This window comes from Podarcis muralis, chromosome 3 (genome assembly GCF_964188315.1).
Source record: "Podarcis muralis chromosome 3, rPodMur119.hap1.1, whole genome shotgun sequence".
Taxonomy (NCBI): domain Eukaryota; kingdom Metazoa; phylum Chordata; class Lepidosauria; order Squamata; family Lacertidae; genus Podarcis; species Podarcis muralis.
Window position 1 is genome coordinate 40,411,561 of NC_135657.1, and position 228,669 is coordinate 40,640,229.

Here is a 228,669-nt window from a genome sequence, read left to right on the forward strand (position 1 = left end):
AAATGTTTACTTTTATAAACTCCTTCCTGTGTATATGGAGCCATAGGAAAGCTACATACATCTGTTGCATCCCCCCATATGTTTGTTGTTGTTGTTTAGTCGTCTAGTTGTGTCCGACTCTTTGTGACCCCATGGACCAGAGCACGCCAGGCACTCCTGTCTTCCACTGCCTCTTGCAGTTTGGTCAAACTCATGCTGGTAGCTTCGAAGACACTATCTAACCATCTCGTCCTCTGTCGTCCCCTTCTCCTTGTGCCCTCAATCTTTCCCAACATCAGGGTCTTTTCCAGGGAGTCTTGTCTTCTCATGAGGTGGCCAAAGTCTTGGAGTCTCAGCTTCACGATCTGTCCTTCCAGTGAGCACTCAGGGCTGATTTCCTTCAGAATTGATAGGTTTGATCTTCTTGCAGTCCATGGGACTCTCAAGAATCTCCTCCAGCACCATAATTCAAAAGCATCAATTCTTCAGTGATCAGCCTTCTTTATGGTCCAGCTCTCACTTGTAGGGATGATTGCGGAGTGGGGAGTGGGGTCCGGAGGGAGCACACTTCCCCACCCGCAGGCAGCCTCAGCCTGCCTGCACGTGTGACCTTGGGGTGCGGAGCACACACACCCCTCACAGACAAAGCCACGGCTGTCTGAACATCATTGCCTCTGTCTACCCTTTTGCGGACTCAGTAGTCTGCGGTGCCCTGTCTGTAACCTTTGTCTCTGAGACCTTTTGTCTCTTTCGTCATACACTGTGCAAGGGGAAAATGACACGGTGGAAACAGGTGCCAAAATAACTTTGTACCACCCCACGATCTCGGGACCGGAAGATGTATAAAGGTTAGCTGTTGGGACCCTCTGCCTTATTTGTAATCAGAGAAGTAAAAAAAGCTGATAATGAAATGGATTTGACCAGTACCTATCTACGTGGACTGGAGGAGGATGAGTTGTCAAACTTTGCCTTGATTCCTTATGATTGGAAAGACCTGATGAAAGTCGCTGTGAATCTGCAGACTCAACTGCCCCAGGATTTTCCTGTGATTTCTGCATGCGCCCTACATGCCTTTCAAGCTCATAAAACTAGTGTGCTTGCAAGTGCTTTGCATCACTCAGGGAACAGCCAGTAATCGGGTCACCCTCTGACCCAGGACCAAAAAAGGGGGGATGTTTTCCTGCTCAGAAGCAGTAACATCTTTGAAAGACCAGCCACCAACGGCAATGCGGGGCTGAATTTACTTATGCAGGAAGACACCATTTCCCATCTACTGGGAAGGTTCATCTCATTCCCATTCAGGTCAAGGGGCTCTTTTTCCCCTGGAACTGTGGGTTTGATCCTCCACGGGTCCCATGCCTCTGTCTACCCTTTTGCAGTCTCAGTAGTCTGCGGTGCCCTGTCTGTAACCTTTGTCTCTGAGACCTTTTGTCTCCTTCGTCATACACTGTGCAAGGGGGAAAGGACGCAGTGGAAACAGGTGCCAAAATAAATTTGTACCACCCCACGATCTCGGGACCGGAAGATGTGTAAAGGTCACAGCCCAAAATGTATCTGCCTGGTTTGCATATTTGTCTCAATAAAAGGAGGCTCCACAGGGCTGGCCGGCAGCTTGCTTTCAGCTCACCTGTGCGCAGCTCACCTGCATTATCAACTCCTGCCTCATGTCCATCACTTCATCTGGCACCGAGGTCCATGGGGCTGGTTTTACTCACTTCGCTCGGCAAGAAGAAGAAGAGTTTGGATTTGATATCCCGCTTTATCACTACCCGAAGGAGTCTCAAAGCGGCTAACATTCTCCTTTCCCTTCCTCCCCCACAACAAACACTCTGTGAGGTGAGTGCGGCTGAGAGACCTTGACTAGCCCAAGGTCAACCAGCAGCTGCATGTGGAGGAGCGGAGACGCGAACCCGGTTCCCCAGATTACGAATACTACCGCTCTTAACCACTACACCACACTGGCAAGAGCTAAAGACGCGTCCCTGCATCCTCTACAGGATCCCAGTGAGTATTGGAAGGAAGGAACATGAGTATGGGGAGTTCCCTTTCTGCGCAACAGCTGAAACATCGTAACGAGTTGCAGTGCCTACTTTTAAAAGCACTTAAATGTCCTATTGCAAGTACCGTATCTTTCGCTCTATAAGACGCACCCAACCATAAAGACGCACCTAGTTTTTAGAGAGGAAAACAAGAAACAAGAAAGCAACACAAAGCCTCCTGAGTGAAGAGGCAGGAGCACTCCGGCTGCACTCAAGCGGCTTTGCGTGGCTATCCCCGAAGCCAGAAGAGCAAGAGGAATCACTGCGCACCGATCGCTCTCGCTGTTCTGGCTTCTGGGATAGCTGTGCAGCCTGCATTCGCTCCATAAGACGCACACACATTTCCCCTTACTTTTTAGGAGGGAAAAAGTGCGTCTTATAGAGCGAAAAATACGGTAATTCATACCCAATGTCCGTGGTACCCTGAGGCTGGTTCCTTTAGGCTCCAGGATTGGGAACAAATAGGACAGACCCTGTACTCAGAGCCCAAAGCCCGAGTGTGAGTCCTGCAGGTTTGGCATTTCTGCCGAGATGCCATTCAGCATTTGGCTCAAATTCAGCGTTCTGCTGTCTTTCAGCATTCTGCTGTTAGTCAGCGTTTTGCTCCCATAGAAAGAAAGGCTTTGCTTTCGGTTGTTAGGCCACCATCTGCAGAAGTTCAGCCTGTACTTTCTCTTATCAAGAGATAATCTTATTTCTCTTACCATCTGTTCTTTCCGCCCTGCCAAGGTTGTTGGTGACAATGCCGCTGAACCTGGTTTTTAAGAAGCCAGCGCCTGAGAAGCCAGTTTCTGAAGCTTCTCAGGTTTCTCAGCAATCCCCTCTCTTATCTCAGCCCAATCTTTCCTGTGATACCTCATTTCAGCCCTCAAGTCTGCCTCACTTAGCAGGCATAGCAGTGCCTCCTGAGTCGGTAAAGGCTCAGAAGGCAAACATCTCTGCTGTCCGGCAAATGGTTAAGGAGGCAAAAGCATCTTCTCACCTAACTGTGGAAGAGCTTGCTGACCTAAATATGCTGAGTCCGGTTACATGGGCACCGGATGGTCAGGGCCAACAGGTTCACTCACTTCCATACATCACTACTGGGAAAACCATAGCTTTAACTATATGGACCTTTGTTGGAAAGGTGATGTCTCTACTTTTTAAGATGCTGTCTCGGTTTGACATTGCCCCCTATATGTTTAGCATAGTCTTTATGGGACTGAATTGTGAATTAGTTCATGTCTGGCATCGGCTATCAGCTAGGTAAAGGTAAAGGGACCCCTGACCATTAGGTCCAGTTGTGGCCGACTCTGGGGTTGTGGCACTCATCTCGCTTTATTGGCCGAGGGAGCCGGCGTACAGCTTCCGGGTGATGTGGCCAGCATGACTAAGCCGCTTCTGCTGAACCAGAGCAGCGCACGGAAACACCGTTTACCTTCCTGCCAGAGCGGTACCTATTTATCTACTTGCACTTTGACGTGCTTTCGAACTGCTAGGTTGGTAGGAGCAGGGACCGAGCAACGGGAGCTCACCCTGTTGCGGGGATTTGAACCGCCGACCTTCTGAACAGCAAGTCCTAGGCTCTGTGGTTTAACCTACAGTGCCACCTGAACCCACAGCGCCACCCGATCAGCTAGGTGGTCTTAGGCTAACCATTTTCTTTCATCTTGAGGCTTTAGCTTTTCATTCTCTATTGATACATGATTATCGTTGTTCATGGTCTTGGGTATGAACATTAAGGCACGTGAAATAGCGTTACTGAAATTGAGATGGGAGATGGGAGGGGTTTTTTTTGAAAGGCACAGCATTTTTAAAAAAGAAGATAAGAAGTTGAGATGGTTCAGACTCTGCAGGATAACTGTTGAACTGGACTATGCTGACTCATTCAGATCTTATTAATGTGTATGTCTGAATATAGGAGTGGCTTTTTTATTTTGTTTTTTGTCCCCGCCCCCTCCAGCAGCCAATAAATATATTCATGTCTAGAGACAATAAAATAAAAATTGATTATTTTGGCTGGTAACAGCAGGTGTAGATTACCTTTCAGTACAGAGGGCAGAAAACAGTGAACAGCACAATACATGGCTCCTGAACAGGTAATCCTTTTAATATTTGATCCATGTGTATGCATTGACACTTTTCTCCCAGGGCAGTTGTTATTTTGTTCTATGTACACATGTACGTACACATAGCGATTTGCAGTATTGTGTGATTCCAGGTCAAATTCTCTACATAGTAGACAGGTGTGACTGTTGGTCTGGTCTTCACACACCAGAAACCTTAGCCCAAACATCACTGGATTTTTGTATTTCTCTAAATAATTACAAAAACTACAATGAACTCCCAGGATGTTCTCCAGACACTTTCTGGATCACATCATGTATTGGTTTCAAAAAATGGATGATACCATTCATCCTTCCTCAAGGGGCCTCATTTAGGGCACAGCAATTTCTCTTCCATCATCGCCAACACACACACACACACACACACACACACACACACACACACTTTATTATCGCACCAAACCCTGTAAGTTAGGTTAGACTGACCTTCTCAAAGCCATTCTGTTAGCTTAATGAATGAGTGGGGATTTGAAGCACTCATTTGGGAAAGAACCAGTTACCTTGACCCTGTAGTCAGTTTTCAGAATAAAATGCCAAAATGTAATTTGAACTGCTTAGGGTTAAGCTCTATAAAAAGTTCCTGTTAGAGCATGTTCTTAATGTGTTCATTTTGCATTGTCCACAGCTGGGGAACACTTATGGAAAGGAAGTGGATATCTTTCTGTTAGGATTAATTTTATGTGAAATGCTTTACAGATTCCAAACTGATCATGCGAAAAACAAGGTAAATCTGAAAAAAGCTTTTTTTAACTGCATGTATTTTTTCACAGAAATGTATAGAAAATAACCGGGGCTCCAAACAGTTGGAGTGGGTGAAAGGGGCAGGACAGAAGGATAAAAGGGCATGGTAATTAATTATATAAAAAGTTGATTATTAATTGCTTTTTATTGTGTCATTTTTTTCCAGAGAAAACTAAAGTACAATGTTTTGCTACTATTAAATACTTTATTCCATTCCTGAGACCTTGCTCTTCTTTGTCTGTTGAAGTAGCTCAAGAAGACTTGGCTAAATAGGCTGGAAGTATTATTAACATTTCCTTGTGAGGAGAAAGAGCAGGTGAGTGAAGGAGTGGCCTCCCCACCTTCGCCAGAACCTCTCTTTGTCACCACAGCAAAGCAACTCCAGTAACTCACCCTTCACCAGAAAACTGAAGTGAGTCATGGCATGCCAATCAGTTGCATTGATTTCAACGGGTCTTCTTCCTATGTAAGTGTACATTAGGATTGCAGCCATAGATTACTGTTCATCATCATTTATCAGAAGGAATGTTGAGACATCATGCTGAGTCAGGCTTGCTGGCTTATTGTTCAGGCTTGAACAGCGTGTTGATGCCTGGTACCTGATTGCTCTTTTGCTGTGCCCCGGGACAAGTGGGACAAACACAGCTGATAGACGCCATTAAGCTTGGAGGGTGTGTGCGGCCAGGGCTCTAGAAGGAGGTTGCTTGAAGCTAGAGCTCAGTTGGAATATCTGAATCTATCCCCTAGCACTGGGAATCTCTGAATTACCCTCTCTTCCCAACATGCCACAAGGGTAGAGGGAATGTCAGTGACTTTCAAGGGGAAAGAACTCAAGAAAATGTGAGCAGGCTTCAGCAGCATAGGCAGGGCCTCATCTCAGAAGGCACCCCGCCCCTGCTGAATGTGATGCAGACTCTGAAAGAGCTAGATTTAATCTTGGGTACTTGTTGTACTCAAACCTAGGATTATGGTTTGTTGATCCCTTAAAAAGCTTCGTTTGTTAATCCCCAAAAAGCCTTGTTAGGTAAGCCGCCAACAAACGCCTGATTTAAAGGTATGATAAATGATAATGTTGCTTTATCACATAAACCATAATGCCGCACCTGCAAGACAACCTCAGACAGCCCAGATTTGCTTACACTAGTAGTTAGGACAGCTTGTGGAAAGGATGCTCATAAACAGGACAGCAGGTAAAGAACTTGCTTACACCTGTAATTGGGACAACTAGTAGTCAGGATGTGGCTCTGTTGCTTTCGCTGGTGAAACAAGAATATTGAGGGGTCCTTTCAAGGGGTTCAGCTTCTTAAGGAAGACTGGACCTTCGGAGAGAGCGTACCTTTTAAGGCTCAAACCACTCAGGAAATGAACAGAGACCAGACCAGGATATACAAAAGCAAAGTGGCTATAAGCCTGATCTTTATTAAAGCTGTTGCAACAGGGTGCTCCCCCCACACGCAGGACAGAGGAGGAGGACCCCGAGCCATGCATGCAAGCCCTTATAGAAATAGACTCGGAGTCGAGTGTGGATTTCATGATCTTTATTCAGCTCATAGTAGTGAGGCATGCCAGTTCCCCTGAAATGTCTGTTTTATATACATTATTTACACAAAGGGCCCCACATGATTGGCTAATTCCAGGATTCTCCTGTAGGCCAATCAGGTTGTGGATTCGCTTCCACCTGGAGTTGGATTGGGTGGCTCCTGCGGACCAATCAGACTGCTGCATTCTGAATCCTATTGTTCTAGGACCAGTCAGACTGCTGCATTTTGGATCCTATTCAACTCAGTACATAACATAGACATATCTTAAATGTGCCCTTGAGACAGGATTTGTGAGCAAAGAGACAATGGGGAGATTTCCCATTTCCTTTGACCTTGCAGAAAAATATTTGAGGTTATTTTGGGAGAGAGAAAACAGTTTCAGAACTTTTCTGTGGGTTTCAGACATGTGGTTTACATATTTGTATGTGTTTGCTTGGTACATTTATGAACATCTGTATTATATATATATATATATATATATATATATATATATATATATGCAGGTTTTGGTGTCCTCGGGTGTCTTCCCGTGTAAAAGTTGGGGTGTCTAGGCGACGTTTCGACGAGGTCTCACTCGTCATCTTCAGTGAGACCTCGTCGAAACGTCGCCTAGACACCCCAACTTTTACACGGGAAGACACCCGAGGACACCAAAACCTGCATTCCTATACCCGTGAAAATCTACGAAAGCATATATATAAATTACAGATAAATTACAGACACCATCCAGTAGCCAAACCATGATGGCACCTCCGGATGCTGCACCCCCCTGCAACCCCTACACAGATCTGGCTGGCACAGGCCACAAAACCACAGCTCGCCCCTATACACGAAGCCAAGCCAGAGCACAACTACAGCCATCTTCTCAGAAAAACTCTTCACAAAGTTCAAGAGGTCAAGACACAAAGGCTTTAGCAACTAATCCACACCTAATGACCCACCTAAGTGGTACTCAGGATATCACTCAAGAAATCACTCAAGATATCCCTCAAGCAACTAAGGAACAAAAGAAGAAAAGGCACACTAGCCTGGGAACTTCCTCTCGGCCCAGAACATTGGAGGCTATACACCACACCCCTCAACAGTATTTATAGGAACTCAAACACTGAGATCCTGCTCTGTTCCAGTAACAAGAAGCCGAAAGCACCAGCCTGAAGATGACGAGTGAGACCTCGTCGAAACGTCACCTAGACACCCCAACTTTTACACGGGAAGACACCCGAGGACACCAAAACCTGCATATATATGATCTATATATATATATATATATATATATATATGATCTTAGAATTCTTATACAGTAACAGTTGGCATGTAAATGCATAGGAACATAGATCAAATAAGGAATAAGGTAAATAAGAGGGGTGGGCATCGAAATCAGAGTAATGGGAGATGTAAACATGGGTGGGAATGTTAGTAGGGTAATTAGCCGGTCGTGATAGGCTGTATCCTAGCCAATGGGGAGACAAAGGAGGGAACCTGAGCTTCGGGTATAGGGAATATAAGCTTATGCTTTGTCAATTTTGGGTGTGCCTACTCTGGACACCCACTCTTGCGAGAAACTTTTTGCTGCTGCACCAATTTTGTTCAGATTTTATTTTGAGGGTCTCAAGACCCACTTTCTAACAAAAGTTGGCTAGCAATGTGTCTTGTTAGGGAGCAATAAACCATCATCCCAGCTTTGGTTTAACAGGAGTGGGAGCTTAATTGTTCTTTGCTAGATAAGAGAAGGAAACAAAGCAGATCCCAGGAATCAGAGGAGCTTGCTTTTGTTTGAGAATTAAAGTTTGCTGATAACACAAGATTAGTGTGCTGTATAAAGGGGTCAGAATATTTACCCATGCCTTCCACAAACTATCAACCCTTAGCAAGCAGCTTCAGACCAAATAACTGCACCCACAGGACAACTTGAATAAGCACAAATGCAACTTTCTCTCCCTCCTCTCCTTGAATGCCCCTCAAATCTGGGCCTTTTTAGTTCCATCATCTCTGAAAGTGGGTAAGTGGCTGTAGAACTGGCAAACACATTTTTACAAATAAGGATTTAAGTTCTCTGACTTTTCCAAGTTTAGTTCCAAGTTTATGTGCCTAGAATTGAGCCATGAAAGAACGCATTTTACTTTGTGCTTTTCACCAGGTTTAATGCACTTTCAAATTCTTGAGAAAATGAAAAACGTCCAGACTTTTAAGACCTATAAAGTTTGTGTCACAGAGTTCCCAAAGAATCCTAAAAGAAGAAAGGATGCACTCCCATTAATACCATTAGCTACTTAACCTGTCAGAATGGTTTCAGTCTGCCTTTCTTCTCCTACAGGGCCCTTGGTGTTGCAATGTCAAGTGGTTTTTCTGCTGAGAAAGCGCCCTGCCCAGCCCCTCAAATATTTTGTAATTTACATATCCAGAAAATGGGGCTGTTCCAAGTCAGAAGCAAATGAGGACAGAGTTTGCAAACTCTCAGAGTTCAATGAGATTGTAGTGTGCGAGTGTTTTGAGAGTACAGTGCTTGTCATTCAGAATTGCTTCCTCTTCTGCTATATACCTTTATTGTACAACTTCTGGTCATACAGAAGCAAATCTGCCTTTTAAAAGGGGTTGTGACAAGACTGAGGTAGCCAACGAGATGGCTCAGAAAAAGACAAGTCTTGTGGAAATAATAGAGCACCTTTTTGCTACGCTTCAAGGGGAGGAGAATGAGGAGCTGCTGTTTACTTACAGAGGAGTGCTGTATCCAAAACTTGTTTGTAGTCCTGGGACTTTTGAAGCATTGGAAACCATGGAAGCTAGGAAGGACGATAGGCTGATTGTTGCTTATCCAAAATGCGGTGAGTATCCAGCTTTTAATGGAATTAAAGGGGAATGGATTTGGTTACCAATTGATATCTGACGCCATACGATTTGTATGTTTATTTCCCCCATGTATTCTGGATTTACAGTTTCCATGTTTTGTTGTGCTTTTCATAAATGGTAAATGGGGATTTTGTATGCAAAACCTACAAACCTGAGCAGCTGACTCCACAGCGTATAATAAGCTGTCATGTGGAAGTGCCTTCTATTAAAGTTTGAACAAGGAAACCAATGTTTATTTGCTACGCAAAATGAACTGAAATGGGTCCCAGGTGAATACATTTTGGGGTGCCTGGATTCACACCTCACTTAGTGGCTGAGCACCCCACAACAGCCATGAGAAGCAATTCAAGGCCCTCTTTTATGTGGAGATGAGATGTGTGCCTCATAAGTCCTTGGTTACAACCCATCCTCCATGTTATTCAGTGAGGCCTCTGAAATTGTACCTTTTTTGTGCTTTGTTCACTTTCTTCCACCTTGTGCCACCTTCTCTGCCATTTTAATCCACTCCTCTGTGACTCTTGTTCCCACCTTATGTCAACTTGCCTGAAAACAAACAGGATTTATGGGAAAGGATCCTCACCCTCTGTAATGGTTGTAAGGGGTTACTTGTGCGTAAATGGCCTGAGATGTAGTTAGCTTGCTTGCCCAACCATGCTTAGGGTCAGAGCTCGCCCTCCGTGACCTGTTAGTCACTTGCAGAATCCGTCAGTGGGCGTTTCTTGAACCTTTTCCAGCATAAAAGCTGTTTGACCCCGAGTCTCCGCCTATGTTCCCTGTGCGGAACGCGTCTAAGCAAGTAAGGGGAAGGCTGGGGCGTGCCAGCGCTCTCTCCACTAGTTTCGGGTGAAGGGTCTCGGAGCCCTGTCTCCAATTCCTCCATCTCCCTCTCTTCTCTATTGGTGTTACCTTGAATTCCTTCCCCCATGCTGGTCCCCTCTCCGGCATCGCTCGGGAGCCCTGCCTCCGCTTCTCGCTCTGATGTCAGTTCCCTGACACCCTCAGAATCTAATGTAAATGACAACTGCTCTTTGTTACCCCTTTGTTGGATGAAATGTGAAGAAACTTCCTGGATTCTCCCACAATGAAGATTTTGCTCCAAAAGAAAATGTTTTGGGGTTGTTGTTGCTTTTTTCATTTTCAAAGCCTTGACTGTGTACAGTTCTTTTTAAAAAGCTGGGCTGGCTAAGGTAGGGAAGGAACTTTCTCACAAAAGAAGAAAGAATAAAAGTTTGCAGTCTCCAAGGCTTGCATGGTGGCAACAGCTTTGTTGTGACTTACCTGGTGTGGTCTTATGACCCACCTGCAGGTCCCAATGCACTGGTAGAAGACCTATGATTTACGTTGACTGTTGTATATGAACATGGCTGTGCATTTGGTTGTGTAAGTTATGCCCTTGTGATTCATATATGTCTCATTTGCTTTTCTGTTGCAGGTACTAACTGGGTGCTCCAAATGGTAAATGACATGATAGTTGCAATCCCAAGTTACAAGGACTTATCACCATCAGAAAACATACAAATGCTTGAATTTGGATTGCCCACAAAAGTTCAGGTTGGCATGATTTCCAAGTTTGTCTAGCAAATGATCAGAACTGACATGTTGTCAAGGTGGTGTCTGCTCTTCGCTAGAAACACCCTCTGTTCACTCAGAGAGATATTTACAGTTCTTTATTTACATATGTACAAACAGCAACAGTTCCGAATCATGCTTCTGCATCTGAGGAGTCAGATTTGGGGAGTGGCTTCTTTCTGCTCCTTCTCCAACACAGCATAGCTGGGAATCTTGCGAGAGGTCTTTGATCTCTGCGTTTTAACTCTCTCTTGGCTTGTGCCATGGCACCGCTTCCCCTTCTGTTCCTGAACTCCCTGGTTGGTGGCAGGGAGAGCATCGTAGAGCTCATAGAACATCGTAGAGCCCTGTCACCACTTGACTGCTCTCCTCCTCCTCCTCCCCTGCTTCTTTTGTCATTTCCCTGTACAGTGGTACTTCGGGTTAAGAATTTAATTCGTTCTGGAGGTCTGTTCTTAACCTGAAACTGTTCTTAACCTGAAGCACCACTTTAGCTAACGGGGCTTCCTGCTGCTGCCACGCTGGCTGGAGCACGATTTCTGTTCTCATCCTGAAGCAAAGTTCTTAACCCGAGGTAATATTTCTGGGTTAGCAGAGTCTGTAACCCGAAGCATATGTAACCTGAAGCGCATTTCTTCAACACACAAACAAAACTCTGAAGGAAAAACTGTACTTGCCACATTCTGTAATACAGTTTTGTTAATGTCTTCTTTTATATTTGCATCAACAACTTTCATTTTTTTAAATAATATTTTTTTTAAATAATATTTTTATTAATTTTCCATTTTTACAATCCAATAAAAGCCACAATAATACATTTCCAAATTACAATAAAAACCAGAAAACCAGTTATCCAATGCCAACTTACATATTTTTGAGTGATGTCCCATGTCCTGAAGTTCAGGGAATGATGATCTAATGTCGTGCTGCAATTCTTAGCTAGTCCAAATAAAACATTTCCCATATTAATCCTTCATTTGTTTTGACAGCTACTGGTCCTGCGACTTTCGTTCGTATTCAAATAATTCATCCATTAATTTAGCAAGAGGGTTAATCCTGTGCAGTTATGTGTTAAATATTTTTAATTTTCTTATTTGTTCTTCCTGTTCTTCCAAAGTCCTCAGCAACATGCTTCACTTTTGGTTTCTGCACACAAGTGCAATTCTCAATGCATCACATCCAAGATAAAGAGAAGTCTGGCATTCTACCATTGACCCCAGGCAGATATCCAAAGTTATCTTCTGTGATCTCATTCCAGCTTCTAACAAGCTGATACCTCACCAAAACCACAATCCACCCACTGGCCCTGAGTGAGAACTGCAGTTAATCTTAATACATAACATAAAATATATTGAGAGAAAATAATGGAGGCTCACCTCACCCAACATGTTGTTGTTGTTGTTTAGTCGTTTAGTCGTGTCCGACTCTTCGTGACCCCATGGACCAGAGCACGCCAGGCACTTCTGTCTTCCACTGCCTCCCGCAGTTTGGTCAAACTCATGTTGGTAGCTTCGAGAACACTGTCCAACCATCTCGTCCTCTGTCATCCCCTTCTCCTTGTGCCCTCCATCTTTCCCAACATCAGGGTCTTTTCCAGGGAGTCTTCTCTTCTCATGAGGTGGCCAAAGTATTGGAGCCTCAGCTTCACGATCTGTCCTTCCAGTGAGCACTCAGGGCTGATTTCCTTAAGAATGGATAGGTTTGATCTTCTTGCAGTCTATGGGACTCTCAAGAATCTCCTCCAGCACCATAATTCAAAAGCATCAATTCTTCAGTGATCAGCCTTCTTTATGGTCCAGCTCTCACTTCCATACATCACTACTGGGAAAACCATAGCTTTTACTATACGGACCTTTGTTGGCAAGGTGATGTCTCTACTTTTTAAGATGCTGTCACCCAACATACCGATCCAATTATGACGAAAGTCCTTCTCCACATCAAAACCTTGGCACTCAGTGGCTGATCCAATTAGCAGGTTATCTTATCTCCTCTAGTTCAGAGCATGCCTGTTAATTAAGTCCAAATTTCATCTTAAAAAACAGAGTACCTCTGCTCATGGTGACCGCTTTTGAGAGTTCCTGATATACGCAGTGCAATGCACCCAGCGTCCCCTGCCCCCCCCCATTCCTTTGGAACGGGCGGTAGGTATCAGATGATCTGCGGGTGCAGCTAGCCCCCCCCCCTTTTTGCAAGGATAATTACTCCCATATTATCCTCAATTAGCCGCACAGAAGGGCTCCGCTGGCATGGGCACAGCTGTTCACCATGGCAGTCAGTGCCGGAAGCCGATGTTAACAACTTTCAGACTCTCTCCACTTCAGTGATCATATGAACTTTATTAATAATTATTATTTGGATCTGAATCATGTCTTTAGGTTAGGTAAAGGGGGGAGGGAGAGAGGTGAATACTTAGAATCAAAGAATTGTACAACTTGAAGAGACCCAAATGGTCATGTACTCCAAACCTCTTTGTATAGTTTGTTATTCTTCTTCTGTCAATATGTAAATCAAAGCCCCGCCCCCATTATAAAGCTCAATAAAAAGAAGAGGAAAAACAACCCCTCTAGATCCTGAAACAACAACAGGGTAACATGTAACATTCCTCTAATTCTTATTCTAGGACATGGACAAGCAGCCTTCTCCACGTATTTTTTCTACACATTTTCATTATGATAATATTCCCAAATCTTTTTTTGAGAAGAAGGTGAAGGTAAGTGACTAGCTTCACTACTATTATGATTGCCTAATACTCTAACAGCATTTAATCACAATAGTGAGTACTTAATAGAGGTATCTTAATTTGACAGATCTTGTCATATTGTCAAAGCAAATTCTACATCAGTTGGCCTAAATCCAGGCTAACAGAGCATTCCAACCCTCCCTCGGACTGGGCTGAAGATTTTGTGTGAGGACTGAGCAGAGTTGTTCCACTGCGCGGCTCTCCTGGCTGGTTTGGATTGCTCTCTCCTGCTTTGGCTTAGTTACTCATGACTAAACCCATTGATTTCAATAGGACCTAGGTACAACTAAATCTGGACCCACTGCATTCTTTGCATAGCTGGAGGCAAAGGTGCTGCTTTATCTGTAATCTCTGTGTGAGGTAAGGGACCTTTGAAACTGTTCTCTTCACAGTTTGTCACAGTTCTGTTTCAGGCATAGGCAAACTCGACCCTCCATATGTTTTGAGACTACAATTCCCATCATCCCCAATGACTAGTCCTGTTAGCTATGGATGTTGGGAGTTGTAGTCCCAAAACATCTGGAGGGCTGAGTTTGCCTATGCCTGTTCTGTTTCATGAGCCAAACCATAAAATAATGTAGACAGTCTCCTTCCTCCGTCTTCTTCCTCAGTATTAGATACTCAGGTTTACTTGAGGGAAATTCCAAAGAGGGAACTATGAAGCAAAAGCCATCCCCCAAGTCTCTCCAAGGCAAAGTGTTATTGGAAGCGATATCTACTCTGCTAAACTTCCTGCCTTTTGTTGTGGCAGTCTGTTATGTCCCAGAAACACAAGTCTCTCCCCACAACCAGTTTAAGCGAGATGGGCAAGAACAGAGAACATTTTAAGACACCAGCTTTTTCAGCATTTCAATTTCAGTTTGCACTGATATGTTACTTTCAGTATACTATGTCTGCAACCTATGTTCTGGGGATCGCCCCTAATGCCAAAATTGGATATACTCCAAACACATTGGGTTCCATTTTTGGTTGGGACTGCCAAAGTCATTTTCCCCAGAGCCCTGCGCCTCCTTTTAATTTAATAAAATACTTTGCCAGTTCCATAATAATATTAATAAAAATATTTATTACTTATACACCGCCCATATGGCTGGGTTTCCCCAGCCACTCTGGGCGGCTTCCAACAAGAGATTAAAAGTACAGTAAAGCTAAATGAGCGTAACTTGCAGGCTTACTCTATATAAATACTGTTGACTTGCAACCTGTCTGCATTTAACTTGTGCATTAACAGCTTTACTTGTTTGGAGAGCATACAATGGCACAAATTAAACGCACACAAGGCAAAGAGCTGCAAAGCACTTTCTGTGCTAAGTTTTCCTGCCACAGAAAGAGCTTTTAAGCTCTCAGCCTTTCTTATTGCGCTCTGGGAAGGTCTCGCATATGGGCTATGAGAGGCTCCTGGGAGAAATTGTGGGAGCCACGTAGAGCCTGTGTGAGAGGGTCCCTTCCAGAGCAAGGCATGGAGCTTAAAAGCTCTGCCTTAGGTAGGGGGCAATGGCCTGCTTGATGTGTCAGCTCCAGAAGGTTAGAGATGTTTGCACAGGGGAGGTTCCAACAAAATCTAATATCTCTTTTTTTCTTTTAAAATAGATGTTGGTAGTATTTCGAAACCCCAAAGATGCCGCTGTATCCTATTACCATTTTTACAACAAAAACCCTGTTCTTCCAAATTTCAGCTCTTGGGATGATTTTTTTCAAAGGTTCATGAGCGGCGAAGGTAGGTTAGAAGTTCTCACGTTCTGTATGTCTGAAACTTCCCTCAAAGTATTTGTGTAGAACTTCTGTTCAGATGAAAGGCAAACAAGTTTCAGATCACCAGGACTCTTGATTGCAGGGAAAACCCCACAGTCAATATTTCTTTTACTCAGACGTGCCTCATTAGTAGATGTCTTTCATATAGTGGTAGATAGCCTGAATCATCACTGATGGGTGATATGAATTTAGGCATCTTTTCAACACCTGGTGAAATTTTTACATGTCATAAAAATGGCTGGTTTTTATCAGTGTTGAGTTCAATGGAATGAACGAAGTGTTCTATTCTCCTTGTAGGATATGTGCAGCTTTTGCCAGCAGCTGATATTATTTTGTATACCCCACCCCACACCCAGGATTTGAAACATGCTGTTTGCATTTCATTTCAGTTTGTTGGCAGTCCTACTTTGACCATGCTCTTGCTTGGGACAAACATATGGATGACGAAAATGTCATGATCATCACATTTGAAGAGCTGAAAGAAGTGAGCATTCTTAGAAATTGAGATAATGATTTTGTGGTGCCTTCATTTTCTTAGATGGACTAATCTAGCTGTATGTGGAAATTAAGACAGGTGTATTGATGGTTGTTGAACTGTTAAAGGGAGGGGTATTGTTTTGCTTTTCTGTTTCTACTCCCTTTCCCTGCCTTTGGTTTTCTTTTCCTTAATAAACCTGTAGTTAATAATTATTAGAAATGCATTCATTTTTCCTCATTCTTGTTATGGAATGAGCTCCTCATTGATTTTTCTTTTTTTGGGGGGGGATGGTAATCTAAATTAAGTGGAGGCTTAAATACAGATCAGATGGTGTTTTAGGTGCCTCTCTCTCTCTCTCTCTCTGTGTGTGTGTGTGTGTGTGTGTGTGTGTGTGAGAGAGAGAGAGAGAGAGAGAGAGAGAGAGAGAGAGAGAGAGAGTCTCCAGCTGCAACCTGGAGGCTGAAAAACTTTCTGCTGGCTCCAAAAGAAGGTTTTAAAAAACTAAATTGTGATGCTGGGCGGGGGAAGGGATGCTGCAATCTGATAATCCCTCTATATGTTATTATTTTGCACTTCCCAGTTCCAAATAAGAAAAGAATGTTAGATAAACGTTTATCCTTTATTCCTGGTTATGTAGTAGCTACTGCTTTTATTACACCACCCCCTTTTATCATAATTCATTGGAACAATCAAGGGCATAATGAACTTGCCACTTCTCTGGTCTTCACCAAAGGCCTGGTCCTCTGTGTCCTCCTCCTCACCTTGAGAGGGGGATCAAATGGGGCTGGCCCCCTTTTGTCTGAGGTTTGGAAGTTCTTACTTAGCATGCTGCTGTCTTTTCTGCTGTGTTTCTGCCAGTGTTATATTTTGACTTCTCTTCTGCAACAACTGTTTTCTTAAGAGCATGAGTAGTGTGTGTGTGCGTGTGTGCATGCGTGCACGCGTGTATGCATGCGCATTTGGTTTTTGTTTGTTAAGTAAAAAGGTAAAGGTAAGGTAAAGGTACCCCTGCCCGTACGGGCCAGTCTTGCCAGACTCTAGGGTTGCGCGCTCATCTCACTCAAGAGGCCGGGGGCCAGCGCTGTCCGGAGACACTTCCGGGTCACGTGGCCAGCGTGACAAAGCTGCTCTGGTGAGCCAGAGCCGCACACGGAACGCCGTTTACCTTCCCGCTAGTAAGCGGTCCCTATTTATCTACTTGCACCCGAAGGTGCTTTCGAACTGCTAGGTTGGCAGGCGCTGGGACCAAACAACGGGAGCGCACCCCGCCGCGGGGATTCGAACCGCGACCTTTCAATCGGCAAGCCCTAGGCGCTGAGGCTTTTACCCACAGCGCCACCCGCGTCCCTTATGTTTGTTAAGTAGGTTTGGATATTTCAAATAAAAGAAAAATTACAGTTCTGCAGTTCATTAAATACAAAGCACACCAATATGCCAGTCTGATTAAGTATTGCGGTGTAATCTTTCTGGGTGTGCTCGTTCACAGGCTAACTAAGTTTATCAGAAGTAGTGTTCCAAACTTTTAATCACCTCAAACATTTCTGAGTTAAAAGGAGTATACTGTAGATGATTAAACATGACACGCTGGAAATGGGGGGGGGGGGGGACGGGTAGCAGAAATCTGGAAAAAAAATGCTTTTCAAATCTAAGTTACAGAAGCAAATAGAAAGTTGTAAATGATGTGCCTTTGCTGAGACAATGTTTCTGTACTTTTCACACTATACTTATTTTGCTAATATCAAATGCACCTTTTTAGAATAGCTAAAGCACATACATTTATGAATATATTTATTCAGATGTTTAGCCTGTCCCATTCTTGAATCTTAGGGCTGATTCTAACTTAGAAATCTACCTTAGTACCAAACATATTTATGAAGTCATAACTAACTTTATTGTTATTTTCCAGAATCTTCACGAAGGAGTGAAGCGAATAGCTGACTTTTATGAACTACCTCTGTCTGATGAAATGATTAAGTCTGTTGCAGAGAGCTCTACCTTCCAAGCAATGAGCAGTAAATTTGAAGAAACACACGGTATACTTGCTCCTGTCATTTTCAGGAAAGGTAATATTGCTTTTATGCCACTAGTTTACACTGAATTCTCTTTCTTCCAGTAACACAGCGCCCTCTAGGGGTGCCATTTATGGGGGGGGACAACTAAACATTACATTTTGTCAATATCTTGAAAATAGTTTTGATCCATTTCCCTCTTCCTCACTCCCATCTCACATATAGAACCAAAGTTGAAAAACACTAAGAATCCCTAAAAAGCCTCTGTAAGACCATTCTCCTATAATTCGAACAAGGAAGTCTTCTGGTCCAGAAGAGTTTGCACATGTCATATTTTCAACAGGCCAAATTAATCTGCAAAAGTAGAAGTTACTTGTGCTGTGACATCACAGTTTTCTGCATTCTCTCCTACCAATGATATCCAACTATGCAGAGTAAGAGGCATAAAAACCATGAGCCCAGGACAACTCATGTTTTATTATCTCAATAATCAAACAAGACAGTTAAAACTGTGAATTGTGGCCTAAGTGATCTGGGAGCTGGGGATTCTATTGAACTTGAAAGGTTCCAAGTAGACAAGCATAGGACTGCACAGTGGGATAGTTGCAATTCAGTGGGGCTTATGTGCAAGTAGGTTGGGATAGAAATAATGCCTAAGTGCCCTAACTGTAAACCAATTAGCCACAGTATAAATTACTTCACTGTGTAATTTAAACAACACTATTCTTTACAATACTACCACATCACGTTTCTTTAACCAGAACCATATAGACAGGGATAAGCTTCCAGTTTTGTTTGTCTTTTTCAATGGTTTCAGACAACAGAATATTTCCACAGATCATGGTAAGCTTCTCTACTCTTTCTTGTGTTTGGATTTTTCTTGATTGGTGTCAAACTCCCTCCCCCCCAAAAAAAGTTTTTTTTTACCTGCTGCAAAGATAAGAGACATCCGCAGCAGGCGAGATGGTTTGAGAGTTCTACAAGTTTACAATATACTGAAATTATAATTATGTTAAAATCTCTTATATAGCTACTAGAAGAGTAGCCAGTGCATTACAAGGAAGTAAGAATGATATTTTGCCTTAAAAACATGTCAGCCATCATGCTAAGATAATATATTTTATGATGCTTGTGTGTGTGTGCTTCTTTTAATTCTCAAAAATCCCTTAGGCTGTGTTTGTTTAATAATAATACAGTTGTACCTCAAAAGTCAATCAGAATCCATTCTGGAAGTCCGTTCGACTTCTGAAACATCCGACTTCCAAAGCGCAGCTTCTATTCAGCTGCAGGAAGATCGTGCAGCCAATCAGAAGCCGCGGAAGCCCTGTCGGACGTTTGACTTCCAAAAGAATGTTCAAAAACTGGAGTTACAGATAGGTAGCCGTGTTGGTCTGCCATAGTCAAAACAAAAAAAAATTCCTTCCAGTAGCACCTTAAAGACCAACTAAGTTAGTTCTTGGTATGAGCTTTCGTGTGCATGCACACTTCTTCAGATACACACTTCTTCAGATACATGTGTATCTGAAGAAGTGTGCATGCACACGAAAGCTCATACCAAGAACTAACTTAGTTGGTCTTTAAGGTGCTACTGGAAGGAATTTTTTTTGTCAAAAACTGGAGCACTAACCTCCGGTTTTCGATCATCCAGGAGCCAAAACATACAAGTTCTGGGGCGTTTGAGTACCGAGGTACGACTGTAATAATGATGAGGATGATAATGATGATGATATTAAAAGAAACAGATATATTTGAAAAAGAAAACCTTGCAACTGCATGCACAATGCACACATATACCCCTCAAATGTTTCTGTCACTCACTCTTCACATCCCCAAACAGCCCATTCTGATGCATGCTAGTAATGCTCTTCCTTGCTTACTCCCAGGAAAGGGTGCATAGGGTGGCAGGATGAGAAGCATGACAGTACACCCTTCTGCTTTAACATTCCAAAACCATAAATCTGATCTGTGAACATCTATATAGGAAGAAATATATACAGTGGTACCTCGGGTTAAATACTTAATTCGTTCCGGAGGTCCGTTCTTAACCTAAAACTGTTCTTAACCTGAAGCACCACTTTAGCTAATGGGGCCTTCATCTGCCGCCGCACCAATGGAGCAAGATTTCTGTTCTTATCCTGAAGCAAAGTTCTTAACCCGAGGTACTATTTCTGGGTTAGTGGAGTCTGTAACCTGAAGCGTATGTAACCCAAGGTACCACTGTAGTGAGATTCATTTTTCATTGTTTCTTTATAGGTGCTGTGGGTGACTGGAAGACTTTGTTTACTGAAGCTCAGAGCCGGGAAATGGATGCAAAATTTGAAGAGTGCTTAGCAGGAACTAAACTGGGCGCAAAGCTAAAATATGACCAATATTGTAAATTTTAAACCTTTGGATTTGGAGGTTATTATCTGAAGCCTTTTGGTTAAGAATAAAATGATGTTTAAGTGCTAGATACATCTATGCACAGAAATTTTTAAAAAATGCTCTCAGTCTTTTTTGCTTTAAAATCATGCAATCAAATCCTTAACATACTAAATGGGAAGAGTATGAAGACCTGCTATGAAATATATTTGGGGCGATTTTCCCCCATAGAAAGCGCCCTGCCCAGCCTTGAAAATATTATGTAATTTACATTTCCAGAAAATGGGACTTTTCCAAGTCAGAGGCAAATGAGAACAGAGTTTGCAAACTCTCAGAGGTAAATGAGAGCATAGCGTGCGAGTGTTTGTGATTCAGAATTGCTTCATCTTCTGCTATATACCTTGTGCAACTTCTGTTCACACAGAAGCAAAACTGCCTTTTAAAAGGGGTTGTGACAAGACTGAGGCAGCCAACAAGATGGCCCAGAAAAAGTCAAGACTTATGGAAAAATTAGAGAATCTTTTAGCTACGATTCAAGTGGAGGAGAATGAGGAGCTTCTGTTTACTTATAGTCTTTTTTGCTTTAAAATCATGTAATCAAATTCTTAACATACTAAATGGGAAGAGCATGAAGATCTGCTACGAAATAATTCTGAGGCGGTGATCTCTTCTTTAATGGCTATGTCCTACTTCAGAAGATATGCTGTACTTGTTTTACCTTCTCAATCATATTGTGGAGCCAACCCCCCTCCCCGTCCCGTTTTGGAATATGCAGTCTATGCCAATAACACTGACTCACCTTGCAGCAATGTTGCAAAGATGACGGAGGTACTCTCTGCAACATGCTTTATAAGCACCTATAATACTTAACATTTACTAATTTCAACAAAACATCTGTCCTCAAAGACAGCAAACCTAGTCCCACACCTCACAACTGTCTACATGCACACCATACATTTAAAGCACATGGCTCCCTCAAAGAATCCTGGAAACTATGGTTTACACCTCACCACACTACATTTCCCAGCATCCTTAACAAACTGCAATTCCCAGGATTCTTTGGGGGGAAGTCATGTGCTTTAAATGTATGAGCTGGATGTAGAATCGCAGGTGCATTTAATTCTCACAGCAACTGGCAAAGGCGTAACTCCTGATAGAAGCTTACCAGGCAGTGCATGAGGGTCCTGAATGTTTGAATGGTCTTCACAGTAAATGTAGAAAGCTACCATGGCAAAGTATGGCAGGTGTGGGGAATCGTTGACCCTCCAGATGTTGCTCCCACCATCCCTAGCCATTGGCTGTGCTTGCAGCAACATCTGAAAAGACAAACATTCCCCACACCTGAAGTAATGGCAGATTAAGCCACCTAACGCCATAGGTATGCTCAGTGGCGCCGCAACGGGGGCGGGGGGCGGGACGCCCCGGGTGCCATGTCTGGAGGGGGTGTCAAGTAGGAACCCCGCGGGGGCTTGCGGGGGCGCTAGCAGCCATCGCGCAGCCACAGCCGCATGTGGAAGATCCTCTGTTCATGGCTGCAGCCGCAAGCAGAGGATCCCGGTGCTGACGGCAAAGCGCTATGTACAGCACATGTGCAGTGTTGCACGCATGTGCTGTACGTAACATGTGCTGTACGTAGCGGTTTGCTGCCCCGGGTGTCACGACGCCTTCGTTCGCCCCTGGGCATGCCACTGAGATGGAAGACAGCTAGGATCCCTAACCTCAGTACTCAAGCCAGTTTCGGCAAAACATCCATTCATTCATTTCTATGCCGCTTCATAATTCTAAGAAGAAGAAATCTCCAAGAGGTTTACAGCCCACATCAAACCATCAAAGAAAGCAATGCAAAATAAAACACTGCAGAGGAAAGTCAAGTTATAAAGCGTGCATTCAAAGCAATATAATTAAATGAAGACATTACCATAACCGTTGCAAAATATCACTTTATGAAAGGGAGTCAGATAAAATTGGATGACCAATGATTCAGTCAGGTATGGGCCTCCCCCCCGCCCTGTGCCTCTGAACCAGAACCCCTTTTGAAGCCCTGTGTGATGACTTCTGCCTGCAAAGCAAGGCTTTCCCCTCTCTCCTTCCCCCGCGCACCCCCATGCCCTTTCCAAAATTTGTTGCTGGGGGAGAACCAGGTGAAGGAGAAGAGGGATTGTTCTGTCTGGCAAACTGAAATGCTTGTGCTGATGGAACAATCTAAAGAGTGTGACATTGAATTCTATTGTGTGTAGACTCTTCAGATATAAAGGCATGAGAAGAGTTACAGTTATATGCAGGCCAGTCTGACATATTAGCTAGCATAAGCAGAATGTCTCACCAGATAACGTGTGTTTTTAATTGTGTTTTTAATATTCTATTGCGAGCCGCCCAGGGTGTCTGGGGAAACCCAGCCAGATGGGCAGGGTATAAATCATCATCATCATCATCATCATCATCATCAAATAAGTTTTTACTATTTTCTTCATATGATCCTTTCTCCAACAATCCTTATTATCACAATATAAACCCTTTGACTCTGCCGAGTCTTGACTTCCCAGCTGCTGGTATATACATCACATATTTATTGTGTATATTATTATCATAACTTGTTCTTCTTATTATTATTACACTGGGCAACAATTTTGTACTTTTTGAATGTTGTCTAGATTTCTACAACTGATTTAGGGTGTTTTTGCACTGCTGAATCAGGAAATGGCATCCGTTTCTCTCCATCAGGTCAGGTTTTTGTGCTATGTTGATTTGAAAAAAATCAGATCTTGTGACAAAATCGATTACATTTTTGAGGTATTATCAGCTGATTTTTGTCAACACATATCATCCTAAATATGTTTTTAAGAGAAAAAAATGTTTTTCCAACAACATATATTGATTACCTGATAGAAACATCGATTACTGTAAACTGAATGGTGGGCATTGATAAAGGTAAGTACACGTAAATTGCATGTTGCTTCACCATTTTTCAAACTTCAGGGCTTCAACTTCCGTTTCTAGGAACTCCTGGAATGCTCAGCGGCAGGGAGGTCTCTCTTCAGAGTCCAACAGTAGTCAGTCATCATGACTGCGTCCCAGCGACCCTGATACCTGGTGTCCATCTCTTTCATGTCCTGATGGAATCTCTCCCCCTGCGTGTCACTCATTGAACCCAGGTTCTCATATGTGAAAATAGGTAGTGCATCTTGACGCTCATGTTGCAGCCCAGGTTTCTGAAAGCAGCCAGCATGTTGTTGACAAGTTCTGCGTAGTTTCTGGCCTTATTGTTGCCAAGAAAGTTCTTCACTACCAGAACAAATGCCTTCCACGCTTCCAGTTCCACTTCGTTCATTGAGTTTCCGAACTCTGGATCTCTGATGAGCTGACAGATCTGAGGACCGTCAAAGATGCCAGCTTTCAACTTCTCCATGGTCAATCCTGGAAAAGCCTGGCATAAGTAAGTGAAGCAGTCACCATCCTTGTCCAGAGCCTTGGTGAACTACTTGATTAAGCCGAGCTTGATGTGCAGCGGTGGGAAGAGTATTCTGTCTCTGTCCACCAGAGGGTCATTGATGACGTTCCTTTTTCTGCAAGGCACCAATTCCTCCTGCACAGGCCAGTCCTTCTTCATGTAATGCTGAGCACGGTCCCTACTTTCCCCCATGCACAGAAAACATAGGTACTTGGTGAAGCCAGACTGTTGTCCCAACAAAAAGTTCACCATCTTCAGGTCAACACAAATAAACCACTTATGCTGATCATAACCAATTTTCTCCAGCACATACTTCACCGCTTCATAGTTCTCCTTCAGTGTAGTCGAGTGAGCCAGGGGTATAGAGGCAAACTGGTTGCCGTTGTGTAGCAGAACACATTTCAGTGATCGCTTGCTGCTGTCAATGAACAGTCTCCAATCTTTGGGTTGGTACTGTGGTACTCCAAGCTTGAGCAGAAGCTGCACAATACAGTGGTGCCTCACAAGACGAAATTAATCCGTTCTGCAAGTCTCTTCATCTTGCGGTTTTTTCGTCTTGCGAAGCACGGCTATTAGCGGCTTAGCGGCTATTAGCGGCTTAGCGGCTATTAACGGCTTAGCGGCTTAGCGGCTATTAACGGCTTAGCAGCTTAGCGGCTTTAAGAAAAAGGAAACAAACTCGCAAGAACTCGCAAGACGTTTTGTCTTGTGAAGCAAGCCCATAGGGAAATTCATCTTGTGGAACGACTCAAAAAACGGAAAACCCTTTCGTCTAGCGAGTTTTTCGTCTTGCGAGGCATTCGTCTTGCGGGGCACCACTGTATCTGCACAGTACACCAAGTCCTTCTCTTCCGAGAAAAAACAGAGGTACTCTTGATGCCTGTTGCGGAAGAAGCTGATGCAAGCACTGTCAGAGAGGAGGTTTTTTCCCTTCAATCTGGATGCCAACAGTTCGGCAGAGTCCTTTGACAAGCTGAGGTCGCGAACTAGATCATTCAACTCTTTTTGGGAAAATGGATGTGGAGCATCATCTTCAAGAACCACTTCTTCTTCTTCATGTCCTTCAACACTGGAGGCATCTTCGTCACTAATGTCAGGAAGTTCTCCAAAGATAGGCACTGGAATTTCATCACAATGAGCTACAGGACGATGTGCTGATTGAAGATCAGGATACTTGAGGCTGCTCGGGTTCTTTCTGTTGATCCCAGTCACATCAACAGCACAGAAGTAGCAGTCAGTGACATGGTTTGTCGGCTCCCTCCAAACCATGGGAATTCCAAAGTTCAGACTCCTCTTGCCATTGGTCCACCCACATAGAGTCTCAGTGCATTCCTTGCACACCATGTGTGGTGCCCAAGCTTTATGCTGGGCACCAAGTTTAATACCAAAATAACTTTATGCTTTGCCGCACCAATTTATGGAAGATTTCAAGGTTTTATGACTTCAAACTGATTCCTTTTCGACATAATCAGCCAGAACTATCGGACCTGAATACTTCTTGTCATTAAAATAATCATTTCCAATCAAAACAATTATTCGACATGGCATTTTACCCTCACCAACTTCTTCTAAAATGCTCCACACAAGCGTACATGTGAACAAAAACTTTAAAAAATGACATGTGGCCATAGCTCAAAAACTTGACCTGATTGAGCAAAACCAATGTGATTTTTGGATTCAGCGCATCAGATTCGTCCTAAATCAACTGAAAAAATGCAGACAACAAATATTATTATTACTGTGTTATGAAGAATATGTGTGAAGAGGAAATCAGCTGGGTTGTCTGAGAAACGCCTCTGCCAGGTTAAAAATATAATAATGGTGAGTAGAAAATGGCTACGGGATAATTTTGCTCTATGACATGGCCTTTAGGTATAAGTATTCATTAACTAGTTTTCAGCTTTTGCTTGGAAGACAAAAAGATAACTTCAATGGCTATGCGGGGGGGGGGGGGCAGCAACATCATATTTTGGTGTTCTCAGCATGTTGCCAATGAGATACAACCAATTTGATTTGCAAACCAGAATGTATTAATTCAAGAATATGGGACAAACATTCAGACCCAACCTTTCAGAAATCAAGTCCTTACAAGGTGTCTTAGAGATAAGAAAGATACATGAATAAAATCACAACATTAAAATATAGCAATCGACTTCCCACTGGGACTTTAATCATCAACTGCCCTGTTGGGAATGGGTTAAAGTTTAGCTGGAATAGGCCACCTAACACCCCCTTTCACAACTCCTTTGTCCCAAAAGGGGTCTTCATAAAACCTTTTAAAGATTAACCTGATGAATGAAAATGCAGAACATGGCCATTCTCAGAGGAGGTTTGGTTTCCTTGAGAAATCTTAGTGACCTGCTATTTGGTAATCCTGTTATATTAAAGCTTTTTGATATGCTAAGAACTTCAGCTGTAAAGCAAACATGTTTTTTTTAAGCGACTGGATGCTGCTACGGCCTCGCCAGTTTGATATATGATTACCTTCAGACTTCTCCTTTTGCAAATAATATTTAACACCGCAGACTTGTTACCACCATAAAAGGTAAAGGTAAAGGTACCCCTGCCCGTACAGGCCAGTCTTGACAGACTCTAGGGTTGTGCGCCCATCTCACTCAAGAGGCCGGGGGCCAGCGCTGTCCAGAGACACTTCCGGGTCACGTGGCCAGCGTGACATCGCTGCTATGGTGAGCCAGAGCCGCACCCGGAAACGTCGTTTACCTTCCCGCTAGTAAGCGGTCCCTATTTATCTACTTGCACCCGGAGGTGCTTTCGAACTGCTAGGTTGGCAGGCGCTGGGACCGAGCAATGGGAGCGCACCCCGCCGCGGGGATTCGAACCGCCGACCTTTCGATCAGCAAGCTCTAGGCGCTGAGGCTTTTACCCACAGCACCACCCGCGTCCCTGTTACCATCATAAAAGTTTGTAAATGGACATGGCAACCCATAAGTACCAGTAGGTCATACTTAGTGTATATGTCTTACTCTCAGGCACTCCTTTACCTGGGAGTAAGTCACATTGAGCACAATTGGGATTACTTCTGGGAGTCATATACAGTGGTACCTTGGGTTAAGTACTTAATTCGTTCCGGAGGTCCGTTCTTAACCTGAAACTGTTCTTAACCTGAAGCACCTGAAGCCTCCCGCTGCTGCTGTGCCACCGGAGCACAATTTCTGTTCTCATCCTGAAGCAAAGTTCTTAACCTGAAGCACTATTTCTGGGTTAGAGGAGTCTGTAACCTGAAGCGTATGTAACCTGAAGCGTATGTAACCCGAGGTACCACTGTATATGTAGGGAGCACGGTTAATGTTTTTAATTGCACCCACAGAAAATTGCACCCACAGAAGAACTTGCATAAGCACAAATGCAAATTTCTCTCCCTCCTCTCCTTGAATGCCCCTCAAATCTGGGCCTTTTTAGTTCCATCATCTTTGAATGCGGGTAAGTGGCTGCAGGATTGGCAAACACATTTTTACAAATAAGAATTTAAGTTCTCTGACTTTTCCAAGTTTATGTGCCTAGGATTGAGCCATGAAAGAACGCATTTTGCTTTGTGTTTTTCACCAGGTTTAATGCACTTTCAAATTCTTGAGAAAATGAAAAACGTCCAGACTTTTAAGACCTATAAAGTTTGTGTCACAGAGTTCCCAAAGAATCCTAAAAGAAGAATACCCTTTTGGTTTCAGTCTGCTTTTCTTCCCCTACAGGGCCTCTGGTGTTGCAATGACAAGTGATTTTTCCTCTGAGAAAGCGCCCTGCCCAGCCCCTCAAATAGTGTGTAATTTACATATCCAGAAAATGGGGCTGTTCCAAGTCAGAGGCAAATGAGAACAGAGTTTGCAAACTCTCAGAGGTCAATGAGAGCATAGCGTGCGAGTGTTTGTGATTCAGAATTGCTTCCTCTTCTGCTATATACTTTTATTGCACAACTTCTGGTCACGCAGAAGCAAATCTGCCTTTTAAAAGGGGTTGTGACAAGACTGAGACAGCCAACAAGATGGCCCAGAAAAAGGCAATAGAGAATCTTTTAGCTATGCTTCAAGTGGAGGAGAATGAGGAGCTGCTGTTTACTTACAGAGGAGTGCTGTATCCAAAACTTTGTAGTCCTGGGACTTTTGAAGCATTGGAAACCATGGAAGCTAGGAAGGACGATAGGCTGATTGTTGCTTATCCAAAATGTGGTGAGTATCCAGCTTTTAATTGAATTAAAGGGGAATGGATTTGGTTACCAATTGCTATCTGACCACATACGATTTGTATGTTTATTTCCCCCATGTAATCTGGATTTACAGTTTCCATGTTTCGTTGTGCTTTTTATAAATGGTAAATGAGGATTTTGACTCCACAATGAATAACCTGTTGTGTGGAAGTGCCTTCTATTAAAGTTTGAACAAGGAAACCAGTGTTTATTTGATACCCAAAATGAACTGAAATGGGTCCCAGGTGAATACATTTTGGGGTGCCTGGATTCCCTCTTTCCTCAGTGGCTGAGCACCCCACAACAGCCATGAGCAGCGACTCAAGGCCCTCTTTTATGTGGAGAGGAGATGTGTGCCACATAAGTCCTTGGCTCCATCCCATTCTCCATGTGGCTCAGTGAGGCTTCTGAAATGGAAAAGATAGTCTCTTCCAAAGCAAGGCAGCATGTTACCAACAGCAGGTGGGGAGGAGGCTGTGGCAAGGCTGGGCTGGGGCCAAGTGGGGAGGAAGCTCTCTCACATAAGAAGAGGAAATAAAAGACTGCAGTCTCCAGGGCCAGCCAAGGGGCTTGCATGGTGGCAACAGCCATTTAATCTGGATTTATCATTTCCATGTTTTGTTGTGCTTATCAGAAATGGTAAATGGGGATTTTGGATGCCGTTGAAAACCTACATGCATAAGTACCTGCATCCACAATGAATAAGCTGTCATGGGGAAGTACCTTCTGTTGCAGTTAGAGCAAACAAACCTGTGTTGTTCCTTTTTTAATCAGGGGGAGTCACTTTTGAAGGGGCAACTGGAGTATTGGTGAGGGTTTTCTTTGTTGGCCCTTTGTTGGAGAAGCAGCTCTTAACTTTCTCAAATACCTGTGCCCCCTTTTCAGCTTCTTTTACTTCCTTTTATCTGCTGGTATTGTCTTTCTGTCTCCCTCTCACATTCTTTTGTACTTTGTTCACTTTCTTCCACCTTGTGCCACCTTCTCTGCCATTTTAATTCACTCCTCTGTGACTCTAGTTCCCGCCTAATGTCAACCTTCCGGAAAACAAACAGGATTCATGGAAAAGGTTCCTCACCCTTGGAATCTAATGTAAATGACAAGTGCTCTTTCTTGCCCCTTTGTTGGATGAAACATGAAGAAGCTCCTCGGATTCTCCCACAATGAAGCTTTCATTCCAAAAGAATTGTTTCCCTTCACTTTCAAAGTCTTGACCCTTTACAGTTTGTTTACAGCTTGCATGATGGTGACAGCTTTGTCGTGACTTACCTGGTGTCACCTTGTGACCCACCTGCAGGTCCCAACCCACTGGTTGAAAACCTAGGATTTAAGCCGACTGCCATATATGAATATGACTGCATTTGGTTGTGCAGCTTATGCTCTTGTGATTCATATATGTCTCATTTGCTTTTATGTTGCAGGTACTAACTGGGTGCTCCAAATGGTAAATGACATGGTAGCCGCAATCCCAAGTTACAAGGACTTACCACCACTGGAAAACCTACAAATGCTTGAATTTGGACTGCCCACAAAAGTTCAGGTAGGGTAAAGGGGGGAGGGAGAGAAGTGAATACCTAGAATCAAAGAATTGTACAACTTGAAGAGACCCAAATGGTCATGTATTCCAAACCCCTTTGTTTAGTTTGTTATTCTTCTTCTGTCAATATGTAACTCAAAGTTGTTGTTGTTTTTCAATTATAAAGCTCAATAAAAAGAAGAGGAAAAACAACCCCTCTAGATCCTGAAACAACAACAGGGTAACATGTAACATTCCTCTAATTCTTATTCTAGGACATGGACAAGCAGCCTTCTCCACGTATTTTTGCTACACATTCTCATTATGATAATATTCCCAAATCTTTTTTTGAGAATAAGGTGAAGGTAAGTGACTAGCTTCACTACTATTATGATTGCCTAATACTCTAACAGCATTTAATCACAATAGTGAGTACTTAATATAGGTATCTTAATTTGACAGATCTTGTCATATTGTCAAAGCAAATTCTACATCAGTTGGCCTAAATCCAGGCTAACAGAGCATTCCAACCCTCCCTCGGACTGGGCTGAAGATTTTGTGTGAGGACTGAGCAGAGTTGTTCCACTGCGCGGCTCTCCTGGCTGGTTTGGATTGCTCTCTCCTGCTTTGGCTTAGTTACTCATGACTAAACCCATTGATTTCAATGGGACCTGGGTACAACTAAAATCTGGACCCACTGCATTCTTTGCATAGCTGGAGGCAAAGGTGCTGCTTTATCTGTAATCTCTGTGTGAGGTAAGGGACCTTTGAAACTGTTCTGTTTACATGCGGGTCTGATGAGCCAAGCTACAGAATTATGAAGACAATCTCCTTTTCCCCATCTTCTTCCTCCGAATTAGATACTCAGTTTTACTTGGGGGAATTTCCCAAGAGGGAACTATGAAGCAAAAGCCATCCCCCAAGTCTCTCCAAGGCAAAATGTTATTGGAAGCGTTATCTACTTTTGCTAAACTTCCTGCCTTTTGTTGTGGCAGTCTGTTATATCCCCACAACCAGTTTAAGCGAGATGGGCAAGAACAGACAACATTTTAAGACACCAGCTTTTTCAACATTTCCATTTCAGTTTGCACTGATATGTTACTTTCAGTACACTATGTCCGCAACCTATGGTCTGGGGATCGCACCTAATGCCAAAATTGCATATACTCAAAACACATTGGGTTCAATGGTAGTTGGGACTGCCCAAGTCATTTCCCCCAGAACCCTGCACCCCCTTTTAATTTTTTTAAAAAAATATTTTCCCACTTGCGTAAAGCTAAATGAGCTCAAGCTTACAACTTGTCTGCATTTAACTTGCGCAATAACAGCTTTACTTGTATGGCGGCACACAAGGCAGAGAGCTCTAAAGCACTTTTCCTGTCACAGAAAGAGATTTAAAGCTCTTAGCTTTTCTTATTGCGCTCTGGGAAGGTCTCGCATATGGGCTATGAGAGGCTCCTGGGAGAAATTGTGGGAGCCACGTAGAGCCTGTGTGAGAGGGTCCCTTCCAGAGCAAGGCATGGAGCTTAAAAGCTCTGCCTTAGGTAGGGGCCAATGGCCTGCTTGATGTGTCAGCTCCAGAAGGTTAGAGATGTTTGCACAGGGGAGGTTCCAACAAAATCTAATATCTCTTTTTTTCTTTTAAAATAGATGTTGGTAGTATTTCGAAACCCCAAAGATGCCGCTGTATCCTATTACCATTTTTACAACAAAAACCCTGTTCTTCCAAATTTCAGCTCTTGGGATGATTTTTTTCAAAAGTTCATGAGCGGCGAAGGTAGGTTAGAAGTTCTCACTTTCTGTATTTCTGAAACTTCCCACAAAGTATTTGTGTAGAACTTCTGTTCAGATGAAAGGCAAGTAACTTCAGATCACTTCAGATCTTGATTGCAGGGAAAAGCCCACAGTCGATATTTCTTTTACTCAGACTTGCATCATCAGTAGCTGTCCTTCAGATAGTGGTAGATAGCCAGACTCATCACTGGTGGGTGATATGAATTTAGGCATCTTTTCAACACCTGATTTGTGTACTGATTTTACGTGTCACAAAAATGGCTGGTTTTTATCAGTGTTGGGTTAAACAGAATAAACGAAGTGTTGTATTCTCATTGTAGGATATATGCAGCTTTTGCCAGCAACTGATATTATTTTGTATACCCCGCCCCACACCCGGGATTTGAAATATGCTGTTTGCATTTCATTTCAGTTTGTTGGCAGTCCTACTTTGACCATGCTCTTGCTTGGGACAAACATATGGATGACGAAAATGTCATGATCATCACATTTGAAGAGCTGAAAGAAGTGAGCATTCTTTGAAATTGAGATAATGATTTTGTGGTGCATTCATTTTTCTTAGATGGCCAAATCAAGCTGTAAGTGGAAATTAAGACAGGTGTATTGATGGTTGTTGAATTGGTAAAGGGAGAGGTGTTGTTTTGCTTTTCTGTTTCTGCTCCCTTACCCCCCCCATTGCCTTTGGTTTTCTTTTCCTTAATAAACCTGTAGTTAATAATTATTAGAAATGCATTCATTTTTGACTGAGGTTTGGAAGTTTTTTCTCATGCTGCGAAGTACTTTCTTCTGTGTTTCTTCCAGTTTGGCTTTGCTTCTGCCACAACTATTTTTGTTAAGAGCATGAGCAGTGTGTGTGTGTGTGTGTTTCCTTTAGCAGGTTTGCATAATTTAAATGTTTTAAAATTAAAAAATAAATTGCAATCCTGCAGTTCATGAAATACTAAGCACACCAATATGCCAGTCTGATTAAGTATTGTGGTGTAATCTCTCTGGGTGTGCTCATTCACAGGCTAACTAAGTTTATCAGAAGTAGTGTTCCAAACTTTTAATCATCTCAAACATTTCTGAGTTAAAAGGAATATAGATGATTGAACATGGCACACTGGAAATGTAAAAAAATGGATAGCAGATATTTGTGTGTGGGGGGGGTGCTTTTCAAGGAATATAAGTTACAGAAGCAAATAGAAAGTTATAAATAATGCACCTTTGCTATGACAATGTTTCTGTGCTTCCTTTCACGCTGCACTTATTTTGCTAATATCAAATGCACCTTTTTAGAATAGCTAAAGCACATACATTTATGAATATATTTATTCAGATGTTTAGCCTGCCCCATTCTTGAATCTTAGGGCTGATTCTAACTTAGAAATCTACCTTAGTACCAAATATATTTATGAAGTCATAACTAACTTTATTGTTATTTTCCAGAATCTTCACGAAGGAGTGAAGCGAATAGCTGAATTTTATGAACTACCTCTGTCGGATGAAATGATTAAATCTGTTGCAGAGAGCTCTACCTTCCAAGCAATGAGCACTAAATCTGAAGAAACACATGGTCGGTTTGCTCCTATCCTTTTCAGGAAAGGTACTGCAATATTGATTTTATGCCACTAGTTTACAATGAATTCTATTTCTTCCAGCAACACAAGCACCCTCTAGTGGTGCCATTTATGGAAAAAACCAAAATAGTTTTGACCCATTTCCTTCTTTCTCTCTCCCACCCCACATATAGAACCAAAGTTCAAAAGCACTAAGAACACTTATAAAGCCTCTGTAAGACCATTCTCATTTTCTTGCTATCATTAGAACAAGAGCATCTTATGGTCCAGAATAATTTACACATGTCATACTTTAAATAGGCAAATTAGTCTGCAAAAGTGGAAGCTACTTGTGCTGTGATATCACAGTTTTCTGCATTCTTTCCTACCAATGATATCCAACTTTGTAGAGCAGGCTTCCTCAACCTCGGCCCTCTAGATGTTTTGAGACTACAGTTCCCATCATCCCTGACCACTGGTCCTGCTAGCTAGGGATCATGGGAGTTGTAGGCCAAAAACATCCGGAGGGCCGAGGTTGAGGAAACCTGATGTAGACTAAGAGGCATAAAAACCATGAGCCCAGGGCAGCTCATGTTTTATTATGTCAATAACAAGACAGTTAAAACTGTGAATAGTGGTCTACGTGATCTGGGAGTTGGGGATCCTATTGAACTTGAAAGGTTCTAAGTGGACAAGCATAGGACTGCACAGTGGGATAGATGGAATTCAGTGGGGCTTATTTGCAAGTGGGTTGGGATACAAATAATGCCTAAGTGCTCGAACTGTAAACCAATTAGCCACAGTATAAATTACTTCACTGTGTAATTTACACCACACTATTCTTTACAATGCTACCACATCATGTTTCTTTAACCAGAACCATTTTGACAGAGATAAGCTTCCAATTTTGTTTTTGTTTTTCCATTGGTTTCAGACAACAGAATATTTCCACAGATCAAAGCAAGCTTCTCTACTCTTTCTCATGTTTGCATTTTTCTTGACTGGTGTCAGACTCCACCCCCCACCCCACCCCAAAAAAGAATAAGTTTTTTTCACCTGCTGCAAAGATGAGAGACATCCGCAGCAGGCGAGATGATTTGAGAGTTCTACAAGTTTACAATATACTGAAATTATAATTATGTTAAATTTTCTTATATAACTACTAGAAGAGTAGCCAGTGCATTACAAGGAAGTAAGAATGCTATTTTAAAAATCTTGCCTTAAAAACATGTCAGCCATCATTGTAAGATAATATATTTCATGGTGTGTGTGTCTGTGTGTGTGCGCGCGCTTCTTTTAATTCTCAAAAATCTCTTCTCTCTTCTCTTGGGAGGAAAAGCTGTGTTTCAATAATGATGATGATGATGTTAAAAGAAACAGAAATATTTGAAAAAGAAAACCTTGCAACTGCATGCACAATGCACACATATACCCCTCAAATGTTTCTGTCACTCACTCTTCACATCCCCAAACAGCCCATTCTGATGCATGCTAGTAATGCTCTTCCTTGCTTACTCCCAGGAAAGGGTGCATAGGGTGGCAGGATGAGAAGCATGACAGTACACCCTTCTGCTTTAACATTCCAAAACCATAAATCTGATCTGTGAACCTCTACATAGGGAGGCATATATAGTGAGATTCATTTTTCATTGTTTCTTTATAGGTGCTGTGGGTGACTGGAAGACTTTGTTCACTGAGGCTCAGAGCCGGGAAATGGATGCAAAATTTGAAGAATGCTTAGCAGGAACTAAACTGGGTGCAAAGCTAAAATATGACCAATATTGTAAATTTTAAACCTTTGGATTTAGAGGTTATTATCTGAAGCCTTTGGGTTAAGAATAAATTGATGTTTAAGTGCTAGATACATCTATGCACAGAAAACTTTAAAAAATGCTCTCAGTCTTTTTTGCTTTAAAATCATGTAATCAAATTCCTAACATACTAAATGGGGACAGCATGAAGTTCAACACATATGTGTTATGAAGTATTTCTGGGGTGGTGATCTCTTCTTTAATGGCTATGTCCTACTTCAAAAGATATGCTGTACTTGTTTTACCTTCTCAGTCATATTGTGGAGCCAAAACCCACTGTCCCATTTTGGCATACACAGTCTATGCTAACAATACTGACCCACCTTGCAGCAATGTTGCAAAGATGACTGAGGTACTCTCTGCAACATGCTTTATAAGCACTTACTGTATAATACTTAACATTTACTAATTTCAACAAAACATCTGTCCTCAAAGACAGCGATCCTAGTCCCACAGCTCACAACTGTCTACATGCACACCATACATTTAAAGCACATGGTTCCCCCAAAGAATCCTGGAAACTATGGTTTACACCTCACCACACTACATTTCCCAGCACCCTTAACAAACTGCAATTCCCAGGATTCTTTGAGGGGAAGTCATGTGCTTTAAATGTATGGGCTAGATGTAGAATCGCAGGTGCATTTAATTCTCACAGCAACTGGCAAAGGCGTACAGTGGTGCCCCGCAAGACGAATGCCTCGCAAGATGAAAAACTCGCTAGACGAAAGGGTTTTCCGTTTTTTGAGTCGTTCCGCAAGACGAATTTCCCTATGGGCTTGCTTCGCGAGTTCTTGCGAGTTTGTTTCCTTTTTCTTAAAGCCGCTAAGCCGTTAATAGCCGCTAAGCCGTTAATAGCCGCTAATAGCCGTGCTTCGCAAGACGAAAAAACCGCAAGACGAAGAGACTCGCGGAATGGATTAATTTTGTCTTGCGAGGCACCACTGTAACTCCTTACCAGGCAGTGCATGAGGGTCCTGAATGTTTGAATGGTCTTCACAGTAAATGTAGAAAGCTACCATGGCAAAGAATGGCAGGTGTGGGGAATTGTTGACCCTCCAGATGTTGCTCCCACCATCCCTAGCCATTGGCTGTGCTTGCAGCAACATCTGAAAAGACAAACATTCCCCACACCTGAAGTAGGAAAACAAAGGCATTCTGTGCATGCTCAGAGGCACTTCTCTGTATTTCACTCTTTCAAGCTCAGCTCAAAAATGATAAACATGTATTAGTTTTCAGCCTCTAGTAAATCATATCTTAAAGTAAGCCTTTTATCAATCTGGCTTTGCTATTAGCTGACACTGACAGGTTTTTTAACCAATTCTCACTGACCCAGTTACTAGCACAATTACATTCTGGGACTGATTCTTCGAGTTTCCTTCGCAGTTAGACCTAACAGTGCCATTACAATACTGTATATTACAACCCTTCAAGGCTTGTACCATATACGTATACGTTGCAACCTGAAGCACAGTTCTAACCATGTTTAGTCATCCCATTGACTTCATTGGGTCTTACTCCCAGGTTAATTGGGGTTAGGACTGTGGCTTGAGTTGTTCAACCTCTACTGATACATGACGATCATTGTTCATGGTCTTGGGTATGAATTTGAAGGCACATGAAATAGCGACATTATGGAAACTGAGATGTGGAACCGGCGAATGTCAAAACAGGAGATCACCTGGGAACCCCAGGTGCAGTTTTGTCCCCCCTGCTCAGTGTCTGCTGTCCTGGGCTCCTTTGGGAGGAAGGGCAGGGTATAAATCAAACAAATAATAACAATTCACATTAGTCGAGCCTTGAAATTGAGGCATGCATCTGCTCAATGCCAGATTAAGCCACCTAACGCCCTAGGCGAGCTGCTGAGATGGAAGACAGCTAGGATCCCTAATCCCATTACTCAAGCCAGTTTCGGCAAAACATCCATCCATTCATTTCTATGCCGCTTTATAATTCTAAGAAGAAATCTCCAAGAGGTTTACAGCCCACATCAAACTATCAGAGAAAGCAATGCAAAATAAAACAATGCAGAGGAAAGTCAAGTTATAAAGCATGCATTCAAAGCAACATAATTAAATGAAGACATCACCATAACCGTTGCAAAATAACACTTTATGAAAGGAATTCAGATAAAGTTGGAAGACGAATGATTCAGTCAGGTATGCTCCCCCCCCCCCCCGATGCCTCTGAACCAGAACCCCTTTTGAGGCGCAGTTATAAAAACAACCGAGGGGGGAGGGAACTCTCCTAGCGACCAGGCCGGAAGTTCCAAAGCCGACACGTTCCCGTTACCGCCAAGGGCGCGTTTCAGTTTCGATTCTCCGCGGTGGCCGCCGGTGCCAGGGAAGGAGCGGAGCCCGCTTGCTGCAGGGAAACGAAAGCGGAGCAGCAGCGTTTCCCGCAGACGGGCGAGTCTCCCGCTCGGAAGCAGTCGTCTGCAGAGGGGGCTCCGCCGCTTTTGGCCCGGACTTGTCCCAAGGGAGAAGCAGCTGCCCACCGACCACCCCGTGGCGCCGGTGAGTACGCCGAGGTGGTCCTGACCCCGCTGACGGGAGGCGTCCAAAAGCCGGCGCCCCGGGGCGCGGGAGGAATCCCACCCGATTCCTACTCGTGCCAGCCTGCTTAGTTCCAGCGGGGCTCCTTCCGAGGACGTGGGCTTTGGGCCGAGGCAGGTGGCCGCCTTGCAGGGGCGCGCCGAGAGGGGTGTTACTTGCCCGGGCAGGAAAACAGTGACTTTGTGGTCCATTGCCCCTTTGTGCCAGGGAGGGCGAGAGGCACTTCTGGAAGGTTCTTTGCCAAATACTTTTCACGGCCTCGCCCCTTGATTTGGTTAGGAAGGGAGAAGGGCGCGCCGCTGTGCCCCAGGGCAGGCGGTCCTCCTGTGAAGAGCATTGCGGCCGCTTTGGCCAGCCTGGGTCCAGGGGACGGCGCGGGTGACCCAGCTTGGCTTCCCCCTTGCAAGTTTGTTTTGGCCACAGCGTCACCAGTCACCGGGCGCTGTGCTCCTTATCAGTTGGTTCACGATGTCCCAGGTCACAAAAAAGCGAGTCAGCGTTTGAGTTAATCTGAACTCTTAAAGTGGATCGATAGAATTGTCGAGTTGGACGGGGTCACGACGGTCATCTAGTCCAATCCCATGCAATGCAAGAATCCTTTTGCACAACGTGGGGCTTGAACCCACCACCCTGAGATTCAGAGTCTCACGCTCTACTGGCTGAGCTATGCCTGCAGCTGCTCAGTAATAAGGAAAGGGAAGGTTGAAAATTGCCTGTTGAGAAGTTTGTAATAGAATTTTTCTTCTTGGCATCTAAGGTCTTCTCTGCATTCTTCCCATAGAGCTGCTGACAAGCTTTCTGATGGGGGAAAAGGGAGAGTGTTGTAGGGGCTCCTGTGATGTTATGTTTAGAGGGAGCAGAGAGAGCCACTCTCCTGCCCCACCACACGGACTAGCAGATTGGCGCTAGTCTGGGTGGTGGTGGAACAAAAGAAGTGTGAGAGAGTCGCTGTTCATTTCTTGGGGAAATGCCTTTGCTTCCACTCCCAGTTTCCCAGTTGGAACGCTTCTGAGCAGCTTCCAGTTCTACAGTTCTTTGATTCTACAATTTTGTGTTGGGCCTCCTGGGGAAGTGGTGGTAGAAGCCACTGTTGTGTACCACCAGTGCCATGGTGTGAATGCGGGTGTGGTGTTCCCCACAGTCTCTTTTCCAAAGTGCTCTGGTTTTTCCCCTGGTTTCTGTACTTATAACATAAGGGTGGTTGGGGAGTGTTGTTAATAATACAGTGTTCCTTCTTCGAATTGATTTCAGTTTCCTAGCCTGTACCAAAATGGCAGACAACCAAGCTGTTCCAAGAATATACATGGCGAAACTTAATGCGTATTGTCAGAGAAGACGTTTACGATTAGACTATAAGGATCTTGGCTTCGATGGCCCACCTCATAATCCTGTGTAAGTGGAAGAGGAATGTTGGGAAGTGGGGACAGGGAGGAGTGAGGAAATTCACACTTCTTTCCAGATGGGTTTTATGCAAAAAGTAAACAGAGCTGGAATATCGGTATGGCAACTAAATTAAAGGATCATTTTTTTCTGGATAGCCTTCCCCCCACACCTATGTAAAGTCCTTCCCAGTTTACTTGTGTACAATTGAAACACTTCCTTAACCGTTCCAGTTTCTTGGTCCACTAAGATTTTCCAACTCCAGAGAGAAAGCATAACATAGGACCAGGCTTCCCCCACCCCAAGACCTGACATTGCCTTTTGTTTCTCATTCCAATTATAAGGGTGGGAGAAAGTAGTGCATTTTCTGTGTTTTTTGCTTCGTTGTCCGTCTCATGCAGATAGGTTAGCAAACTATCCTTAGAAGCTGCACTGTTGAACCCTCCTACACTCCAGACAGCTGCTTGAAACAGCATCTAATTTAGTAGGATGGCTTACTTGTGGCTCTCCAGATGTTTTTGGACCCTGGCTCCCAAGGCAGCATGGCTGATTGTCAGGGATGGTGGGCGTTGTACTCTAAAACATATAGAGGTCACAAGATTGGTGAATGGAGCCTTATAGGACATAAAAGGGAAGCTAGCATTAGGCACACTTTACAAATAATACAAACATGAGTCTGACCAAACTGCGGGAGGCAGTGGAAGACAGGAGTGCCTGGCGTGCTCTGGTCCATGGGGTCACGAAGAGTTGGACATGACTAAACAACAACAACAACAACAACAAATAATAATAATAATAGGAATGAGACATTTACAGGAGCGAACTATCCCATTTCTGTGTATCCAGCATACAAGACTTAAAGCATAAAATTCAATCTGCAAGCATATTTTGCAGACTGTGGGCTTTTAACTCTTTTTCATTGCAGATTCACTGTAGCAGTTGAAATAGATGGAAAGCAGTATAGCCGAGCAACAGGTAAAAGCAAGAAGGAGGCAAAAGATCATGCAGCATTCTTAGCTTGGGAGTCCATACAACAAGAACTGCCAGTAAGTAGACCATAAAGGATACATGTCAAGACATACAAATAATCTAGAAAACAGAAAAGAGCCTTTGATCTTGAGGTATACTAAAAAAAACCCCAATCTTTTACTTTGGTACCTCGGGTTCCATACTCTTCAGGTTACAGGCTCCACTAACCCAGAAATATTACCTCGGGTTAAGAACTTTGCTTCAGGATGAGAACAGAAATTGTGCTCCGGCGGTGCGGCAGCAGCAAGAGGCCCCATTACCTAAAGTGGTGCTTCAGGTTAAGAACGGACCTCCGGAACGAATTAAGTACTTAACCCGAGGTACCACTTTATCTCATTCTGTTTTAACATCTGCCTGAAGCTCCTAGGAAATGCCATCTGTGGGCAGGGGTAGCTGGTAACTTTTTGAGCTGATATGGCTGCACTATTTAACCTTGCTGTTTCCATCACAATAGGGTTTAGGAAAGTGTGCCATTGCACATGTGCAGAGTGCCGTTCTCTCCTCCTCTCTTAAAAAAACAACTAGTTATTATCTATGGATAGGGAAAAATATTGAAAGTACGATTTTCAGACAAAATTGACTTCATACATCTTATTTAGAAATTCAGCGATACCACATGTGGTAGGTTTTTGAATTAACTTCTATTATGTCTGAGATTTGGGGAAATATATTCCAAGTTTGTGGAAGGGCGTGGCTTCATATCTAGACAGGCATAGAAGCAAAACTATTCATTTTAGAAATTCACTGAGAAACTCACAAAAGAACAAGTTAAAATTATACTGATAGGATTTTGCTACATCCCTGTGCATTTATGGAAAAGCAGATCCATACAGCATTTCTGGAAAATACTCTGGAACTGCTTGTGACTCAGATTTGCTCCAATTAGTCCTAACAAATTTTCTGCTTTGAGACTCATGGGAGTGACCTCTTTGCCATAGCTATGTTTCTGGATCAGGATTAGCTGAGTGCTGCAGAGAACAGGAGATTGACAAACCTGCCTTTGTAAAGTCAAGGAAGTGTATAATGTTTGTGGAGCAGGAAAAAGTTTATCTAGACTACACTACTACTTCCAGGGGCTGCCTTGGAAGATAGTTTGGAAATTTCAACTGGTGTATTATATTACATACACACACAGAATGCCATATAATTCAAATTGCATTACAATAAAATGCAATGTGAGAAGTAAAATAAGCCAAAAAATGCCATTAAAAATCAGTATTTAATGTGAGTATGCTATGGACCAGCTGAATGTTTGAGAACCCATGTCCTTCTTATACAGCTAATGGTGATGAAGGTCTTTCAGGAAGCACTGCCATCTCTTAAGTTGTACAATGTTTCTGGGTCTGTCGATGCATACTATGTTGTCTCTCTTTGACCTGGACCTTTTGGTGCCAGTGTTCTTGCAGGTTGTGGGTGGCGCAACCACCTCTTTTGAAAACACTTAGTGTTCTTCTGCAAGTTTTTCTGTGGAGGGTCCCTCAGTGGCCATTCCAAGGGACGCTGCTTGGTCCCCTAGGTCTTCAGTCTATAGGGAGTTGGGTTCATATATACCCAGTACCAGGTCAGAACTAGGAATGACACGCACCTATCTTGTATCAGGTCTAGCCTTCTGGCCTTTACCTTGTATGCGTATTGTTATTGCCATGTAACATTGCTAAATAAGAACAGTATTTTGTGAGGCCTGTTGCCAACTTAGAACATGAAACCCAAGGTAAGTACAGACCTCCCCATACCATGTAATAAGGAGGAATTCAGTGAGAAACCTCTCACTGTTCAAGCAAACTGACTTACACATATTGTTTACAGGCAGATCCTGTTTTAAGACCAGAGCAGCCGCTGCCTCCTCTGCCAACACCACAATATCCTGTTTTAAGACCACAGCAGCAGCCGCTGCCTCCTCTGTCATCGCCACTATCTCAGTCTCCTGAGCCTGCTGCAAATCTGGCACAACCAGCTTCTTCACTTAACTATCTTGCCTTGCTCAATGAATATTCATCGAGAAACAAAGTGATGGTTCAATATGTTGTGGTTTCTAAATCTGGCCTGGATCACATGCCAATGTAAGTTGTCAATAGTAATTGATTTTTTTTGTTGACTACTACTCTTGGCAACTTTTTTTGGTTAAACCTAAAGCTCTTAGTGATTTGTAGATAATTTGGGTGCCAGCTCATACTGAGGTTTTTTTAATTCCGGCTTTTGGGAATGGTCTGTGACATTTAGTAATTTCACCACTACTATGACTACTACTGGGATGTGGGTGGCGCTGTGGTCTAATCCACTGAGCCTCTTGTGCTTGCCGATCAGAAGGTTGGCAGTTTGAATCCGCATGACAGGGTGAGCTCCCATTGCTCTGTCCCAGCTCCTGCCAACCTAGCAGTTCGAAAGCACACCAGTGTGAGTAGATAAATAGGTATTGCTGTGAAGAGAAGGTAAACGGTGTTTCCGTGTGCTCTGGCTTCCGTCACAGTGTCCCATTGCACCAGAATCGGTTTAGTCATGCTGGCCACATGACCTGGAAAGCTGTCTGTGGACAAACACCCGCTGCCTTGGCCTGAAAAGCGAGATTAGCGCCGCACCCCATAGTCACCTTTGACTGGACTTAACTGCCCAGGGGTTCTTTACCTTTATCTTACTACTATCACTACTACTATTATTGATTAAATTTATATACTGCCCGTCATTTATCTACCACTTTGGGATACCTTGGCCTAAATAAAATAAAATGTAGGAAAATGGTATGTGAGACAGGTGGCAGAGAGTTTGAAGTTTTCCATAGCCAAAGAAAGGCTTGAGGTCCCGATGCAAGGGTTTTTATTTCCCTCCACTCCCCTGCAGCTTCCCACATGCCCTCAAAATGGAGGACCCTTCAGAGATTTTTTGAGCTTGTTCAGGGTGGAGAGAAAATGGAAGTGCCAATCTGCCTGTGTGGACTCTGCTCTGGCCATCCAATTTGTGACTCCTGACTATATGCTCACTTTTGTAACTTGGACACCAAAAAAGTTTTGCTTGAGGTCATTAGAGCTTTGTATGGAGATTGGGTTCCTGCCCAAGGTCTATAGGATTGCTGCCTTCGTCTACAACAGTGTATGCTAACTTATTTCCTCCCTCCCCTCTTTTATGCCTTCTAGTTTTCACTGTGTCTGTACAATTGATGATAAAGATTTTGGTGAGGGAACAGGAAATAATAAACAAACAGCAAAACGGAATGCAGCCAGGCAAGCGTATGAAAAATTGAATGACCAAGCAACCTCCAAGGTATGTATTGCATATTCATCAGACTGTGTTTTTCATGTGTGACATTTAATGTATTTTTAATCTTTATTGGAAGCCGCCCAGAGTGGTTGGGGAAGCCCAGCCAGATGGGTGGGGTACAAATAAATTATTATTATTATTATTATTATTATTATTATTATTATTATTATTTACTGAAGTTCTCACCCTGAGCCAGCAGGGGGATACTGTAGATAGTTCAGGTCCACATATGCAAATAAGGGATCGAAAGTGACGTTCAGTGATTGGATAGTTACAGAAAATGGTTACTGTTGCGTTCTAGTGGAGCTCTATATAAGCAGGCTGGCTGAACCCTTCAGTTCAGTTCTGGCCTGTGAATAAACAAGAGCTGTTTGAAGATTCGCTGTGTCGTCTGATATGTTCACCCACAACTAAACATTGGTGACGAGGATGGGATCGATGGACATCAGAGCACAGCCAGATGCCGCCACCCTCTGAGTGGAGCTGAAACACTGAGCGAAATCACTGAACGTCACTTTCGATCCCTTATTTGCATATGTGGACCTGAACTATCTACAGTATCCCTCTGCTGGCCCAGGGTGAGAACTTCAGTACATAACAATTATTTTTAATTGTCAGTGTAGCCATTTTCTTTGCAGGAAGTGGGCGTGTCCTATGAATAGCTTTGCCAGCTCTCACCAGCCCCTGCCAGCAATGTGATACTTGTTGGGGTTGATGAGAATCATAGAATTGTAGAGTTGGAAGCTACCATGAGGGTCATGTCGTCCAACCCCCTGCAGTGCAGGAATCTTTTGCCTGGTGTGAGGGTTGAACCCATGACCCTGGGATTAGGGTCTACCGACTGTTATAGTCCAGAACATCTGGAGTGCACTGGGTTGGCCAAGGCTGGTTTAATCCCTTTCATTTCGTTGCCGTTGTTACTTTTTGTCGCAGTAGATTTTTTAAATCCACGGTTAAGGTATAATTCCGAATTGTTTTTCAGGCAGAAAGAAGTGCTTCCCTTCCAAATATTTCTACAAATAGTTCTAGAAATCCATCACACAGTAATTCCCAAGAATCATCACCAGAGGCATCTGGGACGTAAGTTAAACATTTAATGGTGTCTCTTTAAAGTACTCTTATTCTAATTTTTTGTTGTTGATTTAACAACAATGTTGTACAATATAGGGACACTTATAGGGACACTTATGTATAACATAGCCTTATAAATGGAGAGGAAGGTGTAATTGGTAGCAGTTGAAACAGTGCTTTATTAATGGTAGTATCACAGCTGTCGCCCTCCTTCCCACAGGAGGTTAGATGGTCCTCTTATTTATTTTGCCAACTTCTAATGCATTTTAATCTTGCCTGTATGTGGATCTCTTATTTCAAGCCTTGTGGCCCTATCTAGGCCTTAAAAGCAGTACGTAAGTGGGCTTTTAAAAACAAAATAAAAACAGAAAGTTAACAACATTCATCAACTGCAACAATCCCTAGCAAAGCTTTAGTCCTGTGCGTGCCTTCCTTTGCTCCCCACAACTAAGAGAAGGACTTTGCTAGTGATTAATTTGGGGTTCACAAAACCCCTTCTGCATGTTACATATAATCAGAGATCACAATTTAAAGCCAACTCTGGTTAGTTAAAACAAGCCAGCTTCAAGACCCATGGGTTGAAGTCTGCTTCTTCTGAAACAGAACAGAGTTTCTGAGAGACTGAAAGGAAAAGGGTTTGGCTTTGAGATAGGAGAGGCCATTGGGGCTGCTCATGAGACCAAGGCTTTGTTTGGAATGATTCTAGCTTATTCTAGCTTGTGTATGTAGCACCAGACCATGGTCTAGTGCAGTGTTTCCCAACCGGTGTGTGCCGCGAGCCGTTGCCTGGTGTGCCGTGGGAGGGAGGCGGGCGAGTCGGGCGGCGAGAGGCGGGGCGGCGGCGGCGAGGATCCGCGTCGAGCCGGGGGCGGCTCCGCGGTGGTGGTGCCGAGGTTTCTCTCTCCATTCTCCCCTCACACACACACACAGGAAATAACACAGGATCAGCTGACAGGACCCGGCCAATGGGGCGGCGGCGGGGCAGCCGCGCAAAAGGGAGGAGCGCGAGACGGCGGCGGCGCAGGGCGGGAGGGCGGCGCATTGCGCGTGCTCAAACCCGCCCTCCGAGGCGCAGAGGGGAGCTGGGCAAGCGCCTTCTTCAACCGCGCGCTCGTTGGGCCGAGTCGTGAGCACGGCCTGCTGAAGGGAGATCCAGCCGCGACGGGGACGGCCGGGGCTCTCCGGCTAGGGCGCGCGGCTGGCTGGCTGGCGAGGGAGCAGGTGGGGAGGAGGCGGGGGTCCTGATACAGTTGGGGGCGGAGGCAGACGGGGCCGAGGGGCGAAGAGGGCAGGCGGGGCACGGGGCGCTTGCTCAGGAGCTCAGCTAACCTGTCCCAAGAGACATAGCCTAAGTACTCCTTCCTTCCTTCCTTCCTTCCTTCCTTCCTTCCTTCCTTCCTTCCTTCCTTCCTGTTTTTTCCCCTCCCTCTTTCCACTGCTCCCCTCTTTCTTTCTTTCTTTCTTTCTTTCTTTCTTTCTTTCTTTCTTTCTTTCCTTCCTTCCTTCCTTCCTTCCTTCCTTCCTTCCTTCCTTCCTTCGTCTCATTCCTTCTTATTTCATTCATTTTCTTCCTTTCCTCCAACCCTTCGATGCTCCTTCCTTCCTCCCTTCCTATTTCATTCCTTTCTTTCCTTTCCTGCAACCCTTCCCTGCTTTTTCTTTCCTTCCTTCCTTCCTTCCTTCCTTCGTCTCATTGCTTCTTATTTCCTTCCTTTCCCCCTCTCTTTTCTTCCTTCCCCCACCCCTCCTCCCTCCCCCTCTCTCAATCTCACCCCTATCCCTCCCTCCTTTCTTCTCGCCTTCCCCTTCCCCACAGATTCACACTCTCCCCCCTCACCGCCCGCCCTACAGCCCAGCTGAAACTCTCGCTCACCCTCCAGCCGCAATTGATTTTATATCGCTATTCTCCCTTACTCCCCGCTGCTGCTGCCTCTCCCCTCACCCCCCGCCCACCTCCCAGCACTCGCCTTTCCCTGTGGTGTGTGTGTGGGAGAGAGAGAGAAAGGGGGGAGAGGGAGAGAGAAAGAAAGGGGGGCACACACCCTTGTCGATGCCTTCTACACACAGAGAAAGGCAGAAATCACATTCATAATAGGAACCAGAGAAGCCACACTGAGGCTGGCAGGTGGGCGCTCGTTAGGAGCACGCTGGGCAGGTTGTGTGTGTGTGTGCGCGCGTGCGCTTGGGGGTGGTGTCGGTGGAGGGGGGGCGGACAGACCGTAGCTGGGCGCCGTCACGTCAAGGCGAGAGGGAGGCTGAGCCGAGGAGCAGAGCCGTGCTTTCCCATGTAGAACAGTCCCTGCAAATAAAAACCTAGCATATTTGGAAGAGGGATGCTAGCCTAACCATTACCTTCTATGCTGTTACTATTTTTTTAATTTTTTTTACATAAGTAAAAAGTGACCTTTCCCCATCTGGCATGGTGGTGTGCCTCAAGATTTTTTTCATGAAACAAGTGTGCCTTTGCCCAAAAAAGGTTGGGAAACACTGGTCTAGTGTGTGAACTGAGCTGCTCTTTCACTTTATACAGTAGTTAAAAGTTCATAGAATCATAGAATCATAGAATCATAGAATCATAGAGTTGGAAGAGACCACAAGGGCCATCGAGTCCAACCCCCTGCCAAGCAGGAAACACCATCAGAGCACTCCTGACATATGGTTGTCAAGCCTCTGCTTAAAGACCTCCAAAGAAGGAGACTCCACCACACTCCTTGGCAGCAAATTCCACTGTCGAACAGCTCTTACTGTCAGGAAGTTCTTCCTAATGTTTAGGTGGAATCTTCTTTCTTGTAGTTTGGATCCATTGCTCCGTGTCCGCTTCTCTGGAGCAGCAGAAAACAGCCTTTCTCCCTCCTCTATGTGACATCCTTTTATATATTTGAACATGGCTATCATATCACCCCTTAACCTCCTCTTCTCCAGGCTAAACATGCCCAGCTCCCTTAGCCGTTCCTCATAAGGCATCATTTCCAGGCCTTTGACCATTTTGGTTGCCCTCCTCTGGACACGTTCCAGTTTGTCAGTGTCCTTCTTGAACTGTGGTGCCCAGAACTGGACACAGTACTCCAGGTGAGGTCTGACCAGAGCAGAATACAGTGGCACTATTACTTCCCTTGATCTAGATGCTATACTCCTATTGATGAGGCCCAGAATTGGATTGGCTTTTTTAGCTGCCGCGTCACACTGTTGGCTCATGTCAAGTTTGTGGTCAACCAAGACTCCTAGATCCTTTTCACATGTACTGCTCTCAAGCCAGGTGTCACCCATCTTGTATTTGTGCCTCTCATTTTTTTTGCCCAAGTGCAATACTTTACATTTCTCCCTGTTAAAATTCATCTTGTTTGTTTTGGCCCAGTTCTCTAATCTGTCAAGGTCGTTTTGAAGTGTGATCCTGTCCTCTGGGGTGTTAGCCACCCCTCCCAGTTTGGTGTCATCTGCAAATTTGATCAGGATGCCCTTGAGTCCATCATCCAAGTCGTTGATAAAGATGTTGAATAAGACCGGGCCCAAGACAGAACCCTGTGGCACCCCACTAGTCACACTCTCCAGGATGAAGAGGAACCAAAGTTCTTCAAATGGATTTTAAACCTGCCTAATCTTTTGAGTAGTCCGCTTTTTGGAAGTATGTTGCAGCTGAAAATACTTAAACAAGCTTAGAAAAACCTGTTCGTTATACACTTCAGTTAAAGTTGTTATCCCTGCTTGAAAGTTTTGATTCAGACATTAAATTCAGGAGTTGCCTTTAAAAAAAAAAAAAATCATAGCAAGCAGCAAAATAATCCTCTGTGCAAAAATAGAAATCTCTTGGAGAATAAAACACAGTGTTGCAGCACAGGAACCTCTGGAAGATAACAATTGCTGAAAAAGTAACATCTTAAATGAAATTATTGAAATGTACAGGCAAACCAAATTGTTTTTGTATAATATGTCATATACAGTGGTACCTCTGGTTACGTACTTAATTCATTCCGGAGGTCCGTTCTTAACCTGAAACTGTTCTTAACCTGAAGCACCACTTTAGCTAATGGGGCCTCCCACTGCTGCCGCGCCGCCGCGCGATTTCTGTTCTCATCCTGAAGCAAAGTTCTTAACCCGAGGTAATATTTCTGGATTAGTGGAGTCTGTAACCTGAAGCGTATGTAACCTGAAGCGTATGTGACCCGAAGTACCACTGTATTGATATTGCATGGAAATCTGAAAGACAGGCAGTATGCTCATTAGCCTTAAGAATAATGGAAATTGTGAAAACCAATCTGCTGAAAATGATTTTTGCCTTGATCCATCCCTGTAAAGTGAATGCTCTCTTCATCCTCTCTATGGTTTTCCCCCACAGGATATGTGGAAATGAAGGAAAATAATTAATTAACTTTATAACCCAAACTATTAAATAGAAACTTAAACGGTATTGAAGTGTATTTGAGAACCATTGAGAATTGGTTTTACGTTATCAATTATTCCTTACTTAAATCGTTTTTGTTCCTTTCTTCCTTTGGTTATAAATTAAAACCAAAAGGAAGGAAAACACTGAAAGAATTCAAAACTGCTGTTTGAAAACTTGTATTTCAGGTCTGCTGAAGAGGCTGTGGACCTTGCTTCCAACAAATCGGATAGTATAGTTTTTCTGAGCTCCGGTATATATTCAAAGTAAGGAACAATTTCAAAGGCAATTTAAAAGTGGAGAAACAAATGGTGCTTGAGGAGAGAGTCTGCAGACTTTATCTAGTCTACAATTTTTGTCATCTTTTTGGAAGGATTAGGACGGGGTAGGCAACCTAAGGCCCAGAGATTGGATGCGGCCCAGTCACCTTCTAAATCCGGCCCGCGGACAGTCCGGGAATCAGCATGCATCTCTGGGTTATTTGTGGGGCCTGCCTGGTGTTTTTACATGAATAGAATGTGTGTTTTTATTTAAAATGTATCTCTGGGTTATTTGTGGGGCCTGCCTGGTATTTTTACATGAGTAGAATGTGTGTTTTTATTTAAAATGCATCTCTGGGTTATTCGTGGGGCATAGGAATTTGTTCATTCTCCCCCCCCCCCCCCAATATAGTCCAGCCCACCAAATGGTCTGAGGGACGGTGGACTGGCCCACGGCTGAAAAAGGTTGCTGACCCCTGGATTAGGAGGAGCATAAGGAAAGTGTGTGTCCAGGCAAACAAGTTCCTGTAGTTCAAGGATACATTCCAGCCTAGGCAAAAGAACTGGGGGAGGATGTGGAGCAGAGCTAGTGAGGGATGTCATCTGGAGAGGGGCCCAAGGGCCAGCTAGTGAGGCCCACACTAGTATACAAACAGACGTCTCTTGACTTCAGAGCATTTATTTCACCTGAAGTGGATTTCTGCTTGATCAAGATTAGAAGAGAAGAAGAAGAAGAAGAAGAGTTTGGATTTGATATCCCGCCTTTCACTCCCTTTAAGGAGTCTCAAAGCGGCTAACAATCTCCTTTCCCTTCCTCGCCCACAACAAACACTCTGTGAGGTGAGTGGGGCTGAGAGACTTCAGAGAAGTGTGACTGGCCCAAGGTCACCCAGCAGCTGCATGTGGAGGAGCGGAGACGCGAACCCGGTTCCCCAGATTACGAGTCTACTCCTCTTAACCACTACGCCACACTGGCTTAGGAAAGACCTGAGTTATTTGCATGACCTGGAGCAGGCATGGGGATCAAATGCACCCCTCCAGGCCTCTTGGAAATCTCCTCAGGCCACATCCCCCATTGGCCCAGCTTCACGCCCCCAAGTGTTTCTGCCTGGCTGGAATACATCATTGAACTCTGGTGATGCCTTGCGCTAGCCTGGATGCAGGATGCAGAGGTGCATGAATGTGGATAGAAACCAGCTTCCTGTACCAAGGTAACATTTGCATTCCTTGATCTGGCAACTCTTGCCTCTAGCGCTGCCCACCGTGGGCATGTGGCCCTCCAAAGGTTGCCCAGTAGGAAATGCGGCCCTCAGACAGAAAAGCAGTCCCCACTCCTAAGGCAGAGGAGATAGTGAATGTGGAAGAGCAAGTGTTTTCCAAAAACGTGAACTAGAAACATAACCTAAGAGAGTCTTGGCACAACTGAGGCCTTAATGAAAATGCTTTTTTAATGCTAAGTTAGACTGTGGTGTTTTTCATATGGTTTGTCTTGCTTGCATCGTTGAGCAGGCTTAAGTAAATATGCTACGCTCACAGGGATCATAATGGGCATGCTTTCTGGTTTTGATACAAGAAATGTGCCTATATTTTATTTGGTGGACCGTTTTTATACTTTACCAAAACAAAAAAACTGAACTACCTCCCCACCCTAAACTTCAGTTCAAGATAGCCCTCCATAAATGGCAGATAATGCTGACATTCGTTTCAAATATTTCTGTAGTGGTACAGATCGGGATTCCAGTTGTAACCATGTAGCTGACAAACTTGCTAATCGGTTTGGTGCCATACAGCTCAATGAAGCTTCTCCATCCTCTCTGGTATGAAAACTTAATTTCTATTGCCATGACAGTATTAACTATTGCTCTTGTTTGTGTGCGCTAAAATATTAATCCTGCTATAATTTCTTATAGGTCAGTACTGAATTGAAATACATTGGCCAGTCTGATGTAATTTTAAGTATACTGCCTTTCTGCCAAATGGCTCCTAGGGTGGTACACCAAGGAAATAGACAGAAGGAAAACTGGCAGGCAACAGTCTGGTTTCCCTCAGCGATGAGCAGGGGATGGGCTCATTCCATTCCACTGGAATATCAGAATATGCCTTATAATGAGTTAGACCAGTGGTCTATCTTGCTCAGTGCTGTACACATTGACTGGCAGCAACCCTCTAGGGTTTCAGATGGGATGTTCCCAGTCCAACCTGGAGGTGGAATCTGGGACCTTCTACATGCCAAGTCCTACCTGGAGGTGGAATCTGGGACCTTCCACATGCCAAGCAAGATGCTCTGCCACTCAGCTACAGCCCTACCCCAATTTCAGGTTACTGGCCCTCAAGAGTAGTCTGTTCGGTTCCATTTTGTGTGAAATTTTTAAAAGAAGAACACAAAAAAGTCTGTATTTCAATGGTCTGCCTTTATTCACACTTTTAATGTAAAACACACAGTTTTTTCAATGCCATTGCACCCATTTCCCTTTAAAATAGCATTTTCTACACATCTTTTGCATAAAATAGGTATTTTTGTGTGCAATCTTTGTACACTGAAACTTCATCGCAAAGTGTGAAGAAGTGTGTAATCCAAATGGATGTTTTGTTCCAGTCAAATTCAGGCGCATCAGGTCAAGTCAGTCCATTACAAGAAATGGATCAAATCAACTTCTACATCCCTAGCTAAGGGGCAAAGTGCAGAAGCTATAAAGCAGCTAGTCACATGGGGTTGATTTTCCTGGGTTGTTTTAACTCCTCAGATCTGGGAAGTTTGAGTTGAGGTCTGTGGAGCTCCAACCAGTGGGAGCTTCCTCCTAACCAGGACCTTGTATGGTTCAGGAAACAGGAAAAATTTTCTTGACCTGCAGTGGTCCTGTTTTTGAACTCTGATGCCTGACAATAACTGCATTCTGATTTTGAGTGGTGTTTTTGAGTTTTAAGCATTTGGCACTGTGGTAGAACTTCAACATTAATTGTTTCTTTTTGATTTTGCCATAGGCAAGTCCCAAAGGTTCTGCTGTGAGACCTAAAAAGTATGTATTCATCTTTTGAAATGGATGCCCTTCATTCAATTGATTTATCGGTTAGTTGGGGGAAATGATTTAACATCTTAAAGTAAATGGGTACTTACAGATGTTCTTGTGTTTACTGCTCAAGTGTTACAAAGTTTCATTTCCATTTTTTTTTTCTTTCCTAAGAAGAGAGACACCATTGGCACCGAAATTTTCAAAGCTGAATCGAAAGCAAAGCAAGTACACCATCAATGAAAAGTAAGGGTAGCCTTCAAAAGTGCTGCTGATTTTTTTTTTTAAAAAATAAGTTTCACCTTTTATACCTTTGAAATTTGAATTGAATTGAGACTACGTGGAAAGATGGTTTGTGAAGTACTGACATAAATGCAACTAGTCGTGTCCATGTTAGTGGTAGCTGGTGATTTTAACACACGCATTGGTCCCTGTCCAAGTACACACAGACCTTTCCATTTGCTGTCATGAAAAGGTCTGATCAAATTACAACAGTTGATCTCCTTTAACAAGCTGGTAGTTTAACTGAGTGGCTGTTTTCTGTGTGTGAGCTATGCTGGTGTGTGTTATTGTTTTTAATATTGTGTGTTAGGTTTTTTTTTTTACTATTGATTATTGATAGCTGCTGTCAGGGAACTGCCATCAGCTCAGAGGCGAGAGATGGAAGGGCTGTTGTGTTATAGGGAGCCTCCGAAGATCTTGCGAAGGAGTTCCTTTTCTGGAGAGGAGGAAAGCCCCACCTCCATTGGAGAAGAGGGGCAAGGACCAGAGGATGCTAGGGAGAGCCTTAACACTGAGCCTGAGCAAACCGGAGAGGCGGGAAGCACGCCCTTGCCAGTGCCCATTCTGCACAGTAGTCTTCGGCACAGGGAGGGGTGGAAAAGGCTGGGGGTGACGCGACTTTTATGCTGGGGGAGGTACAAAGACCGACCACTCCCGGATTCTGCTAGCGATTGAGCCAGCCATGAACTTATGACGCTCTTCACTATAAATAGTTTGCACCAAGAATAAAGCCTGGAAAAGACAGGTCGGAGTCTTGCCTGGTTACTCTCGAGCAACCACAGCAGCATCTGATAGCTGCCTTGTGCATTCCATGAATGACAGCAAATATACCCACTGCTAGTCTGATTGGATACCTTGGCTGTGTGCCTTTATTTCATCATTAAATTAATGACTGTTGCGGCTATATTGCCATTGTAACACTTTTCAAGGATTTTGACATTTAACACTAAGGCTTGCCTTCATTTTTGGAACCAGGTTTCTGGACGAATTTGAAGATATACAGAAAATTAAATCTGGTGGATATGGAACCGTTTTCAAGGCAAAACATTTAGTTGATGGTCGATTATTAGCAGTCAAACGAGTCAAGCTTCTTGTGTAAGTTACCTTGTGTTTGCTTATTTTATTTAAGCTAATTTAAGCTTTAACAATTTGTGCTGTTTTCCACATGTGAAATTATTTTAGTTCTAATTTTAGAGGAATCGCGGGGCACTGTAAGTCAAAGTTTAAAAGAGTTAGGCTCAACAGTGGCTCAGTTGCTAATGCAGGAGTAGTCAATGTAGTGCCATCACCCCTGGGTGACCAGGGCTGATGGGAGTTGAAGTCCATCAACCACTGTGCTAATGCATGAGCAAGTGACTGGGTTAAGGACATGCCATTTGCCTTTCTGTTCCTGGGCTCTATGTTGTAACGAGGATAACTATGGTTGCATCCAACTAAATTCTATTCAGAGTCGACCTAAGCATTCCAAATCAGAAGCCCTTTTTAAAAAAGTGGTCTAAAAATAATCCTCTTTACAGTACAGGCCACTCTCAACTTAAGCTGGGGTTACGTACTGGGTACAGCATGTAGAACCAAAATCGCATATAGTCAAAGTACATTGGGTCCAATGGCGGGTGGACCATTGCCAAAGTCTTTCTTGCCTGCCCCCTTTTATTTTTTATTTTAATATGCCACACACATAACGTTGAATGGGTACAGGTTAAATGCATGTAAGTTGTGAGTTACCTGTTCACATATTTAGGGTTTGTTTTGCATACATTTTTAACAATACTCTTTTCCCCTTCTGACCCCCTTCCCCCACCCCAAACCAGAGGAAAAGAAGAATCAAAAAAGGAAGTACAAGCCTTAGCAAAGCTTGAGCATGAATATATTGTTCAATATTATAATTGTTGGATCGGGAAAGATAATATCCCATCGCCAGAGGATAGTGACCAGAGGTAATTCCGCTGCATAATTAGAATCTCTCTAAGGTGCAGTTCGAAAGCACCCTTAAGTGCAAGTAGATAAATAGGTACCGCTTTATAGCGGGAAGGTAAACGGCGTTTCCGTGTGCTGCGCTGGTGCCGGTTCGCCAGAGCAGCTTCGTCACGCTGGTCATGTGACCCGGAAGTGTCCTCGGACAGCGCTGGCTCCCGGCCTCTTAAGTGAGATGAGCGCACAACCCTAGAGTCGGACACGACTGGACTTCGGGCAGGGGTACCTTTACCTTTAAGGTGCCATGTATTCTTGTTTTTTGCGTAAACTAGGGGTGGATAAGATTTTGGCTTTATGGGCCAGATCAGCTTTGTGACACCCCATGTTGATAGTCGCGTTCTCTTGCCCACCTGTCAGAATCACTTGCATAGGGTTCAGAAGTGCCTGAGAGTCAGCTGGCTGTCAGGCCTGTGCTTATCACTCAAAGGACCGAGCAAAAGGCTGGCCACTCGCTTTCTCCTCCTCCACCCCCTCCCACTAGCTGACGTTTATTATTTTTTGTGGGTGATCATTTTGATTGAGTTCCTATTCTAAATTTTGCGTTGTTAATGTTATTGCCCTAAGACCCATGGAGGCCTTTTTTTAAAAAAAATAGAGACAAATCAAAGACAAAAATAATAAACTAAGCATTTTGGCAGTGGCTTCACTTTAGGACCGGGCATCTTTTTATTTATTTTATTTATTACTATATTTTGCTTGTCAGTTCACTGCCTAACTCTAAGAACAGTTGTAGCTGTAGGTAAACTCTCTTGGTCCCAGAATCATTTCCCATAAATAAATATGATGGTGCTAGGATCCAACTCTCTCACTAAAGGCCCTGGTGACCTCAGTGGCTAGGCGTACATTTTACCAGCCAAACAATAATAATAAAAAAACTTACACTGAGTTTTAGCAAACAAGAAAAACTTAAAACAAATCCTTATTTCATGATGAATAGTCTTTAGAGACTATAATGTAACTTAAGTAGAAAACTATTTTTAGAAATATTTTTCCTCCAAAAGCATTTTATTTTAAAAATCTGATTTAATTTTTTTAAAAAATCCAATTTAAATTTTAAAAAAACTTTGATTTTTAGCCTCCCTGCTTTGCTGCCTCCATTGCATCCTCATTGTGCCATCCAGCATAGATTTTCCAGGTAGTGCAGGGCCTCTTATAGTCTGGCCCAAAGGAGGTGGCAAAATTGATGGTAGCTGTCTTTGACTTTGCAAAGTGTTTTGAGGATAAAATCGCTTGCACACCCCACCCCACCCCGGGATCATGACTGCTGTTACAGCAGATGAATCTAAAGGGTTACAGAGCACTGTTTAGTCTTGTTGTGTTGGATGAGTTAGTAAAGCTTGAGGATGTGAACAAGGTGCTTGGATCAGTCATCTGTTTTATTTTTTGCAGGGTGGAAGCTGACTGCCTTTTCATAGTGATGGAATATTGTGAAAAGGGGACACTTAAAGATTGGATTAGTAAGGAACGTGCAAAGGAAAGCTATCATGAAGATGCCAAAATTAAATTCCAGCAAATAGTGGAAGGGGTCTCATATATTCATTCTCAAAACTTAATTCATCGAGATCTCAAGGTATGCAGATGAGACGATTACAATATCAGGTGTGAATGATAAAAAGTAAAATATGAACTATTTCATTCCTTTATTTCTCATAAATGGCAAATGGTAAGAAAAACGTCAGGAGAAATTTTTGGCATAGCATCAGTTTTTGGTTCCTCTTCTTCAATTGTCATCCAGTATTGCTAGGTTGGGCCTATGTAGGCTTCTCAGTATTGCAAGTGGCATGAATTCCACATGGAGGTAATTTCAGACCAACACTTCTTCATAACATCATTACTTTTAGATCAATACTACCTCATCTCTTGCTGTGGCAAGGTATTTTAAAGCTGACCCACTTGTTTTATTTGCTCTCCTGCTAATAATACAATTGATGTATTTATTTTATTTTATGATTTCAGTTGTATTGGGGGTGGGCTTAATCTGGAATATACTTCGAGTACAAGGTAGACGTTTTCATTTTGGAGGGGAACTTGAAAGGCACAGCATATTCTTTAAAAAAGCAAATAAGAAGCTGAGGTGGTTCAGACACTGCAGGATAACTGTTGAGTAGACCATGATGACTCACCCAGAGTTTAATGACTTTTACATCTGAATATTTTTGTTTGTTTGTTTCTCTCTCTCCCCCCCCCCCACCCAGCCAATAAATATATTAATGTCTAGAGACAATAAAATAAAAATTGGTGATTTTGGGCTGGTAACCACAGGTGTAGATGACCATTCAGTACAGCGAACAGAAAAGAGGGGAACAGTACTATACATGGCTCCTGAACAGGTAATACTTTTAATATTGGATCCATGCATTTGCAATGGCACTTTTCTCCAAGGGCAGTTGTAAATTTGTTCTGCGTACACAAGTTCACACTCATAGTGACCATCATCATCATCATCATCATCACCCCCATGAAAAATGCTTATGCCCCTGTGGAGATGGCAGTACCGAATCGGTGGCACATGCCCTTCTGGCTTACCCTCTTTATAAAGACTTGAGGAATGAGATTATCACCCCTCTTTTATTGTCTATTCCAGGGTGCCCAACCACTGCCACAGTGTCCTTTCTCTTGGCAGAGCAAGATGACAGCAAAGGTTGCAAGGTTTTTAGCTGGGGCAATCAGAATAAGATCCACTATTTGACTACTGATTCAAAACCCTAAAAAATATTTAATATAATTGACTTTTTATTTCTATTCTTTTTATATCGTATTTATATCATATTGTTTTATTGCTATGGCCAATGGCTGCCACAAATAAAGATTCATTCATTCATTCATCATCACCATCACCACCACCCCATTATTACAACAACAACTCCTCTAAGTTAGGTTAGACTGAGAGGGAATGGCCGTCTCCAAAACATTCTGCTAGCTTAATGACTGAGTGGAGAATTGGGAAAGAACCAACTGCCTTGATCCTGTAGTTAGTTTTCAGGAAAAAAATGTCAAAATGTGCTTTGAAGTGCATAAGGCCTGTATGATTAAGCTCTATGAAAAGTTCCTGTTAGAGCATGTTCTTATGACCTAATGTGTTCATGTTTGCATTGTTCACAGGTGGGGAACAAATACGGAAAGGAAGTGGATATCTTTTCGTTAGGATTAATTTTATTCGAAATGCTTTACACATTCCAAACTTATCATGAGAAACCTGAGGTAAATCTGAAAAGTTTTGTTAACAACACATATTTTTTTCTCAGAAATGTATAGAAAATATGTATGCACAACCAGGGCTCCAAAAAGTTGAGGAGATGAAAGGGGCAGGACAGAAGGATGAAGGGGCATGTTCATGTGTCTATGCATTCTTGCTAATGGACAGTGGTCTAGAAAAGCTGACCTCTTGGAGTTCCTTCCTTCATAGTCTGGGGAATAGCAGCAGAGTTGTTAGGGGGACCTTTGGGACGCAGGTGGCGCTGTGGGTAAAACCTCAGCGCCTAGGACTTGCCGATCGCATGGTCGGCGGTTCGAATCCCCGCGGCAGGGTGAGCTCCTGTCGTTCGGTCCCAGCTCCTGCCCACCTAGCAGTTCGAAAGCACCCCCGGGTGCAAGTAGATAAATAGGGACCGCTTTATAGCGGGAAGGTAAACGGTGTTTCCGTGTGCTGCTCTGGTGCCGGTTCGCCAGAGCAGCTTTGTCACGCTGGCCACATGACCCGGAAGTGTCTGCGGATAGTGCTGGCTCCCGGCCTCTAGAGTGAGATGAGCGCACAACCCTAGAGTCTGTCAAGACTGGCCCGTACGGGCAGGGGTACCTTTACCTTTACCTTTTGTTAGGGGGACAGGGGAAGTTTTGCTGGGGAGAACAACCAACTGGCCGCTGCCTCCTCCATCCACTTACCACAGAGCGCACAGGATGCAGGTTTGTTGCCTTAGATGCTGGCAGTTGTTTTGCGTGATACAAATGCAGCTTGTATAAATGGTCCATCTCCATTCTAGGTCGCCAGAAAGTTGCTTTGCTCTTGTCTTTCTTGCTCCTGCTCTGTCACTCGCAGGTACACACCATGAGAGAGCAGGCCAGATAGAGCTTGTTGTGCAGGGGGATGAAAGGCAGTGGGTTACAGATGCATTGCCTCCCCCTTCCCAATTTGAGACCAAGAATCTCCACTACACCCCAGCCCATAAAGCATCATGGTTTTTAGCAAGCAAATTATATTTTTAAAAACCTGTATCTGAAAAGTATTATGTTTAAGGTTACTGCTTTCTAAAGAAACCCATAACTTTTCAGGAATTGCCACCAACTGGCCTGCTCAAGGAAAGGTTTGCTTCTATAAATTCAAGAGGCTGCTTCTGAGGCGTGTGCCTTTTTGCAAAAGGAACCTCAATCCAAATTTATTACCAGCCTTTCCTCCTGTTGAGGAATGGGAAATGCAAACCAGCCATTCACCCCTTCCTTCAAACAGTTCCTTAAGCAATGTTGTTTTACTAAATTGGAAAATGGAATTGAGACATAGAACATTGAGAGTCTGCAAGTGCTCCAGCTGTTATGGAGTCCTACTAATGTTTCTCATTCTGCTCCCAAATGTTTTTTGAAAATGAAAATGAAAAGTATCCCATTTGCAGACTTCGTTGTAATCATTAACTCTCCCTTCAGGCATTTTTCTCACTTGATTTATGAATGTGATGAAGGGGCAATGGCAGGCTCTGCCCCTCCCTTTTCATGTGTCCTTTGAATGCCTGAATGAAGCCCCTATGAGTACACACGAGGGCCCTCCAATAAATGTGTGGCATGAAGGAGTTCTTCATGTTTGTTTGTTTATTGAAGACAGGCTCCCTCAAACTCGACCCTCCAGATGTTTTGAGACTACGATTCCCATCATCCCAGACCACTGGTCCTGCTAGCTAGGGATCATGCGAGTTGTAGGCCAAAAACATCTGGAGGTATGTGTGTGTGTGTGTGTGTGTGTGTGTGTGTGTGTGTGTATATATATATATATATATATATATATATATATATATATAAAAACTAAGTTAAGTAACAGTGAAACAGCAATAGTTTTCAACACAAGTGGAACAAGGATGTTTATGTCTTCGGACACCAAACATTACGGTTTCCCCCCCAGGGCTCTTAACTCATTGGGAAGTTCCTTAACTGTTTCAATATTCCAGATGTCTTGAACCCCAACTGAATCATGAGTTGCTTCCTTCATGTATCACTGCTACAAAGTTTTATCAAACTGCCTTGAAACTTGGGGCATTGTGTGTTTGTAGGGAGAACAGGGTAATGAAATGCAGAACCTTCAGATACAGTGGTACCTCGGGTTAAGAACTTAATTCGTCTGGAGGTCCGTTCTTAACCTGAAACGGTTCTTAACCTGAAGCACCACTTTAGCTAATGGGGCCTCCTGCACTGCCGGAGCACGATTTCTGTTCTCATCCTGAAGCAAAGTTCTTAACCCGAGGTACTATTTCTGGGTTAGTGGAGTCTGTAACCCGAAGCGTATGTAACCAGAGGTACCACTGTACTTTGCAGTAAGTGCTGTGAGTCCCTGTTGCTGAAAGAACCCAGGCTTCATTTTGAAGAGTCTTTTATCGTTTTGGCATATCCCAAACGGGTATCAGTGATATTACTACACAATATTGGATGTTCCATTCCATGCAAGAAGAATGAAGTGTGTATGCACACTCAACTCCTGTTCCTTTATCCCATGTACAAATGTGGAAGGAATTCAGTTTTCCATGTTTGGGAACTTGGGCAGCTGTTTGTGTCAAAATGGCAGCTTTGAACTTGGCCAGTGAAAATTGCATCACACGAGGTATTCTTAAGTGACACTGTGTATTATTTTTCAGAGATTCGAGAACATAAAGAAAGGCGAATTTCCAGAACCGTTTACAAAGGAGTTTCCAGAAGAGGTATACTGTGGCAAAGCATTTTTTATAGGTTGTCTTTTCCATGCTTGTTGTAATTTAAAATAAAAAAACAATCTCTCCTTTGTTTGCAGGTATCTCTAATTAAGAAACTGCTTTCAAAAGTGCCATCTGACAGACCATCGGCACCTGCCATTTTGCATATTTTAAAGAAAAGGCAGTATAGCCCACACACTTGTTAACTAATACCTGTCCAAACACAACTGCAGAATTTTGGTCTAAAGGTAGTGGTTCCTTTTGCTGTTGCTAATATTGAAAATCTCGTCTGAATCAAAACTGTGGCACCTAGAAATTTAACTCTGGATTGCCTCTTGCTATATGTTCTGCTGTGGCCTTTGAGGGGAGCTGCAGGGTGCTCTTGTGGAGGCAAAACTTCTCCGAAGCCAGAACTAGACGCCTGTGCCTTGTATGTGTGGCTGTCTTTAAAAACTGTCCTGCTCTCTCATGGGAGGCTCAGCCTCAGTGGCTGGAAGCCCATTTTACAAGCTGTGACAGATTTGGTCATTCCTGGACTGAGAGAACTTGACCACAGTGGTTCAGGCATTGGTGACTTCAAGGTTAGATTACCTGCAAGGTTAGATTACTGCAGTGCACTCCTTGAACTTGATTCGCAATATGCTGTTAGTGCACAATGCCGTTGCATGACTGCTAGCAGGAAGAGATCCTCTGCATAGAACAGCTTTGCTCAAAGAACTGCACTGGCTGTCCATTTACTACCAGGCCAGGTTCAAGGTGTTAGTATTAGGGGTAGGATCACCTTTCAAGAATGCTTCAATCTACATTAACCCGCACTGTTACAGGTGCCTCATAATACTTAAAAGACATCAATCTTTACTGCAGCAGCACCTTCACTTTGAAACTTGCTGCCTGTAGACATCAGGCAGGTGCCTTCATCACATTCTTTTTGGCATCTGCGTAAAACACATTTGTTTACGCAAGCGTGTCCAGATACGTAGAAGCCACATGTGCTTTCTCTCTTTTTAGGTATGGGTTCTTTTAAGCAACTTTTCAATGTTTTTAAATACCTGTGCTTTTTATTGAGATTTTTAAAGTGTTTTATTTCATTTTTTTGTAAACTGCTTAGAGGTTTTCTTACAATCAAGTGGTATATAAATTTTGTGGGTTTTTTTTTTTTTGTTTTTTTCTATTTGGTTTCTGCCAGGAGAGTTCTTTTACTTTTTATCTGCAAGATTAAGTGTTTGTTTCCAAAATTCCACCTATTTTATTGATGGGTCATCATATGCATTTAATAATTACTAGTAATAAATAATAAAGGAAAATAATACGAGTGACATAATATGAGGCTTTTGAAGTAGTCGAGGTTTTGGAGCTCTCTCAGCTTGGAAGCCTGTGTTGAAAACCTAGCTGTGGTTTGGTAAGACATAGGAAGCTGCCTTATACTCAGTTGCCCCATTGGTTCATCAATATTGTCTACTCTGATGAGCAGCAAGTCTTGAGGATTTCAGATGATGTTTTCCCAGCCCTGCTGGGAATTGAACTTGGGACATTTTTTGCATGCAGAGCATATGCTCTGCCCCTGAGCCCTTTTTGTCTGGACACTTGGCTTTTAAGCAGAAGGATGATAAAGGGAAACCTGTTTTTCTGTCAGACTTAATTCCTTTCCTGCAATACAACCTAGAAAAAAAATGGAAGGTATCCAAATCAGATCTTTTTTGGAAGGGTATCAAAATCAGAACTGTTTTTTAAAAAAAATAATGATTCATGATAGATTGTATTCATAAAAAATATTTGTATATCACTGCATCATTTTTTACACACACACACACACACACACACACACTGGTACCTTGGTTTACGAACTTAATCCGTTCCAGAAGTCCGTTCTTAAACCAAGGTGCGCTTTCCCTAATGAGGCCTCCCACCGCCGGTGCCCTTCTACCATTCAGATTTCGTTCTTAGACCAAGGTAAAGTTCTCAAACCAAGACACTTATTTCCGGTTTTGCAGAGTTTGTAAAGCAAATCGTTCTTAAACCAGACTGTTCTTAAACCAAGGCACCACTGTATAGCAAAGTGGTTTACAGCAAAAGATAATAATACAATAGAAACTTAAACAGACATCAACTAACCATTGTGGATGGATGTCTTGTTAAATGCCTTCATAGGCTGAGAGGAACAGAAACATTTTCAGCAGGCGTTTAAAAGTTGGGCTGATGGCTCTTAAGGGGTTTCTTGTCAAATGAGCCTCACCAGCTTGGGGAACAACCAAAGATGCTCCTGCAGGTGATCTCAAGTGATTGAGCTGGGATAAAAGAGTTCCAGGCAATCCCTGAGGTACCCTGTACCAAAGTTGTTCAGGATTTTATAAACACGCAAGAATCCTGAGCAGTAATGGGAAGCCAGTACAGTTGTTTAACAATGCTGTGTTGTGTGCTCTCAAGCAGAGCCCCAGCTGGAGCTTCTGAACCAAACCCAAGGGCAGCCCCACAAAGAGCAACATTACAGTAATCCAGCCTTGAGGTTACCAACACATGGGCTACAGTAGTCAGGCGATCCCTGTACATGAATAGCCATAGTTTGTGAACCACACGAAGCTGGTAAAAGGCACTCAGCCACAAAGGATGCTTGAATCTCTGGTGACAAAGATGTGTCCAGGAGTATCCCCAAGCTACATGCAACCCCATCCAGAACTAGTGACTTCCCAAACATGGGAACCACCCTTCCAAAGAGCCCCGGTCTTGCCAGGGTTCATATACACTTTATTGACCTCATCCAGTCCACCAGTGCATCCAGACAACAGTCCAAAGCTTTCAAAGCCTCTCTTGATTTGGATTTTACAAGCCATGTGAAAATAACTTGGTGAAATCTACGGAGTTTGTGCTGCGAATAATTCATTGCAAAGGGATGTTTTTAACAGCTAGGATTTGATGAGTTTTTTATACCATAAAGCTGCAGCTGTGTCAACTTACTCCTGAGTAATTCCATTGCACCTAGTTCACAGGGAACAGCTTTTCGGTGCCATCATCCAACACCAGAGGAGAATATTCACACTGGATTCCGGATGAAACCGAATCTATTGTAAATCTTTAACTTGAATTCTTTCATGGAACATTGTAGTGAATATTAAATTTGTTTTTAAATCACTGGTACAGTGTTAAGAAGCACATTTTACAATATAATTTTTCAACCGAAGCATGTATTTCTCACATCTTGGGAAATTGTAATGTTTTTGTTGTGTATGCATGGCTTATGCTACTGTTCAGTAGCTGCTTTCTCTTTCCTAATAAATGGCGTGCATTAAAAAGTCCCCACATTGTTCATTTCTTTTAGAAGCTACATGGCATACAAAGGGAGAGGCATGTCTGTATGCAGGAAATATCTTGCCAGCAATCCTTCCCTTAGAACTAGCCTACATGGAGTTTGATTACCTTCAAGCGCCTCTTGGCCATGCACTTGAACAGAGGCACCTCTCGGGTGAAAATCTTGGTGAAAATCTACCCCTGTGCGCAATTAGTAATTAGTAGAAGATACCAAATGCAGCCAGTAATGGGTGCTGCACTGTGACTGCTTAATGCAGAAAAATTGTGTTCTATATAGAGTCTGGCAGGCGGTTCACTATTAGACTATCGAGAAAGGTACAGTGCATCACACTGTATATAACAGAAAGGAATCAAACTGCAAGGAGACGTGTTATTTCCTTTTTAATGCACACTAGAACTAGGTGCCACCCTTCTGCTTACATTAGTACTGTCACCAAGTTCTTTCTCCTGATAACTTGAGGCACAATCTAGCCAAACCTGAACACTTTGGCAAGCCATTGAGCGTTTCATCTACTTGAAACTTCCCCACTGAAAAATACAACACTTCTACTCAGGTGTAAGGCCTACTGAGTCCATTAGAGGTTACTTCCATGTAAAGCTAGTGGTCTGGTTCACACTTTACCTTAATGTTGGCTTGATCATGCCGTTTTCCATGGGCAGTAAAGTGGATTAACCTTAAATAGAAGCCCATCAACTAATTTAGCCAGAAAGGCATTTTTAAAAAAACCTTTTAACCAAAGAACCAACTCAGAAGAGAACGGGAGGATGGCAGAGTCAACATCAGATGGACTAACTTGTAACTGCCCAGGGAAAATATAATTAGCTGCCACCTCCTGTTTCAGTACAGCTAGTTATTTTTGTTTTCAGTACTGTATGGGGTTCTCAGTGTGCCTAGTATAGTATTTATACATTTGAGCCAATTTGCAGGTTAGTAAAAAACCCCAGATATAAATCTGTTTAGACATATACATACACAACAAATGCATTCAGCTGTAAATAGTGATACAAATACCCATAGCTACTGAACAGTTCAACATTAACTGTTTTAAGCCTTCACTGACATTAGGAAAATGGATTGAAAGACCTTTGGCATAAAACACCGAAAATTACAAAACTGAGCAGTTTGGTCAACAGTAAAAGGCATATTTAGAATATTTGCACTCAAGGTCAACAGGACTTACTCCTAAGTTAGTACATGAAGGATTTTAACCTAAGTGTCCTGATCTTATTTCTGGCCTCTCTATATACACATTTTGGACCTTTTCAGCCCTCCTGTTCTCTTTTCTGCACTAGATCAGTATTCCACTTCTTCTATAATTGATTGGGGTGTAAAGGAGGATCGACCCAATCCTGTCTGCTGTGTTTTTCACAAAAATAACAAATAAGCTTTTTTTGTTTTTAAGTACCTAGAGTTCACAGCTGACAGTCAACTGATTATGCAGCTCCTATAAGATCTTCTTGGTGTGTAGCTCCTTTCTATCCATATTTCCAAGTGAATAGGACTTCAGCACAGTTCCAGTGTTACAATATATACATAAATACATTGCAAAAACCTTTTCCCTACAAAAATATATGCAGTCTTCTGAACTGTTCGATATCTTTATGCTCGATCGATCTTGCAGCATTTACTTTTCTTGCTTTAGGAAAGTTATTCATGGTCTGCAAAAGTGTCTCCAGGACAGTTTGAGGATAAATCTTCTTTATCTGGAAGGTTTTTAAAAAGAGCATTATACAGTTGTCACAAGAAAAACACACTGGACTGAGATACTAAGCCTTTTGGGGAGAGAGAGCTGTAAATTAGAAAAGATCAAACAAGCCACACACAGTGATACTAAAAAGGTTGTTGAAATTAATTGCAGATATGGCCTGCAGTTATCAAGAGCAGGGGGGTTTCCATTTATGGTGAGCATCCTCAAACACAAGTACATTAAGAGCATCATTTCTTTTCCTCTTGCAAACAACTCCAAAGAAAAAAATTGGGAATACAATAAGCTTTAAGGTTCCCAAAGAAACAAATTTAGGTTTATATTACATGGAGGCTTTCGTTGTGCAAAGGTGACTCATGCATCTTTTGGCCAAGGCATTAGATACTGTTAGTTTACATTAACAGACCAACTAAAGAAGAGGGCTCAGCTATTATTAATACCTGGTATTTTTCTTACCATCATAGGTTGTTGCACACCAAATGCAGTAGAGGTGTTCTTCCCTTAGATACGCTGTCAACATGATTAACTTTTCTGATTCCTGTGTTTGACAAATGAAATACACCTTTAAGCATAAATGGATTATGCATTAATTTTAAAATTATTTTAGCTTATTAATTTAGATCAGGGGTCGGCAAACTAAGGCCTGCGGGCCGGATCAGGCCCAATTGCCTTCAGGATTTGACCTACGGACTGTCTGTGAATCGGCGTGGGGATTCTGCTCATTTGGGCTGTGCCATTTTTTCTCCTGCGCCATTCCATTCCCTCCCTCTCCCTCACACACACCATGGTGGTGCCTCCTCCCTCCCTCCTCCTGGCTTCTCCCCTCCCTGCATAGAGGAAGAAGGGGGCGGGGCTAGGCTGAGCTGGCTGAGCGCCATTTTAAGCAGCCCCTCTCCGGAACCAGCCCTTTCGCACTGCTCATCTTCCCCCCACCGCTGCCCTGGTGCGCCTGTGGGCCGGAGAGCAGAGTGGATGAGATCACTCTGCCTATCCACGAGAAGTAGCGGCAGCGGTGGTGACAGCCCCTGGGAAGTTCAGCAGCTGGGGCTGGGGGGTGGGGAGAAGGACTACTTGCCCCCCCTGCCGCTTCTTCCAGCTCCCCCGCCCCCATGCCGCTTCTCCGGCCCACCACAAGGTCTGAGGCACAGTGGACCGGCCTGCGGCTAAATTTTTTTGCCGACCCCCGATTTAGATTATTGAAGTGCAATGCAGCTTCTAATGGTATCTAAACCCTACACTTACGTCGAACTCATCTTCCTCTTTTTCTTCCTCCTCCTCTGCATCCACGTCATCTTCCTTTTCCTCCTCTGGCTGTAACCAGAACCACATCTCTTTGGGGGATTCAAGGCCCTTTAAAGCAAAAGTTTGGCAGTAACAACCAACATACCCCACCCCATCAATTTCTTGGCAATTTGGAAAGAGAAAAAGGTGCAACTTTGCACACCTGGAAAAGCAAAATGCTCAAAAAATAACAGTAGCAGCAGTCTCAGAACTTGTTGCATACTCAAACCTGAAAAAATGAAAATGCAGCACAAGGCATTATAGCAAAGATTATATTAGCATTTTCAATTCACTGAAGCAGTAAAACATTTTCTGGAAAAGATGGGGACCATGTCTATGTTGTATGTAGTTCTTAGACAATAAAAACAGGAAGCCAGGCAGGGAAGTAAACCAGAAGAGAGTTGGTTCTTTTTTGCTTTCGGCCTGTCGATGCACCACACTTGGCTTACGATGACGTGGGTGGGTGGACAAGCTCGTAAAAAAGTTGGTCTGGTAGGTTATGCATACTTACTTTCAGTAAATGACACCCATCCAAAGTCTTCGGGTCACAAATGCACAAAAACATTTGAAAGAAATGTTTTTATTTAAACTTACTTTCTGCATATCTAGTTGTTGACAGGCTTTCTGACTTTTCACAAGGTCTCGTTTTACTTGAAGTTGTTCCTGTTTGGTCTTCAATCTCAATCTTAAAAATAAAATGAAACATGACTACCAATAAACATAACTTGGACTGGTTGAGATATTACACTGATAGAAGAGAAGAAGAGGAGTTTGGATTTGATATCCCGCCTTTCACTCCCCTTCAGGAGTCTCAAAGCGGCTAACAATCTCCTTTCCCTTCCTCCCCCACAACAAACACCCTGTGAGGTGAGTGGGGCTGAGAGACTTCAAAGAAGTGTGACTGGCCCAAGGTCACCCAGCAGCTGCATGTGGAGGAGCGGAAACGCGAACCCGGTTCCCCAGATTACGAGACTACCGTTCTTAACCATTACACCACACTGGTGTATATGTATCTATCAATTTGTTTTGTTCACCATCGTGGGAGTTGTACGATGGGCAGTTTAGAAGTGCTACAAACCCAAATACTATATTACACACACCTTTTGGGACCCAGATCACTGTGAGCAGCTCCCATCATCCCTGATCTTTGACCATGCTAGCTGGGGCTTGTGGGAGTTGGAGTCCAATAACATGTGGAGGACACTATGCTAACTACCCCTGGTGTAGTTCATACTGCCAATACCTGATGGCGATATTTGATGGAGTAGCAGCCTAATTTGGTATGAGGCAGTTTCTTATGCATTGTGGGAAGGATAACCCCACACAGCACTGTTCCTCAACCTAGTGCTCTCCAGATGATGTGGACTCCCAACTCCAATCAGCCCCAGTCAGCATGGCCAATGGTTCTAGAAACCATTATGCTGGCTGTTGCTGGCCTCAATTGATTGGCAGCAATTTTCAGAGTTTCAGACAAGAGTCTCGTCTGGCCGTATCTGCAGAGGTCATAGATTCAACAGGGGACCTTCTGCATGCAAGCACGTGTTCCACCATGAAGCCACAATCCTTCCCATAAACCATACAATTCTTATTTGCAAAGAGAAGACAAGGAATTGAACATTACTTGAAGAGGTCAGCCGTCTGCTCCTCCGCTTGTTTCCTCATATGCATTTTTCTCCTGTAGTTTTCCAAGTTTTCTTCAGCTTTCCGTTTCTTCACTTCTTCATGGCCAAGCCCACTTCTGCCTGTTCCAAGTTCAAAGCGCTAGTTAACACATCAAGAGGCACCGTGTTTGAACTTTAAAACATTAAAAAGGAGAGAATGGACACAAACCTGTGGTAATGTTCAGAGGAATAGGCTCGACAATCCCCTTTCCTGCAGAAAACAAGAGCAGTCACGGTTGATAAAAACACACATGATCATCACTATTAGACACATTTGTGTTCCTTTCGTCACAGGAGCTCAGAGTGGCTTGTAATGGGGTTCTCACATTATCTTTACAACAAACCCTGTGAAGTGGATCAGACCGTGAGTTAATGACACACCTTAGGCTATCTACTTGGCGTCTGAACAGAGATTTGAGTCTAGCCTGGTCAAAGTCCACACTCCAAGTATTGTTTTGCACTGGTTCTCTGTATCTTTCATGTACGTACATCATTTCACACAATATCTACAGGAGAAATGAAATTTACTGAACAGATAACAGGCCTTCCCCATAACTTGGAAAAAAAACAATTATATCTACATTAATGTTGTAGAATAATTCCCCTCAAGATGTAAGTTATACTGGTTCTAACCTCACAATAAATTTATGTTACTATTTGAAGATTTTTATTTTGCTTTGACATTCTGTTCATTAGCACTCCCTGTCTCCCAGGGAAAGTATCAGGGCAAGAGGAAGACCAGCCGGGTCCAACCACCAGCCAGAGAACAAGCAGCTCCAGGGAGATTGCTATTTCCTCCCTTCCAGAAAGAATACTCTGTTCCAACTGCTAGTTGGACCTGGGACTGCAGAACTGAAGGGAATAATGTTCTGGCCCAACCACTGGCCAGCAGACCCAGGGCTGCTGATTTGTTTGTGAATCTGAGGTGGTGGTGGTTGTTATTATTATTATACCACCAACTTCTCCCTTTTTATCAAAGGGAAGGAGGAAGGGCAATCAATCAATGAGATATCATCCTTTAAATTATTGTGGTGTTTTTTTTTAAAAAAACACATCCTTTTTTATATGAGGGAAGCTATTTAGGGCGAACCAAAAATGTCTTACGCAGCAACCCCCCCCCTTACTTTTACACAGGGAAAGGGGCTCCGTCAATGTCTCAGACAGGTAGTAAAGGCATCAGGGCACTTACATACACACACACACACAGGCAGAAGGGGAGACGGAGGGAAAGAAAAAGGGTTAAATAACAGGGCAACATTTTTTGTTCTTACTCTGAAAACAACCCCCATTTCTTCTTTCACGGGGGTAAGGAAGGGGAAAGGGGGTTCCCAGCAAGAAGCCCCAAGCCACCATCTCTATAAATCATGCCTACTGGTCTGTCACGCTGGCCTGCTGAGCCAGGGCTTGCTGCAAAATCGAAAGAAGTACCATATTTCCCCATGTTTAAGATTATATTTTTTCCTTAGAAATAATAGGCAAAAATTGTGGGTTGCCTTATACATGGCTAGCGGGGGGGGGGGGGAGCAGCCAGCAGGATTGGCAGCGGTGATTGGGCATGTGATTGGTTGCTGCGGCAAGGCCTGCTGATGATTGGTTGCGGCAAAAACTGAACAATATGTATTGAAAAATCACCCAGGTCTATTACACAGACATTCCCATGATCTCTCAGCCCAAGTCTTCTGTTTTAATTGGATTGATTGTGTATTTTAATTTTATATTTTAATGCTTGTGTCATTGGCTTTTATACTTCTAAACCACTTTGAAGCCTATTTTGGCATTAAAAGGTTTATAAATTAATAATAAAACAACAACCATAATAATACCATGATACAGTCTTATTCAGAAAAAGGGAAGCTGAGAAACTCACCACTTTTGCCAAGAGGTTGACCACTTTTATAGCCCATCTTCTGAAGCATAGCAAAGCCTTTATTCTCGTTTCCCAAAGCAATGTTTAAAACAGTATCACGTTGTTCTTTCTCCTGCTCTTTTATACTCTTTTGCCGACTTCTCTCGTTAGATTCCTTTTGTTTTTCTTCTTTCTTAAACACTTCCTTTGTACGCCTCAGCATTGGCATGCCTGGTCTGATGTCCTGGCTGAACAAGTCCAAATATCAAACTATTATATAGCAATTACAGAAATAAATATAGTTTTAAGAGCATTTTCAGTGAACCACATGTAATGCTTAACAATACATTCCTCAATGTTTTATGGGGCTCACTTCCAGGTAAGTGTACATAGATTGCAGGGTTAATACAGTCTCCAAACAGAATACCACCAATTTCTATTGTAATTATCATCCTTGCAAGAAGAATATGTTTCTCTTTTCTTCCGCTGAAATGGAACAAGGATAGATTACATGGTATGATAAAATCACCACACAGTGGTATTTCTGTTGCTGTAATATGCTCACAGAACACACTGGTATATGAAAGGCATGGCAAGGAAATTGAAGGGAAACAGCCATTGTGCCTCTTGGAAAGTCCTTTTCTCTGATTTTCCAAAAAAATGATACATCCAATTCAGAGATGGATAAGTGAAATCTAAACTACTTCTGTGCTAGGTGTTCTTGGAGCAGAAAAGTGGACTATACAAGAGATTAACACTCTTTTTGTCCCAAAGAAAGGACTGGTGGAAAGGTTGTTGGTGCAGAAAAAGAGTGAAGCAGTCAGTACAGTTAGTCCATGCAAGATGGAGCTGTTCTGCCTGGCCTTCGGTCCGGGCCCAATTTGACCCCCCCTCTATGGGACTCTGTAAGTTACCTCTTTGGCCCTTTTATCGGCTCATGTGGGACCAACATAGATAGCTGGCCCTGATGAATACTTGAGGTTCCTGACCCTTATGGTTGTAATTTGTGGGCAGTCATTTAATTTTATCCTGATTCTAATTTTTAAGCTGTATTTTAATCAGTTGTTTGATTGTGTTTTAATGTATTTGATATTTGTTGTTAGCCACGCTGAGCCCGGTCTTGGCCGGGGAGGGCGGGATATAAATAAAAAATTTCTTACTTACTTACTTACTTACTTACAATGGTGTGCTAAAGGAACTGACAGAGGTCAGAACAACGTTTGCATGTGGTTTGAGACTGCAAGACCTGGGTCCCCAGATGTTGTTGGACTACAACTCCTATCATCCCTGGCCAGCTCTAGTCCATCAACGAAAGGGGACTCAAGGATGAAGAACCCTCTTCTAGGTGATATCAACTTGAAGTATTTTAGCCAGACCTCTTACTTCAAAAAATAATTGAAAAGTTCTGTATCTGAAACACCACAAATAGCTTGAATTATTAGTGTATGTGTTAGGCACTGACAAGTTTGATAAGTTTAGAAAAACATTGCACTTACTTAACATTAATAAAGGAATCAGACATGTAGTCATCTTCTTCATCTCCCATGATTGGTATTAATACTCCACTTGCAGACCTCTTGCCTATAAACAATATTTTTCTAGCTTTTAGAATGCATCGAAAATAGCTAAAGTTTTCACTGATTTTTTTCGGAAAAATATTATTATTATTTCATGTACAGTATTTATATCCCAACTTTCTTCCAGCTTGGGAGACTTACAACAATTAAAAACATTATTATAAAATACAAATTAACAAAAACAAACTGTGACTTTGTTACAGCTAATAGTTGCCACAATTTTCAGAGTGCTCTGGTGGGAGGAACAGTAAGCTGTAAGCTGCCCAGAATGGCTGGGAAAACCCAGCCAGATGGGCATGGTATAAATGAAAAAATTAATAATAATAATTTCATTTAGTGTTCCTAGAAAGAGAGCGAACTTTAGGGGCACTGAACCTTTAGATTAATGTGGTTAAAGATTAATGTAGGGGCACTGAACCTTTAGATTAAAGAACTAATAGAGGTAATGCAACAACAGACAGGGATTGAAGTGGTGAATAAAGTGAAGTTAACTTTAGTAAATATGGTTAACCCCCAAAAATATTGATTTGTTTCAAAACAATTACTTACCTGTTTGGAATGGAATAAAAAGGGATCTGGAGGTGTGGGGAAGATTGAAATTATCCTTTTGGGTGAGAATATCTACGATTAAGATGAGTGTGCTGCCAAAGATGTTATTTTTATTTCAATCACTACCGATAATCAAGGGGGCATTAGTATTTAAAGAATGGCAAAAAACAATTTCAAGATATCTCTGGCAGGGCAAGAAGCCAAGGATTCAGTTTAAGCTACTAACTGACGCGAAAGAAAGAGGCGGATTTGCTCTGCCAGACTTGAAATTATATTATGAAGCATCATGCCTCTGTTGGTTAAAGGAATGGATAAAACTAGAGAATGGGGAGTTGTTGGACTTAGAAGGATTTGATAATAGATTTGGTTGGCATGCATATTTATGGTATGAAAAGAAGAAAATTCATAAAGGGTTTGAAAACCACATCTTCCGAAGATCCCTGATAGAGGTATGGGAAAGGTATAAAAATTTGCTTGAACCAAGACTCCCCCCACTGGATTTCACCACTAGAAGTGATGAGTGTGAAAAAGATTAATATGAGTGGGGGATGGATAACATATGGAGAATTGATAGTAAGAGGGGGGGGATGGAAAATGAAATCTTATGAAGATGTGAAAGAATTTGTTTATGATTGGTTGCATTATTATCAGGTCAATGAAATGTTTAAAAAAGATTGTAAAGAGCGTGGATATGAAGGAAAAGAATCAAAATTTCAAACAGAGGTATTGAATAATGAATATAAAAATTTGTCAGAAATGCATAAAATGTTGCTGGAATGGCATACAAAAGATGAAGAGGTCAAATCGGTAATGATACATTGGGCCAGAGATTTTGGGTATAATATACAATATGATGATTGGATGAAATTATGGAATGAGAGGATAAAATTTACGGCCGGTACTGCGTTGAAGGAAAATATAATGAAAATGGTATATAGATGGTATATAACGCCAGTAAAACAGGCTAAAATGTATAAAACATGTATTAAGTGTTGGAAATGTAAAGAAAAAGAAGGAACTTTCTATCATATGTGGTGGGAGTGTAAAAGGGTGAAAGGCTTCTGGGAAATGATATACAATGAATTGAAAAATATGTTGAAATATGCGTTTGTTAAGAAACCAGAGGCCTTCTTACTAGGATTGGTAGGTAATGAAATTAATAAGAAAGATTGTAAACTTTTCCAATATGCAGTAACAGCAGCAAGAATACTTCTGGCGCAAAGATGGAAGCAAGAAGAAATTCCAACGGTGGAAGAGTGGAGAATGAAATTGACTGAATACGCAGAATTGGACAAACTAACAGGGAAGATTCGATACCAGAGAGACCAAAAGTTCATCGAGGACTGGGGGAGATTTACAGAATATCTGAAAAGCATAGGTGATGTACAGATAACGCTTGTGGGTTTTCAAGAGACTCTGTGAAACAAAATTAAGAAATATTGTAAAAAAGAGAGTAAGAAGTGAGAGGTGATTTTTAAAGGCAATAATAAGTTTAGAAATGCGTTAACAATATAAATTTAAACGAAAGATTGGCAGAGAAACTGAGGGAAGTCAAAAATTGATGAATGTGTGATAAAATGTGAATTGATTGTATAAAAATGTTTTGAAAATGAATAAAAATATTATAAAAAAGAGATTAATGTGGTGGCTCAGTTAGATGAAATCCCACCTATAAACAACTGAAAAGCAAAAGCAACAAATAGCCTTGTGGCACCATAAATACTAGAAAAATTCTTATGACTGATGCCCAACATCATCATGCCAGTCAGGCTGCTCACCCCAAAGCCTTATACCTTAAGTGGGATGGTAGCCTGGCACATACAGCACAATTCTGTATTTATCTAGCAAGTGAGCAAGTCCCCACTGGATTCAAGAGGACTTGCTCCCTGCCAAGAATGCACATTAGCAAAGAAAAGGTGTCATACATTTTAGATATTAAACACAGCCCCTCATGATTATCCCAGTCTCCCCATATTAACTGAATGTAACAAGAGTCCTGTGGAATCAGATAAAAGGTCTATATTCTAGTCTAACATCCTGCGGTGCATAGTAAAATAACAGAACAAGCTTGCTGAAGGACTAATGCATTATTATTATTAATTCTTAAATTTCTATACTGCCCTTCATCCAGAGATCTCAGGGTGGCTTACAATATACAAAACAAACAAAAAACAAAACAAGAATACATACTACAATAACAAACAAGTGCAATTACACCCCCTGCACCTATACAGGTGTTATTATTAACAGCATCAGCTTTCGTGAACTAGAGTCCACTTCATCGGATACATTAAGTCGTATCCTCTGTGCTGCAAGTACGCACACACACACATATATATAGTGGTGTGGAGAATAGCCCTCTCTCCCTGCCGTCCCCCCAGCAACTAGTATTCAGAAACACGCTGCATTTGATCGTGGAAGTTGCATACAGCCATCCTAGCAGCACAGAATTGCAATGGAGCCTTAGGGTCATCTAGTCCAAACCGCCCCCCGCCACCCCCCCCCCAATGCAGAAACCCCATGGCTAGCAGATGCCCATAGCCTGACCTAACAAGCTGCCCAACATTCGCCAGCAACGCTCAAATACACCACCAGCTCTTTATCATTATTCCCTACCAGCCTCCGCGCGCCTCTTCCACTCCCCGAAGCCTAGCCCTTTTGCGTTCCAGTCTCTCGGCAACTGCGCATGCGTACCTTCTACCGGCCAGCTTCCGGGTATGGAATGCGCTTGCGCGGCAGCCGGCGCTTCCTCAGCTGGTGGGGAGAGAGGGATTCGGTTACTGAGCGGTGCGCTATGGCGACGTCAGGTGTTTGCCCCTTTCTGTCAAACGTCGCAGTGGTCTGCGGTACCGCGAACTGGCGGAAGAGGTGGGTCTGGGAGACGAAGGACTTACTTGCGGGGGGGGCGGGGGGAGAAGAGCCGCGGGGCCAATATGCAGGGGTGGCGGTTGGGTGGCGTGAGGGGGGGCACTTTAACTGGGTCCCTGTGAGGAGGAGGGAACGAACAACGGCGGCTCCTACGGGTGGGCAGCGGGGTCAAGTTAAGGTGGTGCGCTGCTTTCGCGGCGGGGTGCTTCGGCCTTTAGGGCAGGCAGGCGCTTTCGAGAGGGGCGGGCAGGAGTTTTGAGTGGCGGCGGGTTTCCTTATCGCTGGGGCTGCCCTTGACACCAGGGTGGCAGGCCTTGGGGCTGGGTATCCGAAACTGCCGTTTCCTCTGACTGGCAATGGCCCCTCGGGGATTTCTTACTAGGGGGGGGGGGGGGAGTCGCACTTTCTGCATGCAAAGCAAAGCACACGAGGTGATGGACCTCCCTCCGAAACTGAGCGGGGCTTTAAAGCGCTTGGGGGCATCCCCAGCAGCTACAGCAGTTTCACACCATTTATGCAGCAGCAAGCATGGGTTGCTGCATAAATGGCAGCTGCAGATATTCTGGGCTCTCTGTCGCTGATTCCAGTGGTGCAGTTCTCAGTTTATTTTTATGTCCCATTCATATCTCACCCTGTCCTTATTGAGGTGGGAAGCGATGAGCAATAGAGCCTTTTCAGCGGCAGTACTCCTGGCAGTGGAATCCTCTCCCGGGAGACATTTAACTGGCACTTACTCCTCCTAGCTTTTAGGCACCTGGTGACAGGCAATTTCCTTCCTACAATTTTGATGCTTTAATTCCGCCTTCATTGCCTTGCTGTTATTCTCCCTGCCCCTCTCTTTTACTTACATGGTTTATTTTGTTCCTGTCTTTTTGCATACTGTATGTAAATTGATATTTGATTTTATTATGGTTGTTATTTGACTTGGAAATTTCTGTGGAGAATATTTTAAATAAATTCAGCAGGGGAATCTGAGATCACAAACTCTGGTTTTACTCAGTAGCAGAGGACAGGATTGTACAGGAATCTCATAATGTATTGGTACTCTTAAAACATAGTCTTAATTTTCCTATCTATGTGTGACTTCCCCGGCATATCATCTCAGAGCAAGTGAATCAGACAGTAAATGTGCTTTCCACACCCTTGAGATAATACTTCTGGCCCTTCTGAATGACAGAAATTCCAAATTACAGTACAGTTCTATGTCTACTGAGAAGTAAATCCCATCGAGTTCAATAGGACTTAATTCCAAGGTAAATGAATACAGGACTGCCAAATAGAGGTTCCATAATCATTATTACTAGCCTGGCAATGCGCGCTCTCTCCCTCTGACATTTTTTCCTCCATTGCACTTGATGAGTTGACTGCCCTATTATCTTTAGTTAACCCATGTTTATCCTTGATCCTGTGCCCTCCTAATTACCATCTCTGTTGTCATTATCACTCTTTTATGTTATCCTATCTTTTTCTTCCTCTCTTCAACATTCAAATGCACCACTGTTTTCCTTATTAAAACATACCAACTCTTGATCCCTTTTCTAGGTCTGACTACTGTACAGTTCCCTCCCCCTCTCCTTTTCATCAAACTCCTGCTTACTTTCATGAGCTAAACTTCTTTTTTTTCCAACTCTGTTGCTGGCCCCCTTCCAGTCTGCCAGCTGCATGTCACTGCTTTTGCCTTCTCATCACCAAATCCAAAAGTCTCTACTCTGTTCTCTTCCTCTTTGATATCTAGGTACAGTAGATCACTTTCCCCTACTTGTTTCACTTTGCTTTATGTCCTAGATCTCCTTGATTTTGTTTTCAGATGGCTCTCTTTCTGTCTAGTTGATATTTTGGTGTTTCTAGAGGCGGAAACTCTCTTTGTTTTCTTTCTTCATTTTGGTTTCTCAGATGTCTGTGCTTGTATTTGGCCATCTGCTATTCTGTCCCTATGCAGTGTCCCTGAGTAACGTTATCACATATCATGGCTTTCAGTACAATGCACTGATGTCACCCAACTCTACCTAAGAAGAACTTTCTTCATTCTAGTGCAGGCATAGGCAACCTCAGCCCTCCAGATGTTTTGGGACTACAACTCCCACGATCCCTAGCTAACAGGCCCAGTGGTCAGGGATGATGGGAATTGTAGTCCCAAAACATCTGGAGGGCTGAGGTTGACCGTGCCTGTTCTAGTGCATTTCTAAGTGTGTCTTTGATATTTCTGTCTAGGTTTTGCATTGTTATTTGAAACTCAGAAGGACTCAAGATCAAACTTGGTTCCTCCCAAGCCATCTCCTTCTTCCTTCATTCTTAATCGTTAATAACATCACCTTGCTCTACTGATCAGGCTTGAAGCCTTGGTTTTCTCAATCCTTTGCCCTCCATTTTCATTGCCAAATCATTTCTTCTTTTACTATGTTACAAAAATATGACCAAAAATTCTGGTCCATTGCCTTGGTCATCTCTTATATTGACTACTGCATTCTTTTCATGGCTCTTCTGTTGTCTTGCATTTATCCATGCATCATTCTGCTGCCAAAATTATTCACTCTGACCCTGTGCATCTTTTCTCCCTTGCTGCTCTCAGTGCCTTGAACTGCCTGCCAGAATGCCTCCATTTGACCACCTTCTGTACTTCCTCCACAAAACACATATTCTCTGGCAGCCCATTGGAACAACATCTAGTCCCAGTACCCTATGGTAACTAAGCTGAATAATGTGTAATTAAATAGCAGCACATCCTCTCCCTTTTTATCCCTGCCACCATTTCCCTCAACTTCCTCTGTTGTAAGTCCCTTGGTGAGGGACCTGCCAAATCTGTTGTTTGTAAAGTGCAATGTGCATTGCTGGTACTAAGGAAATAATACATCAGTGCAGATACTTCATGTAAGTGTTTGACAATCTGAGATATAATCAAATATTAAGTAAATGAGCTGTTTGTAAACTGCTATTAGGAATAAGAAAATAATAATAATAATTGTTCTATGTTATGTTTTCTATTAGGAAATAAGTACACCTGTAACAAAAGCAGATTTTAGCCAGCCATGGAGCTTGCTCACAGTTTGTTATTAAATGAAGAGGCTTTGGCTCAAATCACAGAAGCAAAGCGACCAGTTTTTATCTTTGAATGGCTGCGGTTTCTTGACAAAGTGCTAGTAGCTGCTAACAAGGTATGCCATGTCCCCTCCCACCAGTCTTTGGTTCTTATATAGTCCTTTTTCATTGAGTTTCATGGGGCTTGCTCCCAGATCAGTGTAATGGATTGCAGTCTAACTCCATGACATTATTATGTAGTTCACTAATTCGTATATTTAAAAGATCTGATTTGCCCATACTTTGAGATGAATGTTATGTCCTGAGCTGTAATTCCCTTTCCAAGTTTGTTTTAAGTGAATTTGTATCAGTAGTTTCAGAGAAATGCCAGAAGCATTTAGGCAAATGGGCCAGTGGATTAGGCCAGTACCAGCTTCATTAAATAAACCGCCAAATATCATGAATGTTCGGACATCTTACTGAAAAATAAAATGACTCATGAGGGGCGGGGGTTATAGCTCTACTAGCAAAAACATTCCAGAAATAAAAATAATTGAATAGCAATCATCTGAAAGAATTAAGCATTTGAATGTTGAATTATGAAAATCAGAGCAAATAAAATTTTAATTTGTTTTGTTAACAGACGGATGTAAAAGAAAAACAAAAAAAACTTGTTGAACAGCTAACTGGTCTTATCAGCAGCTCTCCTGGGCCACCCACCCGGAAATTGCTTGCTAAAAACCTTGCTGCTCTGTATAGCATTGGAGATACTTTTACTGTATTTCAGACACTTGATAAGTGTAATGAAATTATCAAAAGTAAAGATGATACATCAGCCTACTTACCAACCAAACTGTAAGTAACAGATCACATACAGGACAAGAATGTTGTTACAAGTGATGGTTAACTTGTTAATTTCTAAGAACACTGAAGAAGTAGCTGAGCAGATTTGAATGATTTTTGTGATTCATGCTTACAGAGCCCTCAGGGGAATATACCTGTTTGGAAATGAATGATGCCTTGAAGTAACAATGGAATCAATTTCCTACTGTTTTTTGTCACAATATCGGTTGTGACAAGAATTATGCAGCTGAGGGTGGGAGGGTAACTGAGAACATAAGATCCTGCTAGATCAGACCATTTAGTTCAGCATCCTAGATGATGGGCAGTAATATTTAAAGTGGGATTATGTAGATGCTTCAGGATATTAGTGGAAGAAAGTGTTCGTTGGATTAGCATTAGTCTTTAAGCATCCACACTACAGTGGAACCTCTGGTTACGTACTGTCCCCCTTACGAATGCTTCGAGTAACACACTTCGCTAACCTGGAAGTAGATGCCCCTAGTTGCAACCTTTGCCCCAGGATGCGAGCGGAAGTCGCGCCTCATGTTAAGAACAGTTTCGTGTTAAGAATGGACCTCTGGAATGCATTAAGTTCATAACCGGAGGTACCACTGTATTATTGCAGGAGGAGGGAAGATGAAACAATTCTTTAAATGTCTACTTGGAAATAAATAAATTCACTGGGCCTGTAAATCTCTGAATATATTGCCCACTTCTAAAAGAGCTCTGTTTAGTTTTGTCAAATCACTGTGCTGGCAACATGCAGGACTTGGTAGTGTATTGTTTTGCATGTTTACTAAGAAGTAAGTCCTATTGGGGGTTTACAGGCGGTCAAATGTGCATAGGATTGCAATGCAGATGAGTGCTGCTGCATTCTTGATCTATTATGTGCAGCCTCTAATGAAGAGGCTTTCTTTCATGTGAAGAAGCATGCTTATTGTATGTCTAAGTCTAAACATACCTGTGTATACAGAAGAATTGCAAATGTTTTCTAGCTGGAATATCACAAGAACTTGTTCTTGACTTGGCTTTTGTGCAGGAGGACAGCAAAAATAGAGCTTAATTGAGCACAGTTATATTCCTTCACATGCAGCAATCCAAACTGGATTGAGAACTTAGTTTTTCTAAGTGATTACTGCCAAGCAGTTTGAAGGAAACTAAGCCAACCAATTACTTGACATAATTTTACCAGTCATTGTGAAAATCACTTAGGGAATTCTCAGGAGCATCTTCTAGGAACTATAGGTTATCAAACTATTTGGAATTAAATTCCATGCTTTCAAGACTATTTTGTTAGCATCAGACATGCAAAGTCTGAGAAGACTGCATTCTATCCTCATAAAAAACTCGTAAAATTTTCCAAATTACAGTTGGTGAACATGCTATATTTATTTTGAAATATGTGAGAAATGTGAGTCATTCTTTGGGTGAGAAAAATCCTAATGAGCATGAGAGTGGAAAAACTTAATGAAACTTGGCATTCGTTTTACCTGTCACTTAATTGCTAATCCATGTGAATTTTTACCTTCTCATTTCTAAAACTATATCTGTGGCCAAAATATAAATTTGTAGTCTCTGATTTCCTTACAAAGTATACATACCACATAAAACTGCCCGCTTGCCTGAAGATGTTTAAGTTTTGATTTGATGCTTCTATTTACTAGCATGTTACCTAGTGAAAAAATACAAATGATGATTTTGCCTTTTTGTAGCACTGCAGTGGCATGTGTTGGAGCATTTTATGAAAAAATGGGGAGAATGCTGGGTAGTTCTTTTCCAGAAACAGTTAACAATCTCTTAAAGTCTCTGAAAAGTGCTGAGGTGAGTGAAAGTGGTGTTGTAAAAAAACACAAAATCATATTTTTCACTCTTTTCCATATTTAGTTTGTTAGTCTGTTTTGTAACAGACTAAAACCATCAATTAAGGCTTAGGAAATTTTATTTAAGGCTATTCTGCTGTCTTTTATTTTTATACTCTTTGTTTAATTAGGATGGCCATACATCTGTAATTTTCAGGACATACCTGGAATACTGCAGTTTGAAGCAGTGTCCGGGCGGAAATTCACAAAAATGTCTGGGAAAACCTGGACGTATGGCAACCCATTGTCGGCGGTGTCATTTTTTTGCCAAAATACCTCAGAAATGTGTCATGACACCAGTTGTGTGGTATCTCTCTCTTTCATATATGAATTATGAGCCATCTCCCTTTGCCCCTCACTTTTTAGATAATTCTCGTAGTTACATTATAAAGACACAGAACAAGTTGTTTCTTATTTCCGCTTCATTTTCTCTTTCTCCCTTTCAAATCCCAATGCAATTTGTAGTCACAGGGCCGGAGTGAAATATTAATGAGTTTGCAGAAAGTCCTAAGTGGGCTGGGTGGTGCTGCAGCTTCTTGCCACCGTGATATTTATAAGAATGCAAGATCTCTCCTGACAGACAGAGCTATGGCTGTGCGATGTGCAGTAGCAAAGGTAGGTTTGTATTATTTTACAATTTATAAACATGCAGGGTTTGTTTGTTCACTAAATTTTCTGTTGGTCTTTCCTTGGTGTGCTGTATTTTGACATTATTTAATATGTCACACAGTGTGCACAGTGTAGTTGGGATGTGGCTTTGGTGGCTAGCTTATCCAGATCACCTTCTGAAAGCATTTGGGCTGCCACAGAGCAGTTCCCATCTGAATTTTTTTAATACTTGGCATTAATCTTTGTAATGGGATTCTAAATTGTAGCAGGAAGGACTTTTTCCTCTTACTGAGGAAAGAATGTGACAATGTAGCTTTCTTCTCCCTTCAAAGCACTGAAACTGACATTTTACGCAGGGAGAGAAAGAAGTGGTCTGTTTCTCTATTTTTTCTGGAGCAGAGATTTTTTGGCAGGGGCAGATTTTAAACTGAGAGGTAGGAGGCAGCCCCCCCCCCCCCCCCCGCAATACATCTGAAAATTAAATGCTACTGAAGTGTTTGTAGACAGGAATTGGAGGCTTGTATCCTGTGATTCAGTATTACTCTCCAATCCCGTATCTCATAATAATGTTTTTGTATGAGCACCAATGTAAAGATAGATTTCAGTGTAACTTTTCCGGATTTTTAAAAGTCATTATGCCAATCATATCTCATAAGTGGGATAAATGACAGTGATGATCATTCTGGCTCTATTCCCAGAGTGGATGGGTAAGCATTTTAGAAATATTAAACAATTATTGGTATGTTCTTCCTCCTGCCCCCCAGTGCCTACTGGAACTACAAAATGAGGCTGTATTTATGTGGACAGCAGAACTGGAAAATGTAGCAACACTTTGTTTTAAGGCTCTGGAAAACTCAAATTATGGTGTACGAGTTGCAGTATCAAAACTTTTGGGAACAGTTATGGCTACAGCACTGATACCAAAGCAAGCAGCAGGTATTAAACACTGAATTGTCTATGCAATTATTATTCTATAATTTCACAGCAATAAGCTGGATATATTTGTGTACTATTTGCAAATCTAGGCAGGGTCTGGTATGGTTTCAAATTGGATGGTGGACTGTAAGTTGAGATTCCTGAATTGCAGGGAGTTGGACTAGATGATCCTCAGGATCCCTTCCAACTCTACAATCCTGTTATTCTATTATAGAACTGTATTGTGGGGATTGTTGTTTTCTCTATTTTTACAGCTAGCCAAAGTTAAAGCAATTAATCTACACAAGGAAAGCATTGAGATAGAAACCCTTTGTGAATGAGTTATGTCATCATTTGTACTCGTCTGAAGGCTTTTACATATATTTAATGATTGGAAACTCTACTAAGTTTTTGTTGCCTTTGTTTCTGTAACAAGACAGGCTACTTGTCAAAATCACAGATGTAATATGAGTCCAAACAATTATTTAAAAGTATTCTATTAAATAATTACTATTTTTTTTCTTGAAGTGATGCGCCAGAATGTGAAGCGGGCTACACTGGAAGAGGTTTTGGAACTCATGGCCACTGGTTTTCTAAGAGGAGGATCTGGATTCTTAAAGAGCGGTGGCGAGATGTTAAAAGTAGGAGGATCTGTCAATCGAGAAGTGAGAGTTGGAGTTACGCAGGTGTGTTTGCTCTCTTACTCTTCAATAATTTTCACAGTGTTGCTATCTCTGCCTAGGCAAGTGCTCAAATAGCTATTGTTCCATAGAAAGTGATCATTTTCATATTCATATCTGTTGACTAAGCATGTCACAAATGTGCAGTTTTTTCATGCCATATAAGTCAATCAGACGAATAGATTTAGCACATCAATAAATAAGTGAGACCTGTACAGGGACGTCTTTACCATTGGGCATAGTGGCGTGGCGAGCCACAGCGCCAAGCAGTGGAGAGCACCAGGCAGAGAAGAGTCCGGGGAGGGGAGTGCGGGGAGGTAAGCGAGGCGGAGTGGGGGCTTGGTGCCTGCGTGCCTCCAGTGCCCGTTGGAGGCGGGAAGGCTCCGGATGCTTTCCTGCAGTCAGAGCTCTCTCTGCTGGCTCCACGACATACCACCTCTTTAGCTGCGTGGTGTGTGCTTGCATCCCAAGCTCTGTGCATAATAAACGTGACTCTACCACTGCTCCCCCCATCCACTCTACCTCGAAAGATCCCCGCGCTTGAGGCTACACGCTGCAACTGCTGCCCCCAGTGCCCCTCCCTCCTTCCCCTGCTTCTCCACCACCTTGCACGGAGCCTGCCTCCTCCCACTGCCCCCACCACCTCTGCACTCCTTCACACGAACCGTGTTTCCTTCCCCTGTCCGATCCCCTCCCAGTCACGCTGCTGCGGCAACGCAGACGGCCCAGCTCGCTTCGCCTGTCCCTGCCCGGACAAGACCCCCGCCTGCCTCCTATGCCGCCCCCATCGCACTCGGCCGCCCAGCCCCACACCATGATCCTGCTGCGGGAGCCGATGCCCGGCTGCGTGCGAGTAGTATGGGGCAGCAGCGCGAGGGCGGGAGCAGCCTTTCCTAAAAAAGGTCAACAACTTTGGGGTCCCCCCCTTAAAAAAGGTCACTAACTCTGGGAAACGGGGGGGGGGGGGCACCAGAGGGATCTTTACACCACGGCGCCGGATATCCTTAAGACGACCCTAGACCTGTATAACCAATTGATGTACCCCCAGCCTCAAAAACAGCACCTCTGTGCAGCGCTCCAGTCAGCCTGGACCAAAGGGCCTTGTAGTGCTCTTTTGGGCTTGCAAAGGATGCCTCCCTCCTTCACACCTCTACAGAGGCCTTAGTCTGCTGTGCTAAAAGATAGAAGGTGATGTGAAAGACCTCTGAAACTCTGAAGGGCTGCTATTAGACAGAGTTGGTGCTTACTGCACTTGTCTGACCGGCAATTCCTGAAAATATTGTTATATTGTGGTGGGAGAAGGGGTTCTCCAGGGTCAGAAAAGGGGAAAATATCCATTTCTTTTTATTTCGTTCATCATGGATCAAGATAAGCAGTGAATCATAATGGTAGTGATGACTGCGCTTCCAAAGGTATTCCTTCTACTTGTGGTAGCATTAGATAGAAGACATAATATATGCGAATCCATCCCTAAAATATGGTTGTTTTGCCTCAAAATCTTATAAAACCGGGGTCATTTAAGTCTTCTCTTTAGAGTTTCCCTTTGTATGCCCCTCCCCTCCATTATGGAAATGTGAACAAATCCTTCTTTTCTGTGGTTGTAATATTTGTATTTTGAATTTGCAGGCTTATGTTGTTTTTGTCACAACATTAGGAGGTCAGTGGCTGGAGCGCAATTTTGCTACATTCTTGTCACATGTTCTAGATCTGGTTTCTCATCCTCGGGCAACGCAGACTCATGTAGAAGCGGTGTACTCTCGAAGATGTGTCTCCTTCATCCTCCGAGCCACTGTAGGAAGTTTATTGGGGGAGAAGGCACAGATTGCAGCTGCCAAAGATATATGCCAGGCAATTGGTAAACAGATGAAGGCAGTAGGTAAGAATGTTAAGGTTAAGGTCCAAATCAACATAATATATTCCTGTCCCATAAGTATGAAGTAATTTTTAAAGCTGTGAAAAAATGGTCTATGACAGATAATCAAACAATATTATGTGCCCTCATAACACTGAAGTGCAGGCACAGTATGTAATAATCCGTAAATATGCTCTAAAATATCTAGCTGTGCTGACTGAATATATCTTTCAAATACCACAGCAATGAAATGCTAAAGTATGTTTACTCAGAAGATGAAGAATGTTTAGGACAGCCCCCCCCCCCGAAAGCATGCATATGTGGCGTACTGTATAGGCATCAAGCTACTTGTACTTGAGATCAGAGAGCTAATTCTTAAAAATATTTTAAAACTGGCAGTAGGTAGGAGTCAGAACTTGGAAAATCAGTAATCATGAAGAGAATTTAATGCTTTGGTTCTCTCCCTTCAGTTTTCATAGACATTTAGACATTTTTCATAAGCTAAGTTTCCATAGTGAAAAAATACAAATAATGGCATATTTCTTGATAATATTTTCTCATTCCTTTAGTGATTATCCAAAAAGTAGCTCTCTTGTGATGAAATAGAAAATACTTGTGATTGAAAGGCAGCTTTTAATGTAGGTTGCCAGCAAGTCATCTGAATGTATGCTAAACCAATCTCTGTTCTGTAAGAGTTGACTCTTAAATTCTGTGGTGTCTCAAACACATGCGGCTTAGTTTCTTAGCTACTGTGTACAAGCAACTCTTGCATTTCTATAGTTCTTTATACTAATACTCTTCTGAATACACCTCAAATTTACAAGAATGCTGGATGACACTCTCTCTTCTCCCACTGCTTTGCCAGAATCAGTTGTGAATGATGCTAATATTGAAAACAAATCAGGAGCAGCTGAAGTTGCTGCAAGTCAGCATGTGATGGTTTGTGCCCTTCAGGAGCTTGGGAGCCTAGTTCAGAGCCTAAGTGCCACTGCATCACCTCTCATACAAGAGCCTTCCACAGGTAAGTTGTAAAGACTAATTTAATATACAGTTGCCTGTATAGAATTGTACTGTTCACTATCCAGTTCTGTCTGCCAGCTTACTTGATTACCACTTGATTCTGGCATGAAAAACAAACCCAGCAAGACATGTGATGTAATCTAGAAAAATGCAAGGGCATTTACTGCCTCTGGTTTCAGCAGAATGTAAGCAATTCTGAGATTCTTTAGCCTGCGCCCATAACAGCTAAACAAATTGCCTAATATAAATGTATTTGTGTATACAGTTGTTGAGTAGTTACAAAATTTCACCAAGTAGTTATCAATATAGTTTCCCCATAAGAACCTAGAGCCTGGAGAGTTCTGGTGAATGCCTCATTGTGTGTTGATTGAAATGAGAAATAAAATGGAAATTTAAAAGCATAAGTAAACTAATTTTAAATCTCATTCTGTTGAGTAATATTTAGGCAGCTTGACTTACTATTAGATGGAGTGAAAGGGGACTGAATGGTATAGAGTATATCCTAGTATAGGAATCCATTATTGATTTCCCTTTAAGACTCACTGTTGTCTGTGTTGATTTCAGGATTGCTTGAGACTGTTACTTCAGTTCTTCTTCATCCAAGTATGGCTGCCCGACTTGCTGCTGCATGGTGCCTGCGTTGTGTAGCTGTGGCCTTGCCTTTCCAAGTGACTCCTTTCTTGGACCGGTGTGCCGAAAGGCTCAACAATTTGAAGACCTCACCAGAAGCTGTTAGTGGTTACAGTTTTGCAATGGCTGCTTTGCTAGGTGGAGTTCATCAGTGTCCTTTGGGCATTCCCCATGCAAAAGGAAAGGTGAGATACTATGAACATATGTGGCTTTGCATATTAAGTTCAAATCTTAACAGCATAATGGCTACAGAAATAACATGGACTTTGCTTCTGCTGCCCTAACGCTAAACACATTTACTTGTTAATAAACACCAGTTTGTTGTTGGGAAGGGTCTGGCTGGCTACCTCCTGACTATAAAATGCATTTAAACAGAAGAAGAAAAGATGCTACAGCAACCAGTATAATCACCTGCGGGCCAGGGCATATCCATGCCAACCCAGGTGCTAATGTAAGCTCTTGTTTGTCACTGTCAACATCATCATCTGCTCCTCTCTTTGGGGGGCCCTGTGCTGTGAGTCCCTAAACTCTGACCTCTCCTGTGTCAATGAGAGAAGAAAATAATTAGTGTGTCACTCCTTACATTACTCTTTCTCTTAAATCTGTTTCCTAAATTTCACTATCCTTCTGCTTTCATTTGACCCAAAGAGTTCATTTGCATCCAAACATTCCCCTGGTTAATCTAGGCCACTGTTTCAGCTGCCAGATCCCTACTACCATTTCCCATTCCTTATTTAGTAATACTAGGATTCCTCATTTCCTTGCATCTTTAAAATAAAGTTGGTTTGGGTACCCTATATATACACAGGTTTTTAGTTTTCTTCACTCTTCTGTAAATATTTAATTTTTGTTGAGTAAAGTCACACAGCCATTTTACTCTTTATGCCATTTTGGCGTAACGTGTGTTATTTTGAACCCAAATTGGAAGTGTTATTGCTAATTCCTTAAATAATTAAATAATTGAGGATACTGTGCAACTTCTTGTGACATTCAGGTTTAAAGATCTGCAAGTATTGTGCCTCCATGGTTACACATGCAAACTTTTGTGTTAGCACGTAATGTGTGATTAGGGATGGGCACATAATTGGTAACAATCTCCTTTTGTTTTCAGATGGTTGTTAGCATTGCAGAGGATCTCTTACGATCTGCTGCACAAAATAGCAGATTGTCTTTGCAGCGAACCCAGGCTGGGTGGCTTTTGCTTGGTGCTCTGATGACTTTAGGTATGTAAAACAGTGGCTGGCTTTATCACTGTGGTGTAGGACAGTCTTCGTATTCTTAATAAGTTTATTGGATTAGTCTTGACAGTAAAAATTCCTTAAAGTTGTTATAGTCAGCAGAATAAACCAAGCTCTTCAGAACTTCATATTTGTAATTGGGGAGAAGCATGTTTGACTGGTGCTTTAATATGTGATGAGAGGCTCCAAGAAAACAAATCTAAAAGAGTCTGTTAAAATATAACTTTCAAGGAAAATAGAAATTATAGTAAGTGATTATATTTCTCTATCTTTTGTTTCCCGGTCTTTTAAACATAGCTATAAGTAGTAGATGGTCTGGAAAAAAGACATTTTCTTTTTCTTTCATCTTGTTTTCTTTGTTTGATCTGGGTTAGAAGCATTGTGGTAAAAAATGTGTCTTAAGGTAATCCCATTTAAATACAAATTGGACTTTAATAAAGAATTGAGAGCAGCATGAAGAAAAATAACAGTATTTTATCAGTTGATAGCAGTTACTACTTTTTGAAGAGTACTTGGCAGCCCAATATTCTTTAAATTAGCTTTATTTGATTCAACTTTTAATGCTAAAGACTAATATGTAGTGTTTAAAAATACAAATATTCCTATAATCTTACATCACTTGCATTGGTTACATTGAATACTGGCTACCTTTCCATGTAAAAATGGCCAAAGTGGCATACAAAATGTTACTTTTTTAAAAAAAGAAAAGAATGGCACACAATAATGGCATTGAAGTATTTTTAGTGTCATTTGGTTATTTTTTTGTTTGTTTGTTGAGAATTGTTTAAAATCTACAGTAATTTGCCTTCTTGGTTAGGTCCGTCTGCTGTTCGTTACCATCTTCCCAAAATGTTACTTCTGTGGCGAAATGTATTTCCACGATCTCTAAAGGAATTGGAAGCAGAGAAAGCTCGTGGAGATTCTTTCACATGGCAAGTAACACTGGAAGGACGTGCAGGAGCTCTCTGTGGTAAGAATCTCAAAGATATAGCTAACAGTTCCTGAATTATTTCAATCAGTTTTACCTGTAACATTGTGAAAAGGTTCATGTTCAAATCTGAACGCTAAATGGCCGTGAACAAGTTCCACTTCCAGTCTCACAGGGCCTTGTAAAATGCCCTGAGATCCTTGGAAGAATGCTGGGATATAAATGTCGCAAGTAAATAGTGTATAAATGTAATGTAAGAGTTTGGCTTATTCAGAAGGCTGAGAGAGTTTTTTAAAAAATACGTTCACTCGTAGTGATACATGTGACTCCCAAGGAAAAGATGCCTGATGAGGGAGACAAGTGGGAAAGTATTTCCTTCCACCTGCCCTTCCTATAGCAATGTAAGCTTGGCTGAAATAATATAGACAGGTAGCAATAGTGGATAGCATGGGTGGAGCACTGTGGTTCACCTGTCTTCTTGAATGTCTCTGCTGATTAGGGAAAGCATTGGCATTTCTGCCAGCAGCTGAACTGCAATTTCTTTTTGAGAGTTAACATTTCCTTGTTTGCTTACATAGTTTAAAATGTGACCAATGCATTTTTCATTATTAGCTATGAGAAGTTTTGTTGCTCACTGTCCCGAACTTCTAACAGAGGATGTTATTCGAAAACTGATGACTCCTATAGAATGTGCTATGACAATGATGTCTCAGTAAGTATAGTTTCCACAATGGTGAAGTAATTCTCCCTCAAAATCCTCTGTAGTCTGTATAACCAGAAAAAGTCAGAGAAGTTCTCATTTTAAATTCAAAATGAAGAAACAATTGACACTAACTTCTTGAAGTTGATTTTATCTCCTGTCTTACTTTTTTGATATTTAACATTTCCATTTTTAAACTAAATATTATTTCTTGTTTTATGGAAGGCACAAATCTTCTTTAAAAATACTTTCAAAAATAATTTATTCTGCATAAAATGAAATTGTGTGCATATCACATAGCAACTCAGGGATAGACCTTGCGTATAACAGTATTGAAAGTTAGACTTCAACCTAGTGCATCCTACCAGAAAGGTTACCACTAGCACAATGGGACTTTCCTCCACTTCTCTCCCCCCCCCCCCCATGTGCTCCCTATGCTGTCCTCAAATCTGTTCTAGATGGTTGGAGGAACCTACAGAACAGATTTTGCAGGGGGCAGGGGAGTTCTGTTGTGCAAGGGGAAATCCTTCCGCTGATGGAACCTTAGTCTTAGTGTTATGTTGAATACAAGCCATTGCATCAACAGTTTACTATGTCATGATTTTTACTAGTAATTAATCTGGACTTCTTTTTAACACAATAGCATTCCCTCTGTAATAAAAGCCCATGGAGCTCATCTGAAGGCTAGTGCAGCAATGGTCCGATTAAGACTTTATGACATCTTGGCTTTGTTACCGCCAAAAACATATGAAGGTAATTGCACTGAATTGTTGCTTATTGCTCTTAATGCTTGGATCCACATCCCTTATATTCTTATGTAGGCTTTTAAAAACTTTAATGTCACAAAACTGAAAATAGTCACAAGATTGGTAGCATTTCTATGAACAAATAATGTATTTTTCTGGAGAACATCTGGCAGAATCACAGTGCTCACATATACACATCTGCACACCTTTACAAAGATTAGAAATAACCCTATGCAGTAATATTCAGTAATACATATACCAGCTGTGTCTCTAAGCAATGGTCCTGGGTAACTCACAAATGCAATGTAGGATTGTTAATGATATCAAGCAGCAGTAGTCTACCTGTCCTTGGAGTGCAGGGTGTCTAGTTAATATCTGAAACTTCAGATGCTCTCCAAGCCCCTCTACTCTATACATACACACAAAACAACAACAATAATGTAATAATAAAAAACAAATAGAAATAAAAATGTGCACTCCTCCCCCAAGACCATTCCATTATAACTATGCAACTCCTCTACTCTTCTATTGACTGAACTCCAGCTTGGAGGATGATCGCTGGATAGTACCTTTGATTTCTTCAACCCCTGTCTCAGTGAGGTTCAGTTGGAGAAATAAACTACCCGGAAAAGCTTTTACTTTTCTTTCTGGTATTTGGCTGGTTTCCCACTAGATTTTAGTTTTTTAGCACCGTGCTCTTTGAGGGCCTCTCTGGTAGTACTATAGTAAAGCAGTAGAGTTCTCTTTGCCAGTGGACACTAGAATCAGTGCATCTAGCTGTACAAGACTACCTGACTTTTCAGGCAGGTGAATGTGGGCTTCTCATATTCCCAAGAATAATATTAGTACTGATTTTCCTGTACTGCACCATCCTTCTTTGGGAACTATTTCTGTTTCATATAATGCCTGTTGATTCACAGGATGTAAAATGTCTTATATTTTGACATTGTCCCCTTCCAATTATTTTCCTTCAGGGTCATTTAATGCACTTCTTCGGGAGCTGGTGGCAGAATTTACTTTGACAGACAACTCTGCTAATACTACTACATCTCTGCTTAGATCACTTTGCCATTATGATGACAGTGTTCTTCTTGGCTCATGGCTACAGGAAACAGACCATAAATCAATTGAAGATCAGGTATCAAATCCTTAAAAAGCATTCCCTAAACGTCTAGTTTTCTGCCATTTTTCAAGACTCTTGAGCAAATCCACTGTTTTTATTTTTACAGTGCCCAGCACATATTTGTAATACTTCTACTGATTTCTAAATATAGAGGTTTAAGTTAGACTCAATTATAATTTGATTTTCCTTAGAGTTATGAAAAATGTTGTGTCTTGTAGAGTTTGTGAGAGATGCCAGAACAGAGTCAACCCTAAACTTGAACTCTTAAGCATGCTATAGCAGAGCAGGCGAAGATGCCATAGAGTTAGAAAAGAATAAAGTCACATAATAAGCATGTTTTTGAAAAAGAAAAAAGGCAATGGACCCTGCTGCTGTTGCTGCTCAAAGTATTACAGTAGGACATCTAATAGTATAGTCATGGTGTGTGTTTCCTTCTCATACTTTCCAAATGAAACGCTTATGTGAGAGTGCTTGATCTGTAATTGCCCTTATCATGTGTTCTGTGCAGTACTGGTAACCACGTGACTGGGCACAAGCAAAGCAATTTTACTTGAAATATACATACTGGCTTAAACCTTCCATGGATGTATTTAGTTTGATGAACTAAAGCTCCTTCCATTAATACACTCATGGAAGAACCCATTCCTTGAAAACAAACATCACAGTGCTAAAAGCTAGGATCCATGCCTTAGAGTTGAATCTCCTTTTTTGTACTTGAAAATAATGGAGACACTGCAGAAGTATATAGGTTCCTTTGAACAAGAATAATTTAGAAACAAAAATCTTTAGAAAATGTATAATTCAAAGCGATAAATGTTACATGTTTATCATATTTCAAGTGTTCTGATGCTTTATAGCTCCAGCCAAACAGTGCCTCTGGAAGTGGTGCTCTAGAACATGATCCATCTTCCATTTATTTGCGCATCCCTGCTGGTGAAGCTGTTCCTGGTCCTCTTCCTTTGGGAGTGTCAGTCATAGATGCCTCCGTTGCTCTCTTTGGAGTGGTTTTCCCTCATGTTTCCTACAAGCACAGGTCTGTTTATAACCAGGGTGGCTAACCTTTGTCGGCCTTAGAGCCACAGTGACAACCCTCTTGAACTTGCAAGCCACACACACATGCATACACCATGCAAATTAGCTGAGGAGTGTCATTATTGCCTCCTCCTCTGCTCATCAAATGACCAATCAAATGACTGAGAAAAGGCTGACTCTTGTACCAGTATTCAGATCAGGGCACTGGACTTTGCTCAGTGTAGCACTGTCTAGTTTAATTTTTGTTCTTTTTGCTGCTGCTACCAAAATTAGTAAGATCCCAGGGCCAATGGGGCAGATTAGGGCCCCTGAACCTAGGTGTAGGCCCCCCAGCAAAGTCTGTTTGTGAATATGTCATTATGGTGCTATTTAATTAAATAGTATCAAGGCTTAAATCCTATTTAAACGTTAGCTATTAAGAAATTTCCCCACCTTTTTAAAAGTTTGTGTTATCTTTTTGATTTATAATCTGCATTATAGAGCGTTTATTCAACACTTACTGTTGTGTTTGCGCAATGTAATGTTTTCCCTCCTCCCTTCTTTCCTCTCCCCTGCAATGCCACACCCTCCAAAATCTTCTCCAGATGGTTGAGGTGATGTTAAAAGAGGAAGGAAAGTCACATTATGTGAGTGGGGACAGTTATTGCCAAGCCTAGTTTTGGAGCTTCTGTATTGTAGCAGCAGCAACACTACCAGCAGCTTGCCTGGTGAATTCATTTGATGGCACTGTTAGATGAACAAATAGTCCAAGAGCAAATTTCGCTTGAAAGCACAGTAACATAATTTGAAGTACATTATATCACATTGTGGCATAGTCATTGGCCACACAGAGGCACCTTACAGTCATCACCTTTGAAGCCTGTGGGTTTTATAGCTCTTTTTCTATTACTTCAAGGAATATCTTTCTCATACTATATGTATTTACAGGCTACAGATGCTGGATCATTTTGCGGAATGTGTCAAGCAGGCAAAAGGTGTTCGTCAGCAAGCTGTGCAGCTTAATATTTTCACTGCTGTTCTTAGTGCATTAAAGGTAAACCTGCTTTAAGAGGTATAATGCTGTCTTTTTGCTGTGTCCTACTGCAATTATAACAAGGCTGCAATTGTGAGGCATAGAATGTTAATGTATGCATACAAATTCATTTCTGATCAATATTATTGCGCTAATATTAGTGCCCTCATATCAAAGGATCAGAGGTGCAGAGATAACTTAAAGATGGAGTCCATTAACACTGTTCCGTAAACTTGTTATGCGAGCCTTAGTGGAAGACTTTGCACAATGATGTATCAGGAGCTGTGTCATAGCATGCAAAATATGATGCATCACCTATGCTACAGTTTGAAGGTGTTGTGCCTTTTTTACTAAGTCAAAAAAGCCCACTTTGAGTGGAAGAGCACCTTTATGCTTCTGGTTATGTGACATCTGCCAAAACGTGTGAAAGCTTAAACCTTTCCCTGACTGGAAATGTAGGAAAGTCATTTGCAGAAACAGTAGTTGTGAATATGGGTATTATATGGTGTGTATCTGTAAAACTTTATATGTTGTCTTCTGTTAAAGGGCTTAGCTGAGAATAAAAGTACTTTAGGGCCGGAAGAAGTTCGCAAGTCTGCCTTGACACTAGTTATGGGGGCCCTTGACAACCCTAACCCTATTCTGAGATGTGCCGCAGGAGAAGCTCTTGGCAGAATGGCACAGGTGGTGGGAGAAGCAACTTTCATTGCCAGAATGGCTCAGTACAGCTTTGACAAGTATGTTGAACTTTTTGCTTGAAGCAAAAGGAGAACTTTGTTTGCTACATCTCATTCCCCTGTGTGACAGGGGAATATAGTTTTATATCAAATATAGTATGTTTTGCTATGCATGCAAAGATGAAAATGTGCAGAGCTTGAAAAGTGCATATAGTTTCTAATTTTGGTTCTTAATACCTTAAGAAGGAAGTAACATGGCTGTAAGCATTTAAGTGTAAGGCGCTGGTTGCTTTTGCCTACCTTGGTCATTTGAAATGTTTTCTCTTTATGTGATCTTGAAAAATAATACAGTACACATTTAACTTGTACACATTCAGTTTTATAGATGTGGCAAAAAAGGGGGGGAGGAAAAGGGGGTGGTTCCAGGAAGAATGACTTTGGCAATCCCACCTACCATTGAATCCAGTGGGTTTTGACTATATGTGATTTTGACTTTAGGCACAATCTCTGGAAGGTAACCCTTACATAAGTTGTGGACTTACTATATTGGATTGTTTGTCTTTATTTGACATCAACAAAAATGGTATTAGCTACAGATTTAACAAAAATTAAACTTTACCAAAATCTTGATAGGCTGAAATCTGCTAGAGACGTCGTGGCAAGAACAGGCCATTCCTTGGCTCTTGGCTGTCTCCACCGCTACGTTGGAGGAATAGGTTCTGGGCAGCACTTGAAAACCAGTGTCAGCATTCTGTTAGCGCTGGCACAAGATGGAACGTCCCCTGAAGTCCAGGTAAAGCAGATATATAATATTCAGCACAGTATAATAAGGATTGTACACTTTTTAATGCTTCATTCTGTATGCAGATATTTTTAACAATATTATGAATCGCAAAAGAATCAGGCAGAAAATTCTGCAAACTTTTTTTAAACAAAGGTTTCTGAGCATAAGCACCCATGTTTCGTTGCTTCAACCATTTTTCAGTTATAAATAGCCATGCTACCTTTTGGTAAACAATCTGAAAATGTTGCTCTATAAGCACTACTCTAAGCAGGTACTACGCACAGCCCAGCCATAGAGAAATAAAGTATAAATAAAGAGAAATAGTTACTTTCTGTTCAACTGTTTCTATAATGAGCTCTAGGTAACATATATGATCATTGTGTGCCCCTCCCTTTCATACGTTCAAAACAGTCCTGCAAAAATAAAATAAAAATACTAACAGCTTGTTAATAGATAAGTTTAAATACTGTTGCTGTGGATGAAACGCCCCATTATCAAACTCCTGAAGTCTCGGGGAATAAAAATGCCTTCATAATTTGGGTATGCCCACTATTTGTTGAAGGGACGCAGGTGGTGCTGTGGGTTAAATCACAGAGCCCTAGGGCTTGCCAATCAGAAGGTCACCAGTTTGAATCCCCGCAACGAGTGAGCTTCCCTTGCACGGTCCCTGCTCCTGCCAACCAGCAGTTCGAAAGCACGTCAAAGTGCAAGTAGATAAATAGGTACTGCTCCAGCAGGAAGGTAAACAGCGTTTCCGTGCACTGCTCTGGTTCGCCAGAAGTGGCTTAGTCATGCTGGCCACATGACCCGGAAGCTGTACGCCGGCTCCCTCGGCCAGTAAAGCAAGACGAGCGCCACAACCCCAGAGTTGTCCGCGACTGGACCTAATGGCCAGGGGTCCCTTTATCTTTACCTTTACTACTTGTTAGTGTTTCATTAACATTAGTGCTGGTGGTCCACTTCACAGAAAACTTAAACCATGTTGTGGGCCCTGATGGCTCTGCTTCCTCCCTTTTTAGTTCTGTGGGACATGAGCAGGGTCTGTGCTTCAGTTTCCTCAATAATTGTCAGAAAGTGGGGCTTCAGAGTTACTTTTCCAAGCCTGAGAGAGAGAGAGATAATGTGTTGAAGACTGGGAACCGCTGTGCTAAAGTGGCAACCATACCCTACCATAGTCTTAGATATGATTAACCTGTTAATTATTCTTCCAGACGTGGTCTCTCCATTCGCTCGCTTTAATAGTGGACTCTAGTGGACCAATGTACCGTGGATACGTAGAGCCTACTCTGTCTTTGGTTCTCACATTACTTTTGACAGTGCCTCCATCACATACAGAAGTACACCAATGTTTGGGTCGATGTCTAGGTGCCATAATAACAACTGTTGGCCCGGAGCTGCAAGGTTAGTGTACAAAACAATAAAAATGAGGGCCGTAATCCTCCTGTTAAGTTGCGTGCACGTTATATTACACATTTTTAAAAATAAATCCAACTTCCAAACAAAGATACCTAAGATTGCAGCCTTAAAGCAAAATCCTAGTCATGTTTACTCAGAAGTCGGTCCTATTGAGTTCAGTGGGACTTACTCCCAGGCAAGGATTGTGGCTTTAGTCCTGTTCCAGTCTCTCTCCATTTTATATCTTCTGCCTGACGGCATTCTGATTGCTGGTGTGAATCCTAATGTAGCTGGTGGCGCTGTGGTCTAAACCACTGAGCATCTTGGTCTTTCTGATCAGAAGGTTGGTGGTTTGAATCTGCATGATGGGGTGAGCTCCTGTTATTCTGTCCCAGCTCCTGCCAACCTAGCAGTTTAAATGCATGCCAGTGCAAGTAGATAAATAGCTACCGCTGCAGTGGGAAGGTAAATGGTGTTATCATGCACTCTGGCACTCCTTGCGGTGTCCAGAAGTGGTTTAGTCATGTTGGCCACATGACCTGGAAAGCTGTCTGCGGACAAATGCTGGCTCCCTCAGCCTGAAAAACAAGATGAGTGCCACAACCCCATAGTCACCTTTGACTGGACTTAACCATCCAGAGGTCCTTTACCTTTACCTTTTTTACCTTCTGGTCTAACAGGGACCACCAACAATAATGTGCAGATAGGTGTGCTATAAGGCTCCCTTGGCTTCGATTTCTGGTTCCTTTCCAACTTTTTCTTTTTTCTTATATTTTTATTTCTTGGAGTCTCAGCTGCTCTTTTCTTAACATTCATATTAGTGACTAAATATATGTAGGCTGGGATGCAGTTTTCATGCTGCTGTTTCGGAATGTTGGTGTTTCCTTGTCTTTTATATGGTTGTTGATATTATTATTATTGTTTATTATTATTATTATTATTGTTTATTATTATTATTATTATCATCATCATCATCATCTACCTTGTGAGACCAATGCCCTATAATCAAATAAATAAAGCTTATAGCCTTGGTGTATATTACATTTTGAGGTAAGTGACAGGATAGAAAATTAAATGCATCCATGGAAATTAAATGCATCCATGACTGAAATAGAAAATTATGTAGATATTTTTGAAGTTGATTTGATAACTTTAAATTTGATAGGTAATGGAGCTACCATTTCCACCATCCGTTCCTCATGTCTGGTGGGTTGTGCAATTACACAAGATCATTCAGACTCTCTTGTTCAGGCAGCTGCTATTTCCTGCCTCCAGCAACTTCACATGTTTGCACCACGACATGTTAACCTCTCCAGTCTTGTTCCCAGCCTTTGTGTGAGTATAAGCTATGCCTCTCATTATGTTTCAGTACTATAACATTTATATAGTTGGATACTTGGGGATGGGTGGGTGAGAAATTTTGTCAAAATGATCAATTGTATTCTCCAGAAGTGGAGAACACACAGCCTTCTTCACGCCTTAACCCTTTCTCTGACTACCATTACTTCTTAAATAGCCATAGTCCAACCAAATAGTTAAGCTCTTAAAAAATAATACAGGTTTCATTGCAGATTTTCAAGAACATACATACAGAAACAGACAAGTCATTCAGTTATAATCAGCTGTAGTCTCACAAAATAGCAATAACTAATAACAATAAAGCTTTCAACCTAGCAATTACAGATCACATTGCCATTTCTCCCATGAGTATTAGGGGAGATGAGTGGAGGAGGTAGAAGAGAGGGAGGGAATCAAATTAAATAAAGTTATATGATTCTTATGAAAAGATATATAGATGTACTTCTTTCTTTTATTTATTAATTGCATTCATATACTGCCTTTCAGCCAGGCATCCAAGGCAGGTTACAGTTTAAAACATTCTTTCATTAGGAAGAAAATATTTACCATAAACGTTTGAATGTGTCTCTAAAGCATATTTAAGTTTGCTATAAACAGCAGTTTGCACTCGATAGTGGAAGCTGTTGATAACACATCATGTGAACTTCAGCTGCTCTTTGTTGGTTTTCTTCATAGAGCAGTACTGTTCTTAGCAGCTGATAGCATCATTCAGATCAGATGATGGTAAAATATTAACTCTATTCATGTGTTCAAAAGAATGCATGAAGGCATTATTGAGGAGGAGTGGGTATGCACACACTAGTCAAAACAGACAAGTGCCTACACTTGAACTCTGGTGAATCTCTGGTCATAAAGAGTGCGTCTCTGAAAGGATCACTTTATGGGTGCAAGGGCACAGCTATGGCATCATAAAGAGACATTTTAGGGGATGGGCTGTGGCTTAGTGGTAGAGCGCATGCTTTGCAGGCAGAACATCCAGGGTACAATCATCTGTGGGGTTGGGAGAGACCATTGCCTGAAACGCTGGAGAATCACTGAGATAGATGGTCTATTGGTCTGACCCAGTACAAGGCAGCTTTCAATGACCCTATGTAACAGGGGCACCAACTGGGAGGCAGCAAGGCCCCCCCCCCAATTTAAAGGAGGCATGACACGTCAGCACATCGCAGGGCATGCACAATTGACCTTGGCATGCCCTTCGGCATGCACAAGTGATATCAGCATGTCCCGCAGCTCCGGCCCCCTCATTTCCGGGGACAAGCCAGTGTGCTTGCTATGTAAAGTGGTGCCTCTGATAGTGGAGGTAGAACTTAACCATCAGATGCATTGTTTCTTGAAGGCCTTGTCAGCATCTCTGTTGTCCACGTTCTAGTGTCCAGGCAGATAGACAAATTTCTGCCCTTATAAAGACTTTCAGGCTTGTGCAACCACAAGCCAGAGTTTCTTGAACAAAGGTTGCTTCTGTTATACTCCACTGCTTGCTGTGGCAATCACCTTTGTCACACACCCAGAAGCCATCCCATCCCAGCCACTACCACGCCGCCAAATGACCCAAGTAATATGCATAAACAACACACATACTGTTAGGATATTTCCGTTCCACCTTAAAAGGGAGCAGGCTTTGTGAGTCACAGAGTCTGCGTATTTCCTGTTCACAGGAAGTTTATGTTTTCTATTGCTTTCGTTTCTCTCTCGGTGCCTGAACACTGAAGCAGGCGGTCATGTTTTTTCTTTGTTCTGACCAACGCTGAATAAACTTAAATAATGCTCTCCTGCGTGCATCTTTCGCTGTGCATTATCTGCTGATAAGAGCGTGCATCAGCTCTGGAATGTGGCAAACTATTTCTGGAGCTCATGTCGCTAATTGCTGATACTGCGTGTCTACGGGAGATCAATGGACGTCCGGAGGTGACGTGGGCCCATGATGGACTTTGTCTCCCTGGCAGTATCCCAACACATACCCCAGGCCCCCTTTTCGCAGCAATCATATTGAAATGTGTATTTGGTTTCATGTGAACGTAAGAAGAGCTTGCTGGATCAGGCCAGTGGCCCATCTAGTCCGACGTCTAGTGTTCACAATAATGAACCAGATGCCTGTAGGAAACCCACAATCTGCTAAACTGCTATTTTAATGGATTCATGTACCTTTTCAATTAATAAAAAGATTGGTTTACTGAGTAGCTAATTTTAATTAAGCAACAGTACCTATGGGTTCTTTCAAGTCACCCCGCTAGTTTGATTGCTGATTTATGACTGTGGTTGCAGGTTCACCTATGCAGCTCCCATCTTCTGCTTCGTCGGGCTGCGGTAGCATGTCTGAGGCAGCTTGCTCAGAGAGAAGCCGCAGAAGTATGTGAATATGCCATGAGTTTAGCCAAAAATGCTGGAGACAAAGAAAATAATGGGATGAGTAAGTTTTGCTTTGCGTGTTTACTTTCCTGAAGACCAAATGAAAACAGCTAATGCTGTAAATTTTTTAAGTGTCTTTCCCATGCTATATTTTCACCTGCATGTTGTCCGACTTCATAAAAATGATATAAATTTGTTACATTCTAAAGTATTCACTTTTGACAGTTTTTCTCCAATGGTAGACTATGAAAGTGCACACTTTCCACATACAATGGCCAGATTGGATTTGCCAGCATTTTGAATTGACTTGATTCTGTATAGCAGAGCTGGGAAAGATGTCTGCCTAAAAGCTTCAAGAACTGAGCTCAAGGCCCATTGTAAATTAGACTTGACAGGACAAGGCTAGAGGTGCCTTTGTTCTAAGTTTGCAGAAAGCTTCCCTTCCCCTCCCCCCTTACATTCGGGTGGCTAACCTTTGGCCTTCCAGATAATGCTTTACTGCAGCTCCCATCATTGGAAATGCTTGCTGGGATTGATGAGAGCTGGAGCGCAACTTCATCTGAAGGGTCACAAGTTAGCTACCTCTATCTTATGTCCTAAGTACAGTGGTGCCTCGCAAGACGAAATTAATTTGTTCCGCAAGTTTTTTCTTCTTGCGAGTTTTTCGTCTTGCGAAGCATGGTTTCCCATAGGAATGCATTGAAAATCAATCAATGCGTTCCTATGGAGACCGTCCGGGGACAGAGGTGAAGCACCGCGCGCCTTCCCCTCTGTCCCCGGACCTGTTTAAAGGAAGGGGTGGCGGGGAGAAGATTGCTTCTCCCCGTTGCCTGCCCTGCAATCTCCGGGGACAGAGGGGAAGGGGCGCGCGCCTTCCCCTCTGTCCCCAGACCTGTTTTAAAGCAAGGGAAGGGGCAGCGGGGAGAATCACTTCTCCCCATTGCCGCCCCTTGGTTCAAAAGGGGTCCGGGGACAGCGGGGAAGACGCACTGCGCTTCCCGCTATCCCCGGAGCTTGCGGGGCAAGCTTCGTTTTGCGAAGCAAGCCCATAGGGAAATGCGTCTTGTGAAGCGGCTAAGAAAACGAAAAACTCCTTCGTCTAGCGAGTTTTTCGTCTTCCGAGGCGTTCGTCTTGCGGGGCACCCCTGTATCTAGTGATACAGTTTTTGATTGGGAGACCTTTTTTCTACTGTCGGTCATCAATGCTTTTTTTAATTGGACTAATTCATGCATATGTTAATTTATGTAAACCTTTTAAAAGGATTTGAATAAGTTGCCCAAATATGGAGCACTTTTTTATATAAATAATTTGATGGAATATGCAACAACTTTGGATGGGCAGGTGTGTTTAAACAGAATTACATGGCGCAACGATACATAGGTTACTTACTGGTACTTCTCTAGACTACTAACACCTTAGTTTCTGCATTGTTGGTGCATTATCATATTAAGTACTGCATTTTAACGCTGCAGATGTCATTGTGTTAGTTATTTGGATCATATGGAGCCATAGACTTTTTAGAAAAATCTCAAGTTGCTATTTTGATGAAAAGAATTCCTGTTAACGTAAAATGCCTTTACCATCTGTTTTGCAGATATGAATTCATTTGCTCCAGGACTAGGCTCCCGGAGGGATATTCATGGCCAACATCAGGGAATCAATATCACAGAGACTGGGCTTGAGGGAGTCCTTTTTGGAATGCTAGATCGGGAGACTGATCGGAAGCTGTGCTCTGATATTCATGATACCTTGGGACATATGCTTTCATCTTTGGCAGTAGAAAAGCTCTCTCACTGGCTGATGTTGTGTAAGGATGTCCTTGCAGCAACCAGCGGTAAGTATCTGAAAATGACCATGTATTGACTCTTTAAATTCCTTTAGAAGCTTTCTATTTAGCAGACTTTTCCATCAAGGATGCCTATGGCATTAAAGGAAGTCATGGTCCAGCCTCTACTGAAGAAAACCTTGTTAAACATCTTGGAACAACAATTGTCCAATGTCTAATATTCATCTTTTGGGTTGTTGTTGTTGTTTAGTCGTGTCCGACTCTTCATGACCCCATGGACCAGAGCATGCCAGGCACTCCTGTCTTCCACTGCCTCCCGCAGTTTGGTCAAATTCATGTTAGGTACCCTTTTGGGCAGTGGCGTCACAACGGGGGGCAGGGGGGCAGAGCCCCCCGGGTGTCACGTCGGGGGGGGTGACAAGAAGGCACTCCGCAGGGGCTCTTGGCGGCGCGAGCAGCCATCGCTGCGCCGCAACCGCATGTGGAGGATCCTCCGTTCGCGGCTGCAGCTGCGAGCAGAGGATCCCGGCACCATCCATACGGCGCTGGAGCGGCGGCGCCGGGCCCGGCAAACCTCTATGTACAGCACATGTGCGGCATCACTACAAACCGCGCATGCGCCCTACATAGCAATGCCCTGCCCCAGGTGTCACGATGCCTTCGTTCACCGCTGCTTTTGGGTACCCAGTCTTGTTAGATGCACAGGTCACATAAGTAGTGAGGAGTTCCTTTTTCCAGCTATGACTGGTGCACCAACTGCTACACCCCCACCTAACAAAATTGAACCCTTCTATTCATGCTCTAGTGACCTCCGATAAGGCTACTGGAACATGCTGTAAGGACTAGATGCACAGTAATCTAACTGAGGCCTCATCCATCTGGAATTATGTATTATTGGAAGTCATTTTTCCCAGGCTGTAAAGGTCAGCCTTTAAAGTTTTATTTAGGTGCTGATTTGTGTTTTCACTAATACACGAGGGCCTCATAATTTCAGTGGAGCCTGAGGCATATTAGAAAGTCACTGCTACAGTGTTTTATAGGTAGCTTAGGAGATGCTTGGGTGTGTTGATAAAACTCTTCAGAAGGTTATTTATGAGCTACTAATATGCAAATGAAAGAACTCTTGAGTCACTGATCTGTTGATCCCAGTTTCTTCTAGGAACATTTCAAATAGAAATTGGAGCCTGGCTTGGAGCCAGAGTATGAATTGGGCTGTTGACGTCTCCTGAATTTTGTTAGCTTGTATTAAGCAGTACTATGGCATCATTCTAGATTCTTGCCAAATATTTTATTGTAAATATAGTGCCCTGCCAATATTTGTATCATAGGCCAAAAGAATTGTGGTGAGACTTTACATATGTTTTAAAAGGCCCTGATATTGTCTTGCTAGATTGACTTCAAAGCGCCATCTTCATCATTTTTGAGGTATAAGCATGCATTTCTTACTATGTCTCTTTAGAGAAATACATTTTTGCTGTAAAATACCAAGATGTTTCTGGGCTTGATTGCAAAAAGAACAATAGTTCAACAAGTTTGCCACTGTCATTTCTTGCATTTGTTACTTAGTGTCAGTTTCCCCCAATGCAAGAATAAAAGTTTGCTATTCTGATATCGGACTGAATTAACTTGATATGTCAAGCTGATTTTCAGTGGGTCTACTCTAACTAAATTTAACTATTGTTTATAGGGTTTTAGTACTGTTGAACTGGTTTGGTATTTTTTCTGTAAAAAAAAGGGCATACAGAAAGGTTTGGTTATGCTTTTTCAAATAGCTTTTTAGTGAAAATGAAGACAATTTTATTATCTCAAGCTTCTAGGTGGATAATTTAACATTGATTCTGTTGTTTTATTGCTGGTCTCCTTTTAATGCTGCTTTAGTTTGTGTTTATTATTGCATATAATTACATTTTATTCTTCTTGGGAGATGTTCTGCAAGTTGCTCTACTGAAAGCTGGGATAAAAATGTTTTAAATAAATAATGGATCCTTTCTTATTTTGCAGATATGACCACTACAGCTCCTTTGGGAGGTGAAAAAGATGAAGATTCAGAGAAAAAAGATGAAATGGATGATGATATGATGTTTACTACACTGGGTGAAGAAGACAAAACAAAGCCTTCTGTAGCTCCTCGCTGGGCTACTCGAGTATTTGCTGCTGATTGCCTGTGTCGAATTATCATGCTCTGTGAAAATGCAAATAAAGCCCACTTTGATCTAGCTCTTGCGCGTTCTGCCAAACTCAGAAATCCTAAAAGTAAGAGAGACTGGTATCTTTTTTTCCTCTCTCTGTGTGTGTTTCTTCTCTAGAATAACTACTTAATTATAGGTAACTATAGCCCCTTATCTGATTCTACTCTAATAAAATCCTATATGGGAGACAGTTGAAAATTCAAGGTCTCTTAATGAGCCTCATCTCTGATCAGGGATTCAGTGTGTGTTTGTTGCCCATATTGAGGTTTCAGGTGGCTTTTTCCTGCAGATGTAGACAAGTTTGCACTCACACAGAGAGGTTAAGTGTTAACAGTCCATTGATTCTGACATTTTTATGAGCAGACGCATTTTTTTGTCCAGTGGTCATCCTTTTCTAAGATCGGCAATTAAGAGACAGTTGGAATGACCATTAGTCTGTGAAAAACTATTGTGCCTTTTCATCTTGACATTGACTTGCTTTACTTTTTGCCTGTTGTTGCTGTTGAGGGGTCCTGGGGCAAGGAAAAGTCCATTCTGTCTTTGTGCTCACTCTGCTCCTGGTTGCCTTGTCAGCCAGGATGCTGCTGATATTTCCAGAGGAGGAGGAGAGTGGAAACAGCTGCTGCTAATTGTCTTGCATTCCAGCCCACAGACTGAGATAGGAGGGCCAAGGAAGTGCAAACCTTTCTGAGGTTGCTGTGAAGGCATCACCATGTTTTATTTTGTACTGTTGAATGTGCTCAGTAGGAGAATGTAAGTAATGTATCATAGGGTGGCAACAGGAATTATATATTCGCCGCCCAGAGTAAGAGACTGAGTTGCAATACTTTTGTGTTTCAAAGTTACTTAATACCAGTTTGGTCCTAACTGGGTGAGAGATGGAATGATTTGGGAGTGGTTATATTGCTGCTTATACAATACTGCATTACCCTAGCTGGAGGTAGGTGAATGAGCTGGTTGTAAACTATGCTTAACACAGTTGTATATTCTTGTAGACCAGATGTTCACTTTGTAATAAATAGGTAGGGATTAGCTGTGCATTCTCTGTATGGTTGGTGGGAATGCATAAGGTATGTTTGTATGTGGATGGTTGCTAAGAATGTATTTGAGATATGTTGCTGTGGGGGAGTGTAGGTGCAGCTTCTATTTCAGGCATTTGTGTGGTTGCTAATGCTGCTGTTTTGTAGGGGTTGTATTTTTGTATACAATTTTAGTCTGTAATTTTTTATGTTTGAGAATGTTGTATTTGATCTTCATGTGCAATGTTTTATTTTGACATTTTGTTATGCTTTATGTGATGTTTTAAGCTAGGTTGTAAACCACTTTGAGATTATTCTTATTTAAAGAAATGGAAATCATTTAAATAAATAGTGGTAGGAAAACAAAGGAGTAAAAGGGAAAACCAGTTTGTAACCTGAAAGCTAAGCTGCTGTTCTGGGCATAGGCTGTGGCTACTCTTGTAAATATCTGGGAGCTTCAGTTGGTACATCATGATGATGTGGCTCCCTCCATTGGCCTAATATGTTTGGACATAGTTATATTGGTATATTATGTATGTGTCTTGTGCATATACCTTTCTGATCTCTGATCTCTTATTTCATTTCTTCCTCCCAATGTGTAATTGAAGATATTTAGGGTGAATTAACCATTCCCTGTTATATCTGAACCTGGAAGCTATACTTACCAGATTTGGATGAAACTAGGGTCTGAAACCACAATTTGAAGTTGGTTTCAGATCATGGTTTGGTCTAAGTCCAGTAAGCTTTTGTTCCTGGTTCAGAAATAATGGGAAATTATGGCTAAATCGCCCTGGAAGTGTTCAATCACAGCATGACAAGAAGTGAGGTAGAGTGACACAAGGACAAAGTATGCAGGCACAACCTTCATGTAGATTTTGGTTTAGTGAACTGAGATATATATGATTGAATTGGATCTGAAATATTTTGTTCTGGCATGTTAGTATTTACCATGAAGTCTTATCAAGAGGTGTTCTTAATGATTGCTGACTTATATGTCCAGATTCAGAGGTGGTTTGCCTCCGAATATCTTTTCCTGGGTGGCAAAAGGAAGGAGGTATAGCAGCGGGTTGCAAGCAAAGCAGTTGACTTCAGATCCTGCTTGTGGGCATTTCAGAAACATCAGATAGGCTACTATTGATAATATGGAATGTAAAAGAATTCTAAAAAATTCTGTGATACTTACTACAAAGTTAGGCACATTTTACAATTTAGATGAAAATAATGTTGGAAATTTTGATTGTTGCTTTTAAAGCCTGCATATTGAAATAGGTCATTCCACTGACTCCTTGTACTGATGATTTCTTTTAGATTAAATAAAATGGTAATAGAATTATCTGCAAAAATCCTATGCGAATTAAGTTTAACATTGAATAAATTGTGTGTATGTGTGTGTGTGTGTGTGTGTGTGTGTGTGTGTCTGTGTGAAATGCAACAAAGGTGATGACTTTATAGATTGTTATATGTTTCATCTTTTCTCCTCCTGGCATTCTTTCAGTAGATTTGTTTATGGTCTGAATTAAGCTTTTGTTTCTTGTGTGAATGAATTGCTCCTTTAATCTAAAATATCCAATGGGCGAACCTTAGAAGTGATCACATGCTCTGTTGTAAACAATAGGCACTGTGAATTTGCTAACTGCAGTTTAGATTTTCCGTAGACGCAACATTATTATCATTTCAAATCCTATTTTAAGGAGAATAGTTCAGAATTCATGAGAGATATTGGCTCTTAAGGTGATACTTTTGCTCATTTTTTCTGTTTTGCTTTGCTTAGACTATATCATATGTCTATAGTATAATGTAGTTCTTTGGGGTGAAAGATGTGTGTAAGTTTGAACCACGGATGACTTCTGAAACAGTCTGCTTTTTCTTGTGTCTATTTTCAGATGACCTTCTAGTTCTTCACCTCTCTGATCTTATTCGCATGGCATTTATGGCTGCAACTGACCACAGCAACCAGTTGCGAATGGCTGGTCTCCAAGCACTTGAAGACATTATCAAGAAATTTGCAGCAGTTCCTGAACCAGAGTTTCCAGGCCATGTGATTCTAGAGCAGTATCAAGCTAATGTAAGCTTATCTATGTGTTTATGCCATTGCAAAAAATCAGTTGTGAAACGAGATGTATCCCAGCTGAGAATTGGCTTGCTTTTGATGGGCATGAAGAGATCCTGTTTGTCACAGGTGCTCTGTAGGCATGCATGAAGCTCTCATACAGGTCTAGGCTCATTATATGTGAAGATTTACAGCTCCCCCTTTTAATCATCTTAACCTACCAATTCACATTTGGAAAGTCATAAAAGTTGAGTCAGTAGCCATGGCTAGGTCAGCCTGAATGGTGATGAGCAATTGACTCCCTTTCTCCATGATTTATAATATTACTACAGTCAGCATTATTTGCCATAGCAGTTGCAAAACGAAACATGTGACTTCTTTGGAGACGCATTTGCTTCTAAAATTAGATGTCTTTTTCCACTGAAAAAAATGATTAATAGTGTCTGTCGTATAATTATGACAGTTACAAAGGTTAATTAGCTGCAAAGGTTAATTAATGCAAAGTGTATAAATTCCTGTTACAAGAGTGGGTGTAGGGCATGGTTTCATCAATTTTCCTTTCTCGCACAGGTTGGAGCTGCTTTAAGGCCAGCTTTTTCACAGGACACCCCTTCTGATATTACAGCAAAAGCTTGCCAGGTACAAAGAAAATCATGGTTGTCAGATGGAGGGAGAAATGAATACTAGCCAAAACTGGGAGGGCGCATCATGTTAAGAAAGCATCTTATCTCCTTGTGAATGAAGATAGGCCTGCGCTGGCTCTTAGGACTGGCATTTTTTAAAGGTTTTGCAGGTAATAGTTAGGTTTTGCAGTTCTTCAGAGTAGAGCCAGCTTGCAGCTAGTTGCGCAAGAAGTGGCAAGGAGTGCAAGAGCAGAAGATGTGGAGGAGGATAGGAATGGAGCGTGGAGCAGGAACAGAAAAGCAGGTGAAAGGGGGCAGTGGAAGAGGAGGAGAGGGTGCCTGGGCCAGTCTCAGATAGTGCAATGTCTTGCACTGGGTCTGTGGAGGTGATGTGAAAGACTTGTGCCTGAGAACCTGAAGAACCACCTGCCAATCAGAATAGATAATACTGGGATTTGATGTGCAGTGATCTGACGTGGTATAAGTCATCTTCCTTTGATCTCTAGCCAGATAAGGGTTATGAACGCTCTGCACTGTTGACCTTTCTTTGCCCTATGTGCGTTTTCTGGTAAGATCTGCTCAGGGATGCCCACCAGGGACAGGATTCTATGGGGGAGGCATACAGTTCCTTGATTTATTAGGAGACTGAGGAATCCAGTTATATAGCAAATTCATGGTCTGACTTCAAAGTTATTTTATTGTGTTCAGTCATATAAAGGGCAGAAGATCCTTAAACACCACTGGATTTCCCTTTAGCTACCAGGTAAACTGTGCTTAGGATGCACCATCTGATCAAGGAAGGAAGGGATGCTTTGGAAGTTGGCTGCTCCCATGTTTGTGCCTTTCTTTCATCAAATACAATCACAAGTGTTTATGCTCCCTTGTTATTTGTCTTCAGGCTTGTCTTTCTGGTTGTCTTCTTGCTTTTCACTTCTGTTTTATATTTTGTCTGATCTTTCTGGTTTGCCTCGTTATCTGGTTTATTTCATGTTTGTTTTTTTTTGAATCTACAGTATCACGTTCCTTCTCGGTCCACCCATCATTTTTGGTTGCACAGTTTCTCTCCTGTTCACCATTTTGTTTCTTCACACTTTCAAAAAGCATTTTAAAAACTACCAAAAAAGTTCCTTTCCCCCCAGTTTATTGTTCTCTTTGTTCCTATGTTTTTGGCCATTCCCCCCCCCCCTTGCCTTAATTACATGTGATAAACTTGGGCTCTTGTTCCCCATAGTACCTAGCTAGTAGTGAATTGCAGATAGTATTATGTAATGCAGTCACATTAATGTTTGTAATTAAAAAGAACCATGAAAGTGTTTCTTAAAACAATTTGTCAGAAAATATTCCTGTGTTGAAAGTTCTTAATTTTTTCTTAAAACTTCTCTGATCAATGCAGATTTGTATAACTCAATTGTATTGGAATTTCCCATTTTATCATTTGGACATTTTGGTGAGGTGGGCTAGGTTGAGAAATGGAAATTAGCTCTAACTCCCGCTCTGGTCTTCATATTTGGGTGGAGTTTTGAGCCTAGACCAAGACTGACTGGTTCTCTGTGTGGAGGAATGCTTTCTTAAAAGGCAAGCTTGGCTGTTTATATTGATTTTTAGGTGTGTAGCACCTGGATTGGAAGTGGAGTAGTAAGCGACCTTAATGATCTTCGCCGTGTTCACAACCTCCTTGTCTCTTCACTGGACAAAGTGCAAACAGGCAAGGGGTCTTCCAGCCAGCTTTACAGGGAGAGCGCTACTACTATGGAAAAACTGGCAGTACTCAAAGCTTGGGCTGAGGTAAATGTTTAAGAATAATAATATAAAAGCAGTTGCCTATTCTTGCTTTTCTGTAGAGTGGAATGCAATACATGAAAAAATCAGTTGATCTGATATATTGTTTATTACACTGCATGGAAGACTTGTAGTAACTTAACAGAGTATATAATACAGGTTGGGTTGCTGCTGTTTGTAAACATTCCAATAATATTCTTCAGACTTTGAATGCAAGACAATGTATCTTGAGGTTATTTTTAAAGGTTTCTAGCTGCTACTTGAAATGTCTACATAGAAGTTAACATATGAAGACATAAAGCGATCCATTTATTACATACAATTTCATTGCATATAAAAATAAAATAATATGTGAGCTAGCATGATCCAGTATGTGAAGTGTTGAATTCAGAACTGGAAACATTCTAGCTCAGGTGTAGACTTGTTGTATGATCTTAGATAAATCCCTTATCTCAGCCTTCCTTGCCTCTAAGCAAAACAATGGCAACAAAACAGTGAACTACTTGCCAGGATGAATGGAAGGAGGCTTATGAAATCAGTTTTTCTGGTAAAAAATGCTGAAACAATACTTTAATTATATGAAGTATTTCTGCTGGTTTTTATATTTGCATAAGAGACTTTATTAACATGTTATTTTGTGGTATTCCCTAGAGTTGCTGGCATCATCAGCCAAGTTCTCTTTTTATTGTTTATAACAGGATATATTCAGTTGGAGGAATTCAATATTGCACTAAGGCAAATGTTCCACTAGCACAATCATTTCAGCTTGCCAGTTCTAGGGGTTCTTCCAACACAAACATCCCAAGCCATGGGAAGCATACAGTGGGGAGGAGAGGGGCAAAAGCCCTAGTGTGCAAGCAGAAGTCCTTGCACAGGGCTTCCAGTCAGGACTCGTTAGGTGAACTCAGTCCAGGGACTTTGAAACATACAAAAGTTCTCTTGATCATGACTTTTCAACACCTTGAGGATATATACTTTTAAAAAAGGTTTGTTAAACCTTATGGGTTTGAGAATGGGGTTGAAAGTGTGCTGCAGAATTAATCTTTCTGACATACAATTTGGGTGACCATATTAAGAGGTGTGGGTTTTATTAGTGCAAAGTGCCTAGAATTTAAGGGAACATATATTTTAAGGATGGGTTACATTAATGACACTTAATGGCACACAGGGAAGCTTTATTTGTGTTGTCTGTATATGCTTGTAATACTTTGCATGGATCTTTATCTAAAGGTGTATGTTGTAGCTATGAAAATTAAAAAAGAAGCAGAAACTAAACCGAAGAAAGCAGTGAAGAATGGAGGTGATGACGACGACGATGATTATAGCACAGTAGATGAACTGCCACCGGACAGTTTAATAACACTTGTGCAACCAGAGCTGCCCACTCTCAGCCGCCTCTGGTTAGCTGCACTTAAAGATTATGCTCTTTTGACTTTACCAGCAGAATTTGCAAGTCAACTTCCTCCAGATGGTAAGCTGCTAATTTAGTTTAGAATACAGTTATTATAATAGTTTTGACATGCGGGTAGAAACTTTAAAAGACAAAGTTTGGGAAGGCTGAACAATGTCCCTACCCTTGTTCTGCTATCATTTATAGGAAAAGACACAACAGCACATTCCCATGGCACAAAGCATAAGCCTAATTTCCTTAGCTCTGTAGCACTTGAGCCAGAGTTGGAAGGTTTCCCTGACCATGGTTAGGAAGCTGTCTCGAGTTTGTTTTTTCATGTTTGCAGAAGCAAATAGTAACCTCGAATGTCTGAATGAAATCAAACAGATTTTTCATATCGCCCTACATAACCTCAAACATAGTGTTCTTCAGTAAATTTGGTTCCTGCAATAATCTCTGAAATGGAGTAATGAACAATAAATGAACAATTGATGGATGTGTAATATGTGAACTAGCCCAGGGTGCCATGTTTCTGGCAGTGGGACGGTCAGAATGATAGACTTCAATGATAGTGAGCCACCATGTGAAGAATTCTATAAGCATGTGAGTTTGGGCCTAGTTTGCAGAGGCATGTTAGCAGAAATTCTAATATATAGTTGATATTAGCAAAATATTTAAAATGATAATGCACTTTTTACTCAGTTCCTTTTTGCCTCCATTGCCATGCTGAAATCTAGTGTAATATTTTGCCTGACAGGTGGAGCATTTTACACTCCAGAGACAATTGATACAGCTAGACTGCATTACCGGAATTCATGGACTCCGATTCTACATGCAATTGCACTGTGGTTGAATAGTACAGGATTTAATGCTTCTGAATCAACAGAAGATGTGTCGGCAGCAATACCGAATCCACAGAAACGTGCCACATCCATTATGTTAAACCCAGCACCAGGAACACCACCTTCCACCAAACCTTTGCAAGAGATAAACAAAGATCGAATGCATTTGATTTTGGGTAATATGTTGTGTTGTTTCAGAATTCTGTAGTGGTACTACTACTTTATATCATCAGGTAGCAATATTTCCCATTTTAATGGACTCTAGCTTTGTGACAGCACCAGAAACCGAAGCATTGTAGCTTTCAGAACTCAGGATGCCTAAGTGTTTGTGTTTCAGCCTAAGACTCTTGACTTTCTGATGGCTGCAGTAGTATTGTGCACAGTCATCTCATGTAAAAACAATTAAAACTAGTGTTTTATGTATGCACAGCAATATGCAATAATAGTTTTTTAAATACAGTAAACTCTTTACTAGTCACTGTTGTTCTGTTTTGTCTAAAATTGAAAATAATTTGCTTTTCAGGTGTTAGTATACAGTTTCTCTGCTCTCCACGACCAGAAGAGCCTGTTGAACATGTTACATCCTGTTTACAAGCTCTGCACACTTTATTGGATTCCGCTTGTGCTAGAACCCACATTGCTGAGGATCAGGTATTATTATTGAAGTCTATAACTGCAAACTAGGATAGCCATCTGATTATGCAGGAGGTAAAGCAGATTGCTGGAACAATAAATTAAATGAAGGTTTCATGTATTGGTCATGGAATGGAAAAGTTTGTGAAATTGACAAATTGATTAACATTGACTAATATGTTTTGTCCTGATTTTTCTCAATTTAAATATTAATTATGAGGAAAAAACAGAACCAAATTTGTACTTTCAACCTTTTATTCAATAAATGCCAGCTCGGACACACTGAAACAGATGCAATGGTGTGAACCTAATAAACGTTTGGGCAAAAACTAATCAAGTTAGCTGAGAGAGTTAAGCATATCGGAATTAAAAATGCTTGACTTTGGCTGAATGATGCATTTGGTAAGTGCTTTATTTAAAGTGGTGAATGCACAGAATACAGTGGTACCTCGGGTTACATACGCTTCAGGTTACAGACTCTGCGAACCCAGAAATATTACCTCGGGTTAAGAACTTTGCTTCAGGATGAGAACAGAAATCGTGCTCCAGCGGCGCAGTGGCAGCAGGAGGCCCCATTAGCTAAAGTGGTGCTTCAGGTTAAGAACAGTTTCAGGTTAAGAACGGACCTCCGGAACGAATTAAATACTTAACCCGAGGTACCACTGTAAGTCTTTCAGATGTAGATTAAATGAGACATAAGGGATTACAGCAAAGTAGGATAGCTTTATTATGAAAGCTTATGATCATATGCAACTTTGAGAAAAAAACTTTTTTTCTTGCTAGCTCCTTGGTGTTGAACTTTTGAGTGTGCTGCATCGACTCCTCTTGACCTGCAATCCTCCTTCAGTCCAACTGCTAGTTACTGGTGTTGTGCAGCAGATTGTAAGAGCTGCTCAGGATCATCTACAAGAAAAAAGAAACACTATGAGTGAGATATGTTACCTTAATTTTGGGTTTCAGAAATAATGAAGTATATTAGAACAAAGTTTCGTTTGTGAAGATGGGATATTTCAAACTGTATCTTTCTTCATCCTATTTATATTCATTTTGCACACTTAACAAACCTAAACTAAGTTGAATCATTTAGTATACTTTGATGCATTTGAATAACACAAGAGAATCAAAACATTTCTATATTTCCTTACATTTGTAAAAGGAAACAGCTTTAAACACTATTTCACTTGTTTAGCTGATAGCATAAGCACTTGTGTCAGAAGAAGAAGAAGAGTTTGGATTAGATATCCCGCCTTTCACTCCCTTTAAGGAGTCTCAAAGCGGCTAACATTCTCCTTTCCCTTCCTCCCCCACAACAAACACTCTGTGAGGTGAGTGGGGCAGAGAGACTTCAAAGAAGTGTGACTGGCCCAAGGTCACCCAGCAGCTGCATGTGGAGGAGCAGAGACGCGAACCCGTTTCCCCAGATTATGAGACTACCGCTCTTAACCACTACACCACACTGGCTCTCACCTTTGATTCTGTCTCTACCACAGTTTCTAACAGTAAACAGAAGCTGTCTAGTTACTAAATATTAATATATACATTTTAAACAGTTTTATTGTTGTAATACTATGTAGCTATATTTATACTTTCAGTATTTATTATGCATTATTTTGAATCCTTTTCTACATTGGCATTTGTGTATTCCGTATGATAGTCACATTTTTAATACATACTGCCTTTTATGTTCTTATTTTGTAGATGAAGAAGATGTAAAAGAAAAAGACACTAGTACCATGTTGGGCGAAGGAGGAGAAAGTGGGGGTCTTGTGCCAGGAAAATCTCTTGTATTTGCTGCCATGGAGCTCCTAATGTTTATCCTAGTACGACACATGCCACATCTGAGCACAAAAATGTCAGATTCTCCGAGTCATATCTCCAGCAGAACCCAACAGCTTCCAGAAGAAAGTGCTCGTCTTGTAGCTGCCACAATTGGAATTCTGTCTGACCTGCCCACTCTCTGTTCCCCAGCTGGTAATGCACTAGATCTTTCTTAAAGATCTTTCTTTAAGAGGTTTTGCAGAAAATGTATCCTGGATAGTGAAATGAAAGCATGACAGGTTGAAACCTGTTTTAAAAATGTGGAAAGTGTTCGGAGAAATGTTTATGATGGTGGCACAGATAAGCAGAACAGGCTCTAATGCAGCCTTTCCCAACCAGCACTGTATTGACTGAGGCTGATGGGAGTTGTAGTCCAAAACATCTATTATCTATTAAATTTGTATACCACCCGTCATCTGAAGATCTCAGGGTGATTCACACCATAATCCCCCCTCCCCGTGGTTCTTTGAAGGGACAGAATTCCCATTCCTTTAGCACTTGTTTTCCCCAAACTGCACATCAGTTTATGGAGTACCTTTAAACTTCAGAGATTTGCTTCAGTAGAGCATTCTTGAAATCTGTACGCATTCATTTCAATAAACTGAACCCAGAACTTATTTGGTAAATGAAAAAATGATATGCAGCTTTGAGTCATATTTTTAACATATCCATGCCCAATCAGGAATGGCTGCTATTAGGATGTAAAGGTAAAGGTACCCCTGACAGTTAAGTCCAGTCGCGAACAACTCTGGGGTTGCGGCGCTCATCTTGCTTTACTGGCTGAGGGAGCCAGCGTTTGTCCGCAGACAGTTTCCTGGTCATGTGACCAGCATGACTAAGCCGCTTCTCATGAAGCAGAGCAGTGCACGAAAACACCGTTTACCTTCCCGCCGGAGCGGTACCTATTTATCTACTTGCACTTTGATGTTCTTTTGAACTGCTAGGTGGACAGGAGCTGGGACCGAACAACGGGAACTCACCCCGTAGCGGGGATTCGAACCTCCGACCTTCTGATCAGCAAGCCCTAGGCTCTGTGGTTTAGACCACAGCACCACCCACATCCCCTATTAGGACGTAGTTACTTCCAAAATGACACATATATGATACAGTGGTACCTCGGGTTACATACGTTTCAGGTTACAGACTCCGCTAACCCAGAAATAGTACCTTGGGTTAAGAACTTTGCTTCAGGATAACAACAGGAATCGTTCTCCAGCGGCGCGGCAGCAGCAGGAGGCCCCATTAGCTAAAGTGGTGGTTCAGGTTAAGAACAGTTTCAGGTTAAGAATGGACCTCCAGAACGAATTAAGTACTTAACCTGAGGTACCACTGTACTTTAGTTTCACTAGGAAAGTGAAAGAGCAAAAGAGTGCATAAGAAAAGTCATTTTGGGTCATACCAGACGTTCACCTAGTGGGCAAATAGATGCCCACAGGAAGCCTGCAAGCAGGTGCTGAATGCAGAAGCAGTCTTGCGATTCCCATCAACTGGTATTCAGAAGCATGCTGCCTCCAGCAATAGAGGTAGAACATAGTAATCATGTTTACTTCTATAGTTTGATATGAACCTCTTTCCCTTTAATTCCACAATGGGAGTCAAAGTGCCAGGACAGATTTGAAGCATCACGTGTAATGTTGTATTTTAACACGTGGTGTGGGATGGACACCCAAACAAAATCCAGTGGTTCTGGAGTGCATGGGTAGCTGTGTGCCTACAGTGGCTTTTCTGTTATATGACTCCGATATGCTTCGTGTGTAACAGTGGGTACTGCCCAGCAGATAATACTTGCTCATGTGAAACACTACATAGAATATAGAACTATGGATCATGCCTATGGTGTAGCATTTTGTTCTTACACTCGTGTGCAAGAAAATATGTTTTTTATCTTTCAGGATGCATGACAATTTTGCCCACAGTCCTGTTTCTAATAACTCAAGTGTTAAAAGATACTGCAGTGAAAACAACAGGAAACCATGTCCCCCCGCCAGTCTCCGCAGCACTTCAAGGATTGAAAAGTATTGTAACTCTTCCAATGACAATGAATGAAGAAATACACAAACAGTGGACAAATCTTATCCGCAGTACCTTGGCCTCAATTTTGGAATACCCTCAGCCAGGTAATTTGCATACAAACACAGCTACTAAAAAAATAAGCAAAAGGGACTGTTCTCATAGGAACCAAAACTGGTGTACTTATTTCAATAATCATATTGCTATTTCTGTTAGATCTATAAAATTAAAAGAGAAAGGAATTAAGGATGCATATGGGGGTGTCCAAATCATCTTTGGTGTATTAGTGCTTCTTTGTAGAGTCCAGCATCCTCCTTTAATGCCATAAAAACCCCATGTTTGTTGAGTTTGAACTTCTTCATATATGGCAAGAGTATTAGGATGCATGAGCAATTCAGCTCTTTTATTAACAAAAGGGGACTAATTTGACAAAATAAAAGTGTGTTGCATATTTTTAATAACAATAAAAAATCAGAACAAACAGAGGTATACTGGATTATTAAATATATCAATATTTTTAACAATTACGTTATTGTGAGTCATTCTGTATGTTGCCTATGTCTGTGGAATGTAGTTTTTAAAATCTCATGGGGATCAGTAAATCTTAAACCTACTTTCCAGAAACATATCAAGTGCAAACCACTTCCATGTTATATCATAGGGTGGTGGTGGTTTTTACCACACAAAAAAAAAGCTAGACTGAAAGGGTTGTGCAATAAAACATTATTATTATTTAAATCAGAAATATTATGTTTATTTTCCAGTATTTTCTTACTTTGTAACTGAGCAGTTTCATTTTGCCTATTTCAAAACCGTTTTGGTATAAGCTCTCAGCCTGTTTCCACTGGATTTTTTTCAGAGGCCTCAAGGCCTATTCTGGATGAAGTCAGCATGCTTACAGCTATTGCACTCTTCCTTTGGTCGGCAAGCACAGAAATAATTGGAGTGCAGTCATTACAGAATGGCTGCATGAATAGATTCAAAATGGCACTGAACTCATCTGATCCTTGGGTGAGTATTCTATTTTCGCCCCAATGACCCAGCATTAATTACAAGTTCACTCTCCCTAAAGCTACCATTTGTGCAGTTAAAAAAACCCTACATGTAGTCTAATTCTCCTGTGCATGTAAGATGTTCACAAGTGGGACTTCATTTACACAACTTAACCTACGTATAGCCATATATCAACATAAAAAAAAATTCTATTTTGACTTCAGGTTCAAGATTGGTTAATGTGGTGTAACATTTTAACAAACCAAAGCTACCATCTTACTCGAAAAGACAGGGATTCACTTTATACTAGCAATGCTTTCTTACAGCTTTTTAATAGTAAATAAGTGGTACAGGACCTCAAATAGGTCATAAAGGTGGGCTATTTACAATATAAAAACACAAAAATACTTAACAAACAAATAGTAACAGACAAAAAGAGTACCACCTCCCCGCACATTTTAAAAGGCCATAGATTGTTTAATTAGCCAAAAACCTGGGAAAATAAGAATGTTTGTTTTTTGCCTGGTGCCTAAATATATACAGTGAAGGTGCCAGGGGAAGCCTTCCTGAACATAAACCTGTCAATAGTGATCTAGGAACATTAACAATTGATGATACCATTTATAATAAACACAGAAAAAAATTTATTCAGAATAGGAAATAATTCAAAACTTTAAAAAGACATTTTAGCTAATCTACACAACAGTGCTATATACTGTTAATTAAAAAAAACACCTTGCCATGTTACTAACTGATTCCTCAGCAGTAAATGAAGTTTTACCATGTCTTGAATTGTGATTTTCAAATATGGAACAAAATCAAATTATCCCAAATTATTCGCACTCTGTGTAGTTTCAGAGTTTGTACCATGACAGATACTGTTTATTAAACAGATGAAATGACCAAAGACATAATTACCAGGTTACTTGACCATTTGAATTGCCTTGTTTTCACTTTTCTTTCATGAACCATTATTAACATTGTGATGGTTTCACTACCAACCCTAAACTAACACAGCAATCCTTTTTTATTGTGATTAGGTTCAAGCCAAATGCTACCAGCTTCTGCTTTCTGTATTCCAACACACCAATCGAGCCCTCTCAACCCCATATATCCATTCGCTGGCACCAATAATGGTTGAGAAACTGAAAAGTGTAGAGATCAACCGCCCAAACAACAAAATGGAACTTTTAGCAGTCCAGGAAGGAATCAAAGTTCTTGAAACCCTGGTAGCTCTTGGAGAAGAACAGAATAGTAAGTAGCTTGAATAATAATTCTCAAATTGTACAGTACCTGTAATAGTTCTTTTTCTAAAGCTAATTGTCACAGTGGGAGGAATGGTTTCATAGACTGTGGCTGGGGAGACAAGGATTAAACCTACACCTGGTGTTTAATTTTAAATACTATACAGCATGATTACTAATCATGTCATTAATGCACTGAGGATATGCTGTATTTTCCTAGTTCAATCAATCTCACTGCTAACAGACCTAGTGGACTCCCAAAAGCAACGTCGCCTTCAATTTTAAGGAAGGAAAATAAATGCTCCCAGGTTTGGAACACACTACCCTAGAATGTGGCTTTTCCCAAAGAAATTATGAATTGGACTGTATCATGGACTGTATCCAATTGTGTCCCCTTCAATCACAAATTATTTGACCCAGTAAAGGCTTCCATGAGTGGAAGAGTAAGTCAGCAAAAAATAGCTGCTCCCCTTTCCCACTGTGTGTCTCCACCTCTGCCAAGAAATACCGGCTCCAGAAGATTTGACTAACTCTTAGAAACAGTGTAGGAGGAAGCACAGGCAGCTGCAGGAGAAATGGGGGAGGGGTGTAAAATTCACTTTCCTCCCTTTTCTGTTTCCGGGAGATACATTTCAATATATCCCAATCACCCTAGTCTGAATCTGTAATAGGCATGGAACTCTCACGTTCTAAAAAGCTCACCTATTTGTTTCAATTGGTGAAGCGGATGTTGCATTATTGATTTTTAAAAACCAAGATGGCTCTTTCAGTGAAAAGGAGCAAAGGGGGTCTGCACATGCAGATGGTTCGCTTGTGCTTCAGAGTGCAGTCAGCAAACAAATCTGTAATAGTGCGGGTTACATGCTTTGTGATATGCTATGATAATTCAACAGAATCAAAACGAAGATATAATAAATGCCACCTGTTCTTCTGCAGGTTATATATTGCTAAATGTAGTTTTATCCTATATCTGCCCCCATGGTAACGCAGTACCTTAGGGAAACATTTGGCTGTTCTGGAACTGAGCACAGTGTGGAGTTGCGAGGCGGTCCTAAAAATAGTTCTTCAGCTTTCCTTTTTGGATTTGTATTAGTCAGAAATGGATTGAGATTTTGGAGTTTTTATTCTTTAACAGAAATAAGTGAACATGATGCTCTGAGTTCAAGTCCATAATTTTAAATCTGTTCTTTTTTTCTCTCCTTAGGAGTCCCGCTGCTTGCGCTTCTTGTCCCCACCCTTATTTCTTATTTACTGAATGAGAATGCTTTCTCTTCTGCATCTGTGGTCTCAAAAGAACTTCATGAGTTTGCCCTCCAAGACCTAACACGCATTGGACCCCTTTATCCTCATGCATTCAAGACAGTCATGGGAGCAGCCCCGGAATTGAAAATACGGCTGGAAACTGCAGTGCGAGCAAGCCAGGCAAGCAAAGCAAAGGCAGCTGCCAGGCAACCACCACCCACAGTACCTTCCACTCCAACAATTAAACTTAAAACTAGCTTTTTCTGATTTATTCTTGTTGGAACCAATCATAAAATCGATCACCATGCAATATATCATTCCTTTTGTGTTACTGAATAGCACTCTCTGTATTTTTGCATTGTTTGTCTGTGGCTATCCACTAGGGGTTTATGTTCCTAGGTGTGTGTTATAACTTGAAATCTGTGCATTTTAAGGGATGTAATATTATCTATATGTACATAGATTTTTATGAAATGGACTAAGTTTGATCATGCATCTGAGTCTGTGTTAAACTATCTCCTGTAACAAAGTGTTTTGTGTGTTACTTGGTGGCCTTTATTTTTAGACTTTTAGAAATATCAGGTTCAGTGTGTGGTTATAAAAGCTGGGTATATATTTATTTTCCCTGGGCAAATTCACTGACGTGAGGGGGGAAAGGGCAGGCCTGCCCACAAGGCCAGGTGAGGCAGTCGCTTTGAATGCTTCACTGCTAGCAGAAAAGCAGCACTGGTTTCCAGCAGCACAGGTAAGGGAGGCTTGTGGGGTGGCAGTGGGGCATTAGCAGGGTCAAGCAGCAAAACAGGAAGTGCCTTCCCTGAGGGGGAGAGTAGGAAATTCGTGTACATTAGTATTTATCTAGTAATGTCAGATACACAATACACAATTTGTCAAGCCTGTTATGTCATGTAAAAAAAAAAAAAAAAAGAACCACTGGCTATAGCCAGATTCGACAGGGGTAGCCATATTTGTCTTGCTACAACAAAAACAAGAAGACATCTTTGGTATCTTTTAAGACCAACACATTTATTGTAGCATAATATTGCATTTACCTAAAATCCAGTTTGTCAGATGCATGCTATGGTGGATAGATACCTCTTTGTAACAGGCATAATGTGTGGATATCATTTACAAAAAATACACACAACATTGCAATCAAAACTCCATTGTGAAAAATACTTAATAGAACAAAAATGTGACAAAATTGCACTTCTTTTTGCAAATGTTCCTGTCAAGACTACTATAGACCAAGATGATCCATGGAAAGACAAACAAGAGGCCAAGACCCTATGTTTCTTTCCCCCCACATTATTTGGTTCTTTACTAAAAGAGGTGTACTCTTAGGCAGCAAGTTTATTGCCAATTATATGTCACAAACACAGACCACACCAGCAGCTTGTTATCTAGTACAGTGGTACCTCGGGTTAAGTACTTAATTCGTTCCGGAGGTCCGTTCTTAACCTGAAATTATTCTTAACCTGAAGCACCACTTTAGCTAATGGGGCCTCCTGCTGCTGCTGCTGTGCCACCGGAGCATGATTTCTGTTCTCATCCTGAAGCAAAATTCTTAACCCGAGGTAATATTTCTGGGTTAGTGGAGTCTGTAACCTGAAGCGTATGTAACCTGAAGCGTATGTAACCCGAGGTACCACTGTACAGAAAGCATTTTCTATAAGGAGATAAAATTGATTTTCATAATACATAGGTCTTCTGTTAAAAAAAAGGACCAGCAACTAAAACAGTTTCATTGAACAACAGAATCTTCTGCTTCACAAAGGAGCCTTGCTTTCCTCTGGTAAAGCTAGTACAGGACCATAAAGTGAATGGGCAGTAGATGGTGTTCATTCTCTGCTAACACTAAGCCCCTGTTTGAGCTTTCCACAAGCTTTCCACAATCTAGTTTGATCTTAGAAACATTTTCGTGCTTCTGGTTGAGAAATGTCTGCGGGCCTCGCACATTACGTAAGATCAGTTCTCTAAGTTAATGGATTTTTCTGAAGGGTAGGGCTGTTTTGTTGTCATAGATTCCTGAACTGTTTGCAGTAATAGTGTGGGAGTTACTGAATGATCTTTATAACTAAAACAGGCTGGACAAGATATATATATATCTTGTCCAGCCTGTTTTAGATCATATATATATTTAATGATTCTCAAAACTTACGGATCCCTGACAATTTCAAAAATGAAATTATTACCCAACTAGCCTGATAATCTATTTTCATACTTTAAACATACTAAAAGTGTTCTATGAGAAATGTGAACTATTGTGGCCCACAATGAAGATAAGAGATGGATGCAAACAGCGTTTGTATAAAAGCCAGCTGGCAGGGTGTTTTTTTTATATGCATAGAATTGCATCCAAACTGCACAAAGAATGCATGTAGGAGACAGAAGACTGGATATGGTTGTCACAGCAACTCCTAATACCAAAATAGTTTATTGGAAGGAGACTGGTTCATGACAGTGGTAGGTGTAATCCGCTGCCCTTCACCATCTCTGGTGTATAGCTTTGGTCTGTTCCTTCTGATTATGAGACATTATTCCAACTCTGCAAGCTTCCTAACCGAGCTTCCTTCAAGTAGGATGGGGGGGCAGGGCTTGAGGCTTATGAACACCCCATCCTACTTGAAAATCTCTGCTTGTCAGAGCTCTAATTGTGACAGCAAAGCACATACTGCAGTACTTAAGCAAACCAACTGTGACAGTAAACATATATTTTCTTAATAAGTGATCATTATGTAATAATTGCAACTCTTTGAAGTTAATTTTGTTTTTAACTTTTAGGCTGTAGTTTTTTGTTTGTTTTTAGTCTAATAATACCAGTTTTCCATTTATCTCAGTAAAACCACCCTATAAAGTGGGACTGGATGACTAGGAGAGGCTGACATAAGCTGTGTCTTTGTTGGCACAAAAATCAGGTCAGTTTAACAATGATTGCACCATAATATGCAACTTGTTGGGATCTTCAGGAATAGTGTTGCATGGTCATCCTTAATCTTAGTCTCTAGATTCTAGAGTTAGATATTCCTGACCCAAAACCTCTGTGGTCCAATCCAGTGGGAAGCCTATTTCAACTCAAATCTGCCCAATATAAATGGTGAAGGATCAAATTTTAAAATAAAGGAGGCAAATGAATGCGGGTGTCTAACCAATTACTCCCTGGAAGTCTCTTCTTTTTCCTCAGCTGAGCTCCAGAGCAGTAGTCTCTGCTGAAAAAAAGGCACTGCTAAAAGAAAGGCACAGAGCCGCTTCCTTTGTTACCTTAACAATGCTTAGCTAGAAGGCCACTATCGCATCGAGAAGCGAGCCTGGCTGTTTCAGGAATTTGAATCCTGGACTCAGAATAGTTGCACTGGAGTGCAGAAGGAGTTAAAATGTAGTTTGCACACTTTTAAAATGTCTTCATATCTAGTAGTACACAAAGGATAAGCAAACCAGAATAGCTGTTATGAATACAACCAAGTTTTTTTTTAATGTAGTATTTCTTGAAAACAAGGTTTAAATAACACAAAAAATTATTAGATGCTTTGAAACGGCTGTGAGCTCAGTACTGCAGGAGGAGCTCAGTACTGTGGAGGAGACGACGAATCCAGGAAATCAATGTAGAGGAACAAAAGAAATAAAAATACCATAAGAATATCTCACAGTTGTTCTATGAAGAACTAACCCACAACCTGAAGGGTGGCTGATCTAATCAAAGAAGAATGTGAAATTCTGCATAGGATTAGTTCTCCAGACCTTCTCTTAGTCAAAGAAATGAACAAATAACTAGTGAAGGTTTTCAGTAAAGTGTCTGGATTGGGTTGCATTGTGAAGGTTTATCCTTGTCAGGCTGTGGTTTAGTGGTTAGCATGTTGGACTAAGAGACCAAAGCGCAAAACCCTACTCAGGAAGTTCATTGGGTGACCTTGGCCCAGTCTTAGCTTAACTCACCTCATAGGGTTGTTTTCTGAGGAGAAAATGAGGAAGAGCCGAGGAGGAGAACCATGAAGGCCACCTTGAGCTTAGAGGAAAGGTGGATGTAAACACAACAAAGCATAGGCATCATTTATAGACTTGGCAATAAATGTCATCTGTTTATCTAGGGGAAGAGAGGAATCAATAATCAAACAATGTCTCCATTGGACGGAAGCAGAAGCAACTGCTTCAGGGAGTCAGGTGCTGGGACCAGGGGCGAGCTTATGAAGGACAGAGGTGTGTGCGCAGCTAGGTGGTCAGTCCTTCACCTGCAGCAGAGGACGCTGTTTCCGCTATTGCCAGTGGTGTAGAATGAGTCAATTCCCAGTTTGATCAGATTCTGTACTGGGAAGGGGAGACCTCGTGCCCTTCGCCTCTGCTCCCATCAACACCACGCCGGCTCCAAACATCGCTTGTAGCAGTCGCCTCTTTTTTGCCTAATAGGATCAGCCCTGATTTTAGCTTCAAAGAGGCTCCTAGAGTATCGATAGGTTGTGTAAACAGGGATCAAATACAAGCGTCTGCATAATTATTTTTGTAAGATGCTTGTGCACGTGTAGCCTCCCCCCTTTTTAACATATGTTTGCATTTTAAATATCTAAAATCCCAGTGCACCCGACCGTAGACTATTCAGAAGTAGCATGTTCAGTCCTCAAGGAAACTTCAGAGCTTTTAAGTGATATTTCACCAGCATAGCTTCCTTTCTTCCCGACCACGAATGATGCACAGTCAACTCTCTCCTATTCGCAGCCATTTAATCCTGAGCAGAGAAAACGGTACGGAAGGGCAGTTACAGAATCCATTTGCGACTAGCGACTTGCATAGAATAGCCTTCGGCGCCCCGCTCTCGATTCCAGAAACCGGACGGAAAACAAAACGAACTCCATTTCCCAGCATGCCCCGGGCCCGCCCTCTCAACGCTCGTTTCCCTCCCTCTGCCGTGTCCCTAGCCGGGCGCCGTAGCAGCCGGCGGGGGCGGCTGTCAGGCGTCTGACGGCGGGCAGGACGCGCCCAGTTTGTTGCTGCTTCCACTGAGACGCGGCTGCCTGACTAGCGGGGCGCGGGCGTCGTCGGCGTCGGCGTCAGCGGCGGCGGCTCCAGGGGCTGCCCGGCGGTGGGGACTGCGTGGCGGCCTCGGGCCGCGGCGACGGCTCCGGCCATGGACGAGCAGGCGGGGCCCGGGGTCTTCTTCAGCAACAACAACAACAACAACGCGCTGCTGCTGCCGCCGCCTCCGGGCGGGGCCGGGCAAGGGCTGGAGCCGGGGGAGGCGGCGGCGGCGGCGGCTGCAGCCGTAGCGGCGGCGGCCGGAGGCTCCTCGGCGGTCCCGGCTCCGGCCTCTGCGGCGCGGGCTCAGTACAGCGTCCCGGGCATCCTGCACTTCCTGCAGCACGAGTGGGGCCGCTTCGAGGCCGAGAGAGCCGAGTGGGAGGCGGAGCGGGCGGAGCTGCAGGTACCGTCCGGCCGCTTTCCCCTCGCCTTTCGCCTCGTCCGGGCCGCCGCCTCTTCTATGCAAACATCTCCACACGCCCGACTCTTCCTTCCCCTTCTCCGCCCGGACCTGTCTGCTGTTCTTCTCTCCTCCCTCCCTCCCTCCCTCACCCATCCCTCCCTCCCTCACCCATCCCTCTCTTCTCCGTTCTTCCCCATCGGTTGGAGGGTTTAGCCTCGGAACTGTGGAGGAGGAGTGTGCCTCTGAGTATATGCAGAGCGCCTTTGCCTTGAGTGATTACTGTCAGCGCGCACTCGCAACCTGGGGGTTTCGGGGAGGGTTTCTAGCTTGTCTAAGCTGGCGGGGTCTTTCTTCTGAAGAAGCAAAGCCCTGGTTAGTGTTAGGCAGGAAGGGGCTAACAGGAGAGCTTCCTTTGACAACTGTTAGCTTGGGTCAGGCTTGCCTGTAGGATGCACAGATGCTTGGTGCCTCGATAATATTATGGTTTTGGTCCCAGCAGAACATGAGTTGTGTATGTGCCTCCTTGCTCCACATGGGAATAGAAAAGGAGAGAGGATGTGATCTGGTAGTTGCTCTCCCAAGTACTACCCTTTTGAGAAGGAAATTATCAGAGATTTGTGTGATGTCTGTTAGTTGTCTTTAACCAATATAGAATTGATGCGTCCCGCATGTAAAACAGCTTTGTTTTGGAATGTTGACTCAGTATGTGTGAACATTTTTCAAAGCACATCACATACATTGTCTGAGAAATACTTACAACAGTCCTGTAAAATAGAGTGATATTAATATCCTCACCCGCTGAAGGCAATTCCATTCAAATGGCAAGGGCCTGCTCCCTGTTTCTCTGTGCCCACTCACCCATCTTTCATGGAGGCCAGTAGTGGTTAGAGTGTCGGTCTAGGACCTGGGTTCAAATTCCCACATGGCCATGAAGCTCCCTGGGTGTCTTGGGGCCAGTCGCTGCTTCTCTGCCTAACTTACCTCACAGGGGTGTTGTAGGGATTAAATGAGAAAAGTGAACATCATTTACAGATACCAATTTGAGCTCTCTGGCAAAAAAGGTTGCACCAAAGCCCCACAATATGTTGGCTGAATGGGATGCAAATTTGGCAGTTGGTTTATTGTGGGGAAAGTGTGAGGTCAGTAAGGGTTTTTTCTGATGCGGCATTTAGTTTCTTTGGATGATGGAAACAGGGCTCCCTATTGTAAGGAGCTGTAGCAAGGTTTATGATTCTCAAGCATTTCAGAAGCACTTCTTTGATGTGTTTGTACCATGTGTGAAAAATCTTATGTCAGACTGGTTGGTAAAGAAAGTGGAATGGAAGGATATACACATGCATGTTCTGTCAGTATAGGCATACATGTGCAAAATTAGACAAAACCTGCAAGGTGTGGAGTTTGCTGCATGTTCTTACATCTTGGGATATTGTGACAAGCCTTTGGACCCTAAGTTGAAGGAAGGTGGGGGAGAATCACTGACGCTTATGATAGAAGGTTTTAAGATCTCCAAACAGCATGCTCTGTAGTAGACACACTAGCTACAGTGGGAGTTTTGCTCAGCAGGTGGTTCAATTACTGTGGCCTTTACTAGGTATTTCAATTTTTAGTGGGTTCTTAAAAGCCTTAAATGTACAAGTGTAACAGGATGAAGATTCCTTCTGCATTCCAGATTGTGCAAGAAGCTACCAACATAACTTGGACTTGGTAGTACAGGCAACTCCCCATTTATGCAGGGATTGCATTGCAGGTCATTGTGTGCTTGTGTGAAATTATATGAAATCGGAAACCCATTGAAAAAGCCTGCATAAAGCCCCCACCCCCACCCCCAGTTCCTCCCTTTTAGTGATATTTCAGTGATGTCGTTATGACGTTTCTGGGTTACTTCTGGGTTCGGGATATGTGCACTTGTGCAGGATCACACACGTACTGGTTGCGTCCAAAACGGGAGCTGCCTGTAAGTCTTCAAGCCTGATCTTGTCATAGGCTGCATAAAGTCCCTGGTGAAGGCACTTATCTCTGCTGTGTCTCCTTTTTCAGGTTGAGCAAAGGCTGATTGAGCGGTTCATGGTTATCTAATATTGTAGAATAGCCTCTGCTATTATTCCACATGAGAGGTTGTTGTGTCATTTGAAGCAAAAAAATGTGCACTTCACTATCATCCATAGATAGCATGAGTTCTGAGATGCTCATTAGCTGTACTAGCGGATGGTAGTTTGCCACAGAGATGGTTGGGAAAACAATCAAGGATCAATAACAGATTTGCATTGAAATGGCAAATGTGAATCATGTAAGCAAGTATAAGGCACATTGGGGCAAAACATTGCAACTTCACATATATGCTTACATGTGACTGGCCAGGAAAGACACCTTGCTAAATTTTGTGCTAGAGAGAATTAAGAAAGGAATTGAAAATAAAACTGCCCTGTCATAATGCCATTTTCAAAGCTATGATACAACCACACTTGGAGTCCTGTCCCATCCTGCTTGCAGACTTCTTCTAGGTGTATAGTTGGCCACTGTGAGATCAGGATGTACTTTTCATCTAACACAGCAGGGCAGATAAATGCTAGTATAGGTAGTTGCTAGCTAGCATTTGTGTATGCAGAGAATAAGGTTATAAACCCTTTCTCTCCACCATTTGCTGTATTTTATTTGTGCTGCTGATTGGTTTAAGTGTTTGTTTATCTATTAGATGTTTTTCATAGAATCATAGAATTGTAGAGTTGGAAGGGACCCCAAGGGTCATTAACTCGAATCCATTGCTTCCTAGCCTCTGGAGTAGGAGAAAACAAGCTTGTTCCATCCTCCGTGTGGCGGCCCTTTAGATATTTGAAGATAGCTATCATTTCTTCTCTCGTCTCGTCTTTACCAGGCTAAGCATACTCAATTCCCTCACCTGTTCCACATAAAGCTTGGTTTGATCGTGTTGGTCACCCTCCTCTGCACACATTCTAGCTTGTCAATATCCTTTTTAAATTATGACACCCAGAACCGGACGCAGTACTCCCATGTGTAGTCCGACCAAGGCAGAATAAAGCAGGAAAGTTATTTCTCTCGATCAGGACTCTATACATTTGTTGATGCAACCTAGAATAACATTAGCTTTTTTTGCTGATGCATCTCACTATTAACTAATGTTAAGCTTGTGGTCTACTAAAATCCCTAGATTCTTTTCACATGTACTACTGGCAAGCCAGGTGTCCCCCATCTTATATTCGTGCAGCTGGTTCTTCCTGCCTAGGTGTAGAACCTTACTTTTGTCCCTATTGAAATTCATTTTGCTAGTTTTGGCCCAGTTCTCCAATCTGTTATGGTCATCTTGAATCCCAATTTTGTCTTCTGTGGCATTGGCTACCCCTCCCAGTTTGGTGTCATCTGCAAATTTGATGAGCATGCCCTCCACACTTTCCGTCCCATATTGTGATCCTGATTATTTAAGCATTGAAAAGTGGAGGAATGTACCTCCATGTTTGCTCAGTGCTACTGGTTAAGTTTGCTGTAAAGGTTCAGTCCTTTATACATTTACCAAGGAGTAAGCCCCATTGTGCACAATAGGATTTGCTTTCAGAAAAGCCACGGGTATGATTGTGTTGCAACATTACCAAGACAGATAAGTAGTGACAATAGTGCAAAGTGTACTCTCTTATGGGGTTATTGTGTTCGTTAAAATTTCATAGCCCAAAACCCTACAAGGTACTATAATCGTAGCAGAATTAAGAGTCCTAGTCTGTCTGTTGTAAGCTTAGTATTTTTAGTTGCCTTCCTACGATTGAAAGTGTGCAAGTAGAAATAGAAAAAAATCAAATGTTCCTATTGAACTAAGAATTGAAAAATCAGGTTAAATTATGTTTCTCACCTGTGAAGAGTAAATGACTTGCAATTTGTGGAATAGTTCTGTGACTAGCTGCCACTTCTCTGGTATTCTAAACTCTGACATTCTAGATTCAGGATAATCTAGTTCAGTGGAAAATTAAATATTACTGCCTGCGCAGGCGAGTAGTGTCATTTCAGGCAGTGACAATAGGGTTTGACTGACATGTGCGTCCATGTTTGTGTTCTTTGTATTATGTGCACTTAGGAATATAGGAAACTGCCTACTGAGTCAGACTATTTGGTCCATCTAGTTCAGTATTGCCTATACTGACTAGCATCAGCTCTCCGGGATTTGAGGCAGGGTTCTTTCCCAGACCTACCTGGATATCCTGGGGGCAGATACTGTACCTACCACTAAACTACATCCCTTCCCCTAATGCAAATAGAGAAATCTCACATGTTATATTTCAGCTTATGCTGTGTTTCTCTTTCACAGTTATTCTACATGAGCAAGTGAGACTTAATGCTTTCAATATTAATTGGCTATAATCCAGGAAACTCATACCTTGTTTGGCACATTTTGCTGGACTCCTATTTTCTGGGGAATGGCAAATCCCCATGCCACATGATCAGTTTTAAAACTTCAGGCAGATGGCTTTGAGATCTTCTTATTTCTGGGAGATCCCAAGTCCACAGGATTTTCTAAATTACCAGAAGTAGCTTTCAGGATTGCTGTGGTTGATTTACTGCCACCATCATACAATGATATTCTTTTGAAGTTAAAGCATCTCTGAGACTAAATGCAATTCTATGCACATTTATTTAGGATTAAGTTCTCCTGAAGTGGGCCTGCTTTCTGAGCACTGCATAGAATTTCTCTACCTCCTAAAGATTGAAGAATGAAATGGAATAAAGTAACAGTGAACACTTGAGATAGAATCTTGAAAGGTTCTGCTGGAGCAACTGCTAATTGTGCAGATTTTATTTTATTTTCTCCTTGGGAAAGTACATCAGATTGGAAAGGTGACATCTGAAAGTTAATTTTCCTCCTCTAGAAATAGCGCTCTGTAGATTATAGGCAGATGGTACTATAAATGTAGATGTACTGTTTGTCCCACTGTTTGTGGGAGTGGGAAATTCTCATACCATAATAGCAATGGTTTTTGAGAATACTGCTTGGTTTAAGCAGTCTTTGGTCACAAGTGAATGGTAATTTATGTCTTTAAAAAAAAATCCTCTTGATGGCTGCTTTTGCTTCGGTGACGAGAAAATGAGTTTTTGGTAGAAGTTTATGACCCTATGTTGGAATGGTGTATTTATTACCGGAGTAGAGCCTAACAGTGTGCCCCTGTACACAGTCAAGCAAAGGGTTACTTCCTCTTTAGAAAGCAGAACAGAAGACGGCTCATGCAAACGGTATTGCCCTGTTTATTTACTTAATACATTTATCCCTCACTCTTTCGCAGAGTAGCTTACAAAAAAAGGTGAACCATCCATATAAAATACAAAACAACACAGTATCCCAACAAATATTAAAAACACCAGGGAAAAGCACTGCCATTTTTCAGGGATAAATATGTTTTTTTTTAAAAAAAAGCTTTCTTCCACCTGGCAAAAAAAGACAGCAAAATTTCACCAGCAAGTTGCCATCACTCAAAAAGCCTTCTGTCTGATTACTACCTGCCACACCTCAATCAGCAGGCATATATGAGAAATCCATTCAAAGTTGACTTCCTTCAATGGGCAGGCCGACACTGAGAGGCACTTAAGGTACCTAGAAACTGATACTGTAATTACAACCTTTGATTTTCTTTAGTTTTTTTTTTATCATTTTAAAAATATGAGAAAAAATAGCCTTTTATGAATTCTTTTATAAGCTCTCTGGGTGTAGGAAACCAGCACACATTTATCAAAGATAGATTTGAGTTAATGCTTTCCTGTGCTTTAAAAAATGAAGCAGATTTTTGTGTGTGTGTTTTGCACAGCAGCACATATACTGAAAACTCAAATTGCCATATCGTCTTTGTTTCTCATAATATGCATATTAGGATCAGTCAAGTAGGAATCCTTTCCATTATTGAATTATTTTGTACTGACCCTTGTTCAGACTTGTCCCTCCACTAATGCAACGGCTTCTTCCATTTGTGGAAGGGATGGAGATCCAGCAGAGGCTCCCAATGGATGAAGCGAGGAGGTGATTTGTATTGATTCCCCCAGCAGTGTATCCCATCCTTTTCTCGGGGGTCTCACTATCCTTCTGAGCAGCACTGTAGGGGAAAGGAGGGATCAGTAACAATTGCCTTCCCTTTCCTTCATTGAGAGTGTCCCATGAGCATGGTGCCTCAGGCAGCTGATTTTGGGTGTCATGAATGGGCAGGAAGTGGTTAGTTACCTGGTTAATTTTTATTGTGTATGTACTCTGAGGGAGAGGCACTTAATGAAATTTTCTGTCTCGGGTACCAAAATCAGTTGGCCAGCCTTGCACCTTGATGTGGGGTTGAGGTGCTATTTCCTATTCCGCCTGTGGCAGCATAATGTCTTGGGCCATCCCTGCTCATGAGAACTCTGGATCTAACCCAGACTGTTAATTGATTTTCAGGTAAACCTTCAAACGATATTAATGCCTTGCGCAGGTGCTGTGCAAAAGCTGCATTTTGTATGCAAAAACATACGAAAAGGGCTACTAGAATTGAATACAATAAAAACTGGAGATTTAAACCTGAACACTTCATTGATCACAGCCCTTTAAGTCTGAGGGGCTCTGAATGCTCTGCAAAAGATTGCAAACTACACTCTTAGATAGGTGGGAGAATCATTGGTTGATCCAAGAGATCATCATGGGAAAGCTGCACTTAGAGTAAGCCTTCCACACATGTATCCACCAGGGTAGTTCCAAATCTGCGTCCCTCTTCTTATTGCTAGCTCACATTGGGGTTTCTAAGCACAACTGAAAATAGGGCTTGTATCAGTTTGTGATTTAATGCTGCTCTGGCATATACTTGCTATTGATGTTTTGTTTATTTGATTTTATTTATTAAATTTATATCCCACCCTTCCTCCCAAATGAGCGCAGGGTGGGAGACAGTAAGTGATAAAACATCTTTAGAACTGTTCCAGTACAGATGCAGAATGGGAAAGATGCTATAACCTGAGCAATTTAATGCACTTTCCCCCTTTCCAATGTGACACTTTGAAAAAACACACACAACTACCTGACCCAAGCCAAAGCTGTCAATAAAGTGTGCTCCACATCATTCAAAATCTTCTGTCTTGACTTAAAATGCAAATGTATTTGAAGCTTTTGCATCAACTGTTTGGATCGCAATTTATTCTGTCTTCTGTTTTGTTTTTGTAATCATCGCCTGTTCTAATAATACCACAGTCCTTCAGGCTATATATAATAAACACACTGCTGGCAAACAGCATTGATAGCACTCCAGTCATGTGATTCTCTCCCTCCCCCCTTAACTTTATTGCAGAAATGATTAATTGTCTAGAGCACAATTAAATGCATAGTATGTGCATATGTGTGTATGTATATGTGCACACATGCCTGTATGCATTTGGCTAAATATGGAATCCGATTTGGAAAAAAGATTGAGTGCAGCAAAAGATGGCGAAAGCCTCAGAAATGTATTAGTCTTACCAGCTCAGGTTGTGCAACAAGTTTTCAAGACATAAAGTGAAAGCTTTTTTTTTTTTAAGAGATTTAGGGTGATAGCCAACTAAGCCTTACTTTTCGTATGTAATAAAGGGATGATTCTTGTTTGTGTCTCATTTAATCTGTCTTTTTGGGGTTGAAGATTCTGACTAAATAGCTGCAAGATTTCATTCCCACAACTCAGACCTTAAAGGAACTAAATGTGGGATTAGGTTCTGTGTGTCCCAAGTGGTTCCTGGGCCCCAGAAAAACAGTGGCAATCAATGTTTAAGTCCGCCTTCACGCTATTTCATTAGCAACATGTTTCAGGCAAATTCCTTGCTATTGATTAAGAGAGAGCTTCATTTTCAAATTTTGTACAGTGTTGTTTATTTTCCAAAATTACCGTATTTATTTGCTCTATAAGACTCACTTTTTCCCTCCTAAAAAGTAAAGGGAAATGTGTGTGTGTCTTATGGAGTGAATGCAGGCTGCGCAGCTATCCCAGAAGCCAGAACAGCAAGAGGGTTTGTTGCTTTCACTGCACAGCGATCCCTCTTGCTGTTCTGGCTTCTGAGATTCAGAATATATTTTTTCTTGTTTTCCTCCTCCAAAACCTAGGTGCGTCTTGTGGTCTGGTGCGTCTTATAGAGCAAAAAATATGGTACTTTGGAAGTACAAAGTTGTTGGGAGCCTTGATCTGTGCACTCAAGTCTGCAGCTGTTATTGCTATCACATCTGCAGGTGCATGTCTGTCCTAACTGGGCCAACAACTCTTTAAGTTAGAAAGGATGGGAAAAGCACGATGTGCATCAACAATTCAGTCCAACCCTGTGTTTATAGAACTAGCAGCATGGTAGGTGGTGGAGAAGATTGGAAACACAGTGATAGATCTTAGTTTTTATTTCTGAGTACCCCCATATGAAAGTGATTTGCTTTGAAAACTGATAGGCCACAAGTTTAACATGAGCCAACAGTGAGTGCAGCAGCAAAAAAAGCTAATGCTATTTTAGGCTGCATCAATGGAAGTATAGTGTCAACAGAAGTGTAGTAAAAGTACCGCCCTATTCTGCCTTGGTCAGACCACACCAGGAGTCTTGTGTCCAATTCTGGGCACCACAATTTAAGAAGGGTATTGACGAGCATGGGGCAGATGGAGCTTGTAAACCTGGAAAGGTAATAATAATAATAATAATAATAATAATAATAATAATTTATTATTTATACCCCGCCCATCTGGCTGGGTTTCCCCAGCCACTCTGGGCGGCTTCCAAAGGTAGCCAATCTAGGATAAGGAAAACTCTGATCCTAAGCCTTGGGATATCTTTGGGAGAGGAAAAGGCTTAGCCTACACAAATCCAGAGTCGAGTCCCTAAAACAGTTGAATGGTGTCTTGTACATCTCCTTCCAGCAACTCCTGCAGCCAGGCTGGTGCAGAATGTATTGCTCTGCTTTCCATCAGCGAGGTTGAGAAGGAGGTCTTATCATATGGGGAGCCAGGACCTCCATACATGCTGCACAGGCTTACGCTCCATAGGAGGTCACTTTGGTTCTGCCTACACAGTAAAAACAAGATGAGAGGCAGCAGTTATAGGTTACTGGTCTCTGCAGGTGCTGTGATTCTCCAGCGGTTTGACTTGAGTGGGCCCCAGAGGCACACTCCATTGTCTCTTGAGACAGCTGGATACCAACAATTGGCAAGCTAGAATGTGTGCAAAGGAAGGCGACCAAGATGAACTAGGGTCTGGAAACCAAGCCTTATGAGGAACAGTTGAGGGAGTTAGATAGGTTTATCCTGTAAAAGAGGAGATAGAGAGGTGATATGATAGCCATCTTCAAATATCTGAAGTGCTGTCTCATGGAAGATGGAGCAAGCTTGTTTTCTCCTGCTCCAGAGGGCAGGACTGAACCAGTTTATTCTAACTATGAGAATGGAGAGCCCAAGTAAACATTAGGAAGATTTCTCTGACTGTAAGAGCTGTTTGACAGTGGAAGAGACTCCGTTGGAAGGGAGTAGACTCTCCTTCAATGGAGGTTTTTAAACAGAGGTTGGAGGGCCATCTGTCAGAGATGCTTTAGTTGTGATTCCTACATTGCAAGTGGTTAGACTAGATGACCCTTGTACAATTCTGTGATTATATGAACTGTATAAGGAATGCTGGATCTTAAAGCTTGGGCTGTAAACACACGTGTGCTTTAATAAATGAAATTTTAACGAGACTTGGTTAGATTGTTTTGCCCTTTAAACCTTTGTTTTAATTCTGAAATTCTTAGGATCCATAAATCTTCTCTCCCCACCCTCATCCCACAATACTGAGCTGAGAGAGATTCTAAGGTGTATTTTACCTTTGATATTATTGACTGAGGTCGGACTGGAACAAAAGGAGAAGACATGCTCTCCCCTGCCCCCCCCCACGCAGTGACTAAAGCAATTCAGTATCCCTGCTCCATCCCTTCCCCCCTTCCAGGCCTTTAGGAATTGCTGCAACTGACTGAGCAGTGACCTTATAGCCAAGAAGCCTTTGCAAAACCTGTTGGTAATGTTTCTAGGGTGTGTATAAACTGGAATGTCGCGAGCAGCCTTGGGAGTGGCTGCAAAACAACCTTAAGGGGCTGTTAGTCCTAGTACATTTCAGTTTGCATTCCTTCTGTTAAAATACCAAATACAGTACTAAATACTAAAGTCTGATTTGGTTTAGGCATCTTGTGCGCAACCAGGCACTTGATGGTTAGGCCAGCCTACTATATTGTGGTTTGCAGCTTTTCCTCCTCCTGCTATTTTTTTAAAAAAGTTTATTACCGGGTTTACAGTTTGCTTCATTATTGCCAGAGATACACAGTACACTGTACAGCTGTTTATGAAAGCCTTTGAAGCTTGCTTATCACTGATGCACTGCTTGTCATGTTGCAGTTAAACCATGTCTTCCCATGCTAATAACTACCTTACCAACGCTTAAGGTTTAGTCCATGTATGGTGATTACAGCCGCAGGCACGCCATACACCTGAAGCACGTTTAAAGCATATGGTTTCTCCCAAATTATTCTGGGAAGGTAATTTGTACAGGGTGCAGGGAATTGTAGATCTGTGAGGGGTAAGCTACAGGATTCTTTGGCATAAGTCATATGCTTTAAATGTGTGGACACAGCCTAAAACTATTGACCATGTGGCATTATAATACCACCTTTTACCTTTCTGTGTGCTAGGACTCAGTTGCTTTTTCTTAGAATAGTGACTGCATCATGTGAAGGCTTTTCCTATAAACCTACTCTGAAAAGAGGTCTCCTATGGTGCATCTTTGTCTCTTTCAGGCCCAAATTGCCTTTCTTCAAGGGGAAAGAAAAGGTCAAGAGAATTTGAAGAAGGATCTAGTGAGGAGAATAAAAATGCTGGAATATGCTCTTAAACAAGAAAGGTATGTGCCAGTTTTCTAAACCCTGAATTGTTAACTGTGAGTATAGGAACTGCTTCTCAGTCTTCGAAAGGCAACAACACTGACCTTCCAGACTCTATTCATGCCTTCACCACAAAACAGCCTGTAGCTAAGTGCAGGCTTTTCCAAACTGTTCAGCAGAAAATATAATTTTGCCAAAAACCTCAGCCATACTTAACTTTATAGATATTAATATTGTTGCCCATCCGTGAGGCTTGACTTAAACTCTTTCCTGATGAGAGAGAGGGAGCAGAGCCCATGTGTCAAGTTATTTTAAAAATGTCTGGTAAACTAAATGCACCGAGAAGAACAGAAAGTATTGAATAGTCAGTCTGAAGATGCAGAAAATATAGATATGGTATGTAAGGAATCAATCAGTTATTTTAATTTCCACAATGTAATTTACAAGTATCTTGATGTGCTAAAATCCACAATAAAATGAGAAGAGGCTAAGTCAAGATGGGAAAGTCAACAAATAAATTACTAATGTGCATTTAAGCCAGACAGCTGACCAGTGCACTTGTTTATAAGACAGTGTTGACAAATGTGCATCCTGTATCAGAATAAATCAATTGAACTGCTATATTGATGTCAGTTGAGCTGCTCATTGCTGACTTGCAGCTGAACTGTGTTTGGGAAAAGACCTAGGGCATAATTAGACTTTTAAAAAATTACCAGCCCAGAAAAGGCTTCAAAAAGCACACAAGCTGCCAGGTGATATGGGAAATAACTAAGAAAAAAATAGAATCATAGAAACCGTAGAGTTGGAAGGGACCACAAGGGACATCGAGTCCAACCTCCTGCAATGCAGGAATCTTTTGCCCAGTGTGGAGCACTTTGCTTCCTTCCCAGAAACTAGGGCTGGATTCAGAGAAATGTCCTCTTCACAAAAGCTTTCAGAAGGTGCTCCATCCAGTTTTCAGATACCCACTTCCTTCCTCAGTTCGTCGTGCCATAGTCCACCCCATTCAACAGAACCCTATAACCATTGGGAGAAGCTTTCTTGGCTGCTTGGAGGGGGACACTTTCCCCCCTCATCATGACCCTTTGAGGTAGGAGCTGCTGAGAGTTAGCCAAGGCCACCTACTGAACTTCATGGATGAACGGAGATTTGAACATCTGTCTCCCACCATTTTCCAGGATGTTGGCTAGTTCTGCATTTTGCATGATCGTTAGGTGACTGGTCTATCTCTGTGTTGTGGAAAACTTTGAGTTGCAGCAATCAAGGAAAATGCAAGCTTTGGTATTGTTGTTCTATCTTTTCTAATGCCTAAACCCAGAATGCTCTAATATAGCTTAGTTTAGGTTTAGTTTATTGTTTATATTCCCATTTATATCCAAAATTGCTGCTTTCTGGTTACCGCCAAACTGAAACTGGCATTACCTCTGTGATAGACAAAGAGTTAGCAGTTATGTTCAGATGGTCTCCAGGCAGGAAACTTAAATTGCTTGTGTGAACTCTCAAATTGACCAATTCCTTTGGGGTCATTTAGGGTGACTGCTTTTACTGAATATTTTGAAGATGCATAAAGGACACAATTTCTAGAAGTGGTTTGTTTTTTTAAAAACACTTTATAATTTGTGACCCAAAGAGCTACTTTCAGCAAGCCTGTGGACTTGAGCTAACCAAATAGAAATGTTGACTTGGAGCAGCAGATTGTGATGCTGTCATAAACTGCCTCTGTAATTTTCAAGTTCCATTAGAGGGAACTGTTTAATTTAAAAGTTCACTTCCCATGAGAGCACAGAAGTAGCTGCATGGCTCTTTGGATTCTGTCCTATGTTGTTGGTCTTGTGAGTAACACTTTGATAAATTATTATGCATTGTGTTGGATCCAGAGTTTCTGTGAGCAGAGCACTGCTCCCAGGATGCTCCAGCAAGTTGCAGTACTATATCTCCTTCTAGTACATTTCAAAGCTGCTCTCGTGTATTTCAGTGCTAACATTGTCAGGAGATTAAAATGTAACAATAACCCTTAAAAGACACCCATCTTTTTATATGTCATACATGCCCACAATCAGTCTCACTCACTTTCATACCTTAAGTACTATACTGTACTAAAAAAACCCCAATACCCATATTTTTATGTAGGCCTTTTGGGTTATGTTTCTGGTCAGTGCGAGATTAGAACCTTCTCCTTGAGAGAGCTCCTGCCTCAGTGCTTTTCCTGGCAGCATTGCTTGTTTATGTCTCTTGGTTTGGCAGCAACTCCTACATGTTTGGCAGACTTGGTAAGCACAGCTGGATTGGATTTTTCAGGTCTTTAGATTGCAGGTTTGGCAAACTAAACTGGTCCTTTCAGTAGGAGCCGGCCTTGTGAGATTAATTTGCCCATTGTTAGTAATTCATATGCCAAGCATATATGAATGACGAAAAACAACAGCAAAGGCTCATAATGCTTCTGATGTTTAAAAAAGAATGATTTAGAGAAGGCATTTCTAGGAAAAATGCATGTATTTTACACTGAAGAAACAAGTGGGAGCAAAATATTTTCATGTCCTTTTTCTAAAGGACAGGTAGCATTTTCACACACTAATTTACTCCTTTTCTTTTCCTTTATAGAGCTAAATACCACAAGTTAAAATATGGCACAGAGCTGAATCAGGGAGACATGAAGCCTCCTAACTATGATTCAGGTAAGGGTTGATTTGTGTAAAGGAAAACGAGACTGGGCAAAAGAGAAAAAGCTGCCGTTTTGTGAAATGTATTGGCTTAGTCTGATATGTATGTAATAGAAGGCTTTGAGGGGTTCTGTGTGACTACTGGCCCTGCCCTGCACATCCTCTGTCTCTTCACGTGCAAATCTCCCTCTCTCTCTCTCTCTCCAATTAAGTCTGTCTAAATTTAACCTTAGCCTTCATAGCTGTTGTCCCCTTGGCTTAAAATTAAACCACCTGTATGCTGCCAGAGCCATAATATATAAAACAATGTTAAGGAGGATGCTTATTGTTGGTTTTAATTCTTGTGCTCTCTTAACAAACAGTTTGCTGGCCCTTCTGTCCTTAGTGGGAGATTTAAGGAAAGTTACATTAGGAAAATACTTAGTAGCTATGTTTTCTCCTGTGCTGGCATGCTGCATATGCACCCATTGTTTCAAAATTGCCTCATTACCGAAAGCAACTTGGTTTCTTTCTCTTTTTGAGGGAGTGTGACACTTTGTGAACAGGTGGAGAAGGTATACTGTTGTTAAACTTATCACAACTTTTGATGTCCCTGTTCTGAATTCTTATGTACAGTTTGCATTTGTTCTCCTGTGTTGTATAGATCCTTGCAAAAACACAGATATATAGGAATTAAACGTGCATTATTCTACAGATATAAATAATTAAGAGAGTGTAAGTATTTTATTTTTTTAAGCATGCTATAATGTACAAGACTGCTTACGAAAAGCAGGTTTCAAAACTATATTGGTTTTAATATTTCAGATGAAGGGAATGAAACTGAAGTTCAGTCACAGCCAACTAGTCAGCTAATATGGAAACAAGGACGACAGCTACTCAGACAGTAAGTGACCTAAAAACGGGTTTCAGATGAGGGTCTTTCCTATCTGGGACTGAACCTTGGACCTTTTTACAGACAAAGCACATGCTCTCCTGCTGAGCTATGCTTCTTCCCTGAGGATAGATAGCAAAATTATAACGAAGGCAGGATGAGGTATTGATTAAAACTTGAATAGCTTGTGATGAGAAAAATAGGGAGGGGTTAAAGTGTGTCACACTTGAAGGATGGTTCTTAAATTAGTTCTGCGCTGTCCTGATAGCAATAAGGATTGGGTATGGAAGGCTGCTCATTCCACTCCTCCCCACTTGAAAACCCCATGTTAAGTGTTCCTGTTTGGAACTTCTGGTTCTAGATTGAGAGAACTGGAACTCCTTTCACCAAGAGCCTTGAGTTTACTGGAACTGACCAGCAGGGCTGGGTGACAGGTGAGGGAAGTCAGAAGCATGGCAATATTTATTCTTTGTGGTCATTGCAATAATGTTTGAAACCTTTTTGCTCCAAAGTTTAAGGATTGCAAAAAGATTAAAAGCAAATTTAATCAATTTCTGACTTTATTGTAAGGCAGTATTCATGTGAGAAGGGAAGCTAGAAGGAAATGCTGTTTGGTAGAATAGACAGTTGAGAGAACACAAATTCTTATAAACTTGCCTAATGGCCAAGAACGCTTTGGTAAGGCATTGGTTTTGATTTTGGAAAATTTCTTATAAAGAGTTGCCTATATAAAAGTAACTGTATTTATGAAAAAAAAAATGGGTTGAAAATGCACGGAGAACTTTTGTTTCTTTTGGCAAGTATAATGAATAAAGTATTGTGTATATGCAGACAGCAGAGCTCTTTGCCTTTCTTGGGGACTGTAGAGACTGGTACTGCAAGAGACAATCCCCTCTGAAACTGGCACAAGAAGATTTGTAAGCCTGTTGTGTCAGCACACAGCTACATTCTTCTTCTTACCACAATCTATTGGTTGATTCTGGGTGGATTGTGGCGATTGACTGTAACATCTTTGCTGACAGCTCACGAGCAATTGACATGGTTTCTATATATACAGATATCTGCAAGAGGTGGGATACACTGATACCATACTGGATGTGAAGTCAAAGCGGGTACGAACTTTACTGGGTCTCTCAGGTGATGGTCCAGACAGGGAAAATGACAAAAACCAAGAATCAATGGTGAACGGCACAGATGCTGAGATTAAAGAAAAGGTGATGATTGGGTAAGTGCTTTTGACAGTGGGATGCTTCCAGTGGTAAAAATTATGCTTTTGAACATAATGTACTTAAGTACATTTTCCAGTGGTGTCATATACTGCACCAGTTTATTACATTTCAACTTTGTGTGTATATTTGCTGAATTTTTCATTCTGTTCCTTGTAAGCTAAGCAACTAAATTTGCTTAGTCTAGGAAAATTAGTGGACTCCTTTTTTTTTTTTAAGTACTCTAGTAGGTTACATCAAGCTCAATTTAGGACATTCTTAGGTTTGTGAGTAGCCTGTTCTTCAAAGCAGATATTATGCAAGTCTTGAAAGAAGTGTCATGTCCTGAGATGTAACATGCTGCTTGCATCCCAAACTGTAAACACAACAATTGAGTGTACTTTCACAATGTATGTTAGTACTTTTGCTGATGGCTTAGAGCAGATTTGGATGGAAACTGGAGGGAGAAAAGACTTAAATTGTTCATATGAACTTTGGGTTCAGGGGATTCCACTCCTGTGGAATTCTTTATTTTTCTTTGGTGACAACTCTGTTGATAAGAGTGTGTTCTTATTTACTATTATGAGACTAGTTCTAAATCAGCAGGGATAAATAACAAAAGACAAGAAAACATTTTCAAGAGCATTTTTTTTTAAAATTTGCTGCTTTCTAAGGTGATGTAAAAATGTCATAATGCTTCCTTAAAGAAGAATTACTTGTTCTGTCCATGGAAAATTTTATGCAAGTCAATGTATTTGCTAATGTACAGATCCCAGTGAAAACTTTTGCACTCAAGAGCATCATGTGGACTTGGGATGTATCCTGGAAGATATTGAATCCATCAGTGGAAACATTATCTTGATAGTTTGACAGTTGTAATCTTACTCACACATGTTTCATAATGTTTACTGAAAGAAATGGTTCACTACTTCAGATCAGCACACTGGTGCTATAAAAGATAAGTACCACAGCTCAGCATGACTGAACTCAGCAGGGGACACTAAAATAATTAACCTTTGTATTAACATCTAGGATTTCCAGTGTTTGCCGTGGATGTAAAAGATGCACTTTGTCATTAACATATTTGGCAGAAGAAAAACAAATGAAACCGGGTGTAGCCTTGCGTGGGGTACCAGTTAGTTCTCATTTTAATACCTGCTTCTTTAGTTTAATGATGTTACCTTTCCTTTGCAAGTTAAGTAAAAAGTTGGGGGAACTGCATTGTTCTGCTATCTGATGCACAGTGTGCAGTAATAAAGCCTAGCCCATGTAACATTTCTGATTTTCAAATTGACTTTGAAGCATTGTTGTAAACATTTGTAAATCTTATCGGGTAATATGTTTAAGGTGTTTTTCAAGCAATAAATGATTTACTTCTTTTTTCATGAAAATGCACCTTTCAACTGTCTTGCAGATTGAGTTTTATAATTGATAAAAGTTGTTAGTTGACTCAACTCCAACTTGAAATTCCTTCCAAGAGGTTCATGGTAAAGCTGAATGTACACAAATATCGGAACTTGCTAAAGGATCTTGCAGTAATAATAATGTTAGTTTTAATGTTAGTTCTCTGTTCTAGAAAGCAGAGACTGATTTTTTTTTTTAAGCTTACATTTTAAGATTAGGGTTGTGCCAGGTATTTTCCAGTTCATACTAACATGCCCAAGGACTAGCGCTTTGCATATATTATTTTCATTTATCTAATTGATTCTGTTTATGAATCACTTCCCATAAAATATGTCAGAACACTAATTAAAGACAAATTCTGTATATAAAAACAATTTCAAATCTGAGACAGACTGGGATTAAAACCTTGAAAAAGGAAGGTCTTCAATAGGCTCCAAAAGATGATAGAGATGGTGCCTCTCTGTTGTGTAACGGGAGGCAGTTTCAAAGGGTAGGTGCCACCACTCTGAAGGCCTGGTTCCACACTTCCTTCTGTTATTTGCTGCCTGTGGTTCAGCTAAAACAAAACAACTTGCATGAGCTGAAAACACTTCCAGTTGCCCAAGGAGTGACATAGGTTTCTGCTGATCTCGCCCACCCTGGCCAGTAGCTGCAGATTCTTGTACAATATGAAGTGTGCTCTGAGGTCACAAGGCAGGAGGAAGTGGGAAAGCCACTTTCTTTGAGCAGAACATTAGGGCTCTATATTGCTATTTTGGTGCTTTTTTCCCTTATTACTGCCACTTGATGTTCCTGGGACTGACCAAAAGCCAGTCAAGAATCATGTTGTAAATGTGATGACATCACTTAGCCAATCAGATTTAGCTGCATTGCAGCATCAGAAAGCCAATTCAAAGTGAAGATCATGTTTCCTGATCTCACATGGAATGGTCTTAGTGATGACATCATGTGACAATTAGATTTGACTGTGTGACATCACAAAGTTGATTTGCCGAATGCCAGAAGGGGTCTCTTGTTCATAGCATTATTGGGAATATTGATCAGCACTTAGGCTTATAAATTGATTTAAAGCACAAATAATAAAAGTTGTAGCTGAATCCGAGTCTCTTCCACATTTGCGCCCTTTCTGATGTTTTAGGTATTCTGCTGTTGTGCTGTCTCTACTCTCCACCTCAAGTCTTCATCAGACAAAGAAACTATAGAATTGTAATCCTTTTTTAAAAAATTGAGATAAGACCTAAGGAAGGTGTATAGAAAAGATGTAACAAGCCCTTTTCTGTGTAACTCATAAGTATGTAATAGAAGAATAAGTGTACATGTCATATGATTATTACTTTTAAAAGATAAACCTTATGATACTTCTTGGATTTTGCTGTGTGATGTTATTTGATTTTCAATATTATGATTCTGCACATTGTGATATTTCTGTTTATCTGGTCAGTAAACTTTACCTGCATTTTTAAAAGAATTTTGTATTAATCAATGTGATATTTGCATAATTTGTTGGGCAGTGTGTATAAAAGAATTCAGAATGTGTTCATCACTTGAGACTTGTATGGGACAGTGAATATCATTTCTTTAGCAAGATTTTCGCTTTAACAGTGTTAGTATGATTACTGTTGCTTCATGTCCACCATTTATGCATACCTGCCAGTGTGTAAAGTCTGCATAAAGTGGAGAACAGGATCACTTTGTGTGCACCTATCACTTCCCTGGACTGCCTCATGTTCACATAGATATCTTTACCTAAACTCAACTTCAAATGTATGTGGGTCTCATTGGCATTAGCCTTACCCCTAAAATTATGTGTGTAGGGTTGCATGTGCATAAATCCCATTTAAATATTATATCCAATTCGTAGATTCCAAGCAGACATGACTTAGGAGCAGGCAGCTATTTTAATTATTTTCTGCCACCACATGCAGAAATATTCATATATCTCTGAAAAAGGTTATATTGTAATGTTTCTACAATATGGTGCTAGTTAGCCACAGAAGACAATGTGTTTTATGACATTTATAGGACACACAATAGCAAAGTTCTCTGGGTGGCTTACAGTTAAATCTGAATGTATGTTTCCAGAACTTTTGAGACACTTAGGCTGCAATCTTATGCACTTTTGAGCATAGGATTGCACTATTGGCCCTATTAATATATTGACAAACATGCATGGGATTTTTCCCCCTTGAAATTTCAGATTTTAAAAATTGTAGCCTTGCTAACTTTCCTTTACATTTTTCTATACCCTGACTGACATGGCATTAATTATGACCTGGCCCGTTTTCCTTGTTTTACTGCCTTTTGTTGCATAATGAAAAATTGCTTGTCTGCACTGCCTTGGTTACCCACACAGCCTCCTAGTATGCTTGAAGCTATATTTTAAATGAAAATGCAGTGTAGAAATAATAATGAATCCTCTTCTCATTTTAGTGTTTAACTAGTAATTGGAATCAAGTGACGGGTTAAATAAGAGAGACTTGTAGCTGGAAAATGTGCACATTTAAGAACAAAATCACAAACTCTGGATCCCAGCAGTGTTTTATTCTCAACTTTCTTCATAGTTTCAGGAAAAGAAACAATACAACCATCTGGATAAGAGAAAATGTATTTAATAGTTACTAAGTGAATGAAGAAAACAGCAATTAGTTTCTTTAGGAAAACCTGAAGGAAGTATCAGTAAATCTAGGTGTTTGGGGAGCTGCAGCTGCGGCTTCATTTATTTTATTCTTGTCCAAGAAGGTCCCCCTCACCATGTGTTGAGAATCTTGAAGCCCAGCAAGTTGCTTCTTTAAAAAAAACCACACCAAAACACTCCCCCACCACTGTCCCAAGTAGTAATCTAGAAACTGGAGGTTTAAGCATCTGTCTATATCAGTGAAGACATTGCTTTCTAATCTCAAGAAAAAAGAAGACAATTTCAGGTATCAATGTGAGAATTGTGATATTGCTGATTAGTAGTGGTTGGCTAGTCTGTTGAAATGTGGATTCACATATGCTCATTTTCGAAAGTAGTGCTGCTTGTGGTGCTGTGTGTGTGTTTTCTTCTAAAAGTGGATAATTTCAAATTTTCACTTTTCAAAGTGTTTGCTCAAGTGGAGTCCATGTTAAACGAAGTGTGGTAAATAAATGTAAAGAGTTTGGATCAAGAGGTAGCCTTCTGCAAATGGAAGAGCTGGCAATCCAGTGGAGGCTGCCATTCACTGAAAGAGGAAGAGGGGATTCTAACTTCCTGAGCACATTTTTAGGGGCACCAGGGACTCTGCTCATGCGATCTCTGGATCCAGCCCAGAATGTAATAAAAGGCCCCTTCACCGTCATTTTTCATAGAAATAGCTGTTAAAGTCTTATGGTACATTCAAGACTAACAAATTCGTTGCGTCACAAGCTTTTGTGAACTCCAGTTGCTTGAATTGCAATCCTAAATAGACAGAGGAGTGTGTATGTGTATGTATGTAGTATGTACACACACACACACACACACACACACACGTGTAAAAGAAAATAGGGAAAGCTGGAGTTAAGTTGTAATGAAACACATTAATGGAAGCATCTTAGCATTATTGAGTAATCAACCAATTGCTGCTGTGGTGAAGTATCACTGCATATTTTGCATACATTTAAGTTCTAATTGAATTATCAGAATATACATTATATATTTCATTGTAATTTAGCTCAAAACATTTACAGTTTTCCCCTTTGCTTGTGTGTGTATACCTTCAAACCGAGAGTTATGCTTTGTGCATTGAATGGAGTGGGCTGTAGTCTATAAAAGAGTGTGTACTGTCATTTTTTTTAGTCCTGATGGTGCCATGAGACTCGTTCTAGCTTTTGTTGTGCACCACAATATACATTTATGAATGTGAAACTGAAGTTCCAGTAGCACACACACAGAGATCACTTGGACTAATGATAAAACTCTTTCAAACCAATGCTGTGTATAATGACATGGATGCCAAATTTTATATTGTAAATGTTTGGTTTTATTATGAAAATAAATAAGAACATTTATATATTAAAAAGAAATTGCAGATCCATTGGAGAATTATATCATTTACCCTATATTTTTTATGTGTTTGGCTTTGTTAAACATAATGAAGAGAGAAAAACAGACAAAATAACCCTTTGCTGCTATTTTAATTTTTATCTAGGAAACCAGATTTGACAGACTCTGCTTCGCTGCTAGAGACATTTAAATTCCTTGAAAATGCTGCAGCAGAATTTAGTGATGAGGACGAAGATGATGATATTGATGGAAGAGAGAGAACAATCATGGACACTTCAACGGTGGGCTGAGAACTCTTAATCATAGAACAAGACTTTCAGTGATGGGATCTTAAAAATCATGATATGGCATATATTCCAATCATGTGTGAGCAAATGCAAGGATTTAATCGTGGCACATTTTTGCAAGTCGGCCTGACAGATAGTATTCTAGTACTGTATTGCTACCTCCTGTCCAATTAAAAGAAGCCTAGCTTGGCCTCCTCCTCTACAATTTACACACGGCTTTGATTAAATTAGATTAAATTCCCTAGTGTTCTAAAGATTATATAGTACATTAGTATTTAAGTTAGATTTAAAATGAACAGTGATGTATATATCCTTCTCTTCTGTCCCCCCCCCCCCGAGTTTAGGGATATGTAGAAATAATACAGACACAAATGTTTCATTTTCTGTCCTTCATAGATTGTGAGGAAAAGGGTGCTATCAGATAGCAGTGAAGACAGAGATACTGAAGAGGCCTTGAAGGAGTTTGATTTCTTGGCTACATCCGATGAAGGAGATGGAGAGTCAAGAAGTTCAGGAGACGGCACAGACTGGGGTAAGGAAGTAAAAAGGAATTCTTCAGAAATGCAGGAACTTGGTTAAATGCAAAAAAATGTAGCCGTTGTAATATTGTTGAGGATATGCTGCTGTAGCTCTGGGGTGACACAAGCCCTGCCAGATCCTCCCCACCTTTGTATTTTATCTAGATAAAATACACTATTTTATTGAAGTTATCATTTTCTATGAATATTTTGAGTTAGTTGTAAGATGTAACTTTTAAAACTCTGTTCTGTAAGGAAATTGGCTATTCTTTGGGGATGCCACTAAAACATCATACAAAACCTTCAGACTCCTTAGGAACATGACAGATACAGTGCCTTAGCCATGCAATGCTACAGAAACTGGCTGTAGAGGTAGCCCAATAGGAGAACGTTGTAGGTCATGCGCCTGTCATGACTTTATGTGTTTCATTGGTTGGCCAAGAAGGAAAAAACACTTGGTTCAATCTCATTACATAAGAGAACGACCAAGACATAGACCAACTCCACCACTTGCTACTTCTCGGCGTTAAAGCCCTTGGGCCAGAATAAGCCCCACAGAGTCTGCTTTGGCATTAGCTTCATGACTTCAGGTAGTGAAATGGTAGAGTAAAAAAACAGAATGAAATGGCAGACAACGTGAGCCTGTGTCAGGGCAAAGTGGCCAGATGGGAGTCTGACATGCAGTGTCGGGGCTTCCCATTCCTTCTGAAGCCTGTTCTGTATGTTGGGTTCACTTTCATTCTCTGCACTCCCTTTGCCTACCAGATCAAGATTTTAAGAATGTATAAAATGCTTAATATAGAATATTGGTGAGTGGTGAACAAGAGGACATAAGAATAAATAATATAAGAGCAATCAAATAAAAACTATGAAGCGTAATTTAGCTTCTTTTGTAGACTGTATCTCTGCAAACTCAAAATACAACTGAGGAAGACCAGAGTAAACAGAGAAGTTTTCAGCAGGTGTCTAAAACGCAGAATATCTGTCTCCTTACATGTCAGTTGTTATATACATTATTTTTACTTGGCACTTCCTTGATGGCATCCTTGATGGCATTTCACTTCTTCCAGAGTGGCCAAATACAAATAATTCGAAACGGGATTGAAATGGTGCCTTTGCCTTTACAATCTGTTTCTGAAGGGTCCATCATACTAACCCATTTCCTGCAGATATTCTTGTAATCCTTTATAAACTCATACCTATCCATATTTACTGTTCCTCTGAGCTGTGTGTGTGTGTTTGTGTGTGTGTGAGAGAGAGATGTTCCTTTACTTGGGAGCTCTCCTCCTGGCTGATACTCCAGTTACTTCACTCTTAGCCAGTTTCTGTTGCAATCATGATTGGTTGGTCCTTCTTATCCGGCATTGTTGTTGTAAACTCTGCATCTATTCCTACTTTATTAGCTACTTGCTTCCTGACGATCACTTTTTGCTTAGCTTCCCAGCCTTTGGATTTTGTAACCTCCATTTGCTGAACTTCCTCTGCTCCATCCTCTCCACATCTGGCTATGTTTTGTTTTTCTTTCTCCCACACCTGTTCAAATGGCATAGGTTGAATCCATCATACCTTATGCTCCACTGACTCTGGCAGCCCAATCACATGCATGCTTTACCTGGAGGAAGTCCCACCAAATTCTGTGGGGCTTAATCCTAGGTAAGTATGCATATGCTATGAACGTGAAATCTGAGAGCTGGATACTGTTGTGCATCAGTATTCAGAAATGGAAGAAAGAAAACATCTGAGTAATCTATATAGTTTATTAGAGCAAGATTTGCCTCATGTGACAAACAGACTTTAAAAACAAAACAAAACAAAACACTGGAATGGGTTACTTTTCAAAAAGCCACTTGAATGAATTTTTAAATGTGTTCTCACAGGTGATGTATAAGCAGAGGTAAAAACACGTTAGGACAAGTCAGAATGCCATTTCTACACAATATCTGGGGTTATGTGTAATTATAGCAACTCCCTTCTCCTTGTGACCCTCCCAAAAAGTAACAACAGGTGGAATGCCATTTCATAAGATCTGCAGAGGTAGCAGCAGTGTTGTGCACCTGACATGAACACAGCCAAGTGGTTGGCACCAGGGACGTGAAACACAAACAATCTATACCTTTTTTATTGGCTTCCTGCTGCTGAGAGTAAAGAATAATAATAATTAGGAGGTGTATTAGTTTTTGTTACTATGTTATGCATTTTTGTGTTTTTATATTGTAAACTGCTCTGTGATCCTTGGGTGAAGGGCGGTATAGAAATTTTAATGATGATGATGATGATGAGTTACAGTGCTCCATGTTGGCTTCATTGTAATACAGACACTCTTGTATAAGCAGATGGCAAGTTGCAAAATTCTTCTGAAGTTCAGCCTGCGCTTGGAAAACAGTTCCCAAAATGCTGTGTTACATGTCATTACAGAACGTACATTTAAGTGTGCTTTCAGATGGAATCCTTTGCGAGTGTTAAGCATGCTCACTTGGCTTATGCGACACCAGCATGGCGTATGAAAATGTGCCAAGTCCTGTGGTAGACTTTGCTACTCTGAATTGACTTGCAGGATCAGTAATGTGGCAGTCTCCAAATTAGTTATTAAATGAACCTATTATTAGATGATACCCCTGGGCTTAAAGTACCTTCATTCCACTTGCTTTCTCATGTTACATTAGTTGGAGGGTGCTTGTCATTTTGATGCAGCCTAAGATTCAGCCTTGGTGTAAAGTGTGGTTTGTGGAACCACAGGACCTCTGGGTTGTGTGCCTTCCGTTATCTATAGCTGGTGTAAAATGTCATAATTTGAACTGTATGAATGAGACCAGGTTCTTCTTACAGCTCTTGAACACCATTATTGAAAGGAGACACGCCCACATTGAAGAATAATGCCTAGATTTACTGTTTTTGTTACTATCTAATACAGCGGTGTGCCCGTTTTCTTACTAAAGAATTTTAGTAATTTATTTTTACCTATGTTGCGCAACATAAGAGAAACCCAGTCAAAAGTAAGTGGGTATTCAAAGACTCAAGTAACATAGACAGTGAAGACTGAAAGGGGAAATGTTTGAAGTAATTACCAATTACATTAAAAATGAAGTATTTTCACTCAGAATGAATAAAGGGTTGGGATCAGAAACTGGCTATTGCTAACACCAACCCCCAATTACATTTTTGAAGACTTCTGAACAAGTGAAATAGAATAGCACTTAGGCTCAATTGAGCTGTGGTGGAGCCAGCATTCATATTTTGGCTCAGTCCATTTATAAAGCGGAGAGGGGTGGGTGGATCTTACTTTTAACAGTACAAGCTGTGCAGCGAGGGGAGTGCCGAACTCTTTCCCCACTTATGCTTTATCTGTCTGCAATCAGTTGCTCCAGCAGCTTTTATCCTATTTCTGACTCTGATAACAGCAGTGAGCTGAGAACAGAGAAAAGGAGCTGGAACAACACTGAGGGAAGGCATGGCATTGAGTGGGGAAGGGTTCAGGGCTCTTCTCCTGTTGCTCTGCTAAACAACACTCCCCCTTCCATATGAACAAGGTGAACATGTGAAAAGAAGCACATACCATTTGCCTTCAACTGCAGCACTGTTTATCATTGCCTTTAAAAACCCCAAATGTATAGATCAGCAACCTCTGCCGCCTTCAGTGCAAAATAAATAAATTACTTATAGATCAGCAGCTGCTGCCTTCTTCAGTATCAAATCAATAAATGACATAAAGAGGATGTTTCATTTGTTTTACTTTGTCTAGAAAAGGAAGACCAGTGTCTCATGCCTGAAGCCTGGAATGTGGACCAGGGAGTAATAACCAAACTGAAGGAACAATACAAAAAGGAGCGCAAGGGGAAAAAGGGGGTGAAGAGTAAGTGGAAAACATTGCACCTTAAAATTCATAAATTCCTGCCTCTTTTCACTTCACCAATACTATCTTTCTTTCAATGTTTTCCTCAAACTACTTACTCTTTTACTTTGCTGCTCCTGACTGCTTTACTGTTCACAGTTACCAGGGGTGGAAATTAATGATACTTAAAATCCAGAGGTGTTGGGGGTCATTGCTTTTATCCAGTTGGATAAAGTATCGGGGGGGGGGATGCTTTTAAAATATTAATATTTAATTTTTGGCTACCATAAAACACTTCTTGTTAAGGTTTGTCCAAACCAGCCAATTTTTGCTTGACTTAGAGACCATAGAGGCTGTTGTTGATTGTGTGATCTCTCTTGGTTTGTATTTCTGGGAATCTTTGTGCAGAACTTAATGCTTCAGTAAATGATTGCTAATCATTCCATCTAATTTTTGAAGTTAGTTTAGTCTGTGCGTGCACCCTGTCATTTACAGTGGGCAATGCAAATTGGATCAGGAGAACCATTCAGCTATTTTCATGTACCCAAGGATTTGGGTTTGCATTTGCTTTTATTGAACAGCATTCCCCAATGCTACCTGGCAAAACGCTTTTGAAACTGAGGGAGAGTGAAAAATGTTCTGATAGCATGCAAGAAGTTACTTGCCATGCACAGGCCTTTGGACTAACCTGATCCCATCACTTGATACGTTCAACTGTTTATTTCCCTTTGGCAGCCCTGAGACAACTCCTTCCAAACAAAGCAAACAGCTTTGTATGAAGTTATAAACTTTGCCATCCAGTGGAAATACCTCATGCTTCCCCTCAGCACATCTGACAAGTTAGGGTGTGTATATAGGAGGGTGTACAGTGCATATCTTTAGCAGTTGCTGTTTTTTTAAAAAAGAAATAATATAGTTCTGGGAGAAGAAGAGGAGATGTATGTACTGCAAACCTGTAAAGAGCAGCTCATGAGACAAGCAGATAACTGAATCTTTGGTCTGGACATACCCTTAACTTGAAGTGAAAGATAAAAGCAAATTAATTTCTACCCTTGTTTCTATGTAATGTTTGCTACATGCAAGTCATGCTATCCTCATAATTTGAATGCAGGGCTCGAAATGGGGGGAGGTGGAATCTTACCAGGCTTTTAATAATATCAGTAAGTCCTCATCAAACTTCGCCTAATTCGGTTGAGTGCTATTTTTATACCAGGCAAACAATTGGATTGGTATTTGAAGTTTAATTTCTAGCCCTGTGTGTCATACTTCCTTTCTGTGTTACATCTCTTACAATATAAATCCATTATGTAGAAGCTGTGTGCTCAAAATGTGCAATGCAACCCTTTCAGATGTTTAATATGAAAATCCTAGGTTTATATGTCATACACAGCAGTTGTATTCTGAAAATTTGGGTAGCAATTATATGGAACAAATGCACACAGAAATCAAGATTAACAAAAAAAAAGTAAGATGCTTAATTTTTAATGCTAGTCTTTGCAAAATTGATTTAAAAATTACAGTATTAGCTTTCCCCATTATTCTTGGGGAGGACTTTGCTAAATGCTAGCTTTCAGCATGTTGCAGAGGCTTTTGGTCTGTGCAGCCTTGTAGTGTTAGCACTGTTAAGATCATAGAACAGATAATTTTTCAGCTAAAAAATATTATGATTGGATCACAGTACCAAATTTTGGTAGTGTCAAAATATATTTGGTGATTACTTGTGGGCCTAATGGCAAAAGGCACAATAGAGTCTGAAATCTGGATGAATATATTCCTCTATTTTGTTGCTCAAATTGCAATACTCATTCATCATGCATTTACAAACCTGAGAGAAAGTCCTCCTTACATCAGCTATTTCTTCTGCTGTGTTTAATATGGTAAACTCTAAAATATGATACCTGGCAAGTTACCTGTATTTCCCCTAGATGTTGTAGGGAAAGGAGGAGATACAGGTCTCCCTCCTTGAATTTTTTGAGAGTGCTTTACTGAAGCATAACCACTTCATTGATTCCCTGTATTCTACATCTGAGTATTGAAAAGAAGGAAGTGGATAATCCTATTTATTAAGTTTTTTGGTTATGGAGAAATGCTTCAGCAGCAATAACACAAGTAACTTGTCCCTGTCACCTTGCAAACCATTCTTTCAAAGTGCTGTACATCGTGTATTCCTCCAAAACATCATTTAAGGGTTAGCCACTTTTCTGGGACAATGTCCAGATCTCCTGGCAGCCTGCCACATTCTGTTTTGTTTAAAAACCCTAAGGCTTCTGCCAGCCCACCCAATTCAGCTAAGGGGACTGGGACAGGCTTTATGCTGGCCGAATGAAGTCCTATCCATTGATCCTAAGGCCTACTTCAGGAGTATTCATTCTCCTGTTCATCGGTGCTGGCCCATAGTATGAGGGGATATGCTCTTGCCTTAGTCATTGCTACAAGATCTAGTAATTCAAGTTCTTTACTAGATTCCCCATTGTGAGGTTTGGCAAATTGCTTTTCCCTTTTCCATTCATTCCTCGCCACCCAAAAAATATCAGAATTTGGGACTCACTACAAGCTTGTTAAATGTTGAGACTCATGCATAGAACATGGATAGATACGTGGTCTGAATATCATAGGTAGCATAGGCCACAGGAGTTTATGGCACTTTGCATTAGAGCATGGGCCTCTGCAACTCGTCATGCTGAATCCAGCCCACTAGCAACATAGGCTGGAGCTACATTGATCTGTAAAACCATTAATTAAAAATAACGTTATATATCACTCAATCCATTTTTCCATTGCTGGCGACTCGCAGCTCTGCATCGCCCCCTGGTGTCACATTTTTATAACACATTTTTAACGTTATAACCTACCAGTGTAGGTTAGTCCCTAGTGTAGCCTGCCAGAGGCTCTCACTTTAAAACTTTTTTTTTGCTCCCTACCTAAAACTAAAAGAACTGAGGTGGGGGCTGCCAAATGCCAAGCAGGTCATGATTGGTGGAATGTGTTTCACTTGGTGAGTAGCAGACTATTGATCAGGATGAGATAAAATTAAAACACAGAGGACTGCATGAAGTTGGTGCTCAATAGAGTGGCATACCTGGCAGAAAAGAAATAGATTTTTAAATTTGAGATGAGGCATTTGTTTTGACTGGAAATTATTATGTGTATAACCAAATTGGGTTTTAAAACCATTCCACTATTCTTTCTGAACTAAAGAGCTAAATGTTTAAACAAGAGTGATGGATGAAAGAATGGAATTTGCTTCCCCCTCTCCCAGCTTTTCCCGATATGAAAAATAACTGGTTATGAATCTTAATTAAATGAAATCAAGTAGCGTTTTGCCATTACAGAAATTAAGCATCTGCTCAGGGCCAACACTCTTGGAAGATGCATCAGTTATGCATAATCTAGAATAGTTTGTAACTGTGATAAATCAGTTATATTTGGTGACAGAAAGGTTAAAAGTGGAAATCTAGGGGCATGAATGTTCAGCTGTAAAGCATATATAACTTTAATGAATGTGCACACCTATAGAATTTTGTATATTTGCAGACAAGCACTTTTGTTGTAGTCTTGCAAAATCCTGAATTGTTTGTCTGCAACAAATATCAGTCGTTACAAATCGTTGTTATTATTATGGCAGGATTTGGACCGAATAATTTGAGGAAAGTGCTGTGATTTTGCTAGGCTGTTGTAAAAAGTCCTTGTGAAGTGTGCTAAGTTCAGAGCTGTCTTAGAATACACTTTAAGGTGACTAGAAATAGTTATATTATTTAGTAGATTAGGAAAAACGGTTATGGACTGTGGGTAAGATATTTTCCCATTCTTAATTAAACTTACAACAGGAAAAACTACCGAAGATATGTTTCAGCCTCAGTCCTATATAAAACAGTCAAAACAGGGATGTGGGAAAATGATGGAGCAAAATGCAGGTAAGTTTTGAGAAGGGCATGGGTTTTCACCACATGTAGTTTCAGGGAGAACAAAACCAGCGACTCTTGCTTGATTCTTTTTGTTTTTCAATTTTTTAAAGTAATTGTCATTGTTTAGATTGTGGCACAGTCACAGTCCTGCACAATTTTGTGAAAGTTTGAAAACTTGTGCAAAAAAATTAACTCACAAGTGTTACAGTCTTTGGAAAAAATAAAATTATTTTTTGTTTTATTTGCTGTCACTTGGATGCATTTTACATTTCTCAAGCAAGTCCATGCAGTGAACAGAAGTGTGTGTGCAAAACCTCAGTTTTCATCACTTCCTTCTTAAAGCACTTCATTTCATGCCATAAATTTAGTTACTGGTGGAAGTAGGAATCATTATTTGACTCACGTTCATCTTTTTTCTTTTGCTATAAATAGCACTCATTGTCATTATTGTTGGTGCAACTTGTTAGTTAATAGTAACACTACTTTTATTAATGTTTGCAAAACTTTCCCCCCACATTTTGTTGTTTTTGGCCAGGGCCCAACAGGTCAAAACTACAAGATATGCTTGCTAACTTGAGAGATGTTGATGATCTGCCTGGATTACAACAGTCAGCCATGTCTCTCACCAGATCCAGTACTTCACGGCTTATTGAACAAGAAATCAATAGAACAGATGAAGGTGAGGGCTGCTGCTGGTGTGTGTGTGTGTGTGTGTGTGTGTGTGTGTGTGTGTGTAAGGGGTGCATTAGAGCTATTGCTTGAGAAAACGAGGCCTAATCAGGACTGCCAGACCTCTCTATTTTGGCCAAACTACACCCTTTGGGGCCCTCAATTGAAAGGGTGTTTTGCAGGCACCTTTGATGGGTTGATCAAGTAGTGCTTGCAAAATAGGGCTTTGGAAGGTGCTTCTGAAGGCCTCTGCAGTCACCTGACATCATTGTGACATTCAGGCCCGACAGGTCTGATGGCTGGGGGAAATAACAATCTGACATTTTTTGCCAAAAAGGGTCCCTACTCCTGAATTAAAGGAATCTGAACTAGTTGATATTTGAGCTTTTGCCTATTATTCTGTCAGCTTTGTATATGTGTTCTGAAGCGAAGATGTTTTTTAGATGATGCATGATAACCTTACAAGAAGTACCGTATTTTTCGCCCTATAGGACGCACCGGCCCATAGGACGCACCTAGATTGGGGGGGGGGGGGATAAAGGAAAAAAATCTTATTCCCCCCCAGGCGTGGGGCTGGGGCGGGGGAAGCCCGAGCTTCCCCTGACGCCAGCCCCCAGAACAGGCTGCCGCCCGCAAGCCTTGCGAGCCCGGCGGGACCTCCCGCCAGGCGCGCAAGGCTTGCGGACATCTGCCCAAAGCACGGGGCGTGCTCCGCAGCGCGCCCCGTGCTTCGGGCTGCCGCCCCAAGCCTTGCAAGCCCAGCGGGACCTCCCGCCGGGTGCGCAAGGCTTGCAGACATCTGCCCGAAGCACGGGGTGTGCTCCGCAGCGCGCCCCGTGCTTCGGGCTGCAGGCTGCCGCCCCAAGCCTTGCGGATAGCTTCCTGAAGCCTGGAGAGCGAGAGGGGTCAGTGCGAAAGCCTGCATTCTCCCCATAGGACGCACACACATTTCCCCTTCATTTTTTGGAGGGCAAAAAGTGTGTCCTATAGGGCGAAAAATACGGTAATAATCCTTCCTATGTGAAAACAAAGGGGAAATCACAAGATGGAGCTTCCTACCTGTGGTTTTTATAATTATTTGTGTTACAAATACATATGCTATACATATGCTATACATTTCTCTTTAAAAAGAAATCTCCCCCAATCTGTTGTCCAAATATTTGGGGGCATCTTTTTAGCTGATTAAATGTTCTTAATCAGTTACTCCAACTAAGAGTTGATTAAATGCTCCATCCTTTCTTTGTATACATACTAGCAAACTTCCTTCCTTTAAGTTTTGCAAATCTGCTGTTGTGCATGGTAATTCTTATGAGTAAAGTGCCCTGGGAAGATCGCAAGACTACTATGTCCTGAAAATTTTAACTTTGCTAGTATTTTTCAAGCGCATGGCAAATTACAGAACCAACTCTTAATGCACCTTACCAATACATAAAGCAGGAGTGGATTAATGGTAGATCTGGATCTACTGGAAGCTCTGGATGATTTGAAGCAGAGTGACAAGGATTCTGACTAGTGTTGTTGTTTAGTTGTGTCTGACACTTCGTGACCCCATGGACCAGAGCACGCCAGGCACTCCTGTTTTCCACAATGGCAACAAAATGACCGCCTTAAATTATGCTGCTAGAATGAAGAAAATTGGAGGCAAGGAGTATATTAGAAGAAAGAAAGGAAGGCAGGTGGGTGGGTGGGTGGGTGAAGAGAAGCAAGCAGCCAGGAATAGATTTTTGTGTGGAAGGACTGTGAGCTTACATAAGTTTTGGTGCTCAGAATAAATGTTTGGATTCAGAAGACTTTAATTCTAGGTGCTTATCTTTTGCACCAGTCTCTAGTTGATAGATATTGGAGGGGAAAATTAAGTCCTGAAAACCCGAAAACATATAAAACCTGAAAACATATATAAAAACATCACCATTCCACTGTCAACTAGCTAAATAATTGGTTTTCTTTAGCATGTCTTCCAAGAAAGCCCTTTTGATTTTGTGTTAAACTTAACCTTGCTAAGTTTAAGGGGCAGTTTACACTCGATGAGCATTCTCGAGTGAATGCTGGTCATTTGAATGACCAGCATTCAAATGAAGGTACCATTTGTGTAGACCGGCACGTCCCCATGGGGGCTTTCCATTTCAGTTATTGTGGATGACACTTTTTGAGAGGCTGCAGTTGCAGAAGTTGCAGCTGATTCTGCCTCAGAGGTAATAATGCCTCCAACTTGAACGCTGCCAGATACCGGCCCTGAAATCTCCCAGTTGCCAATTGCAAAGCCACCTCTAGTCGTGAACTGGATCCAACTTCCTCTGTTTAAAATTGCTGTCTGGGCATATTTATAAATAGAGAATATGTATTCGTCATGTAATGGCTACTAGTCTGATTAAAACAGCTTCTGCTGGCTGCATTTCAAGAAGTGGATGTAGCACACTCCATGGAACAAGGGCAGCAGAACATTGAAGGATTAACAGCCCACATGCTTAAAATATATGCTTTGAAAGACAAAATGTTACTTAGCAACACTTTGAGAAGTGGGGGGAAATCTCCTTTTGCTTGGAACATTTTTTCCCCATCCCACGTTGGGTTCACTGCTGGAAAGGCCTAGGTGGTAGTTTTTCTACAATTGCTCAGTTGGGTGTCCTGAGCTTTCAGTCTCAGCATTGCTTTGACCTTCACACAATTGGGATGAAGGCTACCTTCGATTTTTGAATGGGTGTTCGATGTTTTGGCAAACTTACGGCAAGATTTAGGGCTTTTACAGGTGATCTAGGGGACGCGGGTGGCGCTGTGGGTAAAACCTCAGTGCCTAGGACTTGCTGATCATAAGGTTGGCGGTTCGAATCCCCGCGGTGGGGTGAGCTCCTGTCGTCCGGTCCCAGCTCCTGCCCACCTAGCAGTTCGAAAGCACCCCTAAGTGCAAGTAGATAAATAGGTACCGCTTTATAGCGGGAAGGTAAATGGCGTTTCTGTGTGTGGCACTGGTGCTGGCTCACCAGTGCAGCTTCGTCACACTGGCCACGTGACCTGGAAGTGTCTTCGGACAGCGCCGGCTCCCGGCCTCTTAAGTGAGATGAGTGCACAACCCTAGAGTCAGTCACGACTGGCCCGTACGGGCAGGGGTACCTTTACCTTTTACAGGTGATCTCTCCCCCCCCCCCCGGCCACTGCCATGTACTGTTTTTACTTTGTTGCATTTTCCTAGCATTTAGAATGCAATATTTTTATTTTTTAGGAGAATATGAATGTGACCCACCCCCTTTTCGGCCCCATTGAATTTTGGGCTGAATATTTCATTCTCCCTTTGGAATCAATGGGACTACCTGAAAGCATCAGGGTGAACTTGGATCAGGCCCATCTAGTCCAGCACTCTGGTCCCACAGTGGCCAACCAGATGCTCCAAAGGATGCTTACAAGCAGAACCTGAGCACAGCACTCATCCCACCTGCGATGCAACTGGCATTCAGAGGGCATGGTGGAACTTAGCCCCCGTGGCTAGTAGTCATTGATTGCCTTTTCCGCTATGAATTTGTCTAATCTTTTCAAGTCGTCAGAATTAGAGTGGCCACCCCTGCCTCTTGTAGGAGTGGATTGCATAGTTTAATAATAATAATAATAATAATGATGATGATGATGATGATGATGATGATGATAATAATAATAATAATAATAATAATAATAATAATAATAATAATAATAATAATAATAATTTATTTATACCCCGCCCATCTGACTGGGTTGCCCCAGCCACTCTGGGCGACTTCCAGCACATATAAAAACATAATAAAACATTACACCTTAAAAAGCTTCACCATACAGGGCTGCCTTCAGATGTTTCCTAAATGTCATATAATTACTCATCTCCTTGACATCTGAAGCCTCTTGCACAAATATTAGTGCCATCAGCCAAACAGTATTTCCTTTTTTAGTGCTTAATCGTTTTGAACAATTCTGAAGAAATCAGCTTCCGAGGTATGTGTATTTAAGAACTTTAATTCTGGTAAAAATTGGATTCTGCTGGTGCTGATTTGCGCATGTTAATTTCACTTTGTTTTGTAAAGAGCTTACTCTACTGAATTTCAATTGAACTGCTTATGCCAAGCTTCTGATTGTATGGAGTACTTAACTTTCATTTCTTCTCTTTCAGTGGAAGCTTTAACATTCCCTCCTTCATCCGGAAAGTCTTTCATTATGGGAGCAGATGAGGCCCTTGAAAACGAACTGGGTCTTGGGGAACTAGCAGGCCTAACAGTAGCCAACGAGGCAGATTCTCTGACGTACGATGTAAGTGCTAGTGTGTCACTGTTGCCTCTGTTTTTCAACAGGTAAAAATTGTGATAGGAAAATAGGAAGAAGCTGCCTTATAATGAGTCATTGTTCCATCTAGCCCAGTCCTGTCTACACTGACTGGCAGAGGCTCTCCAGGGTTTTGGACCAGAGTCTTTCCTAGCCCTATATGGAGATCCTGGGGCTTGGACCTTCTCTATGGAAAGCAGGTGCTTTACCATTGAGCTATGGTCCTTTTGATCTACCTTATAGGATTGTTACAAGGACATTTCCTCAAGGTAGGAGTGCTGCATGATGCTCTGAAAGTCACAATAAGCCCAAAAGTCTGGCTCACTGGCTGCTACAGCCTTCTCCACTCCCTCTGTCGCTTCTGTGATCTCTGCTTCCTCCTCTGCTTTTTGGTTCCCTCTTCCTCCCCACCTTTTTTCCTGATTTTCTTCCGAAACCCTTCCATTGGTGAAACGGTTGAGCAGCACTGTGGCAACAATAGGGCATCTGCTACCTCTTTGCAAAGACATGCAAATCAACATGGCTGGAGTGGCTGCAGTGCCATCTATAGGCAATTCTGACCTCTGCAGCTCAACCCTTTGAATGCAGCTGTGTTCCTGCGCTTTGCAGTGGGAGGGAGAATGTTCTTTCTCTATCCTAGTTGCCAGACCTAATAGTATGGTTCCTTTGGTGACCAGACTTCTGGAATGTTGTGTTCCTGTACAATGCGTAGTTTGGAAAAAATCATAATTTAACATGTAAGATTAATAAAACATGCAACCATGCAAACATGCAAGAATATGAAAGCTTGCATTCACAAGGGCGCTCTGCCATTTATCTCTTTAGCAATCGATTCTCATAAGTATAATCTGCTTACAGTCCTACAAATGATGTCTATGCTGTGCTGATCCCTGAACTACCTAAAGCTGCCTTAAGTAGAGGATGTTCTTTTACAGGACAATGCTCTGATGTGGCAGTAGTTATTTTAAAATTGGAAGTGGCTGCTCTTTCCAATGCATGGCCAAGATAAATGATTTATTGCTGACCATTTATTGCATACACTTCCAAAAGCTTTTCAGAGGCACTGAATGGGTTACTTTCCATATGAATTTATCAACTTGTTGGAGTCATCAACCGAGGCCTTCCTTTCTATCTCACAAGCATTGGTGTTGCCTTGAGACAGCGCTTTTTCAGGAGCAGTGTTCAGACTTATTTTGCCAGCTGTTCATTATTGATTAATGATTGCATTGTATTTTGCTGATCCATGCTGTGCTTTTATTACAGTTTTCATCTGGTATTTTAATGTAGTGATTTTGGATTGTATCTTTCCATTTTGCAAGCTACTTGGGATGAAAAAGTGGAATAGACATGAAATAAATGGTGAAGCATGTTTTAAAGAAGGAATTGGAAGGAAGCTCTTTTTGCAGATATTTAAAGAAGCCACCTCTTGTGTGGATGAAATAGTAGGGAGGAGGGCAGAAAGTATGCGGGCATCCAAGAATATATGCAGGCTTTTATGGGAAAGGGGAGGCAAGCATAATAATTCAGAGCAAAGAGAAATTGATGAGAAGAGGGGAAGAGGAAAATGAAAGGCAGAGCTTGAAGTTTATTGATACAGCTGCCAACTATTCATAAGGCATGCTGTGTATTTCTTAAAAGAGAATGCTTGTCCCCTCAAGGTTCCATCTCACGCTGTTTTGCAGGCAACACTGTTAGAATGAGGAAATACAGGTCGTGCAGCTCTTGACGGTTTTTTGTTGTTGTTGACTTTAATGACTGGAGGGTTAACTTTAATAGGAAAAAACAGTTGCATCTCTATTTTTTCTTGTTACTTTTTCTTCCACATAGTCCAAACTCAGCATTTGATAGCAGGAAAATGAAATACCATCTGTTTTGATAGTTCCCCGCCTCACATTGGCTAAACTGAAGCTTTTCTTTTTATTGCCACAGATAGCAAACAATAAAGATGCACTGAGGAAGACCTGGAACCCCAAATTCACCTTAAGGAGTCATTTTGATGGAATAAGAGGTCTTGCTTTCCATCCAGTTGAACCTGTGTTAATTACGGCATCTGAAGACCATACATTAAAAATGTGGAATTTACAGAAAACATCTCCAGCAAAAAAGTAAGATTGTGATTGTTAAAAGATATGTGGAGATTAATTTTATAGACTAATCATTGTAGAAACATGGTAGCAACATAATGACTAGTTTAGGCCTGATTAATCCTCTCAAGGATAAATATTACCTGCTGACTCACTTACTGGGTTAAGGAATATTGTTTCTCTTCCAGAATGCATGCCAGTTAGATTTAAACCTTATAAACATTTATAAGTCTAATAAATGGCGTGTGTATATATTTGATTGTGTGGCATATCGAATTATATAAAAGCAAATAAAGGTCCTCTTTAAGTAATAACCTGTTGCCATTATAAGAAAAGGGAATTTACCCATAGTCTTCAGTATTCTTCTATATCTCAAGAATCTTAGGAAGGATCAGTTGGTATTTACAGCAAAAAAGAAGAAGAAGAAGAAGAAGAAGAAGAAGAAGAAGAAGAAGAAGAAGAAGAAGGAAAAAGGCAGCTGTTGCCGCAACAAGAATTGCTTGGTTCAATAAATATTCATTAGAATGCTGTGGGTAGACTGGTGATGGGGACAGACTAACTACCTCCAACACATGACACTGGTGTTAAAAGACCTGCACTGGCTTCCTGTGTACTATTGGGCCGAGTTCAGGGTTCTTGTGCTAGTGTACAAAACCCTGAATAACCTAGGCCCAGCATACCTTAACCCCAAGTTAATTACTGGGATCATCGGGGGAAGCCCTTCCCACAGGAAGTTCAACAAACACCATCTCTGCCCTTACTAAATCTCAGGACTCTTGGTCAAAACTGTTTTATCTAAGGAGGCCTTTGCACCCTGAATGCTTCTCAGATGTTTTACTTTGAAAAAAGTGAAAATTCTTGAGTTTTTAAGTTTTAGAGGTTTTAATTTATGTTTAAAATTTTGAATATTGTATATTTTGTTGTTTTGTAAGCCTCTTCAAGACCTACATGTTGAAAAGTGGGATATACATAAATACATACTGTATATACACACATAAAATAGCTTTGCAAGAGCCACATTTTTTGTCTTTTTCCTTACACAGTATATAGGCTATTGGTGGTTGGCCACTGAAATCAGCTCTTGCTGATTGTTTCACAGTCCTTTTTTACTCTTTGTTTGATTGTGATTTTTACAAGGGCACATTGCAGAACAAGAACTGCCTGCCTGTGGCTTATAAAAAGTGGGGAGGGGCAAAGAGGAGTCAGGGACACTTAGTGTGCATGTAGAGGTAAAAGTGTTCAAAAGCGTCCTGTGAGTTTAGGCCAGGCATAGGCAAACTCAGCCCTCTGGATGATTTGGGGACTACAACTCCTATCACCCCTAGCTCACAGGACCAGTGGTCAGGGATGATGGTCCCAAAACATCTGGAGGGCTGAGTTTGCCTATGCCTGGTTTAGGCCAACCTAGAAGCTAACTTTTTCATGCCTTAACAAATACTTTCTGAACCTGTGATTCTCCTTTTTTTTTTTTTTTAGGAGTGCCTCTCTTGATGTTGAACCTATCTACACTTTCAGGGCACACAAGTAAGTAAACATTCAGAAACTTCTTTCTGTTATCAGAGAATATAGCTGCAGCACTTGACACAGTTCTCCTTTTATGGGATAAACCGAGTGTTGACTCAGCCTGTCAAATGGTCATGTGGTTTCTTCATCTTGTCACTCCTCTAGTATGCTAGTGAACTCTTCCTTCCAAAAGGGGTGGGGCTGGTAAAAGCTGCAGCCTGGCAATGTGATGGTGCAATCCGAACTGCAGTTCAGCCTCTGGTGAGGCAGATTGCATTAGCCTTCCTTTTTTTTTTTTTGCTGTTTTCTCCTTCCGCCTTCCGCTTGTGTGGTGCTAGTGTCTTGCTATGTACCACGCAGAGCACAGATACAACATTTACTTACCAAGAGGGACTTAACTGTCTTCAGCATGTGAATTGGAGAGGAACAGCCAAAGAGGTTGATAAGTGTGCAGCAGGGATAGGGAAGGGACAATTTAAAAGTGGTTGAAAATGGACTAAAAAGCGAGGTTATGGCCAGAGCCATCCCACGACATTGCGCCCCCCCCCCGAGGCGGGTTGCTGCCACTTTTCTCCCCCTGAACGATCAGCATGAGCACCACCAGCACTTCCAAGGCCATCTCATTGAAGAGTTCTTCGCAGCGCAAGGCATTGTGTGTGACATGGCCCTGGAGGGCAGCTTCACTACCTCCGGTGCTTTGTTGCAGTGTTGGCACATACTGATGAAGAAGAAGAGTTTGGATTTGATATCCCGCCTTTCACTCCCGTTAAGGAGTCTCAAAGTGGCTAACATTCTCCTTTCCCTTCCTCCCCCACAACAAACACTCTGTGAGGTGAGTGGAGCTGAGAGACTTCAGAGAAGTGTGACTGTCCCAAGGTCACCCAGCAGCTGCATGTGGTGGAGCGGAGACGCGAACCCGGTTCCCCAGATTACGAGACTACTGCTCTTAACCACTACACCACACTGGCTCTCAAATTCTTAAATTCTTAATTTTAAACAGTATTTCCTGCTGTTGCAGCAGAGCTGTGCTCTCTGAAGCCACCTCACCCACAATGCTTTGCTCAGAGTGATGTGAAGACCAGCCTATATGAGTGCTGCTGGCCATTTCCCTGCAGAAGCAAATGCTGTATTACTTACCACAGCAGCAAGAGTGAAAGTGGCGCTCTGCAGGTGGATGGCAGCAGTGGCAGATAGCCCCATGGGCTGCTGATGGGGGTGTGATCTGCTGCCAGAGTCCTGTAGCTTATGATCTGATTGGCCCCGTTATGGCAGTTCCGTAAATACCTTGTTGAGGGGATCATGTAGAGGAGGAATGCATGCCAGGAGGCAGAAGGAAAAAATATTTCCTGTTAATTATGTTGCTTTGAACGTATACATCATATTTCATTTTCTTCAGTAATGTTGTATTGTGGATTGTTTTATTGGTGTTTTAATGTGTTGTAAACCACTCTGAGATTTTCCCCCCTTAAAAATATAAAGCAGTATAGAAATGAAAATATTTGAAATAAACCTCCACTAAATCAGTATTGCTTCCTCTTGCAGCAGTCCTGTGCTTTGTGTGGTAATGAGCAATACTGGTGAGCAGTGTTATAGTGGGGGAACTGATGGCCTCATTCAGGGCTGGAATACTACAAACCCAAATATTGACCCTTATGATTCCTATGGTAAGTGTCCCCCCCCCCTTTTTTTTACAGGTTTCTCTTTTGGCGGGGGGCACGGGAGCACGTTAAGAATGCACAACAGCTTGTTGAAAGCAGTGCAACTCACTATGAAAAACGGTTCTATTCAGGAAGAAAATGCAGCTTGAACCGGGTGAAAGAGAAATGCCTGAAAAGAGATCACACGGGATAGTTCTGTAATTTGGAAGCAATCTTGGCTTAGGATCCCAGTAATAGGAAAAAAGATATGGAAGAAGGTCATGATGTCTTATTGCTTTGGAGGTAGACTGAGTCAGCAGTCAGTGTTGTCAGGAATTCTGCCGTTAAGGAAGGACTTAGAGGGTTTGTGAACTGCCATTAGAGCATCTTTACAGCACATACTATTTATAAAGAAATCCCATTTCCTTTTGTATTGTGCATTTTGTTCATCCCACAGATCCTTCAGTCTTAAGAGGTGCATTTGTAGGCCACACGGATGCAGTGTGGGGCTTGGTTTACAGTGGAGCACACCAGCGCTTGCTCTCCTGTTCAGCAGATGGCACTATCCGTTTATGGAAAGCTTTGGAGATCGCTCCAGCTCTGAACATATTTAATGATAATCAAGGTATTTAATAAATCTCCTGGATTGTAACACTATCAAAAGGAACTTCGCTTTTAATTATCCATGCTTCTGTTTATAACCACACTCTGACAATTGTGCAATACAGGTAAGTTGATTTTAGTATGCTATTGGGTTTTAGTGGATTCCCAGCATCACTACATTGACTCTTGCTGGGAAAGCGTGAGATGAGAATCAAAACCCCACTTGCCGGTTGCATTTGTTTTGAAGGATGTGTGTGTTGCAGAATCTCACAACTGTTTTTTTTATAAAGTAGCCACTGTTAATAGAACATGTTGATTGCTATATTTGGGGCATTATAATGAGAGATTCATTTTTTAAGCAATAATGCAATAGTAAGTTACATAGCAAACCACTATATTTGAATTTTGCTGTTTTCCTCCTGAGGCAATACATTAGAAGTTTAAAAATGGAAAAAATGTACAACTATTATTGTAGCACACACACTGGACAACACTGAACACTTCATCATAGATTCTAGGTTCATGTTTAAGAAATATTTTGGCTTCAGGGAAAGCCTGCACAAAAAAAAAGACTTCACAAGATGTCTGAAACAGTTGACAACTGCTTTGCATATGGAAGAATGAAAGGCATTCCATAGTCAGGGGCAATATGAGAAAATGCCTGATTTGCGTCGGTCAGAATCCATTCACTCGTTGGGTATGATCTCATCTGGTGACAAGAGCATAGCATTCTGGGAGGCAGGCATCTCCTCTCTCTGTTTTTCTCTCCTGCCAATGGAAAATGCCTGTTTCCATTCAGGTCACCGCCCTATGATGTGTGGTGCATAGTTTACCAGATTCCATGAGAGATTCTGCTAGATGACATGGGCCTTGCAGCAGAGCTGCTATAGCCTAGACCCGAGCTTTCCAAACTGTGTGTCAAACATGTTAGTGTGTCGGCTGCGATGTGTTGCGTGAATGTTCCCCATGCTCCTCCCAGGACTGGAAAGGGGTTAGTTTAATCTCCAGTTTGCTAGTAAAACTGAATTAGTGTCATGAAATGATACATGTCTAAAAAGTGTGTCACTAACGTGAAAGGTTTCTAAAACTCTGACCTAGACTCTTTTTCTTGTCTACCTAGAGCCCTTCTGCCTTCCCATCACCTTTGTACTTGCCCACCCAATATTAATCCATAAGATATTGGTGGTGCATTAGTCAGTATACTAGCTCTTGCTACTCTGCTCTTCTTGCACATGGTGGGTGCACTGCACATCTCAGGTTACAGCAGGTGCTGATACCTATGTAAATGTAATGGGTTTGATGATTGATTGGCTCATTACTGAAACAGAGTTCTAATATTCCAACATTCACACATCTGTTTGGACACTTGAGAAACCATATTTCTTGCTTTTACCAACTTGGCTGGAAAATTTGAAATGACTTCTAGATTTGTGCCAAGAAAATGAATGAATGTGGCTGCTTTCAGGTAGTGGCTAATGGACCAAGCTTCCTATTCTTCCTAACACTCTTCTGCTTTTGTAGAGATGGGGATTCCATCTTCTGTGGACATTGTGAGCAGTGACCCAAGCCACATGGTAGCATCCTTTAATAGTGGCCACACAAGCATATATAACATGGAAACAAGACAACGCATCCTTAACTTGGAGTCCAACGCAGATACTAGTATGTATCCAAAGGGGTTATTTCCATGTTGTTTTCATTGTTCGTGATTATATTGATAAAGTCTGAGACCACCATGCATAGAAGGGAAGTCAACGAAGTGTACTTCCATTTAGGTTACCGATGTTTGTACCTAATTGTCTTTGATGGACTGCTGGCGTCAGTCCACATGGGACTGATAAATCCAGCCAAAAATGTACTCTATTACAAACAATTCTGAAAGAACAAATATGAGGAAATAGCAGATTAGCTCTCTTATTCTCCCTGACCCTCACTTGCCATGCTTCCTTATATGATCCATAGGTATTTTGGGCTTCCGTAAAGATTAGGTTTTCACCATCCCCTATGCAACTGTATGGTGTTCCTGAATTATACGTAGCTTAGTTTGAGAAGCAGGTTGACAGTATATTGAATGAACATAGTAAGGTACAAGTAGATTGAGTGGGCTGAACATGTTTGGATTTTTGCACCAGATCGGCCTGCTAAATCAGGTCATTAGTCTTTCCAATAGCTTATTTCAGAGGTTTTCAACCTTTCTGGGTCCACGGTTTCCTTGACCAGCCACATGCTTTTTGCAGCACCCCTGTGGAGCTCAGGAGCCCAGTTATGCCACCCCTTGCCTGCAGAGCCAGCAGCCCCTCACCCTTTTTCGAACACCCTCCCTTGTGGAGTGTCCCCTCAGCCTCCTCTCTGCTGCCTTCTCCTTGGGGCTGTTCTCTGGGCAGCTGCAGCTGCCACTTCTGGTCTCTGAGCTGCCACCCCGGCCCAAAGAGAGGTGCCTCCTCACACTGCCCCACAGGGGCCTGGGAAGCACCCCCTGGCCAGCCCCAGGGGCACCTGGGGAGCTTGCAACAAACAGCTGTGCAAACCTTTGGGAGGCAGAGATGCAAGAGGCCATCAGAGAAAGGGAGGGAAGGAAAGAAGGACAGAGGCCAGTGTTGCCTGCAGCACCCCTGATCAGTCAAGGCACCCCAGGGTACCACAGCACACTGCTTAAAAACCACTGGCTTATGTGAATGAAATAAATTTTTTGTGTTGACTGTGTTTGCACTTGTTCATTCCTTTAGCAGTCACCTCTTCTTGCCAAATAAACAAAGTAATCAGCCATCCAACTCTTCCAATTAGTATCACAGCCCATGAGGATAGACACATCAAATTCTATGACAATAACACAGGTAAGCATAATTCTTCCCTCAGTAGGTCGTAACATAAAAAAACAAAAATATCATGAAATTGTCTGAAGTCCTACCCATTTAGAGAGAAATTTTGAAATTGAGGTTTGATAGTTCTATGACTTGTAAAAACAGATGAGAGGAATACAGTGGTACCTTGGTTTACAACCATAATCGGTTCCGGAGGTCCAGTTGTAAACCAAAACAGGTTGTAATCCAAGGCGCGCTTTCGCCAATGGGGCCTCCCCCCCCCCCAAAAAAATGGTTGTTATTAAAAAAAAGGTTGTAATAAAAAAAAAGAGTTATAATCTAAAAAAAGGGACACACAGTTCCGGGTTTGACATGGTTGTAATCCAAAGCAGTTGCAAACCAAGGTACCACTGTAAAGGCTTATTGGCTGTGCAGAAGGAATTGGTGTGGCTCAGCATTTGAGTTACAGCTTTAACATCCTTCCCAGCCAATCCCAATGTTTGTCTTTGCTACAGAAAAGCAGATGGTCCACAGGATCATGGAGGGAAATTTATGCATCCCAAATTTCCACACTGCACAAGATGGAATTGCTGCCAAAGCTTATAGATGCTTGTGTGTGTTATAGATGCTTGTGTGTGTTTGTCCCCTTCTAAATATCTGAAAGAGGAGCGCTTAGACTTCTTACCCTTGTTCTTAAAGCTCCATGTTCTCCATGTTCACCCACAGTGAAAGAAAATATGTAAATCATAACTGTTAGAAAACTTGCAGTCATTTCAATTGGTATCTTAATTATGTGCTTAAAACAAAACACACACAATGCATCGTATTCCAAAGCTAGGCACTGTGTTAATGAACACAGTTTCTAATTCTAGAAATTTTGGTCCAGGTGTTTCCTGCTTAGTTTGGCAAAGGATCAGTAGGCAGAGTTAATACAAGCAACTTTGTTAAACCTGAGCCACTAGATAACTTCAGCCTTGTGACTTGCAAGGTTTGCTTTCAAAAGCTCATATCTAAGCTGCCTAGGAGTTCAGACTCTGTTTTCCGTGAATTGAGCTACCTTTTCTTTGATGTAGCAAACTGAGCTCAGGGCAGGTTTTGCTTTGCACTTGGAACAACAAAAAAGTGGGGGTACATATGAATGATTAACATACTGTATCAAAGCACTTGCAGAAATCTCTGCTTTACCTCTGCATCTCTGCATAATATATGGATATGGCAACTAAGGCAGGATTGGGTCATTGCTTCCATTTTAAAGGGGAACATTGAAGGATTTATTTGCAAGTATTGAGCACAAATGATGGGCGGTCGTTATCCATTTTGTATCTGATTATGTGAAAATCCACCCTTCTGCAGTTTACTTTAATTGATAGTAACGTTATTCAGGATAGGGATTTCTAAGATATGTGCCAGGACACACCACTCTGCTGTGAAAAATGCTGAAGTGTGCCTTGTAAAAACTCACACACTGTGATGGATGCATTCTACCTTTTCTCCATCAGAGTGGTGTGACCCCGTGCATTGTTAATTCTCCCACCCCCATTACTATATGGGCAGTGACATCACAAAAGAGTGAACAAGGGTGCGCTGGGATGTCGCCTGTACAGGGAACTCCCAGCATCATTACCCTGAAACAACCTGTTCCATCCCTGATTGACTGGTCAAAGTAGGGACGTGGGATGCAGAGCAGCAACAATCTGTGTGGCAGCTCTAAGGAAGATGCCTGCTTATTTCCGTGGGAGCTAATGAGTAAAAACCTGTCTAGGTTGTACCTAATGCTGCAGGAGCAGAGTTCAACTCCTTTCTACTCTTGCCCCTAAAATCTGCTCCAGGCCCCTGGAGCTGATTCTGAGGGTGTGCAGGGGGCTGGAAGGGACAAGAGAGGAACACATGCATGCACAAAAATATGTGCAAGTGGAGCTGCAGTGTTGGGTAGAGCCCTTTGGTATGTTTTTTTTTAGTGTGAAAGTGAATGCTTCTTTCACTTTTTTAACTGCGGGAAGGGACCTGAACCAGGTACCAGGTTTGGGAAGCAGAGCTCTAGGAAGTAACCGAGAAAGTGAAAGTGACCAGCACAGAGACACAGTCAGGTGATCACTTTCCAAAGGGAAGGGGGCTATGCTCATATTCAAAGATCCTCTGTTTCAATGAGAATAGTTGCTAGTATGCTTGATATCAGTATCATTTCCCATAAGTTCTGTTAAAGCTTTGTTAAAGCTCTGACAAGTTTTTTAAAAAAAAAAAAATTCTTTAATTTCAAAGGAAAATTGATCCATTCCATGGTGGCCCACTTGGATGCAGTCACAAGTCTCGCTGTTGATCCTAATGGCTTGTACTTGATGTCCGGCAGTAAGTACATCCCACATCCCCTCTTAATCTACTCTTAATTAAACGTAACTGCAAATCTAAATGTTTTTCCTCTTCTTTGCCTAACCTAGGCCACGACTGTTCAATACGCTTATGGAACCTTGAAAGCAAGACCTGCATTCAGGAGTTTACGGCTCATCGCAAGAAACACGACGAATCCATTCATGACGTAGCATTCCATCCCTCGAAATGTTATATCGCCAGTGCTGGAGCAGATGCGCTTGCTAAAGTCTTTGTATGACGCAATATTTCTCTTCCTCTCTAGCTGCCGTGTGTATATATATATATATATATATATATACAACAAGCTGTACAAATGACAAGGGGAAGAGCCTCCTCTTCATGCCCTTTAATTCAGTGAATGTTAGCAAATGGTCTAGGGGTATATTTCTTTCTTTTCTTTCAGGGTGCTCTTTTCTAAATAAGGGGGTTCCTTGGGTTATATGAGCTCAGCTAGTGCTGAGAGCTGGGAAACCCTCTGTTTCAAATGATCCATACAGAAGAACCGTTTTTATTTTTGAAGGTGTCAGTATTTGTCCAGGCCGGCCTTGGGCAAACTGAGATGCTCTGTAAACAATATGTGCAGTCCAGTGTGGGCAATAAGGAAACAGAAAACTCAATTTCTGTAGGATGTGGGTAGATAGAAACTTTTCTGCCTGTTTTCCCCCTCGAGAATATTACCCATATATTTCTGTAAAATCAGCCTGAATTTGGTGATGTAACTCTTAGAAGTATAATATAAATATTATTTCTTCTCCTTGTTTTTTTACGTGTTGTACGGTTGAATGATGTACAGGAGAATAAGGCTTGATTTTGTCTCAGCCTGCTGGCTGTTACATTAGGTGGATTGGGTTTAAACATCAAATATTAATGCAGTTTCCCTAAATTGTATTAAAGCAGATATTAACAAATGCTTTAAAATGTATGTTTTATTTTAAGCCTTTGAAAGAATTTGTTAACAAGTGACTGGCACCACAGTTTACAACAGGGATGAGGCTTAATTCAGATGTTGATGACTCTTCCATTCATAGCTGAGCTCAGTAAAATTATGAAACTCTTCCCTTTTCAGTAAACAAGAAATGATATCTGTGTAGGCTTTAATAGGCCTTACTGTTGAAATGCATGTTAATGGCATCCTAATAATTTTCATTATCTTGAATAAACCTGCTTGGATACCCCTCCCCTCTCCAAATCTTACTCACACACTCATGCATAGAAGTGACCTCTCTGTGATTCAGTCTTTGGCTGCTAAGAATAGTGTGTGTATATATCTAGTGAGAGAGTTATTTAATCAACCATGTGGGTGGGGCCTGTCTGGAGGAGATTTTCTGCTTGGTACTCACCCTTGTAATGGGGTGGTGATTGGCAGGAAAAGGGTGTAGAGTTGGCCAACGTGGTTGCCAAATTCACATCCTCCACAGCAGCAGGAAGCTGTTTTCATGGGGTATGGGTGTGGGTGTGTAGAGCAGCCTTCACCAATTTGGTGCCCTCCAGATATTTGAACTACAATTCCCAACTGCCCCAGCTGACACAATGGGTTGGAATTGGTTTTTGGAAGAATTTGGAATTCATAAAAATATGCCTTCATTTTTTGGGAATAACTACCACACAATCCAGAAAAGAAACCATTTATTCTCTGTCATTGCATTACCAGCCTTAGGTTTGAACATGTTTTCTGCATTTGGTACTAAAAATATGTGGCATACCTATTTGTAGAAGTTTCCACTCTTGCAGATTCTGATGTGCAACATGTTTCCCTTTAATGGAATAAAAAAAAATTACCAATATATCTCAAAATGTTCAGCGTTCGTTAAACCTCAATTTTGAGTCAAAGCAGAAAGAGCAACTGCATCAAACATACTTATCTATATGTGACTTCTGTGTATGTATCCCTTCTCTCTGTGATCTTATTTTTAAAAGGATATTGCAAAGATTTATTTAGAAAAACAAATACATAAAGTTGTGTATATTGTGTGTGTACATATATATATATAGATATATATATAGAAAGAGAAATTGTAAACAGTATGTATTAAATGTGTCTTAAGGGAAGATTCTATGGGTAATTTTAATGTTTTAGTATTAAAAATTCTCCAGACTTTGTTGCATACAAAGGATAAAAGGTATGGTTATTGTGCTTTTTGCTTAAGCAATATAATACATAGTTGCTGATGTTTAAATTGCTGTACATACAACTAATAGACCAGCATGCTTGTTTTGGAGACTCCCATTTTGATTAAATTATGAATGTAAGAAAAAAGTTGCTATTCAAATGTGGATTGGAAGTTGTTCAGTCCTGCTTAGTGAATTCCTGATCCAAGTGAAGCAACTTTGAAAACAGGCAAATAGCTAGAGGCTGAGGTGCCTTTTGACAAACAAAAAATGTAGCCTTACCACGAGGTTGTGGACTCTGTATTTGTGTTCTTCTCTAGACTCTGTTAGTGTCTGTCAGTCTTCTCTGCTTGTGTACTATAGACTGCATTGTACTGTGCACAAATATTATAACTTCTTCCAGATGCTATCTTCAGTTAGAGATGAAAAAGACCCTTTCTAACCTTGACTGACCTATTCTGTTTACCTGCAAGTATTGGGTTGCACTACCATTGTGGATTTATAAGCATTTGGTTAACCTCCAGACCACATTCTTTCCTATCCCCTTTTGCCTTTACATGGCCCTGTTGCAGCTGGCCAGGTGAGCTGCCTTCATTCGAATGTTAAGATCATGTCCAGTGATATCAAAGTTCTGCCTGTGGGTTTGATCTCTGAGGAACCGTTGTATATATGCCTGTTATCTGATGCTGTGGTCGTTGAGCGGTGAACCTGCATGCATGAGCTTAATTCTAGAAGAAACTTGTGAACCAACAATGCACAGGTACCTTCTCTGATTTGTTACAAGAACACACCATAGCGTAACTTCCCCTCCCTTTTCGCCTTCCTTTGTAAACAAGGGGAGGAAATTAGAGTCTTAACAAAGCACAGTTTTCCATTTCCCCCCCTGGATATGAGAAACACTGGTTTGTTCAAAACATGGATGCTTTGCAAGCCAGGATCAGAGCCATAGTTGGATGAAACAGTTTGTTATAAATCACAAACGGATGCTTAAAATATTCCCACACATATGTGGGTGGATAGGAAGGAAACAGTGCTTCATCCCAAGGCCCACCCATTGCAGCACATTCTCATAACAACTGTGCATAGTTGATTTTTTTCAGAGTCTTACATGTGTGTGCAAGTGTATAGTTAATGTAACCCTCCTGAGGTTGGTGGACTACAACTCCCATCATCCCTGACCATTGGCTGGAATTGTTGGGAGTCAGGAGTTCAACAACATCTGGAAGGCTAGTAGTTGGCCACCCCTGATTTAGATACAGTGAAAAATGTAGGAAAATGCTGAAGTTTAAAAACATAAGAAGCACTACACACAGACAGAAAAGGTATGTGGTATAGTCCTCCTGGTTATGTATCTTTTCAGAATGCAAGTAGGAAACTGAATATTTCAGTGTTACCCCATGTAAAGAAACCCTGCAAGTAGAAATATTCAAGAATAAGGCTGGACTACAACTCTTCTTGAGACCTAGATTTTCCACAGGCAGGGATGCTGCTCTTATGCTTCGATTGACCTTAAGATCTTTAACCAAAGCAGAGCTACTTAAGTAATAATCTCTCCAGTTTCTCCATTAGGATATCCTCATATTGAATTCTCTGTATGGAAGCCTCATACTTACTTTAATTTATACAGACACGATGTATTTCTCGTAATTCAGATGCAAATGACTTTGAAGTCAAATGTATTAAAGATTGAACAGCTTACCTTCATAGTTGCCATATTAAGACAAATCTTACATGGTTTACTTTTAGAGCCTAAGCACCTTTTTGGAACCCTTGCTTAGAAACTGCATCGCAATGAATTTGACAGGTTGTGAGCTTAGAACAGAGTTACAGTGGTGCCTCGCAAGACGAAATTAATCTGTTCCTCGATTCTCTTCGTCTTGCGGTTTTTTCGTCTTGCGAAGCATGGCTATTAGCGGCTTAGCGGCTATTAACGGCTTAGCGGCTATTAACAGCTTAGCGGCTTAGTGGCTTTAAGAAAAAGGAAACAAACTCGCAAGAACTCGCAAGACGTTTCGTCTTGCGAAGCAAGCCCATAGGGAAATTCGTCTTGCGGAACGACTCAAAAAACGGAAAACCCTTTCGTCTAGCGAGTTTTTCATCTTGCGAGGCATTCGTCTTGCGGGGCACCACTGTATCTCAGAGTTGGGAGCCCAAGCAGCCCCTACAGTCCTCGCTCCCTGGCCATGGGAACTCTCCCCAGCTCTCGCTCCTCCTGCTTTGCCTAGCAGGAACATGTGCTTGAACTTCGATAATGCCTCTTTCTTTTCTGGATGCAGGATGTAGAGGAGGTTGAGGTAAAATTAACCTTTGATGAAATTTACCTTTGTTGCTCCTTCCACTTTTATCTCTGGCCCTGCACACCACTGGCGTGTTGCTCGGAAGAGCTGCAAAAGTTCCCCCGTCCCTGACGTAGAGTATATTCAGTGGAGTGCACCTCCAGGGGTGAAGTTAAATCACTGCAATAGCAGGACTGAAGTGACCTCCCTAGGGCACAAGCCTGGGCTGCCCAGAAAACAAGACACCCCCCCTCGGCGTTGCTGATATGGTCCAAAGGAAGACAGAGCAATACATTTGGCCTAAGCAGTGATGAAAATGTTGGCTGATTCAGTAGTCTCGGGGGGGGGGGGGGGAGAGCAGTTTTAAAAATCAGAATCTTCTGCAGCATAGTGAATGCCAGAATATTTTAAAAGTTCAATTTCCCCCAATAAGCTTTTAATGCATAGATTGATAAATTCACACTGCAGTTGATCAGAAGATACGCTTTCTGCTGTTCATGTATTGGGTACACACTGAAGTTGACATAGAACTTAAGTGTTTCAGAATTGCCTTAGGTTCTGATTGGACGAGGTCTGAGAATTCTAACTTTTTTGCACTCAGTTTGAATGGAGAGATCCTAATTTGATGTGAGTTCTGCGGCATATTTGTCCCAGTACTCAGAAAAGTTACACAGCTTTTTGCCAAGTAAAACACACCATTGCTTACATGGATAACTTAATGAAAACCAACCAAATTATATAAGGAATAATTGGCGGTTTCAGACTGAACCATTTTTCTTGCTCCTTTTGGAACTGGTGTTCCAATATAAGTTGGCTTCTAGGTGGACACCTTCCAAAATATTCCCTGCGATAGTCAGATGTCCATGATAAACACAGATTTTAGTGCCACAGCATCTGTGCCATTTTATATAAAGTACAGGACAGCTTTTGAAACCAGACAAAATATGTAACATCTTGTAACTGGGCAGCCCAAATTAACTGAAAGGGTCTCTTGTACTGTGTTCTTGGCTTTCTGAAACTCTGCAAGCTGAAAACACAGATTGACAACAATATTTCACAGTAATGTGCGCTGGGCAGGTTTACCAATAGCAGTTCTTTTGAAGGGAAAGGAAACTATATTAGAATACTTTGTCTTACTGACTAAACTTATTGCGGAGGTGGGTTAGATCTGCATGTTGCTCCATGCAACTCTGGAGCCAACACGTTGTATTTTAGACTGAAAACTTGTATCAATCTTTGTTTTATATATTGCGAGATCATCTCCATTTCTTTTAATAATCTAGTTTGTATTTTCTGCATGTTGGCCAGCTGTTTTCTTTTTATACATGCCTCCATGCTAGATGTTAGCAAAATTGCTAGGCCACCACTGGCTTTTGTTCTCCTGCAGTGGTTTTTCCTACTCTTCCAAACACTAAAGAAACTTGAATTTAAATAATTTTGATTTTTACTGCTTGTTCTTTAAACACTTGTCCCATTCTCATCTTTAAAGTAAAGGCTGCTGATGGTAGCCTGGAAGTGCAAGGTGTGTTCTTCATTCCTGACAAGGTAACTGTACCTTGCTTCCATTGCTTAAATACAGTTGAACTTAAATTTTGAAAAGGGATGTGGAAACTTAACGGAAGTAGCCATCCTTCTGCACTTGCATAGTGTTTTGTTTCAAGGGAATGTTCCAACTGGTTACTAGGGATCATAACATTTGACGCTTTTATCATGTTGGGAATAGCAGCAAGATAGATGTGTATATGGGAATAGCTGAAATATGAATAGGCTACAGAATGCATGTGTGGAGTGGATTAAATTAGGACCAGTGTGAGGTGTGTACTATCCATTTTCTGATGCATGAATGGTCAGAGTATGGCTGGTTGCTTAGTCTAGTCAATCTTTCCAAGAACAGTCATGCTCACCTGTCCTCATGGTTTCTGTCTTTATCATGGGTAATAAATTGCATATTGTTCATAGATCAACCGATAATAGTTCTTGTAGTAAAAGATGGAGGGATGCTCCTCAGTGAGCATGTGACAGTACTCTTTGGTTAAATACAATCAGCCTTTTTGCTTGTATACAGAATAGTCATTTTGATGGAAAATCTCTACAGTGCAATCGTATGCATGCATACTCAGAGGTAAGCCCCACTGCGTTCAAAGGGGCTTACTCCCAAGTCAGTAAATATAGGACTGATACCTTAGTATTGATGTGGAAGTTTTAATTTTACAATGTGATATATTGATTCTTCCAAATTTTGACCAACATAAGTTATCTAGGGGTGTGAATCAGTGTTGCCATTGTTTTCATTGCTTTAGGAAGATTGAGCATTAATGGGGAAAGCAGTGTTGGTAGTACAGTTTAGGCCCGAAGTTCTTACCAGAAAAAGACTCTTTGTACTCTAGAGCTGCCGCTTTCCTATGAGAGACCATTATTTCAATCCCAAAAGTTCAAAAATCATTAGCTGCAGAGTAATGCGTGTCTGAAGAACCATTTTCAATATTTCGCCATTTTTCTCAAAACCAGATAAGTTGCAAAAGCATCAATAGTACCTGGTTTTTGTTTGTTTTTCAGTCTTTTAATATTTAACTGCCTTTAAAAGTAAAGAACAGCAAAGCAGTTTGTGGAAGATTTTGAGTAAATTTGTTCTGGAGGTTGAGAAAGTTGTTCTCATTATTAAATACAAAAATAACTTCTGTTAATACCTCACGTAAATGAGGCAATGCTGAGGTACTAATAAAGGCAGTGGCACTGAAGAGTTGCAGAGTGAATTTCTGTGTACAGTACCTGCATTCTATGTTGAGTAAAATCAAATGGACCTTCCTGAAGTAACACTATACAGAGCAGCTTTACTAAATATTACCGCAGCAAATAAATGTCCTTTGTACTATGTATTTATGTAAATTGGGTGCTAATAAATACTATTTTTCAACATCTTTGTGTGTGTTCTAAATGTATATTACAGTTTATGGAACCTCTCCAAAAATACAAGCCATAGGGTGAAAAAAGCCTCTTTATATGTCATCATTTGCTCCACAGACTTTATGAATTACATTTTTACTCAGAGGTAACCATGTTGGTCCACTGGAAAAGAAAAAAATCAAAAGCTGCCGTAGGGCAATTATTTCTTAGAATTCTTGTTTTTGTTTGTTTTTATGTTATTTTTATTTTATTGTTATGTTGTACACCACTTAGATTTTTTAAAACATTAAGCAGTTTATAAGCACTTTTAAATTTAAAAACCCTTTTAATCACTATCAAACAGAATATCTTAAAGTAGTAAGTATTTGAATTCTCCAGAACTCTTAATTAAGTTGGGTATTTGGCAGAACAAGGGAGTATTCTTTTTTTTAAAAAAAAAGTTATGCAGCATGCGTTAAGCAGGCTAAATTAATTAAGGATCTGCTAAATGCAAAACAGATTGCAGTTTGCATTGAGGGCTGCTGGATGAAAGTGTCAAAATGGTGGTTCTCCCTTAAAAAAACACATGTTCTGCCTTGTCACAAGAGAAAACTGTGTGATGTAATAAGTAGACACTTCCATTCTCTTGGAATTAACTGCTAAAGTGGAAAATACTGATGTTTGTAACTTGCCTGAGCCATCAACAAATAATGATAGCTCATAGGAATATCTTGGGTTGTTCTATATTGCACTTTAATACTGAAGTGAATAGGATATTTCACACAGATTATGAAGTACAAATAATTTCTATTAGCCCTTTCCCTAATGCTTCATGCATGTGGACCATAAATACTGCAAGTAAACAAAGTACTGCTGAGAGTAAGCACATTTGAAGGCACTTTCATACACTGCACCACGTTAAGGCCCATGAAAACATGTTGGGGTTGAATCCTGGCACACAAATAAGTTTGAGAATATGCTATTGGAATGCAGCCCCTAAACTCAGTGCAGGCTTGTTCAGCCATTACTTTAATCCCACTGTAAAACTTTCAGCACTAATGCAATGTAGAAAAATTCGGTGGTCCATCTAGTCAGAATTATAAGGCTATTTAAGAATGGACCAGTCCGGATGTTTGAGGAGGGTCCAAGCTTGGAGTGGAACACATGCTTGACTTACTGAAAGTCTCCCTCCCATTTAGGATTTCCAGTAGTATTGCTGCGAAAGACCCTGGCGGCAACCCTGGAGAGCCAGACTGAGCAACATGAACCAATGGATCTGATGCAGCACAAGGCAGCTTCTTATGTTCACAATCCTAGGAAGCAAAAAGGGTCTACTCATGCCTTCTTTACAAGGGAAAAAGTCCATACGCAGGCCTTAGTTTCAGAAGTTAGAGGGGGGGGGAAGGTTTATTGGGTTTGTGTAAGCTTTCTTTTTCCACCAAAGCAAATGAGATCTAGCACACCCTTTTTGTAACTTTTATTGCAAAAGGGTACACCAAGTTATTTTTTAAAAAGCTCTTTAACGTAGGTGCATGTGCAGAGAGGGGAAAGTTAAAATAATATTTACAAACTCATGTTTCATCCACAAATCCTTTGCAAATGTTTGCATTCATCTGCATTCTTTGCACTTGTCTTCGTTGCAGAAGATGCGGAGAAATACCGTGTGTAAACTGACTTTTTCAGGGAGGCGAGGCAAATGATGATGATGAGATAAAGTTCTAAGTCCTAATGACGATTTAAAAATAAATCTCCAAGCCTGGATGGTGTAGACACCCAAGAGTTCTTAAAATAACTCAGATGCGATATTGCTGCTCTTATGTAATAATATGTAAGAGGCCTCTGTACCTGAGAGCTGGGAAATAGGCAACACAGCACCACTTGGGGGGGAGGAAATCCAGGAATTTACAAGCCAAAAAACCTAACATCTGTTCTAGGAAAACTGATGAAAAACATGAAAGATACAACTAGCAGATACACAATTGGTAGGGAACCTTGGACCCTTCAGCTGTCGCTGAGCTTCATCTCCCATCAACCCCAACCAGCATGGTCAATACTCAAGGCTGACCATGTGGCTGTAGTCCATATGCAAAGCCAAATGCTCCTCAATACTGATATTTTGACTCACAACAAATTCTTTAAAGGCTGAGTCCTGTCAACAAGCACATAGGTGTGATCCACTAGACAGAAAGCACCACGGTTGCCATATTACAAAAAGTAAAATTTCTGGCACCTGCAAAGGTGTTGAGCTTTTTTCAGGAAGACCCCAAAATTGTTGGGCTTTTGGGGGAGAAACCTCCCCCCAAAATAGTCATTTTAAGCTTTTGGAGCTGCGGTGCATAAACACCTGGGTTTTCTCTGGCATTTTGCTGGCAAAATTCCCCCCCGTTGCCATTTTTACACCTGAAAACATGGATATGTCAGGAATTTTCCTGACATATAGGAAGCCTAGTGAATACTCAAGACTTTTTAAAAGATCGTAAGATCACTCTCCAAAGGCTCCTGAGTAAACTTAGCAGTCAGGGGTTAAGAGAACAAGCTCTCTTGTGGATCAGCAGCTGGTTAAAAAACAGGAAGCAGAGAGCAGGAATAAACATCTATTTGACATATTATGCAACACACCAAAGGCCCACTTTGCTGATAAAACTATTCTTGGGCCTGAGTGCTAATAGCTGTATATTAAAATCAAAGAGAATTGACAGGGTCCGTTGCTTGTGACAGCAGTTGTAAAATCAGCAGAGGATATTTGATGCTGATGTCCAGTGATAAATACTCTGGCTTATGGGATATAGAATAAATAATAGATTGCCACTTTTGCTTTTTGTAATGCATCACAGCACCAACCCTAGAAGCATCTGTAAAAACTGCAGATTCCCTCTTAGGCTGAGGCTTGATTTTAGAATCTGAAGAGATGGAAGGAATATGATGTCACTGAACTAGGCATGTGGGAAGCTGCTCTCTGGGCTCATTTATGAAGACAGGAAGGAAACTGGTAGGAACCATATATATAATTTTCTGCCTTGCTCTTTTGGTGCCAGGTTACAGACTCTGTCTGCCTGGCCTGCATTGCAACTAACTTCAGTTGAACGTTCTGTGATGTGTAATTAAACAATCTGTAAGCTTCAATTTTCCCCAAACTATTCTTTCAACACTTGTGCTATTATGCCCAACAAAGCAATTGTGGACAGCTGGTGTGAGTGCCACACTCCATCTTTGTTGATACTGATTCCCCCCCCCCCCCGAACCAAATCCTGATCTGCCCTGCTTGTTGTAGTCTCTTGTCCTTTGCTTGCTTCCTGTCCTCATGTGTCTGCCAACAACTCTTAATTAAAGGCCGGGTTCCAAAGCGCCATGTAATATTTTAAAGCCAGCTGTTGGTTAGCCATTCTGCATCACTGGAGAGCTGAAATGGGGTGGTACCCAACAAATGCCATCTCTGGCATGCCCACTAAGTCCAGTGCATCTGGGTTACAGCCTTAGACCTATTAGTCTCCTATTCTATGTGGAAGTTAACTCCAAACTATAGATTTGAGTCAAGTGAGTTATCTAACCAAGGACTGTAGCCAGCTCCTCTACTGAATCAGTTTTGAAACCAGCAAGGGTGGGGGGAAGGAGATTGATCAGTCTACACCCATTATTGCCATACATGGAGAATAGAGCTGACATTGGCTCTTAGCCACAGATGCCTTTGAGCCTCCTGGCTGGCACTGCTTGCCAAACATTTTCTCATGTAGTGATGCAGTGTTTCCTGGAGCCTGCTGCTGATTTCAGTTCCGTGGTTGCGAATTAAACTCGGTACAAATATTCTGGATGATCCTAGGAACAAATCTGTAGAGGCTGTCAAACTCGTCCACAAAGAAGGAATGTTCTTTGTCGGGGTCAGTAGCAATGGCTTCCAGCTCGTCTTGGGCAGCCCATGCAATTCCTACTGAATAGGCTATGACTCCTGAAGTGAGAAACATGAGTACATAATGAGGTTAATGCCTTATCTGAAATAATGCATTCAAAGTAATATTCTAATAAGGGCCCAAAAATATTATCAGAAGTGGTGAGGTGTTTAAACTTAAATAAATGAGGCATTTCAATCCCCAGACTTGTTGTTCCCCATCCCTATTGTCTTGTTGAATGGCTCATACATGTCCTTCCTGTGTTTCAAAAATTGAAGGGCTTGAATTGAATATACAAATACACTACTTTTTTTTTTTAATTATACCAAACTTGGACTTCTGGCTTGCAAAACTTAGATGCCATATTCTAGATCCAGAGCCCCATTGTTTGGGTGCTTTATGCAAAGCTTTTTTAAAAAATAAATGAGGGGTTCTGGCGTAGATGGGCCTTGGTCTGATGGAACAGGACTCTTCTGTTCTTCAGTGCTTTCCAGATGTTGTGGGACTCCAAATCCCATCACCTCCAGCCAGTATAAGCTATGGTTGGGAATGATGGGAGCTGTAGTTCTGTGCAATCTGGAGGGCTACAGGTTGCCTACCCTTAAAATAGGTGTTTATAGGGTTTTCTGGCTTACCATTCTGATGTGCCGCTGCAGCCGGCCCCCGGACATCATCGTATGATCTGCCATCTGTAATAAGAATCATTATCTTCCTCTTGTTTGGTTTGGATTTGCTGAAGAGCTGTTCAAAGGCATAGTTGATGGCTGCTCCGGTGCTGGTTCCTCCGCTCCAATAGTTGATTCTCTTGATAGCGTTTAGGACATCCTGCTTCGTTCTGTGCTTGTCGAAGCCAAACTCCAGCCTCTGTTCGTAGGTGTACTGCACAGCTCCAATGCGGGTGTCTGTATCGGAAATCTCAAATTCCTTGCTGATGTTAGCGACAAACTGGAGGAGGGTGCGGAAGTTGCCAGTGCCAACGCTGCTGGACCCGTCAATGACAAATCCAATATCCGCTGCATTCAGACAGGTCTTGCTGCATGCCAGGCGATCAGAGTCACAGACTCGCTTCACTAACTGCTGCACTACTTTGTGTAAGCTGAACCAACTGGGCACATTGATGGAATAGTACCCATTGGTCCTGCACACAGCCTGAAAGAGAGAAAACAAAGGCAATGAATTTCAAGAGCAGTTACAGCAAAATTCATGGAGGCAACGTATTACTGTCAGTCATTGATTTCACCTTACGACAGCCTTTTTATGAGACAAATTGGTATTGCATCAAACTGGTAGAAAACACAGCTGAATAATAACCACCCTTATCATTTCTTAGATGTTGAGGTCTACATCCAACTTAAAGGCAGCTAAATGGTAGACCGTTGCATTTATAGCATCTGAATTGACTCTACTTCTGTCAACAGGCTTAACATTCATTGCAGGCGTGTTTGCTCTCATGTCTTAAAGTTATTTCCATTTTCTAAGATACAGCTACCATTAAGTCACTATGTATGAACACAGGGCTTCTTGCCTCATTCTACTTTCCCAGTCTGGCAAGTGCACAGAGGCTTACTGTGGCTCTTCCCCATTCAAACCTAAAGGAAATCGAGACCATCAGCCAGTCCAATTCAGTCTGGAGGCTTCCCAGGTTGAAGGCATTAAGGGGCTTTGAAGTTCATAGGAAATGTATTTCATGGCACAGACACAGTGGAAAGTGCACAAAATTATCTGAAAGGGTGTCCAGAGGGAGGGGGGAAAAGATGTATTCTGAAGGACAGTTCTCAAAGTCCACTTTGCTTCCTGAACTTGGGCTCATTTGCCAACCTTCCAGGAAAGACTACATACATACCAGACTAACACCACTCAGTTGAAGAGGCATTTTGTCATGAGTACCTGACCTATACTACATAGCATGTGAGAATGAGTTCTAACTGAAGTGTATCCAGAACTTTTGTGTGTTTTGGAGGAAAACTGGAGGCAAGAGTACACAGCGTTCAGTAAACATGATCTAACACTACACAACTTGATTGAGGCTTTGAAGTGAGTTGATTGCTTGAGTCTTGCAGTCTCGCTGAACCTTCATAATCTGCCCTGTGTGACTCCACTGAAGAACTAAGCGTACATAGATGCATCCTGTTTATAACGGGGATCTTGTAAAACTTTGTCGTATTGAGTCTCAATATGGTGACTGTTGTAGCATGTGAATATTTCAAAGAGAGAACTATATAGCTATAGCTGGACATTGTTGGAACAGAGTGGTAGCTAGTTTGCTCACTCATACTTGTGGGTTTTTGGCCTGGCAAGGATGTCTCACTTTTATATTGACTCGCCTACATGTGATGAAGAGTTCAGATCCCACCTTTCATCAGAATCAAGAAATCTTGCCTCTTTCTTGATGGATCCCAATGTACCCCTTACCTTGTCCACAAAGTTTGTTTCAATAACATTCTGCTTTTCATTTTCATCTGGTCCTTCAATGGTGACAAAGAAAATGTTGATGCCGGATTCCCTTGCCAGCCGAGAGGCCTCTTCCACTTTATCTGTAGGCCACCCATCCACCATCACTATAGCAACGTTGGGTGCACTACCTCTGTTCCCATTAGCATCCTCAAAGAAGTTTTTGTTAACAAAGGACAGCGCTCTCCCTGCATGAAGATTGGGTGAGGGGGAGTAAGAGTTGTAACTTGCTGAGCAAAACAATGAAAAGGAACGTTAAAATCTCTTAGAACCTGAGCTCCTTGCCATTTATATGATTGTTTTGCCTATTATTGTCTATAACTAACAACAGCAACTATAAAATTGAGGACAGGAGCAACAACAATTTGAGGATTCTCTCAAATCATCAGTGGCCCAGATCTAGTTAAAGGCAACAATGCACATTCAATCTAAGTCGCTGGTTGAGGATACATTTTTCTGTCCACATGGAAATGGACATATATCCCCCCACCAGAGCCGTGTGATGTCAAATGGTTGCCTCACATCCAAATGTGCATAACAAAGCTGATGCAAATTTCATTTGTGCATTCACATCCCACATCTGCATGCGATCCCTCATCCAATAATGGAACCTGCCGTGGAATCTTCTTGTATGTATGTGTCTTCCTTCCTTGCTTGCTTGGTCAAATGTGTCTCTAACTTCTGCCTGATATGTTTTAAAAGCCAAAAGAGGGAATAGATTTGCAATAAGGGATACTGAACTAAAGTCAGTGCTTTTTTCTGGGGGGTGGGAGCAGTGGTACGCACACCCCTAAACATTTTGTGAATCTAAGTTTGGCCTCATTGAGAGGCAGTATTTCAATATGAGTAGGAAAATGGCAGTACCGCTAAACATTTTTTTAGAAAAAAAGCACTGACTAAGGTATTGGATATTTTACTTTCTGTTTGGAACTCTATGGTGGTTGGTGTCTCACCAATGTGCTATATTTGCACTGTGAAAGGGACAAGCTATTCAGAGAAAACTTTCAGATATTAAATCCTGATTCTCTGGAAGACAGAGTATTTTCCAAACTAAGGGAAGAGGAACCAGAAATGAGTGAGGACAGTTTGTGGTCTTGACCTCAATCTGCCTAGAACATCTAGCATACCAACATCTTTTGATTCTTAAACTGATTAGCTGTGGATGTATTGTACAGGATACATACCAACATTGGACAATCCTCCTTTCTGTAGTATTTTCTCTATGGCATTTTGCAGATCCTTAGAGTTTGTATAGGTCTTCAAGTTAAATTCAGTTGAAGGGTCATCACTATTTGTAAAATGAAAATGGAGCAGTTTCGTTTTGTGTTATCCCCGGGAAAATAAGTTCATACACAATATGGCATTAACTCTTAACACATTAATGATACCAGTTGTAATTTATAGTAATTTCGCATGAATATTTCCTGTGTTTTCATAGAAATGTGTAAACATGTCATATGTGAAACTTACATTTGTGGCTGCTTTTTTAAAATCAATTATTTGACCAAAAAAATGTTTGTAGGTGGGGCAACTGCCCTTGATGGGTGAGGGGTGAGGAACCTGAGGTCTCCCCCAGTGTTGTTGGACTCACATAATCCCTGAAGTATGGGCTATTAGAGAGCTTCTCAAATGGTGGTCTACACACTCCATTCAAGTGATCTGCAGAAAGGTTGTGGAACAATCAAGAATCTCTATACTTGGAAATCTTTTTCTGACAATGGAGATTAAGACTGGATTTTGACCATGGTTGGATATATCAAATAAGCTAACAAGGTCCTAACTTAAGATATATGATTTTTATGATGCAGTGCTGGTGCAGTCTAGCAATGTGAGATACATATCTGTAGAACAAAAAAAAAGTGTATTAAGTAGTTTGCCACAAGAAGTTCCTGTGGTGTTGCCACAGACATGGAGATGGATGTTAGGCAGCACAGATGTTATGAAAATACATCATACTCTCTTACCCATACTGGATGATGCCCATAAGAGGACCAGCGGGGCCCACATCCAGGGCTTGAGCAACATTTTTGAGGAACTGTTTTTGGATCTGAAAGCGGCGCTTGCCAATGCTCCAGCTGCCATCTATCAAGAAGGATAAATCAACTTTGCAATCTGAAAAAAAGAATAGATTACAGTTAACTTTGGAGTTCCTTTTGCATATATTTTGTGTTTTTTTGTGTTTTTCCTGCATGACTACAAAAACACACCTCAAACCATGATAAGAGAGCATGTACTCAATCATTCACAGAATTTACCAAAGATTACAAAGCTTCACTTGACATAGATAACAATAACCCTACTTGGCAAGTAGAGAAGAACTAGTGTTTCTGTTTCTGTTCAGAAAGAATTCTGTTTCTGTAAATGTTCCATCCACAGAGCTGGGGAAACTTCAGGATTGTTTAATCTACTTTTCTCTCCCCCCCCCCCAATTTTTACCAACCAGAATTTAGTATAAAGATATGCATATGAACATGGTGCCTTGGAGCACAGTCTGAGCTTTGAAATGTGTTTTTATTACCAGAACTGAACCAAGTTTACAGTTCTTAAACCTAAAAGTTCTCTTGTCTTGGTCCACTTACTTCATTTCAGCAGACTAATCTAGGTGGGAAGGTTGTTTGGCTGTTGCTATGGTTTGACAATCAGAAGTCAGAAACCCTTAATGATCTACTGCAGACTGCATCCATATCTAACAAGGTTCCCAATCTGCCAAGGTTGCAGGTTTGATCCCTATATGGGACAACTGCAATATTCCTGCATTGCAAGGGGTTGGGCTAGAATTAGATGATCCTCAGGGTTCCTTCCAACTCTATAATTTTATGATTCTTCCTTCCTTCTACTTCTGCTATCTCAGCTGATACAGGCCACCTTGAAATCACACAGACCTATGAAAGGAAAGCTTAGCTCAGAAGGCACTTTCAGGAGTCCCCACATACACTAAGGATACAGTCGTATTATGCACACTTACCTGGGACTAAATCCCATTTGAACCTAATGAGGCCAACTTCTCAGAAGATGTATAAGAGGGTTGAGCTCCATGTGGGCTATTTGAATACATCAGGAGCAGTCATATTCAAATCATGTCATTAAATGATTGTGTAAGATTTGACAACTTTGCAAGACTTGGACTTCAGAGGCACTTGAGACAAGCAGTTATTTATATGTGACTCATGAGGACTGAGCTACTTCAGGATGGTGGTGTGAGGTTGAATAATTAGTTGTGTCTCCACAGAACAAACCCAAACTAATAAACAACATTTTCATTGCGCCTATAAGATGAGTATATTGTGAGTTAGCAACAGAAGAATTTTCTCCTCTCTGCTAATTTTCTATATGCACTGTGTTCTACCCCCCTCTCACCAAGTCTGAAGTGGTACAGTCCAGCAGCAGTCTTACCACATGAAAGTTTTACCACACTGAGTGCCTCTCTTTTCTTCCTGCATTTTAGTGTGCATTGTGGTTATATTCTCTATTCCTGCATTCTGACTTGTATAGCTATTTGGGGAAAAAACAAAAAACAAAACAACCCCCCCCCCTACAAAAAGTGTTCTTTAATTAGTGCTGGAACAAAAAATCTCCTTCTTTATTGAAGTGGGAATTGCTATTTTGCCAGACATGGAAGTAATTCAAGGAATGATAATCTCCTTTGTGGCTTTCAGATCTGCCTCTCCAGTCTGGATATTTAAAAACTTGATTGTAGTCTTTTAAATGCACGTGTCCTCACTCATCTTGCTATTTTGGCTCGCAGAACAGTAGACAAACACCCAAAGCTAAAGCAACCTCTTCTCTCAATTTTTTTTTTAGTAACCAAATTTATTCATTCTGACCCGCAAGGAGTGTCTTCAAGAAATAGCAGCCTATTCTTCTTTTGCTCTAAGCTGCTGAGAAAATACTCGTTCCTTGAAAGGGATCAACATTTGGATGAGCTTAAATGGCAATTAATGGTTTTTGTTCCTAGTCAGGCTTCTTGTATGGTTTTCTTTGAAACTGCTCCCACCAAGACAGGTGTGCCAATAAAGGTATATTTCACTGAAGAGGTGCCAGGCTTGTAAAGATTCCCCATGCCCTTTACAAAACCCTTTGTGAGTGATCTTGTTCCAAGTGTGTTCCAACTTCCTTACTCCGAATCAGGATTTGTACTGTGTGCTGAGATTGTTCCTGGCTCCTGCATGGCATTCCTTTCATTACAAGATTGGCTCCAGAAGCATAAACCCCTGATAAAATCAAGCAATTATTTGCGGAGAACTGTGATAAAACCTGGTGAGGCAGATACACCCGCCTTGCTATTTTAGGAGGAAAATTAGCACTTTCCTGCAGCTATTTAAAGGTGATTCATAAATTTTGTAGCCATACAAAAGATTGATATTGATGGCATTAAGAGCAAGAATTAGGAGGGCAAGTTTTGCAAATGAAATTAATGCTTCTGGGGCAGGGAGAGAGGAGAAGAGGATGCTGGACCATTGGTCTGATGGAGAACTCAGTTCTGGCACCTCTCAGGTGGATGCCATTGCCATTCTAAGACAATGAGGGAGGCATTCATAGTGAGTTCCGGCACCTCTCTTTCTAGTAAAATGGCACTGTTCTTATGATACCCTTGCATTCTGATTTGCCTTGCATCCACGCTTCCCTACACCAGGTAGCTTTCTCTCCAATTGTGTTTGTACTTTAAGACAGGAATGGGGAATCTGCGGCCCTCCAGATGCTGAACTCCAAATCGCATCAGCTCCAACCAGCATAATCAATGTTCATGGATACTGGAACTGCAGTCCAACAACATAGCAGTTCAACCCCTAAGTTAGCATAAAGGTAAAGGTAAAGGTACCCCTGCCCATACGGGCCAGTCTTGACAGACTCTAGGGTTGTGCGCCCATCTCACTCAAGAGGCCGGGGGCCAGCGCTGTCCGGAGACACTTCCGGGTCACGTGGCCAGCGTGACATCGCTGCTCTGGCGAGCCAGAGCCGCACACGGAAACGCCGTTTACCTTCCCGCTGGAGCGGTCCCTATTTATCTACTTGCACCCGGGGGTGCTTTCGAACTGCTAGGTTGGCAGGCGCTGGGACCGAGCGACGGGAGCGCACCCCGCCGCGGGGATTTGAACCGCCGACCTTTCGATCGGCAAGCCCTAGGCGCTGAGGCTTTTACCCACAGCGCCACCCGCGTCCCAAGTTAGCATAAAGCATCACTTTAAATAGAATTCTATATTGGGTCAGAAAAAAGAAACCTTACTGTATAATCAGATATATATAATGACTGCTCAGGAGCCCCTGATGGTTTTACCATGGCAACAGACCAAGGATAGGGGACCAGTGATCCTCTAGATCAGGGGTCAACAAACTTTTTCAGCGGGGGGCCGGTGGACTATATTTTTTTTTTGGGGGGGAGAACGAATTCCTATGCTCCACAAATAACCCAGAGATGCATTTTAAATAAAAGGACACATTCTACTCATGTAAAAATACCAGGCAGGCCCCACAAATAACCCAGAGATGCATTTTAAATAAAAGGACACATTCTACTCATGTACAAAACACGCTGATTCCCGGACTGTCCACGGGTCAGATTTAGAAAGCGATTGGGCCGGATCTGGCCCCCGGGCCTTAGTTTGCCTACCTATGCTCCAGGACTAAAACCCTCTAGCTAAAAGGGTGGGTTGCCCGTTGAGCATGCTGTCTGGGGCTGAAAGGAGTAACACCCTGGGCTGCTTCACTGAATTTTTAGGCAAACTTTTGCAGCTCTTGCAAATGTGTGCCTCAAACATCCAGTTTATATTATCTTGAAAATCACAACTAGGTTAAACAGCAGCTCAGTCCGCAGCAGTAAAAACCAATAACTAGTCCTGGGTGATTTCTCTTCAGCTAACTTAGGAATGGATTCAGCAAAAATTAAGCTCATTAGCAAAATGTGGATTCCACTGCAACCCGGATGACATCTTTGAACCCTGATACACCCATTCTTTCCCTTCCCCCAGAAATCACAATTGGGAAGCCCTCTAAGAAGGGTCTCCCTTCCTCCCAATGGCTGAAGCTTTGAAAGGGCAGACTCTCAGGTGGCAATACTTGGCTGGTGCACATACTTGGGTTTCCCTGTGAAACTGGTTCCAGGGGTTTGGGGACCACGTCTTCCTTGGAACTGAAACCTGGAATGATCAATAATGACACAGTCGGTTATTAAATGCAAAGGGCATGAGATGATGACATCATCATATTTTTGAGGGCCTTCTCAATAGTGGAGCCCTCCCTGTGGAAAACCTTCCTTTCAGATGTCAAGGAAACAAACAACTATTTGACTTTTAGAAGACATCTGAAGGCAGCCCTGTATTGGGAAGTTTCAACTGTTTGATGTTTTAGTATGTTCTGACATGTGCTGTGAACCACCCAGAGTGGCTGAGGAAACCCAACCAGATGGGCAGGGTATAAATAATAATGTACCACATACATCTGAGATATAGTGGTAGCTACTAGCTTTTTTGACTTCAGAATTCATGGATGTTAGGCTGTTATTTGTGTGGTTGATTCACCTACTGATTAAACTTCACAGCCCTACTTGCTGATATAAGAGGTGGGATAATTACATGAGCCATGAGGAAACATAGAAAGGAGTTCTTGTCTCGCCACAATGAACTGTAAATTATCACCAGGTATTCTTGCACTTTGGGGCATACCACAAAATGGGGCTAACAAGGCTCTGTTCCGCACATTAGACTGTGTTTATGCACTGTGTCATCCTACATGGAATTTACCCCACAACCATTTCATTTTGAAACATGAACAACATGGTCCATGTGGTGTTTATCTTTATTGGAACTTTACACCTCTAGAAAGCTGAAAATTAGATCAGCAGTAGGAAATCTTCCCCTCACAGTATGGCTTGGCTCAATCCGTGGCCTTTACCCTCCCCATCCATCACCAGGTGTCATGGACAGGTAAATTCACAAGATAAAACTGAAAAAAAAAGCACTGAGAGTGTGCTCTAGCTGCACTCCTAATTCTTCCTTTTCGTGGCTGGACTGGTGCTTTTTGAATTTGGTGCCGATTCACAGCTGGAAAAGAGTCGGGAGAGCATTCTCATTCTGACTTTGCAGCCACAGCCATTGTTTGAGTTTAAGCTGAGGCTGTAGAGGGAGGTCTTTCCTTTGCAGCCTGGCTTTCAGGCCACTGCTTGAATGCAATTAGATAATTATATAGTTCTTTTTAATAAAAATGCCACCCATCATGTATCACTGAGAAAAGGCAATACATTGAAAAGGCAGCCCTTTCTAGTGAGCCCTTCTAGGTTCCCAGGCTGGCTTGAAGACTGTATTGTCAATCCTTCGAATTGTCAGTCCTGGGAATATTCCCTCACTCTGCCTTGGTGCTTCACTGCAAGCCAATTAAGCTTTTTCACCACTGAGTTGTCACAGCTGTCCAGGCTCATTAAATCTCCACTCAGGCAATACTTGTCACATACAAACTAAAAATAATTCTCTTTGAAGTGATAATCAGCATGCATCAAACTTAATCACTGAGCTAATTTTTTATTGTATTCTGGTCCCTTGGAAAATTTCCCTTTTCTCACCTCAAGCTGTGTGATGAATAATCTTGCCTGCAAATAGGTATCCAGACATCCACCTGAACATTTAGAGTGTTTTTACTTTCTGTTGATGGTAATCTCTTAACATCCTGATACATGTGCTGAGATTCAACTTGGAAATGTAAACCTTTTGGCTGTTCTGACCTGTGTATATGGATGCATTGCCTATGCAAGCCCATCCTCACACAACAACTCTCCCACTTAAGCAAACAAGAAAGGGCAAAGCATGTGATGAATCTGCTTTTGGGCGGATTAAGTTAAAATCCCTTTCTCTTTCATGTATGGCAGGATCCTCCATAACGTTGACCCCTCATCTGCAGATTCATCATTGGAACCTCACGTTTCAGCTGTGACTCTCTGCTTTCTGATTTTTAGAAAGGCTTCATTTAATAGCACACACATGCAGACCTAAGTATGAAAACAAATTGCCTCTCTTGCCATAGCTTAATATAGGCCTCTCCTGGTATGCCCCGTGGAGGACCTTACGGTCCACAAACAATAATACTTTGGAGGTCCTGGGCCTCAAGGAAGTTAGACTGGCCTTGACCAGGGCCAGAGCCTTTTCAGCCCTGGCCCCAGTCTGGTAGAACGCTCTCCCACAAGAGACCAGGGCCCTGCGGGATTTGACATACTTCTGCAGGGCCTGCAAGATGGAGCTGTTCCGCCAGGCCTTTGGTCTGGGCCCAGTCTGACTCCCTTCTTTCTATAGGACCCTGTATGTAAGTGGCCTCCTTGGCTTTTTCTATATGGGACCAGCACGAGTGGCTGGGCCTGGTGAGCTTTTAATTCCTTACCCCTATGGTTATGATTCGTGGGTTCCCACTTAATTTTATTTTGATTTTAAATGTGATTCAAATTGTATTTTAAACTAATTGTTTTGAATGTATTATATATTTGGTGTTAGCCACCCTGAGCCTGGCCTCGGCTGAGGAGGGTATAAATAATAATAATAATAATAATAATAATAATAATAATAATAATAATAATAAATGCAATTTTCTTTTCCTACATTCCATTTGCTCCTGTCAGGGCTTGTCCACCCTTTCCTCCACCCTTTCTAGGCATGGTCCATACTTTAAAGCTCCATGGCTGAGTGGCTCTGTTTTTTGCTCTGGAGCTTTCCCCGCAAAAACCCACTCCTCAACATTGGATTGGCACAAATACCAATCCATTGGAAACCCAAACTGAATTGCAAAAGAAAGAGTGCTTGGACACATAGCTTTGAAGTGCAGACCTGTGCCTTGAAAGCCCAGGCCAAAAAGTAAGTGTGGATTCGCCCAATTCATACTCAGGATAGCCACCGTTTACAACATTTCTGTGGAAGTTTATAATGTGTGTGATGATCATACAGGTAGATTTCTTGCATATAGCATGCAAATGCTTATCATGTAAAAAGGGCCTTGTAATTTCTTCCTAAAGCAGCAAGTGGGGGAGTTTCTAGTCTGTGGACTTAATTAGGTCTTGCAATTAGGGGTGCTAATTTGACCTATGAGGCTGTTTCTTCCAAGCCACGCCCACCTACGTCTGGTGTGAGCCTTAAAATGGCAGAGTTGATAATTAGAAAACATTGCGTAATACTACCTGTGTCAAAAAGGCTTGATCCCAGTTTCCACAAGTCTGTTTCTATAGCTTCCACACACAAGAGGGAAAAACAGTAATTACTTAAAAGTAAAAGAAGCAAAAGCAAATCACTAACCCAAACCAACCTGAAGTTAACAGAACAAATGCTGTTCCTTTAGGCGAGACCTTTTGTAAAATAAAGTACATGTGAGAATGAGCAGAAGTATATGTAGGAAGCAGAATAAATAGAGCATGACATGAATATAGCAGATCCTTCCTTAAGTGAAATATTAAGTTAAGAGACATTCTGTGCCAGAAACAAATGAATTTTTTTTTAGTTTTGACATGAACTTTTGAGGATGGTACTTATGCGGCTTTCTTCATACTGTTTGTTCCAACAACAAAAAAGTGACAAGCCAGCTCTTTCCTGGGTCTTTGGTTTGTCCCATTTCTTTTAATGATTGTTTCTCAAAGAAGGGGCTGATGCACTATGGAAATTGCCTTTTGTGTTGTTGTTTTTTGTCAGCCTCAATTTCCAATGTTTGGGCAGATACTGTGATGTGAGACGGGTGATTTGTGCTCATAATACTATTGGGGCAGTCATATGTGACCTCCTTTTCAATACTGAATGCATCTGCAAAGGTTTTTTTCTTCTTCTTTATTTCTTTATCCTGCAACTTCCTGATGAAATCTCATAACTTTTTAAACCAGAAATGTTCTGATTTATTTTTGCTTTTGCTTTTATTGCAATACGGCCCTTCTAGATAGCAATGATGTGATAGATAGCTTTGGGAAACGCTGCAGAACAAACCAAAGCAGGCTAAACCCACTACTAATGCACTATGATCATGTCAAGAATATGTTGCAGTACAGATCTGCAATGAAGCACCAGGCCCTTATGAACAATACTTTAATCAAGACTAAAGTTTATTCTGCATATATAGGAAACTGCCTGAAAGGAAGCAAATTGTTGCTTGGTATCATGAGCACCAGACATAGGGAACTGGATGTAAAAGAATACTCAGATGACTCAAGCACTGCTCTGTTGAAAACAATACAGTGGTGCCTCACAAGACGAAAATAATCCGTTCCGCGAGTCTCTTCGTCTAGCAGTTTTTTTGTCTTGCGAAGCAACCCTATTAGCGGCTTAGCGCTATTAGCGGTTTAGCGGCTTAGCGGCTATTAAAGGCTTAGCGGCTTAGCGGCTAAAAGGCTATTAGCGGCTTAGCGGCTTAGAAAAAGGGGGGGGAAGCGAAAAAAATCGCAAGACTCGCAAGACGTTTCCGTCTTGAGAAGCTAGCCCATAGGGAAAATCATCTTGCGAAGCGCATCGAAAAACGGAAAACCCTTTCGTCTAGCGGGTTTTTCGTCTTGCGAGGCACTCGTCTTGCGGGGCACCACTGTAGATTTTTTGCATATGAGGTGAGAGGAAGTAGTGCTTCTGGTTCAGACTAACAAGCCCAGAGAAATCTAGGTGACAAATCCTGTCAAAATCTGCCTTGGTTTATGGGGAAGCTTACCCAGATTGGCAGGAGAGGTGGAAGGCTTCCGGAATGAGACAATTGGCTCTTGCCGTTGAAGACCTGTGTGGTTTGTCAAAAGGGTCAACTTTAATACACAGAGGCATAATTCTAGTGTGTCTATTTCATTACCTAAGAACCACCAGTTTTAAAATGGGGGTACTATTAATAGGGACTTCCCTGTACGTCAAGACAGTTTAGCTTCAGCAAATTTTAATAGTATGGGCACTCTGCTCCTCAGCATTTACAGCCTGAAATGCTATCATAATGTCACAAGGAAGTCAATTGACGTCTCCCGGGCTTGGGTTGCAATCTATACATGATTTAATCAGGTCGGTCCTGTTCACTTTATTAGAACTGCTCTGGTGATGTAAATGGGTTATGGATTTCAACTCCTACAAAATAACTTGACTCAAGTAGTTTGAACTTTAGAGGATAACCAGCAGATCACTACAGGCCAGTGGGTATAGGGTGGTATATAAATTCAATACGTAATAACAATACAGAAATGCTTCAAAATCAAAATGGCTGCAATCCAGCCAAATCTTTTTATTTTAAATCCCAGCGATTTCACAGGGAGAGTCGAGCATGTGTTTCAATATCTTCTACTGAAATAACAGGGAATTAAAATTCTTAACTTGGGCTAAATTGTATCCAGGATTTCTTAGGCATATTTCCTAAGTAGTAATTGTAGGTAACTCAGGGAAACTTACTTCCAAGAGAACCTCTTTAAGAGTGGGCTCTGGTTGCTGCTTTTTATAACCAGAAAACATTTTTAAAATCATATGAAGGTTTTACCTGTATTAGGTCGAGCGATATTTCTGCTACTTGCATGGCTGGAACTGCCTCTGAATGCTTTAAAAATATTTTACTGGTCAACACATAAACTTGAACATAAATTGTAATTAGTAAATATGATTACTTTAAACTAAACTTAGCTTAAATGAAGAAAATATATATTCATTTAAGTTAGGACATACCTTGATTCTGGGTTCTTCCTTGTACAGCTTGAACCTGCCCTAAAATATGCATTAAAACAGAAAGTGTTATTTGCAGTTCCCAAAACTATTTTTAAAAGACATTTCTTTTTAAAAGTGATAATTTTATAGCTGCAGGAGGTAAGAGACTCTTGTCCTAATCCTTTAGTTTTTAACATAGAAGCACACAGGTCATCTAGTCTAACCGCTTGCAATGTAAGAATCTTTTGCCCAACGTGAGACTCAAACCCATAATAGTAATAATAGTAATAGTAATAATAAATTATTTCTACCCCGCCCATCTGGCTGGCTTTCCCCAGCCACTCTGGGTGGCTTCCAACAAATGGTTAAAAATACATTAAAACATCAATCATTAAAAATTTCCCTAAGCAGGGCTACCTTCAGATGTCTTCTAAATGTCATATAGTTGTTTATTTCTTTGACATTTGGTAGGAGGGCATTCCACAGGGTGGGCACCAGTACGGAGAAGGCCCTCCGCCTGGTTCCCTGTAACTTCACTTCTCAAAGTGAGGGAACCGCCAGAAGGCCCTTGCGCTGGACCTCAGTGTCCAGGTAGAACGATGGGGGTGGAGACATTCCTTCAGGTATGCTGGGCTGAGGCTGTTTAGGGCAGGCATAGGCAAACTCGGCCCTCCAGATGTTTTGGGACTACAATTCCCACCATCCCTGACCACTGGTCTTGTTAGCTAGGAATCATGGGAGTGGTAGTCCCAAAACATCTGGAGGGCCGAGTTTGCCTATGCCTGATTTAAAGCTTTAAAGGTCAGCACCAACACTTTGAATTGTGTTCGGAACCCATAACCCTGAGATTAAGATTCTTAGGCTCTACCAACTGAGATTAAATATAGGATTTATGAAACAATAATTACACAGAGAGAGATATTACTTAGCAGGAATGGGGAACTTGTGCCCCTCCAGATGTTTGACTCCAACTCCCATCAGTCCCAGCAAGTGTGGCTTAATAGCAGCTGGAGTCCAACAGCACATGGAAGTCCAAAAAAGTTCCCCACCCCTGTTATGTAGAGACGGGTCTAGTCAAAAGAAAGATTCAAACTAGTGGAACAGTCATTATCTTTTTCCAGGGAAGCTTGGGAACTGTAGTTCTATGGCATGGATGGAAGGTATGGAGAACATCTTATAAAACAGGGATAATTGAAGTTAAGCTACTTTTTCCTTAGTGAAAGAGATAAAACAATGGCCGTAAAGACATTCCCATGGTGTGTAATCAGACATAAGCCCACTGATTTCCATGGGCTTCCTAGGATTGCAGTCCTGGTATAACAGTGCACTGCCTCTGTACTTACTTGATGCTACAGCTGCCACTGAGGAGTAAGCTGGATGGACGTTGCTAGAACCTAATAATAATAATAATAATAATAATAATAATTTATTATTTATACCCCACCCATCTGGCTGGGTTTCCCCAGCCACTCTGGGAGGCTTCCAACAAAATATTAAAATACAATACTCTGTTAAACATTAAAAGCTTCCCTAAACAGTTCCCTAAGAACAAACCAGAGAAGCCCTCAGTACAGCAAATGGAAAAGGAGAAAAATCAGTATGCAAAACAGAGGATGAGGCGATGGAAAACAAACGGTCAAAGTGCACTGTTCTTTGAAGATGATGATCCTTCTTTAAATTGTAAGAGCAGAGGATGGGGAGGGGGTGAATGTCAATGCACAGGAACCAGAGCAGCAAGACCCATTACCAGAGCCAGAGGGGCCCCTGTCCCCATGAACGCGGCGGGCTCTGAGGTGTAGGGAGCAGCAGAAGTGGCACTCTAGGAGGCTGAGACAGGCAAGGGCCCACAGCCCAGCTCCCTACTTGGCCAGGTGGGGCTCACTAGCTCTGGGAGGAGGGGGTGTGATTCCTCAGCTGGAGTAGACTTGGAGCAGGTGAGGGTCACCTGCCTCATCAAGCCCAGATGCTGCAATCAGCATGGAAATTACAAAAGGGAAGCAGAGCTGAGGGGCTGTTTTTTCTCAGCTGCCCATGTTGATGGACCTTGATTTGGGTATTTCTGGACCGCCACAGGACTGAGCTTCAGGTTTGACTCTGTATTGTATCCTGACTACTAGACTTTGGACTTGGCTTGACCATGAACCTTGTTTCCTGACCTTTGGATTTTGGACTTTGCTTGTGTGAGCTGACCCTCAGGCGTTGAACTTGGCATACTGACTTGCTGCCTGGTATGGCCACCCAACTGTCGACTAAACTGACATCCCATCCTACGGCATCAGGTAAATTATAAATCCAATCCTTTGCAGCCTTTGCTTGACTTCAGAGTTTTATGAATTCACAATGTGGCTTGAACACACTCCAGAGCCTTCCTTTTGAATTTAGCTGTGCTGAGATTTTACTTGTCACACTACAAGTGACAGCTTGGGGAGGCCTAACTAGACCCACAGGTTGAAGTTTCTTCACTCCTGTTATAGCACAAACACATTGTTAAGCCACTATGACCTCTGCCATTCTGCTCACCTATGTCCCTGACCTTGTGAATCGCAACCGGAGGCTTTGTAGCTACACCAGTAGTTGCCTGGATAGTGATGGTTGTCATGATTGTAGTTGGGATTGTTGCTGGCTTTGGAGTTGTGCTGACAAATTCGGTTGTCCTGATAGCAGCTTTTGCTGTTGTAAATGCACCTTGTGTAGTTTGTAATGGCACTGCAGTTGTCCGATACTCTTTCCGTTGTGAACCTCCTATATTAATATAGAAATATAGTGAATTAATATCAAAGAAAATGCTATCTGCCATTTGCAGAGATGCAGAACTATAGGTGCTGTGAATTTAGTGTCAGCCGCGCATTCTTTTGGGGTGCTTGTGTGTGGTGGTTGCTACCAGCTTTATTGGACACTTGGCATGGTGTTGCTGAGTCTCATATGGCAGCCTTTGCTCCCAGTCCCTATAAGCTCTGAGAGGGGAATAGGGCCTCTTAATAACTCTCAGCACACTTAACAAATTTGAGGACTCTGGATTCTTAGGGGAAAACCATGACTACTTAAAGCAGTAAGATGCTGCTTTACATGTATAGTGCAGGTGGAGCTGTATATGGAAGAACACAACACACACACACACACACACACACACACACACACTCCCAGCAGAAAATCTTACACTTGCCTTTAACAGGTGTGTTTGAGGAAGATGAATATTCAAGTGTTGATGGGTACTGCACACCTTTTTTGGGTTTGCCCTCTGTGGAAAACAAAGAAACAAAAACAAACCAGAAAAGCCAAATCGGAGAGAGTACATGACCTTGCAATAAAGCAAACACATTTTAATACAGTAGATCTACAGCACATATCTAATGCAGTATAAGATATACATATTTAGCATAATAAAGGTAAAGGTACCCCTGCCCGTACGGGCCAGTCTTGACAGACTCTAGGGTTGTCCGCCCATCTCACTCAAGAGGCTGGGGGCCAGCGCTGTCCGGAGACACTTCCGGGTCACGTGGCCAGCGTGACATCGCTGCTCTGGCGAGCCAGAGCCGCACACGGAAACGCCGTTTACCTTCCCGCTAGTAAGCGGTCCCTATTTATCTACTTGCACCCGGGGGTGCTTTCGAACTGCTAGGTTGGCAGGCGCTGGGACCAAGCAACGGGAGCGCACCCCGCCGCGGGGATTCGAACCGCCGACCTTTCGATCGGCAAGCCCTAGGCGCTGAGGCTTTTACCCACAGCGCCACCCGCGTCCCATTTAGCATAATATAAGTTCTTAAATCAGCCTTCAGGTAATTAGACCTTTGCAATTTCCACCAGGGCTTTCAATTATTCACCGCAAGATCTGCCACGCCAGCTGCTCTGTGGTACAAAAGAACATGTGGGTGGCCTAGTACCTTTTATGTGTAAAACCGCTTTAATATTAAAGAACAAGCAACTTCACATTGCTTTGCCATTCATGTCTCCTGAGGTGGTGGTGGTGGTTGTTTGCAAGGGTAACATAACAAAACTCACTCCACTGAACTAACCAAGATTTATGTCATGGATGCAAGTAAAACACTACATCACAAAAAAACCCATGCCTCTAGGTGGTTCCCCTTATCTACCACATACATAATTTTTAATCAAGTTCCATTTCATTACAGATTGTTATTAGAGCCCATGATTTACCATGATAATAGTGAAAGAATTCAATGTGTGTGTAAGCTACATTTAAGTTCACATTTAAACCGCATATGGGAGATCGTGACAGTTATAGTCTGGTACAAACCATAAACCTTTCATTGTGCCACATTATATGTTACCTCTCTTGACATTTCCCACATCAAACTACATTATAAAGCAACATTTCTAGAAACGGTAAATGTTTTTAACATTTACAGTGGTAAGTAAATGTCTTAAGAACTTTTATAGCAACAAGCAATTATATGCCAGACCTAGCCAGACATGTAGATGTGTTTAAATCACTATTGTTAATTTTAACTATTTTTAAATCTGTTTTAACTGAATTTTCTTACAATTTTAATCTCTCATGTATACTGCTTAGATGTTTTACTGCAATCAAGTGGTATGTAAATTTTGTTAAATAATTAAATGATTAAATAATTAAATAAAATATACCCAATAGGAGTAAATCCCACTGAACTCAATGTGGCTTACATCTGAGTAGGCATGTATAGGACTGCACTATCAAGCTCCTTAATTTCAATGGGCTTAAATATACACAACTCTGAAATTCAGGCTGATGTGTGATAAAACTGCAACATGCCCAAGACTAAGTATGTAATTAATCAAACAGAGGGAGTGAATTAGATTGGCTTGCCATGTAGCATCTAGTCCTTGGTTTTTTGTTTTAATCCTAAATGTGTAAATACATTCTTTTTAAAGAAACAATTGGCAATATAGTTAGTTTTGATCATTTTTTCAAATGAATACTTTAATTGCTGCATGGAAAACTAAGATGAATATAATGTCCATAACTCCCCCAAAGTCATCCAGAACAGATTGCGTTACTTTAGCAGGGAGCGCTCATTGATCTGAATGGAGTCATTCCTTTGCACATAAGCCAGCACATTTCAATACTCTGAAAGTGAGTACCAGCCAATTTGCATACCTCCTAGTGTGCTCATCATTTGAATCCTGTGAACTTGCCTCTCTTCTTCACGGTTCACAATATCCTGCTTCCTAGCTTGGCTTCCTAGCCCTAATTCTTTGTTTTCTATGGGTACAGATCCTGATTGGCCAAGCTGGCAAATCCCACACTCCTAATTGTTTGCTAAGTGGAAACACGCTGCCAGTATGGCTTTTGTTTTAAACTTTGAAATGCCACTATTTTTGGCTTGTAGACAATGAGCTCAGTTGCAATGGATGCGGCTCAACTGCTCAAGCTTAGCTTGGCTTGCTATTTAGATGTCACTCACAGATGACTTATTGCAATTTTTGTATTTGCAGTGGGAATTACTGAGTAGAGGGGAAGAATTTCAAGTGATTCAGACTGGTTTCAATCTCTGGCTTGCCTGAATTACTTGAAAGAATACCCCAAAGCAAAATTATTCCAGATAACCCCTGCACATTTAAACCACATCTGCATTATACATTTAAAACCCTATTATACTACTGATAACAGTCATGACTGCCCCCAAACAATCCTGGAGACTATAGTTAAGGATACTGAGACTTTCCCATCATAGAGCTATGTTTCCAGAATGTTGTGTATCAACATTTCAGTATCAATAATCAGATCATCTGATTTTTAGTTTTCAAAGTATGGCAGTGCCAAAACCAAAGAGATTATCTACAAAAATACCTGAAACAATGAAGGACTCCCGCCACCGTGGTAAAGACAACGATCGGATGCCATTGGAGAAACTACCCTTGTAGCCAGATTGTCCAGCAACCTTTTGAACCAGGATTTTCCCTCCAGACTTGTCAATTATACCACTGCAAAAATAAGGCATTCAGTTCAGAAACACCCTAGAATGCTGAATGGCTTTTGAATGGCAAGCCTAACCCACACAGGTGCAGAATTCCAGGTGCCTTACACATTTTCTCCAGACTTCCCTCAGAACTGGACTTGTTCTAACCCAACAGATAGTTGTGTGTGTGTGCTTTTGTGCTTTCTGGTGCTCATTAACTCCACAGTGCAGCGCTAAAGCCATTTGGCAAGATACTTTATAATTACAGGACTAAGGATAATTCTTAGGTGGAATGTACCTAGTCTAAACCTCTGATGTGAATCACTTCCACGTGCTTAATCTACCCTGATGCGCAAGAAAAAGATTTCAGAGTTTCCAAATTAAGATCAACGAGTTCTACCCACAGCACATACCGACCAACCAAGGCCCAAACATGGAATCCATCACTGTGGTTCCATTGTTTGACTGGCTCCTGTGATGTTTGCCAATGCACCTCCTTCCACCAACAGTAGTTTACATGGGGCTGCTTCTGAAGGCAGTTTAGAAACTTCAGCTGGTGCAGAATCCAGAAGGTTGCTCACCGCAGCAAGACAGTTTGAGTATATTACAACAATCCTGGCCTGCCTGCACTAGTAGCCAGTTAGCTTCCAGGCTCAATTCAAAGTGCTGGTTTTGACCTATAAAATCTTAAATGGCTCAGGACCACAATACCTCAAGGACCCCGCCCATATGAACAGAGCCAGAACCTGCAATCTTCATCTGAGGCCGTTCTATGTCAGGCCCCTCCATGAGGTCCAGAGGGTGACAACACAAGAACCACCCTTTTCTGGAGTGGCTTCCCTCTTCTGGAACGCTCCCCCCAGGGTGTTCACCTGGTGCCTTCATTATATATCTTTAGGCATCAAGCAAAAATATTTTTCTATAACCAGACCTTTGCCTGATTAAACAATCTGTGGCCTTTTAAATGTGTTTTTGGAACAGGGTTTGATTTTGATTTTTCATTTGGTTTGTGTTGATTCATGTGTTGATTTGTAATTTTATGTTGTGAACTGCCCTGGATAAAGGGCGGTATACAAATGTAAATAATAATAATAATAGTTTTGCATTTAAACTTTTCCAGTTTTACAGAAATTCCTCTTAAAGTAATAAATGAGATAAATTGATGAAAGGTAAAGCTAAAGTTTGTCTGAGGGAGAAGCAAGACTGATGTTCATGCCAGTATTCAACCTAAAGGTATGCACACCTTTTGTGAGAAAACAAGCTCATCCTGCGGCTGTGAGCTCTCTACAGAGTGCTTGCTGTTACCCCGAAAAGGTTGTTAGCCCAAAATAAATGTGCAACAATATATACCTATATTATCTATCAAGTGGAGCAAAGTTAAAGGGAGAGAAGGGATTATTAGTTTTAAGTGACTGTGGAACTACTAAGCTTGTAGAATTCACTCACACCTTGTGAGTTTCTACCACTGAAGTGACAATCATATTCCCCTGTAGTTCTGTGCGCAGTCTTAGATTGAAGGGCAACCCTGCTGACCTGTGAATAGCAGCACCACATATACTGGAAAAAGAAGCATAGATATCGGTGCCGTAGACACGATATTTGACATCCTGACATCCAGAGGGACACTTAGCGATAAATTCAGGGTTGATGATCTTTGCAGCTTTGATGTCACAGTCGATCTGAGGAACATCTGTGAAGGTACAAATGGAATGTTATTTTTAATATTGGTGCTCTTGGTAGCATTGAAACCATGCAATTAACACAGAAGTGTTATGTCAGCAGCTGCTTGTTCATATACACTTAATGCCATTTTTGTTTTTAGCACGCAAGTGGTGTACATTTTTAGGCAAAGAAGAGTAAGTCATTGAGAGCCAGTGTGGTGTAGTGGTTAAGAGCGGTAGACTCGTAATCTGGTGAACCGGGTTCATGTCTCTGCTCCTCCACATGCAGCTGCTGGGTGACCTTGGGCCAGTCACACTTCTCTGAAGTCTCTCAGCCCCACTCACCTCACAGAGTGTTGTGGGGAAGGAAGGGAAAGGAGAATGTTAGCCGCTTTGAGACTCCTTAAGGGGAGTGAAAGGCGGGATATCTAATCCAAACACTGCTGCTGCTGCTTCTAAGTCAGGATTCTGGACTAGATGGCCCTTTGTCCTGATCAAGCAGCACTTTTCTTATGTATTTAAAGCTGTGTGATACAACCCCAGTTTTGGTATCTTGCTTTAAGCGGAAGAGATCTGGTATGCCCCCAAGATGTGCAGTGAATACCACACATGAAGCCTCTCCCTATTGTCACACAGGGTTGAGGTTGAAAGCTCCCATCTTCCACCAGTCAGGTGCATTGCTTTTTTCACTTACATAGTTTGGACTTTTTCTTCTTCGTGGCTTCTTTGGTGGCATAGATACAAGTCAGCAACAGAGCTGAAACAGAGCAAGTTGGGCAATGTGAGGGAAGCAGACATTTGCAGCATCAGTTTGTATGACATTGAATGTTTTCTGGAATGTACAGTGCAGTCCTATGCATGTGTACTCAGAGATAAGCATCCCTTAGTTCCATGCTGCTTACTCCCAGGTTGTGTGCTTATAACGGGTAGCCAACATGATGTCCTCCAGAAATCCTTGAACCCCAACTTCCATCAGTCCTAGGCACTGCAGCCAAAATTCAGGGGTGAGAGGAGTTGCAGTCCCATCATTCCAATAACCCTGGTGTATAGGACTTCAGCCTCCTATTGTTTATACCAGTTTTAAAATTCTCCAAATGAAACATCAGTACTGTTATAATCTACCTTTGCTACTCCAAACCTTGTATATCAATTATCTTAGATTTTAAACCCTTTTGAAGTCAGTGGCTCATCTGTCTTTTCTGATGGAATTGGTGTAACCCATCCTGAATCTGTGGGATAGGGTGGGCTATATATAAGCAAGCAAGCAAACAAACAAAGCAGAGATGGTAAAATATTAAAGTATGCCCCTTATTTGGTTACTTACCAAATATTGTTGCAATTGTTGTTCTTGACTTCATGATGAGAGTCTTGGAATTTTAATCAGGTTCACTGTAAAGTAAAAAAAAAAAAAAATCCAATAGTGCCTCACTTAGTTTAAAAATCTCATTTTCTTACCATTCATCTGTGGTTTGGTTTATCATTGTTTGAGTAGATTAAGGTTATCTTGAAGTCCTTTCAGAGTACCCTAGCTCCTTCCAATGTACTTATTTATTTTTAAAACTGACACATTTATCAGAGGGACATGGTTTTTAAAATTATTTTTCATTGAATGGATATGTTACATGCTGTTTTTTAAACATAATGTTTTCTTTTTGTTGGATTTAAAGACTAAATAATAGTAGCAGCAGCATCAACATTCTAAGGTTGAAGTCAGTGGTGAATGCTTTTTGGAAGGACATAGGCGTGGGAGAAACACAACCAGTCTGCAATTCTATCTAGAGAACCATACAACCAATCCAAAACCTTGTGTAGATAAATCCTGGGACCCAACAAAAGGCATTTTTTACCTCCTTACTTGCTTCATGTTGCTTCTATCACACCAGAGTATCAGTATTGGCACCCAAACAGCAAGCATACCTTGTAGAAGAGAGGCTTTTGTGGAGATTTTGACTTATTGTAGCTGATTTGGGGCACTCTGAAGATGTGTGACAGGACAGGAGTTCTGATTCATAGCACCGATGACCCACAAGCCCATTTAGCTGAAACTGCCCTAAAACCTGGAAAGGTGGTCACTTTGAACACACTGATCACATAATCAGATATCTCTTTGAAAAGAGTTTTTATTTTTAAAGCAACCGTCTTTTCCTTCTTTTGAAGAATAATATTGGGAAAGTTTTAACATTTTAAAGAAAATAGATGTTTTGAAACCACACCTAAGCCACAGAATGTCTTCCTTTTAAATTATGTTATTGATAGTCTGACTTTTAGAATGCCCTTTGAAGGAGCTGGAAGATTAAAGAGCTTCTACCAGTGGATTGTTTAATCTCACAAGCAGTTTGACCATGGCTAATCTTATGTTTTTAAATGGAAGTGCTGGTTTTCAGTATTTGATTTCCACCTGTGGATTACATGTGCAAACAGAAATTCTTTATGGGCATGATGTGATTATCTTGGGCAATGTAAGCGGTTTATTGTCACTAATCTTCAGGAGTAAGTTTGCCCGGTCTTTTCTACAGATGCAGATGTTTTCCTTCTCTCTCTCTCTCTCTCGACTGGTGAAAAAGCTGCTTCAGTAATAGCATAATAAACAGTAGGGGACTATGGTCATTTTAAAAATAGTTGGAGGAAGTGGCTTATTGGAACATTCTCAGCTTTGCATGCAGGGCTGGAAGTCAAATATAGTTTTATATGGGATTCAGAGAGTGCCTAGTATGGGAATAGGTGAATGAGAGGTAGATTGACATGTTTTGATTACAGCAGACCTGCACAGCTAGTGATACAGCCGCAACTTCCACACTGTAGTCTGCCAGGCGCTTGATAATTCCTGTTTTTGCAGTCCCAAGAGGTTTGCCAAGCATGAATGATTGGCTGCAGTCGGTTTAGAGGGTCACAAGATGTGATATTGGAGCCTTTATACCTGTGTGGGTCTTATATGGCTTAGGCAGAACAAAATGTGCAAACATTTAAGATGAGCAGTTTCCTTTAGTTGGAACTATACTAAATGGTGCTGAAACAGTACAATAAAGGAAAAGCCCACCAAGACAGAGGAGATTTGTTTAACACTTGAACAAGACAAAAGTCCCTCTGATTCCAAAAAGGAAAATTAGGCAATTATGCAGTGGCGTAGCGTGGGTTGTCAGCACCCGGGGCAAGGCAAGTAATTTGCGTCCCCTAATCTGTGGATTTGCGCCCCCTAACCTGTGGATTTGCCCTAACCCCAGATGTTGCGCCCGGTGCGGCCGGCCCCCCCTGCACCCCCCATGCTACGCCACTGCAATTATGGCTAGCAAACTATACAGCCTGCCAGTCCCAGCATCTTTCTAGAAAAGACAAATGGTTAAATGATTAGGGCGGCCATTGAGTCTATGGCATGGGGGCATTTACTACTGTTGAGTGCTGTTGTGACAATGGACCCCTTTGCTGGTACAAGTAAATAAGTCACTCTTTTGGATCCCATTTCTCAGTGCTGTGGCTTACATGGCCAGACCGTTGGGCATAATCTCATATGACACCTTAGAGACTCAATGGTTGATTTGGCATGCGTTTTTGTAGGCTCAGAGAGCCAAGAAATTATCAGGATTGTTGATTCAGTTACAGCTTGGCCAGAGAAGGTGGCTTAGTGTGTCAAATTTCATAGCCTATAAAACTGGAATGGCAAAAGAAAATACACCATTCAAGCAAGGTGTGAGTTTTCAGCTGAACTTTCAGTTGCATGGGTTGAAAGTGTGCAGCTGCAGAATAATTAGTTGGTCCATTAAAAAGGTATATATTTGCCTGCTGTATAGATCCCATTTTGGGGGACCTGCATGGCTATAAACAACTCGATCGCCTTCCTCTTAGACCTACACATCTGCTTCCAAGGTAGAGAAAAGCAGTTGCCAGATGTAGTTTTGTATCTGTGAATATAAGCAGAGCTCAGCCTGGGAGCTCTATAAAAGAAGACAAGACGGGAAGAAAGTAGAACACACACGTATCACTTGTAAATATTAAACATTAGTATAGCAAGCTTGCATTTTGCAAGCAAGGATTGCATGCTGCTGGCTACTACTTGGAGGTGTTCCCTCAATTGTAGGGTTGCTAAAGCTTCTTGCTTTAGCCAGTACTGCCCTCTATCATAAGGGCTGTCAGAAGACAGCCTTCTATTTGAAGGCATCCTCTGTTTCAGGCGTAGTCAGTGTGGTCCCTCCAGATGTTGTGGACTACAATTCCCATAAGTTGCACCAAGCATGGCCAATAGCCAGGGATGATGGAGCTGTAGCCAAAAATATCTGCAGGGTATGAAGTTGGCTCCCCTTAGATGAAACCTTTGCATGACTATTGCTTGTGTGGTTGGTCTGTCCTTTGCCTTATCACACTGTTGAGGACTGCTAAATGACACCAGTATTCCATCCTTAATCATGGTGCACTGACTGAAGCTGAATCGGCTCCAGCCTGGGCTGCACATGAAAGAGCCCTTGTTAAAGCACTGCCATGAAAGTGTCACAAACACTCATTCAGAGTGTCAGCTGTTTTCAAGCGTTGCCCTGAGCATGGGCTCTGCTATAGGATTTCATAGGAACACCTGACACTGAACTTATGGCTCCACATAGCAAAGTTCTAAATGGCGGAAATGTGAAATCTCCTTAGATGATTAACTCCTCCTCCAGCCCCTGCAGGCATTCAGCTTCCATCCCAACTGGCCGACACCTGTGGAATGTTTCTACTTTTATTCAAGCATCACTCACACACCTCCATTCATTATACACATCATAGGAACTTGCATGCTTCCAATAATTCTCGCCTAGGTAGTCAGGAGGGGAAGTGTACATTAATTCGAAGCAGTTAAATGACTAGTCTGCCATGCGTTCAGAATGCAAAATCCATGAGGTTTTATTATTTGATTTGGGGGGGGGCATTATTTTCCTTTGATCCTGCAAACTACCTCACTACTCCTTTTCATTTGCATATAAAATATTTTAAGGTTGCTCTTGCAACTACCCTGTGTGGTATGATTCCCATTTTACAAATGGGGAACTGAGGCAGAGGGAGAATAATTGGCCTTGGGTCACTCTGCTTCCCCCAAGTATTCTAGGAATGAGAGACTGTGAGAACAGTGCTTAGAATACATGACTAGAGAGGTACACAACTACAGGTCCCAGAGTTTCATGGGAGAAGGAAGAATGATTAAACCAGTTAAAGAGCTGTCCAGGCCACAGTTCTGGGTTCTACATTCTAAGGACATTGACCAGCTGAAGAGGGAGGGGTGATTGGGATGGTAAAAGGATCTGGAAGTCACATCCTATGAGGAATGATTGAAGGAGTTGGGTATGTTTAGCCTGGGGAAAGAAAAGCTTAAGGGTAGCTGATGGCTGTCTTCAAATAACTGAAGGGCTGGAGCAGGCTCACTCTCTGTTGTTCCAAAGAGCAGGACTAATGGGTGGAAATTGCAGGGATGCAGCTTTCAACTGATTGTATCCGCTCTATGATACAGACATATCCAATGGATCCATTGCAAATGTACTGCTTTAACTTGAGGGCAACTCTAGCCCTACTCAGGGGTTTTTCTGCTCACAGGATGAGGGGGACTTCCCAGTAGTTCTGCCACTTCTCCCACATCCTAGTCCACAGTCCCACCACTGTCCAGGAAAATGCCTGTATTGGGGACCCTGTTGTATTATCCATTGTGATTTAGAACCATACACAATTTGGGCTCTACATTGCACAGGAAAACTCTCCAAATGCATTGGATTCCCCACTGCAGACCTCTTTGCCCTCCAGTTCGCAGAGGGTGGTAAGGCAAGGTGGTGGAAGTACAACAGAAGGGGTGGATCTCACTAACCCAGCCCCACTCTTCTGTCATGTGATTCATGCAAGGTGAACACCTGTCTTGGGCTTCCGTTTTCATTGGCTGAAATCTAAAATGTCACATTTCTAACTGTTTTTGCTCAAAAGGCAGTATAGAAAGGCACCAAATACAGAAATAAATGTATAGTTATTAGATTTATCTCTGGCCATGAAAGAAAGCAAAGTCTTGTACTTGCATTGTACTTTTTTGCAACCTAGGAACGATTTTGCAGTGCCAGCTTTCCCCTGAAGGTACATACTTAGTCTATGGGAGCAAAGAATTCACGTCTAAGACTTTTTGCTCCGTGGAAAAAAAGAAAACACCCCAGGGTTGATTTTATGAATTTTTCTTACATGTCCGCACAGAGCTTGACATCCTTCTGAAGAGAAGGGCTTAAGAGCAGCATTTCATACAACTCTTTGTTGTTTATACAGTCTTCCCTCGGTAGAGCTAATCATACACTATAATTGTCTCTAACTGGCTGAAGCAAAATGATCTTTGCCTGGGTTCACCTGTTTTGTGCTAAATTCAGATTTATTAATAGAGCATCTTCCATGAACCAGGATGATGTGATATTTGCTCATACTTGTTGCATATGCATCCAGTTAGATGGATGAACATGAAGCTAGGGAGGCTCCCATCTAGGATATGCCTCAGGCTTTATGGGGCCCTAAGAAGCAGCTGGTAGTGAGGGGAGAAGCTGAGCAGAGGCCGGGAACAACAAGCTGCGCTTCCGAAATGGCTCTGGACCAGCAGCTATGTCCAGATAACACAGAATGGTGGGATGGTACAAGGGCCTATGTATTGGTGTGAAAAAATAGCAAAGGAAATCTTCTTCCTCAGTGCTATTTTTCTAGAAAAAGAGTGCTGGATCTCACCCTGAGGACCTCCCTGGTTCAGTTCCAGCTGCAAAAAAATTTTTTTTAAAAAAATTGCCCTGCTCCTCCTCATTTCCTGTACCACTTCCATCTGTTTCCCTTCTCTTTTGTTCTGGGAATGTCTGGCAGCCATTTTGGAAAGATCCTCACTGCTGATTCATAGAATGGCACTGTCCTTCAGTCAGCTGTGGCCACATGAAACTCTGGGACCTGTAGATGTGTACCTCTCTAGTCATGTATTCTAAGAACTGTTCTCACATTCTCCCATTCCTAGAAAACTTGGGGGAAGCAGAGTGAGTAGATACATTGTGTGACCCAAGGCCAATTATTCTCTCTCTGCCTCAGTTCCCCTAAACATTTTTTAGGAAAAAAAAGCACTGGGCTTAATAAACCACTTGGGGAAGAAGGGTGAAGGGAAGAAGGGTCTCCTAACAATTTCGGCACTCTAGCAGACTACAGATCCCAGGGTTCTTTGTGGGAAACCATGAATGTTTACATCCAGGTAAGTATGCACGGAGTTATACTATAGGGATACTTGAACAATGAACAGCATTGGCAGGAATCAAGTCAAACAGGTTCTTTCTCTGGTCCCTTAAAACTCCCAGATAATTTATCACTGCAAACATGGGTGCAAACTAATAATTAGGATGGCAAGGTAGAAATGGGAATTGCCATGGAGCCAGGACTGGATCTTTGTAAAAATTGCGAGCAACTACATTAACCATTTATATGGATGTATATAAAGCCAGGATGTATAACTAGTCTGGTTAATGATTTGAAACAGGCTATCATTAAAAATGTATGAATAAATGTGGCTTTATGTCATAATCAAGTTCTTGATCTCCCTGCCCTCTACATTCACACCTTTGGTTAGTTAATTTTTACTGTAATGTTTTTATAGCCTTTAAGCATCTGCCTAAAACAAAAAGCAGGCTTTTGAACATTTAGCTGTACTTCCATTTTTTCAGAACTTTTTAGAAATCACAGCTTGTGGTATTACATTGATTTGGAATGGGCTCTTTAGCTGATGTAGGGGTGCAAGTCCCCCACTCTGGGATCCCACAGCTAATTCTCCCCTGGTCTCCTCGCTGGCCCAAATAGGACTAATTTAGCCAGCTAGCCCTGGTGATCATCTAATGTTTATTGGATGGATTTCCCCCCTAAATTGATTTTTGAATTCTGAATTTATTGTTGTTCTTGTTTTATATCGTATTTTATGCTTTTTTTGTTGCATCAATTGTTTTAAATTTGTTAGCTGCCCTGAGCCTGGTTTTCTGAACTGGGAAGGGCAGGGTAAAAATAAAAATTTATTTATTTATTTATTTGTTGCTGATTCCCAGAGATTTTGGTCACCTGTCATATTCCTTTACAACAGAGTGCAAAGGGCTGAGCCATCTCAGTTAAATAACAGTTTGCTGACTATAGATCCATGATGTCGCAGGAAGCCTGAGCCAATCGGGAGGTGCTGAAAAAAAGAACCCACAGGCTAGAATCAGGGCTGCCCCTGCCAAGTGAGGTGGGTGCCTCAGGCAACAGGTGCTGGGGGGGCAGGCAAGAGAGTGGTGGTGATCAGTTAGATGACAGAGCTGTGGGTGCCATGTGGCTTCCTTGCTACCACCCCAAGCTAGCCTGCTGCCGCCCTCAATGGGTGCTTTGCCACTGTGTCAGACTGGTGGTTTTCTGTACTTTATCTCAGGCAGCAAAATGTTATGGACTGACCCTCGGGAGATGTCAACTATTTTGTAAAAAGCTAAGTGAATACTGAATAGTCTATAAACTGGGGCATTGGCAGATAGATTAGGGTATCAGTTTCTGATGTTTCTGTTTAAAGAGTCAGGCATACTTTTATATATTAGGCCCTTCTCTCTCTCTCTCTCTCTCTCCCTACCCCCCGGCACACCACCAATCAGATTTTATGACAGCTTTCTAGCCTCCAGAAATAACATCACCTTCCCCTCTGCTTGGCATTTCTTCTAGCTGGCATGTGTGGGTGTGGGTGTCCATGTTAAGCAAGAATTATATTCTTAATTTTTGTATATCATAAATGAGCACACAGGTGCTCTAGGAAGTCGAAGAACTCATGCTATCAATTGTATAACATAGGTTATTTACCCAAGGTAACTAACTGAGCCAGGAAATGAAACTTTCGTTTGTAATAGTGCTCCGGCTTACTAGATGATGCTAAATCAATCTCTCTCTCTCTCTCTCTCTATATATATATATATCTATATATATCTATATATCTCTATATCTCTATATCTCTATATCTCTATCTCTATCTCTATCTCTATATATGTATAGATATATATAAACTTTCTCAACCTTCAGGTTTGGTGGAAGGTCCTATGGGAGTGTGAGAACTCGGTGTTTACTAAATCCTCATCAAACAAAGCAGCAGACCCTCCTCTCCTGTCCACTGCCCTGGTAACGATACACAGCTCTCTCCATGTTGGTGGGATAATAACTGACCACCTACACAGATGCCTGCTACACACCAGCTGGAATGTGGTCAGCTCAGCTGGTAACTGGCCAAACTGAAAAACTCAGCTCAGCAGCAGTTTTCACAACCATCCACCTGTGAAAAGATTATGCCTCTCACATTGAGAACTGTATCCCAGAAAACAAACAGCACATTCCAGCTATAGGAAGCATCAGGAAAGGGGTGGCAGGTGCTAGATATACATTGATTCCTGCAAAAACATCACATGATGAATGGGAAAGTTTCTTTGCCCATATATTTTTGACCAAAAATATAAAGCATCTAGATGTATGATATTAATAGCTCATTAGACTAAATGGATGCCAAATCAGACGAGTGGAATGCCTGCGCTTGGCGTTGCCAGTAACAATAAGTGAGCCTAATCTCCCAGCTATTGCTCCCACAAGTACCACATTTTTTCCAGTGGAATTTGTGTGGGAACAGCATATGTTGGATTGTGCCCAATATATTCAGCATTGTGCAAAAAAGATTCCTCGGTGGAAGTGTTAACAATCAGTGAAAATCTTGGGTTGCATTTATACCAAGGTGTGAACACGTCCTTTGAGGTTTCCAAAAAGTGCAGCATAGCTTACTTTTTGCAGGTTTGAAAATAACATTTAAGAAGCATTAAACATACAAAAAATAACCTTGAGGTTATATGGCGATTGCAGCCTAGGGAGCAAGAAGGGCAGTTTTAAGCTCTTCATTTTAATGGCTTGTCTTGTGAATCTGCCACACTGTGAGGAAGGTTAATCTAAGAGACACTAACTGGCCGAGAGTCACACAGAGAGTTTCATGGCTGGGGCGGGATGTGTGGTTTGAGCCCTACTCTCCCAGTCCTAGTGCAACACTAACTACTACGCAACTATAGCTCTCAATAGTTATTGGTATCAGAAGTAAGGTATAGAAACATTCTGATAAATTGGATTAGTAAGTAATAGGTTCTGAATGCAACTGCAAACCATACATGGCATATTATTTTTAAAAATTCCATACCTGCCAATGTTTTGTTTGCAAGCATAAACTGATTTTCAAGAGTAGGCATACCATGTATCCTGGTGTCAACGCTGCATTAATATGTTTATATAGAAGACATATGATGCACAGTTGAGAATGCAATATGGAGCATAAAAGCAGTCTGAAAACATTAGGAACACATGATTTGAACTGGGTAACACTTCCATCGTCTGAAAATGATATAGGCTTAATTTAAGATGGAGCTCATTGCTGCTGTGCTTACCCTTATAGCTTGTCTTTATGTGAAGAAATGATGGACAAAAGTGTAGCTTTGAGCAACCACAAGCTCTTACACAACTGAGATTAGGGTTGAATATGGACATTCATTGGCAGGTGATAATTTATGCCATTGTGCATGGAATAAATGTTGAACATGGAAATCTGTTTGCCTGAAGTTCCCTTCCAAATGGCGAGGAGCATTCTATCACACCTCTCTTTCCAATCAGGTAAAATTCTCCTGATTGCTTGGCAAGGAGATGCAAGTGCTGGCACAAGTGCAATGTGTTAGATTACCCCATGCTAACTGTTTGCATTCATCCCAGGGCTCTCTGGAGGGAGGATACTCTCAGAGACTTAGTGCTATGTTGACTACATCCCCAAGGCAGATTCCATATGCATCTACCACTGGCACCCCCAACCCAGTCTCCCCGGCAGCCATTATAATGAGACAATTCAAGATGCTAGTCTATGCCCTCCAGGACCAAAGCTATTATTACATATATATGATAAGTTTTAGATATTAAAAATGTATACTGTGTAATTTGGTAAAAAAATCTCAAGGCAGATTACATAAGAACAGTAAAATACAGTTAGCAACAGTCATTAAAGTCCTAAAACCCAGATTTTTTTTAAAAAAGCAAATAAAACTGAGCAGAGTACTGAATCAAAAAAGAGAGGTTAATTAAGTAATTAAATTAAAGAAGTTTAATTAATGGAGTATTTTTAAAAGGTACTTTTATAGCCCAACTTGGCTTTTAAAGCACTGGCAGGTATGTCCAGAACCTGACAAAACTGAAATTCGAAGCTGTTTTTGCCTGGCCCACATTTCTTTGCAGACATTTCCAAGAGTTTGTAGCAAAATTTTGTACTTTTGCCTGGTAAAAAAATCTAAACCAGCCTTCCCCAACCTGGACCCCCTCCATGATGGACCATCAGAAGAACCAGAACAATCTTCCCATCTTCTTTGGTGAGGCTGCCACCAATATAATGAAGGAAGAGCAGCCAATGAGAGGGTAGGTTTCCCAGTCCCCACCTTCTAGCATGAAGGGACCTTCAAAAGGAAAGTTACTTTAATCCCAGTGAAATTGCTTTACATCTACTTAGTACAAAAGAAATTGATCCACTTCAAGCCATTGATGAATGCAACTGGTGGCAAACTTTCCAAACACCAACAGCAACATTAAAGTGCGGCAATCATTGTCCAGGTGAAAGAGGAAAGTAAGGAGATAATCCCCCACTTCTCCAACAACTGAATAAGCTCAACGATAGTAGCTACTGACTGAAATGTTCGGTTTGGGCAGAGTTTCGATAAGCAGCAATGTGGTCCTCCCTCTGGCTGCTTCAAGCTGGCCAAACTCCTCATAGAGGGTTGGTGTTTTACTCTGCCACATCAGCCATGACCCAATCTCAGCAGCACTTGCAAATGGCACAATCCCTACACAACTCTTCCCCTGCCCCATTTTTGACACTGTGTCCTCCCAACCCTCATTTCAGCCCATCATCAGGGTCACATTAAATCATCTTGATAGTGATGTTTCCTCCATTTGTTTCCTTTTATGCATCCTTTTTTAAAATAAAAAAAAAGACGTCTAAATGCATTTCCCTTTTTCTCCCAGAACCCTCTCCTCTGCCAAGCAATTTGTCAGATCACATTAAAATGAAATGAGAAACAAGTCTGTTCAGAGTCTGGTAGCAATCCGTATTCGGAAAACAGCCCTGTGTTATGATGTTGTCTTTTGGGCAATTTCAGTAATAAAACTATCTGTATTTCCTTTCACCTAATTACACACACACCCTGCCCGCCCGCCACCACACACACCAATAAGGATTGCAGGAACTCTTTGTTTAATATACAAACACACTTTCTTTTTGAAAAAATGTTTGTATCCATGGCATGGTGAAATGGAAGCTGGCTGATTCTGTTTGCTGTAAAATCCCTTTTGAAAATCTTGTGACATTGACTGAATTCCTTTTGGGGCAGTTTGACAAGCTAATGAATGATGGGATTTTAGCTGCTTTCTGATTTGCCAGTCTCTGAAGGATCTGTTTTGTTTTTCTAATTAATGAAAGGCAGAAAGAAGGATAACTACCCAAGAACCCATCCCCAAAGTGTGATTTCTTTATCAATCCAAAAGTACTAGAATTACAAAAAAAACCAACCCCAACTTTAAAAAAAAACACACAAAAACCTTTCTTTCTCTGAATTTTCGCTTGGGGTGATCGGTACATGTTGCTACTGGCCTGACACAAATCACATTGCAGAGACTTATCAAGAATCCAATCTCCCTGGGAGAAGGTGAGCTGCTGTGACAGGCTTGATAATGCTATTCCTCTTTAAAGTCTTACTAGCATAGCAGCCATTCAACACAAAAGGATATTGGGGGCGGGGCGGGGAGCACAGGGGTGAAAGGAGAGGCAGAGAGATGATTCCAGTGCCTTACACACACACACACACACACACACACACACACACACACACACACACACTGCATTATCAACCCTCTTTTTCCACATAAATTTATATAGCAAGCAGTGAGACAATTGGAACCCCCAGCAAGGAAAAAAAATATATCAGTGCCCCAAGTTAGCTCAATATTTGTGCAATTGTAAACTAGCAGTGCTAGTTATTGAATACGGAAAGAAAGAAAGAAAAAGGAGAGGAATCCTACTTGAGAAAATGAATATGGTTCTTAAAGCACTAAACAAATTACAGACACCTTACTTGGCTGTAAAAGTACTTAAATGATGGATTTATCAAAGCTTTGTAGACATTGTGTGTGTCTGTATGTGTATGTATGTGTGCATGCACTTTGGGGGCATATCCATAATGCATAGAAATGATGGCATTTGCATCAGAATTTCATTTTAAAGACACTTCTTACCCTCAGGGCATCCCCCTAACATGCAAAGCATTGAATTATCCAAAATATAAAATTATGTGCTTGCTCTCTCCCTTCCAAAATTAGATCTATAAATGAATCATACATAGGGAAACAATCAGTATTACCTTGCCGGAGGTGTGTGAATTTTTAAAGAGAAAACTCCTTGTCTCCAACCAGTATGCCTGGGTTATTTTTTTCCAAGATATTCTGCAGCACAAACTTCAGACAATAATATTCTAAAGAATCAGAAATGAGCAAGAAAAAAATCCAGGGCACCTTTTTCCTTTCTCATCAAATATTCCCGTCAAGCTCCCAGTAGTTTGAAAGACACAGTAAACTCTCTCTCTCTCCACAAACACAGAGCTCCTTAGACTGATGTAGTTGCTGAATTAGGCGGTGCTCTTTTAAATTTCTTCTCCCTCCCACTTCCCCCCTCCTTTTCCTCTTGTGGGGATTTTTATATTGTGGAAACTAAATTGGCATGTGCTGTTTTATTCAGAGTGTCAAACCTTGAGGAAAAGTAAAACTCGCTTGTCTCTATTTTGGTTCTGCTCAGGGTGCGTGCGTCCGTGTGTATGTTTATTTTACCACTCCTGAAATCGATACTTTGCAACCTCTTTGGTAGGAGAGGGATTAACAAACAGAATACTGATTAGAATCTAATCATCTTTAGCTCACTTGGTAGCACATGAGACTCTTAATCTCAGGGTTGTGGGTTTGAGCCCCTCATCGGGCAAAAAATTCCTGCATTGCAGAGAATTGGATTAGATGATCCTCATGGTTCCGTCCAACTCTACAATTCTGAGTCTATGAAATCATAAACAAACAGAGCATGTACACAAGAAAGAACAGTTTTCTCAGACAAGTTAGCCCTTCTTTGAACAGTTAATATAGACCCAATAGTAGAGTTAGGACCATTTATTGGGTTGACGTCAAGAGCAGCAATATGAGGTATAAATTCACCTGTCTTATCTGCCTCATTAGATTCAATGCAGATCACCCTGAAGCTGTTCCGCTTCCATTCACAAGGGCTCACAAGGGTGACTAGAAAAATGGACTGTCATTTTTGCCAGGGATGCAGAACTATATGACGTCATGCCTGACTATTGGCCATGCTGTCCGTGGCTGATGGGAGTTTAACAACAACATCTGGAGAGTGACAGGGTTCTCCATCCCTGTTCAGTGTCGTCTTCATGGTCTCTTGCAATGAGCAATAATAAGTCTTTGTGTTCAAGCTTAGACTCTAAAAGACATGGCACAAAAGGAAAGGTTATTGATAAGGAGGAGGAAGAAAGCAAACTCAGACCCCAATTCTTACTTACAAAGTCATTAGAATTGCTCTGATCCATGGGGCTGGGGCAAGGCAAAGCTCAGCACCTTGGAGAGGTACCTAGGTGGGGGTTTCAGGACCACACTTAATGATTCTGCAGCTCAGGCAGAGCATGCAAATTGTCTCAACATTGTCAAGGAGCAATGGACAGGGCTAGGAAAGGCTCCCTGCCACAAACTCTGGAGATCTGCTGCCAGTCAGTGTTGACAATGCTGAGCTGGATGGCCCATTGGTCTGACTCAGTAGAAAGGAGCTTCTGCTGCTCCTGTGTTCGTCTCATGTTCTTTGAAACTTACTTCAAAAGACAGAAATCAGCAGCACCTTGTATGTAAAAGTTGCAAAACAATAACAGCTTTGCATACTCCAGCTACAATAGAAAAAGATAAAATAAAAATAAAAGATGTTTGGGAAGGCTAGTGGCCAGCAGAGATTATTATCACAATGTGAGGAAGTGTCTGAGCAGATTGTGCTGCTTTCATGACAACATGTCTATAGCAAGAGGAACAGGCCTGCCCAGTTGCGGCAGTGCTGCCTAACAGTAGCATAAGTACATAATAAGAGCCTGCTGGACCAGGCCAATGGCCCATGTAGTTCAACATCCTGGTCTCACAGTGGTCAACCAGATGCCTGGGGGAGACCAGTGAGCAGAACAGGGGACCAAGAGCCATCTCCCCTCCTGGGGTTTCCAGCAACTGGTATTTGGAAAAGCATTGCAGCCTCCAATCCCCTTATTAAAAATGATGGTGCCAATATAACTGGCTTTGAGGAAGTGAAAATGCATCTAGATCATCAGTTCAACACAGACCACTCTAGTGTCACTTCTGTTGAGCTTCCTCTCTATCATTTCTGTTCCCTGTAGGAGCTGTTTGTGATGCGGCTAGGAAGTAGCAGCTGGCACATTCTTGCCTCTTCCTAGTCTACCACACTCCATGGCTGCAGAAGTCAAATGTGACTCATTGGAACAAGAGTGACTTTGGTGTCCACCACTAAAGACTTGTTTGTTCTGGCTGACTCTTGGTGAAGGAGGCTAGGTCAGGAAACTGCAAGTCTTTCCCAACCCTACCAATCTCTGTCTGTCGTGTGTGTGTGTGTGTGTGTGTGTGTGTGTGTGTGCGTGTGTGTTTTTGGGTTGTTTTGCAGCCTCGAGCAATAATTGAGGATGGAGATTTATATGCTTAGACTCTGAGGCTTAGAGTATACTTAGCAAGTCGCCTCAACCATGACTGCTACCATGGATGGTGTTTCTTGTTTAAAAATATAAGGGCTCTGCCAGAGTTCAGCACTGGAGTATTCTGTTGATTTTGCAGGTTAAGTTTTGCACATGCTTAACAGTGCAATTACATGCACATTTAGTCAAAAGTAAGTCCATATAATGGGACATCCTCTCAGGAAAGTTTGTAGGGCTGGTAGCCAAATCCCTCAAAATTTGGTTTAACTTGGACTGAAATGCTGTTTTGGTCAACAGATTTAGGTAAAATGTGTTCTAATCTTGAAATGAACTTGTATGACTAGGGTGTGGTGTATTTTAATCTGTATTTTTTAAAAAAATCATTCTTATAACAAAATTGAAATAAACACACACATACATATCCTACAAAGAGTTTAAAGCATGGGAGTCTAACCCCCACTTTGGGAGTCTGATCTGCCCCCCCCCCCAAGCATTTACCCCCCAGCCTCCTATAAAACACTGTTATGGGGACTGCAAAGGGAAAAAATAATAATAAAAAGTAAGCCCAGCTCTGTGATTAGCTGAGCCCGAGCACCCTGATAGGAGGAGTACAAGATGCCACCCAACCATCTTAGGGACTCCAGTCTGGATTTGTGTAGGATTTACTCCTTAGCGTTTTCTTCTTCTGATGTTCCACAAGGCAGCGGGTTTGTAGGGTTGCAACCTCATAATTTGGACAGTGTCCATATGTTTTTAGAACTCCTGGTAAGGCAGGAAAGAAAGCAAACTGCACCTCCTTCAGCTCATTCCCTCTGCTGCCCAGTCAACCTCCTCCCTGCCATATTTGAGACTAGCATGCTATAGCAGGTAAGGGCGCTGGGACATGTGTCATGGCTATAGTTGAACTGGGTGGAAGGAGGTGTGACTGTCCGTCTTTCTGCTTTAGCAGGAGATTAAAAAGTGCATGAGGGATGTGAGGTTAGAAAACAACAGAGATTCCTGTGGCAAAGACTAGGTTGTAACTCCATGTGATGCATCTGCATGGTGTTATAAATTCGATACAATTATGCAAGGTCAGGATCCTCTGCATAGCTGTCAACTTTTCCCTTTTCTTGCAAGGAATCCTATTCGGAATAAGGGAATTTCCCTTTAAAAAAGGGAAACGTTGACAGCTATGAGCCTCTGTCTCTCTCTCTCTTTCACACACACATGAACAAAAATCTGCAGAAAGTTTTAAATATATAATAATAATAATAATAATAATAATAATAATAATAATAATAATAAATTTTATTTATATCCTGCCCTCCCCAGCCTTAGCCGGGCTCAGGGCGGCTAACAACAATAAAACAGTACAAAAGTACAACATAAACAACACTCTAAAACCATTCATTCTAAAATTAATTAATTAGACGAGGAAGGAGGGAGAGTAAAAGATGGCAGGGATATTGTGCGATATAAATTTTAGTGTTTTATAAATGATGATGCCATTATACTGTCTAGTTATCGCAAGATGACACTGGACTTACCTGGACAGAGTTAGGTGTTTTCTGCTGCTACTGCTTTTCCGTTCTGGTTTTTAGAGAGACAATAAGGTTTTTCTCTAGCCTCTTGACTGGTGTGTCCATGACAGATGAGTAAACTCACAACACGTAAGAAACATTGCACATTGTCTATAACCTGTATAATGAGCTACTTTGCTATGAAGAAATTTGTCAAGTGTAGTACTGACCAGGCCAGGATGAATGATAAAGTGTGGGCTGCCCAAGCCATTTACAGTATATGCAAAATGAGCCTGACTGGCCAGCCAATTTTGGAGCATTGACCAAAGCAGGATAGCTATGGTCACATATTTTAGCTATTTCCCTGACAATGCTGATCAGTTAGAGAGGTCATTTACTTTCGGTACAGAAAACTGGGGCACTGAAAATTGCAGAGCAAGCACTGACCTACTGAATGAAGTGTGTTCTGGAGAAGCTGCTTTTTCCTAGATGATGCTGGACTTTGTACTGTATTTAGAACTTGAAATGCCCACAAATTCCATGTTATAACTTAATTACCATCGACAGCAAGAGTCCAAATTTGAATGGTGCCCATTAAATTTGGAATCAGGAAATACCATTGGGTAGAGTTGGGGTGGTGTTGGTGTTTTGGGGTCTTTCTTCTTCTTCTTCTTCTGAGGAAGTTTGTGTTCATTATAGACCACAAGAGTCTTGTTAAACTGTTTGCAGCTTAGAATGAGGGTGCCAACTTCAGAGGCCACTGTGGTGAGAGAAGTCAGGCTGGGTGTTGCCTGCTTTTTATATAGGCTTCAAGCAAAACTTTACTAACTGGGTGAAACATTTCCCTCAGTTAATCCTTTAGAAACCTTGTTTTGACAAACAAGGTGTGAAGTGATACCAGATTGCATTTGATCCTAAGTTTGCCTAGGCCAGGGTGCGGATTCCTCTCAAGGGTGCCAAATCAAATGTAAATAAGCTTCTTTTATGCAAAGCAAACAAGGGATAACAGAATGTAAGAAAACAGAAGCAGAGGTTCCCAGTTTTTGGGTTTTTTTGTCCAGTGGTCACATTTGGAAAGTAACATGGGTGTCAGTCACAAAATAGCTGCTCTATGGGATGTGGTATAGTAGAAAATAGCTGCTGTATCTAAAAGAGCAAGAAAAGGGAAAGGAACATTAAATGAGGGGGAGAGCATGTTCAGTGTAAGAGAGTCCAAGCCACTGCAAATAGGAACTGAGCAGGAAGAACAAACAGTTTCTCCTACACTGTGGAAATTTGTGGGGATATTTACTGAGATCTTTTGTAGGCACCAGAGGATGACCTGGTTGATGCTGAGGTGCCCATTGGCACCTGGCTGGCAACCTATTGACCTCTTACCAGAATCCAAAGAATTACTTTAGGCACATCCAATAGTAGTTTTGTTACATTTTTCATTGGTTAGTAATCCTCATGACATAGTGAAAGCTCTCTGTGGACAAACACCGGCTCCCTCGGCCTGAATGCGAGATGAGCGCTGCAACCCCACAGTTGCCTTTGACTGGACTTAACTGCCCAGGGGTCCTTTACCTTACCTTATGATGAACTGTTTGTGGACCTCCCCTAATTTTCAAAAGTAGTTAATTAGTGTCTGACAAATTAATCTCACCCAATGGACTAGAATGTGGCGTAAACCTCCCGTAGCAGCCAATTAAGGAAACTCGCTCTGAAACTCACCTGCAGGTGGTACTTAACACCATGGAAACGGGCGCTGATACACCCAGGAACCTCACCAAGATGGTGGAGAGGCTGCACCTCCACAGGCACATACCTCCACATGTCATGGGAATGCCCTAAAATCCAACCCTTCTGGACTTCAGTCCTACAAGAGATATGCAAAATAACTAAACAGGTATTAGAACTCACCTCAGAACTGGCCCTACTGAACATCTTCCAAGATCATAATGACTACTCACATTATACAGAGCTTATAACCCACCTATTCTCAGCAGCCAGAAGCTTCATAGCCAGACACTGCAGAGACATGTCAGGACCAATGGTATCAAATTGCATGGGAAACGGCCTTACTAGAAAAGCTAACCGATAAAGTGAAACTCACACAGGGACAAATAGAAGAGGACGCCTTTACCCCAGTATGGCTCCCTTTAGTACATACACAGCCCAACAAGACAACAATAAGAATCCACCAACAGCATGCAAATCAATCTGGCCTACCTGACCCTACAAGCTCTTCCACACTCACAAATGCAAACAAACCCCACTGTTGCATATTGCAATATGAGGCATATTCACTGTATACGTGAATATGCCTCATCACACCACCCCTCCTCTCCCCCTTCTTCCCCAACCTTATACTGTACTCAACATTAATGTCTCACAACAAATGTAACTGATTTGTAAGAAATATTGTACAACCTGAAAAAAGAGGCCAGTTGTTCTTTTGTAAACCAAGAAAATCTTTAATATTTTTTTTAAAAAGAAACTTCTAAAGAGTTGAGCAATCTTTCATCTAACCAACTGAGGGAACATCCAGAGGTCTTCAAGCAGGACTTCAAAACTAAGATTTGATGTTACTATATTATTTCCCACTGGGCACTTGCTATTCTCTTTCTCTCTCTCTCTCTCTCTCTCTCTCTCTCTCTCTGTCTCTGTCTCTGTCTCTGTCTCTCTTCCCCTCTTTCCCCCCCTCTCCCTCTCCTACTATTATACACAGTGAGGTGGCTGACTTACACAGCTGATTTTGGCTTGATTTATTATTGCTGCATTTTTACTGTTAAGGAGGTACTGGTGGGATGGTCTGTCTCAGGTGCCAAAATAACTTGGCTGCACACAGGTACCCTGCTCCTTGTCTTGGAGGGGAGGGTGCCATTTGCTGCTTGGCTTCAGGCAACAAGATCTCTTGGGCCGGCCCTACCAGTGGTGTAAAAATATTTGCTAACCAAGCACTGCACAATCATACAACCACAAGGAGTTACATAGTGCAGGTCCTCTAAAATATGGGGTCCTTCTGCCTTAAGCGATCTTATTTAGTGCTCAGGCAGTTAATCAGTTGCTGGCGCTTCCCGTAGCGTTGAGCCAAAGTGGAAGAGCACAAAGCTAAGAAGAGGTTTTGTGGTTCACAGCTGAATCTGAGTGACTTTTACAGTTTGCTTTGCCCTTCGCTGTAAACCAGGCTTATGAAATATAATTTCAATAAGGGCCTCCGTTGTGCTGCTCCTCAGAACTTTTCCTACAGGGCTTCTGCTGAGATTCCGTGTGGCACCAGCCTGTCAAAGCAGGTAGGCAGTGCCAGCAACAACTACTTAGTGCCTGCTTCCATGAAACTGAACAGATCCTCTCTGTGGTGTGCTTGTCCCTGGCTACTTCATTCAGTTCTCTAGGGATTCAACAAAATGCAGATTCCTCCCCCCGCCTTTTTTTCTGGAGGGAACACGCTGGAACTGTAGTACAGCACTGGCACTCTTACATTTCCAAATAGTTTCTGCAGCCAGAACTGCCAGTGTCATCAACTGGGAGATTAATTTATTTCTCTCTCCTGATTTTGAGATAGTTGGAACCCTTCAAAAGAAGCCACATCTCCCCCACTCCTCCTGAAACCCACACACTTCAGCTGAGAATGCAACCGACCGTGGTTTTCCTAACTGATACGGAAAAGGGATTTATTTTTCTGAGAGCTATACTATATGCCATGGACAACCCACCTAGGTTGTCTGTAATGGTTTTATGGTCACAGTTTTATAACATGGCTCTCATGGGAGAAATAGTGTCCGAGTTGATCACATAAACTGCGCTAGAAATACTGGCTGTTTCTAGTCGAGAGTACATACAGGCCAAGTGTTGTTTGAGGAACCAGCTTGAGATCTTAATGAATGGCTGGCACAATCAAAAGCAAAACTCGACACTGGAGGCTCCTTCTTTCAAGATCTCGTCAATATTGCCAAGTGTGTGCCTTGCTTTCATTTTGGGTGGCCCTCCTGAGCTCAGAATAGCTCGAACCTTTGTGAAGTGGGAAAGCCTGAATAATTCCTAACAGATAAAAGTGGGGGAAGATGTTGAGGGCTTTTTGTGTTTTCTCTCTGTTTAACAGTCGCACTGCATAGTGGATGGAATGGCGTGTGAAACTTATTGTGCCCTTATAAAATGTACTGAAGATGGGGCATGCCCTCCACTATCGTAACACAATCTTGGTGATGATAGACTGTTTCAGGGAATAAAGCTGGGATGGTGCAGTCAGGTATTCTGGGACAAATATTTCTAACAGCCTTCCGGGAAGGTTGGGGAAGGAGGGGTGGAAAATGTTCCTTTCATTAACTTCCTTAGGTTTGAATTCAAGCCTGATTTGGGGCAATTCCCCTCTCCCACATCATTCCCTGGCTTGTGTCCCATTCTTCATGGCCGTTGTCTGTTCAGAGAGGGGGGAACACAAGTGCCTGCAGAGGAGAACAAGGGAGATGGAACTCTGAATGAACTTCCTTACTTCACTTTAAGTGGTTTATTAAGAGAAGCAGATATGTTGCTAAGTGTCCACACAAACATTAGCCCCAAATAAATAGCCACCTTGCCCTGACAAGTTGCACATAATCAAAAGTAAGTCAGAAAATGTGAGAATGGGCAATGAAGCCAAATTGTTAGTGTGAGCGACATGAATGAGGCCCAGCATCTGTTTACAAAGCTAATAATATGGAGTGGCACATGAACAAAGAATGTCACCCATTCTCAGTTTAAATTCCCTTTAAGATACTTAGAGAGATCAAAAAGAGTTTAAAAGCCTTCTCTGAAAGCTCACTTTGAAAATACCTGTTCCTTTGTTAGGTCTAAAATGCTGAACATAGCTGTCCAAATCTTGTTAGAGAGATAATGCCTTCTAAATATGTCCCTGACCCTCCTGCTCTGACACTGGCCTCTGGGCAGTGTCTTACCAGGTAAGTCCTCTGTTAGATCATTCTGATAAATGCACAGCCAAACTATGGAGAAACACAGGCCCAGAGGTGACACAATGGTGTCACCATGTTCAAGCCTCTCTGGGCTAGGACAGAATAAACCACAACCAAAATTTCCCTAAATATTAGACCATATAAAGCCAGTTGGCATCTGTCTGTCCCGAGAAACAATGGAAGAGTCCACCATTGGGGGTTGAAGTCAAACCACTGGAGAGTTACAGTGCCTGCTGTGGCTGTAAAGACCAATGCAGGAGAGACATGTTTTAGTGCAGCTTGGGCAGATGATGGCGTCCAGTTTCGCTGTTACACCTTAAAAACCAACAACAATTATTATGGACTTTAACAGACGCCAGTCCACTCCATCAGAAGTATGAAGCCTTAACCAGAGCTGTATTTTTCCTGCATCAGTTGACTGAGAGTAGAGTATGGTGAATCAGCCATCTTGAGCACAAAGGTTCAACGTCTCTATATTAAGTGAATATAATTTGCTCTTGCTCAGTTAATTCAGCCTCTCTGCTATCACCACCTCATATGAACCCCGGGAGATCTTCTAAACAGCATTAATGTGAAGTCTTCCAAGTTGCCTCTGTATAATTGGAAATCCCTCCCACACCCGTAACCTCATCTCCACCTTGCCCCATTCATAAGGACAATGGCACTGCAGACAAGCCTTTCTTAGAGGAGTGCTATGTTGAGCTCTACCAGTTTAGTTTGTCAATGGCGGTCAACAGTCCCTAGCTCTCAAACCCTGGACAGGTACACACAGCTAGTGTGTCTTCAGAGGCTTTTTGAAGGAGCTGTAAAAACCAACTTCCTAGCCTAAGGGTGTTTCACATTACCACCTTAGAAATTACCCCCTGCTCCACTGGTTTGTTTCACAGCTTGCCCTCCCACCCACCCAGCTGTCCACATCAGTACAGCTTAACTAATGTCAGATTCGTTTGTTTGTATACACGCCAGGAGGTGTTGGTGAAGCAGGGATGTCAAGAGACGAATCAGGAACAGCTTTAAGGATTCCAATTGATGTGAAGCTGGATTGCGCATTGCTGCCTCCAGCATAGCCTCTTCCCTGTAGGGATGGTGGTTAAGGTTGGGGTGGCACCTGTAGAACCAGCACTGGGAATCTGACCCCCTTGCTGATACAGTCATGACACTCACCAGTCCTGTCCTGTCCAGGTAACAGCAATGTTGCTGGTGGGAGGAGGGCTCTATGGCTGTTCCCACCCCATGCCCACTGTCTGAGATTAGCCTACCGGTACCTAATGAAGGGGTCATGTGCCAGGACAAACCTATCCTCTAAACCACTAAGTTTACAGCACTTAGGGGTAATAATGCTGTTTCAGCAGATGACAATGTCGCTCTTGCTGTGAAAAAAATACTGGCGTTGTGCTCCCCTGTGTTCCTCCTCTGCTACACTACTGGTCTATCTTCTGGGGGGGAAACATGATATAAAACTTTAATTTTGATGTTTTGCTGGGTCATACCTTGTGTGCTTTGTTGCGATATGAATTGTTCAGCTCCTTCAAGGAATGAGGTCTAATGACTTGATAAATCTTTTCTTGGATTGTATTATTTTTTTAAAAAAGACAACAACAAACAAACCTGTTAAATCAATCAGAAGAAGTCAGGAGAGTTTCCCCTACTTAACCTGGACTCCTGCTGGTTTTCTATACAGCTGAGCAGACAACCCTGTCACAACATTATAAGGCCAATTAACTTCTCGGCTGGATAGGGGAACCATGCAGTGACTTTTTCAGCAAGCCACAGACATTCTGGCAAGGCACACCAAGACTTATTGAAAGAAGCACCTTCATTCTGAGAAGGGCTAGGAAAACTTCCCTCACGTCCTTGTGACTGTATATTAAATCAGAAGTGAAATATTACTGTATATATGCGCTTGTGGATGGAAGGAAGGCCTGTACACAGTGCTTGGGGTAAAATCAACTTGCCAATGTTATTATAATCACCTTACTGATGTTGAATAGGGCCGAGGACTTTAGAAATATTTGGACAAATATGGTGTCAGGCTATTGTCCTCATGCCCTGCTTGTGGACATCATATAAGGCTCTGTGAGAAACAGGATGTTGGACTAAGCAGTGCTTTGATCCAATAGATCTCAGGGAAAACCTGCTCTTTAGTGCTAAATTGGAACAAACATCAGTCCAGAGAAAACTCGAACTGCCGTTTGCTCTGACTGAACACAAAAGAGAAGTTTTCTCAAGGGAAAGTTGCAGGACAACAGGAAGTGTGGCTGAGCCCTCAAAGGTGCTCATGGCAAATGTTTCACCTTTCTATTTGCCACCTTAAATGCTGAAAAACTAAGGCCATTGTTACTATTATTCCTTTTCTTTCATGTTTTATATTAATATTCCACAATTACCTTACCTCCCAATAGTCTCCCATCCAGGGAACAGATCAGATCCGCACCTGTTTAGCTTCAGCACTTAGGGAGTAGCAGGTGTTCCCTGAGCCCAAGTAAATGTTGCATTTACTAATCTACTGACTAAACCAATTAAAGTTTGTAACTATGTTTGTAGGTGAGGGAACTCAAATAACACCCATCTAATCTGGCTGGGGGGAAGATAATTTAGTGGAAAGAGTTATAGACATGTTAATTAAAACAACTAGTGACCCTCATCGTTTGGATTGATTTAGGGAACTCAGTTAAAAACAAAAGTCATTATACCTCACATGAAGTCTCCACGGAGAAGGTCAATGGCTTTAGGCCTCTCTCTGCAAGGAAAATGGCTAAAGAATTAATTTCTGAGCACCAGTTAAGATTAAGCCAGTCACAAGGCATCTTAATCACAAGACTTTTTTTGCACAGCGAGGGTCATGCTTGGAGCAACATTCTAAGGGAAGCTGATCCAAAACCCATCTACCGGTATTTCCTTGGTCCAGATGGGACAAAGAGGTGTTTGGTTCCCGCAAAGGGACAGAGTTGAATTAAAAATAGCAGAATTGGAATTAAAAATACTAAAATAACCACCCCCATCACTACAAATCCTTGTAAGAAAGCTGAGTCTGTAACACAGATGAACTGAAGTTGTGGTTCATAACCTCTTTCTCCTTCCCACCTTAGAAACAAAAGCTGCATTTCTTAACAGATGACCTTTTTTGATTATTCACTAACAGCAGTCGGCTTGAATAGCTAGGGAAATGTTACATAACCCATTGCTGTGAGTGCACTGTTGAATTCGAAGGAATGCCATTCCTGAAGTTTGTTTAATTATAGCCCAGCACATCAATGTGGTGTCCATCTTTGTTCTCTCTCTCTTTCTCTCTCTGGATTGCCAGTGAAATGTCACAGCTTTGGCTTTTGTGGAGGTCAAACACCAGCCTCACTGTTAAGTTAAACAAGGAGAGCTTCTCAAGCAGCCATTGTTCAGAGATTCTTTCCAGGAGGGAGGTGCCGCCGACCAATTATCTGCCCTGTTCCCAAATACTCCAAAGCACTTTTACACTCTGCTTCTTTCATTAATTGGATTATTTGTTTTCAAGTATCTTGCTGAGAAAGTCAAATTGTCCCACGCCTGGTTAGCAAAAGCCTAGGATAATTGTGATTGGTTTGAAATGGTTTGAAGTGGGATGAACAGAGCATAGAGGTCTGTTCTGGTTCCTGAGCCTGCTGTGACCATTTAGTACATGCTGGGCTTATCCCCAGATGCCAGGGGATCTGAATCAGCCATCCTATAGTTTAAACATCATGCATTGCACACATGTCGATCCACTTTTAAAGAAGAAATGAATCCAGTCAAACTACTGGCAGGACTTCCAAAATTAACCACACCACCACTGTGGAGAACACCAGCCCTGTGTGTCCCCCACCACAAATGAACAGCGCTTAGCACAGAAATCACAGCCCCAACATTTAAAAAAATGTAAAAAGTCTGCAAATTAAGCAATGGTGGCATGGAGACACAGCACAACTTACTTGCTGTTAGAGAGGGAAAGGGAGGAATTGGTGATGGCGGGAACAATAAAATGGATAGGTGTCAATGGTGGGGAGAAGTGTTGACGCAATAATGTGGGAGCATTGGGAAGCATTGCAGAACTACTGATAAAAGTGGGA

General features: G+C 41.7%; 5 protein-coding genes across 14 annotated transcripts; 3 read left to right on the forward strand and 2 right to left on the reverse strand.

Annotated features, from left to right (window-relative positions):
- The first annotated feature begins 8,885 nt into the window (after positions 1-8,885).
- EIF2AK2 (eukaryotic translation initiation factor 2 alpha kinase 2) lies at positions 8,886-62,827 on the forward strand. Its single transcript, XM_077925712.1, has 20 exons — positions 8,886-9,227; positions 10,685-10,803; positions 29,596-29,685; positions 30,971-31,097; positions 38,278-38,410; positions 39,324-39,444; positions 41,234-41,487; positions 42,556-42,682; positions 43,662-43,759; positions 48,317-48,394; positions 50,109-50,205; positions 51,371-51,405; positions 51,574-51,642; positions 52,654-52,773; positions 53,490-53,615; positions 55,042-55,222; positions 55,848-55,982; positions 56,755-56,853; positions 59,484-59,546; positions 59,636-62,827. The coding sequence occupies exons 1-20, from the start codon at positions 9,026-9,028 to the stop codon at positions 59,741-59,743; spliced, it is 2,382 nt and encodes a 793-aa protein (XP_077781838.1). The 5' UTR covers positions 8,886-9,025; the 3' UTR covers positions 59,744-62,827.
- A 377-nt stretch (positions 62,828-63,204) lies between these two features.
- On the reverse strand, positions 63,205-74,141 carry GPATCH11 (G-patch domain containing 11). Of its 3 annotated transcripts, none has more exons than XM_028724259.2 (9): positions 74,077-74,141; positions 70,831-70,915; positions 69,356-69,582; positions 67,658-67,699; positions 67,449-67,569; positions 66,422-66,512; positions 65,789-65,896; positions 65,003-65,084; positions 63,205-64,544 (listed from the first exon to the last, which is right to left on the reverse strand). In XM_028724259.2, exons 2-9 carry the CDS (start codon positions 70,878-70,880, stop codon positions 64,489-64,491), a joined length of 777 nt encoding a protein of 258 aa, XP_028580092.2. In that variant the 5' UTR covers positions 70,881-70,915; positions 74,077-74,141; the 3' UTR covers positions 63,205-64,488. The 3 variants fall into 3 exon arrangements, with proteins under 3 accessions (XP_028580092.2, XP_028580091.2, XP_028580094.2); XM_028724258.2 differs by having other exon boundaries at positions 74,008-74,100; XM_028724261.2 differs by lacking the exon at positions 74,077-74,141 and having other exon boundaries at positions 69,356-69,604.
- Positions 74,142-74,174: 33 nt separating this feature from the next.
- HEATR5B (HEAT repeat containing 5B) lies at positions 74,175-119,257 on the forward strand. Of its 2 annotated transcripts, XM_028724204.2 has the most exons (37): positions 74,186-74,328; positions 76,898-77,010; positions 77,314-77,480; positions 77,987-78,198; positions 79,899-80,007; positions 80,511-80,660; positions 81,419-81,590; positions 82,098-82,255; positions 83,876-84,125; positions 84,967-85,122; positions 85,686-85,936; positions 86,863-86,974; positions 87,807-87,959; positions 88,530-88,629; positions 89,261-89,370; positions 90,338-90,501; positions 91,344-91,519; positions 92,446-92,551; positions 93,077-93,267; positions 93,841-94,000; positions 95,203-95,392; positions 96,552-96,721; positions 99,011-99,155; positions 100,690-100,929; positions 102,883-103,134; positions 105,973-106,154; positions 106,710-106,778; positions 108,368-108,547; positions 109,772-110,012; positions 110,689-110,949; positions 111,297-111,424; positions 112,190-112,334; positions 113,105-113,377; positions 115,117-115,341; positions 116,094-116,245; positions 117,268-117,481; positions 118,676-119,257. In XM_028724204.2, exons 3-37 carry the CDS (start codon positions 77,355-77,357, stop codon positions 118,978-118,980), a joined length of 6,228 nt encoding a protein of 2,075 aa, XP_028580037.2. In that variant the 5' UTR covers positions 74,186-74,328; positions 76,898-77,010; positions 77,314-77,354; the 3' UTR covers positions 118,981-119,257. The 2 variants fall into 2 exon arrangements, with proteins under 2 accessions (XP_028580036.2, XP_028580037.2); XM_028724203.2 differs by lacking the exon at positions 76,898-77,010 and having other exon boundaries at positions 74,175-74,328.
- A 4,373-nt stretch (positions 119,258-123,630) lies between these two features.
- Positions 123,631-176,891, forward strand: STRN (striatin). 3 transcript variants are annotated; one of them, XM_028724209.2, is made up of 19 exons: positions 123,631-124,120; positions 134,883-134,986; positions 137,568-137,641; positions 138,431-138,509; positions 139,555-139,722; positions 145,255-145,390; positions 145,793-145,928; positions 149,654-149,764; positions 153,571-153,657; positions 154,184-154,327; positions 158,447-158,583; positions 160,525-160,700; positions 162,156-162,203; positions 163,725-163,846; positions 164,277-164,444; positions 165,944-166,084; positions 167,149-167,256; positions 169,483-169,569; positions 169,659-176,891. In XM_028724209.2, exons 1-19 carry the CDS (start codon positions 123,827-123,829, stop codon positions 169,826-169,828), a joined length of 2,490 nt encoding a protein of 829 aa, XP_028580042.1. In that variant the 5' UTR covers positions 123,631-123,826; the 3' UTR covers positions 169,829-176,891. The 3 variants fall into 3 exon arrangements, with proteins under 3 accessions (XP_028580042.1, XP_028580043.1, XP_028580044.1); XM_028724210.2 differs by lacking the exon at positions 153,571-153,657 and having other exon boundaries at positions 123,632-124,120; XM_028724211.2 differs by lacking the exons at positions 149,654-149,764; positions 153,571-153,657 and having other exon boundaries at positions 123,632-124,120.
- VIT (vitrin) lies at positions 176,532-216,048 on the reverse strand. Of its 5 annotated transcripts, none has more exons than XM_028724214.2 (18): positions 215,936-216,048; positions 203,685-203,749; positions 203,055-203,117; positions 202,233-202,389; positions 200,591-200,724; positions 197,963-198,037; positions 197,320-197,541; positions 196,143-196,193; positions 194,821-194,859; positions 194,639-194,695; positions 193,841-193,903; positions 192,342-192,389; positions 189,265-189,327; positions 185,158-185,305; positions 184,378-184,481; positions 183,155-183,381; positions 181,378-181,891; positions 176,532-180,801 (listed from the first exon to the last, which is right to left on the reverse strand). In XM_028724214.2, exons 2-18 carry the CDS (start codon positions 203,716-203,718, stop codon positions 180,623-180,625), a joined length of 2,178 nt encoding a protein of 725 aa, XP_028580047.2. In that variant the 5' UTR covers positions 203,719-203,749; positions 215,936-216,048; the 3' UTR covers positions 176,532-180,622. The 5 variants fall into 5 exon arrangements, with proteins under 5 accessions (XP_028580047.2, XP_028580046.2, XP_028580048.2 ...); XM_028724213.2 differs by having other exon boundaries at positions 215,785-216,048; XM_028724215.2 differs by lacking the exon at positions 196,143-196,193 and having other exon boundaries at positions 215,785-216,048.
- Between the last annotated feature and the right edge of the window lie 12,621 nt (positions 216,049-228,669).

Excerpts from the sequence above, each read along its gene's own strand:
- EIF2AK2 (XM_077925712.1), top strand. The coding sequence starts at position 9,026 with ATGGCTCAGAAAAAGACAAGTCTTGTGGAAATAATAGAGCACCTTTTT. Across the intron at positions 10,804-29,595 it reads GATTGCCCACAAAAGTTCAG|GACATGGACAAGCAGCCTTC; the intron begins GTTGGCATGATT and ends TTCTTATTCTAG. Across the intron at positions 42,683-43,661 it reads ATGACCAAGCAACCTCCAAG|GCAGAAAGAAGTGCTTCCCT; the intron begins GTATGTATTGCA and ends ATTGTTTTTCAG.
- GPATCH11 (XM_028724258.2), bottom strand. Across the intron at positions 67,570-67,657 it reads TCCTCTGAACATTACCACAG|GCAGAAGTGGGCTTGGCCAT; the intron begins GTTTGTGTCCAT and ends AACTTGGAACAG. Across the intron at positions 65,085-65,788 it reads AAGAGGAAGATGAGTTCGAC|GAATCAGAAAAGTTAATCAT; the intron begins GTAAGTGTAGGG and ends TGTCAAACACAG.
- HEATR5B (XM_028724203.2), top strand. The coding sequence starts at position 77,355 with ATGGAGCTTGCTCACAGTTTGTTATTAAATGAAGAGGCTTTGGCTCAA. Across the intron at positions 82,256-83,875 it reads TGAGAGTTGGAGTTACGCAG|GCTTATGTTGTTTTTGTCAC; the intron begins GTGTGTTTGCTC and ends TTGAATTTGCAG. Across the intron at positions 115,342-116,093 it reads TTTGGAATACCCTCAGCCAG|AGGCCTCAAGGCCTATTCTG; the intron begins GTAATTTGCATA and ends GATTTTTTTCAG.
- STRN (XM_028724209.2), top strand. The coding sequence starts at position 123,827 with ATGGACGAGCAGGCGGGGCCCGGGGTCTTCTTCAGCAACAACAACAAC. Across the intron at positions 124,121-134,882 it reads CGGAGCGGGCGGAGCTGCAG|GCCCAAATTGCCTTTCTTCA; the intron begins GTACCGTCCGGC and ends TGTCTCTTTCAG. Across the intron at positions 145,391-145,792 it reads CAATCATGGACACTTCAACG|ATTGTGAGGAAAAGGGTGCT; the intron begins GTGGGCTGAGAA and ends TGTCCTTCATAG.
- VIT (XM_028724214.2), bottom strand. The coding sequence starts at position 203,718 with ATGAAGTCAAGAACAACAATTGCAACAATATTTG. Across the intron at positions 200,725-202,232 it reads TGTGGTGCTGCTATTCACAG|TGGTATAATTGACAAGTCTG; the intron begins GTCAGCAGGGTT and ends TTATTTTTGCAG. Across the intron at positions 184,482-185,157 it reads ATGGGCATCATCCAGTATGG|TGATGACCCTTCAACTGAAT; the intron begins GTAAGAGAGTAT and ends TTTTACAAATAG.